Source organism: Ochlerotatus camptorhynchus, unplaced genomic scaffold (assembly GCF_037179485.1).
Source record: "Ochlerotatus camptorhynchus isolate MF236.1 unplaced genomic scaffold, CSIRO-AGI_Acam_v1.1 ptg000342l, whole genome shotgun sequence".
Taxonomy (NCBI): domain Eukaryota; kingdom Metazoa; phylum Arthropoda; class Insecta; order Diptera; family Culicidae; genus Ochlerotatus; species Ochlerotatus camptorhynchus.
The window spans coordinates 477,621-765,978 of NW_027040830.1; the positions used below are offsets into that span (position 1 = coordinate 477,621).

Sequence of the window (288,358 nt, forward strand, 5' to 3'; positions counted from 1 at the left end):
ATGAATGGAAGACCAAAGGTGGAGGAGACGAATGAACTGTGAATTGCACCAGCTAGTGGGAGAACCACTATTCGTTCATACCGTAAAAATCGGGTAAGGGTTCTCGAGAACGACCCAACTGGAACTAGACGAAAGTACACAGGTGGCCTACGAAACCTCCGCAAAACGCAGCTCGGTCGAGATGGTTTATATATACAATATAGGACAACCAGCGTATTTGCTCGTTTTGCTTTGCGGTCGTTCGACAGACTTTTTATTTTCAATTAATTTATTTATTAAGGCTCAAATATCCACGAAGCCGAGAACCAGTAAATAATTGTATAGTAATCAAAAAAATATTCATAAGAAACATTGTTTATGAGTTCTTCTTACTTTTCTGGGAGGCGACTTGAGCTTTGCTTCCACTTTATGCCGTGCCCGCAACTCCCTTTCATCTTTTAATCGTTTTTCCATCAACAGGGCCAGCCGCTTGACCTCCTCTTTGTCCTTTATCCACTTTTTCTCGGTATAGTACACAATTCCGAATCTGTCGAAATAATATGCCTTATTTTAATCCTTGAATACAGGCGGCTGGTGTTTCTGGAAATCAAATCCATCTCCACCACCTCTTCTTTAAGCATTACAACAGCTTCCTCTGTGTCTTTATTGCTGTTGTCTATTGACGATGCACCTCCAGTCACTACACCAGCGATTGTACTGTTACTGCTTTGTTCTTCATTCCGTAGTTCGTTGGTTGGTTGGAGCAGAAATTCATACGATGCCCCTCTATTTTACGCAATAAAAGCAAGTTTGTCGACAGCTAAGAGCACACTGTACTGACAGAGTTTCCAGACTACTTAATATGTTGTCTGAACCAACTCTAAAATGATTCTGGGGCATACCGTTTGGCAGAGAACTAGACAACGATGCCAGACACTAAGTAAACATTGCCAGTGGTGAAGCTTTATGTTGTGTTCGGGTGTGAAACAAAAATCTCGGAAGTCAAACACTCCTGCATGCTATCACGAATGACTGTAGCAGTTTTCATGGTGTTTGTTAAGCATTGTTTATTGCAGAAAAATGCAGATGAGATTCATTGCAACGCGATCACAGCTTGCGATATTATCCGCTGCTGTTTGTTCGCTGATTTTTTTTTTCGGGAGGATCATAGTGTGATCATTATTAATAGTAAGCTTCAACCATCGAGGAAAGGTTAACCGAAAAAGAAAAACAAAACCTACCAAACATAACCGCAAACAGGTAAAATAGTGAGAAATCAATAGGATCCTATTGAAACTGAAACATTTGGACAGCAAGGATTTGCCTGAAAAATAATGCAAAGAAAAAGGTACAGTGATAATTTCATCAAGCAACATCCAACTTAGCAAGCAAAAAAACATTACTCTCCAACAAACCAATTGTAAATTCTTCTTCTCTCAACCCGCAAAATAAAACCGTGGCCAACTGTCGTTTTCCTTTTATCCAATCGTTACTCCACGTTGACTTCCCATAGAAGATGTCATTCTATGTTTCTCAAGCTGCGACTCTGGGCATTAACATCGATCCCGCATATATTTTGGTAGGAGTCTAAGGCAAAACTTATGTTGATTTTATTTCTTTATTTTATACATCGTTTCAACTCCTCGTCCAAGTCAGGAAAGTTCCATGAGTGCGGTGCACCGCTCTCATTGCTCTCATTTTATCCGGCATAGCGATAGGTTCTATTTACAAGTTTTTTTCCTCCTTGCTCTTCCTCTTGCTGTTAAGTTTTTAATAGATTTACAAATTTGCTTTGTTCAATGAGTTATTTAACTTTTCTTCGAAGAAAAAAGTTTGTTTTCCTGTTCCATACCAGCTGTACACTAAGTGGCGGTCGCTTTTTGTTTGTTTCTGTTTCTCTATAGTCTTATGAGATATATGAGAAATAGGAAAGAGAAAATTACATGAAAATGCGTGTCAATTTGGCGAAAATTATCTGAGAGGGAACGAATCTGTTTCACGATACGTTACTTTTGGTTGGAACTTCAATTAAAAATGAATAGGAATGATGTAGTTCGTAGGATCGTATGCTTTGGATTTTTCAATGTCAAGATTCTTTGTTTTGTTAAATTGATTAATAATAATTAAATGTTCCTTGTTTCATAAATATAATGGAAGGCTTGATTATTTGTTTCATCTTTATACAAAGTAGTTATCAACTTGCTTTGTTATGAATCGTCTGATGCTGCATTTTTATGACTTGTATCGTTACTGTTTTTTTTCACTTTGTTTTTAATATTAATTTTAATAAATTCACAGATTTGAGTTTCATTTTTTCCTTAGATGTACTTTTGCTTTTAATAAATACGCGAAAAATCTGAAAATTGCTCTCGCTCTCCGTGCTCGTATGTGAGTGTGGTTTACTTTTTTTTTTGGTTTTGTTTGGTTGCTTATCGCTTCGTCTCACGGGCTCAATTTGTTAATTTGTTTTTAGTCTAGTCTCCTATACTGGAACTTGTTGCCGTTACGATCGGTATTTGGCTTCCTAGTACTAACTGACGTGGCTTGGATTGTACGAAAAATAAGGATGTGGATTTTGTAAACCAGATAGTAGGTACGCCGATGAAACTTATGCTGAGGTTTGTCAAGGTTATTTTTACTGCAATGGAATGGTAAGAAGGTTATAAGTATCTGTTAGATTGACGTACATATGGTTAAATGGTGCGGAAACAGGAAGCTAGCGAAACATGGCAATTCACTGAGGTATAACTCAGCATGGCTGACATCGGTACCTGTTCTGGAGTGCGGTCCAGTTGTTTCCAATGTCATGCTTAGTTGCTACCAACAAATTATCCAAGACGAATATGGGGTTTCATATTATAAGAAGTATATGTACAATGTGCGCAAAATCCATTTTACTATCCTACTCATATGCTGCGTCCTCGAAAAGCATTCTGTTGAAAAAATATGTGCTATTTACGTACGCAGACAAAGATACAAAACAAGCATGAACGTAACGTGATGATTGAAGGGAGGGGTGAATGTCGGCTTTCTAGTGACAAGGCTAAATGTTTAGAATTTTGACAATTTTGGTACGCTCAAGGATACCAGTCCCCCAGCTTTTAAATTATCTATTAGATTATTAAGTCCAATATATTGAAAGTTTTACAAAATTGCAAAATTAAAAAAAAATTAGTTGAAGAATTATGAATTTATTTCTTAAAACTAAGCCCAACTCTAAGCCAAACTAAGCCAAATTTCAAACAGAGATAAATTTAACTTTAAACTATGTTTTAGCGTGCCGTGTTCGTTCACCATTCCCTTTAGAGCAAAACTATGTTTACAACGTCAGTAGAATTATTTTATATTAATAAATAACCATGTCGCATAAAAATAAAACATTAAGAAAATTTAAAAAAAAACTATTCTCGATACATACTAGAACGTGTAAACAAGGGTTTCATTAACCGCCCATGTCAAAGTGTAAATATTGACCATTTGAAATTGCTGCCTTTCCTGGCCATTAAACACGCTAAATGGTTTGTAAGTTCCCTGATAATCCGGTACCATACACAAACGATATTATAGATTGTGTGAACATACCGCATAGAATTGGGATGATATCCCGAATTGGTGCTTCTTATGGTTAATGTTTATGTAAATAGGTTCTGGTTGTTTGATAACTGTAAGTTTGTATTAGATTTTGATTTCCAATTCACCTTCCTTATACAATATTGGTTGTAACGTCTACGATTTGACATCTAATTAACTGGTTTAAGTTGACAGTTCGACTAGATAGAAGGTTGCTTTTTTTAATTTATTCAGATCTGTAAGACCTATTGGATGGTGCACAGTTAAGTTGAGAATTTTCTTACCAGGCATCACTAATGTACCATATGACTTGCTAGTGACAATCTACAAACAATCCAGAACAAGATCTTTAAAATGATCCTGAACAATCCTCAAAAGGTTAAAAATTATGAGGTTCATCGCTGTTCATCCTGCCTCGGACCGTCGGGGCAGCAACAGCTCGTCGTTTAAGGTGATTCGATACGTCAGCTTTTTCTCTCCTTTGTATATGTCAGTGAATTGATTATCATTGATGCTTAAGGTTGAGTGCACATCATGAACCGTAAACATAGCTTCTAGAGTTCGTTATTATTAGGCCAAATGTGTAACAGTTAAAAAAACAGTAAGTTAAAAATAGTGATATCTATCTTCCTAATTTTTTAAACATTATCTGTTTACCATCCAATATTGAAACCTTCACTAAATTTCTATTTCTATTTACATACAATTTGTAAAATTTCTATAAAGTTCATATTTTGCGTAAAGAGAAATGAGTAATTCTCGTTGAAACTAAGCTGCCATTGGCATATGGTCTTTAAATATTTAAATATATCCGCTAGATTGGTCGAAGCTGATGAAAAAAATGAGATTGACACTTTCCTTAGTTAAAATTAATGGACCTTTTGCTCACCAAGATGCCTTATGGTTTTCAAAAAGCTGAATTTCTAGCAATTCTTAACATATTTATCATGTTAATTCTTTAAAATTTCATATGAAGCCCTCCTGCAAACAACACGTAATATGAAGAGGAAGGATACTCGTGACTGGATCGAGGTTCGGTTAATCAGATGGTTGACAGGTGAGCGCTGAACTTTCCGATAACCGGTCTAAATTTCTCCTCCTGGCCAACCTGAGCGTTTAGATCTCTGATAACGATTTTGACGTCATAGTTTGGGCATCTATCGTATACTCGTTCCAGGGGCGCGTAAAAAGCGTCTTTATCATCATCGTCACTTCCTAGGTGAGGGCTATGCACTTTTATTACGCTAACATTGAAGAAACGGCCATTGATCCTCAACTTGCACATTCTGTTGTCGATTGGCCACCACTCAATCACGCGCTTTTGCATTTTATCCATCACGATAAAAGCTGTACCCAGCTTCATGTATGTTTCCACAGCTCTGGTAGCTGGTATAACCATCCATATACGTATGTACCGACGATCCCTTCCAGCTTATCGGCCTGGCTTACACAGAAACAAATTCTGAATTTTAGTTATCGCGTAAAATCTCCCTTCGTTTAATTTTGAGCTACTCTTGGCATAAATAGTGAAATCGTTTACAAGCTTGCATACAATATTGCTAATTTATGCGATATTGCGCTTAAATTTACACGAAATATCGCGTACATTTATGCCAAATCTAGCGTTAATTTTATGTGCGCTACATCTCGCAGAAATTTACATGAATTTTTCGAACGGTGTATCTGATGAGGCCCGTATATAGTCAAAAAGGCGAAACAACATGCCTATGGTTACTTGGGTTACACGAAGTTCCCTGAATTTGTTTGAAGTACACTAGTCTTCTTTTAAGCTGAGGTTCCCTGAATTCCTTTGAAGTTCTTGCCAATATTCGTATCTGCCAAGTTCCCTGTACTTCTACAGAATTCCCTTAAATATTCCATATCCATGAAACTTTAACTAAGTGCCCTGTTAATAAAAGAAGATGCCGGAAGAATTATGAACTTTCTAGAAATTAAACAAGATTCCCTCTAAAACTTCAATAAAGTTCCCAAAACTTGGACAAACTTCCTACTTCTACAAAGTTTTCCCGATTTTTTACAAAGCTCCCTGAATTTCTACGCAGTTCTCTGAAGCTCCCCGGATTTCAATTAATTTTTCGGAATTCCTACGATTTCTACGAGTTTCTGAAAAATTCACGAAATTTCTCTAAACTTCTACAAAGTTTGATGAAGTTCTGCCAAATTAGCTAAAGTATCTTAAAAATTATCTGCACTTCTACGAGATTTATTGCTGAACTCCTATGTCGCATTAATCGCCATTGTCGTGACTGGACCGAGGTTTCCTGCCTCGGTCATGGTTCCACGAATCTACCGCTCAGCTTGTGTTCCGATGTAGTAACCGGACCGAGGTTTCCAGCCTCAGTCACGGTTCCACAAATCTGCTGCTACCTCTGTTGCTATCCCTTCTGCTGGTGGTCCTTTGCTGGTCGTCCGCTCTCTCCATAGTCCGTCATAAGAATGTGGAACGCTTCACGAATTTCTTATGACGGACTGTGAAGAGAGCGGACGACCAGCAAAGGACCACCAGCAAAAAGGATAGCGGCACCAGCGGCAGATTCGTGAAACCGTGACCGAGGGTGGAAACCTCGGTCCAGTCACGACAGGTGCGTTCATCACAATGATTTTGACATTTGGTTTTTCTCGACGGAAGTTTGTTCTGTGTTCCAGATTCACTAAGGATGTTGAAGAATCGTGCAATTCAGCAGAGTTGCGACCTATCACTATCACGATCGTCAAAAAGCTGATGATAGTAACGCTTGGTACATTCCTATCAATGTGCTTGTCGAAGCACTCCCCGTGGCCATCCATCAAGTTGACGAAAGAAGTAAAAATCAACTGATGAATTTCGTCTTCGATGGTGATCCATCGCCGATCTGGTCATTCCCGACATCACGAACTCATCTGTGCTCGTTTTGAAGCAGATGCTGCTTTGCTTGATTATGTGAATGTGTTGGTGAGTGAGCCCAATAGCTTCGTTTAACTTTGGCAGCTTTATTTGTAACTTACACAATCGTGCGTGCCGAGACGAACTTGGAATGCGTACACACTAAGATTTTTTTACAGGAGTCAGTATTTTTTTACTGGGTTTTCGAATTACTGAAAAAGTCGGTAAAAATTCAAATGACCGTTATCCGTAAGGAATCAATGAAATCGACCAATTTTATTTTCTATCATTAAATGGGGTTAACAGAACTAAGTATGTACAAGTTCAGAACAAATTTTCTCATTAATAAATTTTCCACAGATTTTTAAACTTTTACCGAACAGTTCCGCAATTCAAAAACTCGGTAAAACCGTACTGACTCGATTAGTGTGTAGGCATTGTATTCATTTTCTTCAGTCGTTTCGCTTTTTATCATCATCGTACTGCAGAAGTCTTCACTGTTTTCGTTGTGCTTTACATCATCAGCAGCGAGTGTGACGTTTTGCCTGTGAGAAGTGACCATTACTGGTTTTGAAATCTAAGATGGCCGCAAAAAACATTCATTCCGAATTAAAGCCCTATCTTTCCCCTTCACAATAACGTATTGTTTGCAGAACGGTTCCATATGAAATTTCAAAGATGTAACATGATAAAAATGTTAATAATTGCTAGAAATTCAACTATTTTGAAAACGTTAAGGCCCCTTGGTGAGCGAGGGGTCCTTTAATTTGAGTTAAGGAATGTGACCAATCTCATTTTTTCAATAGTTCAACCAATCAAGCGGATATATTTAAATATTTCAAGACAATGTATAAATGGCGGCCTGGTTTCAACGAGAATTACAAGTTTACACGCATGTAGAATATAATTTTGAATATTACTGGTGATGTAATCTGTGTATATAAGAAGACAGCCCCGGTATAGTTTACATTGATAAGACATTAAATGGTGTACACTGCAGTTCACAATTTACTCACCAGGCAGCACTAGTGTGTCATTTGGTTTCAAGTTGGTTGTTGTAACATGACAGCTCGACTAGGTAGAAGGTTCCTATGTTTGGTAAAGTTGTTCTGGTTGGCAAGACCAAGGATGATGGACATCTTAGTTAATGCCTTATATTGCAACAATGACAATTAACGGGCTTGTTGGTTACTTGGATCATCCGCTGCTCAAATATTTGGCTCCAAAGGTCAGTTTATTCAGTTAATTCCAGCATCTGGCCGTGTAAACAGTGAGCCGCGTCACCTTACCGGTCCTGCTGAGTTTCCGATTGACAATTACCTAATACTATTCGATCGGGTGGAATTCGGAATAATTAGGAAGATTCACAAAGGTATCTCCTGGCAGTCCCAGCTTTAGTGACAGCTTGCCAAATCTAGCCAAGACGTCATATGTCCACTTTATTGGTGGAATGCATTTTTCCGGACACTCTTGTTGGTATAGCTGCGAGTCCATCGTATTGTTTGTCACAAAACCAGGAGTTTTGGCCACAGCTGTAGATCCCCAGCCAGTTAATCAGCTTTTGGGAGAGTTTGTCGGCGGAAACGAACCTTAACTTGCCAGAGATATCTCCTGGCGCAGTGGCCATTTTGTTATTATTTTATTTTGGGCAATTTCAATGTTTTCGTGATTTTCGGATCGACTAAACACCGTATGAAAAATTAAATTCAATTCCTGCGATGTATAGCTCACAAGTTACTAACGCAATTTCGTATTTTATGCCAACTAAAGCTCAAATTAAACAAAAGGAGCTTTTAAGTGACAGTTAAAAATTTTAATTGTTTTATCTGTCTTCCAATGAACAACTTTTTAAAAACTGCACGAATCAAAACGAAGCGCTGAAAGAGGAGAACATTCAAAACAAACTGCTGTTAATATATTCCAGAAATGACCACTAGAAGCGGTGCGTTACTATACCAGAATCTAATTGATGCACACTTCATAAGATTTTTTTTTTGAAGAGTGGGACAAATGCAGGTCCTAAATCAACTAGTTGGCCCAACCCAGACAACCAGAAGTCGTATAACAATGTACAGGCAGTATTGTAAATTGTTACAGTTTAAGTCAAAATCGCATATAAGAATGGCATACCTCACATTATGTTTAATTTAAGTCGTATAGAATGCAAATTTCCGACTTATATACGATGACTCATTTTTCCGTCGTACTGTATCACAAATTATATCGGATTACATCGTAAGACATTTCAAAATGAATTTGTTATTACAGATTAAATCGTATATGATGTTAAATCAACTCGTTTCAAATTAAATTAATATATGCACGTATATGGCCTCCACTTTTGTACGTATAAGCCATTTATTTGCATTATATACGAATTGTTTGTTTGTATATATGTTTGTATATCACGAAAACAACTTTGAATATACGTGCATTCTGGTTGTCTGGGAAAGTTTATGTCGAGTACTATTAATTAATGAAGGTTAAGTTTGTCTCCTTCTACAATTTCGTAACACTGTGCGATTGAACAACAACTGTAAAATTGAACGGTGGTTAGATGATATGATCGGTTAGAGCAATTGAAGCAGTTTTAGGTTATTTTCATGATATTTTTACTATTAAGCAGATAAACTGTAAAATTATGCTTTTCGCAACACCGATACCAATTAGGATGTGTGAAGTAATGTTCAATAAGAGATTAACATCGTCTATTTAAACAAATCACATTTTCTTCAGATTTTAAAGAAAATATAGCCAAGAGGTAAAACAAATTTTAGATGGATGGAGCAACATTATATTCCAGACTTCTTGGCAATGTGTGCCTTTGTATTTTATAACTCAGCAAATGAAAGAATTATTCCTTCCTTTCTCGAGACTGATTAAATTTTAACGATTCGTCAGTTGTTTAAATTATTTAATATGGAAACATTCTCGTAATTTGCCACGCCGGATAGTAACCGATCCAGTTGGTTTACTGAAAATAAAAATCCTCAGAGGGAGAGATGGACGGAGAAATAAAAATGCAATTCAGCAGCAGGGTTTTGTATGTCAAATATGCTGCAACCATTGCCATTTCAAATGACTTATCAATTTGATTTGATGTACGTGCAAAATAATAATTGAGTGCATCGCAATAAGCAAGCAAAGATCAATTGAACAATAGAGTTAGGAAATTTGGATCTCAAAATGTTACCTGGTCATCTCTCCCTCTGAGTATTTCTTGATGAAACCATGCTAAAGGATCAGGAATTGCCATTTTTTGCTCAAATACTACGTTTAAATCTAAAAATCTACAGCTAAACTCATCTAAACCTATCGTAAGCAATTATGATATGTATGGATAAATGTGATTTAAAAAAACAAAAAACGGAAGACAAATCACTAGAAGTACAAATCATTACTTTGTAAAGCACCTGTCTTCTAGATAATAAAAAAAACAACAAACAAGAGTTACATGATAGTTCATGCAAACGAAAGAGAATGCACCTAACCACTAATAGTCCTAAGCTTCTTTGCCTGGAATGGTACTGAAAATCCTAACTACGCATTGATAATACAGAGGTTAATACAGAGTCATGCATAAAGTTAAAACGTACCTATGATCAACTAAAACATTTTTAGTTCTTTTTTCATAATCTCAATGCATACGCTCTAGCGCTTAGTTCAGCGATCGGATTCAAGTGTGACTAATTTTAGGTATTTGATGCATTGTGACAAAACACACTATTTTAAAAGTGCTTTCGACATTGCCTCTATTAAATAATATAACTAATGACAGGATTCGAAATGAACGAAACTTTAACAAACTCAAAAGAAGCGACAATTGTAGGGTTGAAATCGAAGGAGGGATCTAAACCAAGATCCAGTGTGGTAGGTTAACTAAATAAGACTATAAATCCAATAGCACTGTTAGAGTATGGGTAAAGCGAACGGGATGTCGTACTTTGAGCATATTTAGATGCCGCGTTTACGGATTGCACCTGGAAAAGTAAGTAAGCTACCAGATGCAAAGTTAGGAATGCGAGCGCCGTGGTTCTCTGATATGGAATCAACATTAACAGGATTTAAAACTTGTGGTATCTGATGGCAAGTGAAATGATGATTCCATGTTATGACTTGATTCTTGATATTTAAGTACTGCGAGAATTCTGGCAAAATGACATACCGAAACATACTAAAACGTTTGAAATTAAGAAAAGTGGTATGTAAATACGAATCACACAAACCTAGATAGTTTCACAATACGAAGTGCAATCTTTGCTGATCCCGCTCGCAATCCGTTGAAAATCAGCAAAAGTGTGTAGCATCCTGGTAGGGGAGTTGAGGGTGTTTCAAGCTTCAACTCGAGAAGATCGTGCTCGAAAAGATACTATTAGCTAGAGTGTCAACTATCATAGAGCTATATTAAACAAACTTGACGAGAAAGAAGGTATTCACAACTTGTAGAGAACGCTATGCCAAAACTGATGCTCCAGCTGACGAGTTATAGTATCTAATGCGGATTCTTTTCACTATACAGAGAAAACGATGACTGCTGCTAGACAAAATTCCAGTTCGTATCAAAAAACAACAACACCAAACCATCTCATAGTACGAACCGAAAACAGAAGAGATACAGATCTGAACTAAAAAAGTCGAAAACCAAAACAATACCGAAGGAGAAAATTAAACATAGTGATGTCAATGAGTTTTACAGCTTAAGTGAATCGAGTGATGCAATTGAGGATCGCCTAGATAGACCCAAACTAGGTGGTCCACTGACCAGTGATGTGGTTCCGAATAGTTTGTACCATCCGATGACTAAATGTGATAGGTTTAGGTTGTCCAGCATTATTTGAGCTACACCCATGAACACTTTTTTTCCTTCCATTCGTCCGTAATCACCCCATACCGTCACCTAAAAAAGAAAGAAAAATTTCAAACGTATCAAGTCACGCTCCGGGGCCCCACCCAACGAGGCTCCTCTTACTTGTAGTATGCAGCCAGCAAATGGTTCTCTAAACAGTAATTGTTGTTGATATAATGGATCTAACGTTTTCCTAGCAGTCGTTGTTTTAGCTTTTTCTATACACTTTTTACCGGAAACTAAATACACTTTAACATAAGGCGCTGGAAGTACTTTTGAGCCAGGACGTGCCTAGAAGAAATAAAAAAATAAATTATAATCCTTTCTGAATTGACTCTGCCGATCAGCTGCGATGAACTCACCTGCAAATCTCTCGCTCTTATCACTTCAACTTCTAAGGAACCCTTCTGATAGTACATAGACAGTTGAATATCACCTAAGGCAGGAGCACCCAGTACTTGGCGTCCGACAAGCTGTCCTGGTCCCAAACCCTCGATGAAGTCCGACAAAGGTCCGGTATCGCCGGCCATCCGCAGCGATGGTGACCACCTTCGTCGGAGGTGATTTATTTGTGAGATAGATAGAAAATCACAGTTAGAAGGATGCATTTTCTTCGCTACTCAAAAAATCCAAAACGAAATGATTATACTTATAGTGAACGGAACTCGTTCCTGCATGCAGGAATCAACTACAGGAAATGATTTACTAAAAGAAGTGAGATAGTGAACTACGGCAAGTGTGATAGGCAGATCTTGACGAATGGATATAGCTTAACTCTCAAACCTCCAACGTCTGATACTAAAACATGTTAAAACTATTATAACTCCGTCATTTCTGAACAAATTGTTATCTATCCATCGAAAAAAAAAACTGCAAAATCCTCAAGTTTTGATAACTTATAAATGATTTGTGGATATTTTGAATTGAAATGGGGTAGTTTTTTGACGTTGGGGGTTTGAGGGTTAATTAAAATATAAATTGAATTTCAGCAGCATGCATTAGTGATATTGAGGGCAACTGCATCTGTTTTGAACATTGCAGACGTTGTTATAAATTGCAATTGATTTTTCATATATTGTCAAAACTGGTGCAGCTATTATTATGTGAAAAGCAAGGATCAGCGATGAAAGTAAATTGTATATGTTGTTTTAATGTAAGAATTCGAAACACGTTATATTTGTATCTGAACCAAGGTACGGTTTGACTTAAATCCAAAAGTTCCTATATAATATGTAATTGTGCCATTATTAGGGTTTACTTCAGTTATCGTACATGTTATAACTTGTCAATGTTAGAAAGAAGGAGCCAACACATTTTTTACGCATTGCTTCAATCTTCTCAAAAAAATTTGTTTTTTTTTTGTATTTTACCCATTCCAGATTCTTCCAGAGCACCCAAAAGTTCAACTTTGCAAAAACCGTTTCAACTTTCCCCGATGTACCTTATTTAAATTTCCTTAAAACGTTTTGTCCACTCGACCTTTTGTCCATTTCAGCCTTTTTAACATTTCAACAATTTGTCCATTCGTCGTTTAATCCATTCGACCTTTTGTTCATTGTGAACTTTTTTCTTGTTAATTTCATTTGACGTTTGGTTCATTTTAATCATTTGTCCATTTAACCCTTTGACCCCGTAACTTTCATTAAACCTTTTATCCGTTCGACCTTTTGTCCAGTGACGAAATAGGGAAGCTCATTCAACATTTTGACCCTTCGATAATTTAACCATTCGACCTTTTCTCCATTCGACATTATGAACCGTCGACTATTTGTCCACTCGACCTTTTTTCCTTTGTCTAATTGTCCTTAAACCAGTGTAACCATCTAGCTCACTAGCATCTAGCAGCAACTGGTGTACTGTATTACCACTACTTAGAACGTTCTTTCGACAATACACTGTGGTCCTAAACGGCAATTTATAAAATATTTAATCAGTTGCTATTGATTTTAGAGAGTTGATGTCCTGATAAAAGTTGTTTGTATTTATATGGGCCACCTCTTCGTAAAAATATGGTTAGGGTGGTCCTCATTTTTACTTACCAACCTAACTTTTTTGTTGAAGTTATAGCTGATTCGATTCTTGAGCAAAGTTGTAGCATAAAATATTTCAATTTACTTTGCTGCAGATACAATTTTTCTAGCTCTTCATCTGACCATACTAGAGTTATTTGTGTTCTTTAAGCAAACATGTGTTTTTAAATGTTACGAAAAAGTGATGTTGAGAAGAGTTGTAGGGAAAATTATGATGCACATTTTTGCTGAACAAATTGGGTATACACGAAAAGCATACAATATTGAGTTGTTAGTTACCCATGTAGTTGAAAAGATTTTTCTTTTTCTTTATACGGCATCTGAAAAGCTATGAAAAACGCGGTGAAAACTGCAAGAACAACATTTTAAATTGCAGTAAATTGCCTTTAAAAATTCCTCAATACTTCAGAAAAGCTCTAGTATGTAATTGTAATTGTTCTTCAGTAAATATACTTAAAATATTTTTTTCTATAACTTTGCTCTAGAGTGAAACCATTTAAATCATCAAACACAAATTTTAGGTTTCTGGTTTAAGTAAACATGATGACCACCCTAATCATCACTTTCGTAAAAAGGAGGCCCATTTCAACGCAAACAACTTTTCCCGAGAGCCTAATGCCTCGGATACACTTGCATGACAATCTATGAAAATTAGTATTAGGGGAAATGTCTCTAATGTTGGCCTATGGATCTAAGATTGGGCCCATCGCTAAAAATCTGCTATTTATCTATTTTATCTAGATGAACGCGTCATTTCGTCGATACTAATGGATATTTTTGGTTGCTATTGAAAATTTAGTCGATTGCTGATATGTATGGGCCCAAATTAGGGACACTTAGGCCGACATTACCTACATTTCCCCTATTTGTATAATAAATTATGAGCAAATCCAAAAACTATACAAGTTTGACCATAGATGTGCTCATAATTTATCATACATCATGCTCATGCTCATAGTTGATCATACAAGTGTATCCGCGGCATAACCCTCTTAAATGAATAGCAACAGAGTAAATAATATTGTTCATGCTAAATTGCCGTTGCGAACCACAGTTATCCATGTCGTCAGCAAAGTAAACGAATTGGCTGGATTTATTGAAAATCGTGCAAGTTCCACAACATCTTCAGCGCAATGTTGAAAAGTGGACATGAAAAACGTCGCCTTGTCGAAGACCTTTGCGTATTTTAAACGAGTTTAATAACCCGACAAATTATTTTAGCTGCAGCAAAGTTTATACAGAAAAAAAATCAACTGCTTGAGCCAACCTGTAAATACTGTTATGCAGGTAAAATTGAAACTTGCGAACGTACCCTATATGTTTACACTATCTATATACACCCACTATAGTAGCCTTGATCAGTCTAGTCAGTTTCTAGAGAAACCCTGGCTCTTCCATAATTTTCCATTGCTCTTCAAGGTCATTGGTATCGTGAGCGTCCTTGAAATAGATGAATCGATGGTGCGTAGAAACTTGATGATCGTGAGACTCTTGGAGGATTTGCCGTAACGTACGGATTGATCTGGTATCGATCATCGGTCCACAAAACCGGTTGATATCTTCCCACAAATCCGCTCACTAGCGGTGAATGTACTTTGTATGTTTCGTTGAGAATTGTGATGGCTCGATAGTTCTCACATTCTAATTTGTCACCTTTTTTGTACCTATATTCGACATACTCCCTCTTTCCACTCCTCAGGGAGCTGTTCTGATTCCTTCAGTTGGAGCAGACATACATAGATGTTGAGGGAGCATGCATAAGGTGCTACCCATAGGTCCCTGGCAGAGAGAAAGCTGGTGACCGAGTTGACGATTATTAATAAAATCTTTTGCCATCTCGGTCACCAGATTTCAATCTGCTAAAGGCCATAAATTTCAGAGACAGTTTTTGAGCGTAGAGGGATGTTCATTAGAGTGATGCAAAAATGTAATGTATAGAACAAAAGTTATTAATGGTTCAAGACGCTAATCATTAGCAAAACGATATTTTTTCGCTCTCATTCTCTCTCAATATCACGCGTGATATTGCAACAAATATCATGCTTGATTTTAACTATACTAGCTCCTTTGATAAGTAAAATTTTATCTAAGAGTTAATTCAACACAAAAACGATCCAAGCGCACATTTTTTTTTGATTGTGTAGTTCCGGAGAAATGTCCTCATTCCTCCGGCTCTTATGGGTGTGATATATGACAGATAAACCATTCTAAACGATGATCATCTTAACTCTAGTTTATTTAAGTCATATTTTCTATTAATATACATACACAGGTAAATCCCTTGCGGAAGGTCAATATTCCTTAATAATTTACCTCTAGAAATCTACCTATGTTTATCATACAACTGCGCGAGGTAGTTCTTTAGGAGTATTGGTGGTAATTTACCACGCTGGTGAGCTTTGTTAGCTTTATATTCGGAGCTACGATATCGCAGCTTGTAGCTAATATCATCCGTAGTTGTTTGCTTGTTGATGTTTTCTACGGAAATCAAGCGTGATAATGGTCATTGGTTGGATTTAATTTTTTTTTTTTATATTTTCCAAAAACTGCTTATGATATCCTAAATGAAATACTCAGCAGGCAACATTGGTGTATCTGGCACGTGGAATACACGGCGATACAAATTTGAGTTTAGTTTACTTATAATCGGCAAAAGTGCAGGAACGCAGCGATGATTAAATGTGCCTCGTGTTTTTCTGTGGAAAACCTTAAAAATCTGCAGGAAAATGAGGAAATTTGACGAAAATTTTACTCAGTCTAGGAGTAGTACCAATAGACTGAGTGAATTCAATCTTTACTTTTCTCATATTCAAGTTTTTCCAGGAGAAACTTTGAAAATCCTCATCGCTGAGTACCTGCACTTTATGCGATTTATGAGTAAGCTAAACTCAAATTTGGGTCGTTCTCATTCGTCGTGTAGAACACAAAAATCATGGCTGCTATACACTGCACAATACAGTGTTGCCTACAAAGCAGCTGATTGATCATGTCATAAGATTACCAATCTCTTAAATGATTAATAACAATTTAAATTGACGTTTGGCTGGAAATCAAATTATGTAGCTGATAAAATTTCCTTCAAGAATAGGTGATGATTTTTTCTCATAGTAATATGAAAAAAAGACTAGAAGGCAATAAACAAAAAGTTCGATTAGCCCACAGTACTTTACTTCTGTACAAACAGATTTTGAACATTCAGATTATTCAAATTTCCGGAGGATGATCAGACTCCGATATTAAACCGTTTGGGCAGTGTGAAGCAATAATTTCAAATTTTGCATCAGTCTAATGTTCTTACCAATTCTTCATCAATTTCTATGAGGCCGTAGACACTTGCCGACCCCCTTCCATAATCTGTCTAAGTAGTTTATTAACAGTTCTTAAGCTGGATCTGGCGGAAATAGTTGTTGAGTTTTATTTCGTCGATTTCAATTAAAATCAGGGTGCCTTCCATTCATTTTGACTAAAAAAATGTTTTATGAAATTATGGAATAATAGGATATTATGATGATATTTTGTATGTGTAAGTAATAAGAAAAGATTGTAAAGTTTGTGTTTCACACATCAAATCTCCAAATTTAGCTTTGACAGAGTCACAATGAGCGTTTTTCTGATCGCCTCATCGCGAAGAGTGAAGAGCGAAGAGTGGGTGAGATAAATTACAAAATCGCTTATTGCGACTCTCATGTAGCAAAATTAGCAGGTATTATGTGTCAAACACAAACTTAAAAATCTTTTCTTGTTGTTTACATATTAAAAATATTTTCATAACATCCTATTATTCCATAATTTCTTAAAACATTTGTTTAGTCAAAATGAATGGAAGGCACCCTGATTAAAATGTAGAGTTACTAGAAAATGTTGTACATGCACTGTGTGCTCTGGTACAGCAAAACATGATAATGGAAGCTAATTATAAGTAATTTGTAAATAAATTAACGAATGGCTTTTCAACAGCAAAAAAAAATGGTTCGAGTTTAACAGTTCAAATTGGCTCAAAAGTACGTCACGTGAAATTAAGGCAAAATAAACCCTCGCTTCCCCTTTTCGTCACTCATTTCCTTGACCGTTGGTATTGGATGTAACAGAACTCCTCCTGATCCCGCCTGATATGTGAAGTTACAAATCGACCTCACATCTTCACTATTACTATAGTCTGTATTAGAGAGGGTATAGTATAAGAGAGGACTGGCTGGTTTTGAGTCAAACGGACTGTCAAAGCCAGAGCCAATCGAGCAGCGCCTATCTTGCATTGGTATTGTTGCTAGAAACTACCTAGACATAGGTTGCAAAGGAAGTTTGTTCTGGATCCGCTCTTCTCTTATACTAGACCCTCTCTAGTGTAGTGGTTTTCTCATCAGCTGGTACAATTCGCGGATCATTTGCCTGCACCACGTTCCGCTTTCCATCGGCACTTCTAGTGCCAATCACCAACGAACATCGATTGCCATCCATTGATGACAATCAGGCAGCTCAACATCCATCAACACCCATCAACACACATGGGCCGGGACCAATGGCTTTACTTCCCTTCCGAAGGAAGACGTGATAAATTTGTATGCCTTAGAAAAATTGCCCCCGACTCCAGCAGGGATTGAACCCAGGCGCATTAGGGTGAGAAGCAGTCAAGTGTTAATTTGCGAGGACGAGCAAGCATTATCTAACCGGGAAATATAAGATTCTATTACAGGTTTCCATTAAAATAAAGCAGAATTTGTAGACGTTTCATTGCATGAACAGATTCTGCAACGATTATCGGAAGGATTTTTTAATAATTTTGTAATGTTTGCAATGTTCATATGTTGAATGTGCAGTTAAATATGTACGAAAGTATTAGTTCTGGAAAATATTGCTCGTACGCTACAGTCACTTGAGAGAACTGACGTTACATTTGCTGCAAGAAATAATGCAGATAATGTAAGAAATCCACCCTTGCATTTGATGTTCATGCCCTTTGTTTTGCGTGCTGTATCGACAAATCGACTTTGATGCCAATGTTTACAACATCTTGAAAATTCATCAGAGCATTGTATGCGGGCTTTATTTCATACCATCATATCTTGCTATCCAGCTAGACTGCGTGCAAGAACGTTCTTTCTACCACAAGGAGCGCTAGTGTTCGCCAATGCTTCACTATGTGGATTCGACGGATAAATTCTGTTCTGTGGCTGGTGGTTTGCATTCTCACAACTTACTCTTTCAGCTTTACAATACAGGATATGAGCGGTGCGGAAATTGGTCTCTAAAAATTCACATCAATACCCCATACAAAAATACAAATGTTTCGAATTCTTTTTTTATTATAATAATATTTTAATACAGTAGCAGATTGGTTAAACTAATACTTTGATGAATAATAATGAAGCAACTGTAATTCTAGAAATGTATACTATCATTAAATGCAGTGGTCAAGAATGGCAAGAAAAAAAAGATGAAGTAATTAAAGCCAATGGAGAAGATAGAGAAAGCTTACAAGTGCACTTAAATGGAACTACATTCTAAAATGGAACTATAATTCAGTTACGATGCAGCAGTTTCCATCTCAGAGAGAACTAGGTACGAATAGTGCGTGGTTCATTCCAGAAGAAGACAATAAGAAGTCATCCTCAAGAATATACTCGATTATTCTTGTGACGATTGGTGGTGACACAAGACATTGTCTATTGCTATGTAAGGAGGATTTCAAAAAGGCAGATTCTTAGGGCAGTACGGTACAGAGATTTGTTTACAATCGAGACATATGGTTGACATCATTGGATAAGATTTTGAATGTGTGGCTAGACATATGATTTTGGGTTATAGAACAGTACATTCGGCAATTCGGTCTCATCAAACTATTTCAATACAGCTTGAATTACAGGGAGAGATAGATAGTTGAAATTTATTCCGAGAGTTACGGTTTTTATTGGAGGATTTGCTCGACAAAATAGCTTGCAACACATGCAACATGCATAGAAACGAAACAAGAAAGTTTACAAGGTGCAGGAACTAAAAAAAAACGGTGTGTAGTACGTTAAAGGCTCCAAGTGTTATATGGGATGCTTCATTTTTTGTGCTTTGGGAAAGTAATGGCATTGAGAAAACCATCTTTTGTTACTACTTTAACTGCATTAGCGTTTACCTAGACAATGAGTTAATTTCTTCGCCACAGATTTTAAATACATATTGTGTCTTGATAAACTGTGAAAAGCTGATCCCGTAAAAGGTCTTTGTTTTTGATCGGTTTTTATTATATAAAATACTTGGAACATATTTTAGATACTCAAACTACTTCAAAAGTGTTGAAGCAAACCAATGAACAGATGTACTTAATGACACTTAATCGGTAAAATGGTGTACTTTCACGGTACCGATGCTCAAACAAAAAGAAACCTGGAGGATACTAAAACACATTGAGAAAAAGAAGTTAACATAAGTTGATAGCAATTATGATATGCAGTAGATCGGTCCAATATTGTCGTAAGCTCGACCAAACAAACGAAACTCTAAAGAACTCTTCAACAATTGTAACCAAGATTTTTAGCGGCATTCGAGCAGTTGTGCAAGTTTACGACATTATTCTTAGCACTCGTATAGAGAAGCAAGTACACACTGAAAGAATTTCAAAAAAACACTCTTGCAAAACGAACCAATCGGGAAGGCAACAGGAAGATTAGAACACGTAGTAGAGTGAACCACAGAACACGTAGAATCAAGGAAAATAGTTAACCAAATCATTGTTCGCAGACAATAGAGAATAGAGAAAATAACAAAGGCAACACAAAGTTGGCACCCGCAGTGGAAGCGGAAACTTACGAGGAGCCCTCGGAGCTAGAGATTGAATGTAAACTTCCGGCACGATAGGCCGCCGACTGTGGTGGAATCGGTGTCACTTCGACCGATCGTTGGATCGATCCGGCTGAGGATCGCTTGCGTTGCGATGTGGACGATGAAGATGATGGCGATATTCCTTGGTCTGTGAGTGATTTAGGCGTGTATTTACAATGTTTACAAACAGAATAACATTCAAAATAATATGGTATCGGTATTGCATATATCTTCAGGATGCTTTTGCATTTGGGATCCATGGCGAAACGAAACGTTAGCTCGGTGAAAGATTGATTCGGAATAGTTGGTTCGGCATTCTAACTTGTACAGTGTCTATGCATTTCAAGAGTTCTAGAGTTTATTGTGGTAAATCATAACGAGGAGCAGAGAACTCGGAACGGAGGGAAAGAAAATAAATTCAAACTAGCAGTGTCAAAGTATGGAAAAGCAGCATGTTTTTGAAACCCACGGGATCATGCGTACATGTCAGATTTGACATTCATCTTTTTGGTACGTCTTAAACCGTTTTAAGCCAGATTCTCACAGTCAAGTATCCGTAAAAAAAAATCTCTAAGATAAAACATTTGCTGAAACATTTATCTAGCTCAGCACTGTTACTTTTCCTGAGATCTAGAAAAAATTCCATCCCGAAAACTTTCTGGACTGGACCGGAAATCGAATCGCCTCCAGCATGGTCTTACTTTATAACTGCACCTTTACCGGCAGAGGTGCATAATGAATTGATTATAATGCCATTTTTTTTTGTTTAGTGGTATTGAGGTAAATACATATTCGAAGTCTGCATTAAAAATGGAACCATAAATAGCTCTGTGAAACTTTGCATGGGACCCAAGTAACCAATATAAGGCCAATATGTGATTAATATAAAGCTTAGTATGCCCTATATTAGCCGTGTATCAGCCTTATATTGCAATAAGGCGAATAAGCGGGCTTGTTGGTTACTTGCGGAGCGAGCTGTCAACTAATAGATTTTGTGTTAAAAATTAAAATTTAAATCTTGATTTAAAAATCGATATGTGAGATCGATAAAAAATAACGTTGTGATCAGAAAACAAAGCTCTTGCAGATGATGTATTAAAACCGGTATGATTTTTGAAATTCTGAGATTCTGAGGCTTGGTCATTGAAAGTTAACACAATATTCAAGATCCTAGATTAATTATCAAATCTTAAACTTGAACTTATGTTCAAGTATTTGAGCGTAAGAAAAATAATCAATATGACAAATTATTTTGATTTTAAGATTTCCAGATTTGCATAAAAAATAAGATTGTGTGCGTCGGAAAACTTGAAAGGTTTTGGGAATTTGAAGAAATTTCAGAATTTTGTCAATTCAACAAGCTTTCTAAAAAATTCTGATGATAGTTTCTGACAGAGAATTTTATGGAGATTTAGCAGCCACATCCAAATCCAGATTAAACCTAAACAGCCTTCCGAGGGAATTTTGAGCACTATTTCAATGGAATACTGCAAATATTTACATGATAATTCCGAGAAAAAACCAAGTGTTTTGTTGAAGAATTCCAATGTGAATTTTGATTTGAATGAAAAGGTGAATCTGAGATGATAATGCTCCAATAGAATTGTGAGGAGAATTTCACGGAGAATTCCAATGCAGTTCAGAGTAAAATGACAAAGATATCCTAAAGAAAACTCTTTTGAGATTGTTCGGATGATTGCATGCAAATTTTAATAAGAGTTCTAAGGGAATTCTGAAATTAATTATTATTCCAAGGGAATTCAACAAAGAGCTTCAAAAAAATTGCTGAATAAACTCCAAGAGAATCGTATTCTTCTTTTCTGAAATTGAAACAAGCTCTCCTGCAGGAGAGTTTGAAGAAAATTCAGATGATGTCAAGGGCATTCGGTGGAGTTCCAAAAATCATAGGAGAGATCCAAGGTAATTCAAAGGGAGTTCAGTAGTGGTAAGCATCCATGCTAACGGTCACGAGTTCAAAACTCATCCCCAGATAAGTAACGAATGTCCTAAGGTGCAAAAAAAGGGAATTACAAAAAGAATATCAAGGAATTTCAGTAAGTAGGTACTCCAATGAAATGCTGATCAGAATTCCATGTGTATTTCTAAAAGATTGGCTATATAGATTCTTAGCAATATTCCACGGCAATGCAGAAGTTGATGTCCATGAGAATTATCAGAAGAATTGCTAATGAGTATTAGTTTTATAAAGTGAACGCATATTTTCAGCCACAACAACTATTGATGTATTCACCATGTGTAAAATCTGTCCATGACGAATAAAAAAGAAGTCAGGGACGACCCCAGGGTAATGGTTTAGCTCCATACCTCTTACGCCATAGTCACGAGGTCACAAAACATACAACGAAGAAACTGGACCGCAACAGTTGTCCTTGCTCTAGAAAACTTTACTTTGCATCTGTCTTATCAAATTTTAAAACAAGCAATAACTGAGCTCATTCAATGGATTTACATATGACTTCATTGAGCTTTTTCACTGTTCCATCATTCATCTTCACATTTCAGGATTGATGAAGAATTTCTTGGATGCTTTTTCCAAGATCTTAGAATCACCTGAAGTATGAATCTCTTCCCCGGATAAGTCACGAATGACCTAAAACGTGATAAAGTGGTGAGATCTGGCCCTTTTTACCAATAGAAATTCTAACAAAAGTACTCATGTGATGTGAGGTAAATAAAAGATTAATTTTCATGTGATTTGAGGTATCACATGATGCATATTTCTGGAACCGGATGACTGATTCCAAAACATCAGAAAAGTTTTATGAGACTACAATACCTTTTATTTAATGGTTGTTGCGTCCAATTCGGTTCTGTGGTTGCCGAGAGACACGGCTTAGTTCCCAAAATCCGTGTTTCTCGGATTTCGTTCCATCTATATCTCCGGAACCAGATGTCTGATTCCAAAAATATTGCAATATGTTATATGGTACTACAATACCTTTAATTTGGTGGTGGTTGCGTCTAATTCGGGTCTGTGGTCAATCTAAGTCGATTGGTATATGATACTCGGTCCTCCAAACCTCGGATCGAAAGTCAGTTTGTCCAAGCGGCATGTATACCCTTCTTTGGACCTGAACCTGAATTTATCCACCTATGGTGAGATCTAAATGAAATTTTCAGCATCTGGTGGTATCCTGAACATGATCGGATGTGTCCACTGTAGTCCTGAGCACTTGGTATGGCTGTCATTGGTCTTATTTTTTTTTTAATTCTGTTGTTATTCTATGTGTTGCGTGATGTGTTTTGGTCCTAATCAAGAACTGACCTATCCCTCGAGAGTACCCGGAATATGACCGGATGTAGCCAATGTGGTCCAAAGCTCTCGGTTTGGCTGTCATTGATCTTGATGTTGAGTTCTGATGTAATTTGACATGATTGGTTTTGGTAATAACCATAAGCTGGCCACTTTCTCGGGGTAAAAATATTCCAGAATTCAAGCGCTTCCCTTACTCTCGCAGAGATGAAAGATAGAACTAGTCGGTAAATATGAAAACACAGTTAAAAAAAAAGTCATAGAAAAAATTTCATCATCGTAAAAGCAAATTTTTATTTTAAGACCCTTCATCATGCTATGAATATGGAAAATGCATATCGTAGCTTTAAATTTACCCAAAATAACAGAGTGTATTGAATGTGTATACAAAAAAGTGCAAAATAAAAAACGAAATAGACAGCAATAACAAAGAACTGTAGAATTAGATTGAAGTGAAAAAAAAAGAACTTCAGATTGAAAGCTGTTAAATAGTAGTGTTGAATATGTGATATGTGTATATGTGGCTAACCGATTAAATCGAAAACAAGAACAAAATCTACCTCATGACATTCCATTCCAATTACGTAAACCACTCGCATCTATAAAGCACCCTATTTACGAAACGGTACTACACTCCTTGCAATACAATTTTATTTCTTTTTGATTTATTTTCAGCTGAAACTCTATGTCTCCCCGTAAATTGTTTCAATATCCATTGATTTGTACCTGCCACGTATGCTAGTGATCTATCTCTGAGACTGATGGAATTGAATCGTCGTTGTAATGGGAAACCCCACGGGAAATTAGATCGTACAAACTGATGAATGACTACGGAACCAACTACAGCAACAGTTACAGGAAGATGATTTTAACACAAAAAATTAAACTCTATTACTAGTGTACACGGTTGACGTTTGTGATACTAGAAAATGTCAAACAGAGCGAGAACTAAACAATGATGAAACGGAAAATAAGAATGAAAGAGAACGGAAAAACAGAAAACTTGGAGCGAACCTGTCACCGTCTGCGCTTCCTTCACCATCGCTAGACGCTGAAGAACCGCGCGATAGGCCTCCGCGAACTTCCCCTGGTAACACTTCTTCGCTTCGGTGCACGGTAAAGGAGTTCTTGCCGCGCTTACCAAACCCCATTCGACGCTTACGACCTTTTTCATATGTTGAATGAAATTGATTATCAAAATATTATCAGTTCAAGGGGTGTCATGAAGGGATTCTTGTACATCGATGCGACACATGGAGCTAATCTCTTGCCTTACTTTTTTTTTTACTGTTACATTTTTATCGTTTAGGAACCGATTATATTAAATAAACGCCAATTTTTATTTTTTCGATGCCTCTCTCTTTGTGCGCTAGACGCACATAATCTCTCATGATTTCATACTTATCATAAATGAACGTAAAAGTAATCAAAAACCGAAAACAACACTTTTTTGATATACTTTTAAGCAAGTTACCTGTTGCCGACAGTTGCGATGTGGAGCTACTTTTCTTTCCCATACCCGTACCGAAGCGATCTCGGTCCCTCGTTGGGGTCTCACTCTTGGGCGATCGTTGATCTAGCTTGCGCCGCGAGTCCAAGCTTTGTATCACGGCCGTGTCACTTAAGCTACCGTCTGAAAAAAAGTTAAACAAACAATGATTTATAGTTCAGTTCATCGTGGAAATTATGTCTCATTTGCTGGCTAACCCAAATAAAAATCCAATACATTCCAAGCTCCTACTTATCATTATTATATGTTAGGATGAAACGGCAGAACAATGTTTTTTTTTTTTTGGTTCCATTTACGGTCCCAAACAACAGTGCAAAATTTGGGGACGATTGGTTGTAACACGGCTTTCCGCATTGCGTTTGAAATTAGTATGGGGAAAGCTACTTTTTTGCATCTTATCATGCATCTAATCATGTAAAATATAGCCCAGAAAGTGCCTAACAACTTTGCCCAAGGATGTATGGTGCTAGAATGCCTCCAAAAAATGTTATAGCTGTTCAAAGATCAATGTTTCAATTAAATACCAAAAATTACTTTTCTTGCGAACACTGCCGGTTTACCAATGAAAGACAGATTCCCAGCTTAAATAATTTCGAAGCTGATTATCTTATCGATTTGGTATGTTTGGAATATGTCCGGATGTGGCCAAAGCGGTTCTTGGAACTAAACTTGAGTTCCATTGAGCAGGTCATTGAATTTTCATGTAATTTGATGTGTCGCATGATGGGTTTTACCATAATCAGATATTGGCTTCTTCCCCCGAAACACCCGAAATATGTCCGGATATGGTCAAAGCGGTTCTTCGAACTAAATTTGAGTTGATGAATTATTCAAAAACAATAGATCTACCCATATGCGCCACATCGTTGACAACCATCAAGGAAGTAACTTGTTGTATCTGTATCATTACTCCACTCGTTTGCCGGTTTTCGCATGAAGTCGGTCGACATTTCTAAAAGGAATTAGCACTGTCAGAAATGACGTTTGAGTTGGGAGCCCAACTAAAACGTAGCCCACTTAAAGATAGCCCAACGAGCAAAATCCGACTGTGAATTAATGAAAATAAATGATTGGCGTTTTACTTCGTCCTCGTCATTCATTGTAGCATTTAAGAACTTCTCCTAGAATTTTTAAACCAGAATGAATAATGTCAAACTGGGGACTGTTTTAAAGCCACGTAGCCTTTAATGGAGAAGGAGAGTCCAGCCAAAGATACGCCCGGTGAAAATATTTTAAAATTTTAGACAAGTATACGAGGGGAAGGTAGGATCTGCAATGTCTAAAACTTGGTCTACGTGGTTTATAGACAGACTGTGACTCGATTGAGCCGCATTGTGAACTACCTTGCGTCTTCCTCGTTTCCATGCACGTGTGATGAATACATTGCGGAACAATGATTTTTTATTTAAAAAAAAATTGTTTCTCCAAAACAACTTCTCCGACATCGTTAATGTTTATAATGATCTCTCTATTAAAAATACTAAATGAAGAAGTTGTTGAACCCTCGGTTCAATCTCGGCGGAGGTCGGTGGGATTTTTCTGAGGCATAAGCATCTCTGGTCACGTCTTCCTTAGGAAGGGAAGTAAAGCCGTTGGTCCCGGCCCAACCCTCGCCGGCGAAAATCAAGAAAATCATTTATAACGTATTTTTTTCATACAAAATCAAATATCTCTGAATGTTTCATGATTTCCGTTAAAATTAAATTAAAACATCTGCCATTTGAAGGGTCAAAAATCGGTCAAGAGTTTCAGAAGCTATGAATGTTTGAAAAAAGGCTTTTATGTTTGGTTTTTGTTATTAACCTACTAAGGTACTGTTTCTTTAAAGCATTGAATTTGAAAGTGCAAAATTGCTAAAATGTGAAAATGGTGAATTTACGTCACTTTGTCATCACTTTGCAGAGCAGCGATCAGCATTTAGGGCAGCCAAAAAAAACAGTGTCTTCAAAATAGAAAATCCTGGAGTGACTTGTTTCCATACAGCAGACCGACTCCTCATCACTGTTCAGAACGTTTGGAAAGGAGGAGCAGACAACATTATAGGACTTCAAAAGCTCGACAAACATGTCCCCAAAATTACCAGTATTTTTAAAAGAACAATCATTTTACGTAAATTGTTATTCGATGGAAAATAAATCGTTCAATTATTGGAGTTGGCCAGCAAATCGTAGCAAATTAAATCATTAAAATTAAATAAACCACTCACCTATTTTATCCTCAGGCGTTCCCTCGTTATTCGAAAGACTACGGTCCAGTTCAGCACGCTCCCGCGATTCTCGCCGACCGTCACTCAGACGGTCCCGCTCATGGTCACTACTGTTTCGGTCACGATCACGCTGTCGATAGGCATCCCCTCGTCCACCGTTAGGGCCGTACCGACTCCGGTCTCTCATATCGTAATCACTTTTATGGTGATGGGACGAATTTCGTGACGATTTCGGAAGCGTTGATGACGCAGACGGTTTTGAAGCAGGGGAGCCACCCGACGATGGTTTTTTCAACGAGGTTCGTTTTGGTTCGGTTTGTAGAAGGGCGATACCATTGGAGGATTTGGAACGAATGGAAGCATTATTAGCATTTCTAGCACTATACTTGGTGCGGGGTGAAGGAGATTTACTATATTCAAAGTACTCTGGCTTTTCATTAATACTGACTGAACTGTGTCGAGTGGTATCGTTCTTACTACCGCTACTATTACCATCTTTGTGTTGAGAAACGAACTTCTTCAAGTCTTCCAAACTGGAAGTTCGGCGGGTATTAAATCGAGCCTTGCGTCTAGTTGAAGATTTACCATTGAAAGAGGAATTTCTTCCCCTAGAAAAGGGACTTTCAAACACATCATCGTCGGAACAATCCTCTTCACTGTCATCTTGACGATTTTCATCATTGGAAACCACGCTTGAGCTTCGTGTTGGGCATTTTCTGAACAGTTCTTTGGACGGATCGTTCCTATTGCAGCCTGCTACTTTTCTGTTACTACTATGAATACGTTCAGGTTCATACCCTACTGCTCTCTCTTGTTCGTATTTTCCGAAATCCAGTCTACGGTTCAATTTATCCTCCTTTATGATGTAATGTTTACGACCTTCTATGAATTCATATTTATCGTACTGTTCATTCGTTCTTCTAATGTGATTAATTTCTCCATCACTAAATGAGTGGCTTCGGTTTAAAAATGTTGGGCTTTCATCACTCAAGTACTTCATATTTTTCGGTTTCTGCAACAACTCGAGCCGCACCTCTTCGATGATCGATTTGATTGATTCAGAGCTGCTATACAGCACGCCGGTTTCACCTTTGATTTCATCTATTCTAGATTTGCTATCTGTTTTCTCCTTGGATGCTTTCACTTCCTTGGGATCGATTTCTTTGAATTTTGGCTTTGCTGCGGCTTTAGTAGTTTTCGTAGTAGTTGCGTTGGAAGATGAGGCTTTCGACTTGGCAGATCCAGAGCGATTCAATGAAGTTGAACTAGATGACTTTTTTGACACTTTAGAGCTCTTCTTGGCAGGAGAGGCCGAAGATTTGGATTTCACGAGTGATTTTGATATCTTCTCTTCGCTTTTCTTACTCTCGTGAGACTTTTCTTGCTTCTTCTTCTTAACATTTTGAACAGCTTTTTCCGGATTTCGTTCTGACTTCTGACCGCCCGCAACATCAGTGTTTTTAATAATATCAAGCGTCATATTGCTCTTATCTAAACTTGATTTAGATCCAAACGTATCAGAGTGGGTGTCGACATATTTTTCATCTTGTAATCCGTTTTCATCTAGCGATCTGGTTCTTTTTCGATAAATTTTCTCTTCAATACTGCTGGAAAATACATTTTTTCGAACGCTTTTTGTCTTATACCCAGTATCCGAGTCATAATCGATATCAATTATTTTATCTCTAGCAGCTAGTGAATGAGAACGACTTATTTGATCTCTTTGTGTTGACACTGTGTTTCCCAAATAGGTCTCCTTGAATCCTATTTCAGTACGTCCATAGAACGGTGTTTTATTCGGTAATTTCGGTAATACGGCGGGCTTTCCAAGCACAACGCCCATATCGTTCTCTAAATCACTCACATAGTAATCATCCTCCACGCGAGCACTGGCCGTCGGTACAATTCCTTTAGAATTTAAAGACGCAACCATCGCCGGATTGGTGTACGGATGGATAGGATGTAAATCAGCAAGACTTCCGATTGAAGAGCGAAATTGAAGATCTGGAGCTGAAAATTCACACACCCTGCCACCTTGGGTACTGGAATAGCGAATATTACTATCACCCAAATTCTCAGTACTGTTTCGAATGCATGTGATGGTTTGATTCTTAACTCCCGTATTAGGATCGTACACATTTGAGATGCAAATATTTCCCGGCTGATGGTCGTTTTGTTCGTAAACAAAACTATTCGGCATATTCTGATCCGAAAATGAGGATTTCAGTATTATCTGATTAGTTGCTGGAGTGACTTGCTGATTATTTACAGGTCTGTACAGGTTTGAAATGCAAATAGATTCATTTTGCTGATTAGTTGGATCTCTGGACATGCGACGGACAATATTCATAGTGTTTAAACTAGGTTCAGATGTGTTTGAACGAGTAATGTACGAAGGTCGTCGCCTTTGGAGACAATCAGCTGGTACTTGGTTGTTGTAGAAAGAATCGCCTTGTAATGACATAGCCATCGTATTGGCACCGTATTCCAAATAATTACCACACGGAAGCGATCCTGTCTTCAGCTCTACTGAGGATGGTTCTGTCGACGACATGTTTGAAAGATTCAAAGAAGTGGTCATTACATTATCGTTACCAGGATTAACAACAAAGCTCTGAAATGTGCTTTTATCTTGATTAAGCGTAATGCATTGCTTGCTATAATAGCTATTACTTGGAGGCTGAGGGACAGGAAATTGTTCGAAGGTTGAAACAGCAGGACTTGGAACAAGCCTATTATCTTCAGTAGCCGAGGGAACAACAACACTAGTAGTGGGAATTACAGGGAGCCTAGGGGGCATCTCGGTAAGTACTGGGAGGTACTCGCAAGGAGGGGCAAAGCCTTGATCAGGTACACCATCGAGGTTAGGAGGACTTAGACCAGATTGTGTAACATCGGGAAGTGTTGTATTTTGTTCCGCCTCGCTGACTGGCTGCCCAAATGGGTACTTGCTTGGAAGAGCGCACATGGAAGCCGTCGCCCAACCCGATGGGAGACTTCTATGCTGAAGACGCCTGTCATGCGCATTCCTTCCAATTCGAAAATGATTAGTCAGTATCGATGCATTTAATTGTTAATTTTGAATACATAGAAACATTATAAAATTACCTTATCCCTTTTGATGCACGCGGTCGCTCCGACTGAGTTGAAAAAGCACTTGAAGTTACACTAACTACCGACTCCATATCGGAATCGGCAAAATCACCCATAAATTCCTTATCCGGAGATAACGAGTGTCTAGGTCTAATTCTACTGTCTAATGAGTGTGTCGGCAGATCACTGTCGGAAAGTCCGGTATAGCGTTGTTCCCATCCTGAATTAAAATCGACTGACAATCTCAATACGCGCTAGTTAACTTATTAGAATTCAGCAAAGAATTACCTCCCATCCCCGTACTCCGATACGTTGGCAGATGATGACTTTGGCGGTGTCGGTACCGGGAAAAACGTCCTCCACTGCGCTCCTCGAATTCCTGTCCGAACCGCTCTCGCATTGCTGCATTTCGTGACACGTGAGGTACTTGTGGTAATTGTCGTTTCTTCGGTGAACCAGTTGGTGTCGCAGTCGCTGATCGTGATTGAAATCTTGGCGCATACTGGTGTAATGGAAGAACTGGATATTCGGTATATCTATCATCTTGTGGCGATAGGGAATCCCGACGATCATCTCGGTAGCTATCACTCGGTGCCGCAGATTGACTCCGTTGGTTCAGTGCCATCGTGCCGTTCCGACGGTAGGAAGCGGATGCCTGCGCCAAGGAATATAAGTTGTCAAATGAGTGTTACATGAAATTGGTTGCTGCAAATTAAAACACACATATAAAAACAAGGACTAAATATCCTAATTATTTTTTTATTTTAATATTTAAAGTTATATTTTGATCGGAAGTATTTGGATGTCCGTTTCAACCACTCAAGGGAGCCCTGACCAGTTCCGATTTGTATGAAAATTTGCACAATTGTGTGTTATGGGCAATCATTCACATTTTTGCGTAAATCGGTTATTTTGGATCTTGTATTTTTTTTTTCGAAATTGCTTCTTTGATGTTTTTCAATAAAGTGTAGCACTTAAACGTCACTTCTGATCGAAATGACGTCTGAGACAAAGTTGTTGAGAACAGTAAAGTCGTTCTGAAAAAAAATACAATAATTTTGTTTGGCAATTTCGCGTAAAAATTCCAAAAATTGTTAAGAACTAATATATAACGAAAAGTAAATCTTCATTAATTATCATTTATTCACTAAATAAAGCTCATGAAAAATGCAAACTTTTGAATTATTTAAAACTTTTTACACATGAAAATTGTAAAACATCAACTTTTGGACATATTTTTAAACTTTTTACAACAGTTTTTTATGTAATTTTACAACAGACAACGATAGGAAATGTCTCTAATATTTTTTCCTGTTTTAAATTACATTAAAATGTGAACAAGTAAAAAATTCAAAAATGGTTCTAAATGTTTCAAAGGTTGGCATTTTTCATCAACTTTTTTTACAAAAATATTAAAATTGAAGATATAACTTTTGAGATATATGAGTTCTTAACACTTCCCTGGATTTGTTTAGTAAGACTATATTTTTTCTCTACAACTCTATCCCAGACGTCATTTCGATAACAATTGATGTTTTCGTACTATAATTTATTGAACAATGACAGAAACCGTTTTGAAAATATTTCAACTTCCATAACGCCAAAAATTTTTAAAAATGTGAATGATTGCCCATAACACACAATTATGCAAAATTTTATGCAAATCGTAGGAGCTCGAGTTTATCCGATTTGGCATTTGGCGTCGACCTGCTCCCGTGGTTTTTTAACCCTTTATCTTCTTCCTGGATTTTGATGCTTCGTATACGAGCATTTTGTCTGCTTTCAACCTAGTGTTCACTTATGCACATCCACAGTTAAAGGGTGTATTCGATAAAAATTGCACATCGAAAATCTTCTGTGACTTTTAAACCTTGTGAAAATTTCATGGGTGGAATGAAAAGAAAGGATTGGGCATTCGGGATGGGAGATGAAATTGAATAAAACAAATTTTGTTAATCATAACTCCCTATAAATTTCAAGAAAACCCGAAAATCGGTTCATTTTGGTGAGTAAATATGTGTGTGCATTTGCTTATTTGTTTATTTGAATTTTAAACTTCAACTGACAATTATTGTCTAAATAAAGGCCAAGTAACCGATGACGAAACACGTCAGCTGATACATTGAAGTCGAAAATATATAAAAAGTTGTTGATTGCTCGATTGCTGATTGCTCGAATTGGCTCGTGTTGTGTATAATTTCGGCGCCGTGGTTCCAAAAACAGAAAGTCGTGTTGACGAAGAGGCCTCTCAGGGGCATACATATTTAGCTGAGCCAGCAGTGTTGGACAGTCAATGTCACCCGTAAGCAGCTTTCCAGCGAACATAGCTTGAGCGACCGTCCGTCTCACCTCTAATGGTTCGATTCCCAGGAGACGGCAACGCTCCTCGTACGGTGGCAAGTTTATTGGGTCACGCTAGTTGAGGAAACGAAGAGCATATCTCACAAACTTGCGTTGAACGGATTCAATTCTAGTGATCCAGCTAGCATAGAAAGGGCACCAAACAACAAAACTTGACTCCAATAAGGATCGCACAAGCGAGCAGTAGGGTGACCTGAGGCATAGCGGGTCACGGAACTCCTCGGCAATTTTGAAAATAAAGTCCAATTGTCGATTAGCTCTGGACTGGAGATGATGCCATTGTAGTGGATTCTGAAAGTGAGTCTGCAGTCCAAGGTAACGCCGAGATCCTTTATGTGCTCTACACGAGGAAGACAGCGTCCGTAGAGAACATAGTCAAACATGATTGGTTCGATTTTTCGGTGATAGGAAATAATGTTACATTTTTTGATGCTTAGACTCATCAAATTTCTTGAGCACCAATCAGCAAATACACCTAACATATTCTGGAGATCCCAAAAGTCCGATAGACTTTTGATAATTTTGTAGATTTTCGTATCGTCTGCATAGAAAACGCGGGATCCTGATGGTATCAGAAAGGCGACGTTGTTTAGAAAGATCGAAAACAGTAGCGGTCCTATGTTACTGCCTTGTGGAATTCCCGAGTTGTTTGAGAAAACATCCGATTCCAAAGCGCCAATCTTAATCCGTACATAGCGATTCACCAATTAAGATCTGAACCAATCCACAGCCGTTGACTAGACGCCAAGTATCTCCAGCTTGGCAAGCAAGATATTATGGTCCACCGTGTCAAATGCAGTTTTTAGATCCATATACACATCATCATCTTGCCATCGTATAACGGCGCCGGTGGTGTAGTGGTAAGCGTGATTACCTCTCACCCCAGCAGGCCTGGGTTCAATCCCAGTCGGCGCCGCCGGGATGTTCTGAGGCATAACATCTCTGATCACGCCTTCCTTCGGATGGGAAGTAAAGCCGTTGGTCCCCGGTTCATGAGTTGATCGGTCGATAGGTAGGGTCCAGGTGTGGGAGCTGCCTTCCTGGCACGTCGGTAGCATTGGTGCTCAGCACGCAAAACAAGATCGACGGAAAAAACAAACCAAAGGAAAAAAAAAAAATCTTGCCATCGTGAATCCATGCATCGCAAACAGTTAAAAGTAAACTGCACCAGGTTTGTGGACACGGAGCGCTTCGGGTAAAAGCCGTGTTGTTCTGTATCGATATAATTTTTGCAACACGCGAACAGAGCATCATTTATGATAATCTCGAACAATTTCAGCACACACACAGGGAGGTGATCCCACAATAATTTGCGACATTCCGTTTATCTCCTTTTTTGTAGACTAGGAACCAATGTTGGCAAAATCAGAAATCAATTGATATTGTTCCGCTTTCATGCGCTCACAATATCACGCGTGATATTGGAACAAAATATCATGCTTGATATTGATTTTACAAGCTCCTTTGATATTGCGAGACTATTCAGAACGTGCAAAAATCAAGCTAAGAGTTGACTCGACACAAAAATGACTCCATTGCACATCATTTTCTTAGAAAGAGAAAGCATAGTTTGCTATCTCTTTTTAATCAAAGCCGATGGCAGACGCGAAGAGACTGCTGCAAGCCGTTATGGAAGTTTCGGTTGCATTCGGGAGTAAAGCAAAAATCATTAAACTCAATCTCACCACAGTTTGGTGAGATTTGCAGTTGGTGAGTTTTGTTAGCTTGATATTCCGAGCTGCGATATCACAGCTTGCAAAATCAACCGCAGTTTTTTGCTTGTTGATTTTTGTCTACAAAAATCAAGCGTGATCTTGGAAGTTGGTAAGATTTGATTTTTTAATATTTTCCCAACACTGCTAGGAACAGACAAGAAAGTTTGCAGCGGTGTATCAAATTCACCCTGTATTAATTAAGAACTTTATATGCACGAATTTGTATATTGTGAAGCAAACACAATAATACTCAATGCGCTGGGAAGTCGAGAAAATGTCCAACCCTAAAGATGTTGTAACCTGGAACAAGAATCGAACCTTCTGACTTGGTAGTACTATGCCTTAGCTGACTAGGCTACCGATTAACCACACCTATTTTATATTCCTTTCCGAATTGACAACCAATCGACACAGTAAAAACCCTTTTTAAGTTTAACATTTAACTTACGGTAGCAAAAATAAGATAAATTAATAAACATAAAAAGTATCCGTTCGATTTTGGCAACAAGACCTCAATATTTTTAAATTGCTTGTGCTCTGAAAGTGGTGGCACGAGTACTGGATTTTAACATTGTTTCCATAACATTTGATACTTTTCACAATGACCATAGTGAAGACACACAAATACAAACTGGCAAGCGGCATAAGTTTCTTGCAATTTCTGAACTGAACAATTTCGCACAAAGAATGTTGCTGGATTGCATACACGCAGAAAAAACTATCGCCGAAACAAAAATAGTTGAGGTAAATTTAAACGTAAACTCAGTTTGTTCTGGCCACAAACATAAATTAGGTTGATTTCAAACGTATTCCATGTTTGAAGTCATGTGAAATCAATGTTTAAAATAAAAATAATGTTACGTTTATTTCAAAAATATTCGTGTTGAAAATAAACGTATTTATTTTTGTTTGGTTTGACAGCTATGCGAACAATAATAAATATGTTTATTTTAAACATGCTTCTCATGTTTAAAATAAACATACATAATTTTAAATTATTTTAGTAGTTGAGTGCAGGGTAAAGCAAAATAAAACGATTTGCAAAGAAATGAAAAAAAAAGATCTTCGGGTGCGATTCAGGGTGACCTGTGGGTATTGGGGATGCGAGGACCCGTCGGTGTGGGTGTCCGGGGGTTCCAGTTCAGTGGAACCGGGGCAAATTTGTGTTATTAGCGTCGTTTTGCCGTTTCTGCCTCGGTTTCTGCCATTGGTCGTCATACCGGTTCGGTGTCGAAGGAGGATCCGGAATGGATTCGGAATGGACGGCCGTTTTCTGTTAAGGTTGAGCAAAGCTGGGGCAACTTTTTCCGAATGTAACAAGAAGGAAATAAAAAGGCATGACACGCTAAAAACCGTTTACCCAAATCCTATATTGTTGAAATAAACATGCTTTTGGATTTAATTCAAACATATATATTTTCGTTTTAAACATGCTTTCAATTTACTTTGAATAATTCAGATGTTTATGGTATAAACATTTATATTTTTGTTTTAAATGAACAAAATTTGTATCCGTGTACAAACCACTCAGAAGCATAGATGTTAAAATTATGCGTAAATAAGGGAGTTGATGCTAGCTTGCACCTAAAATTTAATCACATTAAACTGTTTGAAAAAGAACGGGCTGCGACATTTTTCCTATTTTCTATCTATATTTTTCTTCTTTCCTTTATTTAACGTCGGTCTCTGTTCCGCAATCTAGTGCCAATCACCGACGGACATCGATTGCCATCCATTGACGGCAACCGAATGTGCAGGAAGGCAGCTTCCAAACCTGCGTAGGATATCACACCCATTCACAAACACACATGGGCCGGGACCAACGGCTTTACTTCCCTTCCGAAGGAAGACGTGACCAGAGATTTTTATGCCTCAGAAAAATCCCACCGACCTCGGCTGGGATTGAACCCAGAACCATTGGGGTGTTAGAAAGCAGTCACGCTTACCACTACACCACCGGCGCCGGCTATCTATATTTTTCTAAAATTGTCAGTTCTCCACCGCAAGTGAGGTTACAGTGGTCGCCTCGTGTGAGGTGACTCTTCATTTGATTTACACGGAGAGTCACCTATCCGGTGGCGGAGAGACGTTCGACTTGCGGAATAGGCCTGCTAATAATAATTTTTGAATTTATTAAAAATTAAGGAAAGCTAAGAAATTAGCATTGTGTTGCCTCAATCAAACGGGTACTGTATTATGGTATTGCCGATCTTAAATGCAAAGGGAAGCGATTTGAATGGGAAGAGTAGTTAACATTTCGTGAATTTACGGCGGGCTCTTCTCCCCACTGATTGGGACGTCCCCTCGATCGCTTTTCATTGGAATGGAAATACTCTTGATCCCTCGGATTGCGCGTAAGTGTCTCTGTGTACGGGTACGCCTATCCGTTTTTGGCCCTTCATACAGTGTTGATTTGAATAGAGGCAGGTGTCAAACTAAATCAAGTCATACTTGTAGAACGATCCACTGTCTGTCTGCAACTTTCTGCTAACCATCTCTCTTTGGTGAGAAGAACAGCACAATTTTCGACCATCAATTGAAAAGAGCCTATCAACTTCTGTAAACAAAACTTGTAATGCCCTTTTCGCGCAAACCGAAGCTCGCATACGCGAAGTAAGTGTTTACAAAAGCTGATAGGCCATTTCCAATTAATGTTAGGGAATTGTGCTTCCATATCATTGCAGGATCTATCCATATCCACCACAGAGCACCGCCATTATCATCTCGATACATTAGGCAAATATTTGTTTGCTTATAAACAAAAAGAAATTAAAACAAACTGCTGCACGATGCGCAGAACAACAGTTATTGAAAACAATGTATTTCTACAGTGAAGCAACATTCGAAATCTTAATCTCGGTGTCTCACCCCAGTGAATCAGTACACTTCTCTGCGGTGATTTTCACTGATAAATCAAGCGCTCCGTCTCTCGAAGCTAGTGTTGATGTGAATGCACGAGAGAGCGGTTGTATCGCACTCGAGTGAGGTGAGTTGTATACGTGAGTGCAGTGCACTGGGGAGAATAGCAATTTGTGGTTCTGAACGCTAGAATAATTATAAATCATTGATATTAATTGACATATTCTACTTAAAATATATAATTTTCAGTCCCCATAATCGATAACCCATTAAATCGAGTCTGATTTGTAATATTTCTTAACTAATATTTCATGAAATTCAGTTATGAAAATAATCATCATCCTAAGCAATTTGTAGTCCTACCCCATCGATCATAACTTTGTTCTAAAGCTGAGCAATGTTATGACATGCCTAGTTCGTCTGTTATTATTGGATTCAAATTCCCGAGGAAACGATAATGTTCATCAATATAGCAGAATAAGCCCGATTCCATTAACTTAAGCTACTGGCAGTGCGTCCATAGATGGAATAAATTATTTCTTCTCAAATTCATCGGCACTAATTAATTAAAATTTGTTCAAATTTTTACTTCTGTGTACGATTATATTTCATAATCATCGATTTGGAATCTAATAATCCTCAAATCTTGCAGTTTGACTTCAATTATAAGATTGACATCTTGAAATTACACACCTTTATTAACTTTGACAAAACTTTTCATTTTCCTGCTAAGAACATTCGCTTCTGGATGGGTTATCAGTGGTTTGTCAGTGTTTTCAACAGTAGCCTTAATTCAAAATTATTTTAATTTTTGACATGCGCAAGAAACGAGCACTATTATGCTATTGTATGTAGATAAAGTTTGATTGATATCGCCCGTAAAAAAAATGAGTATGAGTCGTTTGAGAGAAAATTGGAAGGAATCTGATAAATCGTTTTAAATGAATGGACCTCACTTTGACCAGTCATTTCAATAAACTTTCCTTGAATTACTACGCTTCCCTACGCTTTGAAGTTCTCTTAAAGAGAAAAACTAATTTTTCCATCAAATCTAGAATATCTGATAAATAATTTTTAATCAATGTACATATATCAAAATTAATGTTGAGTTATTTGATACGTCATATAGGATTGACCTCATGGGTCTGCTTCCTGGCTTTTATCATACATTATCTCTATCGTGAGGTGGCCCTAAATAGAATGTCTTATAAACCTACGTTATAGTTAAACTAGCAACTACCGTGAAATAGAGTAAAATTACTTTTAATTATCAATTAAATTGTTGGTATTAAAATAATCAATAATGTAATCATATCCAATTTTTCATCATGAAGCTTTGACACGGCTTTCTACAAGTGGTTCGAACATGAAGTCAAAATATTTAGATTTCGAGGTGGCGCAAACGTCTTGAAGATGGAGTTTTTACTTTTAAGAAATTACTTTTTCTAAAATCATCGTAACTCTTTCATGAACTTTTGAATTGAATGTAGAAAACTATATCTGTCTAATTCTGCACCAAGAATGAGTTTAACGTGGATTTTTTATACCAAAGGTAATTAATTGCATAAAATTCAAGCATTTAGGACATACTGCAGTCTTCAGCGGCAACAAGCCACGCTGAGATCTGTGTAGAGAGAAGCATACGGAGGGTTTTTCTTTTGTGCCACTTCAAAATGACCTTATTGTTTGGAAATTCCACATGTTCTCGCTGATTGTTCAAGATACAAACAACAGGGAGAAAAACTACAACAGTCATTGTATTACGAGATGAACTAGCTAAAAATCTCAAAAATAAAGTTAAAAAAACAGTCTTTGGCATATGTGGCTCGCTTAGCATATATGACCTTCTCCCAGTTGATGATCAGGGCTCTGACCCTAATGTTGGCGATGGCAGTCGTCTTGAAGAAATAAGGAAGAAGCGGTAATGTTCCGAAAGCTCCTCTATCGGGATACAAATAATTTGATTTTGAATAATTTGATTTTGACTGACTCCATGATGGACATCATCGGTTTGATAATTCCAATGCTGAAAACTTTTTTGAAGCAACTATATTCTAAGTGTTTTCCGCTCATCGACGTTTGAGAATGTAGTAGTGTTCGCTGTTCTTTCATCGTTGTTCCATCCCAAGCCCCTTTTGTGTGTTTTGTTGTTTTGCCATCGACCATCAGTCCTCTCAAGAGAAATCCAGAACACTTGCCCGTCACCGCAATGGATCTCTAACGCAATGGATCTCTAACGCAATGGATCTCTAACGCAATGGATCTCTAACGCAATGGATCTCTAACGCAATGGATCAATCGTCGAAAAACAGCAATACAACGGCGATGGAGATAAATCAAGCCGAACAATGGATATCAAGCTGAACATTGCATTAGGTCCTAAGTAACATTGACAGATTCTCTTCGTCGACTTTCTCTTTGCATCCCCGCGGCCATGTGAAGACATTCCCAGGTATTTTTAGCCCACAGATTGATAAAAGAAGCTTTTATCTATCATCTTATACGACAAACACATCAAGAAACGGTTCTTTGCTCAAGTTATTAACGAAAGAGAAAGTCGACGAAGAGAATCTATCAATGTTACTTAGGACCTAATGCAATGTTCAGCTTGATATGGTCTCAAGTAACATTGACCGATTCTCTTCGTCGATTTTCTCTTTTCCCCACGGCCATGTAAAGACATTTCCAGGTATTTTCAACACACAGTTCGTTGATAGGTTCTTCATATAGCATCTAATACGGCTCAATGTTACTTAGGACCTAATGCATTGTTTGGGTTGGAATATATCAATCGCAACCTTGTGTACCTTTTCCTTGATTGACCTGTTAATATAGATTGTAGTCCGTAACCTCGAGTAAGTGTATAAACTACGTAGACAGTTTTTGAGACGTTTGAGACCTCCTCCCCACTTATAGTGTTTACGTAGTTTACGAACAGCCCCTAACACAGCAAATATCACTAAATCCAATTATGTATGAAAAGTACAGGAAACTAAAAACAATGTTTTATACGAATCGTTAGCTAAATCCAAATTATTAATTCAATGTGAATTTGAAAACATAGCTATATCATTGTGCTTTAAATTTGATGCTCGAATTTGCTCGGGTAATATTACAATCTACATAACACAACACCAATATAATAGCACTTAGGCATTCGGTTTTTCGGTAATTACCTCATTCGTCATTTGATTATGAAAGCCCTGCCCTACGCCCGACACCGTTCGAAAATCCTTTGCTACCATGCCAGCCACTCGTTTGCGTCCCTGCGGTGACATATCCCGCCGTGACCTTCGCTCTTGTAGATCAACCTGGAACAAAGCGGGGAAATCATAGACAAACCGTTAATACTGTCTTGTTTCCTATACATCAGGCAGCAACCGTCATTATTCGATGCATGTTTATTAGGTTTTAAATAATTTATACTTGTAAAGCTACAACTACTGGATAACAATAGAACAAAAATGAACTGTTTTGCGTGATTAAAAAGCAAGGCTGTACAGAAGTTTAACCTAAAATAAAAAAGATCTGCGCAGTAATTCTAGTTTGTTAAATAAAAAATGCCAAAACTCAGGTTTTCCCAACAGAATCTAAGGGGAATTAATTTATAAGCTGCAATGTGATTCAAATTTAAATCAAGCGATAATATAGGCTAGACCTTCCATTTTGTTTCATATACAACTTCATACATCTTAATCTGAACCGTTGATTAAGTGGTGTTAAATGTGAACTGTCTAAACCATTGCGTATGAAATGCGAAAAATAAATAAATCATAATACTTTGTAAACTTATTTAATCTGACGTGTGGGTGTATGATATTGGCTAGTATTCGCATCACGAGACCAAAATTGTACCGACGCGAAATGAGATTCTTAGTTTGTTCCTTCAACTAATGGAAAACTGTAATCACAGCGCAAACGTCTGTAGGGGGTCTCGACTCAACTGAAAAATAAAATTGTGTTAATTGAGTTCACCAAAAACTATGCACAAACAGTACATCCATTACCCAAAATTAAACTCATAACCAAAAACATGTGTTAGTGAAAAAGTGCAGGAAGGTGAGAATGCTATTTTACAGTGTACATCTTTTGTTTAGTCGGTTTGTTTAAATATCCGCAATCTGAATCCAATAATTATTGTGATTGTGGAGGTGGTGGTGATGGTGGATGAAAGAAATAAAAATGGTTGACCAATTTTACCTCTGGTGGAGGACTTGATGATCCTACGGATGATACGCTAGCGCCATCACGTGCAGTCATCAGACCATCGATATCGCATTCGGAAGTCGTGTCGGAGTCAGTGTACCTTGAAGTGGTGCTCGGTGGCGATAAATGATCGGTCGGTGATAAAATCATATCCAGTTCGTTGCCAGGATCTCTATCGTCTCTACGTAACTACGGATAAATCGTGAAAAATGCATGATTGATTTTCTTAGAATAAGATGCTATAACTATTCAAAATAGTGGGAAGAAATAGTCAGTTGCAACTGGTACTCGAATAGATACTCGTATGGAACAGTTTTTATGGTACAAAGAATCATGGAGAACGAATAACTTTTAAGTTTCCTTTATTTTTTCTCAAAAGAACAAACTGGTCAAAGGGAGAATAAAATGTACTTCTTATATATTACGTCTGTGCAAAATCTACTAATCGATCTATAACTACCTAGTGGTGCCAGCCAGGCTGACGCTTCGCAATGGTCTAGCATTCATGAAGACACAAAATTCCAATAAACAATTCAGGCTACCATCCATAAAATAACAACAAACAGAAATGTATTTGCATAAATTTGGAAAACCTAAGCAGTTTAACATGTAATATACCCATATGCGGCTTCAGTCAACCAAAAGAGGGGGGGGGGTCATATACTAATGAATCGTCTACATTCAAGATTCGCTGTTTATGAAGTATTCAAGATTTGCTGATTATGGACAATGTTGATGCTGGTAAAATGTAGATTTTCATTCAAAACTACTCCCTAGAATAATTCCTCGTATAATAATCGAAATTTATAAGGCAGCGCCGATGGACAGTTAACAGGTTTCTGAAACACTACTGAAACCATAAATGTGTATGAAGCAGGTCTCGTCTTTATTGCAGCGCGATACAATATCAGTTTCATCGACAAAATCGATGCGATGAAGATACTGCTAATTTTAATTTTTCTGTTCAAGTCGAGAACCTCCGCATCATAGCATCTCAATTAGCACCTGTAATCAAACTTTCAATCGTATGTGCACGGCCGCTGAATCTGACTCGTATTTGAGTTCCATTTACTCAAGCTCACAAGAGCGTAAGTGATTGACTGACTAGATTTAGAAATGTTTTCCTCGATTTTCCAGGATTTTTTTTTAATATGAGGAAAATCGTGAGAGGTTTCCCTAAGTATTTTAGTATACTCCTTGACTGAGTTAAATTTTCCTTGATTATCCTCATATTCGAGCAGATTTAATGAGTGACTTACGTTTTTGCGATTTTGAGTGAAAACCGTTCAATGTTTAGTCGATCTCATCGGCAGTGTGTCTCTTTCTCCCATCGCGAATCTTTCAAGCTTTGGGAAAGCGTGCGAGTGAAAGAGCGCTCGACTTTGATCAATTCGTCTTTCTTGAGGCACATCAACCGACATGACATGCACACTTAGAAAAAATCATATAAATTTAGGTGCCCTCTGACTGACATATACGAGCGTCAAATTTGACATAAAATTGAGTCATAATAGACGCGCAATTCAGCTCAATCAAACGTACTTTCTGTCGAGTACCGAACGTTTCAGTCTCGGAGCACTTAATTTTACATGACATGTTTATTTACGTCTCATCCTTTATGTCAAAGATGGATTCCGTCACGTGTAAGATTAGGTATTCCTAAGTGTGTGTATGATGGAAAAATAAAAATATATATTTAAAGCATTTCGCACATGAACACTTGAAGATTACACGCAACGTTTCATTTATACATATTCACCTTCCATCCACATATCCATACAAAAAGTAACAAACCGGGGTTGCCAATAATTGTTCAAAAATACCTGACAACCTGAAGCACCCAAAAAACTGGAAGAACAATGGACCATCATATAAATTTGATGTTCATGCAAACATGCAAATATCTGAGTTTTTCAAGATTTTTATTAACCTATGTTTTTTAGGTAAAACTCCACCGATCCGATAGTCTTTAAATCGATACTGACATTACAAGTTGTAGCATTACCAATACTAAATTTTACATTAACAATCTATCTGATCAATTAAAATTTACAAATTTTCCAATAAAATCGGCATTGTCAGTTGATAGCTTTGATCAATTACTAATACCCAAAGTAACCAAAGGCAATTTATTCCACGTTTATGAATATACACAGCTGAACAACGGCTATATGTTGAACTAAACGCATTTTTCCAAAACATGCTATAAGACCATAATTTATTTTTACAAGGACCTCCTCTCGTTTGGTGTTCTGTCATGTGTGAGAACTTGATGGATAGTTAGAAATTGTTCACCAACAAGCGGAGTTGGTCTACTAGAGAAGTTTCTTATTTTTCTTAGAATAATTTTTTGCCACGATCATTTTTAAATCGTGTTATATGACAAATAATTTGTTTTTTTTTTTTAAACTTCGAAGCTTGTACTTTTTCAGTTGTATACAAGTATGAAATAAAGTATTTTCAAATCTAATTGAGCACTCATATATGTCATTGAACAGTATCTTTTTAAATTAGTTTTTTTTAGGCTCAAATATCCAAGGACTCAACGGAGCCGAAAACCAGTATTTTTTAAATAATATTACATATTAATGAGGGGAGTTTTTTATAAGTTCCTGTTACTCTTTCTGGAAGGCGACTTGAGCTTAGCTTCCGCTTTCAGCCGTGCTCTCAACTCCCTTGCTTCTTCCAATTGTTTTCCTTCAGCAGGGTCAGCCACTTCGTTCCGATGTTTGAAAACAGGCGGCTGCGGTTCCTCAGCAATGCTTGCTGACTCTCCATTGTTCTTGTCGGCATCCGGGGAAGTACCATCCATCTCCACTATCTCTTCTTCCAGCACTGCAACCCCTTCCTCTGTGTCTTTATCGTTGTCCACTGACGATGTACCTCCATTCACTACCCCAGAGTACGTACTGTCATTGGATCCTTCTTCGTTCCGTTGTTTTCGTCTTCCTGTTGTTGCTGTACTGACTGCTTCCGTTCCTTTCGCATGGGGTAGGAGTTCATCCGATGCCCTTCCATCTTGCAAAGAAAACACAAGTTTTTGTTCCTCGGTTGATATGTTCCCCTTCCGATTGAGAAAATGCAGGAAGTTAGGAATCTCCTTTTTTCCGTCCACGTAAATTCCCCGTACACCTGTTAGCATGTCGAGGCCCTATTTCCCTAGCACCAATGCTAAATCGCTATCCAGGACATCTGGTGGTAGGTCGTAAACTCTCACGTACTGAATGGTGCTCCCCACAGGCAACATGTGTACCTTGACTGATTTTCCATCGACATAATTGAAAATGAGTTGTTCACGGTTGTAAAATAAAGCATGGATTCCACTGATTTGCACTTGATGAACATAGATTTTTCCTCCGCTATACGATAATCAGCGACCATCTGAGTGGAATCCACGTCCAACGCTTTTACAAAGTTTGCAATTCAGTCCACTGACGGTTTTTCACAGCTAGCTGTGAAGCTGCATCCAACAGTCAGTTTCATTTTCACCGACATCTCCAGTTGTTTGCTTCCTACGGAGCAACGACAAAAGAGACCGGACTTCAAACAATGAGCAAGCACCGCAACAATAGTTGCTATCGAATAACAGGCTATCGTGGGACCTGAACCGAAATAACACGCAACTGCCTGTGTCGACAGCAAACAGTGCACTCCATCAGTATTTTAAACACCTTTATGAAAAGTTTTGTTGCTTGGGTATCAACGCAATTATTTGAACATTCTCTTTTAAGACTATTTTCCTCAATTAGGGTAGAGCGCTACTTCGTCGTAATCGCCCATTTCCGTTCTATCGATCAGAAAAGATCAATAATATCAATGATCTCACCGTGCACAAATCAATAATAGGCATGTGCCGATGCGTTAGTTCATTAGCTACAACATAAATCCTATTAGAGCGCATTGTATGAATATTTACGCTCATTGTTTTCAAAACAAAAGAAGCGCTCCTAGCGAATTCCCTTTTTCTACGTTTATCCCTAGAACGAAGAAAATCTAATGGCGTTTCAATGCGTTAGGACGGAATTGAAACTCGTAGAACGGATTTAGAATCAAGAAGCAGTGTTAGATTTTAGACAATATCTCAATAATTTGTGACTCTTTATCAAATCCAATGGTACTTATGGAAAGGTGAATATATTTGCAAGTCATCTTTGACAGAAATATTCCTCTGTTTGTTTAAACTCGTTCAGAAAAGAGAGATAAAGCGTGGGTTGTGCTTAGTACGACGGAAATTAGATCAAAACCCTATTACTAAAAAATCGACAATGATTTATGAGCAAAAATGATTTATCTGACATGTATACATTTGTATTCGAACAAAACAGACCGTCTACAACACGTAAAACTGGGAATCTTCAGGGTATTTACTTTTTCCTGAAAAAAATCTAGACTTCTTAGGAAATTTCATAATTACTCAAAGAATTTTCAAACTCTCTTAGGAAAGATGCATAAATGACGTAGCATTTTAGGGTGACCTCAGCCATGTCATTTATGCTTTTTTTCCTTTTTAAGCCATTATTCAGGAAAAAATATACATTTCATTATGTAAACATTTTTTTCCAAATTTTTTCCTTACATTCATTGAATTTAGACGATGCAGAAAAAAAAATTATTTTAAGTGTCAAATTAATTTTTAATTTCAAATTAACAATGTTGTAAACATTTCACTGTTTTGGTGCTGCATAACCTTAGGAATTGCACATAGAATTTTATATCACATCACATTTAACAGTTCTCGTACCAAATTCAGCTATTATGAATAGGATTCATATGGAGCTTTAATGAAAATTCATAGGAATTAATCTAGGGTAATTCCCAAGCATTTATGAGACAATTTGGAAGAAAATTCTGAGGATTATTTGACAATAATTAAGAGGAAAATTTTGAAACAATTCGAAGGAGAAATCCATGGGAATTCTGAGGATAATTTCAAGAATGTTCTTGGAGACAAATAATCCAGAGCATAATTCCAGGTGAATTTTCAGAGAATACTAAGGGAGTATTCTAAAAGGAAGATTGCAATAAAATCAGAGAATAATTCCAGGAGATCTTCAGAGGAATTCCAACAGAGATCTGACATGAATTTTTAGGAAAAATCTAACAACAATGTGAAGGGAACTCAATGAATTCATAGAATATAATTCAAAGGGAATTCTGAAGGTAACTCATCGAAAATTCTGAATACAGTTCCAATATGTAAGAAAAATGTCATGGCAATTCTGAGGAATATTCCAAATGAATTTAATTTTTAAGTTGGTTGCATCGAAATTTTGGCGAAAATTTCAAATGAATTCAGTTGAGTATTCCAAGGATAAGTTTTATCCTCTGTTCGGGATTGTTGTAGTATATCCCGTGTCCTTAGTTTAGTGCATGTCGTATTACTCTATCACTCTTAAGAAATCATGAAGTATTAGATTTTGATATAGTTGTCATTCTTGCTTTTATCGCAAGGAATCGAATTTAATTGAATGGTCCCGCTATTTATACCCTTCGAAGAGTGAGCGCACCCTCCAAAGGCGCGCCCCTTTGTCAGTCAAAATTGGATTCCTTAGCAACAAAATTAACCAATGACACCGATAATCCCTAGTAGCACGCTTGTCACAAATCACTTGTAGAAACTTATATACGGCTTATTTCAGTCATAAACAAGTTGCTGTAACTAATTGTGATGAAAGTGTGCTACTCGGGATTGACCATGTATCAGAACCTTAGACTTAACCGCTTCAAACAATGGAACAACGAATAGAAGATTAAGAATCACATGGATACTAACTGATTTTTTTTTCCTTGTTCCAAGTTCATCCTCAGTGGACAAAGTCGAGTATTGTCACTATCAAAAAGTAACAAGGACTACGATGCGTTCCTTTGATTACTGCAAAATCCTGTTCCCCTAGTTTGAAGCAGTCATGGCTTGGTTTCGTTGGTAGATCTTTCATCCAGTAACGTACCACGAAAAGGTGATCTACCCACGTTACGGGGCATTCCAAGGATATTCCAGAGATAATTTTTAGAATTCGAAAGAGAGTGCGTAAATTATGAGGAGCATTTCAAAGAATTAATGGAAATTCTAAGCATATCTAATAAAAACTTCCTATGGTAACTACATAGGAAATACAGGAAACAAACAGTTCCTGTCCACACCATGATAATGATTCATTAATCACCAGTTCAAAACAATACATAATTTTGAACATTTTCCAATCTTCATAATCCCGGTGAACTTCAGTGAAAATTCAAGACTCTTTTTTTTTTATTGTATTTTCCTGAAAAGAACGCCTTTTTATTGATTTCCACTGCTTTGATCTGAAGTCGAAAAGAGAAAATAATGAATCAAAACATAACGTAGGGCAGCATCTTGACCGAAAAATCTCTATGTCCCAGATCATAAAATTCTATTAAACTCAGGACATAACATTTGCTCGTTTCTCAATTTAATATTTCAAATCAGGAATCAAAAATCCTCGAGAATGTATGAATTATTCTCAAGTATTAGGTGAACTCACTTGTGGACATCACTGTATTATGCAGTGTGACATAGTAGCCATGACATATGCCCTCTAGTGAAAGCGTCATAGATGCCGCAAAACGGGGTCAAATAGATCAGCGGACTGTGATTGACCATTGAGGTTTCGCATTGTTTCCATTCAGGCATAATATTTTGAGTGATGTTGAAATAGGATGTATTCTTAAACCCTGGACCAACAAAAGTATTGAACTTGATGCAATACACCCCACTGATCAAATCGACTCATTTTTTTTCCTGTAGACCAGTTGATTTGGCATGAACATCAGACCCAAAAGTCTTACACCCTTAATAACGTTTGGTCTTTAAAAAAAATTGTAGCGGAGAAAATTTCCTACCAATCAGTCATCTAGTTTTTGAGAAGAGCAATATGGTGAACTGTTAGACAGATATGATCAAAAAATTTGGATTTCCCATTGTAAAATTTCACTATAAACTTCAAATGGTTTGAGCACATTCAGCTTGTAACCAATTTGGAACCGTTTAAGCACTGGGGAACGAAAATTTTAAATTTTACATCACTCTTAAGGGTACCCGGTTTCATCATGAACTTTCATGATCATTGGAAGCATAACCTACACGCAGATCCTAAGCAATCATAAACCACCTAAGGTTAATTGTGATGCATGTGCAAGGCAAGGAAACCCAGATACATTAGTAAAACATGGTAATATACCACATCCACATATTTATAAAAAAAAATCCGTTTATCAACTGAAACCACGGTCAACTTCAATAGCTCTGTACAAAATGCAATGGAACACCTATCAATTTGTAACACACTAGCAACACAATTCTAGGTTAATGCTACCCAAGCTATATGTCAGATTCAGCTATTGATACGGATGGTACTATCAATTGAAAACTGAATAGGAACGTTCAAACAATATCGAAAGGAAGATAACAGTACATACTCTAGTCACTGAGTCAGCGGAAGGTTGGGGAACCGATTGAATAAATGTTTTAAAATACACTACGAATAATTGAGGGAAACCAAACGAAATAAGTCCGAGCATAGGCAAAGAAGTAAAGTCATCCCGTAGCATCATCTGATAAATACGTACTGCATCTCGCAGGGACTCCTGATGCGGCTGCAGTGTGTACCAATCTGGTTCGTCGTCCAGGGGATGCGTGGCCAGTTCGATAATCGCTTCACCGAGAAAATCGTTGGCACCGAAGCGCACGTAATCCCATAGGGTGATCTGGAAGAAGTTAAGATTGTTTCAAATTAATACGCTTTATTTGCTTATGCATAGACAAGCAGGCATTTACTTCAAACAGACGGTTCTGAAGGTCAGCTCTTCGGAGGCCCTCGTATACAAACGTTTGACCCCAACGAGGATCGTTGGTCAGAGCTAACGTTTTCGTTCGTCTTTTGGATTTTTCACTTCGATCGGGAAGCAAACATATCTGGAAATGGGAAAGGAATTTCCATGAGGTTCATTTCCAACTGGTCAATAAATCAATACTTACTTTGGCGTAAGGATTCCGTGCTGCGCCGTTGTGCCTTGATACCAGCCCGTTTGCGCACACGATCGTCACGATTAGCTGCAGAGAACTTGGTTCAAAGCCTAACTTCAACTGAACCCGTCCTCCGACGCTATTTTCCTGCTGCGAAGCTGTCGCAGCCGGTGTCAGTCTATTTGGGTAGCGGAGGTTGGTGGAATAATTACGTACGCTATGCAAGTCCGGTGAACCTGGGGACGTTACCAGTACACTTGGCTTGTCTCGCCGGTTGTAGCTTTCTGTGGATTTAAGTAAACGTTATCAGTTTGTACGAACTACAAGTGGTTACAGAAGGAAGAGCACAAAGTATTACACAAATATTCAACAAAAAATATAAGATATCAACATTCTTAGATCCCTAATTTGGAGCATTAATTTTTGGTTGGTTTTTGGATAGCACATTAGCTATATGTTGGGGTGCCAAAGGTTCAATTCGATCAATTTTTTCAAGTTGATTTGCTACGGAAAATGTCTTCTACTGACAGGAAAAGCATTTGCTAGTACCTCCTCTGTGTTGAGTTTGAACTCGCGTCGGGGAATGAGATTTTCGCCAAGATGCTTGAGTGTTTTTGCGATTTATCGAAATCGCACGTGTTACGAGTATTTCTACCAATGGTTCCAGCTTACTAGCATCGACTATATCGTATACGTCTAGTGCGGATTTACCGCGCAATGAGTGACCATTCCATTCCACCACTTCATCACCTGAAAACGTGTGGATGGGAATGAAAAACTGGATGCTGACATTGTTAAACTGGTGTGGAAACACAGCTACAGTAAAGGATGGTACGGTAAAACGAAACTAGTGGAACCCTACATCGAACAGGAATGCCTTTTTGTTAGATCCAATTACAATAGTTGGCGATACAATCATCCAAGCTAAGCACTGATTGGTTGGTTCAAAAGTTCTAAACAAGAACGGTTGGTATTTACCTGGCCTAATGTGTCCTTCCTGGTCTGCTATCGAACCTCGTTGTACTTGTTCAATAATTGCTCCCTTTTCTTCGTTTGGTAGAACTTGACCACCGCGTACTTTCAGTCCTAAAACGTCTTCGCTGTCAACATTTCTTAGCAGTACCATATGACCAATCATACGGCTGCCATCTGCTGACACTTGCCAACTAACAGGATTCTGTGTGGAATTTCAAATTCGATGTTTGCTTCATTTGTGTGTTCAATATCGATTCGTTGTTGCAATTTAATTGAACACTCTAGAGCATTTTTAGCATTACTGAAAGAAATCAACTGCTGGAATCGATTTACTAACGAGCAAAAACTCACATACAATTTCTTTCAGTAACACATTTGCCCAAAAATAGTCCTAATTGTGTCGATTGTCTGTTATGATTTAACGGAAAAATTTTAACAACGTAAAACCTAACCAGATAGTCATTTACCATGTATACGACAGAAAATGAAGGAAAGAGAAACTATAAGAACAGACCAAGTATGTCTATATCCAATTTGAATACATAAGAAACGATACGATGGATGGATAGGTGAGGATTATAAGAGTATGTGACTAAAGTGCATCATGGAACACACGGTGACACACAATGTAGAAATGCAATGGGAAAACACTGATCATAGACACACAGACATGACGAAAAATAAATTTTGTTTATTTACAGCAAGATGATTGGAAATCGATTGGTTGAAATCAAACTTGATCATGTAGAGATAAAATTTAATGAGCCTTCTTCCCGCGAGCATATTGTTGGAGAAAACAGCAGCTTATGTGTTCTAGATACCGACATAGGAACAATATAGAGGGAACAAGATGTCGATAGAATAGTTGTATATGACAAATGGAGAGAGTCTAACTAAAGAATAAAAAAACGAATAAAAAGGCAAACATATTATCCCCACATGCAACTAGAGAATCAAACTTTATTAGAACTAGAAGAATGAGCAGAAGTCAGATGCAGATTCAATTTGATATGGAAAATGGGAATACTGTTTCAATACCTCTCCAATTCAACCAATAACATAAGCTAATGCAAATGCCGATTGAAATTACTCTAGATTTAACGGAATCAAATGTTTATTTATGCCACTTAACGGTTTATTTGTTTGGAGAACGCAAAACAAAAACATTACCATCAATTTTAGATCAGCCAATAATTCTTATAATTCTTCTTATAATTACTGATACTTCCTTGCTTACAATAATCTTTTAAGGTGAAATTTGGTAGAATGCACAAATGGCCGCTATTTTATATTTTACCTTTCCGCTTCTAATTTTTGATGGCACGAATCATAGAAACCTTAAAAGATTATGGAATTTTCCACTCGCTTTCTACCGAAAATTATGTTAGTTATACCCAAGAGTAGGTAATCATGATTATACTCAACGTTGCTACCCCCGTTGGGTGATTTTGCTCCTACGATTTTGACAACATTAGAAGGAGAAAGGGAGACAAACTAGTCAAAAGTAAGTAAAAGTGAAGTGACCGCTGGGTACTTTTGTTTTACCATGCATGATGCTGATGGGTGTAACTCAATTTCCGGGTCAAATTAGGTTGATCAATTTTCAAAACCTACCGGTTTTTATACATCATCTGCAAGAGCTAATTTTTCTGAGTACACCCAAACTTTTTTTTGCGCGGTTACATTTTTTCAATTTTCTTTTTCTGTGATGAAGTTAGAGGATTTCTGTAGGTACCAAATTTTTCGTATTTTTTTGATTTCAAAAATCAAAACGAAAAAAAAATTGCGCTAAATTTATTAGTTGACAGCATTAAAACATTGTAACTCAATTTCCGGGTCAAATTAGGTTGATCAATTTTCAAAACCTACCGGTTTTTATACATCATCTGCAAGAGCTAATTTTTCTGAGTACACCCAAACTTTTTTTTGCGCGGTTACATTTCTTCAATTTTCTTTTTCTGTGATGAAGTTAGAGGATTTCTGTAGGTACCAAATTTTTCGTATTTTTTTGATTTCAAAAATCAAAACGAAAAAAAAATTGCGCTAAATTTATTAGTTGACAGCATTAAAACATTTCCAGAGCACTCAAATTTAATGAATTTTGGAGCTCGGTTCCATTTTGAATGCAGATTATACAACTCAATTGAACTCGTAGTTAAAAGTGACAGATTGTTAAAGAATATCCCTGATATCTGAGCGTTGATTCTATTGACAGAAAAGAAGTAAAATTTTGGAAACCGTAACTGAGCTATGCTCGATAATCGGTCCAACGTCTAGACAGGGATTTTCAAACAGGGAAAATAACTTTCAAACTGTTGCACGGTTGGCTGTCCGGCAAATGAAACACAGCCAAAGAAAGTTACGATTATTTCTAGCCTGAAAAAGTTCTCGAGCAAATCGGGAATGCTTAGCAAACGCGTCGTTTGCATTGTACGATGCTAAATATCCACAATGGTAATGTTATCACATTTACCGAATACACAAAATTACATGATAGCAAATGAGCCCCTTCCCGAGCAGGAACGAATATTTCGATACCTTAAATTGGTATGGATAAACCTGACATAAAGAGTTAAAATTCCAAAAAAATAATACCTAAAAAATCCCACAATGCCATTCCAATACCAAATCATGCAAATGCAATACCAAAACAATGAAAAACAGGTATTCTTTTGGAATCAAAATATTTTTTTTTATTTAGAAAGTATTTTGGGTGCAATTTTTTGGTATTATTCTTTGGTATTTACTTCTCCCCGAGCTGGGGAAAATAACTTACGCATAACTGATTCTGACGTGATTCCAAAATTTGGTGTTGATCAGCCTGACATAAGAAGTAAACTACCAAAGAATAATACCAAAAAATTGCATGCAAAATGCTTTATAAATAGCAAAAATTTATATATTGATAGCAAAATAATATCTGTGTGGTATTGTTTTGGTATTGGAATGGTATTGTGGGAACAAGTTTTTTGGTATTAGATTATTTGAAGTTTATCTCATATGTCAGGCTTATCCATAGCAATTTAAGGTATCGAGATATTCGATCCTGATACTCGGGTTATGTCAGGCTGATCAACACCAAATTTTGGTATAAGGTCAGAATTAGGTTTTCATACGTTATTCCTCCTGCTCGGGTTGTACATGTTGCTCAAATGTGAGATTTGGGCATCACTCTGATTCTGAGTTCGAGTTTAATCGAGTAATAATTCTAGTAAAATCGGTCAACAACAACAGAGCAGCCAACTGAGAGGAGCAAAGTGAATGCGGTTTACGAAGTACTGGAAGCCATCAAATTAGACCTCCACCAGTGGCCAAAGTCCATAGGCATGGAGAGAAAAGTTGGCACTCTTCACGAATCCAATTGGACAATCGGATCAAGAACCGCTTCCAAGCAGGGGATGCATCCGTGTTTCTGCACAGATCGGTCGCCGAGTTACTATGCCGATCACGTACACCGGTACACAGACGGAGTAGGTATCGGGATTTTTGGAGACGGTATTGCTGAAAGCAGCAGTCTTCCTCCACAGTGCTCAGTTTTTTCGGCCGAGGCTGCAGAGATCTTCCATGCCACTACGACGCCAGCCAACAAACCGATACTTATCTTAACCGACTCACACAGCGTCGTTCAAGCGATCACCTCGGAGGCACCAAAGCACCCCTTCGGACACTTCGGAGTGCCAAGTAACGAGTCTGTTGATCACCTTTTCGGAGCCGGGACATCAGGTCCCAGACTCACCGACAAGGACGTCAGACGGTGGATTATGCGGACCATTCGAGCGGCATGAGAGGCCGAGTGGTTCCGCAACAAAACTGTCTTCATCCACATAGTCAAAGGGTCAACTGAAGCTTGGAGCGAACTGGACAACCTGAGGGAGCAACGCGTGACTTCGCGGCTTCGGACCGGTCACATTATACTCTACAATAACTATGGTGGTCTGCCGTTCCGCAGAAGCTGCATCATCTGCGGGGTACCCTACACCGTCGAACACATCCTGTGCAACTGCCCAACTACAAAATCTTCGAGAGTCGCTCTCCCTGACTTCCAGCATCAGGGATCTGCTCGGGAATGATACTCCGGTCTCGGCAGCACTAGTAACATTCTTAAAAGAAGCCAAAATCTACCACTTGGTATAGCAGGAATTTTTTTCGGCCGTCGGGATATCTCAGATAAATGGATTTCCCCTATTGGACCCATGCCAGCTTAGCTCTGTTTTGTTTGGATTATTCGTTTGTAGCTTGTTTTAAATCATTTTGTTTTCTGTTGTTCCTCTGTTTCACTATTTTATATATTTTTATTTTTTCCAAATAAGTTGAAGAGCCAGCAACCAAAGTTATTTACAAAATGTTAATTTAACCATGTATTTAGAGGTTACTCACTCTGAGGCCTCTCCTTTCTCCGGAAATGAACTAGCCATAGGCTAAAAATCTCCCTAATGATGAATTAAATAATAAGCCATCAAATTATACGCTTAAAATTGATAGGAGTATACAGCATATTGTCAATGGCAGCCTTACCCAAAAATAACATAGCGAGGATGATCCGAATAGCATCAGTGTCAAACTGGGAGTGCGGAAAACTGCTGACAGGAAACTTCAGAAGCTGTCCGTCAGCTGGAAATCGGCTGTCTTCCGAACCATAGCAACGATTTAAATTCGCCAAACGGGTCAATTGTTCCAAAAATTCCAAGAAAGCGCATATAAACTTCATCGCATCATCCGGAAGAAGGAAAACTTTTCGGAAACGATTGAGCTTCCACTTGTTCATATTTACGTATATACATTTCCTGAGCAACTGCTTCCAATAGATGAATCGCCCTTATCAATAATGTCACGCAACTTGTTGATCCAACGCTGTAGTAGAACATTGTTGCAATGATCGCACAACAAAACTATCGAAAGATAGACAAATTTTGACGTTTAACTTTTTCCAGGCACCTTTGCCATCATTAATGCCGTAATAAAACTAAACGGTATAGGATCAAGCAAAATGGTTTCAGATAAAAACAATTCAGTCTGCAAATTATCTTCATAAAAGCGGCATTGAAATGTTTTGCATTTGTTAGCGATTTCATGAAAGTAAAACAGCTTTTGCACAAATGGCTTATGGAAAATTAATGTTTATGCCATCGCGACTCTATCTGCGATGCAGGAAAGATTTTGTTTTGCATTCGTTAGCTGCGTGCGCTGTGTAGATAGAAAGAAGATTGGTGACGATTCTGAAGATTTCCTCCAGAAAGATGATGCGCGATGCAAGTAGATGCGAAAAATGATAGAAGATTTTTCGAAGATTAATTCGCTAGTGTGAGATTTTTCAAGCATCTGCATTTAGAATTGAGATTTAGATGTGTCACCCCCTCGCCTCTTCGTTTTTCAAGATGTTTTTCCCTTAAAATAAATTTATTCTCATCAATTCATCAATGAGCGGTAATAGAAATTACGAAAATTATCAAATTGTCTCGGCTGGGAGTAATGATTAACTAAACATATATATGTACTTTGTTTTCTAAATTAAAAATAATTAGTAAAATTAATGTTTTCGGACGGTGAACTTATTTTTTCGATCTTCCAAAGCACATTTCACATTAGATTTGACCTGTACCCCAAAAGTAGACCACAGTATGAGTTTCGATAATTGTTTGCAAACTATGCCAAAAAAATATTAGAAACTGGTTTGGAACTGCATCGAAATTAAATAAACTTTTTAAATCTCCAAAATAGAGGAAAGTGATTAGGTGAGACGATAAGATTCGTGAAACACTAATTTAAGTTTGGAAAGGGCATGACTAAAAGCTGCATTTTGCAGATTGCCCAAGCAAACCGATGAGTAACTCTACAGTAAGAACCAAACTTTTTCATCTAATAAATTGAATATTGCTCCCATTTAATCATTTCTTGTCCGATTTTGATGGAACAACTTCCAATCGATCAGATAGTTGTTTTCATATCTGTAATTATATTTCATATGAAATAGATTGTGATTCTATAAAGAAAGTAAACAGGTCAAAAACATTACATTTTTTTCTATGTTAAATAGATTAGAGGAACTAAGAGGAACTTTTTATTTACGAATCATTTAGGGGAAAAAAATCACAATTTATTTGTTCATCGCCGTGAAACTTCAAATACATATGCTCGGTGTGTCATTTCATCCTCACTAACGGAAAACTGAGGTGTCAAGCTAAAAAAGGTATGCTGCTACTTTTATTACGAACTAAATACGATACGGAAAGTGCCTGTTGAAAACTTTGTTTTGAACTATGATTTTTCAGTTTTTGTTAACCTTGATTACTTGTATCTTCTGCTAGTCATCAAATTAGGCAGCAATATCTCGAGGTTATCTTAGCTAGAGTACTGCTATGCTATGGTGTACACATATTTTGAATCGGAGATAGTCATCTTCTTTTTATTGGCCACCTGAATCCCCATAAGGCACCCAAAACAGGAATATGCCAAACGTTCTTATGTGATCTTGTTCGCCGATAATATATAAATCAATAATCTCAAATTCAAACAGCAACAACAAAAAACCGCCTCTCAGCATATTCGCCCTAATTATTTCCGTTTTCATCAATGACACTGATGCATGACTATAAAATGACTAACATGGAGAAATCCCATCGTCTCGAAGGGCAGCACGTGCTCAAGAGCCTCGACAGAGCAGCCAGCACAACGTCGCTGGACGAAGTCTGCGGCGTCATTCTGTAGCAGCATGGTCATCATTTTGATTTATGTTGTTCTAAAGCATCATTCAATCTATATGTATGATTGGAAAAAGCGAAATCATATATTCAGCGTTTTCTACACATTTTCTTTGGGAACAGGTATAGCTTCTATAGTTCAGTGAATGTGTTTCACTTTCCGCAACATTTAGTAACTGCAGTTGTGGCACTCAGCAATTTTGATTCCGTTAACATGAGTAATCTGCATCTGCATTTTAATTTATACCAGGATGGATAGTCAGAAAATAAACTCAAATCACTGAAAAGATATTTTATAGGAAGGTTGGTGCGAGTATGTTACGGAAGCTCATGCAAAAGCTACATCATTCATGCATAACAATCAACGATAAATAGCTATATCCTGTTGAGTAACAGATACACGATGTATATGTAGGTAGGTTAAAAACAATAATATCTTCAAATAAATAGAGTTGTATTGAATGGTGTGTACTCTGCCTGTGAAATAGTGTGACTTCTTCAATGTGTATTGTGTTGGTTATTTTTAAGAAAAGTTTCAGTATCAAAGAAGGTACCTTTGGACCATCGCCTCGATTTGAATCTTCACTACTAGTAAATGTACTACTGGTATCGATGCCTGAATCCTTTGTCGTTGAATCTTGACTTCCCTGACGTTCCGACTCCCAACGTCCCCAGTCGGCATCGGCATCCTGTCCATCGAATCTCACCGTTTTCTTTCTTCGCTCGGTGAACCGTCGACTGTCAGCCGGTTCATCCCAGTACGGGTCCGGCTGTTCATTGCCAGCAGAACTCGAGTTGTAGCGACTGTTCTGCTGAATATACTGATGTTGGCTATTATGAACTTGATGGGCTTGCGGCACTGACTGGTGACTATGCTGATGATGGCTACTACTGTGGTGATGATTATTGTTATCGTACGCCAAAGAAGTAATGGTGCTATCGGCAACCACTACCTGTGGTAGTGGCTGCTGAGCTTGCGAGTGCGACTGCTGACTTTGGTACCGATTGTGATTCGTTCGATTATAGCTATTTCTTTGTTGTACATCCAGCTTACTCGCCCGGTAGTCGGTTAGGCTTGGATTCAGTCGAGAGTGATTATCAAAATACTGTTTTTGGTGCCCGGCTGCAAAAAGGGTCGAAAGCGAACAACGCTCAACATTTGCTAGTAATAAATAGGCAATCTCTACTAAACATCTAAAAAATACGATAACAAATATAAGTACAACAAAAAAGTGGTGTATATAAACTAGAAACTGAAGAAACATATTGTTAAATGATAACGCATATCCCTAATTTTACCTACTGCACGGGATCTGTTTCCTAATCATTTTACAACCATCCTGGTGTCTAAATTGACGGTATGTACACAATTCACTTCAGATGCACTTTACAAACTGAGCACGTATTTACGAATCGGTTACTTATGGAACAAATTTACACTAAATATTCCATTCCACCTATGTTCAAAGTACTTCAATCTAAGTAAAATACTCAAAATGTACCAGCACCTAATATTTCTGTATGATCCATTAAAACAACGTTGAAATAGTCGAAACAAATTGGAAAATCACGTTTTTGATAATACAGTAGTGCCATTCTATTGAATTTAATTGCATTATATTATTAGTTTGCAAAAGGATAGGCCTAAACAAGACCTCAGGTTTGGAAGCACAAAAAATACGTGTACTAATTTCGATCATTTGATTGTTTGATGGTTCACAGTATGCTTTAAATTTAAACGTTACTTATGAGCGGTTGTATATATGGACGTAGGCCAATCGTTCCCGTGAAAAGGAAAATATACCGTTTGGGTAAAGGTACTAATTTTCAACCTAGCAACCAGAAAAAGCTCAAAAATAAACTGTTTCCCATGCAGTTAACACACGATACGCTTATTTTTAATCCATCGGATTTTTAGCCATTGAAAAACTTGCTGTATGTGTTAAACTCAAGGTTTTGATTTTTAAATTTGTATGGACGGGTGGAAAACTATGCTTTAACATCTGAACACTACAGCGTTTTAATCAACTATAAATCATCCAATTATATTACTTTTCCCACATAGCATCCTTTATCAAGAGATCTTTAGTCTTACAGAGGAATTTGCTCTTTTTTTGCATCAGGTAACATTGTACAGCAAGTGAAATCTTGAAGGACGATGGATACGCAAAAATAAAGTAAGTTGCTTCGGGTCTTTGACTGTTCCGAATTTGAGTCAGAACAGTATTTGTTAATAAAGTTTTGTTAATTGCATCAATAGACCTGACCGATCCCGATTTGAGAGTAGAATTACCAGCCTTGAATATAGGTTCCCATTATGGTGTGTTCCGTAACCGTAAGTACGTATAGCCATAACTGGTACACCTACCCTGACTGAATTGTGAATTATTGAATATTACCCCGATCGAACTTTGGTCTCCTGAGACATTTGTCCACATTTCTTAGAAACTATGAACGGGAAACGCATCCTTATTTACAGAGATTTCCAGTTTTTGATAGCACGTGCTTTTTTATCTTCTCTACAAAACAAACAAAATGATTTAATTTGTGATTTTAAGGACCAGGGTGGTAAACTATTTAAAAAATCCCTGAAATCACTGGTTCAAACTGTGGAAACTAGTTGATGGAATAGTTTAATTTGATAATTATAGTTAATATTAGTGACAATCTGATGAGATCTATAAAATTTTCAAATCTCATATGTCTGTGTGATCATCAAATAAAATTTTGAGAAGTATATTGTAATTCGGTCATACATACGGTACTAGTAGAAAGCGTGATTTTGTGAAACAAAGAAATTGAAAGCACAATAAAACCGTACCACCCAACAAGCTTTCAGTGGTCATCCAACAGTTAACTGACACAGCCAATCATATGTGCACACAACTCAGAATGAAATTAAATTCATTACGTTTACAACATTCAATACGACCTGTATATCGAGTACAGTCGGGTTTCTTTCCTTCTCTAATGAAAAATAAACCACATTGTGTATCTGCGAAATATTATGATAAACAAACCTGAAAGTAATAAACCACTACATTGTAGCGTGAGACATGTGTGAATGGGGGAAATATTTACGTACACTGAAAAAGGATAGAGAGTGCGCAATACGAAATACTCAATTGTACTGATAAGAGCAAATAGAGAGTGATGAGAGACAGTCATAGAAAATGAAAGAGAGATAGATAGAGAGAGAGATATAGCGAGAGAGAAAGAGCGCTAAAATAGTGTGAAGGGCAAGGGGAGAGAAACGTCAGTCGAAAAAACGATATCTACAGCGCGCATTATCGGTATCGTGAGTGACAGATACCGTAAAGAACTCATGCCAACGCGAAGGAAGAATCAGGATTTCTCAACTGGCAAGTAAAGAAAGAGCTGTAGGGCCTAGACTAGGAGAACAATCGAATAAATGATTTGATTTCTCTAACAATATGAAAACCAAACCCAAACCAAAGATAGATCAAAACACTAAACCAAATTAAGTCAACCTAGGTTATGGGACGCTGCTGAACTGCGTACTTAAAAAGAGAAACAATGCATAGTAATTATATGTTCTTCACAACAATACATTGCGCTTGGAAAGGTGACAATAGGATTAGAAAAAGTAAAAAAAAATCTTAGAGGACCACGACAGCACACACAGCAATTCTTTTTGAAAGTGACATAACCAATTAAAAATAATTATTTAGATGTGATTGAATCAAGAAACCATAATAGTGAAGGTGCATACAAGGACAAATACAATTACGACAATAAATTGAAACAGAACAGGAAAAAAAACATATGCAATCTCTGATTGTTTGACAAGTGTCAGCTTTTTCCATACAATCGCTTTTATAACTAGCGGCTAATCAGTATTACGATGGATGAGCTTTTCTACATTTTTTTTTTGTAATGCCCTTCGAATTATAAACCCATAATGTATCTATTCTTTGATAGTTGCTTATGTATTTCAATTCCGCAAAAGCATATCACGATGAACGATTGATTGCATTGGCCAAAGCTAGCCCCAGACAGCCAGACTACGTTGTGTACACACCATTCAAATAGACATGGAGTAATTGTTACAGTGTCTCGACCATAATACCATAACACCGGATGCACAGTTCATTTTATGACAGCGCCCCTAATAGTCGGCTCTATTCTATTCATTCAGTATTGAAAGTTTCGACACGGCTCGTGAAGTTTTTAAAATGTTTGCCAGATGAAAGAAGAGAACAGAAAATTAATCTTGCACACGCTCATCGAAAATCCTAAGTGGTCAGAGCGAAAACGTTGAAATTTACCTAAAATTCTATTTGGCCACAGCACGAGGAGATGTCCCCGTCAAGACTAAGATCATTTTCGCCGATAAATTATCATGGTAACATATGATCTGGCAAGGGATTTGCAGCTGAGGTTTTCGTCATAAACAAGATGAGGGACTCGAAAATGTACAAACAAGAGTGCCTGGAAAAAACACTTTCTACCATTCATTAAGGCACACAAAGCACCTATGAAGTTATGGTCAGATTTGACAAGCTACCACTACAGCCAGGACGGAAGGTACTTCAGTGTTTCCGTGATGAGTTCTATTACATCGAAAATTACATTAAACTACCCAATGGCCCCCAATTCCGCTCAATCGAGAAACATTAGACAATTATCAAATGGAAGTTGCAAAATAGGTCAGATGTTGGAAAAAGTTGGCCACTGAGGATTCAATAGATCCTAATTTTATCAGGTCACGATTTTATCAGACAGGGTTTCGAATCAATGCAGTAAATCAAATTTCCTGATTTTACCTGATTTCCCCTGATTCTTCAGTAATTTTCAAAAAAAAAATCCAGATACAGTGCCTACCCATTCATGGCAACACAATCTCATCACTGATGAGTCATCAGCTATTACTTTTCTCAAATTACCAGTGATTTCTGGAAAGTTTTTCATGAAATACCACATGGACAACCCATGAAGAGTGGTCCAGTACAATCTGAAATTAAATAATGCGTTCGATACATTTTAGAGAATGCAAAAAAGACAGAAATCACGTGTCGCCTAAAACAGGAAGGCATCGAATTTTTCTAAAATTACAGATTTTAAACGTGGTAAGTGCCAGAAATTCAGTTCAAGCAATAACCGGGATGTTACTATGATTTATAGCGATGTGTGAAGGAAACTGCAACCATATCGAAATAAATCTACAAAAAAGGCTTGATTAACACTTAGTATTCAGCAAGTTCATGATCCGTTAGATACGAGAAGAGGTCCTTAGCATGGTAATTTTCTCGCCCATAGAAGTTGTTTCTGACTGTTTCCGTACACTATGGGCCACCCCGTTTTCCTACATCTTACATATGAAACACTTATCTTTAATCCTGTTATAATTACTTTAGAGCACATTTTGAGACCCAGCTCGACCAGAGAATTATTCAGGATAGTATGCTTAATATGAACCAGCGTCTGGCTGAAAATCTCCTTAATAAAAACAACCAACCATAATATTCTTAAACAAACGCTAATTCGTGGCCGGATTCCTGCAGTTGGTGATCGTAGAAACAGCGCTTCGGCTCCAAAATTATGTAAGTTAATTTCATCTCAATTGCATTAGCAGCAACAATGCAATACTAAAACTTCTCTAAGAGTTTACAATGAAGACCTAAAATACTCAATAAAGCCAGTCTATGCTGTCAAGGCAATGCTTGTCTACGAATCTTCGAATCATTATTCAATCGTAAAAGTCCTACTCCAAGCGACAAAATTTCATCTTAGCAAGACTATTATCCTAAATTCTCATTTAGTTGATTCCCTGAGCTAATCAGGCTGCACACATTAAGGAAGAAGAACTACAAGTATTTAAAAAAAATCATCCTTTTCCTTTAACTACCATTCTTGTATTGACTCAAAGGCGCTCCAATGGTTTGATTTAACATAGTTGGATCCAGCAGACGCACCAATCTACTTGAAGGTAAAAAATTGTTGGATTAAATATGGTGTACACCTATTAGAAGACGCACATACCCATTAAATGTTGCAACAACTAACAACGTCTAGCGTTTGATTTTTATCAACCTTCAGGATTTTAATTCAACTTTGGAATGTGTCAACACCTAGTGGGAACTGAATTAATATTTGGCCCAAAACCCTTGAAATACCCTTTTACTTGAGAAATTTTGTTTAACTTGCAAAGATGCAACATTCAGCATTGAACATCCACAAGAACTCTATTTAACATTTTAAATGAAGAACCATCCTCAAACCAAAAAAAGTCATAAGATTGTTTGAAACTAATGAAGTCAGTCATACTTATTGACAATTTTATGTGATTAAGAAATATTTCCCTGTAATTGAATAAAACTTCCGGAGATTCCCTGATGTTCCAGGTCCAAAAGTTAATTCCCTGATAGTCTCTGATTTTCCATGTTTTTTTTTCCAGGTAGTCGACACCCTGTCAGAAACCCATCGGAATTTTTTTCTGATAGTTTTTTTGTGAAAGTGCAATAAAAAGCATTATTACCATTACCAATGTAGTTACACTTCTTATCTAAAATCAAGTATTGTCATTTGATAGAAGCGAACCTTGTTCTTCATAATGCTTTATTAATTATAAGCTCAATAGCAGATACCACCAGCACAGTTTTGATGACTCAGCCGTGTTTTCTGCATTCTTGAATTTTTGCATATCGCAAATGGTTTTAAATCGCAGATTTAAAAAAAGAGATCAATGTTCTAAAATTTCAAAAATATGTATGAACCCAAAATTATAAAAAAAAAATGAAGGGTATAGAAAATATTCGAAGTCTTGAAATCTTAACAGGTTTTTCAAATCTGGATCATTTTGTATCTGTGATCTTGAAAGTTTATCTATATCAGAGTTATCTTGAAAATCTGTGTAGGACTTATCTTTTTTTTTCAAGAATTTCCTTAACATCATTTTCGTAATTCCTCAAAGTACTTCATAAAACTCTAGGAATTCCTCACAAATAACTATTGGGTCACTCTGCAATTATCTTCGAATGTCTAATACCGTCCGGGACCGAAATCCGAACAGGATCTAAGCCCCTACACCTCATTCATACGTCAGTGTTTGTTTTTATCATTTACCATCACACGGAATGACTATATGATGCAACCCAGTGTAGCAGAGTTGCGTTTGTTTTGAATATCTTCACTGTAACGTACGAAGAAAATGAACAAATGATTTCATTATATATCGACGAATACGCGTTTGTTGTGTTTCATCAACGCTTGAGTTTCCAACCCAAAATTAGTTAAATTGGAAACGGTCCTCAAAAGCAAAAAAAACATTTCATTTTGACAAAAATTATTAATTTGAATATTATTGATACCAAAGTCTTAAACATCGATATTATCATTAAATTTGCTTGAAGCAATAATTTAACATCGATCTCAGCTTGAAAAGCAACACAACACGTTCTACAATGTTAGATTTGTGTAAAATGATAATATTCTTTTTGCATTTGATACTCAACTGGAGTTAACTCAATGAAAAAAAAATTAAACGACAATGGGGACCTTTTACCTGTTTACCAAAACTGAACACTAAATATTCTTTATTCATTAATCAATGGCATGATTAATTTAACTTCTGTTAAAGAATTCATTTAAATCTTCCTTATAATTCTCAAGATAATATGTAAAGATACTGCCATACCTCGGGTTCATTTAATTAATTGGAAGTAATATTCTTCTCATAATTATCATGGAATTCACTTCAGAACTCGCTTGAAGTTCTCTTCAGAATTCTTAATTCACCTAAAATTATTCCATTAATTTTTTTTTCAGAATTTGTGTTATAATTTAAAAAAAAAATCGTCTGAAGCCATGGTTTTAACTCTTGTGGGATTTCACCTTGAAAAGCTCTTAGAATTCTCTTCAGGATTATTTTGGGGACCTCCTCAATCTTAAAATTCCCTTTAGAGTCAATTTGATGCTCAACATCAGACGAAGACAAAATAAAATGCTTTCGATTCATCAAATATAATGATAATGCTGATGGGTGGGACCATTTCAAAGTTTTGAGTTGGACGATTTATGAATAAGGGAACTAAGTAAAACATCTTCAGATTATCAAACAAAAACGAACTGGTTACGATTACAGTTTACAGTTGCTTCACAACTATATAAATGTGAAAAAAAAACTTAGGCGTACACCTCTTTGTTCACCGTTTAATCACAAGTATTTCCAGCGATCAAAGGTTCGTGAATAATCAACAAAGCATCATTTTACAATAGCAACCCCACAATATGATGCAATAATAGTTTTTAGTAATTCAGGATTTTCAAGGAACCCACGACATTCAGCCTGAAAACTCCAAAACTTCCTCCAAATAAGCTTCAAAGTAAATTTTTTTCATGCAATGTTAAATTCAGTCCTTTATATCCGTAATACAAACTTTTGTACACTACTCAAAATATTTTTTTATCAACTACAACTATTTCATAAAATATCAAAAATCCATCATCCCCGTTGGGGCGAACATAATTATTATGTAGTGTTACAACAATTATTAAACAGCTATTATGCAACAAGTTGCAAAAAGAAGATTTTTTTCAACACGAGTCGGACGAGTGTTGAATAAATCGATTTTTTGCAACGAGTTGCATACAAAATTGTTTGCACTCAAACGAGTGTCTAAAAGTAAAACTTGTCGGCACTAGATGCTGAAAAATAGTTCGTTTTGATACTGTTATTTTAGTAAAGAAAAGTAGGTCATTATGTAATTCAAAACAGTGTCTCAAAGTGATACTTTTCCTTTTGGTTTGTTTTTTCCGTCGATCTTGTTTTCCGTGCTGAGCACCAATGCTACCGACGTGCCAGGAAGGCAGCTCCCACACCTGGACCCTACCTATCGACCCATCAACTCATGAACCGGGGACCAACGGCTTTACTTCCCATCCGAAGGAAGGCGTGATCAGATTTGTTATGCCTCAGAACATCCCGGCGGCGCCGACTGGGATTGAATCCAGGCCTGCTGGGGTGAGAGGTAATCACGCTTACCACTACACCACCGGCGCCGTTAAAGTGACACTTTTCAGTAATGAGTTGTAAAAAAGTCATTATGACAGCTATCCATACAAAATAGTCCGTTAGAGATTACTTCGTCAGGATACATAATTTGTCAATTCATAAAAAAAATAACTAAATAAGTGCTCAAACTGCTTTAACGTGTCACCTAAAATTTGAAAGTGTTGTTGAATGCTTGATCTGTCTAGGCATCAAATCGAAAATATTACCTACATTTGAAAAACAATGAATTTTGAGAAGCACAAAACTAGAAATGTGATGTTGTAATTACATTCTAAACCACTGCAAGCGACCAGCATCAAAGTTGAAGAGGTGCATCTATTACATATTAAAATCAAACAATTTATTTTATTCTGCAAGCGTCCATAAATTGTCGTGTTTAAGGACGTGGACAAATTAAACCTCATTATATTTTTAAGTCTCATAGTCTTTAAAATTGATCTTAGGCCAAAATATCTTTGATTGTTTAGTTAATTTAAGAAACAAAAATCAAAAACTATTCCAAAGTTAAGTTTTCTTTATTATGGAGGCTTTCAGCCTGAGGCTTTTTCGCCTCCGTTAAACTATTCCAAAGTTCAATGTTTCTCTGTTCCATGTTCTGAAAAATTATTTATTCAGGCCTTTTGCTGTGGTCTTAGAATCAACATCCAGATGAAATTTTCCTGTGAATATGTTTTAAGAGTGAATTAGCGGAGGTGATTCGTTTATGGGTGCACACGTAATTGAAAAGTGGTGGTAACGACATGGGACGAAATTTGTTCAATCTTGTTGAAATTTTTTTAAAACCTTCTGGCATGCAGGTCTTTATTAACCGATGGCGGTGGTATATAATTCGTGCTTCGTGGTCTCACAATTTGATCTCGAATGATCCCCAGCCAGGCACTACTGGAACTCAGCAGGACATTGACAGTAGAGGCAGACCCAGACGCTTATGGCGGCGGTGCCTCAATAAAGACATCAATAATGGGCCTAGCTTAAAGCAAAATCTTCTTGACGCATAAATTATCAAAACACAGCTCTGAAAATTAACTTACACCCACCTCTAGCTTCAATAACCCATTCCATTAGCGACGCTATTAAGCAGCACACTTTCCCCGTTCGAGTTTGGTCAAAAATAATCAATATATGTACTCCTATACATTGCATTGTCATGATCGATACTGACAAAAATGCACGTCAACGCTGGGGCTCCTTTGGCATAATAAGACACCCGTGTATTCTCGAAAAGGGCAAAAATTACCAAGCAACTATGTGTACCGAATGTCCGCAGCCAAGTTTGCCAGCTTATGAACACAACTGGCTCATCACGCTCCCGATGTCACGAGTCTTGGACTAACGTACCCACATGTACTATGAACAAGTGCAGAGGGGGTGGACACACAATTGCCGAGGCCAGTAAAACCATACAAGTACTTGTTATTTTTATCAGCATCCTTTGCACATGGGAAAACGTACTTCTTGCTAACAGAAAAGGAAAGTACCATGAAGACAGGGCTATTATCGAATAAAGATCCTCTTCTGAGAATTATTTTTAGCATCACCACTGCAGGGATGAACCATGTGTATACTTACTCATCAGACAAGAATCATATTATCGGAATTACTTTTATATCCAGCAGCAGTAGTAGCAGCATATATGGATACAATTACGAGGCAGCCTCCGTTGGATCGATACACGAAGTTTCATCTTAGCTGGTTGCTGTCGTGTGCGGTACAAATAGATACAAACCGCCCACCCCAGCAATACCCACTGTGACACAATTACGAAGCAGAATAATAGTTATCCCATACAACTGAATCTGTTCTCGAAGTAAGTCGCCTCGGTCGGTGCCTAAGGAAATGCCTGGTGATCTGTGGCAAATTGAGAAAAAATTGGTACTCTTCGGTAAATTTCTTCCAATACGTCAAGATTAAGATACTGTGTTACTTCATTACCCATTTCTTTCCAACTGGAATTGGTTCCCAAAAATACCTTCACCGCACCGGGAATAGAACCGGGTACCTCGGGCATGGCAGGGGTGTCTTTGCAGACTATGCAAATAAAAGTAGTTCCCTTTTTTAGCTTTCTTCTTTGACCTCGATATGCAATCATTGTGCAGAATATGATGCCTGATCGGTGTTGATATCACATGAGAATCACAATCATTTTCGATCTTCAATTTTTTTCATTTGAAACATTAAATTTTACGCATAACGTCATTAAAGCTTGAAATAAGCTGCATCCAAGTTTTAAAACTAATCATTTTCGACGTAGTGAGGGGGTGATGTATACGGCCCCCACCAATGGCGACACCCCTCCTCCGCGTAGGCAGTGGTGCTTACAAATTTTTGAATATTTGAATGGACCGTAGACAATCCCCCCCCCTTCCCCTCCCACCTAAAGTGTCTACGTAGTTTATGAACAGCCCAAAGGGGTGAATTCAAAAGTTTCTACATAGCAACTTTTCCACAACCTAAACTTCATTGATATTTATTCAATGGGCGTAATTCCAAGGGCCTTCTGCAGAGAACTTCTACCGAGTTCTGAAAAGTATTATTAAGTCATAGCATTTTGTTATTGGATCAATGTCACGGAAGTATGAAACTTCAGGCGATTTCTTTGAACTATAAGTATTGTAACTAAAATACATGATTATGAGGGATTTGGAAGAAGGAAATGCTAGTATTCCAAAGGAAATGCTGAGAAGGAAAGGTACTCTGAGGACAATTCAAATTAGTTCCTGACCACAATATCAACAGGAGCTAGAACAAACTTCAGAATGAAAAGTTACGTGGAATTTGGAATTTAGGTGGTTTTAAAATTCACCTGGTTGTTTTTAAACGGTTTTTGAAATTTACGACGGTATTTTTATTCGCTTGGATTTGATCAGAAACGCCGGTTTTGGACTTTATCCGGTTTGTTTACGTGGTTACGTGCACAGCAAAAAATAATTTTAATATCACATCAAAGTGGATGCGTTTCAATTGTGTCGAAAATATGGCGTAATATTACTTGTCAAAAAGGACAAAATTATCATTAATACAGGGCATGAACTGACATAATGCTGCTTTTACTGCATTTATTTATTTTTATGGCCATAAAAATTACATGAGATTTTCGACATAATTGAAGTGCATCCTCTTGGATGTAATATTAAAATTTATTTTTTGCTGCTAAATTTTCATTTTGTATTTCTGTGTTTGTAGTGTTTTCTGTGTATTGTGTCTGTGCGTTCAGTAGGAGAGCATTTTGCGCTCCCACTAGTTGAACAAAATGGATTTTTTGTCAGAAGACGACATGGATGACCATTCATCTAAGAAAAATGATGATGTCATCCATGGTTCGTCGTCTCAGTCTGACAATGGGCAGGCTGAGAAAAGCTCCAGATTGCGGGCCTACCCGAATGACTCGACTGGCCCATGGGTTGTCTATTTTCAGCCCAAAAACAAACCCTTGAATGTTGTTCAGATATCTGATGATCTGACAAAGCGATTCTCTGCCGTGACCGAAATAACGAAGGTTAGGCACAACAAACTTCGTGTGACCGTCGCTAACCTGAAACAGGCCAATGAAATTGCTGTTTCCCAGTTTTTCACACTGGAATATAGGGTGTACATTCCAGCTTCTGATGTGGAGATCGAAGGCGTGGTCACTGAGGCGAGCCTGAACCCCGAGATACTGGAGAAGCAAGCGGTTGGCCGATTCAAGAACCCCTTGCTTCCTCCGGTAAAGATACTGGCCGTTCATAGAATGAAGTCAGTATCGCTCAGCGAGGGTAAAAAGAGTTTTACCCCCACAGACTCGTTTCGGGTGACCTTTTCTGGATCTGCCCTTCCTCAATACATCGAGCTGGGAAAACTTCGTCTTCCTGTGCGGTTGTTTGTACCTCGGGTCATGAACTGCCAGAATTGTAAGCGGTTGGGACATACGGCCTCCCACTGCGGCAACAAGGCACGCTGCTCCACATGCGGGGAGAAGCATGAGGATGGCGCCTGCGCAGCTACTGCACCAAAATGCGTGTACTGCAATGGAACTCCTCCTCATGCTCTCTCGTCGTGCCCGGCGTACAAACAGCTCGGGGACAAAATGAAACGCTCCCTTAAGGAACGTTCCAGGCGGTCTTTTGCAGAAATGCTTAAGACAGCCAAGCCATCGACCAACGAAACAAATCCCTTCGCTCTTTTGTCAGATGACGAGTCTGGCTCTGACTTGGCTGAGGAGGGAGTTTCTTTCAGTTTTCCGGAAGGTTCTGCCCGGAAACGAAAACGCATCCGTTCGCGGAAAGTTGCAGATCAAGAACCCCAAATCAGCTTGCCCAAATCAAGGAGTGGTGGAAAAAAGGAGACTTATACTCCTCCTGGATTCCGCAGAACTGATTATACCCAGGATTTTCCACCTCTTCCGGGGACATCCAAAACCCCTGATGCCCCAATTTTAAGAACAGAAACCCCTTCTTCATCTGGGCTGTTCTCATTTGATGACATTGTGGACGGTATTCTCAAATACCTCAACATTTCTGATCCTCTGAAAAGCATTGTCCTCACATTGCTTCCGACTGTGAAATCCTTCTTGAAGCAATTGACTTCAAAATGGCCCCTTCTTGCAGCTATCATCTCCTTCGATGGATAATTTTCCAAACGAGGTCGGGGATTTGATCACTGTTCTACAGTGGAATTGTCGAAGTCTTATTCCGAAATTAGATTCGTTCAAGTATTTAGTCCATAACAATAATTGCGATGCATTTGCCCTCTGTGAAACATGGCTCTCTTCAGAAATTGATCTCCCTTTTTTTGATTTTAACATTATTCGATTGGATCGTGAGGATTCACGTGGAGGAGGGGTACTTTTGGGGATCAAAAAGTGCCATTCCTTCTATAGAGTGAATCTTCCCGAATTCCCCGGTATTGAAGTTGTCGCATGTCAGGCTACCATTAAAGGTAAGAGCCTTTGTATTGCTTCTGTATATATTGCTCCTAGAGTCTCTGTTAATCGCAAACAACTTTTCGACATATGTGCGGTACTTCCCGCTCCATGGTTGATCATGGGAGATTTTAACTCCCACGGTACAGGCTGGGGGGAGCTGTACGATGATAACCGTTCTACTTTGATTTATGATCTCTGCGACAACTTCAACATGACAATCCTTAACAATGGAGAAGTAACACGTTTGGCTGGTCCATCCTCGAATGGTAGCAGATTAGACCTCACCTTTTGCTCCAATTCACTATCGTTGGATTGCACTTGGCATGTAATCCAGGATCCGCACGGTAGTGATCATCTGCCGATCAAAATTTCGATTGCCAGTGGGTTCAACTCGTCAGAATCCGTTAACGTCGCGTATGATCTAACCCGTAACATCGATTGGACTAAGTTCCAATCCGCGATAGACGATACAGCATCGTCAGTGGAAGAGCTTCCGCCGTTGGAGGAATATAATTTCCTCTCTAATCTCATCGTCGACAGCGCACTTCAAGCTCAAACACGACCGGTGCCGCGATCGCCTATTCGTAAGAAAACACCATCGCTCTGGTGGGATCAACAATGCACGGAGGTTTACCGTAAAAAGTCCGGCGCGTTTAAACTTTTTCGGAAACGCGGAACACGCGAGCATTTCAACGCATACACATCTCTTGAACGCGAACTCAAGAGCCTCATCAAGGCCAAAAAACGGGGTTACTGGCGGCAGTTTGTAGACGGATTGTCGCGCGAAACGTCTATGAATACGCTTTGGAGTACGGCGCGAAGAATGCGTAACCGGTCTACTAACAACGAAAGCGAGGAATGCTCGGATCAATGGATTCTTAAATTCGCGCGAAAAGTGTGTCCGGATTCCGTGCCGTCGCAGTTGATTCCTCGCGAAACCGCGAATTCGGTACACGAAATCAGTCAGCCTTTTTCAATGGTCGAACTTTCACTCGCTCTCCTTTCGTGTGGCAATTCTGCCCCGGGATCTGATAGAATCAAGTTCAACTTGCTGAAAAACCTCCCAGACGTCGCTAAGAGGCGCATGTTGAACTTGTACAATCAGTTCTTGGAGCTCAATATTGTTCCCGACGATTGGAGACGAGTAAGGGTGATAGCCATTAAAAAGCCTGATAAACCCGCGTCGGATCACAATTCGTATCGGCCCATCGCGATGCTGTCGTGTATTCGGAAATTGATGGAGAAAATGATCCTTTTTCGCCTCGACAAATGGGTTGAGACGAACCACCTTCTTTCAGATACTCAATTTGGTTTCCGTAGGGGTAAGGGAACGAACGACTGTCTCGCGTTGCTTTCCTCGGAAATTCAGTTGGCTTTTGCTAAGAAAGAGCAAATGGCTTCTGTGTTCTTGGATATCAAGGGGGCTTTTGATTCAGTATCCGTTGAAGTTCTTTCAGAGAAACTCCACGCTTGTGGATTGTCTCCATTAATGAATAATTTTTTGTACAATTTGCTGTCAGAAAAACATATGAGCTTTTCTCATGGAAACTCTACAGCTTTTCGATTTAGCTACATGGGTCTCCCCCAAGGCTCATGTTTAAGCCCCCTTTTGTACAATTTCTACGTTAGAGAAATTGATGTCTGTCTTAGTGACAATTGCACGTTGAGACAACTTGCAGATGACGGCGTAGTGTCTATCACAGGGCCAAAAGAGGTTGACCTGCAAGGACCCTTACATGATACCTTGGACAATTTGTCTACTTGGGCTATTCAGCTAGGTATCGAATTCTCCACGGAGAAAACTGAGTTGGTCGTTTTTTCTAGGAAGCATAGCCCAGCACAACCGAAGCTTCAACTTTTGGGTAAACCGATCACTCATTCCATGTCTTTTAAATATCTCGGGGTCTGGTTCGATTCCAAATGCACCTGGAGATCCCACATTGAGTATCTGAGACGAAAATGCCAACTAAGGATCAATTTCCTTCGATCAATTACCGGAACGTGGTGGGGAACCCATCCACAAGATCTTCTGACGTTGTACCGGACAACGATTTTATCGGTTTTAGAGTACGGTAGTTTTTGCTTCCAGTCGGCAGCTAAAACGCACATCATCAAGCTGGAACGGATCCAGTATCGTTGTCTTCGTATCGCGTTAGGATGCATGCACTCGACTCATACTATGAGTCTCGAAGTGCTGGCGGGCATGTTGCCACTATCCGTCCGTTTTTCAGAGTTATCTCTTAGGCTCCTCACCCGTTGCGAAGTAATGAACCCACTGGTGATCGAAAATTTTGAGAAGCTTCTGGAGCTAAATCCTCAAACATGTTTTATGACTTTGTACTACCTATATTTAACACAGGATGTCAGCCCTTCAAGAAATATTCCCAATCGTGTAATCTTCTCCGATTTCGGCAATTCAGTGAATTTTGATTTATCTATGACGCAGGAAATCCGCGGAATTCCAGAGCATCATCGTCCTATGATTGCTCCGTCATTATACGCTGCAAAGTTTGGCCATGTTGATTCTGCAAGAACGTTTTTCACAGATGGATCTCTAATAGAGGAGTCCGCTGGTTTTGGTGTATTTAATGAATTTCATAGCGCCTCTCGAAAACTTGAAGCTCCTTGTTCTGTGTATGTGGCTGAACTGGCAGCAATTCACTACACCTTGGAAACTATTGCTTCACTTCTTCCAGACCACTACTTTATTTTTACGGATAGTCTCAGTTCTGTCGAGGCTATCCGTTCCATTAGGCCGGTAAAGCACTTCTCGTATTTTCTCTTGAAAATACGAGAACTGCTTAGTACTTTATCCGTGCGCTCTTTCATCATCACCTTCGCGTGGGTCCCTTCGCATTGCTCAATTTTGGGCAATGAGAAGGCGGATTCACTTGCGAAGGTGGGCGCTATGGAAGGCGACATTTATGATCGACAGATCGCCTATAGTGAATTTTTCTCTATTTATCGTCAGCAGTCGCTCGTTAGCTGGCAACATCAATGGAGTGAAGGGAGCTTGGGACGATGGCTACATTCAATTATCCCTAAGGTGTCGAAGTTTGCATGGTTCAAAGGGTTGGACTTGAGTCGAGACTTCATACGCGTGATGTCTCGTCTCATGTCCAATCACTATTGTCTAAACGCTCACTTGTTCCGTGTGGGGTTGGGAGACAGCAATCTCTGTGAATGTGGACAAGGTTACCAGGACGCTGATCACATCCTTTGGTCTTGTGCGGAGTATCGTGGAGTCAGATCACATTTTTATGATTCCCTTCGGGCTCGAGGTAGACAACCTAATGTTCCAGTTCGGGATATTTTGGCTAGACGCGATCTGGAGTTTATGAAACTCATATATGTTTACTTTAAGGATATTAACCTTAAATTGTAAGTTTGATTAACCTTGTGCTTAGTTTGTATTTTGTACGTGTGGGTTTTTTTTCAATGTTTGTTTTCAAGATGAATAGAAATAATTTCATGCTTTAGGATTAATTAAATAGTTGTATCGTAAACCACATTTCAATCCTCCTTCTTTCCTTTTCCCATCCAAAAAATTGTAAATCTCCACTAACCTCGAGACAACCGCGAGTACTCGGTCCAGTTCCTTTAACTTTAAATTAAGACAGTAATAATGTATAACGCAAAGGATAACTCGGCTCTGTAAAGTTTATTCGATTGAGCCTGTACAAATAAAGTAATTATAAAAAAAAAAAAAAAAAGATCAGTTTCACACAATCATTGAACTGATTTTGTGTTTAGTGCAATTATGTTAAATTAATTATCTTTTAAGCGTTTCGAGCTATTTTAGAGTTTTAAAGGTAATTTTGACCTTATTCAATATCAGTGAGTCGCGAGTTTATGGAATTTCTCAAAGTGGGTCGCAATCGACAAAATGATTGTTGTGAGTGGGCTTCATATTCTGACCTTTATAATGATATAATCATAACAAAACTTTCCTTTGAAAGTATCGAAAGCCAATTTCTTCTTCTTTTCTGAAATGACCCTGGTCAAACGTCAAAACAACGTTACAGTGTGAGCTGCTGTTACCGTTTTTCCCAGTTTTGTTGTTTAGTTCTACGTCATCAGTGGGCCACACAATCACTCCTCGCTAATCATTTTCTTAAATTCTGAATTGACCTTAAATAAATCTGGCTTTGTTCTTGTATTTCAAGCTTATTTCCGCCATGTTAAAAAATGTATCGATGCAAAATGATTGATTAAATCGGTTTGAAAATTGATCGATTCAGTAGACTCGATTTTTTTTAACTTGCCCAATACTACTTTGCACCAGTAAAGGTGCGCAAGATACTTGAGTGAGGGAGAAAATTAAATACACAAAACATGTGTCTGCACCGACGATCAGATCAATGGTGGATTTACTCAAAAATTAGATGAATTTTTCGGGCTTTTCCAGGAAAAACTTTTTGAATAGGAGGAAAATCGAAAGATATTTCACTCAGTCTATTAGTAAACTACAAGAGTGAGTCAGTCGCACATGGTCGCTCAATCTTTCGATTATCAAACAAAAACACAGTTAAAAAAGTTAGCAATCGGCCAAACTGAATGAGCGTTAGGTAGGCTGATTTGAATTTCATGAGATGAAAGATAAACCAGTGATCAGTAAATACGGTTCCGGGTCATTTGGCCGAATGCCGTTTGGCCGAAAACTCCAAAGAACTGCTCATGTTTGAAAGAAGGAAAAATCTCCTATTTTTGTCTGTTGATTTGTCTTAATTTTATGGCTAACTGCGTTTACTGTACAAAACATAACTTGAACAACATAACTCCAAAGCACTGCTCATGTTTGAAAAAAGGAAAAATTTCTTGAGATCGTTAAAACATTTTTTTGTGAAATTTAAGAACAAGCTGCGTTTACTGTGCAAAAAATAATAAGATTATCAAAACTCCAAAGAACTGCTCATGTTAAAAAGGGTGGCTAAAAAATACCAATTACATTGCGAAAAGCTTATCTTTAATAAAATAATGAATCCATCGTCAATATTAAATTTCAATTAAATACAATAAACAATTTAACAAACAATCCCATATTTATAAATATCAAAATTCAGAATTGTGGAAAGTAAAAAAAAAGTCCACAGGGCTGCCACTTCAGAATCTAGTAGTGTTCGAACATTGGAAATATCTTTTCAAATATTCGGCCAAAAGGCATTCGGTCAAACGACCCATACAGCCGAATGGCCGGAAATTGTTAATACAGTGATGAAATTCGTAAATTATAGTCGTCATAATCACGATGGTTCTGCAATTAAATTAATACCTGCGCATTTATCATGATCTGAAAGACATGGAATTTTCTTGAACCTGAGGTTCACTGCTGATGGCTATCACGAGGAAAAAGCTTATTATCAATGAAAACCAAGAATGATAACAACACACGGAAATGAACGTATGAATCACATAACCGGATTAGTGCTCTTCTCTAGAGTTTTCTTTACTTAAAAATAAAAAAGATAATGTCTTAAAATAGTCAGTAACTAACGATGGAAGAAAATGTGAAGGCGGATAAACTAACAGTAAAGCCATTTAATGCTGTTTAAAATTCTGAAGGGAATCTCCATGGTCATTTGGGATTTTTTCATGCGATTTTCGTATTTTAGCGTCATTTTAGTAGCATGTTTATGGTTTTTGGCGTGTATGATCATTATTGTGTTTTTATGGTTTTTGTAGGCAATTTGAGAGATTTTAAAGGAATTTGGCAATTCATAATAGTTGTCTAGTTTTCAAGCCATTTTTTGCGAGTCAGTCCATTCTGGCGTTATCAAAACCGTTTTTCTGTGTTCAAGTGTGATACTTATGATTATTTCTTTTAACGGGAACTTTTAAAAAGTGGGAAAAAAATTGAATTGTTAAATGTAAATTCAGTTGCCACAGGGTAATGTTATTCAAGCAGATGAAGTACCGTAATGCTCCGAACACCATTTGGTTCGTTAATCCAGAAATTCAATTTATTATTGAATATTAAGTCTACTTTAGTACATAATAAATATGTGTGGTAATTCAGAACGATAGTAAAATATCATGATAATATTTGCGATCAATTTTGAGCACTGATAATCATTTTTAAAAAGGGTTCAAATTAGTGGACTAAGTGTCTGGATATCGAGCCTTTACGGTATAACCATTTGCCTCTGCTCTAGATTTTGCCTTCACTATTGAACATTGTAATTTTCCCTAAATTATTTACCCTACATCGCAGAAAGACGAAGATACACTTAAAGGTTTCCTAAAACTATCCTAGCAGTTACATTAACATAATACCGACAAACATTTAGTCTTCGAACCAATTGACTCATATTCCAGCATTAAAACTTATTTTAATATTTGAAACAAGGGGCGAAACATAGTACAGATAAGTTTGTTGTTGTGACTATGAACACATGAGACAGCCTTCACTTTCCCGGGCAAACATATATTAAGAATCTATATTTCACGAACATTATTTGCTTTTATTTTTCACATCAATCAGAGACTACGACTTACAAAAACGAGTTTCTCCAAAACATAAAGCAAAAAGTTAATTCTTTTGATTTGAGTTCCAATCTCATACTACACACTAAGTTATTGCTTTCCGTTATATCAACTTAGTATATTCGATTTGTATCTTATAATCAACCATAAGAAATAGAAGAATGAAAAGGAAACAAACATTTAACTCTACCAAAGAAAGAACAATCTACTACCGAATTAATGAAAAATATTAGCAATAATATTGCCAACGCAATTGGACAACAGAAAAACACATCGGTTTACGTCATCAAACAATGAGAAAGAAAGTTGCAAAACTCACATTAGTGTAAATAGGATCACTACAGATGTCGTTATCCAGAGTTGCAAAAATTAATCACACGGACCGTTCTCCACTGGACGCCAATCACAGGGTGGCAATCTCCTCCACGGGAAACAATGTCGGATAATGAAACCGCATTAATTGCTGTAGATGATTTCTATTGCTCTGAAGAGACACCAACAACCGTTGTTGCTTGAAGATTGTTCACGTTACTGGCATATCAAGATTCTTCTCCAATCCACAGGACACGGTACCCGGTCCGGTACAAACCAATGTAGTAAATCAATAAACAATACTCTTGTAAGTTACGTTTGACTTTTTTTTTTAGTTATATCGGTGCTATTTTTAGCACATTCAGTACACTCACACTGTTTTACGCAAAATTTCCGCAGTTAAATATAGACCGAGAGCGCCATGCGAGAGAAAAAAGAGAGAATTTGGCGGTTCGGGATCACTGAATCAGGAACTACGCACTAATTTACAGCAAAAGCACTAATAAAGACCACCTCCACTACTGCAGCATTGGTTTGTGGTTGATTTGCGCTACATATCCTGTATGGGTGCTCCTTTTTAAAAGCCGTATAATTTCACGATTTTCTATCCGCAAAATCGATACCGAAACATCACCATCGATATTCACTTCTGAATCATAGCGAACCACTTTGTTCCGAACATTCGAAAAACTCACCAACGCCCGGTGTTTACGTGTTCAAAATGGTCGAGAGGAAATTCAGTTCACTGACACTACACCACCATCCTATATTTTCAAACAGCACAAAGATGTGATATAACACTCAGCCAGTCAACCACAAGTTACGGGACCCTGCAAACAAGGTGGAAAATTTGTACACAGACGAATTTCGAAACACTAGATAACACTGCCTCGAAAACTAATGGACCCGAATAGTAACTTCTGCTTGCAAAATTTATATATCGGTGCCTCCCGTAAGCTTTCCGCAATTCGATTACTGCTTCGTTTGACTGGCAAGAGCAAACTAAATATGCAAAGGAAAATTTACATGAGCCTCCCTTTTCTCGGTGCCAACGAATATGGAATCGCTCGTTGCAACCCAAAAAGGCTCCACATTGCTCACGCTCTCTTATTGCATTGGTTGCTCAGACCAGGCGCGCTCTGGCTTCCTTCCGACCGCTCCTGCAAGGACCACACACAATGTTGTTGGAACTCTTGCACGCAATCATACACGTGAAACACTCACGTGCTGCCTGCTTTGCTGGCCCACACAGAAAGCAGCCGTAGGCTTTCCCAACCACAAGGCTTCGGGAAACTCTCCAAGAAATGGATGCACTTCCTCGACCGTGTGCATTGCCCACACGCAGGTAAGCAGTAGGTGCCTGCCTAACAAGTGCATTTTCGTTTCTGACTAATTACTCACCTAGGTATGGAAAAGCAAGTTGCACAAATTGTACCCACCTTTTCACGACAGCAGTGCGAGTATACGAATGTTGAAAAACTTGTACGAGCATGAATAGGCTTGGGAATCTCATGTAAAACTTAAATGCAACCTGTTAGCCACTCGCATCGATTTCACGTGGTCGCATTTTCTTGACTGACTGCACCAAACTCGCTTGCTTACTTTAAATCTCTTGCATACCAATAGGTATGAAACACTAATTGTTTATTAAAGGGTCATAATGTACATTCAAGATGATACTTTGAAGGGCATTCAGATGAAATTTCCAAGGGGATCAAATTCTGAGGACAGTTTCATAGAAGTTTCAAGTAGAATTTCAAAGGAATAATTGAGATGTTGCCGAGGAGATTCCAAGGAGATGTAATTCCTAGTGTTTCTAATTCTCTCTCTTTATAATTGGATTTGACGCTCTTACACAAGCTTAGATGTTCTTTGAAGCAATTCCACAGTTATTAATTGAGAGCTTTCCATACCAACCAATGCATGGCATTGCATTTCAAGCCCTATGATACTCTATGCCCAGGGAAGTCGAGAACATTTCCAACCCGAAAGTTTTTTAAACAGGAACAGGAAACGAACCCGCCGCCTCCGTGCCTCTACTGTCTACGCTATCTGAGGCCCCCTCTAAGAATATGATGAATTGAAATTCATTAAATTTCTGGAAGTATTACAATGAAATACTCACATGTCAAAAGGCGAATCGATTTAACTCGGCCTTCTCCGATTTTCATGAAACTTTGCATAATTGTTTGTTATGGGTAATCAATCATATTTGTACTAAAATTGGTTCATTTTGGATCATGTAAGTTTTGTTATTTGGCGTTTTTGACATTTTTCAATAAATTGTAGCACAAAAACGTCACTTCCGATCGAAATGACGGCTGCGACAAAGCTGTAGGGAAAAGTAAAGTCAAAGCAAAAAATATACTCGGTAGTTTCACATTTGAATTTTTAAAAACTGTTTAAAACCTTAACAGCGCAAAAACTCCATGTTTATTTTCTTTTATTTCTATTCTAAAGTAAAGATCATTAAAAATAAAAAAAATAAATTGAAATAGCGAAAATCTTGGACACTCTAAAATTGACAAAAAATGTAGAACAACTTTAAGTGCAAAAATTACACAAAACAATGTACTTACAAAAAGGGTACCAAAATTTTACCAAAAGTTGTTATTCTACGATTGTTGTCAATTTTCAAGTATCTAAGGTTTTCAACATTTCAAAAGTTTGCATTTTCCATGAACAATTAAAAAAACATAAATTGAAATTTGTTTTTCCTTGATTTGTTTTCCGTCGATCTTGTTTTCCATCCTGAGTTCCAATGCTACCGACACCAGGAAGGCAACTCCCACACCTGGATCCTATATACCGACCCATCAGCTCATGGACCGGGGACCAACGTTTTTACTTCCCTTTACTCCCGATTCCCCGTGATCAGAGATTGTATGCCTTAGAAAATCCCAGTGGTGCCAACTGGGATTGAAACCAGGCCTCGGGGTGAGAGACAATCACACTACCACTACACCGCTAGCAAGGACGTTTTGAGATATTTATATATTTGACACATTCCACAAATATCATATTTGAAAAAATATACGATTTTCTGAATGATTTTTCTCAAATATGCGCAAGTGTAAGCCAAAAGTCACCAAGGTATTGAATTAATGAAGTAATGAAATTGGGTTGTTAGCGAAATGCTTAAATAAAACAGCAAAAAATGTTATCTTGCATTTAATTCCACTTAATTAATTTTGTATCCATGACAGATACGTATTTTGACTACAATGTGCAGTCTTCATCAGTGTCATTCCCACTAAAAACTTATCAAAAACCTAACCCACCCCTAACAAAATGTATATCAAATAGACCACAAACAAACAGACACAACACAAAACGATTTTTCACTGTAACACATCGTCACTCAAACATTACCGCGATCTGTTGCGCACACTGTAATGGGCTGAACACTCAACAGATGGCAGTAGTGTAATTTACTATGCGCGCCACAGGTGGCGGTACTACCAACCAATAAAAAATTAAATTTACCGTTAAATGCGTGCCCGATGAAAAACATGCAAGAATTATGTTTGTTTGCCTGTGAATAGACTATAATTCCTCAAAATACCTCAGAGGTTTATTGAGGTATATTTGTTATATTTGGATTTCAATCAAACAATATTTTTTTAATAACGTTACGTTCTACAACTTTGCCGCAAACCTCTAGTATGTGAAATAAAAAAAATGTATCGCTGTGCCATCTTTATAGCCCAAACTTGAACTATTTTTATCCGCCAAATTATAGTCATAACTAAGTCAAGAATGATACCAAGGGACACGAGTGAAACGAAAATACACCAGATTTATTTATTTGTCGTCAATCAGTGTGTCAATCCATGGTAATCACTCAGGAGATTTTCCTGCACGTTTCGCAGCACAGATCTTCATGTTTTACGTATGTAAATAAAATATGTACACATTAAAATGACTTGTTTGGCACGTATATACAATTGTATTTCTGAACCTATAGGAACCACAACCACTTAAAAATATATACCGTAAGTGGGGGTGACATTGGGACAAAAAATCTAAATTGATCGTCATGAAAAAGGTTGATTAAAATTTATTTCTCATTTTATTAAAATTGAGTAAGAAATATACCAATGTTAAATTTGGTTTAAATATTTTAAAATGTGTAAACGTAACGTAGTTATTGGGAGCACACTTGGTTATGATTACAATGTACTTCGTATGTATGGCTATATATTCTCGTCTATCCACATACAAGCGTGTTCAAACTTTTGTTTGTCGGTGGACATTTTTATAAACGTGTTTTTGCTACTATTTATGACACTTAACTTTACAGCACTATTTAAATAAAACAACTGGTTAATGTTATCTACACTTCACTCTAGGGGTTCAAGATACATATTGTAGTCATCATGTTCTGTATATTCAAGATATTTGCAACAGTAATTTTTTTTAGCGGCTCCGGTGGTGTAGTGGTAAGCGTGATTGCCTCTCACTCCAAAGGACCTGGGTGCAATCCCAGTCAGCGCCGTCGGGATTTTCTGAGGCATAAAAGCATAAAGGGAAGTAATGCCGTTGGTCCCGGTCCATGGGTTGATGGATCGATACGTAGGATCCAGGTTTGAGAGATGCCTTCATGGCGTCGGTAGCAGTGTTACTCAGTACGGAAAACAAGATCGACGGAAAACAAATCAAAGGAAAAATAAATTACATTTTTAAATGTTGGCCCAATGTTTCCCCCTAGGCTCAATGTTACCCCCTAGGCCCAATGTCACCCCGTCTCACGGTATAAACATATTATAGATCAAACACATATGTAGAATTACTTTCAAACTATGCAGTAGGGTTTTTAACCTAATTTCCGTCCTACTGTGTCTAAACTAAATGTGTCGAAGTATCCACAAAAACAGCCAAATCATGCAAGGAAAAATGACTATACAATTGCCAAATTGCCCAAAAACGCCAAAGTAGCCTTGTAATTTAATGATAAAACAGACGGAAACGCCACAAATAAACGATAAAACCTCAAAATAGCCCAGTATAAGACAAAATTTAAATTCATAAACGGGATTTTTTACGTCAAAGTATTAAGGAATACTTAAGTGAACAAGGATTCCGTTGAGAGATTAAATTAAATATTTTAAAAATATTAAATTATATCTATATATTTGATTAAAAATTTCAGTAATGGTCAAATAATTTGAAAATCATGGCTAGTTTTGATCAGTCCGCATCGTGCTCTCTTGCCGTGCGGATCTATTTGCTTTTTGCTGAAGGAAGTGTTACTACTACCTAAAGCTACAACAAATTTAAACAGCACTTTTCAGTGCTCAACCTGTAAAAATTTTCTACCTTGTTCAACTCTTATTCCTCTTCGATCCTTGTTTGGACCCTACCCGAGGTAATCCTTCTTGGATATCGATTTGGAAAATTCCTCTTCGATCCTTCAGATTCTTATAGTAATCTGCTTGGAAATCGATTTGGATAAAAATTTACTGCCGCCATGGCGCCTAAACGCAAAAGAAAGGGGCAAACTCTTGACCCCCCTTCTGATGAAATTAATTTGAGTAATCAATTTGATTTGCTCACGGATGATGAGAATGATCCATCATCCAAGAAAAATTCTAGTAAACTTTCCCGGCTTAATGCCAAGAAGGAAAAGATTCCCCCTATTGTGATAACCACTACCGATTTCCACGCTCTTCGCATGGAACTTTTGAATTTCGTGAAAGTTAAGTTTTCACTACAAATTGGACGTCGGGGTGAATGCCGTGTATTGGCTGAAACCTTGGACGGATTTAAATGTCTTCTCAAGTATCTTACTGAGAAGAAGCACAATTTTTTTACTTACGACACCAAAACTGAACGTGTGTTCAAGGTTGTCATGAAAGGACTGCCCAGTGGTGAATCCCTGGATCAGATCAAAGATGAACTGGCAAAATTACTTGGAGTTGTGCCACTCCAAGTAATCAAAATGAAAATGAAATCCCGTCCTGGCGATTCGCGCAACGGGATTTCTAATGATTTTTATTTAGTTCACTTCAAGTCTAGTGAACTAAACAACCTTAAGGCCTTAGAAAAAGCTAGCCTTATGCTCCATGTCCGAGTGAAGTGGGAACACTTCAGGAAGACTGGAGGAAATTTCCAAAACCTCACCCAGTGCCGTAAGTGCCAGGGATGGGGTCACGGAACTAAAAATTGCTACATGCCAGCTAAATGCATGAATTGTGGTGATTCCTCTCACGCAAAGGACGACTGTCCTGTGAAGGAAGATCCTAAGAAATTTAAATGTTCAAATTGTGGTGAAAACCACAAATCCAATTTTTGGGAATGTAAGACTCGCAAAGCGATCCTACAATCTCGTTCTAACCGTCAGGTAGGAAACGCTCCACGTTTCCGACCAGGTACAAATTCCTCTGCTGTTAACAACGGTCAGCGAGGAACAAATTCTACATTCGTACCCGTAGGTACAAATATCTCCCCTGCTTCAAATGTTTCATCTGTACCTACTCCCCTCGCTGCTAACAATGTTCAGCGAGTTAATGGAGCTACCTATGCTGCTATTGCAGCGGGTAGAAATCAAAATACTAACCAACGTTCTAACGGAAATTTTGACAATTTTGACTTAGGAAGCATTACTGCCCCCAAAATGGAATTTTTACAGAATTCATTAATTGACATGATTTCTGATATGCTTAAATCTAACTCCATGTTTGATGCTATTCAAACTGGAGTAAAATTTGCAAATAATATTGTCATGACTTTAAAATTCAGTAATGGATTTTAAAGCATTAAATATTGTAAATTGGAATGCTCGATCTCTTAAAGATAATGAAGACGAGCTATTTAACTTTTTACGAGTTCATAACGTGCATATTGCCGTTATAACTGAAACGTTCCTTAAACCTGCCCATAAGGTTAAGAAGGACGCAAATTACTTGATTTATAGAAATGATCGTCTTGATGGACCCTGTGGTGGCGTTGCCATCATTATTCATAGACAAATCAAACATAAAATTCTTTCTTCTTTTGAAACCAAAGTTTTTGAAACTTTGGGAGTTTCTGTTGAAACAAAATTTGGACAACTTACGTTTATAGCTGCCTATTTGCCATTCCAATGCGTAGGCCAGCAAAAGAATTTTCTCAAGGGTGACCTCCAGAAACTTACCCGTCATAGGTCTAAATTCTTCATTATTGGTGATTTTAATGCAAAACACCGCTCATGGAATAATGCTCAAAGCAATTCCAATGGTAATATTCTGTTTGATGATTGTTCTGCAGGTTATTACACTATTCAATATCCAAACAGCCCAACATGCTTTTCTTCTGCAAGAAATCCCTCCACTATTGATTTGGTCTTAACTGATTCATGTCAACTTTGTAGCCAATTGGTTACCCATGCTGACTTCGGTTCTGATCACCTTCCAGTAACTTTTGAAATATCCCAAGAAATAATTTGTAATCCCAACAGCTCTACTTTCAATTACCATAGAGCTGATTGGGAGCAGTATCGAACATTTATGGAATATAACTTCGATCCAAACATTCATTTGCAAACCAAAGATGAAATTAATTACGCTCTTGAATCTCTGACTACTTCTATAGTTGAAGCAAGAGCTGCCTCAGTACCAAAATGCGAGGTTAAATTCGATTCAATTATAATAGACGATGATCTTCAGCTCTTGATCCGTCTTAAAAATGTCCGTAGGAGACAATATCAAAGAACACGCGATCCTGCCATGAAAGTTATCTGGCGGGATTTGCAAAAACAAATTAAAAAGCGATTCTCTGCCCTGAGGAACAAAACTTTTGAAAATAATATTTCTAAATTAGACCCGAGTTCCAAACCCTTTTGGAAACTCACAAAAATTTTGAAAAAACCTCAAAAGCCTATTCCAGCGCTTAAAGAAGGTGGTAAAATTTTGATCACAAATTTGGAAAAAGCTCAGAAACTTGCTAAGCAATTCGAGAGTTCCCATAATTTCAGTTTGGGTCTTACTAGTCCTATTGAGAATCAGGTTGCTCGGGATTTTCTGAATATTTTCTCTCGGGAAAATATTTTTGATGATTCCTGGGGGACTGATTTGGACGAAGTAAGGTCCATAACTAAAAATTTTCAAAATATGAAAGCTCCAGGTGATGATGGAATTTTCTATATCCTCATCAAAAAACTCCCAGAGAGTACCTTGTCTTTCTTGGTAAAATTATTTAACAGATGTTTCCATTTGGCATACTTTCCTGATAAATGGAAAAATGCAAAAGTTGTTCCAATTTTGAAGCCGGATAAAAATCCAGCTGAAGCTTCTAGCTACCGCCCAATAAGTTTGCTTTCTTCAATAAGTAAACTTTTTGAAAAGATAATTTTGAATAGAATGATGCTTCACATCAATACGAACTCAATTTTTGCAGATGAGCAGTTTGGATTTCGCCATGGGCATTCAACTACTCATCAACTCTTAAGAGTTAACAATTTAATTCGTTCAAACAAATCTGAAGGCCACTCGACTGGAGTTGCTCTTCTAGACATAGAAAAAGCATTCGACAGTGTTTGGCATGAAGGTTTGATTGCTAAATTGAAAAAGTTTAATTTTCCACTTTATATTATTAAATTAGTTCAAAATTATTTAACTGACAGAACTCTGCAGGTAAATTATCAAAATTCCAAATCTAATCGACTACCTGTTAGAGCAGGAGTTCCTCAGGGTAGCATTCTTGGGCCTATATTGTATAACATTTTCACTTCGGACCTCCCTGATTTGCCTCAGGGTTGCCACAAATCTTTGTTCGCTGATGACACAGGCATTTCCGCTAAAGGAAGAAGTCTTCGTGTTATTTGCAGCAGACTGCAGAAAAGTTTAGATATTTTCTCTTCTTATTTACAAAAATGGAAGATTTCTCCCAACGCTTCCAAAACTCAACTTATAATATTTCCACATAAGCCTAGAGCTTCGTTTTTGAAACCTAGTAGTAGTCACATAGTCACTATGAACGGAGTTCCAATTTCCTGGTCAAACCAAGTGAAATATCTTGGATTAATACTTGACCAAAAATTAACTTTTAAAGATCACATTGAGGGCATTCAAGCTAAATGTAACAAATATATTAAATGTTTGTATCCTCTTATAAACAGGAAATCCAAACTTTGCCTGACGAATAAACTTCTAATATTTAAACAAGTTTTTAGACCGGCCATGCTTTACGCTGTGCCAATATGGTCTTGTTGTTGCACTACCAGGAAAAAAGCACTTCAAAGGATTCAGAACAAAATTCTGAAAATGATTTTGAAGTTGCCTCCCTGGTACAGTACAACCGAAGTACATAGAATTTCGAATGTTGAGACTTTAGCACAAATGTCCAACAAAATAATTAATAATTTCAGGCAAAAATCGTTGCAATCCTCAATTGCAACGATTAATTCCCTTTATACTTAGATAAGATTTAGTTTTAGTTTTTAGTTTTAAGATATCAATTGTTATACTGACATGCAGGTTAAAAAACCTGTTTAAAATACTGAATTGCCAAGACATGAACAATGTAAAAACACTTAGATATATATCATAACAATTAAGGCTGGTACGTTACTGCAGTAACTGGAGCACCTAGGTTAAAATGAAATGTAATTTATTTTGAATTTGGAACAAATAAAGAGTTAAAAAAAAAAAAAAAAAAAAATGGCTAGTTTTGATTATCCGATCAATATTTTAGAGTGTTATTAATTTTATGTGTACTTTTGAAATTATGTGACAAAGTTGTATGAATTCATGCAACCCACAGCATATGACTCATAGATTGTAAATCACTGGTCTAACGGATGAAAAATCTAGCAAACCTGCAACTTAAATTCTTGAAACTAAAAATTGTACCCCTTAAAATGCTTAAGTCCTTTCGGAATGCTTTTGAGCCAACGTTACAGGAACATATTTGTCTCATGTGCGAGATATAGTGTTTCACAGATTTTTTAAATTCTTTATTACAGAGAATTATACAGAAATGAAGGACTAAAGAATATTGCTCAAAATCAACGCTGATTTGAACAAAAAGCTATTTCAACTTGTGTCCAATGGATGTAATTCATCATCACTACACTAGGAAGACCCCCCTTAGCTCAGTCGGTTAATGCGCAGCTATAAAGCAAGACCATGCTAAAGGCGGCTAGGCACAATTCCCAATCTGATCGAGGAAGTTTTCGGGATGAAAAATTTCCCGACTTCTCTGCCCAGGTATGATTGAACTTTCTGCATAATAATACTAACGCAAAAATAGTACAGCTCTCATTTACCAATTTTGAAAGTGCTCAAAAAACACTAAGTTGAGAGCCAGCTAAAAGTTCAAGTGCAACGTAATACAATCAAAGAAGAAGACTGAATGTCCCAAAAAGCACATCGCTAATTATTTTTAAATCTAAAATTTGTCGAAATCCGTCCACGTGTTTAATAAACAGCTTCCAAATTCTAAACTGCTAAGTCATGGCCAATTGAAGAAACACTTACACTATTATTATCCCTCTGTTCTTTCTCATTGCGATTTGACCATGAAAAAGAGTAGCGGGACCGTGAGTGCTGAATTGGCACACCCGTCGCTGTGGAGTATTTGCCAGATTATCGATGGTAGATATAACTATCAAGAAAAATGTAGGTCGAAATCAGACAGAACCAAATCATTTCAGCTATCGGATTAATGTCTAGAAAGGTTCAACAAAAATGGTTAGCTGTACCTTTGTCATGCTTATAAGTTTGACAAGTTATGGAGTAATAATAATCACTCATTAGTGTTTTTTCACACCAGTGATATGTATTTGATAAAAATATTTTTCTTAAGTTTGTTTTTAACAGAAATTGTCGTTCATTTTTATAAACCGTTGCATCCAAAGATTGGCAAGTTGGCAAGAGTTGCATTGATGGAAAAATGGTATTTGATTCACACGAGTAGGATCTCCCGAGGCCCTCCGCCAGCCCCATCAACTGAGTGCACCATCTCTCATTCTCTCATGCTCATTGATTTCAGCAGCATCCCTTATCCAAGGTCATTGTTAAACATTCATTAGCCGAGTGGAGTACGGTTCTGTGTGTTGAAGAGCATCGCACCACACCAATACCGCCCCACTGCTGCTGCTGCTGCTGCTGTAGGAAATTATTTGTCAATGAGTGTGCTTTTTAACATTCATGCCCATCTCTTCCACAGCAGCAAGGCGGCAGCGTTGTGTCAGTGTGCTGGGCACCGAATTAAAGCACCACTGAGTTGTAGTGTGTAATCTGATGGAGAAAGCCGAGCACCGATGACCATGCGTCTACTTTAAACGCGAACCTCGATTAAGCCACGCTGTAAAGTTCCACATCCACATAGGGTAAATTTGCCACATCCACATAGGGTAAATAGCCCCTTCCTTTACTTACGGATTAATGTAGTTTTATGGAAAAATTGGAGCGATTTATAAGTAAACTCCGGGAAATACATTTTGCAACTCATCTGCATCGGATGCATGGAAAATATTGGTCAAATACTATTTACACAGCCAATGAGAGTAACTCAAAATTGAGTGGAATTTAACTAAAAATTGCAAAAAGTAGAGTTACTTAGCGAATGAGAAAAATTGTCCTCACTTTTCCGGGAAAACTACCTCAATATGAGGATAATCGACCAAAATTTTACTCAGTGTAGCTTTTCTCAATCTATTGGTTGCGACCCATCTGGTGGGTCGTGACCCACCGTTGGAATTTTATCTTTTTCAAGCCGATTCAATGCCAATCTGTATTTTTAAGTTTCAGGTAATCATATGTATACACATACAGCATCATATTATATATAAGGGAAACGGCTCTCATGTTTGCCTATGGATCTAAGATTGGGCTCATCGCTAAAAATCTGCTATTTCCGGAGTGATTTGAGATTTGGGCGCAATTGCTTTTGTAATCAATCACTTCAATCAGCGATAAAATCTCAGGCTACAAAACTAACAACACAATAAGATATAAGAATGATTCCTCTATCATTTGGTATAGTTTGTTCGCAAAATTGAGCTTTTATTCGCAAAAAATCGTTGGTTGACGTGTTTGCTTACAAAAAAAAGTTATGCCATAACCTGAAGTTCTCCGGATTTATCAATTTTATCTAAATGAACGCGTCATTGGGACGTTACTTTTTGGATATTTTTGGTCGCTATTGAAAATTTAGTCGATTGCTGAATTTATGTATGGGCCCAAATTAGGGGCATTTAGGCCAACATTACATCCATTTCCCCTATATACAACATCTGCATTCAATTTTGACAAGTTGGGAGCTTATTAAATTTCAAAATAAGAAAAAGGAGAAAGGGAATTGAGAAACGCTGGTCTAGAGTGTACTAATAGACTGAGTGAAATATCTCGAAATTTCTCATATTCAAAAACTGAGTAGCTCCACTTTTTGCAATTTTAAGTCGTATTCGACTCAATTTTGACTAACTCTCTTTGGCCGTGTAAAGCAATTTTATTTTAATGTGAAGCACGCCAGAAGCTATCAAGTTTAACCAACGGGTCCAAATTAGGACACGAAATTGAAATGCATCCTTTAGTGGAATATTTGTTGAAGATGACAATATGAGACATTATTACATGTTTTGGGTTGAATTGAATGTAATTCAACCCCATCTATTGTGGCTACCTTTTATATGAGCTGAAATATTATGTTTAAGATGAATTTCTCTTAGGTGGTCCATCATAGGATGTAAACAATCCTATAATGGACCCCGGGTGGTTTATAAAAGGTTAACTTCAACTTATAATGCAGATTTCCCTGGGTAAAATTAAGTAATTTACTAATTTTACGTACACCAGTCATATGCAACAAAGGATAATCGTGAAAGATAGCTGAAACATAAAATTAAAAAAAAAAAGCTGCTAGGGGGCCACAATATGCCAATTTACCCTACATACGTGTCAATTACAACGTTTTAGCACAACAGTTTGAATGGAAACAAAGTGTTTTTGTGTTTCCGTCGCATTGGCCTTTGTTGTGCATGCGAAACCAGGGGGTAAAACGAGGATGCGATAACAGTAAACTGATCGGGATGACGATAAAAATGTTCCCAGCAGCAAAGTATGTAGTACCTATAGTACGGTAGGTACCACCAACAACAGAAGCCAAAACATCAGTAGACCAGAAGGAGATGGTAAAAATAATAACGTCAATGATGAAATTTATAACAGCACATAATTTATGAACGATTTCCACAAAAGATACTGCAGTCGCAGTGTGGTATCGGCTATTTCATGCATACACGCTCTGCTGGCCTGGGCATTAGTTTCAAAAAGGCAAACCCAAAAGCAAGAAAAATACTGCCCAAGGAATGCTGTGGCAATGGACTTTGTTGTTTGATGCTGAATTTAGCGTGCTCTAATCAATCTGCAGCAAAAGTTCAAAGTTTCCCTCGGTTACGAAGTGGATGCATCACATTTAGTCATATTAGCAAGATAATTTTGTGATGCACAGATTGAAGACTTGATTTACAATATTCCTATTCCTATTTACAGTATATCCCATTGCACAAATCAGCAAGCTGAGAAAAATGCGTTTTAAGTTTGCTTCGAACCATTGCTTCTTATGTAATGAGACAACCCATTTGGCTATTTTTCCAAATTACCAAACTAAGCATCCTCCACCAGAACGGGAACCGCTTCCAGTGGTTTCATTGCTTTCTAGAAGTTTTATGGAATAAGTATTCATCTTTTTCATTATTTCATTAATTGAATTAAAATTAAATTTGTTGCTGAAAATTTAAGTTTTTTGTTTCAACCATAAAAGCAATTCTTAAAAAAAGTCAATTAATTACAGTGAAGTGAAGATTAACGATGGTGGCCCTTACTTCACTTTGTCATCACATGGCAATGGAGTTCCAAAATTATGCAGTATATTGCAATTTATCTAAATTTATATATTTCCCATACACAATTGGTTAATACATGAGTGGAGCGATGTCGCTAGAAATGATTGTCAAAAAAATCCAATCATCAAGCCCAACACCAAGGCTTACGTCCTTTAAATAGATCTTTCATGAAGTATCAGGATCAACACTCAAAATTGTATCCTTAAATAAAATTGTAAAGTAATAAAACAAGTGCATCTTAAAGGCTGGCCAAATTTATTCATTCAAAAGAAAAAGTACAATTAATTTATTGCAATAAGCACTACTGATTGTAAATATTCTCAACAAAGAAAACTTAAAAATCAAAATAAACGGGTCTGAGGGAAAGCAGCCAAAGCATCTTCAACCGTGTGGGTTGATATTGATCAGTTTCTTACTTGATATCCATTTTGAAGCTCATCAATCAAGTAATTTTAAATAAATGATGAGAAAACCACGAACGAGGTTTCATTTTTGGTCTGGAAAAAAGGCTCCAATTTGTGAGCGGTGTTGAGAGGATCTAAACAAAGACAAGAAAATTCATACTTTTCAAGCAGACTAACTTGAAAAATTTGAAGTGATCGACTCCGCACCACTCAGTTTAATACCTACCATGTTGAATTCAATTCAATTTATATACAATTCAAAATATTTTATTATTCTTATCTTTTTTTTATTATTCATCTTGAGTTCCACAGGGCCAATATTGTATTTTATTATCATTGAGACATCCCTGATTTAACTCAGGGTTATACAATTCTTTGTTTGCCGATGACTCAGGCATTTCCGAATTCTTTGTGTTATTTGTAGCAGATTGCAGCAAAGATTGGATATTTTCTGTACTTATTTACTAAAATGGAAGAACCAACGCTTCCAAAACTCAACTTTTAATATTCCCACATAAACTCAAGGTTTTTTTTAAACGTAGTGGTAGTAACATCGTCACTAACCAGTAACGCTGGTAGATCACCTTTTCGTGGTGCGTTGCTGGTATAAGATCTTCCTCTGAATCCTAGTCCTGACAACTTCAAACTAGGGGAACAAGATTTTTTGTAATCAAAAGAACACATTTTAGTTTTGTTACTTTTTATGCCTTGTTAATAAAAGTGACCAGACTATGCCTGTTGAATTGTAAAGTTAATTTAAAACATTTATATTTAAAACTAAAATTTCTTGAAAAAAACTGATACTTTTGGATAAACTTCACTAGGTAAATTGATCAGCGGTTATCTACAATATTGCAAGGTAAAAGTGGCTGTTGCTGATATATCTTAATCAACGCGGCGGCCACTTGCGTATCAAATTGACTTGTGCCTAAACGTATTTTATAAAATGATATGTACGCGTCCGGGAATAAAAAGAAAAGGGGTTTCATAAATGTAATGCTTGCAGATAATTTCATTGTGTATGATGCTATAATGATGGAGGTTTTATGGTGGAAGGGTTTGCAGTGGCATGTTCCCTGTTTATGTGTTTTTATGTGGTTGTGCATATGTTTTTTTTTTTTCTTTTCGAAATTTTCCAAAAAAAATAATGACGCTAATAAAGTTTAAAAAATGCTTATTGAGCAGAAAACCCCGGTCGCAGGTCTTAACATTAAGAGATTTTTGGTCAAATCCTGGGGGTGCGACACATCTAAATCTCAATTTTTGATTGTTGAAAAATCTCACAAAAGCGAATCAATACACGAAAAATCTTTTTTCATCTCTTGCATCTAAATCCATCTCTCACATCGCTTTCCACCTTTTTGCAGGATATCTGTAAAATCTTCATCAATCTTTTTTCTATCTACTTAGCGTGCGCGTATATCACAACAGCAAACAAATCTTTTCCAGCATTTTAGATAGAGTCGCCCCCCTCGGTCAAATCGCTTGTTTATCGTGTATGTTTCGAAACTTGTCGTCGTCGGTGCCGGGTTTGAATGGTTACAACAAACTCGAGATGGTAAGATGTGATATGAGGGGCTAGGTGGCCTTAGAGCGACCATTTTTGCTTACTGAGCAGAACATCATGAATTTAATCTCAGGCGCATCCACATTCAAGATTCGTCAATCGATTAGTTGTTAATATGACTACATGTTAATACAGCAACTCGCTGAATAAAAAAGAGCAGAAGACCGTTGGGTTCCATTCCAAGCTCCTTCGCGTTATATAATCGTTAGGACATCCATTCAGCTTATCGTTACCAAAAATGACCCCTACTGCAAACCTCGTGATTCCACGTGAAAGTGCAGAGTATTTCTCGGCTTTCATCAAAGCGAGTATCACGTCAACACATTCCTACCCATTCCTTTGTTGACCTGGGTTTGGGCGCGGCTGTCGCTGGTATTGCCTAGTTTTAAATCACCGGTTTTCATTTGGTTTGGATTGGCTTTTCAGACAAAAAAATACATATATAATTCTAGTCCCGAGCATCGTCTATTGGTTTTCTGTGTAATAACAGCTGATCTGGCAATAACAGAGTAGCAACCATGGGCGGTTAATCATGCTCATGCTTATGCGGTAGTCATATAGTCACTATGATCGGAGGTCCAATTACTTGGTCAAGTCAAGTGAAAGATCTTGGACTAGTACATGATCAAAAATTAGCTTTTAAAGTTCACATTGAGGGCATCAAATCCAAATGTAAAAAAAAAATATATAAAATATTTGCATCCTCTTATAAACAGGAAATCCAAATTTTGCCTCAAAAACCAACTTCTAAAAATTTTAACAAATGTTTAGACCGGTCATGCTTTACGCTGTTCCAATATGGTCTAGATCTACGTTACCCAAGCAACCAGTGATGGCAAATCATTGATATTTTTTCGCTCTTACACCCTCTCAATATCACGTGTGATCAGCAAATCCAAACACATAATGCATACAACGATACAGAAAAACGGTTGCTACGACTACCATGACAAATTCGCCCTGTAACATAGCTCGATTTGAGTGGTAGAAGGATAGTGATATACTGCTTGCCTGCTTTGTTACAATATACACTGATGAGGACATAGCTTGATCTGAATAGAGAAAAGACATACCCAAAAAAAATCCCATTAACACACGTCCCAAGTAACAATTCAGCAACGATTTAGCATCCACTCTGATTTATGATGGTTTTATAACGGCAATAAACAATCCATTTAGTTTAAATATAGCATTTCAAAGTGTAAAACATTCCTGCTTAGTAATTCGGCTTTTTGCTGTTTTAAAAACCTTTTATAGTCTGGCAAGGAAGTTAAAAACTGTCTTGTTTTAAAATATAAATTTAAAATAGTTATCAATCCCTCCTTAAAACTGTTCTGTTATTCAAGCATAAACGTCATTTCCAATTGTTAATTAATGTCTTGATGAAATACTTTATAAACGTGTCCTACCATTATAAAAGCAACCATAAAACCATTAGGTTTTGCATTAGAGCAAAAAGCATTTATTGTTGCTTTTTAGGCTTTTTAAAGTGCATCATTAACTCCCCAATTACTCTGTTTACAAATTGAGCTTAAAAGGTGGTTCCTCATAGTTAATAAATCTCAAATATAGGGTTTTCGATCTAATTTCCGTCCTACTAAGCACAACCCGCGCTTTACCTCTCTTTTCTGAACGAGTTTAAACAATAAATGGAATATTTCTGTCAAAGATGACTTCTAAATTTATTCACCTGTCCATACGTACAGTTGGATTTGATAAAAAGCCACACATTGTTGAGATATTGTTTAAAATCTAATACTGCTTCTTGATTCTAAATTCGTTCTACGAGTTACAATTCCGTCCTAACGCATTGAAACGCCATTAGATTTTCTTCGTCCTACGGATAAACGCAGAAAAAGGGGATTCGTCAGGAGCGCTTCTTTTGTTTTGAGAACAATGGGCGTAAACATTAATACAATGCGCTCTAACAGGATTTATGTTGTAGCTAATGAACTAACGCATCGGAACACACCTATTTATTGATTTGTACACGGCGAAATCATTGATATTATTGATCTTTTCTGATCGATAGGACGGAAATGGGCGATTACGACGAAGTAGCGCTCTACCCTATGACAAGGAAATCTCGAAGGATAGACGAAGTAGGATGAAAAATTCAAGTCGGTTTCAGTAAAATTTACTTCTTTAGAAGAACCAGCACCCCATCAACGACTGACCATCTGGCGGAGAAGAGCAAACTGAGCGGGGCCCTCGAATTCATAAAACATTGTCGAAAGTTTAAAAAACATTCCAGCCTTCTCCAGATCTTGCGAAAAGATGACAACCGACAGCAAACCACTGAAACTGATAGTTAACGGAGATTAGCTGGTTTCCGATCCATAGCAGCGATTTTATTCGGCGAAAGAATCAACTCTTCAAAAATTTCATTCAAACGTACATCCCTGCATCGTTGGATGGTGCACTTCTGTAACCATCCGGAAGAAGGGGATCTTTTTCGGGAACGATTGCGCTTCTGCTGTTCGAAATGCGAAATGTTGTTAAACAGTATCGCAAACTGTCTGAGTAACCAATCTCCCAATCTATCGGGAAAAAACCACCTGGAAGAATCCTGGATCCCACAGCGCAACTATCGAAAAACAAACAAACTTTGACGTTTAACTTTTTGCAGGAAACTTTGCCTCCATAAATGCTGCCATAAATCTGAACGGGTTAAGATCATGCAAAATGGCTTTAGATAAATACAATTCAGCCTGCAAGTTTTCTTCATAAAAGCCATTTTAAAACCTTAATAATTTGTTAAGGAATTCTTGAAAGCAAAACAACTTTTTCACAAATGACCCATGAAAATCAACTTTTATGCCACCGCCATGTTACAATTAGTATAATATATTTCCTTAGGTATAACTATATTTTGGTAAATTTAGCAATGAGTAAACATTTAAATGCGAAAATAATAAAAAAAAATCTCGGCCAAGCTCGATCTGAAGAATTTTTTTTTATGTTAAATAATTAGTCAAATCGACGTTTTTTACGAGGGTCGACTTAATTTTTTCGATGTTTTCACATTAATTTCACATAAAATGTAAACAAGGCCACTTAATGAGAACTATTGTAATAAATTAGGATATTCAACATGATTGTTATACCATCAGTTTCTATTTTAATTATTTTGATAAGATCGGATTCATAAATCCTTTTCTATCTTGATTGATGCTTTCCTAGTGGATTCAGCATGTGGCTAGGGGAAATGGCTCGGAAAGGGTTTTTATTGTTGCTAAATAGCTTTTTTTTTTGGGCTACAAAATGGTGAGTGACGATCTGGAAGGAGCGATATACCTAGCTCCGGTCCTCACAAGTTCCTACCTCACGCCTCCACGAGTCATATGATCACAAAAGACTGTCAGCTGAAACATGGACACAGCTGGTTGGCGTAGCCTGGGCAATGTTGTCAATCCGACAATAGCAGAGTGAGGAGGTGCGACGCGAACACTGGTGCAGTAACCATAGCACGGTGATAGAGGAAATGCTTCGCCAACCCGAGTGTCTGTTCACCATGGAGGTGCGGCTCAAACAGCGTCTGACTGGCATCCAGCGGCTGAATAAGAAATGCTCTTCCCCGGAAGCTACACCTAAGATGGCAGCCCCATCACTGCGGATAGGAGACCTTAGGCCACCCACCTACTGTCTCTGAAACCTTTACAATTGTTACAGAAACCAACAGAGAAAGACATCGAACTGATTTAACGGCAACGACTTTTAGCGCAAAACAATGGACACGAATTGGATCATGAAATGTATTGACGTTAGCCCAGCAAGGTAAACTGACACAACTCGCCAACGAGGCGCGACGCATGTAGCTAGAAATCCTGGGACTGAGTGAAGTTCGTTGGCCAATCTTTGGAGAACACAAACTGCCGTCGGGACAGGTACAACTATACTCTGGTATTCGAGGTGACAGCGCTCCCCGCCATCGTGGAGTTGGTCTCCTACTTAGCGTCCAGGCAAGTGCTGCGCTCATCAAGTGGGAGCCTGTTAATGAGAGGATAATCGTTGCCAGATTTAGAACACGGGTTCGTAACCTTACCATCATCCAATGTTATGCGCCAACCGATGCTGCCGAGCTACAGGACAAGGAGAATTTTTACAGTCAACTGAATGCCGTCGTGGATAAGGTTCCAAAGATTCTAGATCTACACTGGCGACTTCAATACGAAGATCGGCTCCGACAACACGGACTATGAGCGTGTCGTGGGACACCATGGTCTCGGCGAAATGAGCGAGAACGATGAGCTGTTTGCAGAATTTTGTGGCAATAACGACATGGTGATCGGGGGCTCGCTCTTTCCCCATCGGCCAGTGCACAAAGTCACGTGGGTTTCCCGTGATGGACATACCGAAAATCAGATCGACCACATCTGCATCAGCCGAAAATGGAGACGGAGCCTTCTTGAAGTCCGGAATAAACGCAGCGCCAACATCGCGTCTGACCATCACCTTCTAATCGGTGTAATCCGCCTACGCATGGCGCGGAACCAGCGATGGGAGGAGAGACTCGGGCGGTGGTTCAACACACGCCGACTCGAAAATCCAGCGGTAAAAAGGTCTTTTGTTGAAGAACTTGAGACTCGAGCTGCGGACGTTCCAGAAGGTGGCAGCGTAGAAGAACAATGGACGGCCATCAAGAATGCCTTTATAGAAACAAGCGAGAACTTCTTGGGTGAGCTGCGCACCCAGAGGAAAGAGTTGATCATAGATGAAACCTGGCGGAAGATTTAGAAGCGTAGAGAAGTAAAAGCCGCGATAGAGCGGGTGAGAACCAGAGGAGCCAAGAACGAAGCCCGTCAACGGTACTCGGCTCTGGACAAGGAAGTCAAGTGCTCTTGCAGACGGGACAAGCGAGCGTGGGTGAACTCCCTGGCCGACGAAGGAGAGAAAGCCGCAACCACTGGCGATATACGCCTCCTCTACGAGATCTCACGACGCCTGAGTGGAGCAAGGATGAACCCGAGGATGCCAGTGAAGGACACGACTGGACAATTGCTTACCGACCCCACTGACCATCTGAAACGCTGGTTTGAGCACTTCGAACAACTACTTCAAGTTTCGACGGCCAACCAGCCATCAACATCTAGGCATGATCCGCCTAGGGTGCGGTGCATTACTCGCGTCAATTCAGAGGCCCCATCAAAGCAGGAGATTGAAGCAGCTATCCGAAGCATGAAATCCAACAAGGCTCCAGGGGTCGATCGCATATCAGCAGAGATGCTCAAAGCTGACCCCATGCTATCCGCACAAATGTTGCATCAACTATTCTGTAATATCTGGGACTCCGCGACTTTTCCGGCCGACTGGATGCAGGGCATCTTAGTGAAGGTCCCAAAGAAGGTGATGATGATGATGATGATGGTCCCACCTCTTACCCCTACAAAGGTTTGAGCTGGACGATTTATCTTTAAGATAATTAAATATGACATTTTAACCAGGTTGGCAAACAAAATCGAACTGGTTTCAGTTACAGATATAAATTCCCTCTAGAGTTTACAGTTGCTTCACAGCGATATAAATGTTGAAAAGCTCAGGCGTCCACCTCTTAGTTCGCCTTTTTGTCCACCTAAAATATTCATAAGTATTACAAGCAATCAAGAGTTAATGAACAATCAACAAAGCATCCTATTACACTAGTAACCCCGCAATCTGATGCTATCATAATTTTCAGCAATGTCAGGAATGCTCACGAACCCCCAACATTTGCCAGAAAACTTACTACTAACTCAAGGTATCTTCCAAATAAGCTTCAAAATTGCATTTTTTTTTTTATCGAATGTTAAATTCAGTCCTCTATATCCGTAAAACGCGCGCGAGGCTCAAACCTTTGTAGACTACTATTTTTTTTTACTACTACTATTAAATCAAATATCAAAAATCCATCATCACCATCGTGGCGAACAAAATAGTTTTTGCAGTGCTACAATAATTATTAAAAAGTCGTTATAACAGCTATCCATACAAAATAATCCGTTAAAAATAACTTCGTCAAGATACATAATTTGTCAATTCATAAAAAAAATCACTGGATAAAGAGACAGAGACAGTTTTAACGTGTGAAATGCAATGTCTCTTAAATTCTGCTAATGTTGTTGAACGTTTAATGTGTCTAGGCATCGAATTGAAAACATTTATTCCTTTAAAAAATAATGAATTCTGTGAAGCACAAGTCAAGAAATGTGGTGTTCTTATTTCATCCGCGTTTCTAATATTATATCTATGATAGTCACTTCCTCTTTCAATTCGATCACACAAATATCGAGGCAGCAAACCGTTAACTACTTTAAAAATGAACACCATAGTCAAATATACAATTCTTTGCTTCACCGACAACCATTGTAAGGCGTCTAGCATCAAAGTTGAGGAAGTGAATCTATTACATCTCAAAATCAAACGCATTATTTTATTCTGCAAGCGCTGTAATCTCGATATTTGTGTTGCATTGGACAGAAATAAAATGGATGAGCAAAAGTCTAGATGAGGAGAGATGATTGATTTGTATAGCTGTATTTTACTGGCAATAGTTAAATCGTTTTTCAGTCGACATAGAATTCCATACTTCTTGGCAATTTTCTTGATGACATTGTCAATGTGAGAGTTGAACTTAAGTTTGTCATCAATAATCACGCCAAGATATTTAATCTCCTGAACGCGATCAATAGTCTCATCATCAATTACAACAGAGACGTTCTCATTTAATCGATTCCGCGAAATTACCATAAATTTAGTTTTACTTGTATTCAATTTTAACTGCTTACACTTCAACCATCTACTTAGATACTGCAAATCTTCATTCAAGTGTGAGACGGCAACTTCTAAATCCTTAGCTGCAATGAATAACACAGTATCATCTGCAAAAAGGTTAATGTCGCAAAACCGTAAAACACGTCGCAAGTCATTAATATACATAATAAATAAAAGGGGCCCTAATACACTTCCCTGGGGCACTCCAAGGTTGTTCCCCACGGGACTGGAAACAGAATCATTAAAAACAGTCCGTTGAGTTCTGTCAGACAAATAGCTTTCAAACCATTTATATGCAGTACTCGTAATTCCAAAGCGCTTGATTGTACTTAACAGTAAGGGCCTAGAAATTGTTTCAAAAGCGCGTTTCAGATCCAAAAAAACAGCAACAATCGTATCTTTACGCTCCAAGTTGTCTTTCCACTTTGCTAACACCAAATTCAATGCAGTTTCACAAGAATGACCTTCCCGATATCCCGATTGTTCTGGTATCAACAAAGAGTTGCTATTCAAATACTCCAACAGCTGGCCTTTAACAACAAGTTCTAAGATTTTCTCAAATGTGTGCAACATGTTGATGGGACGAAACTCTTCGGCTTTAATCGTTCCAGCAACTTTTTGAATAGGAATCACTAAGGATTCCTTCCAAATTTGTGGCACATGTCCATTCTGCAATGATTCATTAATAAGGTCCAGAAAGATGTGGCCAATGACATGAAAGCAATCTTGAATAACTCTAGCATTAACATTATCTACTCCAGCCGATTTTCCTAATGAAAAACAAATAACTCTAAGTTCATCTAATGTGATAAAGAAGGGGGATCTGACTGTGTGCGACAATTGGCGAGGCATCATGTTACTGTGTATTGTTCTCAAACTTCTGTGCAAAGTTATTCTGGATCGGATTCAGGAGAAGATCGACGCGACTCTTCGACGGCAGCAGGTAGGATTCCGTGCCGGAAGATCTTGTGTGGACCATATTGTCACGCTCCGCATCATCCTGGAGCAGGTCAATGAATTCCAAGAGTCCCTTTATTTGGTATCCATTGACTACGAAAAAGCTTTCGACCGTCTCAATCACGAGAATCTGTGGGGCGCCCTGAGACGCAAGGGAGTCCCGGATAAAATCGTCAACCTCATCGAAGCGCAGTATGAGGCTTTAACGTGCAGAGTTTTGCATAACGGAGCCTTGTCCGACCCTATCCGGGTAGTCGCTGGTGTGAGACAAGGATGTATACTATCACCGCCAGGGCGTCACAATATCAGCTTCAATCGACCAACTCGATGCGACGAAAAGACTGCTGGCCTTCTTTTTTCTGTTAAAGTCGAATATCTTCGCAGCATTCTAGAACCGCAGTCGGCGTGCACAAACAAATGTTCCATCGCTTGTCTTTCTTTCTCCCGTCGCTCCATTGGTCTTCCTTTCAAGCTTCGGTGAAACGGATGAGCGAAAGAGCGCTCGACTTTGATAGTTTTCTCTTTCATGAAACACATCAACAGAGGTTTCATGACGTACAGTATGCAAAAAAAGTTTATCCACCCCCCTACCAATTTACATTTTTTTTTTTTTTTGTTTTTCTGGTGAAAATCAGTTTAATTTTATGAGTGATCTTCCATGATTTATCAATTTATGTTTATTTATCACATTGCCATTGAAAATACGGCGTTTATATCATTTCTTGAGATTTCATGTGATAAATTATGTAAAATTGTAAAAAAATACGCAAAAAAAGTTTATCCACCCCCAAACGGATACTATGATTTAAGTGTGTTTTACAGAGTTTTAGTGTGTATTCTGCAACTTTATCGAATGTAAACATTGTGTCTATTTGTCATTTAGTGCTCTTGAAGTTTTCGTGCTCAAAATTTCAGTTTTGTGTTCAAAATTGGAAGTTATTTGTTTCAAAATGCCCAAAAAAGACCAAATTTCGATCAGTATCCGAAATTTGACTATTGAACATCACAAAACTGGCAAAAGCTACCGTGATATTGCCGAAATTGTCCAGCTTCACAAAGATACGGTCGCTAGAATTGTGCAGAAGTACAAAAAGCGTGGTTCTATCTCACCAGCTAAGCGATCGGGGTGTCCTTCAAAGACAACTGACCGAATTGACAGAGCTATCGTGAAGAAGGCGGAGCTGAACCGGGGACTATCAGCTCCGAAAATTGCGAAACAGATTGAAAGCGAGTTTTCCATTCAACTGACATCACAATCCGTACGAAATCGTCTTCATAAGAAAAGTTTTAAGGGCAGAGTAGCTCTTAAGAAGCCATTGTTGTCCGCAATATATTTCAAAAAAAGATTGAAGTGGGCCGATGCCTGCGGTATATAATTCGTGCCTAGTGGCCTCACAACTGGATCTCTAATGCTAAGTTCCATCGTCGATGGCATCAGAAGCCGATAGCAACAAAAATTCGAGAGCGAATGTAGCTTTCAAATGGTTCTCAATGCGTTCGTCATACAACCTTTTGTAGTAAATCAATCTTGAAGAGTTTCGATAATACACCCTTCAGAACGTTCTCCAGGGTGGGCCAACTAGACATATTCTAGTCTTAATGAGGTTTTGGTGGATACATTAATGACAAAATAGCCTTGACCAGGGTTTTATGAATTTTGTTTTATAGTTGCTTTGTAGTATTTCATAAAACTTAAAATGTTACTTGGGGTGTATCATCTTCGGCTTTACTTCGTGAAGCAGCTTGCCAACAATTTGCTCGTTTGCTTCTACCACCCCGAATGAGCTGTGTCGCACGGGCTGCTTGTCATGAAAGAAAAGGAAGAAGATTATATCATTATTGCTTTCCACTTCTGACATAGCGTAATCATTCGGTTCGTTGATCGCTTTTCATTTGGAGATATTTTTGATTCCTTGCGTGTGATATTGGACAAAAATGTCATGCTTGATATTGCGGGACTATTAACAACGTGTAAAGGTGTATTCAAATCTGAGCGTGTATTAGCGGAGTGGAGCAAATTTTGCATTGGAATAAGAGAGACAACAATTACTTCTCTCCCTCTCGTAGCTTCGCAAAATCTTGCCCCGCGCGTGAAATATCGCTCAGGCCGGAATTCACCTTAAAGTTGAATCAGCGCAAAAATGATTCCGTTGCACCTTGTTTTCGTCGAAAGAGGAGGTATAAAAATGTTTTCTCTTTTTTCACTTCATCCACACGGTAAGAAAAAATTACCCAAAAGTAAGAACTTTAATGCAGGAACCCAAAAGTAGGTAAAGCGGGTCTAAGTAGTTTTCATTTACTTGTGTGCAATTCGTATGGAATTTTCCACTAGCTTTCTACCCAAAAGTAAGTTAGTTGTACCCAAAAGTAGGTAAATATGATCATACTCAACGTTGGGTTCCCACACTTTACTACCCCTATTGTATGGTTTTGCTATTCCATTTTTGACAACATTAGAAGGAGAAAAGGAGACAAACTAGTCAAAAGTAGATAAACGTGAACTGGCCGTTGGGTATTTTTTTCTTACCGTGCATGGCAGACGCGAGGCGTTATGGAAGTTTCGGTTGCGTTCGGGTGTAAAGTGAAAATCAGAAACTCAATTTCACCACAGTGGGATTTGCAGCTGATGAGTTTTGTTAAGTGAACCCTACACGATTGCTTTTATTGACAATAATGGTATTGTCAAAACATTCTATATTGATGTCAATACATAGATATTGACAATATTTCTGTGTTCACATCATCAATATTACTGTCAATAATTAACGTTCGCGTCAATATATTGACACGTGTGGGCTTCGCTTTAGCTTGATATTCCGAGTTACATATCAAAACTTGCATATCAACCGCAGCTGTTTGCTTTTTAATTTTTGTCGACGAAAATCAAGCGTGATCTTGTTCTACAATGAGATTTGATTTTTTTTTATAAATATTTTTCCAACGCTGCAAGAAACACTACAAGCTTTATCGAGGCCCAGCATGGTCTACAGAATCCTCATAAAACCTAAATTGTTACTTGAATATTTTACCCTTTTTCAAGTTTTTTAACATTTTCAGGGCTGTTCTACCTGGAATATTAATGCGTTTACAGGTCATTTTGACATATATAAGCCACTTTGGAAAATCTAAGTCATTTTAACATTTTTGGCGTTTTTAGGACCATTTAGGATGACGTATCAATTCGAGTTGTCGTTTTCAAAATTATTATAAGAGAAGTGATTGAAAGACTAATCGTGGTGTTTTGACGTTTAGTTCAGTGGTCTGAGATTATTTTGGATATTTTCAGGGTTTTTTAATGCCATCTTAGCGTTTTGAGGTAAGAAATTTGCTATTTAAGACCATTTTTTTTTGCATTTATGAGGTCATTTTGGCGTTGAAAGTAGCACCAGAGTCGATAATTCTACTTTGTCGTTTTGATACCTTATGCGTTTCGATGACTATTTTAATGTTTTCAAATAATTTTCACACATTTAAAACTGTCTTTGAACTGGCTTGGTAGTTAAGTGCTATTTTGTCATTTTTGTAGTGTTTGTTTTTGCCTTTTTTTTTAATGAATTTCGCGGATGTTTTCTAGTGTTTCAAAAAGTATATTATTCGCAAATATGCTACTGTAGCTGCGTAAAACGATGAAGGAATCCTTGTTTTTTTATATCTTTATTAAGGAGACTTTTAGCCCTGGGTTGGTTCGTCTCCCTGCCATCCTTGAATTTGCTGTCTGTTGACTTTTCAGTGAAAAAAAAAATCTATCAAGAGGGTGAATGGTACCGCGACTACAATTTTAAAAACGAAGGGTAAGCATCAAGATAGCATTTTCACATGTTCTTGTAGTAATTTCTTACTATAATTCCCACCAAGACAACAATAACACATGCATCGGCATAACAATAAACGAATGGGATCGTGTAAAGATAAATAAAATAAAATATAGGTATGCGGTGCTTAAAAATGTGACGCGCTAGGGCATTACTATATTCCTGTTCTAGAAACTCGAGTAAACCATATATAGAAACACATTTTTCGTCACGCAATTTTGGTGATCGAAACTGTATGGCATAGAGGCATTCTACTATCGAGAGCAAACTACTGTTGGCTGTTCGCTTTCACTTCTAGACGATAGATAGCAAAGGCTGCATAAATGATATTGGAATTAGTCAACTATCGTTACTCTCGGGTTACGCTGATTTGTTAACAAGAGTGCCGATACTAAGTAGTGACTTAACGTCAATAAATTTATGATCTCCTGTGGTCTGCTTTTTCTTAACTGCAAGCCAACAGAAAATCTATGCGGAATGCTCGTGCGTAGAATTTTTGGATCTGGAAATACATAATACAAGAATTTTGACGACATCAAAAGGCCATTTCAACAGCCTTCGATTTCATTGTTATAATATTCATCAAAATCCAGATCAGCAGTATACCATACAGGGCTAGAATAGGAGTCCAATCAAGTACTTGAAAGCTCATAGCATAGCTTCTGAATGATAAGAAGAGGAAGCTCGAAGAACTCAGAGGAACTTTTTAGAGGACTTTATAGATGATCAATCGCTTTGAATGGGAATCTTTAGAAAATATCCCAGAGAGCCAGATTTTTAGAAGTGAGAAGTTTCTTCTAACCACCCAAAACCTTTCTGGATTACGCTGGAAGATTCTTCTGAATTTCTATAGAACTATCTCACACGGGAAAAAAATCGATCTCCGAAATGAGAAAAATGACTCATGAATTCATGAACACAGCGTATTTTCATGTTATGAAAATACACCATGAATAATATTCATGATATCATGAGCAACTTTTGCGTAACGCAGCAAACATTCCCAAAATCATGAATCATCCGAGATGAAATCATGAGCTAAATTCATGAGTTTAAATTTTAACCAAAAAATGTAAAATAAAACATCAGACTGGATTCGAACCAAGAACCTTGAGATCATTGAACCCATCAGTACTTGTATAAGATGGGAGACAAAAGGCGTATAAGATATACCTATGTAGTGCGGTTTATGAACACGGTTTGCTAAGTACGTGTAACGCTTGTAGCGGGCTTGATTCCACTGCATTATGAAATCATGAATTTCCACGACGAAATCATGAATCATTGTTACGATTTCATTGGATGGCAAGTTTTTTCATTTCATGATTTTTTATTCATGAAAATGGAATCTGATTTGTTTCCGTGCAGGAGGTATCTTCCAGCTTCCGTCTTCTTAATCAAAACTTGTTCAGCTTCCACTGGAATTGTCTTATGAGTTTCCCAGAAGTCATTTTCAGCTTCCTCTGAAAGCTTCTCCAGACATGCCCGGAAATGTATCCCAACTTACACTGGAATTTTTTTTTTCGAGGTTCTTCCCCTTTAAATATGTTTCTTCTTCTTCTTCTTATTCGCATTTCAAGCTTATTGCTTATCGCATATAAGCTTATTGCGTGCTCTCAACTTCGTGTTCTAGATGCACTTCCACAGTTATTAATTGAGAGCTTTCGGTGCTTGCATTATTTTTGCATTAGTATAATTGTGTGGAAAGTACAATCATACTCTATGCCCAGGGAAGTTGAGAAATTTTACAACCCGAAAATGTTTTAGAACGGACCGGGAATCGAACCCTGTCACCTCCAGCATGGTCTTGCTTTGTAGCTGCACCTTTACCAAATGAGCTAAGAGAGACCCCTAGTAATTGTCTTCCGATTTCCCGGGAAATTATAGCCAACTTTTCTCGAGAGGCTCTCGAGTTTGGCAGGCACCCGAGGGTGCACCCTAGTGGATCTTCAGTTAAAACACGGAGTGTGGCTCAACGATGCGATTTTTTAAAGTTTGATCGGGAGAAAGCTAGCATTAATAGAACCGATTCTAAATCGAATGGATACTGTATCTTGTTAAGTGCATGTCGTTCATTTTGCATATATATTCATCTTACCAACACACCGATATATTAAATTTTGTCCTTGCTTTAAAATCTTAGTCCTGACACTTTTAAATAATTTTACTTATCTCAATGAAAACAGAGAAAACCGAGACATTAAATACCAATACGTGTAGAATCAGAGTTTTGTATATTACACCGTATCGCACTTTTGAGAGATGATTTATCTATATTGCGAAATAATAAAAAGGACAATTACAAAAGAGGGAATATTGTAGAACTAACAAAAAAAAGAACAGTCTATGGAGAGACTTTCAGAAAAAAAAAAACAATCAGAGATAGTACTCATCAACAATTTTACGAAGATTTTAAAAGTTCAGAATAATTAAAGGTACATGACAAGAACAACAACAATGGAGATCTACAATGAACCAATCACAGGCAATTGACTGGCGTCAAAGTGAGAAATTCCGAAAAATGGACTTGCAGCCCATTATAAATCTGAGGTTGAGTAAACAAAAATCAGTCTAATGAACGATCAAATATCTATAGCAATTTATGGAAACAATGAAGAATGTATTTCTGCTCATCGATGTCTCATTTGAATTTTTATCAAAAGTTCAAGTTTTTCAATAGAAATAGCTAATAACCCATCAACCTTCATAACTGTATGAACTCTGAGTTCAACATTTTTTTACTGTTACGCCTTTTATGCACTGTCCCTAATGCAAACATAATACTAGAAACACGCTAAGATTTAATCAAAGGAATACAGACTAAAAGTTGATTAAATTGCTTTCAGGACACTAAAATAATGAAAATAAATGATAAAAGTGATTGGTGCAAAAATGCAATCAATAAAACATAGTTATTTTTATCCCAGACATTTCTGTCTCTTCATTATTCCATTCCGTCAATATAATATCTTTTAAACTACTCCCATCCAAAATCGAAGACTCGTTTCTATGTGCATTATCCCTTTCGACTCTTAGCAAATTTAGTACAATGCTTAACCACGTTTCAGTTCCTCACACTTTGCATGTTTTATGCATCCTAAGTCATTAACAACACTCTGCCGCTTGACACATTTCGTTTCAGTAAAATTAGGGATTAAGAATTCAAATGATCAAATCAGAGATTAGGAAAGATAATCAAACAGAAAAGAAACAAATCAGTAGTACAGAAGGATCAAACAACGACAAACAAACACACTGACCTTCGTATTCCGGCGTAGATCGAATATCTTCGTCGGAACTGCTGTAAGATCGTTGCTGTGGAAGATAAGGACCACCCGTTGGGCGTTTGTGTTTTTTGATTGGTTCTGGTGGCAACACTATCCCACTGCTGCTTCCGCTGCCATAACTGGGTGCCGCGGATTGCATTGACTCCGCGTAGTGTTGCTGCTGCCGAGGATGAACCAAATGCGGATGAGCACGCATTAGATCTTCAATCTCATCCTGATTATGAATGATAGATGATGACGATGATTTTAGTTAAATGAATGACACACATTGCAAAAGCATAGCTTCGTTACCTGATAGAAAGAAGGATCTTCCTGTGGATAGCCACTCATCCCCACGTTACCACTGGGTCGTGTGATCTGCACCTGAGGATTCATATGAGACGGGTGATACGATGTCTGTTGCAACGGGGGCTGAGGAAGACCGGGCATATACTGGCTATAGGGACCTTGCTGTTGGCCATCCTGGGGATTCATCCGAGGCATTGGCAATCGTGTTTGGGGTGGCCCAGTCGATACGTCTACCCCGCTGTCTGATTGTGACAACCGCCGCGGTGGAGCATCTTGCTGAGAATACTGTCGCCTAAGTTGACTACCGGAACGCTGCATAGGGTTATTTTCCTTTTCAGCAGCACTTTTTGCTCGTTCCAGTTTTGGTCGTTTGTCGGAGGGATCGTGCGGGTCAAGTGTTTGAAAGGCCTGCAAGAAAGCAACATTTAGTTTACCGTGAAAAATGACATGCATTGAACTTATTTACTCTTGGATCTCCCTCGTACCGGCGGCCTGTCCCGTCCGGGCTGGTGCTTTTGTTGATCCATTGTCCAGTTTTAGAAAGCAATTCCTGCTTCTTCCGGCAGACAATGCATACCCATATCACCTGTGGATTAAGTAAAAGTAATGTTTATTAAATTGGTTATTACCAACAGTATCATGATTACAGTAGTATGTACATTAAGGTAACAGATTAAAATGATTTGTGCTTGCAGTTTCAATAATAGTTGAGGGGGTTAGAAGTAAAGGGGTGTAAGTGACTTTGATCGATTCTCTTCATCGATTTTCTCTTTCATTAATAATTTAGCTGCAAACACATTCCTTGATCCGTGTGCCATTCTGGATGTTAGATGAGAACCTCCTTTATCAAACTATGTGACATAAATAGCGCAAAATCTGTTTATAAAGCTGTGGCTATCAAAAGAGAATCGATCAAGGTCACTTACATATTTGATACAATTATTGCAGAGCACCGAAATTGACTTGTTTTTGTAGTACATGAAAATGTTCACAAGAGTTTATTAATAAAAAAAACAAGCTGTAAGATAATCTCGGTTGGGTGCAGTACCTAAGTGAGCTGTTGGCAGAATGATACTCCTACTGTTTTAATTTAATTTGTACTGTTTTATTTGTACATAGAGGATAGCAAAACGAGTTGCATACATTTTTTTTGCAATCAAAAGAGTTTCGAAAAGTAAAACTGAACTGAAAATTCGGTTTGGCTGTCATTGAACTTGTTTGTTCTAAATCTGTTGTAATTTGATGTGTCGCAAGATGGGTTTTGAGCCAAGCCATGAAGAGAGCACTTCTGTAGGGGCCGGATGTGACAAATATTGTCCTGGGCTTCTGGTTTGGCATGCTTGATATTTTTTTAATCCGATATGATTAGATGAGTTTGGTACAATTCAGATCCCTTCTAGTCTCAAGACTACACGCAAACCAAAAATTGATTACAATGAATGTTGGTTCCATTTCCTATCATCCTCTGTTCATGAATATCGCAGCGAATGTTAAAAGTTGACCTTGCAGGCAATGTAATAGTTTTTTGTCTTTTTATCTCGTGTTCTATCAACGCCATCTACTATACCAGTAAACTTTTTATTTATAATATTGTAGAACAACGCACACACATGCCTTGAATCTCTCCAGCAAAGAAAAACATACGAAGTCGAGTATGAGAGGAAATGGGCGTTTCCTGTTTGCTTTTAGGCAAAGAGAAAGCACAGGTCTGACAATCGCAACATTCGTGGTTCGAGTCCAGTCGGCAATTTTTTTTTATATTTTTTTTTTTTGGCATAATTAATTTCACTCACTAATACACCTAAACCCCATATACCTTTTTTCTATTTATTTTTTCGACATAATTAATTTCATTCACTAATACACACCACATTTTTCGGTGATGTATCCCACATAATTGTAAGCGAATCTTACATCCCCCGGTTGGGTGTAGTGTTTACAATTTCCGGCCATTTTTGGCTTCTTGGAAATCAGGGAGAGATGATAGATTTTCCCGCTCACAGTTTGAAAAAGTAGTGTAAATTTCTATTCAATATGATGCACATGAATGGAGCGTCACATATCATTTCCGTTTACATTATATATCATGTAAAGTTCTGGCACATTTCATGCAATGTAGCATGTAGTAGTAGTAGTGCGCGTCATGCAGCGACCCTTCCGTTGCACCGTTGCACTATCAGATATCAGGCGGTCAAAAATCAAAAAATCGACTTTCACTAATCCTTATTTCGTTATTTTTGGTCGATAGTAAACATTTCAACTAAGAGCATCTGAAAGTTTCAAGCTTCTAGCAGTTTTAGTTTCTGAGATATCGGATGTCGAAGTCAAAAAAGAGTAAGAAAAGTACAAATTTTACCGCAAAAATACACTACCATTCAAATAAAATTTCATCCACTATTTATCATATAACTACCACATCATTATACATCGTTGGAAAGGTAATTTAATAAGCTTTCTGAAAATAAAATCCATTTGGAAATTTGGTGGAGACAAAAAAAATTAAAAATAAAAATAGTTGAAAATTAATGAAACACAGCAAAAAAATAATTTTGATATCACGTCAAAGTGGATGCACTACAATCATGTCGAAAATATGGTGTAATATTACTTGCTAAAAAGTTCAAAATTATCATTAATACAATGCATGAACTGACATTACGCTGCTTTTACTGCATTTGTTTATTTATGTGGTCATAAAAATTACATGAAATTTTCGACATGATTGTAGTGCATCCACTTTGATGTGATATCAAAATTATTTTTTTGCTGTGAAATTTAACTTTATTGATCACAAACTTTCGAGTCTCGCACATTCCCAGGCTAATTCTCAGCTCTGGATGAAGTTTTGAGTGTACTCTAACAAGTACTGAAGAGTTTGCCTGCCCCATTGGAAATATAAGCGATTTGTAAATTTTCGGTTATTATGGGAGATTTCAAATTGTACAAGAGCCGGCTTGGAAACAAACTTTTTCAACAATTATTTTGCAACTTTTGGAGTTATATTCGGTTGGTATAGTCGAAATATATTGTTGAAGAACATTTTCTAATACTTCATGACCAACTTTTAAAAAGGGCTTAAGCTTTTGTACAAAAAGAAGTCATCATTATCATAAAGTTCACTGTTGGATGAACGTAAAACTACATTCGTTTATGCTTTATTCTAAAGTAAGTACCTGGGCTATGACGATTATAGAAGCATATGCGTAAGAATGTACCTACGCATATGCGCGGATGAGTTTAATTCATACCTAAGTCTGTACTTAACCTACTGTAGTGTCAATTTGAAACCATAGTGTATTTTGTGTAGCTTTTATTTAAACTACTACAGTGTAATTCAAATTTACGGTTGAGACCAAGTGTGAGCATGGATAATAGAACCATTATTAATCTATTAGACGCAAAATTAAGCCATAGTGACAATGTTCACAGAGCCATTGAATTCATTTGTGAAAATTATAACATCTCGGTGGAAAAACGTAAACGTCTCGATGAAAAGATCCATAAAATCGTTACTAAAAACATCAACAAATGGCATGAAGCTAATCGCACGAAAGAGCGATTTGAGTCGTATTTTCGGAATTGCCTTGATGGAGAATTTGGCATCGAGGAATTCATCGAACAGGAGCAATGTGTTGCCTCAACCTCGGCCTCGGGAACAAAACGTGGCCGACCTTCAAAACCTTCCTTGGATTTGAGTGAAAGAGGAAAACGTCGCGTCATTGATAAAGAAGCAGTTGATCCAAAATTCGATACCATCGAGAAAGCTTTGTTATTTGCAAGACGGACCGCTTATAATCGAAAGGATTTTAGTTTAGTTAAAGTTATTGGGCATATTTTAAAAAACCAAAAAAGCTCTAAAACCATGCTGGCTCAACTAACTGATCAACGAGGAATGATGTCACCAGAAGAGGCTTTTAGTGTACTTATCGAGGCTGGATTGAGTAGATTTTAATACGAAGTAATACATAGTGAATCACCTTCAAGATTTCCACCTTACTATGTGATCGGAGCAGTGAAAAAAATATGCGCCCCTCCTAGTGAATTCATCGAAGAAAGTGCATTGAAAATAAGAGTGAAACTCCAGGCGCTGATGGAAATACAGTGAAACGAATCGTCCAAATAATTGATGCAGAGCTCAACGAGTATATGGATAGCAACGATCTAGTTTCTACGGAACTGGTTCTTCTATGTAGCGTCTATTTGTATGGACGATCCGTCCATACTGGATATTCGCAATATCATCAAGTGCTACCAGAAGGATGTCAGGACGATTCAGATGTATTTTCGTCCACTTTAACACCAATTCAGTTGTTCATGTACAATGATCGAAAGGAAATTATGTGGTTTAATCCCATGCCTCAAAGTATTCGATTTTGTAGGCCATTCATCCTTGAATTCATTAAAGAGAGTAAAGAAGTTATTCTGGCTACAAAACAGGATGTAGAAAAAGAAATGAGTGAACTAACGCCAGTGAAAATTGAACTCTCAAACGACAAGTTTATACTTGTTGATTTTCATTTTGTCCTCAGTATGATAGACGGAAAAGTCTTAACTTATATCACTGGAAATTCGTCGATGCAGAATTGTCCAATATGTGGGGCAACACCAAATGTAATGAATGATGCAGAGAAATTCGAGGAAGGATTTATATCAAACGAAGAAGCCTTGCATTACGGCATATCTCCACTTCATGCTTGGATAAGATTTTTCGAATGCCTTTTGCATATTGCATAAAGAATGGATATCAAAAAATGGAAGATAACGAAACCGTTCAAAGAACTATAACAAAGAAAAAAACATGTGACGACACAGCTTTACGAAAAATTTGGAGTAAGAGTAGATCAACCACGATCGGGTGGAGCAGGTACCAGTACTACAGGAAACGTTTGTCGAAGAGCATTTGGAAATCCCAAGCTTTTAAGCTCCGTCCTGAACATTGATGAAGAATTAATTTTCAGATTCCGGAATATATTAATTGCTTTTAACTGCCAAGAGCCAATAAACCCGGAAAAATTTGATGCATATTGCAAGGAAAAATAAAGGCTCTATCTTAAATTGTATGATTGGTACAAAATTCCTGCAACCGTGCTTAAAGTTCTCGCTCATGCCGGAGAAATAATCATACATTCACCAGCACCACTTGGTTCATTAGCGGAAGAGGCAGCAGAAAGTCAACATAAACAATTGAAAAAATATCGAACCCATCATGCAAGAAAACGATCAAGAGTAGAAAATTTACATGATGTCTTTATTCGTGCCATTAATGAATCGGACCCACTGATCAGTTCCATTTGGATGGCAAAAAGACGACCGAAAAAAGTATCCCTGGATTATCCCGACATCGTGAAAAGATTCATGATACTTGAAAATTCTGTAAGTGATTCAGTAGTCGATACTAATAACTTCAATGCCTTGGAGGAACTTATGAAAGCAGTCGATGAAATTGAAGAAGAATTTGTTCATGATGATATTGTAACAGAGGAATAAAAAGAAATTCGTTGAAACATATTTGATTTTGATTATTGTATCATGGCTTTTTGTGTTTTTTTTTTACAGAAGATTTGTTGAAAAAAATAAACATATTTCCAAAAAAAAAGGTTTTTTTTTAATTTTTTAAGGTGTTCCCCCCAATAAAACCATGGTAGGTTGTCTTTGTTCAATAGATTTTATTCTCTGAAAACAAGCTTGAAACTGTAACCGTTATAAAATCGTAAAAATTAAATTTTAATTAATCAAAAGTTAGGCCCTTTTCAAAAGTTGGTCGTGAAAATGTTGAAAAGTGATAACGCACACCTTATATTGATGAAACAAAGCAAGAAATAGCAGAAATTGTGAAAAAATTATAGAAATATTTTTGACCGCCTGGTTGTATGAAAATGCCCCATAGTGCGTTGTAGCCCGTCGCACTGTCTTATGGCTACTGCCGCGTCGTCTACACAGATCCTGCACTTGCACTGCACGTTGCACCGCTGCACTAGGCAGCCTGGAAGAGAAAATACCGACAGAAGATTGGCCCACTCCAGGCCACGGTCCGGGATGCGCGGATCTTGGAGTTTCGCGACTAGTCGTCCGAGTGGCACGGTCGCTGCCGTACTGGACTGCCAAGGAATTAGATCTGGAAATAAAGGCCCTCTGTCGAGGTGACACAACGTTGACCTATCGTTCCATATATGTAGTGGCCTGATCTTTCGAAGGCCTTTGTACCTCCACGTTGTGAACTGGAAGATCGTGACTCGTCGTTCTGTCGATGGCTGCGGTAGACGATCAGCACTGTAAGGTTAGAGTCTACAATCAACCCAGGTCTCAATGAGCAGTTCAGGTTACCTTTTGGCTGGTTTATGTCGGTTTGTCGTCTATCTGTAGTACCCCGACGGAGTCCAGTTGTATGTTTCGTGGTGCGGCTCTGTATCTGCGACAAACTGTTTGGGTCAATTGTACAGATACCTCCTTATGCTTTAGGCACGTGATACTCAAGGCCAATGGCACATCCCTTTTGGGGAAAGTAAAGGGTGATACGGTCAAAATTTGGTCAATATCAACTTGACGTATTTCTTTCAATTTTGCATTTAAAAAACCTGAACACCCCTCATTTTGAAGGTGTGTGTGTGTGTAGAATGTTGCTCCTATTTTGATTTTTGAATTCACTCTTCAGTTGTCAAAATGCCGTCCAAGCAAGAAGAGCAGCGTATCAAAATTTTGCTCGCGCATCGCGAAAATCCGAGCTACTCGCACGCAAAGTTGGCAAAATCGCTAAAAGTTGCCAAATCAACCGTTACAAATGTAATTAAAGTGTTTGGGGAACGTTTGTCGACAGCCAGGAAGTCTGGATCGGGGGGAAATCGAAAACCGGAAGCCGCTGAGACGACAAAGAGAGTTGCCGGTAGTTTCAAGCGAAACCCTAACCTCTCTCTCCGAGATGCCGCAAATAAGCTGGGTGTATCGTCTACAACCGTGCATCGAGCCAAAAAACGAGCCGGACTATCGACTTACAAGAAGGTAGTGACTCCAAATCGCGATGATAAACAAAATACGACGGCCAAAGCGCGATCCCGGAGGCTGTACACGACGATGCTGACGAAGTTTGACTGCGTGGTAATGGACGACGAAACCTACGTCAAAGCCGACTACAAGCAGCTTCCGGGACAGGAGTTTTATACGGCAAAAGGAAGGGGAAAGGTAGCAGATGTTTTCAAGCACATGAAACTGTCAAAGTTCGCAAAGAAATATCTGGTTTGGCAAGCCATCTGTACCTGTGGCTTGAAAAGCAGCATTTTCATAGCTTTCGGGACTGTCAACCAAGAAATTTACGTGAAAGAGTGTTCGAATAAACGTCTGCTGCCTTTCCTGAAGAAACACGGTTGTTCCGTACTGTTTTGGCCGGATTTGGCATCTTGCCATTACGGTAAAAAGGCCATGGAGTGGTACGCCGCCAACAACGTGCAGGTGGTTCCCAAGGACAAGAACCCTCCCAACACGCCAGAGCTCCGCCCAATTGAGAAATACTGGGCTATTGTCAAGCGGAACCTAAAGAAGACCAAAAAAACTGCTAAGGGCGAGCAGCAGTTCAAGGCAAACTGGCTTTCTGCGGCGAAGAAGGTGGACAAGGTGGCTGTACAAAATCTGATGGCAGGGGTCAAGCGTAAGGCCCGGCAATTCGGATTTGAAAAAGCGGAAGCCTAAGTGAATATTTTTCCTGAATTTTATACTAATTGAACTTGAAAAAGAAATTTAATTTAATTTTTTAAATAAACGATTTCACCGATTTACACGCGTTTTCCCTTGACCAAATTTTGACCGTATCACCCTTTAATGGATTAATACTCAGTATGTAGCGCCAATCACAGCTTTTTACCTCCAATTAACTATATGTCATGCGAGTGTTGATCACCGGGTAAAATGTTTGTGCAGCTGCCTCACTGTTAGCAATATTGTGGGTACTTTTTGCTAATTTATCCACTTCAAGGCACTGAACACATGCGGATGCTAGCTACCGTCGAACACAATTGCCGTCCCATTGTTCACTTTCTGTGGTTGTTTAGTTTGTGAGACTATGCGAGAGTGAATTCAATGCATGCTTAGAGACATCGTGCGAGAGGAACGATTATAGATGTTGCATTTTTGATGTGGTTTTATTTTATAGCTGATTCATAAGGTAACATGGATAATTGTTGGCGAATTTTTTGTCGGCAGAATCTCGAAAAGTGTAACAACATTTCAATTCAAGATCAGAAAACATTAAGTTACATCGATCGGGAAAAAATACAAGCTACCTCTGAATTTTCTTCCAACTTCTTCGGGATTTTTCTTTACGACTAGTCTTCAGTTTATTTTGACCCAGAAGATATTTCTAAATTCTGCCAAAAGAATCTTCTGATTTTTCTGATTCATCTGATTTTATCGGAAGCCTCTCTATAAATTCCTTCTGGCTTCCACGATAACTTCTTTTGACTTCCGCTGGAAGGTTCATCCAACTTCTTCAGCAAGTTTTTTTTTTAAACTTTTATTGGAAGTTTCTATTCAATAGTTTTTAACTATTCCAGAAGTTTTATCGACTTTCCTGGAAGCTTTATCCGGAAGTTGGGAGCCTCATAAAGCCTACTCAGTGAAGGCACGTTATTACAAAGTCGGTAGTGGCGAGTTCGATTCCCGGTTTTGTCCACGAAATCTTCCCGATTAGAAATATTCTCGACTTCCCTAAGTATTATTGTGCTTGCCATTGGATGGCATAGAAATCTCTTAATAAATAACTGTGGAAGTGCTTCAAGCACACTAAGTTGAGTGCAGGCGATATTCGTTTAAGAGCGCCAAAATCGGGTAGGAAAAGAAGGAAATTCCGGCCGAATTCCTTGATAGCATGTAAATGTATTCTGATTATTTGAGAATTTTATCCTGGCCTCCCCGTAAATTTTATCTGACTTCCCGCGGGACAACATTGTCTGACTTCTTCTGGGAAATTCTTCCGATTTCTCTTAGAAGTTCATCAGATTCCTCCGGAAGTTTCTTCAAACTTTAGCATTAGAAATTTCTTTTGGCTTCACTGGTAAATTTCTTGTAACTTTCACCAAATAATCCTTTTAAAATTTTAAGGTGTGGAAATGCTATCAAATATCAACATGAAGCTTTAGTGTGATAATTTATAAGCTGGAGAAAGTTCTGAAGAGGGTAGGTTGATAGTTACGCTAGAGTACGGCAGTGCGAAAATTGCTTAGAAGTTGAAAATGAGCGAAGGGCCATTAATACAACACATTGTAGTTTCATTTTTATACCTGTGATCTTGACTTTTTACCTATGGGGTTAGATTTCGATAGGTTCTTTAGTGGGAATGACACTGATGAAGACTGCACATTGTAGTCGAAATACGTATCTGTCATGGATACCAAAATTATTTAAGTGGAGTTAAATTGAAGATAACCTTTTTTACTGTTTTATGAAAAGGCAATGAATGACGCAGAAAATCTACTTATATTCATCTAGAATTCTTTGACGTAATTGTCCTAACACAAGCAATGATTTTTTACAGTGTCTCGAATGCATTTTTCTCGTTTCTACTTTTCAAGATATTCTCAAAACATTCTTGTTGACATTTCAATGGAAATTTTACATGGCCCATTTCCTCATTACATCCTTCAAAATGTCCCACAGCTCATCGAAGAATGCATTTAAGGGTCAATTGACTTTGGTGAGATGTCGAAAAATTCAAACCCAGTATTTCAGATTGCAAAAAGCTCTACTGTCATTTAATTCCTTTAGCTATTTTTACATAAAATGATACGAAATTTTTGCAATCTGAAATAATGCGTCGAAAAAAAAACTACTTTTGACATTGGACCAAAATAAATTGAACCTTAAGATCTATTCATAATACCCAACATTTGAATACACTTTTCTCCGGAATCCATTGATGAATATGTACTTGTTCAACATTGAGAAATGGCTACCCCCGTTTTATTGAAATCACCCAGTATTGGTGGTGTAATATTTCATAGAATTTAATATCAAGCATTATTGTGCAGCATAATCATGAATCAATACAAAACACAGCCAAAGGAAAAGATGTTTTCCATCCTCCCAAATTGAGCCATTCAAGTCTATTGTCTATCGTGTGTTTTCATTTTAGACGCTTAATGGTGCTTTAATCTCACCGGCATAGGCGCCTGGCATTCTGGTGCCTGCTATTTAGAATGTACGTCTGCCTCTCAACAATAGTGAGGCAATCCGGTTGGTATTGTCTGTCTTTTATTTTTAATATTCATGCCGAAACAAAAAGAAATGCCATGATAAACGAAAACTAAGGAGCACTACGAGAGCCCTCTGCTATGCATAACTTCTTTCATCCCACCCATATTTAACCACAACTACCACCACAGGACTCACCTTATTGTTACGCAGTGTAACTTTGCCTCCGCATTTGGCACAACAACGGATGTTGCAATAATTGCAGATGTGTCCGATGCCATCCGCAAATTTGGTTTTGAGACAAATGTGACAAGTAGCGTCAAGCTCGACGCCGGCCTTTTTCTGCTGCTCCGATTTTTGTCTGATCGAATCGACGAGCGTCGCCACCTCGTCCTGCTTCCTCCTGAAAATATGAAAATACAATGGCAGAGAAAGGTTACTACTACTGTAAAACGTTAAAACTAAGTTATAACAAGTAGACAGGGCTAAGTTGGATCAATATAAGGCAGGGGAAATGTCTAAGTGCCGTAATGGCTTAAAATCTAAACACTTATGGCAGTAGGCTCCAACTCGGATTAACTTTTAATACCGACCTTGTTTGGTGGATCTGCAAAATGATTGCTTAGAGTCGTGTTAATTAACTCTGATGTCGACAATAAAGCAGCCGGACATCCTTGATCGGGATTTAATCCGAGGATAATACCGGTTGGAGCTTACCACCATTAGTTCACAAATCTTCAAACTTTGAAATGTTTATTATTGCTGCCAGGAATGTGAAGACTGTATCGAAAATAAGTTGTAAACAAAAATTTCCTTCCAATTCCGTACAAAATATTTTTCAATAAAAAAAAATCTTTGATTAGGTATGTGTGTGATAGCCTTCTTTGAAACTTAACAAAGAAAAGCAAAACAAAAATTATTCTTTAAGTGACTGGTATCATGTTAGATTTTATTCCTCTTATAATGTTTTAGATACTGCATTTTCATGTTTTTTGAACGCATCGTTACAGTATATTTTTGACTATTTTAAGGTTTTAGAATTCTTAATATCCTTTTGAAGATGCTCTTTAAAATTTCCATTCAATAGGTTGTAGTTGCGAACAAGTTGAATTGGGTTACTCTCGACGAAAATCTGAATTTCTCATTTTTTTCACCAAGAATAACGTTAAGAATTGATGCCAAATTAGGCTAAAACTATTTTAAATTGTTGTTTTTTCTTCACACCTTTTCCATGGATTTTAATTAAAGCCATTTAAATTTAATAATTCCAAAACGAAGCATTTCCGAGACTGTGTGTGTTCATCCAAGTTTCATATTACAATGAGGACCATCTATTGACCGAATCAGATATAGGATGGTTTTTTACCCGTATTCTTTTATTCGGATTCCAAGATCCTTGAGATTCAGTTGATAGAATGATGACCAAATATGTTATACTTTTCAGCAAACAAACGGCGTACAAGTATCCAGAAAAAACATCCATGAATAAGGATTCCTCACTGTAGTTCGAAAATCATGCGCATAGAAGTCGTTCTGCATAGCTTTTCAAATCCAAGTTCCAGGTTTAGTCCAAATTGTGCAATTTTAGAATTTTTGACAACCAAATGAATAGTTTTGTTCCGTTTCCTATACATTTTCCCTCGTGGTGTGCATCAGCAGAGAACACTTAAAAGTATCAGGTCTTTACCAATCGTTGCCAGCGGTATATAATTCGTGCCTGGCGGCCTTCCAACTGGATCTGGAATGCTGAGCTCCATCGTCGATGTCATCAGAAGCCGATATCGACAGAAATTCGAGAACGTAAGTGGATGTGGACCGACCTCATACTACAAAGGGGAGGAAATGAAACATGCATGCAAGCGCTTGATTGGAACCCGACAGGACATCGCAGCTGAGGCAGACCCTGGGACTCATGGCTCAAGCCTCAACATGGATATAATAGAAATCGTCAGAAATCTGAACTGGGCCCAGGTCAGGACAAAAGCGACCAGCCGCCCAGGATGAAAATCTTTCAGGAAACATGAGTGAGTGATGCATTTTCCCATCCAAAATTTAAAGTTAATTTAGCAAATCCAGACCTTAACCAAATTCAATCAAATTTCGCACAGTCGTTGGGGACCTCAATACAGATCGAATAAAAACAGTGAGGAACAGGGTATTTAACTCCGCCATATAAACTTGTCCCATCCTAATGTTAACCTTAACAAAATTAAACAACTCTTTCGAAGGCGTCAAAGTTCTAATGTTTTCGAGTTATTGTAATATAATGTATAATTAATGTAATATAATTTTCTTATGTAAATTCACATAGAACACAGCAATGAAGAGCTTTTGCCAAGGAATGAACTTTCACAGTAGGTCAGGAATGCAATCTAGCGGGACATAATTAATAACTCCGAAAGGAAGCATTTCCGTGGTTTGATACTTTTTTCATTAAAATAATGACCATCTATTGACATAAACAGCTAGTTCCAAAGATTAAACAAAGTTAACAAAGGCAGCAAAAAATAAATAATATAATCTGTCAGGAAACACAGTTTTAAAATTGTGATTGTGGCTTGATTGCCTTTTTAAGATATAGATGCTGTTTACACACATCTCGGGATCGAATATGTCAACATTCTGGGAGATTAGAGCTCTCCAAATAGATAATTATGTTTTCATACTCCCATCTCTGAATTAAGTTCGTCTAATCTTCGTAGGACCAAGTCTCCCCTCACTGAGTTTTCAATTTCAATTCAAACTGAACAAAAGATTAAAAGAAACAGCACCAATTCAATGATTATAACTGATTTACCTTATTCAAAGCTTATTTATTTATTTATTTATTTATTTGTCGTCAATCAGTGTAGACCGTTTTACAATAGTGCTGTTGCCTTACATGCTATTTTAAAACATACGTTTTATTTGAAATTGTCAGCAAATGTAGACTGCATATACAAATATCTAAAAAATAAAAATTGTTTTAAACTTAACGAGATGAAATCATAGCAGTTAGTGTTCTCCTTACTGTATCTTTAGACATCGTTAGATCTATATGCTCACAATAATTATTATACACTCTCATCATTCTATTAATTGGTCCATTTTTACCATAATTCGTTCTGTGAGGTGACAGTTGAAATACATTTCGAGTTCTTAACATGCGTGATGGTACGTAAAAATTTAATCTTGCTAATATTTTTTCTGAATTTACGCGTTGTGAGATAATATCATTGACAAAGAAAATCATGGAAATTTCTCTTCGTTTCTTAAGTGTTTCAATGTTTATCAACATGCAACGGGACTCATAAGAAGGAAGGGGAAAAGAGGTCCAGCCTAGTTTCCTAAGAGCAAATAACAAAAACTGTTTTTGAACTGATTCCATACGATTTATATAAGTTTCATGGTATGGAGCCCAAACCACACTGCAGTATTCGAGAATTGGTCTCACGTAAGCTATATAAAGTGTATATGGGTCTTTAAAATGATAACTAAATCTTTTTATGAATCCCAACATATTATTTGCTTTGTGAATTGTGGTATTCACATGATCTACAAATGTCAACTTCGAGTCAAGAATTACTCCTAAGTCCCTAATTTTATCGCACCTTACAACCAGCTGGTTTCCTAGAGTACATGTAAAATCTAGAGTAGTGTTTTTTCTGGAATATCCCAAGCAACACGGCTTGTCATAAAGAAGTTGAAAATACTTTGTAATGACTAACGCAAAGAATCACTAATACTTTAATATACATCATTTAATACATTTATACAACCTAAAAAGCGCAAGACGCGGAGCTTATACAACTAAAAACTGGTCTTATAACATGTTTTGGAAACATCATAAAAACCAGCGACAAAAAAAAAACAATAAAAAAAAACTTGAGCATGGGATTCGATCACTGGTACTTGGCGTGGCATACTTGTTACTACCTAACTAGACCAACACCGCTTGTTGAAAGGTTTGTTATAAGTATCTATCATGTTCTTGCCAATGGCATGAAAATTATTTTCTCGTTCATCACGCCTTCGATCCGTCATGAAGACTTTTTGTTAGTAGCGAAGCGTACATCTAATTGCCAGAATGTTATTTAAACGTATTTTCAACTCCTTATAAGACAACCTGCACATTTTCAGTTGTATTAATTTATGAGATGTCATAAAAAAGTATTTTCAACTTTCTTTATAACAAACCTCCGAATACCTCATAAGAAACTGTCAATCACTGCATGAAGAGACAGTCCGGCTCAAAGGCACCGTCAATGTTTACGTCAATCTGGATTGATTTTGTATACGACAAGTTTTATAGTGGTATTCAAACAGTAAGATGCACGTTCAAATAACATTTTAAGATAAAAGCAAAAGAAAACTATTTTGGAAAATGTTGAATCAAAGAAGTATGAAGAAAACATCTTTAAACCTCATATATAACGTGGGATGTTTTCTGCATCTCTTATAATACATTTATACAACAAGCCGTTCTAATTCTTTTTCAAAAAGATGTTTTATGTGTTACTTGGGATGATATAATATTGCATTTTTTAACATTAATATCCAGCAGACTTTTAACGCACCAGTTGTAGAAAACATCAATTTCATTTTTAAAATGTAGCAAATCAGAATTGTCAAAGATTTCCATGTACAGTTTCATATCGTCAGCATAGGGTATACGTCCCTAACCTCGGTCTAATATGCAGCCATCGATTACGTTTTTAATCATAACTCATCAATGAATTTACCTGCAAACGATATTCTACTGCTAAATGGTATGCTTAGATATGCTTATCATGTCGTTTGCTATCAGAAACCACGAAAAGTTGAAAAACTTACTTTTTTTAAGACAATAACTCACGAGGGAAATGTATGTAATATGGGTCTATTGTCCCCAAATTGGGTCTATTTATGGATGCAACTTCGTCCTATCTTGTTTGATCCTCAAAAAAACGCTCTTGGTAACGTTTTCTGATGTATTTTTTTTTATCACTATCACTGTTAACTTAATGCTCTTCATTCCTCAAAACATTTCTTAGAGAAAATTTTACGAAAACTACATTAAATCACTCAATTTAAAAATTAAAAATTAAAAATTTCGCTTATCGTCTTTTGACCGCAGAATATCTAAATCAGAACATTGTGATGTTCATTATACAGGTTTGGCAGAAAAAATCTCCCTTCCTGTTCGTTCCTTATCATCCAAATGCAAAACAACATTGTTGACGTTACTCTTATTGCTATATGCTGTCAAATGAATTTCATGGGCCATAGTTAGGAACATAGAAAAGAAATGTGTCCCTAAAGTTGGGTCCATGTTTTACTTGTGAAAACGTTGTTAAACAATTAAAATAAACATAAAATATTCAAACAGCAACTGTAAGTTTTACGTCTAGTGTGTATTATCAGGTAATTCCAATCAATAAATGCCATAATCAGGCCATTTGATGATCGTCAGTCAACCTTCCCATCTTAACCTTATAAGTCATGGCGGCTAAAAACTCCGAACATTGTGATATTCTCAACCAGTTTTATTACTTACGAGAGCTGAAAATGTATTGAAATGTTGTGATATAAATTGATTTGTGTGTGGTACACATTTATCAACCATCAGTGATCAATATTTTCCTTATTTTTTGTGTAATATTCCTTAATTAATTATTTATTTGCGTGATAGGCCGAATGAAAGGACTAGACCCACATTACATACCGTAACCCTATATGAGCACATTTAAACGATTTAACACAAACTTCACGTCATCCACAAATAAAATAAATAATAAAGGACCTAAATGAGATCCCTGTGGAACTCCCGAGGTAACATTAACTGGCGAAGATATTTTTCCTTTAAAGCGGACCATCTGTGTTCTTTCTGTCAAGTATGATCCAATCCATTTTAAAAGTGTACTTGTCATACCTAAACGTTTTAATTTAAAAAGAAGTAAGGGAATGTCTACTCTGTCAAAGGCCTTACTAAAGTCAGTGTATAAGGTTTCAACGGTATTACCTCTATCCATTGCTTCAATAGAAAAGTTTACAAATTCCAACAGATTAGTAGACGTTGACCGACCTTTAAAAAAACCATGTTGATTATTTGAAATGCGATGCTTAACCTGGTTAAATATTTTCTGGTTAACAATTGCTTCAAACATTTTAGGAATGCATGACATAATTGCAATACCTCTATAGTTTTTAATATCTGACCGTTTGCCAGATTTAAATATTGGAACTAAAAATGATTTCTTCCAAATTTTTGGAAAATCACCTGTTTTGAGAGATAAATTGTAAAGCCAAAACAATGGTTTAACAAAACTTGTTGCTATTTTTTTCAATAAAAATGGAGGTATTTCATCAGGACCAGGTCCTTTGCCAGCATCGAGACTTTCAAAAGTCATAAAAATTTCTTTAACAGTGATATTTTTAACTCATACGTCATTTTCCCCTTCATGTAGGTAAGAAAAATAGTTCAAATCGAGAGCATTACTGGATTTCTTATATGTGTTTTGGAAAAAACGAGCAAATAGGTTACAAATATCCAAAACACTCTTCAAACTGCATGCGTGATGGGAATGTACATGACTTCATTTTTTCGTTCGCGAAGTTAAAGAACGTTTTGGGATCTGATTTTATATTGTTCTCTACTCTTGAATTGTAATTCTCATATGCTGACAATATTTCTGCCTCAAGTGCTCCGCAAATTTCAACGTATTTTTCTAAATTTTGTGACGTTTTAAACTTTTTATACGCCTTGTGTGCTTTTTGCTTCCTGTTTTTAATATTTCTGATTTCTTGTGTATACCACACAGGATATTTGGTGCTGTTCACTATTCTCTTTTGTCTTTTAGGAACGAATTCTTCAATAATATTGTATAAGTTAGTATAAAATATGTCAACAGCCTTGTCCATGTTGTTTTCATCTTTTAAAAGGTTTTGCCAACTTATGTTATTCAGTCTGTTGTTAAATTCAGGAACATTTGCATTTTTAAAATCATAAACTAATTCAAAATCAACAACGCTTGGGCGTGACCGATGCGAGTCTGTGAACACTGAGTATTCAATAGCCGTATGAAATTTTTCATTCTTCCATAATGGAACTGCTGCTTCTACAATACAAAAATCTTCTGTACAATTAGTAAACATAAGATCCAAATAGGAATTGAGCTGGTTACGAACATGGTTAATTTGATGAAGTCCCAAGTGGCTGCTTTTATCAAAGATGAATTGCAAAGTATCGTTTTCTCCTACAATTGGTAACAACAGAGAATCATTATCACTATCCTGTATAAAATTAACAGTATTCTGGTTAAAATCTCCATAAATATGAATTTTGGTTCTTGGATCTTCTCTTTGAATTTTCAGTTCTGCAGCAGTGAAAAACTTTTCGTAAGCTGGTTTTTTGGAAAAGTGTGGAGGAAAGTAGACAGAAGCGAAAAGATGTTCTTCGCCGTTTATTAAAATTTTAACCCACACATCTTCAAATTCTTTTTGGCTTTCACTAACAATTTGTTCAGCTTGAAATGTAGCATTCACAGCAATAAGTACACCACCACCTGATTTTTTACCTGATAATGATAAATCGCGGTCACATCGAAAAACACAATATTTACTACCAAAGACCTCTTCGCTATTAATGCTATCAGACCAACTAGTTTCTGTTCCAATTATTATATCATATGTGCATCCGCTTATTTTATTTTGAATTTCATTTATTTTATACGCACTACGCATACGGTTAAAATTTTGGCAATAGACTGTAGTTTCACTTAAAAAAGAGCAACTTGATAAACTAGCGACATGGTCACTTACGTCGTGCTGGTCAGGGGGTGAAGTGGCTGCATCCTGTCCGAAATCCCTCAAGTTATGTGAGATGCCATGATCCTCGGGCTCAGCTATGTTGTCATATTCTACCTCAGGTGAGTGCGTCAGTGGTGCCGAAAACACGCATGTCTACATGTGCACGGCTGACACGATGTAGAGGAAGAATTCCCCGGAGCCATACCATGTGAATTCTGAAGACCGCTTACTGGGTACGGGTTTATAGTTTCCCTTTTTTCAAACTGCATCGTAGGTTGATAATTAACCGGTGGTTTGTTGAAGACATTTTTTGCTGCTGAAAGCAGCTCTCGATCAGGTGGAAGAAAACGGGGGTTGCCATGATTTCTGATGTGGGACTGGTAGGAACTGTTGTTTTTGTTATTGCTATTAATGTTATCCTGTTCGTTATGTCGAATGATGCTCCGGTGACCGAAAATATTGCTGTGATTGGTACTGTAACCGTTGTCGGAATTCATGTTTCGATGATTACGATGCTTTAAACTGTTGCTGTGTATGTTGTTCCTTACGTTAGAATAATTTCGTGCTGTATTTTGTTTCCTTTTCCTTCTAGCTTTTTCAGCATGTTTTTGTTGATTTAGCCGTCGTGATTTTCGCGCGTCGTAATCTGACCAGTCTGCCTTCCAGACCCTCCTCATGCCCAAAAGACGCCACCCTGAGTCATCAACGTTTTGCTCATTGTTTAACTCTTCCAGCAAACTGGGGAGAGGGTCAGGTGATGGTGATATCACTTCGTATGGGGAGTCTGGCATATTAAGTGTGACACAGTTAATTTGGGTTTCGATGTTGCCAATACCAGCCGATAACGATTTCAGCTCATCTAATACAATACCTAACCCTAGTATAGGGTTTTGTTGCATTGCAACAGTAGAGCACAGGTCAGAAGTTATATTGCTGATATTTTTCAGCTCGTCCTTGAGAAAGTTAAGGTCTTCGGAAATTCCTGCTGTCATTGTTGGCATTGAATTTGCAAAATTTTCTTGTGAAGCTTTCATCGCTATGTCAAAAAGCGAGGTAATGTGGTTTTTAATAGCACTAACGTTGTCAGTAGAACCACTGCTTCCAGTTGCCGTCAGCTGTTTTTTTTATATCGACGAGTAAAGCATCGAGTCGGTCGATCGCTTCATGGACAATGTCAGCATTATTTGGGTGAACCGTGGAGCGATGAGTCACCTCCGTGTTTTTGTTGACTTGGTCGACCAGCCGCGCTTGTTGCTCCACAAGCGCGTTGAACTCAAAACTAGCCGTTATCATAGTTTGGCATGAGCTACAGCATGGTAATACATAAGACAAAATGTTGATTGTCTTGTCTCTCTCGCGAATTGAGCTCCTCTGAACAGGCACAGGTACAGATAATCCTAGGCAGGCTGCGTGGAATTGACGCGGGCATCCAGCACATTTCCACATGCCGGAGTCAGTGGAAGAATCCACAGCACAAATTTCACAGCTCATTTTAACGGCGTACAACAACAAAAGTTAAAAAAAAAACACACACACACGCAAAACGGCACCCGCACGCAAAAAAAATAAAATAAAATGAAAACGAAATTAAAGCGCACGCGGCTAGGAGCGACTGAAAAACGCGTCCACACTGATTGACGATTGACGAATCATATCATATTCAATGATTATAATTGATTTTACTTATATGAGCTGTAGAAAATACATACGCTTGGGTTTAAAATCAGATTTTTTTTTTAGAGTTTTCATGTTGGCTAAAAAAAAAGTCTTGAGAAGTGAAAAGATGAGAACTTCTCTCAAAAATATATACGTCAGACGCAAAGGTCACCATAACATTACGTTCCATCTAGACGAAACTTTGTGAGAGGTAGCAAGATTAGTCAAATGGTATTTTGACCTGTAGAAAATACATGATCCCTCATACCAAAGACATGTTAAAGTTTTCATCCAAATTGGAAAGGAATTAGCCGCGTTTTTCATAAAACTGCTCAAATTTCCTGAAAAAAAATTAAATTTTCGTGAAATCAAATCACTAAAATGTCTATATCTCGGTCCTGTAACCAGATGGCCTAATTCTTATTTCGGCAAAAAATATCTGCATAAAGTTTTCTACTAAAAATTAGAAGTCCTCTTTTATTGAGAATTCATAAATTTTGCTTTTGATTTTGTTTTATTTTTTCGGACATGAAAGTACTATTAAACAAATGAAATCCATTTTATCGACACATATCAATACCAAACATTTTCGGTGCGATCTCTAACGTTACTCTTATGGTATTTAATTTATTTCGATTTACATAGTTGAAGATGCTAATTTCAAATAAGAGACTGTTGTGGTAATTTTTATACGATAGATGGAGTAGATGAAAGTATAGAGTTGATAGTTCCGTTAGAGTTCGGCAGTGTGAAAATTGCATATAGATAGTAGAATAGCGAGCTACACACTAAGATTTTGTATCCATGTTCGGTAAATTTTACCGAAATCAGAACAGCTGAACGTTCGGTAAAACTTTGACCTTCATTTTAAAGGCTATTGAATTTGAAAATAATATCAAAACATGTTCAACCTTGTCTAAATGATCAAATCTTGTCATTTTAGTGGAGATTTAGTTTCAAAGTAGCTGAAAAGCAATTGAATTGAATTGCATGAATTTTAAAAAATGTTTGGGACACGCTACTGCACACTAATTTAAAGGGTGAACACGAAATTATTGCAACACATTTAATATGCTCTCAAATTTCACGTATTTATTTGATAAAAACCAAATTTGTAGGGTGGTTCTATACATGTATTTAGCTCAGTATACATATTTTAGATCAATTTATGGGGTTGTTTGGTAAAATACCTGACAATTTTGCTTTACGCCATCCATAAGAGCTCGTGCAGTCATATCCGGTACCGTTTTCTCATTTTTAATCCATTTCCTCCGCATGTCATTTACATCCTTTACGTTCTCCTTGGTCTTTCTGAACTTTCGCTTCATCATGGCCCAATGGTTTCGATTGGGCGTAGTTCTGGACAGTTCGGTGGATGCATGTCCTTGGGGACAAAATGAAACGAATTAGCCTCATACCATTCCAGCACGCTTTTAGAATACTGACATGAAGCTAAGTCCGGCCAAATGGTTTTTCACTGTGCTGCCTCAAAAATGGCAACAGATGTTTTTGGAGGCATATTTTTGTCAATTTCACCATTTATGGTGCCCTTTGTGACGAATATTTTACATATTTTCCACAGGTGCAGATAGCCTGCCAAATAAGGTATTTTGATGCAAATTTCGACATTTTCTTTTTCTTAAAACGATCATCCACTTGGAACTTATCTTTTCTGGTGTTAAATTCCTGTCCTTGTATTTGTTGGAAGTCAGATTTGACGTATGTTTCATCATCCATCACACAGCAACTGTATCTAGTCAACATATATGTGTAGAGCTTCTTTGCACGGGTTTTGGCAACACTTACCCAAAATTTTAATTTTTGGCATTTTAGCTTTGCGAAACACCAACCACAAGCAAACAGACGTAACTCTTTGAATATGTTTTTCTTGAAAACATAGTACCTCAAAACATAGGACCTCAGTAACGACATCTCTTGGGCTTCTCGCGAAAAACAAGCTTGCTCATAAAGTCACAAACAATATTGCATGCAAGGTAAACAGAATATATAGAAACATCAAAATGATCCGATGGCAGCGCTGCGGTGAGTAGTTCGCGGAAATGATAATTTTCAAATCAATCGTTAAATACATGAACGATGATCCAGATTAAAGCGTTACGTCTGTTTGTCTGTGCACCAACCTTTTTGACAACATCACTTGTTGAAATGTTGGGATTTCGGGTAAAATTTGCCTTCACTTTTCCCTGCTGCTCCCAGTTTCCTTCCTGCTCCGTGCTTGTGATCCAATGTCAACCGGTCTTTGAACCTGTTTATAACTCTTGATACGGTTGAATTATTGATATTCAGTATTTTTCCAAAAGCACGATGGGACAGCTCCAGATTTTCCATATGAGCGTACAATATTTTTTCACACATCTTTACTTGACTCACTTCTATCTTAGCCGCATCGCAACAGGTAATAACCCAATTTACAAGATGCAAACAATACACTTCCAATAAAAACTATGCAAAGTTTGGGTTATTTCCGACAGGTAGGAATAAAGATACACCCAGTTATAAGTGTTGCAATAATTTCGTGTTCGCCCTTTAGTCTCATTCTCTCGCATTTGCTCTACCATTCTATTATCAGTCGAAAGATAAAGAAGAAGATTAGCGTTACAGGTAGACTTTTGCGATTATATATAAGAAGAAGAAGATGTTCAGCAAATTTTTGAGCTTGGATATTTGATTTCAGAAAAAAAACATTGAAATTAATTTAATGCTGGTAATTTACAAAAGAAACTAAAACTTGACATTAAATTGCTCTAAAAGGTTTGACGTCTGCAGCAATTATATTTAACGTAATCACAAAATGCCTACTTTGCTCAAAATAACACATATATTTTAACATGGTATTTTACTCAGACACATATTTATTTTATTGCACCATAGACATAATATTGTTTTAAATGAAATACCCGGATAAACGAACTGCCCGGTATTCGGCGCATAATTGTAATCTGTTATTTTCCCCTTTGATTCATAATAGGTCACTGAACCAAAAACTCAAATCATACAGCACCAGAGCGTCAACAGCGTAGACCCCTATAAACTAAATTCTATTTTTACGCGATTTTAATCAATATGATTTTGCCCTCATGCAGCATGGGCAAAGCCTTTTGAATACCATCATAATTCTTGTTGATTTTTTTTTTGTGATTTTTTGAAACATTTTTTTTTTTTTTTCAATTGGAGATAACACGATCAAAAATAGAGGGGGGAAATAGTGTAAAAATATGATTGAGTGTATTCGACCTGCAAATAGATTAGTCCCACCTTAATCAACCTACTAAGTGCTTGGTGTTATGACATGCTGATAAAGCAATATTAAAACGGGGAGTATATCGCAATAGATCTAAGTACTTGTCGCAGTGATCAAAATACCCAACAGCGTTTTTTTTTTTTTATAATTCTTTATTAAAGAGATTTTTAGCCTTAGGCTAGTTCATCTCTAAAATACCCAACAGCGGATTTAGAGAATGAAAGTTTAGAAGTCCCATCAGAACCGCTTGAACCATTCATGGAGTCCCTGGATTTTATTGACTGTGGGACCCCGAAGGTTTAGTAGCAAATTTTCGAAATTTCACATCCATAAGGTATACCAGATAAGACCTAGGAATGCATGACATAATTGCAATACCTCTATACTTTTTAATATCTGACCGTTTGCCAGATTTGAATAGTGGGACTAAAAATGATTTCTTTAAATTTTTTGGAAAATCACCTGTTTTGAGAGATAAATTGTAAATCCAAAACAATGGTTTAACAAAACTGGTTGCTGATTCTTTCAATAAAAATGGAGGTATTTCATCAGGACCAGCTCCCTTGCCGGCATCGATACCTTCAAGAGTCATAAAAACTTCTTGAACAATGATATTATTAACTGATACGTCATTTTCCCCTTTTATTTTTTTTTCCTTTGATTTGTTTTCCGTTGATCTTGTTTTCCGTGCTGAGCACCAATTCCACCGACGCCAGGGAGGCAGCTCCCACACCTGGACCCTACCTATCGACCCATCAACTCATGAACCGGGGACCAACGGCTTTACTTCCCTTCCGAAGGAAGGCGTGATCAGAGATGTTATGCCTCAGAATATCCCGGCGGCGCCGACTGGGATTGAACCCAGGCCAGGTGAGAGGTAATCATGCTTACCACCGGCGCCGCTGTTTTTCCCCTTTAGGTAGATAAGAAAAATAGTTCAAATAGAGAACATTACTGGATTTCTTATATATGTTTTGGAAAAAGCGAGCAAATTGGCTCCAAATATCCTCACTATCAGTGCTATCAAACTCTTCAAACTGCATGCGCGATGGGAATGTACATGACTTCATTTTTTCGTTCGCGTAGTTAAAGAACGTTTTGGGATCAGGTTTTATATTGTTCTATACTCTTGAATTGTAATTCTCATATGCTGACGATATTTCTGCATGATCTGCGTGCTCTGCAAATATCAACGTATTTTTCTAAATTTTGTGAAGTTTTAAACTTTTCATACGACTTGTGTGCTTTTTGCTTCCTGCTTTTAATATTTCTGATTTCTTGTGTATACCAGAAAGGTATAGTGGTGCTGTTCTCTATTCTCTTTAGTCTTTTAGGAACGAATGCTTCAATGATATTGTACAAGTTAGTTGTAAATATGTCAACAGCCTTGTCCATGTCGTTTTCATCTTTTAATTTTTTTTTGACAATTTATGTTATTCAGTCTGCTGTGAAATTCAGGAAGAATTGCATTTTTAAAATCATAAACTAATTCAAAATCAACAACGCTTGGGCGTGACCTATGTGAGTCTGTGAACACTGAGTATGCAATAGCCGTATGAAATTTTTCATTCTTCCATAATGGACCTGCTGCTTCTACAATACAAAAATCTTATGTACAATTAGTAAACATAAAATCTAAATAGGAATTGAACTGGTTATGGACATGGTTAATTTGATGAAGTCCTAAGTGGCTGCTTTTATCAAAGATGAATTGCAAAGTATCGTTTTCACCTCTAATTGGTAACTGCAGAGAATCATTATCACTATCCTGTATACAATTAGCAGTATTCTCGCTTAACATTTGAAAAGGGCCTATCTTCGTTGATCAATTCTCTTTATCGACTTTCTCTTTGGTTTACCACGGCAAAATAAACGAATTTCTCGCTAAGCTCACAGCACAGTTCATCAGAAGATGATGTTTGCTTGCGCCTGAAACAACATACTGAATGGGAAATTCATTTGCAGTCGGATTATTTGCGAAAGAGAAAATCGATGAAGAGAATCGATCAACAATGATTGGCCCTTTTCTCTTGTCGCTCGAATATTCTGGTAAAAATCTTCATAAATATGAATTTTGGTTCTTGGATCTTCTCTTTGAATTTTCAGTTCTGCAGTAGTGAAATTTTTTTCGTTAGCAGGTTTTCTGGAAAAGGAGACAGAAGCGAAAAGATGTTCTTCACCGTTTATTAAAATGTTAACCCACACATCTTCAAATTCTTTTTGTCTTTCACTAGCAATTTGTTCAGCTTGAAATGTACATTCACAGCAATAAGCACACCACCACCTGATGTTTTACCTGATAATGATAAATTGCGGTCTCATCGAAACACACTGGATTTACTACCAAAGACCTCTTCGCTATTAATACTTTCAGGCCAACTAGTTTCTGTTCCAATTATTATATCATCATATGTGCAGCCGCTTATTTTATTTTGAATTCCGTTTATTCTATACCCACAACGCATATTGTAAAAATTTTGGCAATAGACTGTAGTTTCACATAAAAAAAGAGTTGCTTGATGAACTAGCGACATGGTCACTTACAGCACGACGTAAAGTCAGGGGGTGAAGTTGCTGCATACTGTCCGAAATCCCTCAAGTTATGTCCTTGATCCTCGGGCTCAGGTGTATTGTCATATTCTACCTCAGGTGAGTGCGTCAGTTGGTGCCGAAAACACGCATGTCTACATGTGCACGGCTGACACGATGTATAGGAAGAATTCCCCTGCATCGTAGGTTGATAATTAACTGGCGCACGGTGGGGCAGCGAAGCCATTCGTGTGGCCAAAACCTCTAGCGCCGTTGATTTGCTTTCTACAGCAATACAATGTTGTACAAAGTTGCTCAATACTAAAAGCGCCATCTTGTGAAAGTTTCATATTAGTTCATTTTTACGCCACATAGGTGGCACTAGAGTCTATCTTTTGAACGGAATATCCTAGCCGAATGGTTTTCACTGCAAAGTTATGTAATTTGAAGTGTTGAGAAATGTGGTCGAAGCTATTGAAACTCTATGACTCATATTAAGCAAGATATCGGGCAATTAGGAAAACTAACCCCTAAAATTGCGTTTTTTCCTTTTTTTCATCTATATATGTCAAATGTAGAAGTTTTATACTCTGATAATTATCAAAATGGTTTGACTCTTGCAATAAATACCCATTACTTTATATATCATGCTTTATTATAAAGTTATTAACATAAATGTCTCAAAAAAGTGATGCATAAAAATGTCAATTACTCAAAATATAGCAAAAAGTAGCAGCTAATTTTTTTACAGTGATTAGTGTAGACCTGGGTATAATAACGACCACAGTTCAACAGGCTATAGCTTCGGTCTGTTGAAGACATTTTTTGCTGCTGAAAGAAGCTAGCTTTTGGTTTCTGAATCATACAATTCCATTTGTGTACATAGGTGCCAAGTTAGGGTGGACGGCACTTATGCACCCCTCCCTCCATAATTCTCAGTAGGGGCAAAGTATAATTAGGCAATGGGGGGGGGGGCATATAATTAGTATATATTTTACAAATATGAAGTAAAAAAACGTATTCACAAAAAGAAACAGTCTGTAGAACCTGCTATTCCAATGTAAAATATCAATCCATCCATCAATTCAAATTCAATTTTGGAACATTTTGTCTAACCCCAATCAAGTAACCATTTTGAGTACTAATTTTAGTCATAATTTATTATGAAAAATTTTCCAAGGTCTAGAATTTTCGATTTCTTGTCATAAAAAAAAAATTAAAGGGTTGTGTCCTAGACACGATCGCAATATGACGTAGAACCACGAAAAATTGATGTTTGTCATGCATTTATGACTATTATACTTATTATTATGAATGGGGCGGGGCAGAACGTATCTTTTGTGCAGAATATGAAAAAAAAGGATAGACTTTGGATGTTAATCTAATTGCATATATAGAGGTACCAGATATGTTTTACAGTCAGTTGTGTGTAATTCACCAACATAAATCATCAAACATGCCTTTCAAGCAATTTTTTTTCTCAAATTTGAAATTTTGGTGCGGGAAAAAATTAGCGGAAAAACTTTGGTTTTACTAATAATTGTGGAGTTGCTTAAAATTTATTTCCCGGAAAAAAGTGATCATGTCTTTTTCAGGTTGTTCTTAGGGGGAGAGGTTGTTGTTAAGTGGGGAGAGGGGGTTTAACATGCATAATTTAGAATGAGAGACAGAAGAATTAGTAATTTCCATTTAATTCCACTACCTTATTTGCTTATCCTTGACAGATACGCGTATTTCGTCTACAATGTGCAGACTTCTTCAGTGTCTTGTACTAATACTCCGAGCCTTGTAGAATGCTTTAAATCCTCGATAAACTTAGCAAAAATACTAGCCCATCTGGTGGCTGATCGCACAGCTTTTAAGAAAATTTTATTACAGCGAACCACATTTTTTGATAATTTCGCCAGTTAGTCATCTGTCACTTCGCTTGTGGTAAAACTGACTCTTAGTAGGCTGTAAATTAACAGCTCCCAAGTAACCAACAAGCCCCGCTTATTGCCCTTTCAGCAATATAAGGCTGATACACGGTTAATTTGAAGTTTGAAAGCCCTACATTAATCGTGTATCAAATATGACCATAGGTGGTTTAATACCAATTATTTTTTAATTATACTTTTTACCAAAACGGGCAACTTACCGCATGATCTCATTCTCCCGCTCTTCCTCCTGTCGTTGACGTAGCATAACATTTTCAATGATTGCACGTTCCTCCTGTGTCAGATGGGATAAATCAGGCATATCGGCCATTTTGGTAATATCCTAGTGTTGTAAGGAAATACGATGTTCTACGTATTTCGAAGCTTGGTTATCTTATCAGTAAATATAGTTAAGCTATTTATATCTGCAGAATCTGCGGTAGCGTTCAAGTTGTTGTCGTTAGTTGTTACTTAATGCGCCGTTTTCACTGCACTATCTTGCAAAACCAAAAACGAAGCACTATTAGTAAGTATGACTTAAATGCTATTTCGTTATTCTTTCGCAGATGTTTGCGGTTTCCTACACAAATCAGATTTTTCCCTTCTTCACACTATATACAACTCACTAAAACACGACTACGCCTATGCTTTCTTAAAATAGCAATCGTTATAGAAAGTATCCGTGACTATGTGCACTATTGTTGCTATTGTTCACTAGATTACTCTCGTCATTAATCACACATTCGCCCGATGGATATGCATCGGAATTTGTCACTTTGTATTTTTTCAGTTTAGTTTCACATTTTGAGAACTGATACTCGCTGCAGTTGTTGTCATTGTCTTCACCATTGGCTACACTTGAGAAACGAATGTCGCGGTTGCTTTTGGTAAACATTTTCACTTTTTCCGCTAGTGGACACATTCAGGGTGAATTAGTTCTTCGTTACGAATGAACAGGCTTACAAATTTCGCTGGTACAACTCGACGGTGCAGCTCCTCGGTCGTACAAATGGCATGGTGGCCTGAAATGGACGGAAAGCAAGAATATTAAACCACTGAACTAAGCTGCTGTTTAACGATTTAAATGGAAATTTTGTTAAATATTGTGAATAATAATGTATTAAATCTAGTCGGTAACGTAACAAATGAAATATCGTAGAAGATACATTAAAAAGTTTAATAACTAGCACGCATCCAATGTAAGGTTGGATTTATTACATCCTCTTCATATGTTTCATTCAACAAATCGTTTTTTTTTTTTTTTTTCCTTTGGTTTGTTTTTTCCGTCGATCTTGTTTTCCGTGCTGAGCACCAATGCTACCGACGTGCCAGGAAGGCAGCTCCCACACCTGGACCCTACCTATCGACCCATCAACTCATGAACCGGGGACCAACGGCTTTACTTCCCATCCGAAGGAAGGCGTGATCAGAGATGTTATGCCTCAGAACATCCCGGCGGCGCCGACTGGGATTGAACCCAGGCCTGCTGGGGTGAGAGGTAAACACGCTTACCACTACACCACCGGCTCCGTTTCAACAAATCGTTATGTGAAATGATTTCGCGTTAGCAGCTGTAGTTTACTCTCTAATTTGCATGAATTTGAAAAAAAAAGTTGGAGTAGTCTATCCATCAAATGAGAACGTGTTGATCGCATTTAAACATGCAATTAAAATCCCATTTATAAAAATATGTCATTCATTACGGAAATGAGTAAAGACAGCCCATGTCTCCTAATATAGGTATGTACATACATAGCCGCCATTGAATGCACATTATGTAGTTGTCCGCTACATGCATCGCACAACAATGAACGCAACGATCGTCTTCTATGGTTTGAAACGACAAAGGAAGTTTCGACACTGAACACGTTATGTGATGGACGGGATGGAAAGGAGAAAAATCACCGCTTTCATGCGCTCTTTCAATCTGGTAGCAGTAGAATGAACTTCAAGACGGCAGCGGCAGCCAGTGCAGAAGATCTTATCATTTTGCCTCGTTGTTCTCCACTTGCAAGCTGTTGGCAGAGATGCCAGGCTTATTTTGAAAAAATCTGGCAAAACCCGAAAAAAATGTCTGGCAAAAATCTGGCACAGCAAATTAACATAGGAAGCTGCCAGATTTCTCAAAAAATCTGTCTGGCAGAGCTTAAATTTCTCTGGCTATGCCAGATAAATCTGGCAACCTGGCAACGCTGGCTGTTGGCTTTCACTCCACTATGTCAGAAAGAAGAAATCACTTTTGACAATGTGCTCATTTTTCATTTTTCTCTCATGCTGTGTGTCTCCTACGATATGAGCACACAGCACAGTTTTGTGCAAGGATCTCTCTCGGGAACTCAATTTTTCTTTGCTCCTCACTTCAGATAGCCTGTTATTGTCAACACTGCTGGATGGGAGATGCACGATTGGGATGAAGAGTAGGAACGGTTTGCCAGCCAGCGCATGCGCCAAATGTGCCAGTTCCTAGAGAAAGACAGACAGGAGACGAGATCGGTCTATTGGCATGATGTGCCTGATATGTGTAATTGAAACACTGTAAATAACCGGAGGATTTGTATGTTTTTTCCTATTCATAAGAAGCCACAAAAAATTAATATTTCAAGATGTGTGACAAATTCAAATTTGTAATCTTGCAGCAATATACTGAAAACGATTATAGGCCAATCCTTCTTAGTCGTAAATGTTGAATATGAATTATGGAGTTGTAAAATTATCCGGGCAACACGCAATTATGATTTTGGCACGTTATCAATTTTCAACAAACAAATTACAAGATTAAGATAATTTAAAGCAAACTTTAGTAAATCAAAAACAAATATAACGATCAAAATTCTAAGGACATAACTGCGATGATCGATTCTGTTCATCGATTTTCTCTTTTGTTAATAACTCGGTTAGATTAACATTTTTTGGTGTGTTTGATGTTATTTTTACACATTTGTCGCTGAATAATTGTGGTTACTTGTGTGCAACTTATTCCAGTCACAATCAAGTTAGAGCAACTTATTGTGATGGAAGTGTTGCTGCTTGGGTTATATACCTCTTGAGTACACTGTACAGGAACAATTTTGGAAAATTGGTTCACTGCGAATAATAAATCTATAAAAAGAATCGGTCGTCGTAGGCCGTAGACCCTTATGATTCTGAACGCTAGAAGTGCAATATAAACGTTAGCTTTAAGTAGCCGATAATTCATTGTTCATTGTTAGTAACAAAGTTCACATAATTCTATACCTAGTAGGAGTTGGGCCGAATACTCGCGGCTTACTCGAGGTTAGAGGAGAACATTGTCAAGGGAGGAGCTTGGAGATGGGGTTTCGTTGTCTCATCAGAGTGTTGTCACCAGTTTGTACGGTAATGCGGTTTTAGATTCGTCTGGAGTTCAACCGGCTATAACTGAAAACTATTTCATTTGCATAGGCACGCAGCCTTTTGGCTAACTTTCCCGTCTTATTCTGCATGGTAGCCCCTAAAGAGCGTAAATTTATAAAGAGGCGACATCTTATCCATTTGACAGGTCTTCTGCTCGATTGGAATGTCTTTTCTTATGACTTTGACAGATAATCGGTTGTTCCAATTTTTACATGTCGTCTCTTTATAAATTCAGGCTCTTTAGTAACCCAATAATGACTACAAAGAAAGCATTTTCGAGGGAAACTGGGCCTACCCTTTAAATGAGTAAAATTTTAACCATTTATGAGTAACTACAGCTACAAAAATGAGTAGTAAGTATTGATTTATGAGTAACAAATTCTTATGAATGGTAAACTTTTTACTCGTTTATTGGATAGTCCCAGTTTCCCTCGAAAACGCTTATATTGAGTCTTGTATAGCCATTATTGGGTATTTTGCGGTTACCGTGAATGACAAAACAAAATCCAGATCTATAATTTTTTTGTTTGTTCAAGAATCTTGATGCATGTTTAATTTTCTAGTCCAAATTTCCCAAGTCCTTCAAAATTTGTTTTAGGTGCAAAATCATTAAATTTTTGCGAAAGCCGCAAGATCGATCGTTATTCCCAAGTAAAATTTCTGGTTTTATGAGGGTTCTGTAGACCATGATGTAAACTAGTAAAATGCTATAAAGCTTTAATAAAACTTGCAATGTTGCTTTGGTTCGGCTTCATTGTTTATTAGACCGAATATTGGAGAGTAAAGATTAAAACATTTCAGAACCGTGAAATTTTTTTGAAGATCACAGGCTTCGAAAAATGTGTAGGGAACCTGGAACCTATTAAAACGATAAGAATTCTATTTTTTTTTTGGTTTAGTTCAGAATTTAAGACTTGAAAAGATTTTAGAGTTAAAAATTCAAAACTTGTAACTTGGAGAAATTTCAACTTGGAGAAATTTCAACTTGCAGAAATTTCAACTTGGAGAAATTTCAACTTGGAGAATTTTCAACTTGGAGAAATAGGTTCAACAAAAATATTTCCGGATGTTGAATAAAATCGAAGACATCATATCAAGAAGACTGGCAACTTTGCCAGAATCCAAGCGACAGATACAGTAGCGCTGCACTTGAACGAACGTAGAAGCAAGAGGCTGTTCATAAACTACGTAGACCGATTAGGGGGGAGGGGGAGTTGACAATTATCCACGGCCCATACAAATTTTAAAAAAATATGTATAGACGATTGTCTACGCATGGGGAGGGGGGTCCAAAAACTGTCTACGTAGTTATTGAACAGCCCCCAACGCATAGAAAAATTAGCAAATACACAAATCTTTTTTTTTCTGAGGATGTAATATTTGCTATCAAATGATGATGATGATGGTGATGATGATGATAGTCGCACCTCTTACCCCTACAAAGGTTTGAGCTGGACGATTAATCTTTAAGATAATTAAATATGACATTTTAACCAGGTTAGCAAACAAAATCAAACTGGTTACAGTTACAGATGTAAATTCCCTCTAGAGTTTACAGTTGCTTCACAGTGATATAAATGTGAAAAAACTTAGGCGTCCCTCCTTTTAGTTCGCCTTTTTGTCCACCTAAAATATTTATGAGTATTACAAGCGATCAAGATTTAATGAACAATCATCAAATGCTATCATATTTCAGCAATTTCAGGAATGCTCACGAACTCCCGACATTTGCCAGAAAACTACTAACTCAAGGTATCTTCCAAACAAGCTTCACAATTGCATTTTTTTTTATCAAATTTAAATATTCGTTCGAAGTATTTACCTTTTAGCGGCAGATGACGTGCTTGTACCTGTATCATAGCGGTCGTACGAGAAAATGGTAGAGTTGTCAGTCTTCTTGATATGTTGTCTTCGATAAAATCCTTATTAAGAAAACGCTCAAAGGAAATTCTTAACTGAGTTTTAAACGAATCGCTAGAACATTTCCAAGGAAACCGAATTCTGATGATATGTCCAAAATAATTCGGATTATGATTCCAAAATAATCGAATAAAATGGATGTTCTTAAAGAAGTTTTGTATTATGAATGTTCACACCAAAAGTTGGTCGTGAAAAAAAATCGTTTCAAAAAAATAATAAAGTAAGTCCATTTAAAGTCTTGCATATCTCGTGGGATATCAATATATATCCAGCATTAAGCCGGCGTATCTAGGTGTTACATTCAACTGAGAAAACTTTTTCTAGGAAATTTGACTTTTATAGGAAATTTGGCTTTTTTTTAACTATACTTTATTTTGTTCGATTTTTTTTAATCTGCTTTTCAAGTTTAAATCATTGTTCAAATATTTGTTTTAACCGATATTAAAACGGTTGAGCAATAAGAAAGATACCTTTGTCCAATATAATAAATGAATTTTATTGACAATTATTTGTTCCACCTTCATCGACCATTTTCGCCTGGTTAAAAAAAAAACTTAAACTGACCAAAAACTGCTTAATTGAAGTCTAGTGGCTTTGTACTATTCGATGAAAACAAAAAAATATCTTGGAGCACTATTCATCACTAATTGCAGGGCCCGGCCCCGAAGATACCTTCATGCCAAAGGTCAAGAGTTCAATTCTCAATCCCGGATAAGATACGAATGGGCCAAGAGTCTATAGTAAAAAAAATAAAATAATCACTCATTCCTATAGTCCTTCTGATGGTTGGCATATTAAGGACCATCCATAAATTAAATAGGGGAAGGAGTTAGAAGAAACGTAAAAATTTGTGACATACGGAGGAGGGGGACTAAGCTCAAACGTGACATCATTTTTGCATAATTTATATCAATTTATGTATAACGAAAATTTGTAATTCTTTAACAAAGTCGGAAAAAACAAAAAAAAAATCATTCTAGAACACAATTTTTTTCCATTGTACTTAAAATATTTAAGTTACAACTTGAAATTGTACTATTATATTTTTCTTTTTTCTTTTGTAAGTAATTGATAAAAGTATGTTAATTTGATCTATTAGTATTTCGTAAAACAAAATTCTAGTGATTTAGGACATGCATTTAAAATCTAAGAAAATTTGTTGATTTTAGTAAACCTGTTTATGAAATATCAACTTCAGACAGGGTTGACATCAAAGCAATAATTGCATCAAAGACATCTAACAAGACTTTCAGGGTTTGAATTTTTGAATTTTTCCCGGTGGTAAGATGTAAATTTAAATTATGTATAAAACTGAATTCGATATATTCGAAGAGATCAACGAGTTAAATGAGGCATTGCAAAGTTAGCTATATTTGTCCTAGATATTAAATTTGTTCCTGCGATTGGTCTTTAAAATTTATCGCTGGAAATTCGTTAAGAACTCTTTATAAAATATTCTTGGAATGTTCTTAAGAATTTCCATTCGAATCATTCCATTTAACAGCGTTCATTTCAGAATTCTCCTAAAATAAATTTAAGATTCTCTTTGGGTGACCCCTAATTTCTAAATATCAGTCAATAAATTATCTGCAGAACACACCTAAAAATTAGTGGATTTCGTCATAAGATTCTCTTTGATTTTTTTTTATTATTATTCTAGGAGTTCATTCAATAATTCACATTCAAATTTGCTTATTTTTCCTTGTAGGGTGTTATAGGGTGAGCGAGCCAGTAGTGAAGGTACTAAGACAATTTATCATAAAATCAACAGCTTTAAACCTCTATTTTCATAGAAAATATTACGTTATAATAAAATTACATACAATTTTAGAAAACTCGTCCTCCATTAATAGGAACACTGTTCCAGTAGTTGTGGCAGTTGCTAACTTTCGTTCCAATAATACCCAAGCAACACGGCTTGTCATAAAGAAGTTGAAAATACATTTTAATGACTTACGTAAAGAATTAATAATACTGTAATATACGTCATTAAATACATTTATATAACCTAAAAAGCGCAAGTCGCGGAGCTTATACAACTAAATACTGGTCTTATAACATGTTTTGGAAACATCATAAAAACCGGCGGCAAAAAAAAACATCAAAAAAGAACTTAAGCATGGGATTCGATCACTGGTCCTTGGGGTGGTAGACTTACTACTTCCTAACTAGACCAACTCCGCTTGATGAGAGGTTTGTTATAAGTATCTATCATGTTCTTGCCAATGGCATGAAAATTATATTCTCGTTCAACACGCTTTCAATCCGTAATAAAGATGTTTTGTTAGCAGCAAAGCGTACATCTAATTGCCAGAGTGTTATTTTAAAGTATTTTCAACTCCTTATAAGACAACCTGCACATTTTCAGTTATATTAATTTATGAGATGTAATAAACAAGTGTTTTCAACTTTCTTTATAACAAACCTTCGAATACCTCATAAGAAACTGTCAATCACTGCGTGAAGAGACAGTCCGGCTCAATGGCGCCGTCAATGTTTACGTCAATCTGGAAAGTTCAGAATCTCTTCAAGAACTTTATAAATTCAACTAAGATTGATTTTGTATACGACAAGTTTTATAGTGGTATTAAAACAGTAAGATGCACGTTTAAATAACATTTAAAGATAAAAGCAAAAGAAAACTATTTTGGAAAATGTTGAATCTAGGAAGTATGAAAAAAAACATCTATAAACCTCATATATAACGTGGGATGTTTTCTGCATCACTTATAATACATTTATATAACAAGCCGTTCTAAATATTTTTCAAAAAGATGTTTTATGTGTTACTTGGGTAGTGGAATGCGTTAGTTTCTTCTGGGTTCCACTATTATAGGAACACCACCGCAACTATAGGTGCAAGGGAGTGAAAATCTTAAGGAAAATTAATTATTTTCCGTCACTTTTTGGAATATTTTAAGTTTGAAATATGCAAATATGCTTTATTTTAGGAGAGCTGCCGATGAACAATAATAATATCCGGGTCCTCCTAATTATTCCGGCACAACCTTTATACTGCAACTATAGGTACACCACTATTACTGGAACACCTACCCTAATTCTCATGCAGTTAACCACCGAATTCTAGAGATTTTTTTACAAAATTAACTTGAGGCTCTACTCTACATTCGTCAGAAAGTTCACACGGAATTCTCCATATAAAAGTCTACAAATTATTCTCGAGATGCCCTTGGAATAGATCACATCATTCAAGCAGTTTAAAATTACGTATCGTAATGCACCGAATGCCGGACAGTCCGTTAATCCGGAAATTTTATTTTTAATTTATTAGCACGTCTAATTTGCAAAATAATGAACATATCTGATGATTCTGATTTTACGCACTGTTTTGAACATGGTAGGCTTTGATAATTAACTTTTAAAAGTGTTTGAATTTATGGACTAAGTGTCCGGATTTCGGTGCATTACGGTCTTACCCAGTGCTGCAAAATTACGACATCGAGCTAAAGATCATCTCAAAGGCAAATCATGAAAGAGCGAAAATTAGGTCAAAATGGACAAAAGGTCGAACGGTCAAAAAGTCGAATAGGTAAATGATCGAATAGGACCAAAGGCCGAAATGGACACAATTGAGAAAGACAAAAGGTGGAAATGGACAAAAACTCCATCGACGAAAGGTCAAAATTTCAAAAAAGTTTAAGGGGCTAAATGTTGAATCACTTTTTAGGGAATGACAACTAGCTACTGAGACTGCGGTATACTCGATCATATAAAATTGTCAGCAAATATCACTAAGCGTATCTCAGAATTATGCTTATGCGGAAAACTTTATCAACGAATTTTATAAAAAGTGTACCTTCTCAAAAATGTGACACAAAATCGTTGTTGAAACTTTAGAAAACATTCAGCAGCCCTCTAGGAAGTCGATGAACATTCGTAATACCGGATATTGTAGGATATTCCATGCGAATTTTTATGGCCATGTAAAGAAAACAGAGTTGATGTTTCTCCTTATTGAATCTCCACTGTACCAAAAATTCATGATTTTCCAGTAGTGTTACTATGGGTTTTGAACTGGTTGTATGGTTTTGGATGGAGCTTATGGTGTCGATTGAATTTGTTCATTTAATAGGCTAAACATATGAAAATTTATCACGAGTCCATAGTAGCCCTTCTGTTTACATTTCTCACTGCGGTTTGATGGCTATGTGGCAAACATTTATTACAATCATTCTTAGCCATTCATATGCTTTTTATTACACACCATAAAGGTATCCCTATTGGATGTATACCACATCCTATTGTTATCTACTTCATTTATTTTATAGGGACATGTTAAAGTTCGCTTACACCAAACAAGTTTCAAATGAAGCCTCGTCTGACAGTATTTCAAAATTATAAAACAATTGAAAATACTTAGTAAAAAATCAAAAAAGAAACATCTCTAGTAATTTTTTTTAAATGCTCTAAAATTAGGACGTTGAGAGATAGAAAAATGATACTTAGAAGAACTTCATTCTTCTTCTTCCTCGCATTTCAAGCTTATTGCGTATGGCATAATAGCTTATTGCGTGCTCTCAACTTAGTGTTCTAGATGCACTTCCACAGTTATTAATTGAGAGCTTTCGATGCCTATACCATTTTTGCATTAGTATAATTGTGTGGCAAGTACAATCATATTCTATGCCCAGAGAGGTCGAGAAATGTTCCAACCCAAAAAATTCCTAGACCGGACCGGAAATCGAACCCAGCCACCTCCAGCATGGTCTTGCTTTGTAGCTGTGCCTTTACCGACTGAGCTAAGGGAGGTCCCAAACTTCAAGAAGAACTTCAACGTAGCTTTATATCATGTGTCTTTTTTTTTCTTTAAATATGAATGTAAGTTTTTGAATATCAATTGATCAATTGATTTAAAAAACCTCTTAAAAAATGGCCAAAGAAGGGACATATAATATGCAAACATAAATTTCTCCGAAGAAACGAAACGTCTTAAACATAACGCAAGAGCTCTCTCTTGCTCAATTTTTATACTTGATCATAGTAAAGTGGTGGTACGTGCTCGTAATTGCTAATAGATATAAATTAACTTCATACGACAAAAATGTGCACCTCTAAAAATCATATGAAGGCTACATTCAAAAGGAAGTTTTAAATAGTTAGATTTGAAGTATGTTAAAGTTAATAAATACAATTTTTCAGAAACAGCCATTCAGAAAAATGATCTAAAATGAGAACTCCAAGGAATATAAAAATGGTTCATGTACAAAGCAGCTTGAAATCATCTCAGCTATAACTTCTCTAATCATGTGTCTCTTTTATAAAAAAAAGAAAGTAAGTTTTGAATATAAATAGAAGAAAACAATGATTTTTTTTTTGCCAAGACACCAAGTTGTATAAAACTTTAGACAAAAACACTAGTACTATTGTGTTGCTAATTTCCAATCCTGGACCAATGTGCATTCATCTAATGAAAATTAAATTTTTCGGGCTAAACGTCAACGTGTGCAGCATAGATTCTTCTCGCTTGAACTTTATAAGAAGTACTTTCTGATTTACAGTCCTGTAAATTGCTACCATCTGAACCGGATCCAAATCCAGTGCTTTAACGAAATTGGCAAATTCACCCATGGTGGGTTTCACACTTCCATTTGGGAAGCTGATTTTGATCGTATTCTTTATTTCACTGCAGGCATGAACATAGCGCACCGAAACAATAACTTGTAGCAAGTACACTAGACGGCCGCTAAATGGAATATGTTTACTTTTCATTATCAAACGGCACTCGCAAACTGAAATGCAAAAGATGTGTCAAATCAGCAAATGTATCAAATGCATTTAAAATGATTTATTCCCGTGTTCATTTGGTTCATCTTGACATTTTTAAAATGTCAAATTTTACAGATAAATGTCCTTTAAAGAAAACTTTTATCAGTTAGTGGACTTTTAGTGAAAAGTCTGTCAGTTAACGAACGTCTAATCTATATAAATTGTGGAAAGCGTAATAGACTGCTGGCAGCTGAGAGCGAACTGAGTGCTAAATGTTTGCCAACAGATGCACTGAAACACCGCAAACGATAATAGGTAAAGGCATTGTAAGAAAATTTATTCAGAGCAGACTTAGCTCTGTTAACCCCATTTAATGATAGAAAATAAAATGTGTCGATTTCATTAATTCGTTACGGATAACAGTCATTTGAATGTTTACCGACTTGTTTGGCAACTAAAAAACCAAGTAAAAATACTGACTTCTGTAAAATAATCTTAGTGTGTGTATTGTTAATGTTTTAGGATCCCATCACGATATAAAATTCATGTCTGCGACAAAATAGGTGAATGTCTTGGCTATGAATGATATTTTACTTTGGAATTGAAACACTGAGTAGCGGTAGTACATACCGAAAATATCTATTATTATTTTTTCCCTGAGGGGTTTCTACCAACATTTATTACCAGTCAATGTCTATGAAATTTCCACGAATTACAGCGACTATTATACAATTGGGCTCATTAATTTTGAAAAATCTGAGCATCTGAAAGAGCTTTGTTTTCTAAGCACAACGATATTTGTTTCAATCCCATTTACTTCCATCTCGATTTTTAAATTAAGATTTAAAGCAAAATGATAATTATTGTTAAGGCAATCACACATATTTAAAATAGTTCCTATGGTTACTCGTCTTGTAAGCAAAACCGGCACAGCGAGGAGGTAAGGATAGGAGTTACTGGACAAGAGGTTAAGGTCCACTAAATGGGCTCTATTGTATACCTGCAGGTACGCAAAGTACCAATGGTACGCAATGTCCAATCATTTACCAACAAACTTTTGTATTGTACATTTAGATAAAAATTATCAATATGTCAACGTTGAAGGAAGTGCTTTAATAATGTCAACATGGGACTTAATAAGGCTACAGAAAGTTATGAAGAGGACAGAGTCAGTATGCATATTTGAAGTTTAAATTGAGCGAAGGCCATTTGAAATCAAGCGAGTACTTTTGTGCCATGCTAATTTTTTGGGTAGGGAAGAAGGGAAGCTAGTAAACTTATGAATTTGTTCAAAAATTAATATTTTCCTTTGAGAAACAGGTGTCTTCTTTCATTAATGAACAGTCCTTTCCAAAACAATACCACCCAGCTGTTCTCTTGGTATCAAAAATTTATATTTTTTTTATTTACAAAGTATTTTGCATGCAATTTAGGTATCAGGCACAAAAATCAGGTACATATTCATAAAGTATTTTCTCCTGTACAGGTAACTCTCACACCAGTGTTCCCCGGACAAGTCACGAATGAACCAAAACTGTTGATGGGATTATAATGATAACAAAAAGCTGAATTAATCGAGAGAGCTGACCCTTCTTTCATATCATATCTGCCCTGCGCCGGCACCGGTGGTGTATTGGTAAGCGTGACTGCTTTCTCACCCCAATGGGTCTGGCTTCAATCCCAGCCGAGGTCGGTGGGATTTTTCTGAAGCATAAAAATCTCTGGTCACGTCTTCCTTCGGAAGGGAAGTAAAGCCGTTGGTCCCGGCCCATGTGTGTTTGAATGGGTGCAATGTCCTACGCAGGTGTGGAAGCTCTGCCTTCCTGCACATTCGTCTGCTGTCAATCGATGGCAATCGATGTCCGTCGGTGATTGGCACTAGATTGCGGAACAGAGACCGACGTTAAACGAAGGAATGAATATATTCCCTGGGGAAACCGGAACATGTCCAGATGCGTCCAGTGTGATGCTGAACACTTGGTATAACTCATGACCAGCGTTGCCAGTATTCCAGATTTTTCTGGATTTTCCAGATTTTCAGTCGTCTTGACAGATACACAGACAGACCACGTATATTTCCAGATTTTTAAAATATGTTCCAGATTTTCCCAGATTTTTTTTAAGAAATTGTTTTACCCTCTAGTAAAAAAGTTAAACTTACTACTTTAATTATTAAAGGTCATCAACGTTGACAATTATTGCAACATCGCACATGGAATTGTTACAACATGTTTGCATGTTAATGGGTTGCAGAATCATGAAAATTGAGATATTTCCTAAAGATTATTGGCTGAAAAAACCCTTCATATTTTTTAAAATATGGGGTCTGGATTTTTTTTGGTTTGATTTTGGCTATAATTTATTTTTTTGGAATCCTGGATTAGAAAATCAAAAGTTCAATAAGCGGAAATTTTCATAATTTTGCAATTTAGAGAAATCGAAAACTGTTCGGGATTGAAAACAATACATTGAGCTTTAGAAAATTAGCAAGGCTTTTGAATCTAGACAACTACCAGGATTTTGAAGTATGTTCTTGAGATTTTTTAGGATTTAATTTAAGAATTTAAAAGGCATTTTTTTAAGTACCTGTTAATATTGAGTTAGCAGTCTGAATTACTTTAGAATTCTGAATTGCCCTAGAATTTCATAATTTTAAGTATAGCGTGAAGTGAAATCCTTCTGAAATCATAAGAGGATTACAAGTTTATTCTGAGTAGAGTTCCATAGCTCTGATGACAATTGTTTGGCAATTTTGCGAAGAAATTAAATATAATTCGGAAGAGAAGTCATAGAAAATTCTTATGATGATACTTAAGGAACGTTGATGGCAAATTCAAGGAATTGCTTGGAGAATTTGTAAGGAAATCTGGGAGGAATGCAATGAGTACATATGCTGATGCGAATCGAGAAAATAATTTCAATGGAATTCTGTCCAAGGTTTCTAGGGAGATTCATTTTAACTAAATTTTAAGTAAGAGTGTGACGGTCATTCTGAAGAGTGAAATTTTTATCAATATTCTAAGCGAATTTCATCGAGAAAATTGAGACAAAATAATGCGAATTGTTGGGAATTATTACCAGTTTGAGGGAATTGTGGAATTGTAGAATGATATCTAAGAAATTACATGAGATAATGCGTACCAAGAGAGTTTTCCTGAGAACCCCTAGAATGCTGCTGAAAAAGTTTGGAGATTATCAAGATTATTTTAGGAGAATCCAGAAAAGAAGTATGATGGAATTCTAGGATGATTCAAAGGGAACTCTGAAAAAAATGACGAAGATATCCTGTAAAAAGTTAAATTGTAAGTCTGATCAACCTCAGAATAGTTCAGAACTAATAAAATCTTTCAAACATATTCTGGTACTGCATCAAATAGACTATTATTTAAAAAAAAAATCATCTCATAAAAGTTGCTTGATTCTTTGCTTCTCATACTTTTTAAAAAAGTTACAGTCCAAACATATTTTCTGCAGCATTTAACCCAAAATTTAACTCATTTTTTGAAATTCTGTGTAATGGATATGTAAACTTTTTGGGCACATTGTGCCAATACTTTTCCTAAATTTTTGATGCTAACAAGTTATTTGCTTGATATAATTTATTTAAACATGTAATTGATAAACATTCTGGTACTTTCAATAAATTCCAGATGATTATACTGACCGATTTTTACGGAAGATTGGTACATCAATTTGATTTTAATAGCATTATGTTAAAAACAGGTCTTTTAAGAGCATTCCAGATTTTTCCAGATTTTATATTTTACTTGGTCCTGATTTTTCTGAAAATGACCTGGCAACGCTGCTCATGACCTATATTCACCGGAGCATATCTCCTGAACCAGAGTTGAACGATTCCATAAATAATCAATAAATATCTATGGGACCCTAATATCTTTCATTTGGTGGTTGTAGCGTCCAATTCGGTCCAACGTAGAAAACCGTCGCCTAAAATTGTGTAACACACACATACAGAAATTTTCTGATCTCGTCGAGCAGAGTCACTTAGCCCTCCGGGCCTCGGATCAAAAGGCGGTTTTCCAACTGACATGTATAGGGGTCAGTGCTGCAAAATCTCGACAGTACACGGTGATATTGACAATTCTGCTTTGGTCACTCATTTTAGCTAACAGTCATAGTCAAGGCAAACCATGTCAATTGTCAATGACAATGGTGTCAGTGATGAACATGTGCAGATTTGTTTATTAGCTAAATTTGTAACAAAATTAAATGACTTGAGCAAAACAATTCGATGGATCCATTTTAGTGAACAAGTATCTACGTCCTGAGCTACTTGGATAACAATAATGTGATACAGAATGTACTAAATTACACTTTTTGTTACCAGGTGAATCTTTGTCATTGACGAAAAAATGAATGAGATTTTGACGAAGGTTTTTTTGAGGATCAAGTCTGTCAGTGACTATGTGACGAACAATTTTGTCAATATCGCGCGAAAGTCTGTCAATGACAATGACAAATCTCACCACTGATAGGGGTACCTGGGGTAACATGCACCTTTGGGGCAAGATGCACTGCCTTCGTTTAAAGCCTATAATACATCTTTACAACTAAGTAGCTACCCTACAAGCTAAATCTATGTTTGTTTTGGATACCGTATCAGGTCTATGTCATCAGATAATGTAAATCAAAACAAAAACCAGTTTGCATTGGATATAGTGTAATTTTGCCATCCAAATTGTTAAGATTTTTTAGCGATTCAAACATTATTAAGCGTCGGAGAAAGACATTAAGAAATTGATTGAGATTAGAGCTAAATTTTTCTGATAAAATACCGGTATATATAAGAAAAAAAATTTATGATCAAAAACATTTTCTTTATGCATTCAAGACAAGAAGTACTCCTCGGGGCAAAATGATCATTTAGTAAACAAGCTTTATATACGTGCTATTCCTGTCCGCAACATTATGAAGTCTATTTAGCGGTCATGGACCTTTGAACAACTACGATCGGAACTGGAGGCAGCCAAAAACGAAGACGTTCTCCTGCCACAATTGGTGATGATAATTTCTAAGACTGCAAGGAGAGTCATATTTCCCCATTCTTGTAGTGCATTTGCCCAATTGTTTAGGTGCATTTTGCCTCATAGTTATGGTGCGTCATGGGGGTTATTGTAGTGCATTTTACCCCAGCATGGATGCATTTTGCCCGGATTAGTGACATCTCTAGATTATTTTATCAATTTCTAAAATCAATTTTTAATGTAATTTTTCATAGTTTTCATGTATTCTGCGAATAAAAACAACTAAATAATGCTTAAGAGAATTTAGGCAAAATGTTATCAAATTTAAATGAATTGTCGCTTAAGTTCATTTCGAATCTAGCGCTAACAATGTGTTTATTTTTTTGCAATAAACTTGGTTGCAAATCTTTGTCAAAAAATTACCATATATTCAATGAAATATCGTTAGCGTTAAAACAATAAATAACATGAGCGTCGGGTTTGAACAAATGATATCCCCTATACTATCTCCAGTTTAACCTACATAGCAGCGGGAGGAGCAGAGTTGTTATACAGACAATAAAAGAGGTCACAGCTGTTACTGGTAGAATCAGCATCAGCAACGCTGGTTATTGCGTGTTCTTTGCGATTCTGCAACTGAATATTTCTTGAAATGCCTTTCGATCGCAAACGGAAAAAAAAAATCCCAGCATCAGTTTCCAGGTCAAAGATAACGATAGAAGTAATAATTATCTTTCATTTTCAACATATTGATTTTTCACTTGAGTTTCCCACCATTTCTCTTGCTTCCCCTCCTTACTTCAAGCAGTTGTATAGTCACTTTCTTCCAAAGTTTCTCTCTCTCCGAGGCGAAGTAGCAGCCTTCACTTGTGATATTGAATTTTCCTTCTATTCCTCTGGACCCAATCAAACGAAAAAATACAATCCAATTCGGAACTAAATGTCCCAATGACATCTTTGTATCATTTAAAATCATTTACCATTGTGCCCTACGGTGGATACAGCTTCGATATCAGTTCCATTGCACAGCTGGATTTTCGCTCATAACGTCACTCCAAAGCGATTGCACTGGCTAGTTTCCATTGTCGAAAAACAATTTTTCCAGACGGTATCCACTCAAATTACATATGAATCTCTCGATTTTTGGTAACTGTTTGGTTTGAATCGTCATGATTTTAATCACTTTTTGTAATAAAATGCTTTTGCATATACACTCCTTGTTTCACTCTCCATCTTTTAATGCTACAATGAGTAAAGATAGGCCCTCGATTTTTCATGCCAACTTCTTGCATTTTCCTGTAGCCGAATGCTGTATTTTCCACCGATATTCCAAGCCTTGCGTGGAGAAATTTCACATTTTCGCAAATCCTGCACACATTTCAGAAAATTTCCACTGCAAAAGACACTTATCTAGAGACACTTTTCAACTTCGCGTCAAGTATGTTGGTGAAAAACCGAGAAAATTTTCACGGGTTGCACACAAAAGCTTTTCTCTTCTCCACCGACCAACTGACACTCACACACAGCCCACCACGCAACACTACCACACGTCTCCATTCCGAGACGATTCCATCATCAGCGCGCATCCAAGTGCGAGTTCACCAAACTTCTCCACATTGTCCTATGATCAGCCGCCCAAGAAACTGAGGAAAATTTCATTATTTCATCCTAAACTGCAGCTACATTTGCAATGCAACTCAGTCATCCACGAATGCTATTCTGGGTGTCTTCCATATTGACGGAAAATATCCTTGTGCTAGGTATATTTTCACTCTGTTTCACTTTTTACGAGCACGATTACTCTTTGGCAGTCCGTAGATGTATGATCCTTTTTGTGATTTTCGCCCTCCCTCATCGGAAGAATGCTACATAATCTGAGCGAAAATCATGCTGAAAAGAGATAGAAGTAGTGAAAAGTATATTAGATGAGTCCCTAGTAAGCTGCTGTTGCTGGATATGCTTCTGCTGTTGGGTATCTATGCCACAGCCACCCATTTAGGGAGAGGACACACACTCATGCATAGGCTTTCCATAGCTACGTGGGTTCGTGCGAGTTTTTGAGCGAAACGAGTCCCCCAGCAGAAGAGCGGGAGCATATTATGGCTCAACAGACGACAGGCGACCGAAGAGGAGCAATCATTAATGTCAAATAATTAACTATCGTTATCACACGCCGATATTAATGAAACACTCCGGCCAGGCTAACCTCGGGTAACCAACACCAGCAAAGGTCTCCGGCACTTCGTCAACGTAGGACTAACGGTGCTGGCCAGGTGAGAACAGTGGGCAAATGATTTGCGAGAATGATGGGGACACTTTATTGAATGTGCAACGTTCAATTTGTTGATGCCGTCACTTATTGGGGTGATTGGAATAATAAAAAAAACAAAAACAAGAAAATTTAAAATCTTCGATAAAAATTAAGCATACAATTCGATTATTTCTATTACCAACCATAGTTACTGTAATAATTAATAATTTTGTTGTTGTGAAAACTAAATGGTTAATGACACTTTGTTTCGGGTTCATTGATTGTCTAGAATATGCAAATGCTTAAACCTGAGAGAAAATTTATAGAGTAACGCAAATGAAATTTATACAATAATATTGCACATTGTACAACAAAGTAGCGCTTCAGCGCTAAAAAATAATCCCTCAGATTGTTTATTCGCTCCGGCTAAACAAATTTCTAAAGCTCTATTTTTTAGTCACTTTAACGCTCTTGGGTCATTCGTGACTTGTCAGGGGGTGAGATTTGAACTCTTGACTTTGGCGTGAGAGGTATGGATGCTAACCACTACGCCGGGGTTGCTTCCACGCTAAAGCTCTAGCACCGCTAGTAGGGTTAACTACCCCATTTACGGCCTATTAAGCATAACCAGCACTTAGTCTTTCTTAATATAGTTCAGTTTAGCACCAAACGAAATGTTATTATTACTGATGGCTTCCAAATTTATTTACCTTTACGTACAAACCGTAAGATTTGAAAACGAGAAACCAATCGTTGATATACTGTCATAAGTCCAACACTGCTTCTTGACGCCAAACTCGGCCTACAGATTTTAAACTCGGCTTAACGCATTGAAACGCAATTGAAACGCCGTTGAATTTACTTCGGCCTATCGGATGAAGATAAAAATTGATTCGTTTGGAGCGTTTCTTTTGTTTTTGGGAATAATGGGTGCAAACCTTCATACCACACGTTCGCATTGACTTCGTTCGGTAGCTTATTAACTAAAGTATCGTACCAAACGCATAATTGACTTGTTAACTCTGAAATCATGGATTTATTTGAAGTTTTCTGCTCGATAGGCCCAAAATGGGCGATTAGGCCGAAGTAGTTCTCTACCCTACGTCGATAGATTATTTTATTGTGAAAGTAAACAGAATATTACAAATGGTAAACTTTTGTCTTTGGTGGGCGAAGCGAAAAAAATCCGAGGAATTATTTTTAGCGCAGCAATCTACTTTGGTAATATTTTTGTATATTTGTTAGAGATACTTTCAGCCATTTCACAATGCGGTGGCTCCTAACACAACCTGAACAAAATTCTGAAAAGTATTGAAACGGGCCACATAAGGTTTCCTTCAATTTGTTTCTAGACTAAGAACCATTTTAACCAAATTTATCAAATTTGGAAATGGTACCGGAACAGGTACTGCCCAGGAAGTGACAAAAAAAATTTTATTTGAACTCAAATTCTGCATGTGACATTTTAATTGTAATAAGTTGAAATGGTTTGATAAGGAAAATTTATCAACTTCCCTGGGCATAGAATATGATTGAACTTGCCACACAATTATACTAAAAATGGTACAGGCATCTAAAGCTCTCAATTAATAACTGTGAAAATGCATCTATAGCACTAAGTTGAGAGCACGCAATAAGCAAATATTCGATAATTAATAAGCTTGAAATTCAAAGAAGAAGAAGAAGAAGAAGAAGAAGAAGAAGAAGAAGAAGAAGAAGAAGAAGAAGATCAAATTTCCGTCATGCTAGGCACAACTTGAACTATACTTCTCTTTTTCGAACGTGTTTGTACCAAAAATTGAATGTTCCTGATTGAAAAATGACTTCTATTTAACTTTTCATATCATTTGTTGAATAGTCACAGATCGTAGAGATATTGTAAAAAATCTGCCACTGTTTCTTGCTTCCAATTCTGTCAGACGCTCACGGAGCTACGCAGTGAGTAGTTAAATTTTTTTTTTTCACTTTTCAGTTTAGGAGTGTACTAAATATGTTTCTCTTACATGATATGTTTCTTGGCTTTCCTCATATTCAAGATTTTTTTCTTGGACGACCGAGGAAATTTTACTCACTCACTGTGTAGCCCTACTTTTTGCACTTTTGAGTCGAATCAGACCCAATTTTTGGTTACTCTACTCTTACTTGGATGTAAATATTCATATTAGGCGTTCTTATAGACTTTGTTTTGCAGCTTTTGAACTAAACTATCGTGTTACTAATCAGATTTCAGGGTGCCTTCCATACATTTTGACTTAAACAATGTTGTATGGAATTATAGGATCATAAGATATTATGATGATATTTGTATACGTATGTATAAGTAACAAGAAAAGATTGTAAAGTTTGTGTTTGACGCATAAAACCTGCAAATTTAGCTTTGACAGAGTCACAATGAGCGATTTTCTGATCGCCTCTTCGCGAAGAGTGAAGAGCGAAGAATGGGTAAGATAACTGACAAAATTGCGACTCTCATGTTCCAAAATTGGGTAGCAAACGCGACGTAGACAGTAGACGTGTTTTTTTATCAAAGGCAAGTGTCACTCGAACCATAACAGCAATTTATAAAATAACGAACATTTTGAATGGCTCGAGTGACACTTGCCTTTGATAAAAAAAACACGTCTACTGAGGATTCATATTTATGAAAAAATCATATATCAATGAAACAGTCATCGGTCGTCATTGAAAAGCAATGCAACTATGTTCTGTCAATCTAATTGACTTTTATTGGTTCTGTTGTCTTGTGAATTTTAGCTAAACGGCCTCTTTTCTGATTTTTATCTCTCAATCTATGAAATATACACGAAAACTATGTTGGAACGAAACTTCTAGAACAATATGAGGAACATTATGCCGTACACTACACATTTTTATATCATATGGGTGGAAAATTCGTAGAACAAATACTTTAAAATTCTTCACATTTTAAGATATCTTCGAGCATGATAAGTCAAACTTCAATAAAATCACTTCGAATAGTCAACCTTTGACCACAAAGTTGGTAGATAACACATTAAGCTTTGCTATGAAAGTTGTTACAGCAGCTTTCGTTGTTTCAGTCTCGAGATACAAATATTATAAGCCGTAAATTACCTTGAAAACATAAAATTAACTAGAAGCACCTCTAAATCAACACCGATTTTGCTGAAAATTTGCACAAAAGTTCAAATTAACATGACGAACAGTAATCACGGTTGACTCGTTACATTCCGAACATTTCGTTTAAAATGAACAGGTCTAATGGTCATTATCGGTGTCATACCTTAATTTTGTTGCTAAGGAATCCAATTTTGACTGACAAAGGGGTGCGCTTTTGGAGGGTGTTTCAACATTCCGAAGGGTATAAATAGCGGGACCTTTCAATTAGAGTCGGATCCTTGCGATAAATGCAAGAGTGGCAACTGTAAAAAAATCGAATACTTCATAATTTCTCAATAGTGATGGAGTAATACGACATGCACTAAACTAAGGACACGGGATATACTACAATAGATCAATTTACTGGTCGCAGTAGTGCTTGGTCCCGAACAGAGGACTACCGTACTCTAACGGAACTATGAATTCTATACTTTCATGACCTTATCTATCTGTCATCACCTTAAGGTGAATCACTGTGAAATCCTTATTCTCAGAACCACTTCGAAACTTCAAGTGCACAAATTTCAGCTTTTACGACACGTGCAACATTCAAATTGTTACGTCACGTTTGCTGCACTGCAGCATACATGAAGTAGCAGTTTCAGGTGAAATGGGGCACCGATTGCCGAGATTTGTGTATTTGAAAATTCGAAGTGGACGTGCATATATAGCCTACGTGGAAGTCATTTGTGAACTCTAAATCCATGGATCTCATTGTACACTTTCAGTAATTGACCATTTTTTCGGTCATTCCAGATATCCAGAGTGATAATTTTACTGGCAATTCCGGATACCCAGAGGGCCGTTTTTTTGACCACCTGGCAACGGAATCGATATGATGGCATATTTTCTATACACTCATGATTGTATGCAGTTTTGACCATTTTCCCGGTAATTCCGGATATCCAATGGACCGTTTCCTAGCCACCCGGTAACAGAATCAATATGGTGATGGAATATTTACTCCATGCTTATGATTGTATGCAATTTATAAAAAAAAATCGAAGATCTCTAGTTCTACTTTCAGCCTGGAAACCCCTATGAGAGGGGGCTGTACGGAAATTCACATTCACCACAAAAAATGTCAATTCCTGAAAGTTTCAGGAATTGACCATTTTTGTGGTGAATGTGAATTTCCGCACAGCCACCTCTCATGGGTTTTCCTGTCTCGACTGGCCAACCACAAGTCCAATCGGTTCCTTGTCTGTTCCGTTAGAAAGTAGATAGTCATACCTTCCAAATAGTGGCTCAATCTTAAAATGTTGTATCCAAATTGCAGAGAACCAGTCATGTCAACATGAATTGACACACATTTTCTGGGGACTTTTCTCGGTTTTTATTCCGGATGGCCAAGCACAGGTCCAATCAGATTTTTTTTTTCTTATTCCAAATGAAAATAGATACCCGAGCAAAGCCAAATATCAAAATACTATCAAAATTGTATCAAATAATGTTTATGAAAGCGTGTTGAAAACATATTTTTATATGCTATTTTTTAATCTCGGTTGAATTCATATTTTTATATTTTTTTGATGTTTTTAAAAAATATAATTAAACACAAAATTTGATATTTCATAAAAATAGCATCCACATTCATCACTGAAATATATTAATCTACCTTCAAATTGAATTTACAAACCGACATAACTGATAGATATCGATAGAACTGATTGAAATATAGGTTTGATTTTATTTTGAATAGATGAAAGCTTATTGATAACATTTTTTTGATTTTATATGTTGATATCATCCAATAGATTTCAAAACATTCAGAATACTGGATTTGATATAATTTAATTTTTTTGTTTTCCTACCATAGTTATAATAACATATTGATTACTTATTTTGTTTATTATTAACGAAATTACTGATATCAAAACGCATACATGGATTTGTTATCAAGACAACATGATTTGTTATCTTTTTAAAATCCTTCATACACCATTTAGATCTCATTGTTGTTATGATTACTGTTAACCCACCATATGGTAGGCAAAATATGTTATATAAAAATATCAAATTTAGTTCTCATTCTCTGCTCGGGCATACCTTTCAAATGGTGGTTGAATCATAATGATTGATCATCGCATTGTCGATAACCAGCCATGAATCGACACGCATTTGCAGCCTTGGTATTTTGAGGGAATTTTGATGGTTTGAGGCAGCTAATTAACAATTTGACTGAAATCACCTAAATTTAAGAAAATAAAATATTTCGAAAAACGTCATGCTTAATACCAGATATAACCAAAAAGGTTCCAAACCCATCATGCAATACATCAAATCACATAAGAATACTATACTGTGCAAACCTCTAAGATGATAAATACTGATTCTAAAACCACAATTGTGAAAGACCGGACCATACTAAGTACATGCTTATTTGTAGTGGTTCTGACAACATAATTGAGCATCGATTAATGATAAATAGGATTCCCATTTCATCAAATTTTCTGTATCAAATTAATGCAATTTGAATTCATATTGAATAATAGCTCACCATTGCACAGCGATCTTTTTTATTTTTTTATGGTGCAGGGAAAAGCCCACTGGAGTAGAGCATTACAATGTAGCCCATCCTCCAGCAGGCATAAAACCTCCTCATCTTTTCTTAAATTACAAAAATAAGTTCAATGATATTTTCACATGACACGAGACATTTCCAGTGAGTTTGCACTCTATTCATGAGATGAGGCTATGATTGGTTTTATATAAGCAGTTAGGTAGTATCTAAGGACGATTGCCGGTGCACAGTTCAACAGATGAAGGTGGACAGTTGATAGTGCACGGAACGTGGACTGCGATGAATCGGCCAGACGTCGAAGGTATATGATGCCAAGCTAAAGTTGTCGTAGTGAAGCAGGGCCGGTGGGAGCGTCGACTCAGCTAGACATTGGAAGCTTAGGATACCATGCTGACAGAGAGATGGTGATCAATCAGACCAAAGGGCAGAGGATGACAGCTGGGAGCGTTGAAACAGCTAAACGTCGAGAACGAAGGATTCCAAGCTAACATTGCGGATCTGGAACCATTTGTTGTACGAACCATTAGGGGCGTAGTATCACTGGTGGCTTCGGCCAGACATATACCAGTCTAAGTTACCTGACAGAGACCTGGTGATTAACCAGACCGAAGATGATGGCCGCTTGGAGCGTCGACTCAGTTACATGTCGGGGCGATATTCAAACCGATCGAAGGACGTCGACTCAGTTACATGTCGGGGCGTAGGATGCCATGTTATCAATGTTGCTGACAAAGAGCTGATATTCAAACCGATCGAAGGACAGATGAGGGCCGGTGGGAGCGTTGACTCCACTAGACGTCGAAATCGTAGGATGCCATGGATGCCAAGTTATCGATGTCACCGAGAAGCAGATATTGAGGATCTGGAACCATTTGTTGTACAAACTATTAGGGGCGTAGTATCACTGGCGGCTTCAGCGTAGATTCAGTTACATGTCGGGGCGTAGGATGCCATGCTATGAATGTTGCTGATATTCAAACCGACCGAAGGACAGATGAGGGCCAGTAGGAGCGTCGACTCCACTAGACGTCGGAAACGTAGGATGCCATCTTGTATTGAATTGTTGAGTTCCTTCAAGTTGAAAATCATTCTTATATTTTTTTTATAATTGTTCATGATTACATTTTGCTGTAGGAAGAGTTGAGATAATTTGTACACACCCAAAAAAATAAATTTATTAACATTATTGATTTCCACATCTTATCTAGCGGGATGTCCTCAATCACGCGTGATTTATTGTTCGGTTGATGTGGTTGGATATAAAAAAAATCCAACATGCAGGCTTGGAATTTAGCTAATTTCGATGCGTTAGGGAAAATTGCACATGATGTCTGTGGTCGCATATGCTATTCAGAGCATTCCAATGTAATTTTGTGAAGAATCTATTAAGATTTTTGGTATGTTTTGTGAAACTCGTCGTTGGTGCCGGGTTACAACAACAACTCGATCATAAGTGGTATGAAGTGATATGAAGGGCTCGGTGGCCTAAGAGCGATCGTTTTTGGTTACTGAGCAGAACAGCATGGGTTTAATCTCAAATTCAATTTTCGTTAGAGGCTTTTTTTCATAATTCGAACACATCACTTTAATTCAGCGTACTGGTTGCCATAACCCACCGTTTTATCCAACATCCCAGTGATTTCTCGTGGAAGTGCAGAGGATTTATCGGCTTCCAACAATGCGAGTATCCCGTCAACACATTCCTACCCATTCTTTTCTTTTCCTGTATTCCCGATTATAAAGATTAAGATCACCAATGTTTACACATTGAGGATGATAGCTAGTCTGAAGCATAAACTGTTGGTAGTGGCTCCGGTGGTGTAGTGGTAAGCATGATTGCCTCTCACCCCAAAGGGCCTGGGTTTAATCTCAGTAAGCACCGCCGGGGTTTTCTGAGTCATAAAATCTCTGATCATACCTTCTACGGAAGGAAAGTAAAGCCGTTGGTCCTCGCTCCATCAGTTGATGGGTCGATAGATATGGTGCAGGTGTGGGAGCTGCCTCCCTGGCGTCTGTAGCATTGGTACTCAGTACGGAAAACAAGATCGACGAAAGACAAATCATGGAAAAAAATCATCTGTTGGCTCTCTGTGTAATTACTGGAGATCTGGCAATAACGGAGTAGCAACCGCGTACGATCAATCATGCTCATGCTCAACTCTGAGACACCTATGGGATCATTCAATGGGAATTCTTGAGAAAATTTCAAAGAAAGCTTGGGAAGAGATACTACGAAAATACATCCTTGAATTAAGGCTTGTGCGATCTCACACTTGGGAAACATTCAATAAGTAACACTGACAAGGAGAAAATTTAAAAATGTCAAGTAAAACGTTCAAACAATCTACAACATTTTTTGAAGACCGGCATCCGGCATTGTGATTTAAAAAGAAAAAATCAAGTGTTTAAGACATTGAAATATTAATGGTTCTAATAACTACTTTAAAAAATATCATTCGTATCAGAATTCTTAAGACTAAGAATTCGCATTTTAAAATGTGAATATTTTTTCAAGAATTCTTAGTTAAAATTATATTTTTTTTTTTACAAATCATATTACGTATATGTATCATATTTATTGCAAGTTTTCGAATCCTGAACTATTATAGGTTTTTTCACATTCTGAAGCATGGATGGGTTAAAAATTTGATGTAATATGTTCCCTATCCATCAGAAAATCTAAAATCATTAAATTTTATTAGTAAATAAATTCGGAAATTTTTCAGATTAAATAACTCAATACTTTTTTTAATGCGTTTATTTTTCCAGGCTCATTTGCCGTAGCTTTGCGGAGCCGATATTCATCGTTTGGCTTACAAAATTACTTAAAACTAACGTTAGTAAACCGGGGGCCCATTACTCGCGGCTATCTCGAGTTTAGGGGTAACAAATAGTAACAAACGGATGGCAGGGTAGGGATTCAGAACACAAGGTTTTTTCGAGCAATGTGCTCTTGATCTTGAACTAAGCGACATACTAGAGAAAAAGACAAACATGGGGGTACACCGATGGGGACCTAACAACTTGAGAGAACACAAGATGACACCAACTACTAAATCCTCAGATCGACCCGTTTTCAAAACACATAAATTAAATTAAAATAATCGAGATCTCGGCTCGCCAAGATGTCTCTAGGATGTTTTCCTCGGACCCTGAGGGAAGCGGATAACTCGGATCTAGCAACACAATGTAGGGTGGATGACCAAAGTACGTGGTCGATCTCGTGATAACCATTGCCACAAGCGCACAAATTGCTGCCTGTGAGCCCGATTCGAAAGAAATGCGAGCAGTGATTGGACATGAGCCTCGACATGACACGTATAAAGTCACGGCTCATGTCCAATCCTTTGAACCACGGCTTTTTCGACACCTGTGGGAGAATAGAATGCAACCATCTTCCCATTCCATTTTTGTTGCCAGTTGGTGAGGACTTGCTGACGGGTAATTGAGAAAAAATCCGCAAAGGCGATTTGTTGATCAAAAAAAATTACTTAATACTTATTATAACTACTTTGGCATAAGTGCTCATTTCCACCATAACGAGCAGAAACATCAAATATATCGATGATTTCGGCGTGAACGATTCAATCATACGTTTGGAAGGATAATATAGCGAATTCATTTTTCCTGCCATCATAAATATGCCGAAGTGAATGCAATAATGTTTCAATGTGTTTGGACGGAATTTACAGAATTGGTATCAAGAAGCAGTGTTAGATTTTTACCAATATATCAACAAATTGTGTCTTTTTATCTAATCTAACGGTACGTATATAAGATAAATAAACTTAGAAGTCATCTTTGATAGAAACATTCAATTTTTTGTTCAAATCCGAAAAAGAGAGGTAAAGTGCGGGTTGTTCTAAGTATGACGGAAATAAGATCTCAACCCTATTGGACGAAACCGGTGTAGAGGGTGTACCGTTTTTAAATCCGCACACACTAAATTCATTCTCAAAATTCGAGTTTTTATCCGATTATCCCCAAATTTTTAAGGAGTAAAAAAACAATAAAAGTTAATTTTGGAATCATTCATTTAATTTATTTCGTCATTATATCAGAATGCGCGAACCTTGGCCTTAACCCCAGCCATAAGGTTCTGCACGACCTCAGAATCGACAGTTTTATGCATATTAACACATGCTTTCTTCATTTCTTCTACATACTTCACCATTTTAGCTCGTTTTAGAAGGTGCTCCCTCATAATGGCCCAGTATTTTTCTATTAGGCGCAGTTCAGATCTTTCGGCACGAAATCGACATCATTCGCTTTATACCACTCTAGCACGTCCTTCGTGTAGTGGCATGATGGATACCAAATCCGGCCAGAAGATCGTTGGACCGTCGTGAGCCTTCAGGACAGGGAGAAGCCGCATTTGGAGACACTCTTCAAAATACACCTGTCCATTCATGTTGCTTGCGGTAACGAAATGTGTACTCCACTTTCCGCAAGTACAAATCGCTTGCCAAATTAAGAACTTCGACATCTTTTGTATCTGGAGGGTCTCGGGAACATCACACTTATCCTTGGCAGTCACATACAGGTTTCCTCGAATCTGGAAGAAGTCTTGTCATCCATTACGCAGCAGTGTGGTTTCGTTAACTTCTGGTCGTACAACTTCCGGGAACGGCTTTTTGCGACCGTATTCTGTTTATCGTCACGGTTTGGGGACTTAAACGTACGTAGTCCAGCTCAAGTTTTCGTATTCTGCACGAAAGTCTTGCTCACATGCAACTTTTTAGCCACATCTCGAACTGAGGTGTTCGGTTTCCGTTTATAGGCCCCAACCACGCGTTTGTGATCGTTCTCGTTGACCTGACGGCTTTGCTTTCGATCAACAGTCAGACGTTCTTCGAACCGTTTTAGGATACCAGACACCATGGAATTCGCGATTCCAAACTTTTTTCCGATAGCACGATGTGACAGATCCTTATTCTCAAAGTACTCGTGCAAAACTTTTTCACGCACGCACTGTTCTTTTGTCGCCATTTTGAAAACTTTTGCCCACCTGATGAAATCAACTCACAGAGTGTAAGCAATACACACTATGTCCACGCAAAATTTAAATTAATTTTACCCAACGAATCAAAAGTTAGAGCAGTTTGAGTGTGTGTGGACTTTAAGCGGTAAACCCTTTACATTAAAAGGGTTTACCATATATTGAAAGTAGACATTTTTTTTTTGTTTTTCATGTATTTAACACTTTTTGAATAAAACAAATACCCTGTACATTTTTCCTGAAATACACTCAAACCTCTGTTTAGTCTTTTTAACGCAGTATTAAGCTTACATTCTTGTTTTTACGGAATAAAAGAAATAACGATTTCTTTTCGAAGCAAATTCCAAATTGCAAGTTTTTTTTTTGTGATACTGGGAAACTGGGAAATACTGTGAGATTCCCCACAATATGGGTATTTTTGGAATCGAGGTGAGGTGTAAGAACTGGAATTGGATATCTAACGCCATTTTGAAATCAAAGATGACAGCTTCCGATTACAGAAAAACTTAGAAATACTGTCTTATACCCCACAATATGGGTATCTTTGGAATTAGGGACCGGACCGAAAATCCCTGTCTGACGCCATCTTGGATCTCAAAATAACGTCAGACATGGATTTCCGATCTTATATTATTGTCGAACCTCTCAACGGAATAATTTTATGAAGAGCTTTGATCCTTTTAATTCCGTTATAATTGCTTATCTTTTGACAGATACGTGTATTTCGTCTACTACTTGCAGACTTCATCAGTGCCAGGTGTTATTGAGTACTTGACACTGATGAAGTCTGCAAGTAGTATACAAAATACGCGTATCTGTCAATAGGTAAGCAATTAGAACGGAATTAAAAGGAAATAAATCAACACAGTCAAAGCTCTTCATATATGGATTTCCGATTCTTTCATGTCACCATGATTTCAAAAATACCCATATTGTGGATGTTTTTGATAATATTTTCAAAAAACTGTTTTACGAAGTAAATCCCAAATAACGAGTTTTTTAGGCACTGATTTGATTTACGAACTCCCAGTTTGGTTCGTAAATGGAGATTCCAGTATACATAGTTTCCTACAACTGTGTCCCAGACGTCTTTTCGGTTAAAAGCGATATTTTTGTGCTATGATGTGATATTTTCGTGCTATAATATCAGATACGCCATTCTGGAACATTTTGCAAAATTCAAAATGACCCAATTTTATTAGCTCAAATGGGGATGATTGCCCATAACAAATAGTTATGCAAAGTTTCATGAAAACTGTAGAAAGTCACGTCTGACTGGTTCGTCATTTGTCATGAAAATGGTTTATTGTTATCTGCATTTTATTTTGCACTCAATTTTCAAATTCAGGCTTAGCAAACTTTCCACTCCGATTGCTTTTTTTATAGTCACTTTAACATGAGATTTGAATGATATTTGAACTCGCGACCTTTGACGTGAGAGGCATGGATGCTAACCACTACGTCGGGTCCGGGCCCGTGCACTCTAGTTTTTCCGTAGTTTATCCTACACACTAAGATTATTTTACATGAGTCAGTAATGTTTTACTGGGTTTTCGAATTGCTGAAAAAGTCGAAAAAAAAATTAAATGACCGTCATCCGTAAAGAATCAATGAAATTGGCAAATTCTATTTTTATAAGTAAATAGGGTTATCAGAACAAAGTCTGAGTAAATTCGGCATACATTTTCAAATTTTTGAATTTTCCGTAGATTTTTTACCGAACAGTTCCACAATTCAACCATAACTGGGCAGCTAAAAGCTGGATTAGTGTGCATACACCATTTCCATTTTTTCTTTAAGATTCGTTAATTTTTTTTTATTAACATTGCTTTACCTCCTTAAATTTGATACGTTTAATTAAAATCCAAATTACACATAGCATAAATTGAAGAAAAATAAATAAACATGATATAAATTCGTCACAAATTGTTCAATTCTGCTCTTTTAAGCGACACTATTCCATTGTGATTAATAAAATGACCAGGTTGTAGCTGAGCGTAATTCAATGAGTAAAGTCAAGTTCATATAAATGGATCACAAAAATCTACGATTAACTGATGTTTTTTTCGGAACAAAATAAAATGCATGATAGCGGAAAAAACGAAAAAACCGTAGCGAGCAAAAATCTCGCTCGACTCAATCAACACAACCACCTCCGCCCATTCGCCCACCTAACGCTGCTATCACAACGGCAGCCACACGAGATATACGAGAAGTGTCAAAAGGGAAAAATGATTTCCTTCCATTATGTACGATTCAATTTATTCATTATCGCTACTCTACAGAGCTATGTCGATATAGGTACTTCTTGAGGTGAAATATACCATTGTTTCTGTTCACACACAATCCGGATCTAAAACAATTTGGTATGTCCAAACACTTTGCATGACAGCTCTCTGCTATTGTACGTTTGTTTCGATTTTTCACTGAGCACAACCAGCACCAGCACCAATGGGGAATGCATTCCATATTTTATTACCTTGAGAATCCTCAGGTTGCACTCGAGCTATAAGCTGTCGATTTCTATTAATCGAGGCTGACGAAAGGAGCCATTCCAGTTCCGTTAGACACTATGGACCACAGCAGAATCTAGCTTTCTGGTACAGAGACCGAACTATCATCTGGGCTGCTCGAGAGCTATACATTTGACTTTGTATCGATTTTCGTTTAATTTTTCTGGCCCCACATTTCGTGGCTCCGCTGTCTATCTCTTCTCTGTATTATATAGAGCAGAGGAGACAAGTTCAATCACTGAATCTGCCAAACCCAGAAAATGACGTTGGCGCTAGCTGTGGCGAAAAGGTGAATCTGTTTGGATTAATAATATTCCTAGATGAAATAATTTCATCTTCTGAAAATCTTGTGGATTCAATGGAAGTTGTGAAAAATGTCTGTTGAAAAATGATGAACATATAAAGAGCCGTGTAACGTATGCAATGTTGACAATACGATGTGATTTAAAAATTAAACTGCCCAATTAAGGTGATACTCTAAGGAAGCCTTAGCGGGAAACTTCAAAGGCACAAATGTCAGCTTCCGCAAAACATACAAATTTTAAATTACTACTCTCTGTTTGTAGTAGCACAGCAAACAAGGAGTAGCAATTTCAAATTTGTATGTTTTGTGGAAGCTGACATTTGTGCCTTTAAAGTTTCACGCTAAGGCTTCCTTAGAGTGTCACCTTAAACGAGTTTAGGTGAGATTAATTAGAAGCAGATTTGAATAGGTTTGAAATAAATCTTCATAGCGATCTGTTTTGTGTCAGCTAACAAATTATAGTTAGTGAGTACTAGATATTAATGGATAAAATAAGTTTTGGATACTCATAAATTAACAAACACGTTGCCTACACGGCCGTTAATTCTGACTCATATTTGAGTTCCGTTCACTCAAATTTGTAAAAACTTAGACTGAGTAAATGTTTACTCAAATAAGAGTTGATGTCAATGTGAGGGACATTGACTCATTTATGAGAAAATTTCTATGAGTGACGTACACGTTAAGAACACATAACCCAAATATAAGTTTAGTTTACCCATATTGGGCATAAACCGGACAAACTCTGAATATAGGTAAATTTTTAACCCAAATATGGGTGTATGTTTAAGTCAAATTTGCATAAAAATAACTCATATATGGATAATATTTACCCATGTTTGGGTTAACAATTTTTTTCCTCGATTTGTATTCCGTGCTGAGCACCAATGCTACCGACGCCAGGGAGGCAGCTCCCACACCTGGGCCCTACCTATCGACCCATCAACTCATGAACCGGGAACAAACGGGTTTACTTCCCTTCCGAAGGAAGGCGTGATCAGAGATGTTATGCCTCAGAACATCCCGACGGCGCCGACTGGGATTGAACACAGGTCTGCTAGGGTGATAAGTAATCACGCTTACCACTACACCACCGGCGCAGCTAGGGTTAACAATTTTACCCATATTATGAAGTTGTCCGGTGCAATTTGGGTGATCTCTTTGAGCAATCTAAGTAAACTGATCGTACACGCTAACGTTTTTGCGAATTTGAGTAAAAGGAACTCAAATATGAGTTAGATTCAACGGCCATGTAGTTTTAATATCCATAACAAAATTTAGCGCATTACTGTCCATAAAAGTATATTAGTCCCATCTGAAAGAACAGCAAGCCGAGAAAAACGCATTTGAAACTGTATTCCTCCGTAGGCTCATATATACAGGACAACGTAGTTTTGAAATTTTTTACGATATTTTATGAACATGTAACTTTTAGAGCGCAATGTAAAATTTCGCTAGTTCACAATCTATTATTATGGATAACTCATTTCTGACAAAAATCCATATGGGACTGCTATGCTAGTAGGTCATGACAATATCTACCTTAGACTAGTTTTAAAATATGACCGAAAAAATAATCTTCATGTTGAAAATAGCCAATTTTAACACAGAAGCACAAACTTGACCAAAATGTGGTCCAGATATTTAGAAAGGCTTTAAAAAAAACCCCTTCAAGACAGTACTAATCCTAAGTTACCAGAATAAGACGCATTTTAAATATACATGCCTAAACATTAATTTCAATATCTAAAGGTATTTAGTAGGGCAACGTGGCCCCTAAGGAAATGATCGATTTAACTATATGTTAATCAAAAATAAACATTCTATATCAGCGAATTCATTATTCTTGATGTTTCCGAAAACATCACGTTAAAATATACATTCATCGCCGAAAAAATTTCCAAAAATCTTCTCAAAATAGCGTATATTCATTTTTCGTTGGGTAATATGCGGTACTGGTAGGGGTAATATACGCCGCCTCGTAAGTGTTAAACGCTGTCCAGACTGGAGATTTATAACATGTTATAACGGTTGTCAAATAATTGCAACACAGAAACCACCATCAAGATAGCGCTATAACATGTTATAACTCTGTAGTCTGAACGTACTATTATGCTTGTTGCTACCCTAATAAACAAATACTATAAACGAACTGTATTCTGGATGGGTAAACTATCCCACAATTAGTTCGGATGATACCCCAAACACGTCGTTAAGCTCTCTTTTATGGTTATTTTTATTAGGGTAGATGCTATGATATATTTATGCGCTATCTTATGTTATTATTGTTCGAGGTATAAATTTAGGTTGCATTTAGAACACCCCAACAAATAGTTTTAGCTGCAGGTCAGCTAATACATACATACAGGTAAAATTTAGCTCACAAGCAAAGACATCATATCAAGAAGACTGGCAACTTTGCCAGAATCCAAACGACATATACAGTAGCGCTGCGCTTGAGCGAAGGTGGAAGTACTGCATAGAGAAATGAGCAAATACACAAACCTTTCTTCTGAGGATGTAATCTTTGCTATCAAATTCGTTCGAAGCATTTACCTTTGAGCGGCAGATGACGTGATTGTACCTGTCTCATAGCGGTGTACGATAAAATAAAAGAGTTGCCAGTCTTCTTGATATGTTGTCCTTGTCATAAGGTAAATTTTGCCTGTATAAGCTGGTCTGCAGCTACAATTGTTAGTTGGGACTTTTATAAGGTTTCCACTATCTGTAGCTCCTGTTTTACGTAACTCAATTTAAATGTCCACGACTATTTAGGGGTATTACAAAACCACTCGGTTCATATCACCTCTTCCCTCAACTCAGAACTTTGTACACAACGCTAATTTGTGATCGAAAAACAGTCTGTTTTCACACAGACCACTAACGTTCTCAAAAAAATTGGAAATTGACGAATTTCCATGATTCCACATGATTTTTATGTGACCACTCATAAACATAATCCACTCTGAAGTACACATGACATTTATGTTGCAAATGAATAGTATGTGTGGATACACATGGTTTTTATGTGTACATATATTAAGTATGTGTCTGACACATAAGTATCATTTGTTGGTCATATTGCAAAAAATCATATAAAAACAATCCTTGAAATTTTCTTAGTGTAGTAGTGCTCTTATTTTTGCCTATGAAAACTCTTACAAATCGTTGAACAAATTTTACATCGGAAAACACTCAAATAAACTTAAATTTTTATTATTTTTTAAGCAGATATACTAAAAATTTTTCAAATATAATACCGTGGACCCCCGCTCTGAACGACATTTCATGCATATTAACGGGGCTCATGTTTAATGTGCACTTCTAGTAACCCTATAAGCATTAGAAAAGCATGTTTCTGGTAGCCACACGGCGAATGAGAACAACCCAAATTTGAGTTTAGTTCACTCAAATCGCCAAAAGTGCAGGAACTCAGCGATGAGTAAAACTTGTTTCTCATGGTTTCCTGTGGAAAACCTAAAAAATCTGCCGGAAAATGAGGAAATTGACAAAAAATTTAATCAGTCTCGGAGTAGTACCAATAGACTAAGTGAATTCAATCTTTACTTTTCTCAAATTCGGGAATTTTTCCCAGGAAAATCCTGGAAAACATGAGGCAAATTTACTCATCGCTCAGTTCCTGCACTTTTGGCGATTATGAGTGAACTAAACTCAAATTTGGGTTGTTCTCATTCACCGTGCATATTCGCTGTTTTGTTTTTATTTTGCGTTCCATTCCGCAATGTTCCATTTTGCTTTCCTCGATTCCATATGCTGAAAGACGTTTGAGCAATTTTTAGTTTGCATTAGTTTGCATTAGGTTCAAATTAAAAAGTGTCCAGATTAAAAACGGTCACATTACCGGGGGTCCACGGTAGTATAAACCCCCTAAATACTACCTGTTGATGCAATAAAAAGTTGATCAAAGTGTCTATTAAGCTAAATATCATGGTGGCAAGTATTATCTCGCCGGCGCGTTTTTCACCATTTCCTCCTAATCAAATAACTTTAGGCAACAATTTTATAGCATAATGTGTAAGTTTTCATCGTTAACTCGTAAAGTAGCAAGAAGGATTTTTTTTAAATGCTCGTTCTTAGCAATGTTTCAACCGATTTTCATAAAACATGAACTTTATTTGAAGGGGAATAGGGATCTAACTTTTGACGTATGTAACGGCCCGCTAGACCCCTCCCGCATTTGAGGGATGCAAATATGTCTGTGTTATTTCGATTTTTTCCACAAGTATGATGAAATGCTATTTGTTGTCTGACGAATTGATTATCTGTGGCATTAAATAGTACCAAATAGATCACATATGGGAAGTAGGGATGAATTTAGATGTTTCTACGATGTCTGGTTTATTATCGATTCCGGGAGTTATGGAACCCGGATCTATAAAACATGTAAAATCATGCCCGAATAGGTAGAATCATACCGATGAAGACCATTTAAGAGGAATCAGGTGACGTTTGGACAGTTTAACATCGGTTCTGGTGCAGGGTTGAAAATTCTCTGGGGAGAATCACCCGGGTGCGAGAGATATCATTATCTTGGGTGAATCTCTGCTTGTCTCCTCGGAAATTTATCCTGGCACCACTGGAGAGATTGTTAGACACAGCACGAGAGAGTGAGAGAGTTGACTGTTTTCTGTTTGTCTGTTTATACACTCACTTCCGTGAGAAAGATGGCTGCGCAAAGGCGTTACTGTTTCTCCAAAGATTCCGGCAGAGCTTACGTGAGTGAGTTAAAACATCAATAAAAAAACTGAAAAACGTATACAAGGGGACAAAGTGCGAAGTTTTTCACGAAGAAAAAAGTTCGGTTTGATGACGGTACCGGAAAGGTGGTTGTGAATTTTGTGCTTTGCAAGGCAAATGGAAAAACATTCAAAGTGGACACGGTATTGAACTTGAAGCGATATTCATCGGGTGTTCTGGTGTTGCTAGATCACTGCTCCTCTCTCCATTTTCGCTGCAGCTGCTGACGGCATTCAAAGTGCCTTCCATCGATGACATTCTCCACGTTAAAGACGGGCATCTCCCTTCGCACTGTCTAGCCCCTTTGACAGTTTTCTATTCACCCAGGTCGAAAAAATCTGTATTAGTCTACGTGTCCATCTACCGTTCTCCGCCGTGTTCCACTTCTGTTGCCACTTAGCCAACGATTCCGCTCTCACAACTTTTCTAACTCTTCCGGCATCTCTCCGCCTGTAGTGTAGCACTCGCTCTCCTCCGCCAGGGCGATGCCGACAGGGATCATTCCGGCGAAAACGCATACTGCTTCCGACGAGATGGTTCTGTACGCACTCCCGACTCGCATGGCCATGAACCGGAACGTACTGCTCAGTTTCCTTTGGTTCTGCTTCGTTTCCAGCGCTGGAACCCAGGTTGGACCTTCATACCTCAGTATCGACGACAACATACTGGACAGAAAATGCTTCTTGCTACTGATGGGACCAGCGTTTCTCGGCATGATTATAGCTATCGCGTTGATGGCCTTCGAAGCCTTCATACAGGCATATTCGACGTGGCTGTTGAAGTTTAGCTGGTCATCGATCATCACTCCCAGGTATTTCAACACATGCTTTGAGGTTATGGCGTGCCCCCCACGGTGATATCTGCCCGCTGTACCGTTTTACAGTTACTGGCCAATAGCACTTCCGTTTTGTTGGTGGGCTATCTGCAGCTTCGCTCTTTGCATCCAGTTACCAATCATGTCGATCGCCTCGGTCGCCAACACTTCCACCTCTTCCAGCGTCTCGCCTGTTACCGTGAAGACGACGTAGTCCGCAAATCCAACGATCTCAACTCCTATGGGCAGCTTCAGCTTTAGCACGTAAAATCTCCAAAATAAAGATTAAAAAAAAAGCTTTAGCACGCCATTGTCCATCCCGTTCCAGAGCGTTGGACCAAGGATGGAGCCTTGTGGAACTCCCGCTGTGATCCTAATCGATATTTGTCTCATGTCTGTCTGTCGACTAACAGAAGCAAATTTCAATAACGATGCGCTGATGCACTTCCCGTATTCGCATTTCCAAAATGTGTACATTATGATTTTACAAAAAAAAATGACTACCTACTGTACGTTAATAGAAAAAGTAACCTTCAAAAAATCTTGTATGCAACAAACTAACAACCAAAGTCTTCACCGAGGTGATTCTCCCCGGTGAAGCAAACGAACTCTCTACGGTGCTCCCTAGTGATCACTCATATTCTCCGGTGTGTTAGACTGGTCGAGGTGCGAACGTCAGAAACTGTGTTTGTTTGCGAAGTGGGAGAAGTGGTATACAGTGAAAACAAAATAAGATCTCTGGGGTGAGTTTGCTTTTGTCGTAGTGCGAGGTGTCTTTTCAACTCTTCACCCTGCTTACACTGGGGAGAATGGCATTCCTGTTCTGGTGTACTGGAATTCAGTTCAGTGAATTCCAAGATAGGGTTTGTTATAACATTATTACTTTAAAAGTAGCCATATCATGGGACATGTCAAATCATGTTAAACTGACAATGGGGTCTCTGCAATCAGTTTATGGTATATCCGATGCAGTTTCGGAAAATCATTCTCAAATCTCATTTATTGAGCCCCCTTGCGAGAATAAACTCGCGTGCGAATGCGGCAAACAAAATTCACGCTTGATATTCTCATGCATATTCACGCACTCACACTCACAACGCCGAAAAATTATTCCAGCTTTAAACTTATGCATGTGATGCACCTGATGCACAAACAATAGTAATAACAAGTCATAGCGCCTACATATAAAGAAATTAATTTTTGAACCTAAAAACTCATCGGTGATTTTTGCGACGTTGAATTTTTGAAGGCAAAACTCATAGGCGCATAAACTCAAGATTTATGCTAAGAGATTTGAGTGTTTGAGTTTTTCTGAACACTGTTCCGATGACATCTGGCCACATTTACATCGATTCTGGGATTCCGGAGTCCGGTTCTATAGATCATCGTAATATTCAAGGCAAATGAATCATGCTGCATGTCAAATCATATCAGTATAATAAGTGAGGTAAATGAAGACTATTTGAGGTGATTCAATTAATATTAAATAGTCCACATTGGCATCGGTTTCGGGGCTCCGGAATCCGATTTCGTGAATCCCGGAATACGGTATGGTGCCTTTGACATCGCCTTTGAGTTACAGAATCGAAATAACACTTCAAAAACCATCGACCATAGGAGGCATCGAATAATGGAAATATCAAGCTATGGAAAATATCGATATAGGGGAAATGGATGTAATGTTGGCATAAATGCCCCTAATTTAGGCCCATACATAAATTCAGCAATCGACTAAATTTTCAATAGCGACCAAAAATATCCATTAGTACCGTCCCAATGACGCGTTCATCTAGATAAAATTGATAAATAGCAGATTTTAAGCGATGGGCCCAATCTTAGATCCATAGGCCAACATTAGAGCCATTTCCCCTATTTATTTTATTGAAGTAATGACTGACTACTTCGAAGCAGTAGAAGTTCAAAGAATATTTCTAGACTATTATTTGAAAAGGGCGTAACTCCAAAATGACCTTATCGAGAAAATCGCTTCCGAATTTTGATGACTTTACATTTTCTGGATGATTTTATAAGCTTTACATATAGTTAATAGTGTAATCTATCATCATGCATCACTAAAAACTAAAAATAAAAGTTTTCTTTGTCGTGAAATTGAGAATAAAACATCATACGCCCTGATAATTTCTTACATGTTGTTACCCCCCGGATCTTCCATCCTTTGAACTGCCAACACTGGTGATACGCCGTGGAAATACACCCTCGGGATTTTTTGTTTGTTGTTCCGCCTGCAGAGTTGCGACCTATCACAATCACGATCGCCAAACAGCTGATGGTAGTAACGCTTTGTACATTCCTATCAATGTGCTCGTCGAAGCTCTCTCCATGACATTCCATCATGTTGACGAAAGAAGTAAAAAGCAACTGGTGAATTGTCGCCTTCTGTTGTGATCCATCACCGATCTGGTCATTCCCGACAATCACGACACTCATCTGTGCTCGTTTTGAAGCAGTTACTGCTTTGCTTGATTATGTGAGTGTGTTGGTGAGTGAGCCCAACAGCTTCCGTTTCATGTTGCCTGCTGTGTTTGTAACTTACACAGTCGCGCCTGCCAAAACGCGTTGGCATTGTTTTCATTTTCTTCTGTCGTTTCGCTTTTTCTCATGATCGTACTGCAGATGTCTTCACTGTTTTCGTTCTGCTTTTTATCATCAGCAGCAAGTGTAACGTTTTGCTTGTGAGCAGCGACCATTACTGGTGATTGTTGTTTGCCATGGCTCTAACTCTCACTGCGTGACCAAACGATCTGTCAGCGATAGTCGGTTGATGCGAAGACGAGTGTCACGTGAGTGTCATGATATTTTGCATCACTGCGCCTTTTCATCGTTCGCAAATTTTGTGAGAGTGGAATTATGCCCGGAGATTTTTTTTTTTTTGGTCTTCTTTTCGTTTGTTGTTTACACGTGAAATATCAATCAGATGCATTTCAAATTACTCGGACGTGACTAGATACTACAGAATCAGTACGTTTGGCATATTAAAACAATATAATTCGTAGTTCTGGTGCAAGGCGTAACAACCAGATGCATCAGAGAGTTGAAAGTTGGAAATACGCCATGTAAGAAGAAACATTTTTGATGATTCGAAGCGATATTTTCTTCTACTTTTTCGTGTTTATCGAGTAGTTTGTGAACTGTTCTCTCTATATGTGGCAAAATATGGTTTGTTTACATTTTGGAGTTACGCCCCTTTCAAATTTTAGTCTAGATTTAATGTAGGAAAAAAATCACTTATAAAAGGGTTGTCCATAAAAAACATCCCACACTCTAAAAAATCTTCACGTCCAATATACGTGAAACACCACGTAACTGATCTGTATTTAGAAAATCTCAAATGTTACGTGACGTTGGTAACATTTACCTGCATTACACGTCATGTCCACTAAAAACGTTGGCTAGTGTGTTTCAGTATTTACGCGAAACGAGATTTACGTGGTTTTCAGATATGCAAAAAAAATGAACATGGCGTCACCGATTGTGGTGGAAGAACTCCTCAATTGGTTATTTTACATTAATTTTAATTTGTGATAGCTAACTGCGCCTTTTCCTATTAAATTTCAGAAATTGGCATCGGCATTTTGAGTCTGCTAACAGTTGTTAATATATTTTTTCAGAAATAAAAGACATTTCTACGCTCACAATAATTAAGCAGCCAATAATTTGAAATTTTATGAGCAGATATAAGTATTAATTAGGGCACGTGGAATTTATATCTGTCCGATACAATTGCATAATATTGACTGCTTCTATATATACGTTCCACTATGCTCATTCAAAATTTACGGACAAATTATTTTAAAAGCATATTAAACAAAACGGAATATCACGTAAAAATTACCAGTTTCCAGTAGTTTACACCCCAATTTTACGTAAGAAGTACGTGGAAATCAGGTCTTAAATACTTGAAAAATCACGTAGATAATCGATGCTGAATTTTGCTCGGCTACGTGCAATTCCGGTAAAAGTTACGTGAAAAAATATGTTTTCACGTAAATCGGACGTGAAGATTTTTCAGAATGCATATCATGCAGTATTTCACATCTACTTCATGTTTCTGCAAGAAATGTTGTATTTTTTGAGGAAAACACACCCACACAGTTCTATTCATATTTCTTTTGTCGTGGGATGTGGTGGGAAATGGTAATAAATAGAAATTAAGTGTTAAAAACATACATTTACGATTTAGTGTGTCAAATTTATGTGTATTGATATTTTGAACAACTTTGTAGAAGATTTCAAACCAGCCGAAGTTGATAAAAAATAATTATAAAGTAAAATAAAAATTCAAGAGGTTTTCCACGAAAAACGTTTCATATTTTAATGAGATGAAGGAATAGACACCTAATGTCTTCAGAAAAGTTTCTTGTATTCTTGTATTCTTTTCACAGTTCTGGACCACTGTGAGGCGACTGGGTTCGATTCCCGGTGGCATCCCTGCAGCTGAATTTCTTCGAAGAGAAAAAAATTCTCTATATGAGCTATATGTAGAAATTTCTTTCTCTACGATGAAATAGGCATTTTTCTTGTTGAAAAATGCCTCCATTTCCCTAAGCATAGAGTATATGATTGTTCTTATCACACAACTAAAGGCTGACTAAAAGAAAATTGGTACGCACAAAAAGGCCTGTAATTCGTGATTCAATAAGTTTAAAAAGTGCATTAATGGTTGCTTTACAGTACTTTTATTAAAACTTCAAAGTTACAACATCCGAAATCTCGAACCTTCCTCGCCCGCACAGTGGAAACGGACACGGAATCAGCGCATTTCTTCCATTTTGCACGCATTTACTGGATGTCTTTGACTGCCCCGCCGCTTCGTCGAAGTCGCTTCTTTGAAATTGCCCAGTATTTGTCGATTGGTCGAAATTCTGGGCAATTTGGAGGATTCATTAGCTTTGGGACAAAATCGATCTTGTTGGCAGCATACCACTCCAGAACCACCTTGGAGTAGTGGCAGGTGGTCAAATCGGGCTAGCAGATGACTTTGCCCCTATGCTTGCGGATGTACGGCAATACACGCTTTTTCATGCATCAACTTGGGATGTCATCGTCGAGGATGTGACGATTGGTTCCGTTTACAGGCCACAACTGCAAATCGCTTGCTAAATCATGGTCTTCTTCGCGAATTTGTCGGCAAACACGAACTTGAATCTTCCCGGCACATCCCTACGTCCAGTCGGGATGTAGAACTTTTGACCGGGAAGCTGCTTAAAATCGAGTTTGTGCCCTTGTGTTTCGTCAAAACACGGTCGTACAAGAGCCTTGCACGCTTTTTGGTCACGGAATTCTGCTTCATGTGCCGGTTCGGATGTTTACTGGCTTTGTACGACTTTTATCCTTCCCTGGCAGGGATGTTCTGCACCGTTCGAAAGTTGGCGTTGTACCTTCTGGCCATATCTCGGATCAAAAGACCGGGGTTGGCTTTAACGCACCTCAACAACTTGCTGCGCAGCTGACGATCCTTGGTTCCAGTTTTTTCGTAGGTCCGCTGATTCCGTTCCACACTCAGGGTTTCCTTGTAGGTTATGAGCACTCGACAAACTATTGTTTTCGGCATCTTCAGCACTTTAGCCAGCTTGGAACCGGACCACTCTGGATTTTCCAGGTATTTGCGCACAAAATGTTTCTTCTTTCGAGCTCCATTTGACGTTATTTCTCAACTTGATCGACTACTTTGATCAAACTAGCACCAGTTGTTCTCTATCCAGCTTTCCATGCTCGGTAATGGCGGCCTGTTTGTATGAATAAATGTATCCTTCACTGTGGTATCTGGAGGTTTGGATTTTGACCCCTCCCTTTCCCTCTCCCAGGAACAGAAGAAAATGAAACAACGTACGCCCTCCAGTTAGTGTCAACAGGCCGGATATAAGTGTAAACATACCACTGTTAAAGATTTTCGAGTCCCAACACTAAAGGCGTGCTAGCGGTGTGCGAAGGGTGTACCAATTTACTTTTAGGCAATTAATACAAAAATGGTACAGAAAGCCCTCAATTAACAACTGTTGAAGTTCGCAAAGAGCACTATGTTGAGGACCGGTGTAACATCATTAGGGACGTAATAAAGCCAAAGAAGGTGTCTATATGGTCCATACAGTTTTCCAAACACTTGTATGGATGATTGTCTACACGGTGGGGGGGGGGGAGTAAAAAACCTCTCAAAACGGTGTACGTAGTGAATATGTGAATAGACTCTAGTGAAAACATAAAAAGGGTGTATTCGCGAACAATAAAAAAAACACAGACTTGAATCAATTACACGGATCAAATGACATTTGATTTATTACATCGTTTTTCATAAACGGCTAGTACAAAGCGTTGTCTTCGAATAATACAGGCGATAATTATTATGACTACATTTTTTAAAACAACCTAACACATTATTCTGATTAGAACAAGAACCTAGGCTTGAAGTTAACCTAATGTGGCACTGGACGTAGTAGAGAAGAGCTAAAATGAGAATATTGAAATGTATTTTACGGTTGTACAATTTTATTAAACTATATTTTTAATTAAAAGTCTTGTAAAATGTCACAAGCTGCCTTTAAGCGGAACTTAATTAATACAACACAGAGTATACGAGTACAAGCGTCTACTTATAATTTTTCGATTAAAAACTGCCATTTAAAAACTTTCTATTTCCTGCGATTTGGTTTAAGTGGAGTTCTGTCCGTGCATAGCTCTAAGATTTGTTTTTGGTATGATGTAAACGCGTGCATGTTATTAAGGAGATAGTGTATCTCCACCCTCCGAATGGCCGCTTGGTTTGTGATGGTGTATTTAAAAGAGCGGGATAATAGTTTGTCCTTATCTTAGATAAATTTAAAACATTTCTGCTTGTCGTGGGGTATTCGCGTCTTAAACAGGATGGAGTCGGCTCTGTACTGGGTGTTGAGTAGCGGCGTGTAGCCAAATACCTGTCGGAAGAGATTAATGTGATTAAAATTGGAACGTGTAAGCTAAATTTAAACCATTAGAAAAAATTTAGAAACTGATAAATTATTATTATTATTATTATTTAACTTTATTAAGGAGGCTTTCAGGAAAACTGATAAATGTCTCTAATTAGGATATACATGCATGCAAAGGCTCCTACGGTTGAGTGCACTATTTACCGTTTTAAATACATTAACAACCTTGCCATTCAAAACGGCAAAGGTTCCAAAAAGCAAACGTCTTCTTCTTCGCATTTTTAGCTTATTGCGTGCTCTCAAGATGCACTTCCACAGTTATTATTTAAATGCTTTCGTTGCTTGTACAATTTTTTTATGGCAAGCAAGTACAATCATACTTTATGTCCAGGTGATTTTTAAGAATAATTCCAACAGAATATGGACGAGAATTCCAAGATATTTATAAAAAGACTCAGGAAAATTTCTGAGGAAAGTTTTCAATTCTGGTCTTCAGATACCACGATTCCTGAGGAGAAATTTCATTAAAATTTTGAGAATATTTTCAAGGAATTGCATTTTCAGGATAGTATTAAAGAATTTCTATGGGGGCTTCCAAGTGAAATTAAAAGGGAATTACGAAGATAAGTTCGGTACGAGAAGATTGCCAAGGGTATTTTCTAGTGAGATTAAGGAAAATCCCATGATTATACCAACAAAAATTCCATGGTATTTATGGACAAACAAAAAGGGCTTTTAATTTTTGAATAGATTAATATTAAACCATTTCTAAAAGTGGACACATAAGTGGAAATCTTCATGCCTCAGAGATATAAGTTGGTGCCAAACAATAGGTACATCATCAGTTTTTTTTACACCCTAATTGATTCTTCCCAGATTTACCGTCGGATTCCCGGGTTTTTGCCGGTGAGTTTTCAAATTTCCGGTTATTTTCCGGTTTTCCCGGTTCGCTGGCCACCCTATAGGCATAAATAAGTTTTAATGAGAAAAATGAGGTAAGCACTAACATTGTAAATAACCAAGCGTCTCCACAATATGTAACACAAACAAGGAGGCACAAGACTAAAAGCTTCCATCCAGTCACCAGCAAGCAGCTACAACTTACCTTCGTAAAGAAGTTGATACATTTGTGCCGCTCCTGGAAGTGAGTATCGTCCTCACTGAGTGAAACCGGACATCCAGGGCAGCGGAATGTCCATCGCGATGTCACCTTTACTGGTGGTTTCCGCGTCACATGCGATACCAGGAAGTTCATCGCGATATCTTCGCAGTTCATGTACTCGTCAACTTTGTCCCGTATTGCTTGCGGCAGTGTGTACGTATACAGATATGTGTAGTATTTGTGAATGAACGCTGCTCCAGTTAGCACCATGCTTAGCTCGCAACTGTAGTTGGAATTATAGTTCCACGCATTTGGCGTGTTGGTATCCCACGCGTGGAAACGCCCAGGAAATCCTACGACACGATCTCTGTGCTCACGCCAAACGCGAAAACCGAACAATATCTCATCGTGCCTCAAATGGGCGTCATCATCAACTGAAAGAACCGCTTCCGTTTCAATTGCATCGTAAGGAAGGAACCGGTTATTCAATGAGTTACGTGGTGCCCGCACTACGTGAACCGGTACGCCGATATCCGGCCACCGAAGGTCTTCCAAGGGTGGTTTTGGGGAGTTCCATACGACGATGACTTTGTGTAAGTAGGGTAAACCGTATAGCCGGCTGAGAGAATCCATCAACACTTGTTCACGCTCGTATGTGAGTATTACAATGGTAAACTGTTCCCGAGGATGATTTCCGCCAAGTGCTTCACCGAATTCCTTTCCAGCGCCTCCTGCTCCTTTTCCAATTGGACGGAAACCCATATGAGATCCGATAAATTTCGCATCGGATGGTAGTACAGGATCGAATGGAAGCTGCGGATACAACGCGAACGGATCTGCCCAATCATTCCAGGCTTCACGAGATTGTATCAGAAGAGCGGTGTAATTTCGTCGGAAAGCAGGACTTGGATAAGGTGGTTCAATCGGTCCAAGAGATTCTTCCGCTTCCGTGTCCAGCACTGGGTCGGATTTGAGAGGAATGAAAGTTGAATTGAACACACTGTGAGCAACCACCGGCGGAACTGACTTTGGTGGAATACCAAGACGGTCCCTCAAGCTAGCTATGATGGTATCGACTGTAGCCTGTACTGAACTCAAATATCTTTCCCAAATTAGTCGCCCTTGTCGACGCATGCTGAGCAGGTCTGCATCAGAAATAGCTCGAAGCAAAAAGTGTAGTTCAGTTATTCTAGCCTTCGGGAGCGATACTGTTGCCCTTCGCCATTCAATAGTTTCAGCATAAGGCAGTTCCATTTGATCCCCACCAAGAATTACTGGGATCGCTCCGGCCCGTAGAGCTTCATACAACCGTGCCAGGAATAGCGTTGAACTAATACTGTTTCCTCCGGGAGCCAATAGCAGAGTGAATGTCGCATCTTTCAATACGGACTTTCGTGAATTGTCTGTTCCACAAAGAGACCAATCCCTAACACTAGAAGGATTACGTTGTTCCGTTGCAGGAATACATTCAAATTGCAATAAAAACCTATCTTGGGTATGCCCGGAGGACATCTCTTTCAAATGTTCTAAAATAAAATCATCAACAGTTTCGGCTTCGTCATCCACATGATTCAAGTTCGATTGATTTTGTACGTTCATTTCTCCTTGGAAGCTCAACAGATATTTTCTCCTGGCAGGTAACATGGCGCTACATTCTTGCCACACATCTCCACCCGGTGGACCTAGAATAGGTGGCACTATCAGGTCAAAACCTTTCCGGAACTGCCCTTCTTCGAAACTGGACTGTACCAACATCGCTCGTCCCGTATCAGAATTCCGGAAGACATTTCCGGTCCCGATACTCAAATCACGACGAGCAAAGTTCAGCAACACATGATTCCGACCATCTCCTCCCCAATAAGCTAATTGTTTCAATTTCGTCGCGTTCAAGCTAGACTCTGCAACATGCTTTCCATTTTCCAGATTAGTTACTCCGTAACGATTATTACGGATCATTTCCTGCTCTGGAAGAGCCTCACCTACTAGTACAAGGAAAACACACGCTTTCTTTGGATCATCCGTCAGATGTGCATTGTACCCCAGCGTCTGTTTAATAGTCGTTCTCAAAAACCCATCAATATCAAACCCTGGACTAACGACAGTATTCACGTCCGGGTCGTATAAATAGACAGGAAACCCGGAGGTCAGACTGCACCGTGAATGGTCAAAGCACGTACTCATCTTGCATTCTCGCACCAGCACTTGCGGAATGGGTCGATTAAGTTCTGGCACAGAAAGTGAGAACAAGGCCTTCGGCAAGGCTAACTCAGGCGTGTTGCGAAGTACTGCTTCACGCTGTGCGACTTGAGCCTGTTCTACCGAGATCTTTAACCTTTCGAGCTCGGTTTGCTGCCGGGCTAGCTCTTGCTTCAATTCATCGATTTTCTGATTATAGAGTCCAATATCGGACTGAAGTTTTTGTCGTCGAGCTTCTAGATCCCGTAGCTCCAAAGATACTGTTCCTTTTATCCGCAGCATCTCGTCTATTCTTAGCTTCAGATCAGCAGCCTTGAGCGGACTAACCTCTTCGAATGCCTCCAGTTGCGATCGTGATCGATGAATGTCATTACTCGGAACGTTAGATTCATCCTGGAAGAGATCAACACCCTATACTTTTAACGAACACTACAGTCTATCAAAATGACTTACATTCAACAACAGATAGTAGAACACAAACGTCGCCGATAGGAGAAACGCTGCAATGATGATTCCAATACGATAAAGCTTCATGTGTTTCAACCAATGGCATGGGCCACCGGAAGTGGTGCTAGTTCCAACCAGCGATTCGTAACTCGTCATAACTGAGATCCTTCACAGATTCATATTACCTATTAGGTATATAGCTTGTTTGAAGCACACGCAAAAAATCAATTATTCTTACACGACGAAGCCCCGTGGGGTACACCGATTCAAGTGGGTAAAATACACTATCAGATGGTCTTATTCCCATCAAAAACTTTCCACAAACAATATTATAACCCACATTTACACATTTGTGACAATTTCGGCGGAAAATCACACTCAATTTTGTAAAAACATTAAAAATTAATATGAATATTATACAAATAATCAGTGCTGCGTATTGTTTACATTACATTTGACAATAAACATCGATCATTTTTTTCATTTCGATTTTTTGACGTTCAACCAGTGCTACAGATTTATTTTCGATTCTATGATAATTCTAGCGTTATTTTTCAAAAGGACCAATGTATTGCTGATTGCATCTGAAACTGGACTGCCCCATAAATGCAAAAAAGTGTGATAAAAGTGTACCTTTGCGTCAAATCGTTTTGGTGTCTTCGGAACACGTATTGCTTGCATCATAAGAAATAAGTGCACCGAAGACACCAAGACGATTAGACGGAAGCTCGCACTTTAATCACACTTTTTAATAAGTGGAAACGCGCTTATTAGTCCAGTATGGTGTGAAATGCGCAATAACATGTCAACCATTTTGAGGAAATCGAAGTTAAAGTTCGACAGATTATCATTTTAACTGTTTGAAACAATACAATTTACAATACTATTTTTACCGTAGTCAAGGTAGTCAGTGAATAATAACCAGGCCAGTGACAAGGCCTATACCAACAGCAGCTTTTGACAGTATCACGGTGTTTCGCGAAAACCCATTAATGGGTTAAAAATACCCATTTCCGCTAAAAGTGCCCCTCCTCATTTAATGGGTAAACTATGGTTTACTCATAAATGGGTAAATGGGTGGTCTGTCAATAAATGGGTGTTTTTTCACCCATTTTCTTATATTGTGTTTACCTTAAAATGGGTGAAAAATACCCATTTTTACAAATGGAGGATGCAAGCACTCGTTGATGTAAAAATGTTTTTAAAACATTGAAAATAAATGCAGGTGTTCCGCTCAAATTTTTCACAAAACATTATAATACAAATTATCCATTGTATTGACTTATCCGTAAGCCTCTCCAACGTTTTGGATTCTAAAATTTTCCGGAGATCGTTGCTGCGGACAGTAACTGTTTGCATCGAGGTTTGCATTCCCAATGAGCCGGTGACGGAAATGAGACGATAAAATTTCGAAGTAGAAAATATACCCATTATTCAACCGTGAACTGATTCTTTAAATGGGTATTTTTTCACCCATTTTATGATTTCAAAATTCCCCCATTTTTTGACAGCTGCATACATGGTTTGAAAATGGGTATTTTTTACCCATTAATGGGTTTTCACGAAACACCGTGTAGGCAGCATGTCCCGGGCTCAAATAATTTATTTTGCTGTGCTGGGCCCGCTGTCACGGTATAACACGTTGCCTACACGCTAACTTCTGCTTACTCACCAGATGAGTCGATCGTACTCACTTTCATCCGATGTATCGAGTTGTCAAAAATTGAGTAAACGAGATATGTCAAACTGAGTAAAAGCCACTCGAGTCAGCAAAATCCTGGACTTGGAAAAAATGCCAGTCATATCGGAGGAAACCTCATAGAAAATGTTACTCAAAACCGGCTGAAATGCCTTCAGGTAAGTACGAATTGCTTAGGGAAACGGTGTTGAACCGTTTTTTGCTCCGGTAGAATGAATTCGGAGCAAGTAATTTCCATTTCCTTGAATAAAAATCAAAACAAAAACCCTCCCCGCAACTGAAAATACCGGCGAGTGGATTTGACTCAGTCTACGTGAGAACGTAGTTTACTCAAAAGTGAGTCAACATAAGGCTACTCAATTTTGAGTAGCCATGCTTGCCGCTGAGAGGAGTAAATTCGACTCAATTTTGAGTTGACCAGAATAAGCGTGTACGCGCCTGCCACTGGGCTGATAATACACGGAAAGAAATAATACAGTAGAAACTACTATATTGGGGGCTCGATTGGGGGTATAAAATAAATGCAACGCACGTACGTTTTTTGCGGACTACATTGTGTTTTGACAAAAAGCACAAATGTAGTCAAAGGTACTATGCAGTCGCATTTCACATTGCATGGTATTTTTAACTAAACATGCTTTCAATTTTACTAGGGGTTTGTGAATTTGAATTTGTAAATTTTTACTATGGAAGAGTCGTTTATACTATGCTGTTTTACCAGCTCTGATTATCAGCAAAAAACTGTCGGTGCGGTGCATTCGATTTAACTACAAGTTTGGTTTTATGCAATCGAACGAAATGGTTTGTGTCATCAGTTGCATTCCGCAACCATTATAACAGTTACTATCAGCCGATAATATCAACTACAGTTAATGGTCAAAAATACTATTTAATTTCTGGCTAGTCAATTAGAATACAATAGAATGAAGATTTATGAAGATTCTGAAGAATTACAGCAAAAATATTAAGCGCGATGCAAGTAGATATGAGAAATGAAAGAAGATTTATCGAAGATGTATTCGCTAGTGTGAGATTTTTTGAGCATCTAGAATTGAGATTTAGATTTGTCACTGCCTCCGGTAGCCCGACTGTGCAGCTCCCTACACTGAAACAAAGACCATAGTTAGGAGTACTATTTTGCAGAAAACACTTATTTTCAGTATAACTACACTCATAAAATTCGACACATTTTTATTGGCCAATTTCCATGTTAAATTCTACATGATTATCATGTGTCCACACATAAACAGAATCCACTCAGAAGTACACATGAAATTTATGAGTCAAATGAATAGTATGTGTGGTTACACATGAATTTTATGTCTACGCATAAGAACTATGTGTCCGACACATATATATCATTTGTTTATCACACTGCAAAAATTCATGTGAGGGACACATAAAAATAATCAATGAATTTTTATTAGTGTACGCTTAATACCGTTCAAAATACCGTGATTGCAGTAAATTTGACTATAAATATAAACAAATTTACTACCATTCTGTCAAAACTACTATGCTTACTCAAACGGCATAGTAGTATTGATAGAAAAAATAGTAAAATGTAATGAACTTCATTTCTGCAAAGGGCCTGTTTAATTTAAACAATCAATATAGTTTTTTTGTAAATGGATTTTGTTTCTGTGTATATTATACAAAAAATTTTTACTGTGCGTAGTTATACCCTTCACGGAACCGTAAAACTACCAAAAATTAAGTTCTTTTCACTCATCTCCCATGTTACGTTCAATAAGCTAATTTTCAGTAAACCGCTTATAGTAGTTTACATATGACTACGGCAAAAATAATTACTTACTCGTGAGTATTTTCTAACCAAAATTAAGTTCAATTGACTCAAATTTGAGAATATCTCATATACTCACTAGTAGCTTTTTGAACGATAGTCATGAGAAAGTCGAATCTCTCTTTCCGTTTTTGACAACAACAAAAAGTGAGAGTAGGATGCAAAACTCTACCCAAAATTAAGTAAAAAGTTAAATTTAGGGTATTTTTTTTCTCTGTGTTGAAAGTTTTCTATTTTTCGGTGGGTGTGAAAAAACCTTTTCGGTTTGAAATTGACATTTTGAAGTGCCAAAAATGTTGTCGAAGTTTTTGTTTTCTCCGGGTGCATTGTGTGAACTGTAAATAAATAATATTCAACGAACATATTTTTTAGTTAACAGCGTAATGGAAAATCCTCTGTTTGGAACTGCACATCTCCTAGATGAAGTAGACAGTGAGTACCGTTGTTGTTCTTCTTTTATAATATTTAGTTGAATTACCCCGCATACTTTCCGTCAGAGAAATTGATGGTCCTGCTTCGTGATGGTCGCACCTTGATCGGGTACCTAAGAAGCGTTGACCAGTTTGCCAATCTCGTACTGCACCGTACCATAGAGCGGATACATGTTGGCAATGAGTATGGAGACATTCAGCGAGGCGTATTTATCATCCGAGGGGAGAACGTCGTCCTTTTGGGAGAAATTGTATGTCGATTTAAAACTTAGCTCCGAAATGGTTTCAATCGTTGCTAATTTGGATCTTTTTTTTCAGGATCGGGAGAAGGAAAACAACCTTCCGCTGAAGGAGATATCGGTTGATGATATTTTGGATGCCCAACGACGGGAGCAGGAAGCCAAACAGGAGAAACATCGATTGATATCGAAAGCCCTGAAAGAACGAGGTTTGAATATGAACTCGGAGCTGACACAAGATGAGTTTTAGAATAAGCGAAATGTTGGGATCCGTTTTATTGCATACCATATAACGTAAGCTGAATTGCAAAAGCTTTACAAGTTTATGGCTTTTCGTATCTTTTTTTTTTAATTTTGAATATAATCTAAACAATTTGAATAACAATCGAGTCAGCTTTATGCAATCGAAAGAACACTACACCAACTCAGTCAAATTCAAACTTTATGCTGTTGACAATAATCAGAAATTTTAACTGGCATATTCCGGAATTGCTTTCTATTAAAAGAAAACTCAGCAGCTGATCGATATAATAAAACGATATTATATTTATAAATTTGATTAACTGCTAAAAAATAAGCAAAAATAGTGTTAAGCATTCTCCATCAAGCAACCGACGGCTCATCAGAGGGAAGTTTCGTCAAGTTGTTCCCGTTCTTCTGGTAAAGTGCTGCCTTCTTTACCAATGCTCTCGTTACCACCAGTTTGTGCATTGGCGAGCGTCTCCTCGAAATCGTCATCCGTAGGTCTATTTCCATTCATACAAAATAAAAGCGAATCGCTCATTTTTGATTCACTCAATTCCTCCAGATCGGCGTTGGAATCAAAATCGTCTGGTTGACTGAAAAACGATAAATCAGCTGGACTATCCGTCATCACACTACGGCTCAACAGGTAGTTTCTAAAATAAGATAAAGAAACACTTTAACTGTGATGCAAACCTACTTTAAAAATGACCCGTACCTGAATGTACTAGTCAGAGAACTTCCTTCTTCATTCGTACCTACTGGTCCAGTCACACAGCCAGCAATCGAAGATTCACCAATACCAGAATTTTGATCCAAACCGCTATCCGTGCCGATTGGAATATCGGTCAACTGAGGTATGATTTTAAGATTATCTTCGACTTTAAAATATGAATCCAATTGTGCTTCTGCAGTATCCTCTTCATCTTCCTCTCGTAAACTAGAGAAACTCGTTTGGCTGATGAAGGTTGCATGTTGGTGATCTGTGGCATTCATTCCGGCCATTAGCATTACCGGCTTGCGAGAGCGTGGTGTCATGATCGATTCCTATGGATGGGCATAAATGGTTGTTGTAAGCGATATAATTAAGGATTCGGAAGCAACATCAGTAGTTTGATTTAGTTTGAAGAAGAAGCCATGCGATGTTGAGCAGTCATGATAAATATTTGATGAGGAATATTTACAATATCTTAGTGTAATATTGCGGTAAATCTATCTACTTAAAATTTTGGAATTGTAGCCCTTATTGAAAATATGGGCAAAATTTATCACTTCACCACCTGTTGGAAAATGTGATCTTATAAAATCTACAATTTGTTCAAAAATTCTGCACCTCCCGAAATGCATTCTTACCTTACATGACCTTAAACACAACACTTTAGTACATAATACGAACCTGCATCGATTTCGGCATCCGTTGGGTCGACTTTGTGATCGGTGACATGGAGTTCCTGCCGCTAAGCGCTGGTACGCTCGTCAGATATCCCACATTCCAAGCGTTGGCCTCCAAATTCGCATTGTTCTCGTTCATCATATTCGTCTGCTCGTATCCTTCGTTGATGAACGTCTTGGCTTTGCAAAGAAGCGGCGATATACCCATGAGTCGATAGTCGGGAGATGCCATCGACCCTGTCGAACAGCCATCTAACGATTTCTTCGCACTCCTCAGATTGTCTTCAAAACAACACTTTAACAGGGAAGTCGAAGACGACTTTTTACCAGATCGATAATCCTGCCCGAACGGTAATCTTAGGCTACCCATTGAGACGCCCTTGATCAGCTTACTTTTCAGAAAAGACAGTTTCTTCTCCTTGTTCGTTTGATGATCGCGGTGATGTTCTTCGTGCACAATTGTACTCAAATTTGGCTCCGATTTAAATTTTGATCGGCTATCACTCAGGCCTCCAGCTGCTCTAGGCGAACAGTATCGATCTTCATCATTATCGCTAAACGTTCTTCCTTCATCTCGTAACTCGTGACTGTCTTCTTCTTCTTCACCTATGTCATCGTCTTCCTGTTCCACAAAATCCTCATCGTCTTCCGGTGGTGGAGGTTCGTCGTCTGAATTCAATCGAAATCTTTTAACCCCTGAATCGTCATAATCTTCACTTTCGGCTATCGCAACAAATTCTACCGTTCGTTTGGTTTCGCTCCGATAAGATTCGGTGGAAGTGCTAGAACTGTTGCTCCTTTTGAGCATAGACGATAATGCAGGTGACAGTGAACATGAGCTTGACGCTGCACCTTCCGAAGACGACGAAGATGAAGTTGATGTGGTGGAGGAACGTTTTCCTAACAAGCCGGGAGAATCAGTTGCCGTCGACAATGGACTCTGAAACAACACTCGTTGCTTGGGAATGTGAGGAATTGTTCCATTTGGAGTCTGAATGTTTATCATGTTCAATCGAGACATATGAAAGCATGATTTTCAGATGGCGATGCGTTAGTGATAATGATTATGGATGCCATGCATGCAAATAAAAGAATAATGTTAATGGGTATGCACGTCAAAAATGAAATGAACCAACCTGTAAACTCACTGGAGTGTGACTATTTCGTTTCGGTGTTTTGGATATCAGATTTTTGTGGAAAATGTGTCGTTTGATTGAATCGCCAATCGACTTGGCTACCTTTGCGCTTGAACCAACAGAATTTTTCTCTCTTAGCATTAGCACTTGCAGCGGAGTTCCGTGACCGTTTTCCCGGTTAAACTGTTTGATAAGTTTCTTCTTTTTAGAAGATTCCGGAAGACTTTGGATGTGCGCATACAGCTGAGCCAATGCTGTGTCGGTTGAATTCATTACGTGAGCTTCTGCCGTTTTCTCACGGTCAACAAAAGTGTAAACTGTGTTAGCTACTGAGTCCGATGTTACCGATTCGTTAAGTATGTGTTCCGGCGACATGGTCTTTCGTCGTTTTCGCTCGACAAAATACGCTCGAATGTCGGTTGCTAGTTTTGGCGGAATATGAAACAATCGGGGTCCAGTCTTGATCATGAAACTGATAATACTACACATTTGCTGCGCGGTGACATGTAAAGCCTCCGGAGACAGTTTCCGCGGGCAGATCAAGTGAGGCGTGAATAAAGTAGCTAGGTTATCCGCAGACATCTTATTCGTCGGTTCGTGTTGAACGGTTCTATACAACATGTCTATTATAGATTCCAATAGCCGATTATTCTCCCTCGGGAGTAGGAGTACTAGCATTTGAATGGTATGCAGTAAACGTTCCTCACGGAAGACTGCTGAATCCTTGGAATGACAAAAATCTGCCACTTGGCAGTAAGCTGGATAGTAGTGCTCTGTAAGAAGAGGTTCCGAGAGATCTGCCAAAAAACTTTTTAGAAGGCTAGCGCAGTCATGTGCCGTATAGTCGCCTTTCTCTAGATTTATTGGAATTCCATGGATAAGAGCATTTTTCAATTCATTCTGCCGCTGCAAAGAACCTGTTTTCCGAAAAATGCCTTCCTGCGATATATCTGCAATGAAACAAACCTTATCATCAATATGTTAACATTTAACAAATCAATCCTTTACTTTTCTCCTGTACAAGAAAATCAATCAGCTGCATAACATCCCGTATATTTTGTTTAGTGAGAACGGTCTTGGCTGTATCCGGCGAGTTCGATTTCGTTGACGTGCATCCCCTGGCCTTTTTATGAAAACCTTTCCATTTCTTTACCTTCACCTTTTCGACACTAGTGGGGTCATTCCTTGAAAACAAGTATCACAATCAATCTATATTATATAAAAAAAAAACAAATTCAATTTACTACTTACTCTGTATCCGTGTTCAAATCCAGCTCGAACGATAAGTGCATCCTGACTAGCGTAATAAACTGCTCTGGGTGTTCATTTTGCAATCGATTAGATATCTCCTGATCCAATCGGATTGACTCCGTTGAGTCACACATCTCAATTGCAGATGGCTTTCTTTTGCACAATATGAGAGAACCGTATTATTCACTATAACTAGGATGGATTATCATGAAAGCCAAACCCTCATTCTGGGAAAAATTCTAAACATCATCAAAATTCACCGATAGCAATGTTTTGTGATGGGCGTACAATGTTTAAATAAATAACTTTATACTTATAACACTCTGAATCAATTTAAATCTTTACAATTTCGCTTCAACATTTTTTAAACGGTTTAACGACAAAACGGAAGACCTGTATTGTTTATAATCACTGAATCAGGGATACATTTTTCAAGCATCGGTAATTAACAATAGCTTATGCTTCAATTCTATATTAGAACAACATTAGAAATGTTAATATTATCAAAATAAAAGCAGTTTAGAAAATTAGTAACGAACGAAACGAATCCGAAAAGTGCGGTTTATTTGTACCTGCCACAAACCTAAACCGACATTTTTTGTGCAGCGCTGCACTTGAACTGTCACTTGAATAGGCCTTTTAGGTTTTGAAAACAAAACTGCTTTAGCATCACTTTTATTTTTGCGGGGATTCCGATTATAGATACTATCACGGAGAAAACATACTAACCAAAATTTGAGTTCTTTTTACTTAATTTTGAGTTGAGCCTCTCACTTGCACTCATTATTGTTGTCAAAAGAGGAATAAGAGATTCGACCCAACGATATAGTTCAGCCCAAAAAGTTACTTTTGAGTAAATTGCATATTCTAAAATTTACGTGAATTAAACTTAATTTTGGGTGAATATACTAAGAGTAAGTATTTTTTGCTGGTGTAGAATGAAACCTACGATATGCGATTTATTCAAATTTGGGTTATTGGGCTGAACCCGGGAATTCATGGAAAAGTATCTAATTTTGGGTAGTTTTTCATCTCCGTGTAGATTTCATAGATAAGCGGTGGCACAAAAAGTTGTTTTGGCAACCATGAAAAATAAAGGATCTAACTGCCCGAAAAAAAAATAACAACAAAAATACATTAAAAAACAATGTAACAATAAGACGAAAATTATTGTCTAAACAATTATTTATATTGTTACGTCTACAATAAATTTACCTTGATTTATGTTGTACAAAACAGTAAATTTCATGGTAAATGGAAAATTTACAATAAAAAAGGGGGGTTGTTAAGTATCTTAACAATGAAATTTTCGTGATTTCCCCATATAATTTTTTTTCAATAACATTATATATTATTGTTATTTTAATGTTGGTTGGTGAATTTATTGATTAAAAAAAATAACAAATAACAGTGTACTTTAGAGTGTATGTGTTAGCTTGACAGATCTACTTTATCGACTTTAAAAATAAATCGAAAAAATAAAACATCACCCCGGGAAGGGAAGGGGGTGGTATGTCTGTTACGGGTGAGTCCTTTTTTTACTGGTTATGGATTGAGATTCGATCCGGAACTTGTGAGAAATGGAGGCCAACTCCCCTGCACTCGATCACTCTAGGTCACGTCTCCTTGGTGGTTGAGCGTCGTTGATAAGTTAATGCATGCATTCTACTGGAGAGAATAGCCCATGAAATATGCTTCCACCTGAGAGTTCCTTCCTGACATCTTCAAGTGGTGGAATTTTTTATTATTATATTGTATGATTATTGACTGCACGGAAAAGGTCTGCATTAAGCGGGATTTAGATGAGGCAGGTGAGTTGAATTCAACTCAAACCGATCTGGTCGCAGGCGTTCAATTGACTTGGCAACGAATAGAGCAAGTCCGATATCGGTCAGATTTCTGGACGTTCATTTCGCAGTTCAATTGAGTTGAACGCTGAATTCCCAACAAACATTGGAAGCAGCATAAGAGCTTATTCAACCAAAAATATGCGTCTTCAGCTAAAAAATGGCTTATTCAGCCTTTAATCAGTACAAATTGTTTGTTGGGTTGAACCATCTTAACCCAGCTTTAAAGAGGGTCTAGGATAAGAGATGAGCGGACGCGGACTGGCTGGTTTTGAGCCAAACGAACTCTCAAAGCCAGAGCCATACGAGCAGCGCCCATCTTGATTATATTGGCAGTGTTGCTGACCCTCTCATAGTCTGCATGCTTCAATTAGATTTATTTTTATTGTTCATGAAGTAACCCACAACAATATTTAATGTAACAACAATTTTTTTGACGTAGAACTACGCCTTTGTCGACTATACTGGGGTGCAATTCAAAAAATATGTGTGGTGAAGGCAAGGGGTAAGTCACTCAGCACATTGTGCCGGAATTATATTCTACACAGCTTGGGCACATCCATCGGCACATTTTCGGCATACATCCGGCACAATCTCGTAGGCATTAGATTGTTGTAAATAAAATGGGAGCACTTCTGGACAACTGTCATTGAAGTTGTTCAGAACATGTTGTGCTGTTTGACAGTATGTTCAGTAGAGTGATGCAAAATTTGAAATTTTCGCTCCACAATACTTAAACGATTCCAAACCGGATCCTGACTAACTTCTCAAAATTTGAACCCATTTGGTGAGAAACTGAGATGGCACAAACCATTTGAAGTTTGTATGGGAATTACTATGGTAAAATCAAGATTTTTGTTCATGTCTATCTAACAATTCACCATATCGGTCTGCTTCAAAAACTTTCAACTGTACTTGTAGGAAATTTTCCCAGCTACAAGACTATTTTTTGATTAAATGCAAGGATAGAAAGTTATCAATGGTTCAATGCGCTGATGTCTTATGATCATGCTCAATCAACTGCTCAGCAGGCAACATTGGTGTTTCTGGGGCGTTGAATAGGACACAAAAATCAAGGCTACTATGTCACACTGCAAAATACAGTGTTACCTACAGAGCAGCTGCTTGATCATGTCATAAGTTTACCAATCTCTTAAATAATTAATAACTTTTTCCTGTCTCGTTTTACATAGAAATAATCTTGAGCAAAGTTGTAGCTGAGACAATTTTCTATAAGAATGACTATCGAACTGGTTCGCAGGTCAATATGGAAAAAGACTAGAAGGAAATGAACAAAAAGTTGAGATTTCCCATAGTAATTTACATGAAAACTTCAAATTGCTTGTGCGAAGTCTGTTTCTAACCAAATGAGTTGTAACTTTGGGAGGCTAATCAGGATCCGATTTGAAACCATTTAAGCACTGTGGAGCAAAAAAGTCAAATTTTGCATCAGTCTAATGTTCAGGAACATCTTCTAATTGAATATACCAGAGGAACTCAGACCAGCAGTTCACTTATAAATCTAAATACGAAATGTAAGTTCTAGAGTGGACTCAAGAGGAAGAGGCAGTTAATCAGACCTCATTAGTACTCTTAATTCAAATAATGCTGCAAATCACACAAAACAAACTAAAGAAGTCTATTCATCACCCTCTATTGTCTGTCTCTAACAATGCTCCCCACCGGTTCCAACTCCTTCCGGCCGAAAGGCTACATTTCTGGTCTGCCTTTGAGGGCATTATAAAACACTAAAATACAGGACTTTTATTTCCCTATGGATCACAAAACACCGAAAGTTCATACACCCGCCACTTCCCGCGTCATCCTCAATCCGATGTATCCTTACGATTTCAAACCAAAACATTCAAGGTGTCAGAAATACCGGGTTGCCGGGATGGGTATTTTACAAACAATCGCAGCTTGCTCTATGACCGGCACAATCGACATACTTGCGGCACACTGACAAGAAAGATGACCCAAATTTGGTGTGCGGAGTGACCTACCCCTTGGGTGAAGGAGTGTTAGGTTTTGAACGCTTGTTACTTTGTCATTTATAGATGAAATTAAAATCCAAATACGCCAATCGATAGGATATTACATTACAAATCTGTTAAAATGTAATTTTCCAATTTTTTTGTAATTAAACTTTTGAAACTGTACAAATGATAATTTTATCACTGATTTCATGAAATAAGCCTTTTTCCCAAACCCAGTCATCATAAACGAATACCACTTGGTTGCACATCATTCTGCTTGAACCTGAAAAGATATAAATCAGCGCTGCTCTCATGCCTCTGCTCATTACCGCTTCGGACGGCGTGGCACTAGGTCCTGCATCAAGCAGGACTAGGTCAGGGGCTAAAGGTGGATCATGGCGTGTCCACCACAATGAGGAATGAGACTTGAAAAAACGTGCATGTAAAACCCCCTCCCGCTTAACAACCCCTCCCCCTCCCCCTTAACAATAACCCGAAAAAGACATGGACTTTGACGATCATTTTTTTTTTCGGGAAATAAATTTTAAGCAAACCCTAATGATGTATGAACAATTAATTTTTTACATGCAGAGCCAACATTTTCACAAAAAAAAAATTGCTTAATAGGAGACATACACTGGATGAATTACCAACATCCAAAGTCCATCCTTTTTTACATATTCTGCGCAAAAGAAACTTTTTGCTCCGCCCCATTCATAAAAAACGGCGGGAAATCCTGAACCTGAAAAAATATAAAACAGCGCTGCTGTCATGCGTTTGCTCATTGTCGCTTCGGACGGCGTGGCACTTGGTCCTGCAGTAAGCAGGACCACATCAGCGGCTAAAGGTGGATCACGGCGAGACCACAATGAGGAAAAGTAATGATGTAAACCCCCTCCCCCTTTCACAACAACCTCTCCCCCTCCCCCCTTCACATCAATCTCTCCCCCCTCCTCAACAACCTCTCCTAAACCTTCCCCCACTCATCAACAACCTTTCCTAACCCCCCCCCCCCCCCTCCCACTCATCAACAACCTCTCCTAACCATCCACCGTATTTTTTTTTTTTCGGGTGGTATTCATGAAAAAAGTTCATGCGATCATAGAGCTCTTCGTTGTGCAGTTTTGTTTTGTTTTGCGCAAAAGTTCAAAATGAAGTGCAAAGCAAATCTTTGCAACAATAAATCGAGAAATGGTTTGCTTTATATTGTCGCGCTTATGTTATAGTCTCATTTGGTGACGGTCGAAGCGCACCGCTCATAAGCGCGATGCAACCCCGCCCATAAGGATTATACACAGGTGTGTAACTTTGATAGTATTTTATGGCAGCGGCTTGAGGAGTGAATCCTGGATAAAGAGCCGCCGTGTGTTAAATCAATGGGCGCAGTCGTACGGCCATAAACAGAAAACAGGTGGTATAATTCCTTTTTGAGAAATTATCCTGCCACACACAATATTTCCTTCTTCGGTTGTCCGCGAAATAAATCGGAACGAGCATGACACCATGATGTTGTCATGCTCATTTGGCTACACTAACTGACAGTTCGTTTGGCTACATTATTGATGAATCTACGTTACGGTCGACCAGCAGATGGAAATAATGTGAAAATGATAATGACGTTTTGCTACCTGTCAAATCGTATGGAATGTTTTTAGTACATCATCAGTTTTGTAATTGCAAATCTGAAAACTAGGTGTCGCATGGCCAGTTTTACTTTTGCGTAAATTCATCAATTGATGAATCTACGCAAAACTGCACCAGTGCATGCGACACCTAGGTTTGAAATCTAAAACCCCAAAAGTGATTTTTTTTTTTTTTCCTTTGGTTTGTTTTTTCCGTCGATCTTGTTTTCCGTGCTGAGCACCAATGCTACCGACGTGCCAGGAAGGCAGCTCCCACACCTGGACCCTACCTATCGACCCATCAACTCATGAACCGGGGACCAACGGCTTTACTTCCCATCCGAAGGAAGGCGTGATCAGAGATGTTGTGCCTCAGAACATCCCGGCGGCGCCGACTGGGATTGAACCCAGGCCTGCTGGGGTGAGAGGTAATCACGCTTACCACTACACCACCGGCGCCGTTAACCCCCCCAAAAGTGATGATGTACTAAAAATATTCCATACGATTTGACAGCTAGCCAAACGTCATTATCATTTTCACATCATTTCCATCTGCTGGCCGACCGTAACGTAGATTCATCAATAGTATCTCTAATTCCGTTTAGCTTGAATCGCAATCACCATTTCAAAAGCACGAAACGAAATAAAGCACGAAAAGAAAAAGCGAGTTTTGATGATATTTTCAAGAATATCTCGCACAACACGAGAAAAGGGCCTATCATTGTTGATCAATTCTCTTCATCAATTTTATCTTTCGTGAATAACTCGACTGCAAATGAGTTTCCCATTGAGCGTGTTGTTTCAGGCGCAAGCTAACATCATCTTCTGTCGAACTGTGCTGCGAACTTAGCGAGATATTCGTTTATGTTCCCGTGGTAAACCAAAGAGAAAGTCGATGAAGAGAATCGATCAACGAGGATAGGCCCTTTTCAAATGTTTTGCGAGATTTCATGTTTAAGCTCCTTCTTTATAATGTTGAATACGAATAATTTAACCAAAATCAGTTAATTTTCAGAATAATTGTGTTCTTTATGGGTATTGATGTAAATGCATATTCGTAATCTGCATCAAAAATGCAATCGAAATCCAAAATTTTATCAATTTTGGAACTATTTTAAATAAGTCCAATTACATTCGTAAAAATTAACATATTAGCATCCCTCATGTTATGGTAACCAGTAAGGTCCATGAATGGTTTTGTAACATCGATCAACTTTATGTGGAATATATCGCGAATTGGTTGCCTGTAAATTACTGATTACCAATTCACGATATATTTCACGTAAAGTTGAGTGATAATACAAAACCATTAATGGACCTTACTGACTACCATAACCATAACCATTAATGTTCTCAAACCATAAATAAAAACGTTCTAATATAGTTCTCTTTCCGAAAATGTATGGAGAAAACAAGAATTTGGAATGGTAATGGTTCTTAACAACCCATTATTTGTAAGGTCCGCTTCAAAAAAACCATAACACATAAGGTTAAAACTTTATCACACAAACGTTCATGTAAGGTTCCAAAACCATTTCAGTTAAAGTTAAGGAGGGATTATAAACAATTTATAACCATTATCGGTAAGGTCATGTGATGGTTCGCGTTTATGCGGGCATTTATTCATACAAACAGGCCACCATTACAGGCCATTCGCCTTGACACCAGTCCTCAAGTGACGTTTCTTTACACACATTTTGACAGTTCCTTATGGGGTTTTGCGTTGGAGTGAGAGAATAAGAAAAAGTCTGCCATGTTTCACACATAGACTGACAGTTACATATCAGTGCCAACATTTCAAAGGGGCGTAATTGCTTTTGTAAACAATGGCTTTAGACGTCGATTTCTCGCAAACGAAAACCCACCCCTCTAAATTACAAATGCTAGCTGATACAGTAAACATTCCTCTGCGTTCTGGTGTCATTTATGTTCATAAGTGAGCTTTCATTCGCGAGAAATCGACGACTAAAGCCATTGTTTACAAATGCAATTACGCCCCTTTGAAATGTTGGCACTGATATGAGATTTCTCCATATGAGTAAAGAGTTACAGAGCTCTCGTCAACGCCAATTACCAAGCATGATGGAAAGCTGGATAGATCTAACGCATTTTTGTCAGTGCGTTGCTGGCCGCATTATTTTTTCTACGGGCCTGTTGTCATCTGTCATCGCCTTGTCTGTGTCTCTTTTGGATTCCGTTTCGCATCGAATGATTTTTCTCGAGTCGCAGTCAAAAATACATCAAACAGTGTAGCGCATAATAATTTACTTCTTTCGGCAATCGTGGTGCGTATCGGTTAACTCGAAGAGTTTATGGAAATGTAATATTTTCCTTGTATTTGAAAAAATCATACCGTAAAACAGATAGTCGAAAATAACGAAAACTAAGCGCTAACTAATTGTACAAAGAAAAAACCAAAGCAAATCGTCGGTTTCGTAGTGGCATTTATCTCTGAGCGCTGAAAGTCCTCTAATATATTTACCGTGAAGTCGGAGTGCGGTGCGGACGTGGAGCTAGCCAAGTGCAAGTGCCAGGAAAAAGTATTCGATTTTCATCAACATCCACAGCCCAGAGCACAAAGGTCACCGTAGTGCTGTGATTGAATGAAAATAGGGCGGTGGGAAATCCCGAAACTGCTGCAGATCCGAGATGAGTGCATTTCTTCGAGTTCCGAAGGTGGTGCTTGGTTTGGGCCAGCACTATCGATGTGTTGATTGTAAGTGTTAGTTTGAATATTGTTTTATTTAGATAGTGTTTAAGAGTTAAACAGATCATTAGAAAAGGGTGCCTTCCTATAATATCAGTCTCATTTACGTAATATTAACTACATAGGAAGGATTTAAATTAGTATATGATATCACCAGAAGACAGTTTCTTTTGGCCGTCTGGTTAAACTCTGTTAGTGTAAAGCTGCACCGGGGTTAGATTTTTGCAATGCTGATGTAATTTAGCGTGTGTATTGAAATTGAAAGCCAAGGTTTGCATGTATATTGGTTCGTGGTTCGCGTTGTTTGTTGCTGTATTTGCTGTAGGTTTTTTCCTTCTTTTCTTCGTTATACATACGCTCCTACCTAGAAAGACGATAAATAATGAGCGAAAGATGAGTAAGAGCAAAAGGTAGAAGCCAGTTTTTTAAAACGAAATACGCGTGACTTTGGAAATCATACGATTGGTGGGTGTTTATCTTTTTTGCCAGACAGAATAATGTACAGTGTTCAATTTCTCAAATTTTAACCAAGATAAATAGTTTTAATATATCGCGGAACTCATGATTATTAAGTTACGATATAGTAACCATTTTTCAGAGATCCTAATGCGTTTTAAGTTTGATTTTTTATGTCACTCTTATCTCCGGCTACTGATAGTATAAGATCAATTCGTTCAAGGTCATGAAAAACTGATTTTGTTTATGGTTTTTAGCGGACACGCGACACTCACGTGTAGCAACAATAAACCAGTTGGCTGCTATTGATGACCCTTTGAACATTGTATGTGGATTCATCAAATTGGTACTAAATTGGGATTTGGATTTTGGGATTTTCCTCTCTCCCAGTTCTCATTGGCCGATATTCCTTTCGGTAGTGAAGAAAATCGAGAGGACAAGTTGTGACACAGTTGTTGTGTGAATGGTCGTTAGCGGAAAAGCGCTAAATTTAAAACGTGATCCGCGTCAGCAGCCTCGGCATATGGTTGGCCTGAAACTAGGTCTTAACTGTTAGTGGTGGTATTTGTGATGCCGCGCTGATCTTGCAGTATGGTGATGACGATGAGTGATCTTCTTGGTTGTTTCCTTTCCTCGAAAGTGAAACAGCTGATTGTTGTGTTGCGCTATACGTTGTGATGGTAGTGGCGGCTGGTGGATGAAATGATCACCTATGCATTTTATTATGAAAAAATGTCTTTCAATAAATAATAAAATAAAATAAATTAACAATTTTAGTGTTGGAAATAATAAGTAGCTTTGAATGTGCAATAAAGATAAATAGCATGTAGGTGCATATCATATTTCAGAGCACCGTATTAAGAAAAAAAAATTAACACTGCACATTTACCCATTGCCGAAGCCGTCATTTCCCCTATTTTAAAGATTCCCAAGATTTAAAATTGAGCTGAAAGCCTGAAATTTATTGCTATATCCACACAATTACTAGACTGGTAACTTTTTTCAAGTCAGTCACTAAAAGCCTCCTTTTTTAAGGCCAAGTGACTAAAGTCACGTTTTCTTGTTATCAGTCCCTATGTTCTTGAATTTAGTTACTATGCTTGAATTTATCTCAGTGAAGTTTCATGAACTAACTGCGGGAACATAAGGTATGTTAACATATTAAAAATATGAGAAACTTACGACACGTTGACGTAAATTTCCCAAGTAACCATAAGCACGTTATTTCGCCTTTTTGACCTTTTGGAAAAACTAGATATATTTATTTATTTATTTATTCGTCAATATCAACTGATTCCATGTAGCCCCAATGATGGATTATTTTAAAATTAAAAGTGAGAGTCACAAGAGATACAGATATTTGTGTAATTTCAGAGATTAAGGGCAGTTCCCGTACATTTATTTCAAACTATTGGAGCAGTTTAAAGATCTATAAGCGTGAGTTTAGAAAAATATAGTTCCATGATGTGCTGAAAAAAATAATCCAGAACCCTTAAGATGTTTGGAGAATTTCAGGAAGGTACAGATAACTTGAGAGAATTTATTAACACTTCACAAATATGTTAGGAAATTCCAGAGCATTTCAGAGAAGTTTACATGTGTTTATGAGAAGTCCATTTATTTTAGAGCAGAACAGAGATACTCAATATAATTGAGGGCTTCAGAGTTAGGTCTGGCGAAGACACATTGTATTCATCCCTCGATGTCAAGTTGGTAAACACAGCAAATCAGCGCATGACACCTTGTAACGACAGTACCTAGTTGTTCGGTTTTTCGGTTTTTTGTAAACAGTTGAAATGCAATGCTACGCGAAGTTTTGAAGCTACACTGCAAGCGCACCGGTAAAAGGAAGCTTATTCAAAGACTGGTTTCGCCTCGGGTTTCGCTAAGTTCGCATTACTCAGCATTTCAAGGCAACAGGAAAGTGCTTTTATAAGCCTCCAACTGTATCAATATATCCTTGCGCTGAACAAAAATTGCTCAGCTTATATCTAACTTGTGAAAGATGATAATGTTAATGTCCAGGATACTTTTCAAATTCGATTTGCGATGATATTCAATTTAAGCTGATCAATTAATTCATTTCATATCGTTTGAAAAATATGCAGAAGAAGAAAATAAAAAAAAATACTGTTCAATAGCAAATCTATGATGATTTAAGATTTTTCCAGTTGATAATTTAGTTTCTTTTGATTAGATAATTGATATGAACTAAATAATAGCAAAAAACTCTGAAAATGCGTATTTGTCGTATCATCATAAAGTTATTTCAGGAAAAAAAACATAACAATGTTCTTTTCACTCAGATTTAAATACCTCCTATCTGTTTCCTTCTTAAAATAACAGTAAAAACTGGTTCGATTTTGACAGATCAAATTGGTTCGAAAATCATTACGTCTTCGCCAGACCTAGCTTCAGAGAAGCTCAGAGCCGGCGCCGGTGATGTAGTGGTAACCGTGACTGGGTTAAATCCGAGGTCGGTGGGATGATTTTTCTGAGGCATAAAAATCTCTGGTCACGTCTTCCTTCGGAAAGCGATGTAAATTCGTTGGTACCGGCCCAGTGTGTTGAATGAGTGCGATATCCTACGCAGGTGTGGAAGCTGCCTTCCTTGCACATTCGATTGCCGTCAATGGATGGCAATCGATGTCCGTCGGTGATTGGCTTTAGATTGCGGAACAGAGACCAACGTTAAATAAAGGAAAGAAGAAGTAGAGAAGCTCAGAGAATATCAAGACAGATCAGTGAATCAAAGGGCAGTTCAAATATAATTTCAATTATTTATTTCAAGGAAATTGCAGAAGCCTGAAGAAGTTTTGAGAAACTCAGGAAACAAATTCTGGAACAGAATAAAAATTATATGAACATCCGGAAAATGTGAGAGTATTTTAAGGATATTCCTATATCATGGAAATTCCATGAACTTAAACGATATCTCCAAGAAGTCTCAGAAAACTTAAGAAATTTAGATATTTTTAGATAGTTTCATGATATTTCAGCGATTTTACGAGTACTCCGAAGACATTCGGATAACTCCAGAACAATTCCACTAACTTAAGGAAATTTGCAGCGACTTACAAGGAGTTCCATGGAATTATGAGATATTCCGAGAATTCCATGATTGATCCGAAAACTTCAGAAGCGTTAGGGAATTATTATATATTTTTTGCAGATCACAGGTTGCAGCCGTTTAGGGGCTCAGTTGTCTGCACCTGCTCTGTCCAATAGATCCGCTACTCGAACGCCAGAAGAGGCAACCAATGGTTTTGATTTGAATAGGTTAAATGAGGTAGCATGTTAGTATAATGATTATGTGAACTTACTTATTAAATTCTAAGGTTACTTGTGTTGCTAAATCATCGGTTAACTTGATTGTGGGTTGTTATTGTCGTTGCTCGAACCGACTTATTCTCCAGAATCGGTTCCTCTCATGATGGGGTCCTCATCACTGAATCCGGAGAAGCCTGAAGGAACTAGTTCTTCTGTTTCACTATCCCAGTCAGAGTCGCTGCTATTCTCAAATTCCGACTCCACCATGCTACTATATAGGTTTTTAGTGGTTTGTTTGCACTTGCTCCTTTCTCGTGCTATATCCTGCCATACTTCAATGGGAATTTTGTTCCTCTCCGCGTTCTGTCGAATACAGGTTTTCCAGGTATATGCCGGTCTTCCAATTTTCTTGGGTTCTGGTATTCTGTACTGGTATACCGTTTTCAAAATTTCGCCTGGATCGCTCCTAAGGATGTGCCCGTAGTAGTTGAGCCTTGATATTCTTATCTTGTTTTCTTATCGTATATCCACCCAGCCATTCGGGGGCAATGTGGCCACATACTACTCTCTTGTGGACGCTCTTCGTGATGATTGTCCCAGAACGTGAGTGGATCATGGTCTTCCAATTTTCTTCTTCTCCGAGTTCCCATATCCCAAAGGGCTTTGCTGATAATCTGGTTCTGTTTTTATGAAAATAAAATGATGTTCTATCCCTCTAGCATGACTATAGGTTGATCCAGCGTTAATGGTTTACATCGTTGTCTTCTTCAAAACTTCATCGTTTTGATCTAAAGAAAAGAAAATCGCCACTCGATCAAGTCAAATTCAAAGGTAATACCCGTGTGATATCGCATTCCAAAAGTTTTGAACCAAATATTTTTTTTTTTTAATATTGGCACCCATTATACTTAATTATTTAGAAAAACAATTCATAGTTAAAATCATAACTCTAAAGTACATAATTATTTATTTTTGGCTATTAGTTAAATTCCAACAAGCTTTTGGTCCGCTACATCATAACTGGCATCACTAGTGTGCAACTTTCAAAATTTAAAGATATAGACAAGCCCTGGGACCTGGTTGCAGTTTAGCAATCCTCAAGGTAGGCTTCAGAAGCGTCAGGGAATTATGAACATAAATATATTTCAGAAAATTTGCCGGATCATTACAAAAATTTAGAGAACTACATGTAAGTATTTTTTTTTGGGATGTCCAGATAAGTTCAAGGAAAATGGGTAATTTAAGGCAAAGTTTCGTGAGCGTTTATAAAGTTTATAAAACTTAAGGAAAAGTGCGAAAAATTCACGACAATTCAATAAGTTTCAGTAAAAGTGCGGGTTCTTATAAAAATACTGAGAAATTCAAAAATATTTTGGGTTGCTTTAATAATATCAGGATTCGGTTAATACAAAGTAACATATTTTCGAATCAACAAACCGGTTGTAGAGTCAATAATCTGTTTGTTGATTCTAAAAACCATTTTGTTGATTTAAAAATATGTTTTGTTGAAATAGTGATACAATATACTTAAATCAATAACAAAATACATTAGGCCCTGAAACAAAAATCCATTTTCTGCGTGTATACTATTGAAGAAGTTATGGTGGTTGATAATTTAAGGGCAGTTCTATTAACTTCAGAAAAATCTTGGGAACTTCAGTGAAAATCATAGAATTATATTAATTTTTTCGTTTCGATTCCAAGTAAATTGCGGGAGCTTCGAAAATTTCACAGAACTGCAGAAACATTTCGAAAACTTCATAGTAGTCTATGGAACTTAAGGGAAGATCCGATAACTTCAGTAGCTTTCATGAACATTAGCAAAATGCGGGAGCATTTCAAAGAAGTTTAGTAAGCTGCAAAAAAAAGGGGGAATTTCAGTAGAAGTTCATTTTTATTATTCGGGAAATTTTACGAAGTTTCCAGATTTTCAGTAAAATTCTAAGATGGTAAGAAACTTATAGAGACCTTCACATAAAGTCAGAATTTCACGGAAGCTTGAACATTTTTAGGACAGTTTAATTAAATTCAGGACAGTACAAGCTTCATGAGAACTGCAAAAACATTAGAGAAGTTTCGAGAACTTCAAGAAAGAACAGAGAACCTCAGAGCAGTTTCGTTAATATTAGATAAATTATATAAATTTTAAAGAAGTTTCGAGAACTTCAGCGAATTGTTAAAATTTAGAGAAGACCCATGATCGTTAGGAAAATTAAGGAAACTTTAGGAAGTACAAAAAAGTTCAAGGAATTTTAAACATTTGACGAGAGGTATTGTTAGCATCAAGTTAATTTCTCAATCTACAAAAGAACTTCAAGGCAGTTCTGAAGACCTCAGAATAGTCCATTCCATATTCAACGGAGATATCTCATGAAAATTCACTTGGAGTTCTCCTCAGCATTCGCTTTGTATTCTCCCGAAACTCTCATGAAATTATTCTAGAAATTCACTATGCATACGCTTCTATGAATTCTTTAAAAAATATTCGCAGAATACACTTAGAATACTTCTCGCAATTCTATTGAAATATTCCACAACATTTCGTTGGAACTATCCTTCGAATTAAATTTTCTTTGAATTTTCCTGGGAATTACCTTGAAATTATCCTCAGTAAGGAAGGAAAAATTCTCAGAATTTTAATTGAATTTAATTCAGATTCGCTTTTGAATCTCACTTCTTCCTTTGGAATTCTACTGACTTTGAAAGTCTTCTAAGAATTCATTTGCATTTATCCTCACAAATTTCTCATAATTTGCTTGGCAAACTTTCGTGGAATTCTTTTTTCGAATTCCTTTGACGATCTCCTGGAGTTATTCTCAGATTTAATTGTAATCCTTATTTTAGAATCTCTCTTACCCCCCAAAGTATTCGCAAAAAAAATATTCAAGGACTGAAATGAAATTATCCTCAGAATACCCTTGAAATTTTCCTGTGAAATTCACAGGAGTTCTGCTCCTCAGAAATTCCTATGAGTTTTCATTAAAATTTACTTTGAATGCAATTCAAAGTTTTCTTAAAATTTTACTCAAAACTATGTCAGACTTTACATGAAATCTAAACTTCCTCAGAACTATTTTGCAAGCAGATTGCACTTGAGATTTGTTTCCCAGATTGAATCGACAAATATAATATATGGATATTTGAACATTTTTCCAAACCTTGGAAGCGCAAACAGAAACATAGGGGAATTAACGTATTCTCGGCAACCTAAGCAGCGACCTTCTTTCTATAGCCTTTTTCTCTATGGAACGCACACATATGCAGTATTGGTTTGTTTACAATCTTTTGCTGCCAGCTGCTCTAACAATTTCAGTCGAAAGAATTGTCAAAAACTGTTTTGAAACGCTTTTACAAAGCTCCAATCTTCTTTAGTGAGAGCGAGTATTGTCGGCAACCAGTTTTTCTTCGGCAACCGTTCCATTTGAACTGCATGTAAATCTGCTGTTCTATTATCGGCAACTCGAAATCAGCTACAATTTGTAGTGCGTGTGTTTCATTTCAAGAAAACCCTGCTAGATTGCTTTTTCTCAGTGGTAAAAATATAGTCAAATTGAAGCTGAAAGCATAAAGAATCGTTTGCATGCATTCAGCGAAGTGTTTTCGTAAGCAAATCCAGTGAAAATAGTGTTTCAATTTGGGTTGCCGAAAATAGTCTGTCATGCCGAAGCCGTCATTTCCCCTATTTATTACCCTCGGCACCAATTATTTTTTTTTTCAAATTTCCAATGGTTTGATGTTCTATAACTAGATGCTCTTCTTTCCAATATCGATCTGTGCAGAGTTACCTGTAGTTTTTGTATACTCTAACCGAAAGAGGTATATTTATCTGACTATACATAATATGACAATCAATCAAATTATTTTTTTTTTAAATAGATTGAACCATGTACAGAAATGGCTTAAAAAACGTACTACGCAAATGATTATGGAAAGCAGATATTTTTTCTTGCAAAAACAACTTCTATGATTGTATTACTGCTACATGTAGGAACACAACCAGCTGACAGTTCTCATAGTATTGCTGATTTCCTTTAGCGTCGCTGTGTGTGTCCTATCATCACTTTAACCATCAGTGTTGTTATTGATGATTATTTTTTTCTTTCCCTTTTCCCACTGGGAGAATCTTTCGCGAGTCTTTGTTCAGTATCGTCGGGAAATCTCACCTGTATGGTTAGCTCTTTATCATTTCGAAGCAGGAACTCTCACTGCACAACTTTTAATCATCTACTGGATAACCAATGTGCAAAGCAAAAATTCCGGTTTGATTTTGGTTTCGACTTTGCCAGCACTGAGGTGAAGCTTTTGGCGCCGGAGAGTCTGGTCCCGTTGCAGCTTACCTTACGTAAAGCAATTTTGAGCTCGCACACATGCTCTTGTTGTTCGCCTTCTAGACCAACGAACTGATTCGAACTCTCGGGGGTGGCACGTTGCGAGCTGTGAATCCGAAGATGAAGGTTTTGATTGTTTTGGGTCACTTTGCAGCCCCGGGAAGTCTTGGTAAAATTTGAAAATAATTTCTCAGTTACATGCACTGAGGAGAAAAGCCAAATGACGCATCTCAATAATAAATCTATTTTTTATTTTCAGCGAATGTGCGACATCGTTTCGTGAGCTACCGTACAAATCGAACAGGATTGTATCAGCAATGCTATGGTACGATTCCAACGAGCAGTAGTAGGAGTGTTGCTGTGTTAGCGGTTTCGCCGACAAACACCACCTTACTGGATGCACTAGGCTATAGTTTTAGTAATAATGGTGCTATTAGATGTATATCGACGAGTGTGGTGTACTATGACCAGCCGTCGTCCAAAGTTGAAGTCACAGTACAAAAAATCAAGCAGAATCAAAAGGAACAAGAACAGCTAAGCGAAACCGTCGCAGCTAGTTCTTCACAAACAGCAGCAGCAGCTAGTGCTACTCCTGCGACGCCATCTGCACAAAACCAAGTTGTATCCACTGCACCCATCAAAAAGACTCTCAAACAGCGGATATGGGCAGAAGTTTTACACTACTACCATGGTTTTCGGTTATTATTCATCGATATAAACGTGTGTCGTAGGCTCTTATGGCGTGTACTTAACGGAACTACACTGACCCGACGAGAACATCGGCTGTTAGTGCGGACAACTTCGGATTTGTTCCGGTTATTGCCATTTTCCGTATTTATTATCGTGCCCTTTATGGAGCTGTTACTCCCAGTGGCTATTAAGCTTTTCCCAGGAATGCTTCCATCAACGTTTCAGACGGCCACCGAACGGGAAGATAAAATCAAACAAAACCTTAAGGTCAAACTGGAAATGGCAAAATTCTTGCAAAAGACTTTGGACGACATGGCTGTGCAGAGCACTGAGCATCGGTCACAAGCGGCAAAAGATTTTAGCGAGTTTTTCGGCAAGGTTCGGGATTCCGCTGACTTTACGGTAACCAACGAGGACATCATCAAATATTCCAAACTGTTTGAGGATGAAATCACGCTTGACTCTTTGTCGAGACCGCAACTGCAGGCACTCTGTCGGGTGCTGGAAATGTCTCCAATTGGTACCTCGAATTTGCTTCGCTTCCAGTTACGAATGAAATTGCGTAGTTTAGCTGCCGATGATCGAACCATTCAAAAAGAAGGCATAGAAACATTGAACCTGTCGGAGCTGCAAGCAGCTTGTCGTGCTCGTGGTATGCGAGCCTACGGTACAACAGAAGAACGACTTCAAACACAGCTTCGCGAGTGGATCAATCTTAGTTTGAACGAAAAAGTTCCACCCTCCCTGTTACTACTGTCGCGTGCGCTGATGTTGCCGGAAAATGTCACCACCAGCGACAAACTGAAAGCAACCATTTCAGTTCTTCCCCATTCCGTTGCTACCGTAACGAAAGCTGCCATTGGCGAACGGGAAGGCAAGATTGACAATAAGACTAAAATCGAAGTCATCAAAGAAGAGCAACGGAAGATCAAAGAAGAACGTGAAGAAGAGAAAGAAAAGCAGAAGGAAATTGCTGAAACATTGGTTGACAAGGCACCGACTGTTACTGATGAAGATGTTATTCATCTCGCGGAGCCTGCAGTACGAGCCAAACCTGTCGTGGATACTCCAGTGATTCTGGCTTCGGAAGAGATCTCCAGCAAAGATCTAGAGGCACTGGGTGATGCACTGGGTACGCTCAGTAAGGACAAGAAGACGCTACTGGTTGAGAAGGAAGAAATCAAGGATTTGAAGGAAGAAATTGCCGATTACCAAGAGGATGTCCAGGAACTTCGGGAGGTAAGTACATAGGGTAAGGTGGGGCAAGATGGGTCATCTATTTGATTTATTTTTTATTGTTCTTAGTCAACATCAACACATTTCGGGTTCGGGTCGGGTACGGGTTCTTGAAAATTTTAATAATCGGATACAGGTGTCGGATTCGGGTATTTACAATTACATACCCAACCATCTCTACAAAATCAAACCATCATTGGGGTTGCATTGAACCTGTTGATATTGACAAACACATAATTTTATAAATGTAGGCCAGCTGATCTATCTTGTCCCGTGACCCGTCTTGTCCCACATTTACCCTATTATTATTTTTCATTGGCTATTAAATCTCAACTGGAGCCGTGGATTTGTTAGCAGTTCACTAGTTAGTCATTTAAAGATCTCTAAGTTGTCATCATTTACATAGACATATGGTGACAATACCTAGACTGGGCCGGGAATAGAATCAGGCGTCTGATTAGAGTATGGGGAGGTGCACATTTACCTACATGCTAAAATTAGCAATGTTTCTATTGCTACCAGAAAATGACATTGCAACAAAGTTGAACACTTTAGGACAGGGGTTTTCAATTTCGCGTTTAGTGTTCCGTCAAGCCTCTAAAGCGTGAGACCAATTTTCGCTCATTGATCATCATTCGTTAGGATAACCTATACGCTATGCGACAAAAATAGAAAAGAAATGTGGATGGCAAATAAACATAAAAAATTTAATTCAGTCACATGTACCCAATTACCGCTCACGTTTTGATGAGGTGTTGCTCATTTTTGATCCAATTTTCCGCTAATTTTTATTTGATTCTAATTGTATTTACTGCCATTTATTGCTAAGTCATTTATGCATCTTCCCTTAGTTAAGCTTTGTTTCACCAAATGCACTGCGGCTGTTATATTGTATTTTTATATACGCAAATATTAATTCTGGAAAAACTTGCTTGTACGATACTGTACATTAAATTATAAAATAGTAACTGTTATTACATTTGTTGTATGAAACGTATACAGAGGATGTAGGAAATCCGCTCTTACATTTGATGTTCATGCCATTTGATTTGCGTGTAGAGATTAAACAAAAATATGATAGGGGAAATGGCTCTAATGTTGGCCTATGGATCTAAGATTTGGCTCATCGCTAAAAATCTGCTATTTCCGGAGAGCTTCGAGATTTGGGCGTAAATGCTTTTGTAAACAAACACGTCGGTGTATCATAAACAAGGAATTAATCTTTATTACATACAGTGATTCCACACAATCGAATATAACCAAAACATTACTACATGATACTGGATGATTTTCCAAGTAGGGAATGGAAGAAGTTATGGCCAGCCCCTCATCATATTTTAAAACCCTTAGATTTAGAAAACTTATAGTTTACCTTGAAGTTCTTCAAGTTTACCAAATTTTCGAATTTTTAACATTTCTCAGTAGGATGTATCAACCTTGAACATTACCATCCTTCTCTTTAACATAGTTATTCACATGGTTATGGACAGTTCCAAAGTTACAGAATAAAAATTTCCCGTATATCACCTACCAAAACAATCGAACTGAATGGTTCATAAGATTAACATGTGGAAAGTGAGAGATTGAATATTGTAATTGAAATACGGAATATTTAAGTTTAAAAGATTAGAAGATATTAGAAAATTTTCAAGATACTGAGGATTGGAAAGACCTACTGAATATTGGCAATATTCTGAAGAAAATTTTGATTGTGACTAGAATTGCAAGCAAATCCTAAGGAGAATATATATCCAATTCTGAGAATACAGGAATTTGTTTAAGAGGGTTTCAAGGAGTTTCAGGAGACAATTCTGAGAAGCATTCTAAGAAATAATTCTAAGGATAAGTCAAAAGAAATTCTTTAGCAATTCTTAGAAGAGTTTCAAGGGGAAATCCGAGAAGATTTCCAAAAGAAATTGGAAGAGAATTCCGATAAAATCCTAAAGATAATTTCATGGATTTTTTCCCATATTTTCAGAAATTATGTTGGGCGGAACTTCTGGAAGACCTGTCTAACTCTGAGTATGGTTTCAGGGCCATTCTGACTCATGTCAATCCAGGACCATTCTAACCCATGTCAACTCAACTCAACAACTTGTAGATTTCAATCGAATATATTTAAGCGGCTTCTTGTCAGAATGATGGACAGTTTAAAGATAATTGATACGAAGAATTGGAAGAGAATCCTTACGGTCCAACAATTTACTCTCCTCTGTGTAGAAAGCTGAGCTGGAAACTGTCCTAATTTAATTTAATTTTCCGAAACTTGGTTTATAAATCGAGCTATCAATATATTGGAGATATGTGCTTCACGAAGGACTTCAAGAATGTTCTTTATAGGAACTTACGTGAAATCAGGCATAACATTTGATAACGGCACAAAAGCATTTGTAAACAAACTTTCTAAGGCCCTTTACACGTGAACCAAAGTACGCCCACGCGAACCAATAACACTTTCGGAAAGGTGATAGTTGCCCCTATCTGATGATGTTGTTTGATTCGCGTGTAAAGGACCTTACAAAGTTTATCTATAAATGCTTTTGAGTTCGCATCCAAATGAGCTCAAATTTTGGGATAATTATCTGATCTGATTTGAAATCGATTGAGCTTGGTAGAGCAAAAACGATATTTTGAACCACCCTAGCCAGTATTCTTTCAGTAGTGCTATTTAAAATTCGACTAACTGTATTCCACTAGATATTTTTATTAGCTTTCAGGGAAAAATATGCTAGGAGAAATGATCGAGCTCCAGCCGCAAAAAAATATTAGGGAAAGGAGCTGGTGATATTGAACCTACTACCAATTATTTTATTTTTTTCGAACAATTAGAGGTTTGGGACTAGAGAGCATCCCGCTCATTATGACCCACCTGTTCACTATGCCCCTGTTACCCCTACCAGTAGCGAAAAGTAATGCAAAGTTTCATGGAAATAGTAAAAGATCGCATCTGATTGATTCGTCAGTTGCCGTGGACATGCTCCAAGCTAATATACTGCTAATCAATATTTTTTTTTCTTTCTCCAATAGGTAGTCACGACGGCGCCTGAAGAAAGCAAAGTAAAAGAGTCGCGAGCGGCCAAATTACTATTCAAGAAGGTCAACTCTATGATCAACAAGATGGATACAGTTCTAACGGATTTGGAACAGAAAGAAAAACAGTTGAAGGAACAAGTCAATGCCGTTGAGAAAAGTATACCTGATGTCGAAATTCCAGTGTGTGTTGCTACTGAGGAACTGGTTCGAATCGATGAGCTGATGTCGGCCATCAAAAAGGCAAGATTACCGTCGATGAATTTTCTGATCCATTTCACAACACTAACAAAACATGTCCCTCTTTTAGATCCAACAAGTTCCCGATGATTCTAGGCTGGATCAAATAGCGAAGATTCTCGGCAAAATCGATGATGATCATGATGGTCAGATCAAGGTGGAAGACGTTCTAAAGGTAATCATTATACATTTAATTAATTTCGTCGATCATCCTGTGCTAACTGCATGATTCTTCTTCATACATAGGTGATCGAAACAATTGGCCAAGAGAATGTTCAATTAAATTCGAAGCAACTGGATGAGCTGATTGATCTTCTAGACAAAGAAGAAATTCTGGAAGCCGAAGACAAAATCGAAAAAGCGCTCAGTAAGAGCTTGGAAGCGAAGGAGAAACAGAAGGAACAGGAAAGCAAGGAAAAGGAAAAGCTGTTAGAAATTCAGGACAAAGCCACTGATTTGTCCTTGGCAGATAGCCAGTTGAAAACAGAAAGCGAAAAGAAGGTTGGTTCATAAGCAAAGCAAATTGTTAGTTTGAAGATCTAAAATTGTTAAAATACAACATTCCATCAATTGCACTGTAACAACCTGTTCGAGTATATTTGTTTCGATTGTTTCAATATCTAGAACGACACTTACAATCAAACCAATTAAAATCAACAATAAAATTTCTTTTGCTAGCTGGACGAATCAGTTCTCGATGCTTATATTCTTCAAAAGGCGGCTGAAAGGAAAAATGATCAAATGGTCTCTGGTATTACCACACCAAGTGATGCAGACTCAAAGTCGCACATTTCGGGTACTCCCAATATTCCAACCAGCATTGTTCCACCACCTGCATCGTCGGATCTACCGAAGCCTACACAGGATAAGAGAATATGATATTCTCAGGATAATAATAACGGCGTTGATTCTATACCCCCGTCGATACGAAAGTAAAATTCAAAATTTGCCTAAAACGAACGATTTTAGATTAAGGCACCAATTTTGGCACATCATTGGTTGCAGATGTACAGCAGTCAATGCATATTGGCAAACATTATAAGAATCCAAAGTACAGTAACTGAGTAGTATGTGTTCTACTGTGTTACCAGCAATCAAGTGATTGTACAGATAATTTATAAAAATCTAAATAATAATAATAATAATTGCATACAGATGTCGTTTCTATTACACAGTTGAATTGTCCCTTCGGATATAGGGTAAGGTGGGGTAAGATGGGTCACGGGGTAAGATGCGTCATCTAATTTTCTTTTATATACATCAATGTAGTCCTAATGCTAGTTTAAAAAGCAAACCATCATTATGATAGCATTGAACCGGATAATTTTGACGAACTAATAAAGTAATAAATGTACTTGCTGACGCATCTTGTCTCGTGATCCATCTTGTCCCATTTTACATCAAACTCGTTTTCAAAACATTGAGAAACAATAAACAGTCACTGTGAAAAAGCGAAAACACAATTGAATGTTCTATAGAATCCGAATAATCCCAGGTGAATAAAATTAAATAATTATTACAACATAGATATTTGACATCCCATATCGAACATTTTTTTTTATCTCCTCTCTCTCAATCCGTTAGTCTGAGATTACATCGAAAACGCGATGCATTTATGCACTTGGGCAAAGGAGCGCGATTTCAACCTGTGTAAGAGTCAGAGGTGGTCGTACTTCTACAACGTGGTCGCGGCTAAAATAATGGTGTTTCATATCCATATGCTTTCATAGCAATTTTAGTCCGTGGCTGTTTGTTTGTATTTTAACGACGTACTGCATCTACTTGGAGATGGCTGTAGGCTTGCGTATACCGATAATCTAAAGCAGCTGTATTTCGTGGTGCGGATTGCTGAGGATTGCATTCGTCTTCAATCGCTATTGAATTTCATTTTCATTTTCATTTTATGATGTACAAGGGGGTCAGGGGCCATGTCACCGATGTGAATATTCACACCATCCATAATACACCAGGGAAGGGGAGAGGAGTGAGCAACACAGCATCTTTACCCATGGGGGTTAAAAAAGTTCTGCGAGGTACACTTGTGGTGAACCAGCGGCTCAGGGATTGTAGAAAGGAAAAGGGTTGGGTAGGTTTAAAATGCAGAAATAGATGCCGTCACGATTGAATGCGCATGTTTAAACAACGTTGATCCAGGTACCTATCATATAAATTTGCATATAATCTAGCTAATAAAGTTAAATAATAATAATATAATCTAGTTATGATTATTGTCAATAATACTTACATTTCGATAAAGATGGTGCTGCCTACTTTACCTGTTATGTGATACTTATCATCACAGAGTCCAACCTTGAATCGCAGACCAGGTCCACTAACAAAACACTCGTTCCGAGAAGGGTTTATGGTCTTCTTCTTCTTCTTCAGGTTCGCTCACCACCCGGAATGAAGGCTCGGTGCGGTTAGTAATATCAAACAGTGTTACATGCAAACGAAAAAACGAAAAAGAGATACAACCAGGATTAGTTTTTTAAAGTAATAGTTTCATCTGAATACCCAACTAACCATATCTCAGTGACATTGTACCACTCTGAACCCACACCTAAAGCTATTTTGTGATTATATGGTTACTTTGGTATTCACATGAAATGTTGTGCAAGTACCAGAAGTTCAACAACGCCCAACTATGGACAGCTCAATGTTAACCCAACAAACAATCGTCTATTGAAGAAACGACTTCTTGGCCATTTTATTCAATTGCATGCTTAATAGTACTTGTACTATTTTTAATAATAACTTCTGTTCAGGCTTTGTTCACACAAATCTGGAGAATTTATTCAACCAAAACATTGCACTACTGGTGTTGTATAAGGTATGTCGAGAAGCTTTTATTCGACTTATATGAGTTGTAACAGAGTTTATACGATAAAATTTTTGATTATTCAGCGTTTATTAGACATCACTGCTTCCTTAAAACAGTGATGCTCTGTATACGCTTGATTCTCATGTGAAGTAACGTTTAATTAGACATTATTATACATTTATTAAACGATTATTCAACTGTGGGAAAATTAACCCGAAAATAAGAGGACAGGGGACAGGGACAAGGGAAGGGTGTGTGTATGTTTCTTAAGTGTATTGTATTTCAATATTGCTGACCTGGCTCGCACCACACAGATATTAGAAAATTTATTAAATACTTATACATGCCGTTGTATGGGAATCGAACCATGTACCTTCCGATCACCAGCCGCTTGCCTTGTCATCTGAGCTATCCTAGAATTCATCATATGGGCAACTCAATAATGTATAAAAGCTTGCATGAAAGTAAATACCTATCAGCACTCCTGATCGCAACTCTAGCTCCTTCAAGGCCCTGTGGGAATGATTAATTCATTCATCGTTGTTTTAAATGAGACCAATGTTGACTCTTCACATCTCCAAGTCGAAAGAAAGGATGCTCGGTTATATTTTAAACTAGATCAATGCATTCATTATCGTGAGTCATGTGATCGATGATTACTATTTAAATAAATTATGTTCTACACAAATAAAAAAAGGGTTGAGCCTGGGATTGAACTCACGACCTTCTAATTGGAAAGCGGAAACGGTAACCACTACTCTACTGATTTCGCCTTGTTGTAAGACTGAATCAGTATTGTCGAATAATGAATCTAATACGTCGTTTATAAAGCATTTACAAATAATGTGATTACAACATGGAAGCATAGTGGTATAAGAGCTATTATGCTGACTGTATTCACCTTTATTCAGCAATATTGTAAAGTAATGCAATGAAATCTAATAAAGGAGCTGGAGAACATTTATTAGACGTCTAATAAAGCATGTTATTAAATCAATTGAAAATAGTCGAATTAAAGTGTCAATGTATGTACAAATTACACTTATTCAGTTTGTTATTAGATCGAACTTCTGGCGTTGAATTGGGAAGACATTTAACACTTTTACAGCTTTTAATAAGTAAATTAATCGGATCAGAACAAACAGAGGAATAAATGTGTATCTATCGATCTCAATGTGCTTTTTCAGCACATAATTCGACAACTCTTTTTATTTAGCATTGTACACTGTTATACAACATTTATTCAATATATATGCTTATTTGTGACTTTGAATTGTTTGTTGGGTGGTATAAGAGCTATTTTGCTGAGTGTATTCACCTTTATACAGCAATATTGTAAAGCAATGCAATGAAATCTAATAATGGAGCTAGAAAACATTTATAAGACGTTTAATAAAGCATTTTATTCAATCAATTGAAAACAATCGAATAAAAGCGACAATGTATGTGCAAATTACACTTATTCAGTTTGTTATTAGATCAAACTTCTGGTTCTGAATAAGGAAAACAGTCAACGTTTATAAAGCTTTTAATAAGGAAATTAATCATATCAGAGCAAACGGCGGAATAAAGACGCATCTATCGATCTCAATGACCTTTTTTTCAGCACATAATTCGACATCCTGTTTTATTCAGCATTGTACACTGTTATACAGCATTTATTCAATGTGTATGCTTATTTGTGACTTTGAATTGTTTGTTGGGAATACCATTTACTCTTTGAATCAGCTTACACAAACATGATAATGTACTAAGAAACATCTAAGAATGTATAGAGATAAAGTTCAAAAATACAGTTTTAACTGATGGTACTTTATAAACTTCAAACTGTCCAATATTGGACCCTACCAACACACGGCGCCTGCACGGCAATGTGGGCCGTCAGAATGGTTCATCGGTTGCGAAGTGAAGTGCTTCTTAAACTGAAGCGATACATTTCTCAATGTTTCAACGTTATCCTAACGTAAACTTAATATTATCACCCATATGCCCGTCCAAGCCCGAAACCCATCCACCACACAAAATCAAATAAAAATGTTTCTGTATGGCAAACACGTCCAGACATAGACGAGAATATGGGTGTATATCTTCACTGTAACAACTACGGGTAATCATCGAAAATACTTGCATTTTACTCAGGCACTTTTGAGCAAACTGCAATCACTCTCTCATACTCGAAATGTGCCATGACCAAATTGGCACAACGACGCCCTATACGCTCTCTGACCAAAGCGCAGGGGTCTTCAATCGCTATTGAATTTGTTCGTTTATTGGTGTCGTCGGAATAAGCTTACCGTCAGTATTCCTAAATGTATGATAATGTCGTATTACCGTATCAAGGAGCCAATCGTTTTCGAATACACCATCAAAGGTACTGTTCTTCAAAGAACAGACCAGTTCAGCGATCTAGGTGTTCTACTAGACCATAAATTAACGTTTAACCTCCACCGATCTGCCCCGATAACAAAGACTAGTCGTCGGTAAGGTTTTGTGTCAAAAATATCGAGGGCCCACACTGCCTGAAAGCTCTCTATTGCTTACTTGTACGACCAATCCTGGAAAATGCCTCCTTGGTTCTCATCAGTTGACTTGGAACTCGAGGATCGAAAGTGTTCAGTGCAAGTTTATCAGGATGGCATTACGTAATCTGCAAAATTTCTCACCGTATTTTGATCGCTGCAATCTACTGAGTTTGGACACTCTGGAACGCCGACGAAAAAATCAACATGCAGTTTTTGTTGCCAAGCTAGAGGTCGACTGCTCGAAGCTTCTCTCACTGTTGAATATCTGAGTGCCACCGAGAACATTACGAAGTGGTACCCTTCTCCAACCACGATATCATGGGACGGCATTCGGTTACAACGAACCACTTACTTCAATGATGCGTACGTTTACGGCTGTCGATGAATTATTCCAATTTGGGGAATCATCTTCACACTTTTTGGCACGGATTAGAAACGCTTGAATTTTTTAGTTTTAAGCATGTTTTCATGTAGACAATAGTCAGATAAATAAAATTGAATAATAATAATAATAATAATGTTCAAATTAATCGAAACACTAATTTGACCATGGTTATCCTCGTAGATTACAACGTGTTTCCTGAATTTTTTCACTAAAAATACATTGCAGCCAATTCGACCGCCTTTGCTACAGCTGCGCTCATGGCTACGCATTCAGTCTGTAACATAGTACAGCAAAGTGCCATAATTCTGCGCAGCGCGTAATTTTGCCAAAATTTTGCAGTATATTACAATTTAATCTAAATTTATATTTTTCCAATGCACAAGTGTTTAACACCTACCTTCATGTACAATTCAATTAAAATTATATACAATTTATAAATATTTAAGAAATTTACAAAACTGGTACTTATAATCATTCAGAAATCGCAATTAAAATTAACTTTCTTCTACTTGCTAACTTGTTATTTATTCAGACCTATCCGCAGCATTCGACAAGTTGAACCATTCTATTGCGATTGCTAAACTCGGCAGGCTCGGTGTATGCGGTATAATCTTCTGAGTTGGATCGTATCTTACCGGTCGCCAACTAAAGGTTGCCATAGGAGTTAGCAGATTAGCTAGCTTCTTCGTCACATCAGGTATACCTCAGGGAAGTCATCTGGGACCGTTGATTTTTATACTGTACTTCAACGACGTGCATCTGGTCATCGAAGCTCCTCGGTTATCATATGCAGATGACCTCAAAATCTTCCTACGAATCCGCTCCTTTCTGCAACGTCAGCTGAATGTATTCGCTACTTGGTGCAGTTTAAACAGAATGGTAGTGAACCCAGCCAAATGCTCCGCTATTACGTTCTCACGAAAACAACAACCGATAATATTTATCTATGACCTGCTTGGCTCGACAATCGAATGCGTGAATCAGGTGAAAGACTTAGGTGTGATCTTGGATTCTCAGCTATCATTCAAGCAACACATTGCATATGTCGTCGATAAGGCGTCAAGAACTTAAGGATTCATTGTTAGGATAGCTAAAAACTTCACCGATATCTACTATCTAAAACCTCTCTATTGTTCACTTGTTCGATCGACGCTTGAGTATTGTTCAGCGGTTTGGAACCCAACCAAAACAACGAGGCCGAGATAATGAAATCTGTTCAACGGCGCTTTCTTCGTTTTTCGTTACGTAGATTGCCTTGGAATGATCCGTTTCGATTACCCTGTTATGAATGCCGTTGTTAACTTATGGACCTAGAACCAGTGCTGTTGATTTTCATGAACTAATACAACCATTCAATCAATTCTGTGAAAACGAATTCTCACATGACCGTAATTTGAAGGGCCCCTTTCTCATTCAAAGCTCATCGTCACTGTCAATTGAGTCACTCACTATCATTTGATATACGACAGTGGAGTATGGAAGAAACCCAGCAAAATGGTCCCGAACAGACAAGTCGACCCGATGTCGGATCAATGTAAGGCAAATTTAAGGTAGATATCGACCCAAAGTCGTGTTGTTGTCGGGTCAATTGTGGGTTTATGTCGGGTCAACATCGGGTTGGGGTTTGGTAGAAGTCAGGTTGGTGTCGGGTTGGATTAGCTTTTTCGCTGGAATGTCGACCAGAGCTCCGTTTATGTGTAGGTTACACTCAATTGAATGATATCAAGCGTTTCCCAAATGAGAATGATCCATGCCTTCGTCAAATGACTAAGCAACTGATATCACCTATTCGAAGGAGGTCCCCTTTGATAGCGGATAGCTGATTTTCTCATTTTCATCAAAAATGTACAATTGATTTCGAGAATTTACACAAACTTTTTTAGTTTTTTAGTTAGGTAGGTTCCGATTCTACACATCGTAGTTTAATTTTTATACCTGTGATCTTGACCTAGGGGATGAGTACTTAAGGGGGTTAGGTTTTGATAAGTTCTTTAGTGGGAATGACACTGATGAAGACTGCACATTGTAGTATCTGTGTAGTGGAATTAAATGGAAGATAACCTTTACCTTTTATTTAAAGCATTCCGCTAGCAACCCAATTTCATTACTTCATCCACAGAGATGCTGAAGATGTTTTTTTAAAAAAAAATGTAAACAATTCTAAGAGACTTAACTACCAGCGGGTGCATCTAGGTAGTCCTTTGCTGCTGTTTGCATGCGGCTATTGATGACGATGATGATTGTGAGATTGAATGATTTGATAATGACCGATCACCGGGGTAGAGATGTACACTCGAAATAGTGGACTTGGCCAACGAGCTTCTACTATCGAGAGCGATTCACCTCACTTAATACCGGAGTGAAATGTGGGCATCGACAAACTAAAAGCACAATTGCGTATTATCATGAAACTCGGGGTCATGACCGAGTCACTGGTCCACTCGATACGGAATGACATGTGCCATTATCGTCGAAATTCAGAAATTATTGACGATATTTTTTATGGTGGAATTTTAGAATTTCCGTCATTCTCCCGGTTTTCTCTGGTTAAAATAAGATCCCAACGTTTGCCCTGTAATTAGCTGTTTGCAGAACTGTGCCCATATATAAGCATGGTGTGTTATCCATGACATTGAGTGTGAACAAGGCGTTTTCGTGGAAACAACCTGTTGAACATTCAACTATATGCTACATCAAAACAACCCGTGCTGCATTCCTCTTGCATCGTAGTAGCACGTTATCTCCAAGGGTGACTGACGTTGTTACGGGGGTTTGTTACTTTTACAAACGGATTTGCTTTTTCAAGACCGGCATAATGGATAACTGGTCAGATAAAAAAGTTAAATCAAATTTTACAAAACCAAAGGCTACCTTCAAGTCAGTTAAACTTAACGAGTTAGTGAATTACATATTTCAAGTATACTTTGGAGATTTCTATAAGATTTACTTAATTTTAGTGATCGTAAGAAGCGGATAGCCGCTCGAACTCAGAACCTTCCTCGACCGTCACCGATCAATATTGAAGAGCTTATTGAAAAGCGAATTAAAAAGTTTAGGGATAACAGTTTCGTATTCTTAACGTATGCATTTTCGAGAAGTAGTGAACGTTTTGGACCTTATTTATTTCTGTAAGAGAAATACTTAAATGTTTTTGGAATCGTGATTCTTAAGTGACTTTTACTTGCAGTGAAGTTCCGTTCAGCAAAGTTGACAAGCATGAGTACTACACAGTTAGCCGGCATGGAATCACCTATTGGAGCGACACGGAAAACCAATTTAGCCAGTTGAGCGAGTGGTTGGCTGACTACGAAAAATATAAGAAGATCACGAAACTGAATTTCTTTGGAAACTACCGCTGCATAAAGGTTTTTCGTCAATGGCGCCAGAACGTCAAATGGGCTAAATACGAAACTGCTCGACAGACGTTGTCCGGTAGTTTGTTTCTTGTAATGCCGCGATTGGCAAAGGCGCTATTGTACATGAGAGAGCAGTATGAGCAGTTGATACATTTTCGATTTTTCGATGTTTCTGTGTGTGAAAATTGGCACTTGCCGTATTTCGTGGAAACTCAAATGACGACCTTCGAGCAGGTTCGCGATTTGCTGTTCAATTTGAACCAGAAGATGCGTGAGGTGCTGTGTAAGTAATGAACTTTGTACTTTGTGTCGTTTTGTGGTTCATGAGTTATCAGTAGTTAATTAACCCATCGTATTATTAAAAAAGGAACAGGGTACCACATCACACATAGTACGTGATTCATGTTTCTTTTATTCTGCGTATGGTTTTCCTTTTTTAGTAGTGTATAATTTGCCAAAGTTTAAATAGCGTTGAACTCGCTCGCAAAGAGTTTTTAGAACTAGTACAACGTCGAAAGTTAGAACATTTATCCTAGCACTAATTTTAATTTCTGTCACAACAACACGAAGATGGAATAGGACTTATAACTTGAAATAATTGTAGGAACCAATTCTTATACACTGGCCAGACTTATGAGTTATAATATGTAACAAGAAATCTAGTCTGAACTAAACATTAGAAATTTTTTTTAAACTTGTATAATATGCACGTTATGAACTCTAAAAAAGTTAAATAGCTCGTCCTCATTATCTTTAAGAGCTTGAGCATTCCAATTCAAAATATTCAATGATTTAAAATCCATTACTGGATTTCAAAGTCATTACGATATTGTTCGCAAATTTTACTCCAGTTTCAATAGCATCAAACATGGAGTTAGTTTTTAGCTTATCAGTAATCATGTCAATTAATGATTTCTGTAAAAAAAAAAATCATTTTAGAAGCAATAATGCTTTCCAAGTCAAAATTATCAAAATTTCCGTTAGAACTATATTGGCTTGTATTATGATTTCTACCATCTGCAATAGCAGCATAGGTAGTTCCCTTTACTCGCTGAACATTGTTAATCGCGAGGGGAGCAGGTATAGATGAAAAATTTGAAGCAGGGGTGATATCCTATGGGTACGAATGTAGAATTTGTTCCTAGCTGACCGTTGTTAACAGCAGAGGAATTTTTACCTGGTCGGGGACGTGGAGCGTTTCCTACCTGTTGCTTAGAACGAGATTGTAGAATCGCTTTGCAAGTCTTACATTCCCAAAAATTGGATTTGTAGTTTTCACCACAAATTGAACATTTGAATTTCTTAGGATCTTCCTTAACAGGACAGTCGTCTTTTGCGTGAGAAGAATCACCACAATTCATGCATTTAGCTGGCATGTAGCAATTTTTTGTTCCGTGACCCCATTCCTGGCACTTACAGCACTGGGTGAAGTTTTGGAAATTTCTTCCAGTCTTCCTGAAGTGTTCCCACTACACTCGGACATGAAGCATAGGGCTAGCTTTTTAAGGCCTTAAGGTTGTTTAGTTTACTAGACTTGAAGTGAACGAAATAAAATCATTAGAAATCCCGTTACGCGAATCGCCAGGACGGGGTTGATTACTTGGACTGGCACAACTCCAAGTAATTTTGCCAGTTCAGCTTTGATCTGATCCAGGGATTCACCACTGGTCAGACCTTTCAAGACAACTTTGAACACACGTTCAGTTTTTGTGTCGTAAGTAAAATATTGGTGCTGCTTCTCAGTAAGATACTTGAGAAGATGTTTGACTCCGTCCAAGGTTTCAGCCAATACACGGCATTCACCCCGACGGCAAATTTGCAGTGAAAACTTGGATTTAACGAAGTTCAAAAGTTCCGTGCAAAGAGCATGGAAATCGGAAGGTGTTATCATGATAGAGGGAATCTTTTCCTTCTTGGCATTAAGCCGGGAAAGTTTACAAGATTTTTTCCTGGATGATGGATCATTCTCATCATCCGTGAGCAAATCAAATGGATTGCTCAAATTAATTTCATCAGAAGGGGAATCAAGATTTTGCCCTTTTTGCGTTTAGGCGCCATGGCGTCAGTAAAACGTTTTTCCAAATCGACTTCCATGCAGATAAATAAGAATCTGAAGGATCTAAGAGGAATTTTCCAAATCAATATCCAAGCAGGATTACCTCGGCGTCGGGTAGGGTCCAAACATGGATCGAAGAATAAGAGTCGACAAAGGTAGAAAATTTACAGGTATAATGAGCACTGAAAAGTGCTGTTTAAATTTGTTTTTGCTTTAGGTAACAGTAACACGTCCTTCAACAAAAAGCAAAGAGATCAGCACGCGGACTGATTACAAAAACAATCATTCTGGCATTAAATGTTGATGTCAGGAAAACGCCATATTGTTAAATGTCCAGAATTTACAAATTTCTGGCAAATAGAATAATTCTTAAGCTTCAAAGAGTAGATTGACCTTTTTGCAATGTTTTCCTAAATGTTTCCAAACACGTAACAAGACTACCTAGAGAATCATAAGTCATATAAAAATGTGTGTGTGAATTACTAAACACTAGTTTTGGCATTAGTGTTACAGCTTTTGTTCTAGAATTGAACGAAATAAATTTGGAAAGGAATGAAAAATGTGAAATTTGATATAAGTCGTATATCCACTAGGGCAATACACTGGCACACTTACCCTATTAAGTTTAAAACGCCATCATCATCGCGAAGGATATTTCATTATCTTAGTTACAGATCAAATCTGACCTGCAAATAGTTGGAGTTCAGATCAGCTGGCTTCTCCCTGTCTGTCTCAAGGATCCAGTATTGTTTGGACCCATTCGATAAAAAGTTCCGGATCCTAAGAATATGTCTCGACAGGTGGTCCATATATGTACATCGATGACTTCAGAGAGATAAAAGAGGAATAATGTAGGACGCATCACAATCCACCCAGCATACTCTACAAAAGGAACCTCAACAGTAACCAGGTGACCCAACTACAAGTAGCCAAAGCGATAATGAGTAGCAAGATTTACTAAGAAGCAGAATTCTTCTGCGTAGGAGACATCCTTTCTACAAGGCTGGCCTCCATGCACAACCAGGCTATAAGGACTGTAGCAGGACTTTTCTCATGCACACCAACGGCATCCGCATGCTAGGATGCTACTTTTCAAGTATCTGGTAGCGAAAATTGTTTGTAAAAGGGCTATCTGCCTTCTAGAAAAAAAAAACGACCAAGAACGACGAAGTCTTCCTCCTCGAGTAGTGGAATAGTTTTTAAGATACCTCACCAACATGGATCACACTCTGAGACCGCAGTTCACTAAAACAAACCCAAGAGCAGAGTTGGTAACTAGATTAAAAAAAAAATAAGCTCGATTGCGTGCAAAATTTTGGGCTCCACGTACACAACGCCAAATTACTTAAAGGTGGTTTTCAGCACCGCTTCGAAGATGGGTGTTCCGAGGACCAGGTTTAGTGATGTTAGACTCATACGAAAGCTTGATATTCTTGACTACCCAACCCATGCTAAGTGTTCTCAACAGCTGCCATATTCCTGACGGCCACCACCCCGGTGCTTAAAGTCATATGTGTACTGACCGACTCCGCTGACGCCCTTGTCAATCTTATGATATCAGATCAAATTGTTCTTAGAATACGACATACTCCTTAGTGACTTTGTATCAGTGGTAGTGAAAACGAAACGTCTGTCCAAATATAGCATTCTGGCCAGATATTTATAAATAGATATTGATATTTCCTTCCCCTACACACTCCCTGCTCATTACTTTTTGGAAAACATTGATTTATCAACAACAAAACAACACATTTCCATACATTTCCTTTGATTTTTACTACCATTCTTCCGTGAGCTCGTGTTTTAAGAAAGTAACCATGAGTGATGTGCATGATTGAGATGAATACAATCAAATGTGTTGCCGTATAGTGATGAATAGTACAAACTCGGTGTTTTGCCACATGGGCAATACTGTGAGCTACTAGCACCTTCTGCACTGTGGATATTCGCTTAACAGTACCATGCAGATAGGAATTTCATATGATATAGGACTGTTATGCTAATAGCGATAGTTCAGAATAATAACATCAGTGAGTAAAGGCGACGTCCTGTATCCGCACATTCTAAGCAACTCGTTTGTCGCATATCACAGAAACAGGCTTGATTACATGCATTTTAGCTGTCTGTGTTGCAAAAGACGTTTCAATTTTCAGCCTGAATACCATTTCAGTCTAACGGCCAACTCGGCTTAATAACCCAGCACCTTGGAATAGCTAACTTTACCCAGAATTACCTTTTAATCCTAACAAAATCTCTATCATTCAATTTTTTTCAAAGATGATGCTTGTACCAACACCCTAACCGACCGAGGTTACTCGCCACACGATGAAGCATTGAATTGTGCAAATAAGAAAAAGCTCAAGGATATTATGAGTTTTACAGAGCGAGCCAACAAACGCAAATTATGTGCACTGTTGGCAAGATTTCTAGAATACGCCGACCACATGATGATCAATTTGCTACACCAAATTCTGAGCGAGTCATTCCGAAACCTTTCGAACGTTTTCCATGGATACGATTCGACGCAGTCTTCGGAAAGAACTCCATTTATGTCAGTTGAGTTGTTACTGAAACCGACAACCATCGCTGTTGATCCTTCGCGGGAAGTTGCTGCCTCTTTTATGGAACAGATTTGTGTCATGGTCAGTCTTGTAAGTGGTCACCGTAGTGGACATATTTTCTGTGATAATCGACTGCCTTTGCTTCCGACACTTGCAAAACAAACTATCAAATTACAGTACCAAACTAAAATGTCATATGACAGGCTCTGTCATACGACACTTTTGCCGAAGACCGTCACGAATGTATGTATTTTAGTTTTTCTCATAATAAGAGCTGCTGATGTTGTGCTTGTGTGAATTCTTAAAATAGCAAACAACGATGTCCTAGTAATAACATTTCTGATCAGAAGTGGTTTAATTTACACCAAATCGAGGAATTAGAACGAAATCACACATGTCATATGATAGTTATTTGAAAATTTTCTTTTTGCCCGAATGTTGTTCTACCGTTTGTGTTGTATAAGAGAGCCGACGGTAGAGCATGAGAGTACGAATAAAAACAGACTGTCGCGCATGACAACGAAGCGAGTGTCGTAAAAAACGTCAACAGTTTCAACCCCTGGTCATGGTGGTGGAGTCGACGCGACGTATTGTGCGCTTTCAAAGTGATGCTTACTTCAATATTTTTACGGAGTATGTTTTGGAAGTTAACTGTAGCGTGGTTATTAAATTTTCTTTTTCTTTACAACAGACCAACGATTATGGGCCGACAGGAAGATCGTCTGTGTGGAAACCCACCAAGCTTCAATTTCATTATTGATAATGATTTCGAGCTTCTTGACAATATGTGAGTTGAAATTATTTGAAAACATGCTTGTAGTAAAGTACAACCCTTTATTTCTAGAAAATCCATTCACACGAATCTCAATGAAGCCTACGACATGGTTGATAAATATATCTTTAGATTCGATAAGATCCGCGATAATTACCAGCAAGCGCTGGCAATGGATAGAGACCTGATTAGAAATGAGACTGAGTTGGAAAAGTTGAGGTTGTTCTGCCAACGGTACAATTCGGAAATGGCAGAACTTGAAAACATTCAAGAAACCCAACGACTCGGTCTGGTGCAGGTTAAGCAGGTTACGTTTCGTGAAGAAATCATTCCCGTTTGCCAAGATCTTTTATCTGTCCTAGATGAGACTTTACCGAGGTAACTGGGTTCAAACTTGTTGTCTACATACAATTATTATCTAATTTGATTTTATTATAGGCTTGCCCTGGAGAAAATCAACTATGTCAATCAGAAGGGCGAAGAAATTTCAACTAAGCTAATGATCGTCCCGGAGGAAACCAGTCAGTACATATATTATTTCAACTTCCTCGAAGTATGCCATGAACAAGTGGAGAACTTAGAGAAAGAGCTGAGCTACGCCTATGAAGCGTTGAAGATAATGAAAACTTTCAGAATACCCTTTAGAGATGAAGACAAGGATAAGTACCTTGGTTAGTGATGATTTTCGTCGAACGTTACGATATTCTTGTTAATGATGTGCGTTTTTTTTTTCTACTAGATATGGAAGAACTAATGGTGCATATTAAGGATATCATGGGTACCAAACGCATCCAGAAACGGGACATGATTAACAAGTTCGATTTGTGCTTACATACAGACATAGCAAAGATCTTCTCCGAAGTGGAAGAGATAAACGAACAGGTACTTCAAGAGTGGCTTTTGGATAATAGCTCCGATCCAGCACAGATTCGTGACTGTCTTATAGACCTTTCGGAACGGCTCAGTTCGTGCCAACGCAAGGCACAAGAATACAGAAAATATCAGAAAGAGTTCCGATTGGACGTTACTCGGTTCGATAAGCTGGACATCGTGATAAACGAAGTGAAGCTTCGACAGACCCTGTGGGACGGCGTTCAGCAGTGGAAGGATAGCTTAGAGCTATGGAGTGAGATCAAATTCTTCGAGCTGAACGTAGAAGAGGTGGAAGCCTTAAACAACAAGATTTTGAAGAATTGCGCCATGCTCGATAAGAATCTACCGAAAAATGACATTATTCCTAAACTAAGACTAGAAGCAGAGGTGTTCAAGGAGAAAATACCTGTGCTATCATATCTTCGCAATCCAGCACTGAAAAATCGCCATTGGATTAAAATAGAGCAAATCCTAAATAGGCATTTGGCTGGCGAAGAGGAAGTTTACTTACATACCTTCGAAGATGCTAATGCTTTCGAGGAAGAGATTGCAAACGAGCTAATGGAGGTAGCTAATATGGCTAGTGCCGAGTCAGGACTTGAAACATTGTTGAATAAAGTGGAGAATGCTTGGAAGGAACTGGAGTTGACTGTAGTCAGCCATAGGGAGGCTAGAGACGTGTTTATTCTAGCTGGAACTGATGAAATTCAGACCGTTTTGGACGAATCTAGTATCAACATCAGTACGATAGCTGCATCGAGGCATGTCGGACCAATCAAACCGAAGGTTGATGATTGGTCCAAACAGTTAGATCTTTTTTCACGGACCTTGGATGAGTGGACGTTCTGTCAGCAATCATGGATTTACTTGGAGGCCATATTTTCTGCACCAGACATTCAAAGACAACTTCCGCACGAAACGCAGATGTTTCTGCAAGTTGACAAAAGCTGGAAAGATCTTATGCGGCGTACACAGAAGTCACCGATGGCTTTGAGTGCCATGACAGCCGAGGGGGTTTTGCAGCAGTTGCAGATTAACAATGCTCTTTTGGAAAAGGTTACCCGTTGTTTGGAAGCCTATCTCGAAGTGAAACGCATGGCATTTCCAAGGTTCTACTTTTTATCTAACGATGAACTGTTGGAAATTTTGGCCCAAACAAAAAATCCACATGCAGTACAACCCCACTTGAGAAAGTGCTTCGATGCTATAGCTAGAATTGAATTTGGCAAAAAAAAGACCGACAGTGGAGAATCAGTAATGACTAATGATATTATTTCTATGGTATCTCCGGAAGGTGAGCGCCTCACCTTTGGAGTTGGATTGAAGGCCCGTGGAGCCGTCGAAGACTGGCTGTCCAAAGTAGAGGAAGCAATGTTTTTGGCAGTTAAAAGGTACATGCGACTAGGATACCGCTGTTATCCAACGAAAGACCGCTCGTTTTGGATGCAGGAACATCCTAATCAAATCGTTTTAACAGTATCGCAACAACAGTGGTGTGCTGATGTTCACGAAATCCTTGACGGAAAGGGAAAAGTCATCAAGAAAATGCTAACGTTCAAAGATAAGTTGGTGAAGAATCTGTCAATTTTAGCATCCATCGCGAGAACGAACATATCGAAGCTGGTGCGCAAGGTACTTTGTGCGCTTATCACTATCGATGTTCATGCTATGGATACGGTTTGTCATATGATGGAGAAGAAGGTTAACAAATCGTAAGAACTGTGACATTAATTTTAAAATAATTAAATTACAAAGGGTTATGTTTTAGGTCCGACTTTGAATGGTTGAAAATGTTACGATACTACTGGAATTCTGAGACAGAGACGGTCGAAACAAAAATGGCATCATCTAACCAACCATATTTCTATGAATATCTTGGAGCGGGCGGAGTTTTGGTTATTACGCCCTTGACGGATAGATGTTACCTTTGTTTGATGGGCGCATTGCAGATGGATTTGGGCGGGGCTCCAGCTGGTCCCGCAGGAACGGGAAAAACCGAAACAACCAAAGATCTTGCCAAAGCTTTAGCAATACAGTGCGTTGTGTTCAACTGTTCGGACGGCCTGGACTACAAAATGATGGGAAGGTTCTTCACCGGTTTGGCCCAATCGGGAGCGTGGTGCTGTTTTGATGAATTCAATCGAATCGATATCGAAGTACTTTCGGTGATTGCACAGCAGCTGATTACAATTAGAAACGCCAAGGCGATGCAAATAAAGCGTTTCATGTTCGAGGGCCGAGAGATCAAGTTGAAACCGTCATGTGCTGCGTTCATTACTATGAACCCCGGTTACGCTGGCCGAACAGAGCTTCCTGACAATCTTAAAGCATTATTTAGACCAATTTCCATGATGGTACCGGACTATGCCTTGATTGCCGAAGTTGTTTTGTATTCCGAGGGATTTGAAGCATCCAAGGTTTTGGCGAAGAAAATGGTTCAGATGTATAAGCTCTGTAGTGAACAGTTAAGCCAGCAGGATCACTATGATTTCGGAATGCGAGCCGTGAAAAGTGTCCTTGTAATGGCAGGGGCACTAAAGCGAGCTTCACCCGATCAACCAGAGGAGATTACATTGATTTGTGCGCTCAGGGATTCAAATCTTCCAAAATTCCTGGCAAATGATGCAGTTTTATTCAATGGAATATTGGGAGATTTATTCCCAGGCATCGAACTACCCGAACCGGAGAGAGGTAGTTTGCAAGGAGCCATAGAGGCCTGCATGGAGCAGAACAATTTACAGACTGTCCCGGAATTGATTCTCAAAACACTTCAGCTGTATGAAACCATGGTTGTTCGTTGGGGCGTTATGCTGGTCGGTCCAACGGGAAGTGGAAAGACAACCGTGTTGCATACGTTGGCATGTGCACTGGAAAAACTGTACAATGATATCGTCGACGGGCATTACTACAGGCCGGTGAACATACAAACACTTAATCCAAAGGCCATCAGCATGGATGAGCTGTATGGTTTTGTGAATTTGGCAACCATGGAATGGAAAGACGGTTTGCTAGGTTTGGCTATTCGAGCTGCAGTTAATGTTCCTGGTAGGTATATACACCCATATTCTTGTTTTCGTTCGAACCGTATTTTCCATACAAAAAAAAATTTTTTGTATGGAAAATACGGTTTGAACGAAAACAAGAATATAGGTGATAGTTTAGAATTTCGGGGTTCTGTGCCGCAGCTATTGAAATCAAGTTTCACTTTTTTTTTGTATAGGAATCGTTTTCGATATGCACTTGATTTAGTAGCCTGATTTTTACAGAAAATAATCCGCTGATGATACTATTCTATCTGATTGTGAAACATTCGATTGTCATTTTGTTTACCAAGTTGAATCCTATATTACCTACTAATTGATTTTACAATACGGTAGACTGTTTAGTTAAATTACATCTACTGAGCTCACATGCTGCACCTAGAGCATGTTTGTTTTTCCTATCCTATTGGGGACTTTTCCATTTTTAGTTACTTTTGGGCGAGAATTTTCTAATACGGAATAGCTATAAAAATCTAGAATTAAAGGTTGTAGGTATTCCCAGAGGAACTCATGTTCGATGTTTTTTTATATTTTTTCTGCAGACGAAGAGCATCAATGGGTTGTCTGTGATGGACCGGTGGATGCAGTTTGGATAGAAAACCTGAACACCGTGCTAGACGACAATAAGATGCTGTGTTTGGCCAACTCCGAACGTATTAAGCTTACAAGTTGGGTACATATGATATTTGAAGTACAGGATCTGTCCCAGGCTTCACCTGCTACGGTTTCGCGCTGTGGCATGGTATATCTGGATCCGTTACATTTAGGATGGACCCCGTTAATAACATCATGGTTGAATACGGTTGAGGAATATCACCTGGATCCGGATTTGAAGGAGCACATCCACTTGCTATTCAATCGTTACTATGACGAAATGGTCAAGTATATCAATAGGAAATGTCGATGGAGCATCCATCAAGTGAACGTTAGCAAGCTATCGATGATGACAACATTGCTGCTCATACTTTTGAAGCAGACTCAAGGAATCAATCTAATGGAGCGAGGAGATGCGAAAAATTATGTATGTAAATTGTTTACATGGTGCGCTCTCTGGTCGTTTGCTGGGAACTTATTGGACGAATCGAAAATAGGATTCGAAAAATTACTTAGATCATTGTTCCAGGAAAGTGATGCAGCACTGTAAGCTACTCGGAAGGTATTAACGACATGTTTTTACATTGCTGTAATTTAATTTTTCAGGTTACCCGAAGGATCATTGTGGGACTATAGGATAAATCCGGTCATAAAGACTTGGGAAAACTGGACGGCTGTTCATCCGCAGTTCGAATATAATCCTAATGTTGCTTATTTTGATCTGCTTGTCCCGACTCTGGATACTACCACATATGGATACGTAGCCGAAATGTTGTTCCGAGAGCAGTATCCAGTCCTGTTTACCGGTGACACTGGCGTTGGCAAATCTGTACTAGCTCGGGACATTTTAAACAAACTGATGAAGGAAAATGTGATTCCCATTTTCGTTAATTTTTCTGCACAGTCAGAAAGCGCGCGAACCCAGGAAATAATTGAATCGAGATTGGAGCGCCGCAAAAAGACTTTGTTGGGAGCACCCATTAACAGAAAGATTATAATATTCATCGATGACGTCAACATGCCAAAATTGGATGTCTATGGTAGTCAACCGCCGATTGAACTACTTCGTCAATTTCTTGATTTCCATGGAGTTTACGATCGAGATAAGATGTACTGGAAGGATATCGTTGATGTTACTTTAGGAGCTGCATGTGCACCTCCCGGAGGTGGCCGTAACATGCTGACACCTCGATTCATCCGACACTTTGCATTGCTGTCCTTACCGACACCTAACAGCGACACCCTGAAAACTATCTTCAAAGCAATTCTTATTGGATTTTTGAGTGATTTTAGCATGGCTATACGACCACTCGCGGAGCCAATAATAGAAGCAGCCGTTGCCGTATACGAAAGAATTTCAGAAGAACTTCTACCAACACCGAAAAAGTCACATTATGTGTTCAACCTACGCGATCTATCCAAGTGCGTTCAGGGCATCCTACAGGCTGACACCTCGGCGTACGTTAATCCGATCCAAATGCTTCGACTGTTTTACCACGAATCAATGAGAATATTCTACGACCGATTAATATGCGAAGAGGATAAATCGTATTTCAAACAATTGCTACAGGATTGTTGTGAAAAATATTTCGAAACGACCGTAGTTCATCAAGAGGAAGCCGTTCTCTTCGGAGATTTTATGGTTTTTGGTCAAGCACCGGAAGACCGCATATACGAGGAAATCAAAGATTCGAAAAAACTTAAGGGTATTTTGTTCGACTATTTAGAGGATTACAATTCAACTGGAGGCAAGGAAATGAATCTTGTATTCTTCGGAGATGCAATCGAACATATTGTCCGGTTGGCTCGATTACTCCGATCAGAGCGCGGAAATGGACTACTAGTTGGTGTATCCGGAATGGGCAAACAAAGCCTCTCGCGATTGGCTGCTCATATCAATGGTTACCAGTGCAATCAAATCGCTCTGCGGCGAGGGTACGATCATGCGTGTTTTCATGAAGACTTGAGAAAGATCTACTGGATCGCCGGCGTTTTGAATAAACCAACCGTATTCCTGATAACAGACACTCAAATTGTGAAGGAGGAGTTCATGGAGGACATCAACAATATACTTAATTCTGGAGAGGTCCCTAGTCTGTTCGAAGGAGATGAATATGAAAAAATAATACTAAACGCCCGACAACCCTGCATTGAAAGTGGGCATTCCAACACGACAAGGGACGGAATTTTCGAATTCTTCATAAAACGTGTTCGTGCAAATTTACACGTGATATTGTGCATGAGTCCCGTTGGTGACACGTTTAGGCGACGGTGCAGAATGTTCCCTTCCTTGGTTAATTGCTGTACGATTGATTGGTTTGTAAAGTGGCCGGCAGAAGCGCTGCTGTCTGTGGCAGTTGGGTCACTGAAAGAAGTTGCTGAGAATGAGGTGCAATGCAAGCATCTATCCCAAATCTGCGTAATGATGCACGAAAGTGTGGAAACCATTTCGGAAAGGTACTACCGCGAAATGCGTCGCCATTACTATACCACTCCTAGCAATTACCTGCAATTGCTAAATCAATACCGCGTGTTAGTGCATAAACGTGTAGATATAATCCTGCAGAAGAAGGACCGGATTGCAAATGGGTTGAGTAAAATTCTGGAAACGAATCTTGTAGTGGCAGAGATGGGAGAAGAATTGAAGCAATTTGTTCCTATCTTGGACGAAAAGTCGAGAAATATGAAGGAACTGTTGGCGAAACTAGACAAGGATAATACAATAGCCGAAGGCGTGAAGAGAAGCGTAGCCAAAGATGAAGCAGAAGCCAAAATCAAAGCAGCTGAAACACAGGAAATAGCTGACGAAGCAGCCAAAGACCTTGAAACTGTCATGCCAACACTGCAAGCTGCACAGGATGCACTCAAAGCGCTGAATAAAAATGACATAAATGAATTGAGGGTATTTCAAAAACCTCCAAAAGTAGTACAATTTGTAATGGAAGCGGTGCTTATTCTACTAGGATCAAAGTAAGTACTTTATGTTAAGCAAGAAGCGAGGATGTTAAATGATAATTTTTCAACAGAACCGATTGGAATTCTGCCAAAGTTGTGATGGCTGACGTTAACTTTCTAAAGAAGCTTGAGGATTACGACAAAGAGCATATATCCGATTCTATACTCAAAAAGCTTAAGACATATATTGAGCATAAAGATTTCCAACCTCCTGTAAGATATTTTATGGCAAGACGAAGTCGAACTATTGTTGAGTAACATTTGTATACTTTTAGATTGTCGAAAAGGTGTCCAAAGTAGCGAAATCAATGTGCCTGTGGGTAATAGCCGTAGAACGTTACGCCAAGGTGTACAGATTGGTTGAGCCCAAAATCAAACGTCAGAAGGATGCAGAGGAAGAGTTGAATCAAGTGATGCAGCTTTTAAAATGCAAGCAGAACGAATTGGCCGAAATCGAAGCTAAAATATTGATGCTAATGTCCAATCTTGATGAGAAGAAACGTGAGATGAAAGTATTGCAGGATCATAATGATCTGACAACTGCACGGTTGAACCGCGCTGGTCGTCTAACATCGGCCTTGGCTGATGAGGAGATTCGTTGGCGAGAGACCGTACAGGAGTTGACTGCGGAACAGTTTGCGGTTCCTGGTGACGTCCTGGTAGCATCGGCGTACGTAGCATACTTGGGAGCATTTCCGATGGATTATCGACGGGAACTCTCGAGAGCATGGGTTGAAGAGTGCCGAAGTTTGAATATTCCAAGCAGTGACAGCTTTAATTTGGTAAAAATTTTGGGTGACTCATTCCAAATAAGACAGTGGAACATGTTTGGATTGCCGAGAGATGAGATTTCCATCGAGAATGCAATTATTTCCACCCAAGGTGGTCGATGGCCTCTGATGATTGACCCGCAAGAGCAAGCCAATCGCTGGGTACGCAATATGGAAGCAGAGAACGAACTCAGGATCATAAAACTAACAGATGCGAATATGATGCGAATTCTGGAGATTTGGTATGTGGCTAGAGGGGTACTCAATTTGGCATAACGCCGTTGGACATCGATCATTTGGCATAATGGTCATTTTGGCATAAATGCGAAAAAACGCGACTTATACCGATAAATACTTCTTTTTTCATGAACTCTTGTACTTCAACGGAATATGCAAAAAACAGCTCATGATTATCATGTAACGGATGTTTTCCCTTCCTTTGAATATGACATGTTCTTTCATATTTCTAGATGGAGCTGGAATTAGGGCGTAACAGCTTTTGTAAACAATGACTTCTCTCGATGATTTCTAGGAATTCAAGGCACTCCCACGCAAACCAACATAAACATCAGATAGGGGAAGGTGATGTTGATTTGCCTGGGCGAGCTTTGACTTTCTAGAAATCATCGAGAGAAGTCATTGTTTACCAAAGCTGTTACGCCCTAATTCCAGCTCTATCTAGATTTGTTGAAGAACCGATCATGATTAAAAAAGCAGTTAAGATCGATATACATTTTTTTTTCTCGTATTTATGCTAAATGGCAATTATGCCAAGCGGCAGTATGCTAAATGGAGTACTCCCGTGCCTAGAAGTTTTGATATTGGGATTCCAAAAAAAAAATACTATTATACCCCTTTATTCCAGTATCAGACAGGGAACGCCCATGTTAATTGAAGATGTGCAGGAAACACTTGATCCCGTTTTAGAATCTGTACTACTGAAACGAGTCTTTGTCCAGAACGGAAGGCCGATGATCAAACTGGGGGATGTCGATGTCGATTATGACCATAATTTTAGACTGTACATAACAACAAAATTGGCGAATCCCCACTTTTTGCCTGAAATTTGCATTCAAGTTAGCCTAGTCACCTTTTTGGTGTCCAGGGGTGGATTAGAGGACCAACTGCTTGCGTGAGTATAATAGCTTAGCTACGTATATAGGGGGCTGTTCATTAACTACGTTGACAGTTGTTTGGGATTCTTGCCCCCCCTCCTCCTCCTGCGTAGACAATTGCCCATACACAATTTTTAAAATTTGTATTAGCCGTTGATTATTTCCCCTCCTCCCTTGTCTTCTAGATGCTTGTTTCAAATCAACTTTACCTTTTCAGTGATATCATCAAGATCGAACTACCGGAGATGGAAAAACAGCGCAGTGATCTTATTGTTAGGATAAATGCCGACAAGCAGCAGCTGTTGATGTTGGAAGACAAAGTCTTGAAGCTTTTGTACAGTTCCCAAGGTAACATATTGGACGATGAAGAACTTATGGATGCATTGAACGAATCGAAGGAAACATCAATTGTCATTGCCGATCGGCTGGTCGAAACGGAGAAAACGGAAATGACTATTGCCGCCACTAGGGAAAAGTATCGGATTCTTGCGTCACGTGGTGCAGTTCTGTACTTTGTCATATCGTCTTTGGCCGAAATCGATCCCATGTACCAATTCAGCCTACGTTACTTCTCGCATGTATACTGTTCGGTGATTGCCAAACCCCATGCAAAAATGAACCTTCCTGAACGGTTGAGCACACTGCTGGATGACATTACTTTCACAGTATTTTCAAACATTTCACGAGGATTACTTGAAAAGCACAAATTGATCTACGGATTTCTTCTGGCTGTGGGAATATGTAAGGAATCCGACGAAATTACAGATGACCAACTACATTTCATTTTAAGAGGTCCCAGTAGCAGAAACTTTTCCGTCGAACAAAAGCCTGGCTATGTTACGGATAATCAATGGTTTAGTTGCAAATACTTGGACGAAGCTTTTACGGCCTTCTCCGGATTGTCGAAGTGCTTGCATGAATCAATAGTGGTGGAAATTGAAGATTACAAGGAGAACCTAACACCTGCGCCGAAGCCAAATGAATCTTCCAAGGAGTGGAACGCTCTATTGACTCCAGCCGAAAAACTCATGGTTGTTGCTGCATTGAAAGATGAGAGTTTGGTCATTGCCATCACCGAATTTATTCGATTCAAATTGGGTAAACAGTACACGGAACCTCCAAATAATACAACCTTACCATCGCTGTACGAAGACATATCGCCGCTAACTCCACTTGTGTTTGTCCTATCGCCTGGTTCTGATCCAATGACGGCACTCATCAAATTTGCCCAGGACAAGGAGTACGCGGAGAAACTATTCTCCATCTCCTTAGGTCAAGGCCAAGGCCCAGCAGCGGAAGCGCTGATTGTAAATGGAACCAAACTGGGTCACTGGGTGTTTTTGCAAAACTGTCATTTGGCCACATCGTGGATGGAATCAATGGAACGAATTATCAATAACATTGCAATGGGTTTGCAACCGGCTCATGATGGTTTTCGACTTTTCTTGTCATCAATGCCCGTTAAAACGTTCCCTATAAGCGTGTTACAGAATTCGGTGAAAGTTACGAATGAACCGCCAAAAGGTTTGCGTGCCAATTTGATTCGATCGCTGAATGATCTTGATATGGGAAGCTTTGAAATGCATGTACTCGGTCAACGTTGGAGAAGCATGGTGTTCGGTCTTTGCATGTTCCACGGCATCATATTGGAGCGACGTAAATTTGGCCCTCTTGGCTGGAACATAACATACGAATTCAATGAAAGCGATAGGGAATGCGCATTAAGAACGCTGGACATATACTGCGAGAGAGAATTAAAAGCGCCCATTCCCTGGGATGCATTGGAGTACATCAACGGAGAGATAACCTACGGAGGCAGGGTAACAGATAATTGGGACCAACGTTGCCTGCGTTCTATTTTGAAAATATTTTCGTCAGATAGAGTGCTTTCGACTGAGTATCGATACAGTGAAAGCGGCCTGTACTATTGTCCCGAAGCACGAAATTTGGACGAATACAAAGCCTTCGCCAATAGTTTGCCCATACACGATCCTCCGGAAGTTTTTGGAATGCATGAGAATGCCAACATTATTTTCAACCGAAATGAAACCAGATTCTTTGTAAATACACTTCTGAATAGTGTAACTGGAGGAGATTCTTTGACCGAAGCCGCTTTAGCAGCAATGGACAAGATATGCTTGGATAAGACTCACACTATCCGTGCAGCAATTGCGAAAAGTATCAACAGCGATAACCCGTATCCGGATTTAATGAAAAGGGATAGTAAAAATCGTATTCCATCACTGACGACAGTCCTGTTGCAGGAGATTGAAAGGTTCGACAGACTGCTGAGTGTGATTCACAGCAACTTAAATGACCTGGAGAAAGCCATACAAGGGTTCGTCGTTATGTCGGAAAGTTTAGAAGCAATATATCGTGCATTCACGAACAACCAAGTTCCACAACTATGGCACAGTAAGGGGTTCCTATCGACAAAATCACTAGGCAGCTGGATATTCGATCTGCAGCAACGCATAGAATACGTACAATCGTGGATCGATGATGGCTTGCCGATATCGTCATGGATTTGTGGATTGTTCTTCCCTCAGTCTTTCCTGACTGGCACTCTGCAGACCTATGCGAGAAAAAACGACATCCCAATAGATACATTGCGTTTCGATTTCGATGTCATGACGTGCACGTTAAATCAGCAGGCAATTTATGAGCGTCGGGCTCGTGGACAGAAGGTAGGTTGTATACCTAGGATAAGTGTGCCAGTTATGGCACTATTGCTTCAGTTTTTTGTCCAAGGGCCAACATCAAATTTGAAACATTATATACCATAGCTACCAAAAAAAATCCATTAGTACCGTACCAATGACGCGTTCATCTAGATAAAATTGATAAATAGTTGATTTTTAGCGATATGCCCAGTCTTAGGTCCATATAGCCATTTTCCCTATTTGTTAAAATTCGGTAAAAAATAAATAAAATAGGGGAAATGGCTCTAATGTTGGCCTATGGATCTAAGATTGGGCCCATCGCTAAAAATCTGCTATTTATCAATTTTATCTAGAAGATGAACGCGTCATTGGGACGGTACTAATTGATATTTTTGGCCGCTATTGAAAATTTAGTCGATTGCTGAATTTATGTATGGGCTCAGATTAGGGGCATTCAGGCCGACATTACATCCATTTCCCCTATGTTAAAAAAGGAAATTTCGTAAAAATCAACATGTTTTTGGTTTTCCGCATGCAAAATAAAATCTCGATCTTTTTTTACTAGCAACATCTGTTGCGAAAATCAACCATGCTATTAACACAGACAAACATACATAACACATTGAATATTTTTCAATATAAAATATCGTCGCTAAAACACTATCGCCATCTATTGAGTATACTGTGATGTGTAGTACGTTGAACAGATGGCAGTATTGTGTAGACGTCAAACGCAAGGGTTAATGACTATGCGCTCCACAGGTAGCGGTACTACCAACTAAAACATTTAAATTGACCGTTAAATTCGTGTTCGATGAACAAAGCGGCCAAAAGGGCCGCCGCAGTAAAACCACCGACAAACCGACATGAGTGATCATACAAAGTATCATCAAATTTCTGATCAAAGCACAAAACTGACATCTGCCACCGTGTTCGCGAAAAATTTGTATCCTAGCCACGAACACACATACATTTAGTATGTGTGTTCGTGGCTAGGATACAAATTTTTCGCGAACACGGCGGCATGAGTTGGTTCGTGTCTAATCTATTCCGGGCAAAATATTTTTATCAAGATAACAAATTTCTATGGTTTTTCCCTCCCCTTGGCTAGTTTTTGCACCTTGATGCTGGTGGGCGGGCTTCATTTCATGCTTTTTAGTGGAGTGTTGGAGACGGTAGGTTTATGGCCGGCGTTGCTGGCTCATGCCGCGATAGAATGGCGCCATGGGCAAGCAATGGGGATTACTAAGCTTCCCCCACAGAACAGAAGGAGAAGTGCAAACAAATCGGTGAATCAAAAAGTGTTCGTTTTTCTGCCCAACAAGCGATGTGTTGTGGTAGCGTTCCACACGGGCTTTCTATGTGCACTCACACTATCATAGCATGCTGCCTATCTTAACTGCAGGCAGAAGATGCCTTCAACCGCTAGGTGCGCTAGTGTTCGCAAATGACAAGTGGAGCCACTTTCTGATCCAAAGTTCCACTCCTGTGCTTCCCCTCTCTGATAAACCACTGCATGAGAGAACCAAAGATCTAGTCTAGCAGTGATAGTATCACACTTGTTACTCCTTCGATTGAGAGCCGCGTCGTAGTACGCTTACGTATAGGCACTGACGTTGGGTGTGATACTGGCGGGTTTTACCGCAAATCACTCTTAATTTATTTAGTTTTACGCAGATAGATTTATTTGGGTTTGCAAGGGAATTATACTATTGAAATATTTCAGAAAGTGCCGAACGGTGCTCCTTCTATTTGCGTGACAAGCTTTCATTGTTGTTTTCATTGAAGTATTACTCAGGAAACAATGTTAAACACCATTTTTGTACATGGTATTGTAACTAATCTTATATGTGCTTCATTTTGATTTGGGATAAGTGTTTGAACTATGACTCGGGATTTCCACTGTGGTGTGCTTCTATTGTGACATACCCATATGTATTTTTGTGGTGCGACATAGTGGAAACGTGAGAGCGTAATTGGAACATTTACACTATACAATATACAATTTAAAATTAGCTTGGAAAGTTACTTCAAAGTGAAGCATTTTAGTCACTTGAAGGTGTCACCTGGGACGAACAAAGGTATAATTAATATATGTCAAAGCCAGAAGTACTTGAAACACGTTAAATTTAAGTTTAAAAGCATGGGTTATGATTGTGTAGGTAGATTAGAGATTTCAGTTGTTTATTAAATAAATTTCAATTAGAGAATTCAGAAAGTTAATTAACATAAGAGATAGGACGCGGGGGGTCCGCTTAGGGAGGCGACTAACCTTTGAAGTTGTATAATAAAATCTTCCTATTTAGTGTATTTGTTAATTACAGGCAATGCTAATAGCGAAAGTCATATCTTCAACCAGACGCTTACGGACTAGTCAAGTTTTAGGAAAGATGTGTTAAATATGTTGATAGGTTTGAAATAAGAATTAGGATTGTTGTGCTTTAGGTAAGGTATGATGTGTCAACAAAACCCTTTTGAGCAAATTTTCAGACATCAAAGCTATTGAGTGATTTATTGAAAGACATTGCGTTGCGAAAATTGACAAGTCATACATCTAACATAGTAGTAGTAGCAGTGCCGCATAATCTTATCATAATTGCTGCAAATAGTGCTGGAGGGGCCGGCAGGGCTGAATACGGATCAAAACTAACATAACTACTAACACTAAAATGATCCCGGAACTAACACTTATCCATTGCACTTTTAGTTATATATTAGTTTTATTTTTCTACTAAGTCCTCTATGCTTCTTTCTATTGTTTGGATCAAGTACAACTAAAATACTAATCTACCTTTATGTATGTATTACTCCCTTTTAACCCATAATGGCTTTATGAATGGCGAATCATATGACGTGAGACACGGGGATTTCAATTGACTAAGGAGAAGGAAAAGAATAACTTCGAACAGGATATCAAACAAATTCAGGACCAATCCAAATGAGACCAGAAATCAACAAGGCATCGGGGCGTTATATACTCGGAGAGGTATTTGATAAATAATCTAAAAGTGGTAAGTTAAAATCATAGTGGAGCCAAGGATCATGAGAGGTAATTGTCTATAATTCATTAATTAGTAGAAATCTCGATAACTTTTTCAAGGGAGCGTATCGGCTTTTGTAGGCGGTGCGTTTGGTCGTCGATTTGGCGTAACTGATGGTTCGCCCACGCATGCTAGCACTATCATCAGATAGGGAGATTTTCCTCTACCTGGTAGTGGTGTTGGTAGGCGTGTGCGAGCTGCCGGTTGCGCCGGATCGACGATCGGATACATTGTTTGCAGGAGCTGGTGCTTCCCTTTGAAGAAGTAATCGAGAAACAACCATATTATCCTGTAATTGATATTACAAGACTGGGACAAAAATCAACCTTTAAAAAAAAAAGAATGCGCAATTATACTATCAAAACTATTTGGATCAGCACAAAAACAACAGTGACCAAACGGGCACCATAGCCTAGGAACGTCTGTGTGTTGATTTAAAATAGAGGCAAAATTTATCAATAAAAGGGGTCCAGTGTAGAGTTTAAGCAAGTGCTGCCACTGGATCACTACAAAAAAAAATAACAAATTTCTATGGTTTTGACAGATGGGATCGCTGCACATTTGAATCCGCCGTTATGGATTCTCGATCAAGAGTTAAGTTTTAGTTTCATGTCGGTTTGTCGGTGGTAAAACTAACGTTAAATTTGATGAATTGAAGTGTATGTTTCAAAAACTTCTAATAAACAAAACATGAATTTGTTTAATATATGTAACGGCCTAACTTTAAGATGTTGCACTAAGTTTGGCAGCAATTTTAGATTAAATGATCAAAAATGCGGACAAAAAATGTATAAACAGAATTGAATGTATTTGGTCAACAAGAGCAACAGCTAACCTACTCCGAACAATGTAAGTTGCTAACAAAAGATTAATCGATAATTGTTGGTAGGCTTTTATGATTCTGCACGCTTGATTTAGTCCATATTTATAATTTGTAGGAGGTCTAAAAGTTTGCTAGCATTAAGGATTTAGATCTCCTTTATAGTTACGCCAATGAATACCCTCCAGATTCTATGCATTCTGATAGTTAGAGATTATTTTATGGCAGTCATCGAATTCGTATCATATTTCAACACGACCATTATTAAACATCTAAATTTATTGATATATTTACAGAGCAATTCATTGTTTGAAGACCTGAAAGTTCCTGATACCGGTATTCTGATTCACGGACTTTTTATTGAGGCGGGCAGGTGGGACGTACGAGAGGGCGGACTGTGTGATGCAAAAGTTGGAGAGCTAATAGCTAGACTGCCAGTGGTTTGGCTGAAACCCTGTGTGGAACTGGAGATAGGCCGTCGCTATGAAGCGCCACTTTACAAGACCAGCATCCGGGCAGGGGTGCTCTCTACCACGGGTCATTCGACGAACTTTGTTGTATCTATTCTACTGGACACGAAAAAATCGTCAGAATATTGGATACTACGAGGCACCGCCCTCGTTACTTTAATAACCGATTAAGGCAAGTGGGTGCTTTTGCTTTACACTAACGACGTAAATGACTTACCTTATTTCAGACTGAGCAGAGTATCGATGTTCGCTTCAACTTCTTTGACAGCTTTCACTGCGTGTGCCGTGCTAGTTATCACTTCGTGAATCATCACTTTTTGTATTGTCCTGAAAATAAAATACTTTTTTATTCCTAAAGTTGTAGTTTATCACAAAAATATCCTTACTCTGCTTTTATGTGCAGTGCCCTACATTCGGCATTCTTGGTTTCAATGTTATTTTTTTGATACGGACCCGTTCTCATTTCAGCGCATAGATTCATGAAGTGCACTTTGCGGTTTTTCAGTTTAATTAAATCTTCTGTCAATTTCCGTTTTTCAGCTTCCAATTCAAGCATTTGCGAGTACTCCTTAAATGGCGGATTAGCTAGATTGTTCAAATTATTATTTGTTAACTTTAACACCTTGTCAATCACCGGTTTGGTCAGTGCCGTTATTCTAGCTTCGAGATGTTCGTTTAATATCATCCGATCGTTATAGTTCAACTCCACATTTCGAATACGGTCCAATCCTGTGAAAAAGTTGTTACTCGATTAAATAATTTACTGTCGAATTGTTCTATTTTTTTTTTTCAAAAAAATTATTCCAACCTAGAGGCAATGGATTGTCGTATTTGTACATGCTCAGTAGCGCTCTATCATCAACGGAAATCGGCGACTGTTGTTGCTTCAGTATTTTGATTATCAACTCGGTTTTGTGCCATTTCTGTAATTCATTACGAAGCTCTTCCGTAAAGGACGAATTTAAATCACTTTGATTGAGCCGTACTTTAGTTTCGTTCATATTTTTACAATATTTTTTTATTAAACTAATTTTGTTTAAACGGTCCGAATCAAAGCTTGACTGAAATAAGTAATCCCCCTCCCCCACCGTGACGTGAAGGGGTGAAAGCGGTTTAAGGATTGGGCGATGTTGTTTCTAAATTCGAATATCATCGACACGGTTCGTCGATATTGGCGTTGACGGCGACTCTGATGCAATGACGTTTATATAAGGTCTGGGCCAAAGGGGTTATTGGTGTTAGTGAAATGTGCAATTCGACAGTGAGCATGCATAAGGGCGAATACGCAATGATCGATTCTCTTCACCGATTTTCTCTTTGCATTACTACAGCTAAGCGAAACAATTTTCTAGAATTTGTTCAATGCAGAGTAGTAACAGGTTGTATTGGCTATCAAAATCAACAGCAAACGCACCGAGAAACGTTAAATCTAGCGAGTTATTAACAAAAGAGAAAATCGACGAAGAGAATCGATCATCGCGTATAGGCCCTTATGCATGCTCACTGTCAAATTGTTTAGTGGTGTTCGTATGTTATTGCAATGTTTATCTTTTTACACGAAACAGCTGTTGGCAGTGACGGCAGATCTTACTTGGTGAATCGCTACGTACATGTCAAGATTGGCGCGTCGGAATCGGATGTTTTCTCAAACAACTCGGGAGTCCCGCAAGGCAGTAACCTAGGACCGCTACTATTTTCGATCTTTTTAAACGATGTCGCCTTGCTGATACCATTTGGATGCCGCGTTTTCTATGCAGACGATACGAAAATCTACAAAATTATTACAAGCCTCTCGGACTGCTGGGATCTCCAGAATATGTTAGGTATTTTTGCTGACTGGTGCTCAAGAAATTTGATGAGTCTAAGCATAGAAAAATGTAACATTATTTCATATCACCGAAAAATTGAACCAATCATGTTTGACTATGTTCTCTACGGACGCTGTCTTGCTCGTGTAGAGCACATAAAGGATCTCGGCGTTACCTTGGACTGCAGACTCACTTTCAGAATCCACTACAATGACATCATCTCCAGAGCTAATCGACAATTGGGCTTTATTTTCAAAATTGCCGACGAGTTTCGTGACCCGCTATGTCTCAGGTCACTTTACTGCTCGCTTGTGCGATCCTTATTGGAGTCAAGTTCAGTTGTTTGGTGCCCTTTCCATGCTAGCTGGATCACTAGAATTGAATCCGTTCAACGCAAGTTTGTGAGATATGCTCTTCGTTTCCTCAACTGGCGTGACCCAACGAACTTGCCACTGTACGAGGAGCGTTGCCGTCTCCTGGGAATCGAGCCATTAGAGGTGAGACGGACGGTCGCTCAAGCTATGTTCGCCGGAAAGCTGCTTACAGGTGACATTGACTGCCCAACACTGCTGTCACAACTAAATATGTATGCCCCTGAGAGGTCTCTTCGTCAACGCGACTTTCTGTTTTTTGAACCACGGAGCCGGAATTATACACAACACGAGCCAATTCGAGCAATCAGCCGGCAATTCAATAACTTTTTTTATATGTTCGACTTCAATGTATCAGCTGACGTGTTTCGTCATCGGCTACTTGGCCTTTTCCGTACCGTTGACCGTAACTATTTAGTTTAAGTTTTATTCATTTAGACAGTATTTGTCAGTTGAATTTTTCAATAAACAATAAACAATAAACAATTTCTATCTGTTCGCAGATGTTCAGCAATGTTTACAACATTTTTGCTCCTACACACAAAGAAAAACCGTTGCTAAAATTAAAAATACCATTGGTAGAATTGAAAGTTTGCATTGGTTCTTTTTGGTAGAAAGCGGTTAGCTTTCAAAACAAAAATCAGTTAACTGTCAATTCAAAAGTTCCTCGCATGCTACTTTTAAAAGTTGAAACTTTCAAAACGAATTGTAGAACTGTCAAATGAAAAACAGGATAGTATTATATAATTAAAAGTGGATTATTTTTGTATCAAATCAAACCTTTGTCATGAAAGTTTGGTAAAGTTGTAATAACATGTGCCGTTTTGGATCTATAATAAAAATATTTTCAATTAAAATACCAGCATTTTCAACATTACAATATTAATTTTCATTTTAAATTATAACAAATATTTATTCAATCGATAGTAACAAATGTTTCATAAATTAAAAAAAGGACTACAACTATATTTATTACTACTATCCACATGAATACAAATATATTAATTATGCTGGGTTTCTGAAGACATCATCCGCAGGTTTTCAGTGAGTAGAAAATCGTTGTCATCGTATTGCGATATCACAAAGTTGTAGGTGGATTTTTTCGGCTGACTGTTGATTCTAGGGTTGATTCGGATCTATTCATTGGTAGATTTCATCGTCTGAAAAAAAATCTAAATAACTTCACACAATAACATTGATAATTAAATACTACAATTTTAAATAATGATGTCACAATGGATTCCGTAACCGACAATCTCGCCGACAATATTGCCTGAAATATCCAGCGGATTTAATGTTGATTTTCAGTTTCATTCCACACAAGGAACATGATTTGCGACTTTTGACGTTAAGGTTAAATTTAGCGGCAAATGTATGTCCAGTGCTGCCAAAAACGTTGCTATGACAAGGTTTTTTTTGACAGTTAAACAATATTCATTTTAAAAATATGCGCTTTTAAAAATACAAGTCAAAAGTGAAAAATACACTTTCAAACCAAACCAAATACTTTTGTTTTAAAAACTTTCATGGTTAAAACTATCAAAGCTGGGAAACTTTTATTTTGAAAACGCATGATTTTTATTGATACAATTTTTGTTTTTTGTGTGTAGGTCCTATAAGAATACATAAAAAGTATGTGTGACCGCTTATAAATTTCATTTGACGCATGATCTTCATTAACTTTTTTGCAAGGCGTCTGCTTCACTCAAAAAATTTATCACATATCTAATGGATGAAAACCATGTGAATTTCACATAGCTTTCATGTGATCACATAGCTAAAAATCCCACTACAAAATCACATGAATATTATGAGGCCGATGAAATTCATATGAAAAATCATATAAAATTAACGTGATCGCATAAATGTTATGTGAAATTCAGATGAATTCCATTAATTTTGTTTATGGATGAAAATCATTTGTGTTTCCAATGGAAGCTACATGAAAACTATTTTCGGTGTTATTATGCATTGACTTATACATTTTATGAATAATCAGTAATAGAAATTTGCAGAACGGTTTAAGGAGATCTCTACATACAAAAAAACAAAAATTGTATCAATAAAAATCATTCGTTTTCAATATAAAAGTTTCCCAGCTTTGATAGTTTTAACCATGAAAGTTTTTAAAACAGAAGTATTTGGTTTGGTTTGAAAGTGTATTTTTCACTTTTGACTTGTATTTTTAAAAGCGCATATTTTTAAAATGAATATTGTTTAACTGTCAAAAAAAAACCTTGTCATAGCAACGTTTTTGGCAGCACTGCCCTAATAAAAAATAACCATAAACGAACGATAACACAAATCATTGAACTATTCCACAAATGGTTTGGATGATACCCAGAACACGTCGTTAAGCAAATTAACCATACAATTTTTATTAGGGTGGACATACATTTGCCGCTAAATTTAACCTTAACGTCAAAAGTCGTTATCAATATCATGTTCCTTGTGTGGAATGAAACTGACAATTAACATTAAATCCGCTGGATATTTCAGGCAATATTTTCACTATTGTCAGTTACGGAATCCACTGTGACATCAACAGTTAAAATTGTAAGAATTTAATTATCAATGTTATTGTGTGAAGTTATTTAGATTTTTTTTTCAGACGATGAAATCTACCAATGAATAGATCCGAATCAACCCTGGAATCAACAGTCAGCCGAAAAAATCCACCTGCAACTTTGTGATATCGCAATACGATTTGACAACGATTTTCTACTCACTGAAATCCTGCGGATGATGTCTTCCTAAACCCAGCATAATTAATATATTTATATTCATGTGGATAGCAGTAATAAATATAGTTTTAGCACAGACAAACAGACATAACACATTAAATATTTCTCACTGTAAAACATCGTCGCTAAAACATTACCGCCATCTGTTGAGTTCACTGTAGTGGGCACTACACTGAATAGATGGCGGTAGTGCACGCAGAAAAAATTACCGTCGAAACAAAAATATTTGAGGTAAATTTAAACGTAAATTCAGTTTTTTCTGGCCACAAACATAAACTAGGTTGATTTCAAACGTATTCTACGTTTGAATCCATTGATAATAATGTTTAAAACAAAAATAATGTTACGTTTATTTTAAAAATATTCGTGTTGAAAATAAACGTGAATATTTTTGATTTATTTGAAAACTATATGCAATCAAAAATTAATATGTTTATTTTAAACATGCTTTTCATGTTTAAAATAAACAAACATATTTTGAAATTATTTTAGCATTTGAATGCTGAATAAATCAAAATAAAATGGATAGCAAATTAATGGAAATTCCTGCGATTATGGAAAGTCTGTGGATGTTTGGATCCGGGGGGCCGTCGGGGTGGGTGTCCGATCCGATCCAGTTCAGTAAAACTGGTGAAACTTTGTGATATTAGCGTCATTTTGTCGTTTATGACGCTGGTCCTCATACCGGCCTCTTTCTACGTTTAGTGTTCGGGGATGATCTGTTTTTCTTTCGACGTCGGGTGGGGGGTGAGGATGATATGGGGATCGGTATCAGAAACGACGGATTGCCGTTAATATTGTGATGTTCCACCGGTTTTGTCGAGCTTGGAACATTGCGTGGGTTTCCGGACCCTCTACTTCGGTTTCGCCGCTTGCAGGCCGTTTTCGGTTAAGTTTGCCGAATGTAAACAAGAAGGAAAAAAGGACACGCTAAAAATTGATTACCCAGGTTATGTATTGTTGAAATAAACATGCTTTTGAATTTATTCTAAACATACATATTTTTGTTGAGAACATGTTTGTAATTTACTTTGAACTATTCATATTTTTATTTAATAAACATATATATTTTTAACTTAAATGAACAAAATTTGGTTCCGTGTGTGTAAACGTCAAACGCAAGGGAATTGACTATGCGCGCCACAGGTAGCGGTACTACCAACTACGATTCTTTTAAATTGTCCGTTAAATGCTTGTTCGATGAACAAGTTGCGAGTGTTATGTCTGTTTGTCTGTGGTTTTAGTTCTAAAAGTCGGGTTCTAAAATCATAAAGTACATGTGTTAATTTGTTGTATTATTGCTGATTGCATCTGAAACTGGACTGTCCCAAAAATGCAAAAAGTGTGATAAAAGTACACGTTACGGTCAATGTCGTTTTGATGTCTTCGGAGCACTTATTGCATGCATCATAAGGAATAAGTGCACCGAAAACACCAAGACGATCAGACGTAAACTTGCAGTTTTATCACACTTTAATAAGTGAAAACGCGCTTATTAGTCCAATTTGGTGTGAAACGCACAATATTATTGTGTGAATGTATGTGTGTACAAATGATAGTTGTTAGTGAGAATTTTCGGTTTCGGATGCAGCCGAAGGAACTCGATCTTCAGAGCGTGTCCAGTTTGTGAACAGCTTAAAGCTGGAAATATATTTGCATTAGCTTTAAGGTTATAAAAGTAAAGAAACAAGCTTACAATTCGTGTTTCCTTTTTTTTCCTGCACCTCTGATTCCCTAACCTCAATTTCACTAGAGTTACAAACTCACTGCTAGAAATTTAGGTATAATTAGTTTGTTTGTTTGTAATTCAATTCTGTCCTGTACATTACCGTTTAGTTATCAAAGTTTGAAGTTTTAGAGCAATAGAAACTGAAATAATAATGATAATGCTGTAAATTAAGCTTTTGTCTTCCTAGCGTGTTTACACTGTGTCAAATTACGATCTTTTTTATTTTTTCTTGTTTTATTAATACTCTAGTCCGTCCGTTTTCTTGTACCGCTAACTGCCAAGGTTAATTTAAATAACGAGGTGCGTTCGAGGTACCCAGTGGGCTTAACAATAGTGATTGAAGAATATTTCAAAAATAATAAGAATGCAAATTTAAATGTTGAACCTTAACAAGCTCCGCGAAGCTGGCAAGAGCTGACTTAATCTGGCCTAGAATCAGCAGCTACATAATATACCACAATCAGCAGTCAAGGACCAATTATATTGACCACGAAGCAAGTTTAATGCTCAGGTTGTACCTCAGGTAACCGAAAAGGAGCATTCCCCTTTTGGAACGGGTCACTCCCGTCACTCCTGTATCGTCCTAGGCCGTGTCAATCCTCACCAACGAGGGAAAGTGCCTGAAAGGCATCCAAGCCACACACGAACGACAAGCCCCGTAAAACCGTCGCGCAGTCAAACCCTCGGTCAAACCATCACAGGCGCATTTCGTTTGTCCACAATTCGATTTGTTAAACGAGCGATTCGATCTGTCAAATAAGCGAACAGATGCTTCAAACGAAATATGCTGTCAGACGACATTTTCTTTTATAAGAAAATCGAGACTACATACTTTGATCATTTTTGAGTAAACATGAGTAACTCAAATTTACTCGCTGCAAATATATTTACTCTTAGTACGGTACAGCTGTCTTGCCCCCAGCTCATACAGCATTATTACAACCGAACGAGAAAATCTCTATAGGCAAATCAAAGTTGGCACTCGTGGAGAATAGAAAAACTATGAGAGTGATGATGGTTTCAAAATTTTCCACGGTGCGGTAGAAAAGCTGAAATCTATGTATATATGCGCCACAAAATCTGAAAAGGAATTATTTTATATGCTGGATAGGCGTATACGCTTTTCGATAAAAATGGTTTTCAAAGTTCTGTTTACGACGTGATCGACAACCTATAGGTATAGTACACAGAAATTCAAAACAACCCAAAATTAAGTTCTTTTCACTCATCTCCCATGTTCCGTACAATAAGCCAAATTTGGGTAAACCGGCTCAAAGTAGTTTGCATTTAAGCACGGCAAAAAAAATTACCCATCGCTAAGTAATTTTCAATTTTTTCTACCCAAAATTAAGTTCAATTAACTCAAATTTGGGTATATCGCATATTACTCAATTTTGGCTTCTTGTACGGAACTAGACGGTTGAGTCGAATCTTTCGTTCTATTTTTGACAACAATAGCGAGAGGAAATGAAACGGACAGAGGTCAAATAACTCAAATTTGAGTTTAAAAAACCCAAGCGGTGGGTAGTTTTGTTTTTCTGTGTATACTCAAAAAGGTCTCCAGATTTGTTTAATGGTATATTCAAAATTACGATCGAGATTACGATCTACGTCATTGGAATCGCCCAATTCAACGCAATTGGTTGTCAAATGTAATCGTTTGACATTTCATATTTTTTCCAGTATAGTCAGATTTTTGTGATGCAGCGTTTATTTTTCTCATTTTCACTGCAAAACTACAATAAAAATCATTTTTCTTTCATGGGTCTTGTCCTAAAAGGTTGAAAAGAATCATTTTCTACATTATTGGTCAGTGTAATTGTTGGTATATAGTGATTCAAGTGCGGAAAAGCATATTGCAAAATGCCTCGCGTCAATTACACCAGAACGGATCGGATAGCCCAAATGTCGAAACAGGAGCAACTCATTGCTCAGAAACGGCAGCAAATATTGGAAAAACAGCGGACATTGCAGATGGCTAAGCAGATTGCAGCTGAAGCTTCCAAAAATAGCACTGGGTGAGTATATCGTGTAGTTGGCCACTTGGGAGCGGAATCTCTTGCACAAGTGCCATTAGCGACAGCTTCTTACATAATGTTTATTGCTTTTTCAATTACCAGGGTGAATGACGAAGAACCTGACAAGTCGGGTGGACTTAAAATACCGTTTAGCAATGACGGATCGTTTTTAGAAAATTTCAAAAAACTTAGCGAAAAACTAGCCAAAACGACCGAGGAGCAAAATAAACGACCAGCGGAAGACGAAGCGTTTAATAGGTATGTCAAATATTTCTTTGCCTACATCTTTACATGGTTTTATTTTGCAGTGAGAAGAAAGTCAAAACGGAAGAGGCTGTTCTTATTCCGATTCCTCCTCCTCCTCCGCCACCTCCTGCTCCTCCAACTCCTCCGGTTTCTGTTGCCGTCTCGACTGTGCTACCGATGGAGATGTCATATGCCACATACTACAATATGTCTCAGCTACCAACCGTCATGCCTCTTCTGCAAGCGGCTGTTCCGTTGCCCCCGTCAATACCGGATGTCAGCCAAATAGAATCAGTTCAATCGCTACCAGTAGCGAGCACGAGCGTAGAGCCAGTTCACGCGATGCCAGAAACTCCCGAGCAAGTACCGGAAGTTGGAGCCAATTGTAAAGGTTAGTAAATGTTAGAAATTTGTGTGATAGAATCGTGGTGGAATGGACTTCACTTGTAATGGCTGGGAGGGGGCTTTCAAGGGCACAAAATAATCCTGTGTTTGAGAGGCACTGAAAAAACATGTTTTTTGTATTGTACGAGAAACAAAGTCAATATTTTTTAAACAAATTTGCTCAGAATTTTACGCGCATTATAATCTGTGTTGAGTGTGTATCCAAAAGCATGAATATGTAAACTCAGGAACACCTGCATAATCTTGCTTTAACAGCAACAAATGTGAAGACTCAAAATTTTACCAAAACGTTTCTTTTTTGTTTAGGTGGGCGGGTGGATTGTTCGTTTTCGATACACATGATGGAAAAGTCCATTCTACTAGTTCAATTCTATCACAAATTACATGACAGCAGTCTTTGTTCTTTTAGTTATAATTTTTGTATAGTATTTTCAGAGAATGATAAATTACCAACAACAGTTGAAGAGTTAGTTGAATTGGTTGCCGATATCGGTGATGTTTATGAAGAAAAATTAAGTTCACGTAAAAATGAATTACATCCATCGCTTTGGTAAATTTTTTACTTATCTATATCTATTCCCCTGTTCTTTCATAACAAAACCTGTAAAAGCTCGCATGGGAGAAGCCACGAAGAGAATGAGACAACGGTGCACTGGACCGTAGGTTCATCGTGACACACTCTGTGCTGTGAGACGGAAGTTGGTTCGATTGTTTTACGCTTCAACGCTCTTCGATTAATCTTTGTATTGTTTGTTTTTTTGCGAAAGGGATAATTAATAATATGTTCATATTTTGGTATAGGTATATTTTTCGATCGATCGAAGAGCTGTTAGAATTTACCAAAACAAACGAATCATTGAACCAGAGGATTGGTGCAAAATGCTTTGTGAACAACTTCAGCTTATCATCTTTATTGTGATCTATATATAGTGTTCAATAACATTTTTTCTGCTTTCATGATGTATCCTGCCTTCTTTTCATTGTGAATAGGTTCTTATTTGACAAACAATCAGAGGCTTACAGGAACTATCGACACATGATTGTAGCTAGGCTATTTAAAACGGCTGGTATTGAGCATGCCTTACCAACGGCGCAGTCTTTTGAAGCAAGTAATGCTCCAGCCACAGACGATTCCAAGTATGATCCGGCTGACGTTCTCGATGACACGAATATCGATGAAGATTTCCATCCATTCGCGCAACAGCAAAAGCGGGATCAACTGGACGGAAACGACATACCAATTCAAATGCAGCCAAATTATTACGGTGATGAGCGACATTTCTATGACGACAAATCCACGACGGAAACCGATTCCGATACGGAATATGTTCGTGAAGCTCGCAAAAGAAATTTGAAAAACCTTAAGCACAAGACAATGACTGCTGGAAATATGCGCGAAGAAAGCTCCTCGGATTCGGACGATCAATTCAACGAATCTTCAGACGGAAAGATGGAAGCGTTAAGTGATAAGTCATCTGGAAATAGTGGTGGTAGAACAGCTCGTCAAAAGCACAAGAAAAAAACCAGATGGGGTGACCAAACGGATGGTGCTGAAATGCCCAGTGCAGCAAGCGAATGCAAGGATAGTAGCGCAATCACCATTTCTGAACTATCCTCTAATGCATATGGCGGGCAAATGCAGCAGCAAAATTCCAGATCGAATCCGGGGTTTTTGCAGTTTGTTTTCCAGAGCTTCGATACGGTGGAAGTTAGCCCAGAAAGCTGGAAAAAGGCGGAAGAACATTTTAGAATCCGTCTACTGTATGAAGACATGTCAAATAAAATACAGAAACATGAGAGGTCTACTAGTAATCGACTAATGAGTGGAAATAATCGAATGCAGAATGATGCTGAGGAAGATTTACGATTAAATTCTGAAAAGATGAAAGCTGTACTGCTATGGATTAACGAAATCACCAGCTTTTATGAGCGATCTGGTTCCCCAAGACTGGAAGATTTTCTGTTACGTGATGAGTTTGAAAATTTAATGAATAAATTTCAGAGGACAAATGATTGCATGCCAAATTTTGATGATTATAAAAAGTTCAAACTCGAGCAAGCAAAAATTGTTTCCACCAATTCGAGAGGAGAGTACACTTCATCGGATTCGGATTTTAAGAACAAGAGCACAGTACTGAATGAAGTCAATCGCCACAGCACTATTCAGGACGACACCGATAAGAACATCAAGCGTCGAAAAAGTCGCTGGGGCGATCAGGTTCCTCCTGTTCAAACAACACAACTTCCAGTTGTTGTTGCCAGTACTAGCACTACAGTTGCAGCTGTACCTTCCAATCCATCCCAAATCCCGGGTACATCTAGCACCAACTTCAACACCCCAACGCTGACTGGTGCAAGCCGTACCGATCCGGCTTTATTAGCGTACGTGCGACAAAATTTTGGCAGTACGAACCTGTCAGAAGAAGACTGGAAAAAGGCAGAAGATCATTACAAGATCAATCTGCTTTACCAGGATATGCTCAAAAAGCGACAGGAAATCGATAGGTTAGCTGCTGGTGGAAAGTTTAAGTACGAATATGATTCTGATGAAGATACAACCGGAGGTACGTGGGAACATAAACTTCGCTCACAAGAAATGGAAGCCACTCAACTTTGGGCAAATGAGCTAACAAAGAAATCGGAAGGAAAGCACCACATAGGAGACTTTCTTCCTCCGGAGGAGTTGCGTAAATTTATGGAAAAATACGACGCACAGAAGAACAACCGCCAACCCAATCTTAGTGATTATAAAGAATATAAGTTGAAAGAGGATAACGTTGGTTTTCAGATGTTGCAAAAACTTGGATGGAAAGAGGGACAAGGATTAGGAGCAGATGGCAGCGGAATTGTTGATCCAATTAACAAGTAATTTAAAACAAGGCAACATAGCTGATGGTCCAGTGCAATTGATTTGAGTTTTCGTTTCACATTTACAGAGCATCGCAACGTGATAGCAATCAAGGTTTGGGAACTATTTCAGCGGATAATCCTGAAGTTGACGATAACGAATACGACGCTTATCGTAAACGTATGATGTTGGCATACCGATTTCGACCGAATCCATTGGTAAGTTTAATATAAACAGTTTCCACCGATCAATTCGTAAGTACTGATGATTGCTGATTAAATTTTTCCCTCCTTTGTGCCAGAATAATCCCCGCAGGGCATATTATTAAATTAAATCCTCACATACAGCGGAATTGTGTGCGGGGTACAGCACCGCAAACTGATCACAGAGAAAGGTGCGAAAAATATTAAAAACAATAATCCTTGCTTAATGGCACAGTGGAATGCTCAATTAAATTGCTTTCAATTGATTTCGGGCATCGCGTGATGGCATTTTCACTTTCTCCTCCTGAATTACCGGTGGTGTAACCAACGGGCGTGAATGTTTAAATACCTACCAACTATTTAATGTTGTGAAAATTTGTTCTTTATTCAAGATCAGCAGCGTTGTAGTGTAGAATAATATCCATTTAGAAATTTAGAAAAATGCATAAAATTTAAAAAAATAAATGTTTCAAGTAAAAGGCAATAGTATTTATTCAAGAAAACAATGAGAAAACATATAACTTAATGCAAGCGCAAATTTCAAGTTGAGACAACAACATACACACTTAGATTTTATTTAGAAATTTAGTACCTAATGTTCGGTGTGTAGCAATGGAATCTACCTGTCTTTCTGTAGTTTCGAATGGCTTTACCGAAATCCGTCGAATATTTTACAAATAAATCGTAATTTTGCGAAAATTTATCGGGCTCGTTAAAACAAATATTCGAGCAATCGTTAAGTATTAAAATTACCATAAACTATATTCTTTCGCCTACGAGTTTTGCCAAGCAAAATTCAAATGCGCAATAATATCCGATGAGATTTTGAATTCAAAGATTCATGGCTTTATATTTTGACATTTCCCGAGAAATTTGAGGTTCCCTCCCCATGGACATGGAGGTTGACGGTACTGAAGCAAAGGGTTATGTTTAATTTCTTTATATTTGCAACGATGATGATTTCCCATAGTGACACATATCACCTTCTTAATGCTTCAGTATACCTCAAACGATTAATTCTTGGTTGTTAATAGAACTTCCCTGATGCAATCGGCTGCTTCATGCAGACTGAGCAATTCTGATTATACACTCAAAAAAATCCACACGTTTGATCGAAGTGTTTAAACACTTGATTTTTTAAATGCACAATCACATTTACTTTAAGTGTATTTCACCTTGGTTGAATGTGTTACACACGTTAATTTATAATGTTTCAAATTTTGAAATGTTGAAAATCTTTCACTATCTATTCAAGTGTATTGCACATTGAATCACACTACTGTTCAAAACAGATGGATTTAATGTGTTTTGCATTTCAATGCGATGTGAATTGCTTGCTCAGAAAGGTAAACATCGAAAACAAGAGTTGGGACTTTATCCTATCAACCCGCCTCATATATGAGAACAACCGTGGCACAGTGAGATCGAACGAAGACTCCAGCAGCAGCACACCCCAACAGTCCATGATCGAATCCCAAATCAGACCCATTAAGAAGATATGTGAAAGCTCTGCCCTCTGGCAGTTTTGTTTATATATTTGTCGATTCATTTTTAGAGTCGATAAAGTAGAAGTCGATAAAGCAGAATATTTTAGAATATTGAACTATTATGTGTTAAGCTATTGATATCACCAAATGAGGCACATAGAATCCAAGTGTGTCACAATTCAAATCCATAGTGTTCAGGCATGATTCATAGCATAAGATTCACACATGAAATGGATGTGTTTCACAATAAGCGCAAAATTAAGTGTGAGACACATCCCAACAAACAATTTGAGTTGTTCAACAGCCGAATAAGCTATTTTTTAGCTGAAGAAGCTTGTTTTTGCCTGAATAAGCTCTTATTCAACATTCAATGTTTGTTGGGATGATGATGACGTGTGGAATTTTTTGAGTGTAGTATCAGATTTGTTCTGTACACAGAGGAACTGGGAGGGCTTATTAGAAACTTCTCACCAATAAAGTAATGACCATAGTAGTAAATTTTGCATATCATTTTATTAATATTTTATTTTATTTAAGCATATTATTTTTGTTACAGTCAATTAGCATTAGCATACAATACAAGAGATTTAATATTACTTGCTCGGTTTTGAGTAAAATAATCAATATGTATTTTGCTTGTAATTACCTTTGATTTTTTTTTTTTTTGTGATTTCAACATTTTCCTAGTTTGGTTAGAAGTTTCGAAGCTAACACATGTCCACATGCCTAATAGAAAGATAGACAGACAAAGCGTATCATAAAGAATAGTTGCATGCAGGGTTGCTTCCACTCACTTTCTATAGATGAGTGATTTTCGGAGTTTTGAATTCGTTAGATGTTGTAATGGAGGTTTGTGTTGTTGGATGCGGGAGGAGATTGGAGGGCGGGTGTTTGACGCATAAAGCCTGTCAATTTCGCTTTCAGAGTGTCGCAGTCAGCGGTTTTATGATTCGTGAGCGCTCGCATGTCTAACATGTGCAGAGTATCATTATAGCGTCTGATGGTTTTGAGATTCCTGGTTGCGTGAAATATACTTGTGAGAATATCTTTTTGAGATTTTAGTAGTCACGTTTTGTTTGTAGTTTATATGTTATTTCTTTCATGTAATTATCGTAAATAATAGTTATTCAATAATAGATAATTCATCCATATATTCAATAATAAATTTACGAATGACTATAATTTGGATACCTAACAATTGGACAGAATCACTAGCAAGAATAGGTTGTGTTCGCCTTCGAAAATATCGATTCGTTTTTTCAGGGTTGTAGTTTTGGTTTTCATCAGTGGGCCGGCTCTGATTGTGAACGATTTAGGTAGTATTTTGAGGTAACTATTTAGCTTTTAGCACAACTTTGCTACTACGAATCCACAAAAGACATTAAATTGGAGGCGGATTCTGGTACGGAATTACAGGCTGCTATTCTGAGCAACTTATCTTCATAAAATTAAAAATTACATTTAGGTATTAATTAGCAAATATGAATAGTAGTTAACTTTAACATAATTTTGATAAAACAATCATTTCATCCAGTTCACTTTAAAACAAACAAGTATAAGCGCAAGTAAGCGCAATATTAAACGACATTAAATTTGAATCTGATACGGTAGGCCATATAACAGAGTCGATAGCCATTGCAAATCAACCATCTCTACCTGCTTATTTTCCTAACTTTCACTATTATTGCTGTTACTATGACTATCCCCTATGTTCCACAGCTTTCCTTACTATCCGGTATCGTAAACAGGATTCATTTGACCCCTGTGGTTATTATTCTGTGATGCCAAATCTATACCTCTACCCTGGTGCAGTATGGACAGCGATTTTTCGCTGGTGACTTGGCCCTATGACCCCCTTCTGTGCTTGAAAATGAAAATGAAAATGAAAATGACATTTCCCGAGAAATTTGAGGTTTGTGTGTGTGGTGTGTGTGTGTGTGTGTGTGTGTGTGTGTGTGTGTGTGTGTGTGTGTGTGTGTGTGTGTGTGTGTGTGTGTGTGTGTGTGTGTGTGTGTGTGTGTGTGTGTGTGTGTGTGTGTGTGTGTGTGTGTGTGTGTGTGTGTGTGTGTGTGTGTGTGTTTTTTTTTTTTTTTTTTTTTTTTTTTTTTAGTAAGGTTTAGGAAAGTTTCAAGAAGCCTGGCTTGTAGTGAAGTTGGCACGGTGTGGTATCCACTAGTTGCCTAGTGCAGCTCCACTAAAACCCATTCCTTACTCTCTCCTCTGCCTGGATCCCCCCGGGACCACTGTGAAGCGACTACTTCGGGGGGTGGCTGTGCCCATGCACTTGTCGTACTTTCAGCGCTAGCTGGCGTTGCTAGATCGCTGCTCTTCTCTCCATTTACGCTGCAGCTCCGACATAATCTGCGTGACTGCCCTCTTGACGGCATTCCAAGTGCCCTCCTCTCGACAAATTTCAACGACAACATTCTCCACGTTAAGGACGGGCATGTCCGTTCGCACTGCCTCGAACCTTGGACAGTCGAAGACCACATGCTCCGGCGTTTCATCGACGTTGCCAAACTCCGGACAGAGGGGTGACGCTGCGTGTCCGAACCGATGCAGGTATTTCCTGAAGCAGACGTGACCAAACAGGAACTGCGTTAGGTGGAAATTGACTTCTCCGTGTTTTCTGTTCACCCAGGTCGAAAGAATCGGTATTAGTCTATGTGTCCATCTACCGTTCTCCGTCGTGTTCCACTCCTGTTGCCACTTAGCCAATGACTCCACGCTCACAACTTTCCGTACTCTTCCGGCTTTTCTCCACCTGTAGCACTCGCTGTCCTCCGCCAGGGTGATGCCGATAGGGATCATACCGGCGATAACGCATACTGCTTCCGACGATATGGTTCTGTACGCACTCACGACTCGCATGGCCATGAGCCGGAACGTACTGCTCAGTTTCCTTTGGTTCTGCTTCGTTTCCAGCGCTGGAACCCAGGCTGGACCTCCATATCTCAGTATCGATGATGACACGCTGGCCAGAAGACGTCTCTTGCTACTGCTGGGACCAGCGTTGTTCGGCATGATTCTAGCTATCGCGTTGATGGCCTTCGAAGCCTTCTCACAGGCATATTCGACGTGGCTGTTGAAGTTTAGCCGGTCATCGATCATCACTCCCAGGTATTTTAACACACGTTTCGAGGCTATGGTGTGCTCCCCGACGGTGATTTCTGCCCGCTGTACCGCTTTACAGTTACTGACCAATAACACTTCCGTTTTGTGGTGGGCTACCTGCAGCTTCGCTCCTTGCCTCCAGTTACCAACCATATCGATCGCCTCGGTTGACAACACTACCACCTCTTCCAGCGTCTCGCCTGTTACCGTCAAGACGACGTCGTCCGCAAAGCCAACGATCTCAACTCCTTTGGGCAGTTTCAGCGTTAGCACGCCGTTGTACATCCCGTTCCAGAGCGTTGGACCAAGGATGGAGTCTTGTGGAACTCCCGCTGTGATCCTAATCGATCTCTGCCCCATGTCTGTCTCGTAGACCAGAACCCGGTTCTGGAAATAACTCCTCAGGATCCTGTCAGGGACCCTCATTCTATGCAGTGCTTCGGCGATGGCCTCCCAGCTGGCGCTGTTGAACACATTCTTGACGTCGATCGTTATCACGGCGCAATATCGATCTCCTCTCCGCTTCTGTTTGGACGCCTTCTCAGCTCTCTCGACCACTGTCCGAATTGCATCCACCGTCGATCTCCCTTTCCGGAATCCGAACTGCCTCTCCGACAATCCGTGCTCACTCTCCGTGTATTTCGTCAGCCTGTTTAGGATGATCCTCTCCAACAGTTTTCCAAGTGTATCCAGCAGGCATATAGGCCTGTACGATGCTGGATCCCCCGGCGGTTTTCCTGGTTTCGGCAGCAACACTAGCCTCTGTATCTTCCACCTGTCAGGGAAGTGACCCTCGTTCAGGCATTTCTACAGCACCATCCTGAACATGTCCGGGGATGACTGGATCGCCGCTTTCAACGCTACGTTGGGGATTCCATCAGGACCGTGAGCTTTCTTCACCTTCAATCCTTTCGCCACTGCTACGAGCTCCTCGTTGGTGACTTCGACGTTGTGTGTGTGTGTGTGTGTGTGTGTGTGTGTGTGTGCGTGTGTGTGTGTGTGTGTGTGTGTGTGTGTGTGTGTGTGTGTGTGTGTGTGTGTGTGTGTGTGTGTGTGTGTGTGTGTGTGTGTGTGTGTGTGTGTGTGTGTGTGTGTGTGTGTGTGTGTGTGTGTGTGTGTGTGTGTGTGTGTGTGTGTGTGTGTGTGTGTGTGTGTGTGTGTGTTCCCTGTAACCCCCACTGGCCGGCAGTGTTATTATGGAAGAATTATTATTATTATTATTTAACTTTATTAAAGAGGCTTTCAGCCTTGGGCTGGTTCGCCTCCACGTTATGGAAGAACTCTACAATGTCGCATTTATGGTCATTGTAGACAGCTTTAGTCCGGGAGTTAGAAGGTGACAGCTCTATTTCAGTTTCAGCAATTTTAGAGATGAACTAGCCTAAGGCTAAAAATCTCTTAAATAAAGAATTAAAAAAAAAAAAGTTTCAGCAACCCACTTCAGAATGTCTGGTGAGTCACGCCCATTCCGAGGTTACTTTCACTTACACTAAGCCCCACATATTAGTATTACACACACACTTCCAGTTTCAAAATATTCTTTTGAATCCTGGCACGTATTTAGTTTGTTTTTTTTTTAAATTGTAAAAAGTATTTGGACTGGTCTCACCATATTAATTTGATCCTCCAATCCATGGGTTCCGTAGTTTTGTTTTTTTTTCTACGCTTTGCATCTCATTTCACCTTTGTCGTAATACTTCCTTCAACAAACACCAATTTTCTTGCATTTCCATGGTCATCTGGGAGGAGGTTCGCGTCTAGTGCTTTTCCCATGAACCGTTCGCGGCCACCAGCTACCACCCCAATGACGGTTATATAAGGCCGGGCCAACCGGCAGCTTGCTGGTGTTAGAAGCAAAAATATTGTAAACATTGCTTAACACCTCGCTAAGCACTCATTAGACGACGTTACTCTACCATAACATTCCATACTGCGAACAGTGAGATTTACGTCACTGCCAACAACTGTTTCGTGTAAAAAGATAAACATTGCAATGAAATACGAACACCAATAAGCCTGTTGGCCCGGACCTTATATAAATGGCATTGCTACCACACGTCCAGTCTTGGGCTTATCCATCCAGCGAGGCATCTTTCAGATTACTCGCTATCTCCGACACCGGCAAAATACCAGCAACCGAGCACTTTTGACTTGCTGATTCACGGCAACGTCGGCCACCGAATCACCACCAAAACTCGCGCCGTACACATTATCAGTGACGAATCTCTCAATAGAATTACACGCCGAAAGTGTGGCATCCGAACTCGGAGAACCGGGCTTCCGGGAGGCAATGGAAACCGACATCGAACAATGGAACTGAGGCTCCGTCGTAGATTTCGGAGATTAGATTCAAGGTCAACCGAGTCACTCAAGGCAAACACAGGAAACACACGATATCGAACACGATATATCACTAAATGATAACTTTATCAACACTTGACACTAAATTTCAGCATACAAATTATCAAATTTAAAGCAATTTTTTTTTCTTTATTATCGTGATTTTTAACCGTAGGCTAGTTCATCACGTGAAATATAGAGCATTTTTTTTTTAATTCGCTGACGAAAAATACGCACCAAAAGAAAAACACGTCAGCTTTCAAGCGCGGCCTACTGCGATCCCGGATTTCCGGAAAAAATGTGTTTGGGCCTAAATGCTTTTGTAAGCAAACACGTCAATCGCTGATTTCTTGCGAATAAAAGCTCGATTTCGCAAACAAACTATACCAAATGAAAGAGGAATCATTCATCTACCTGTTTGCGTTGTTAGTTTTTTTTTTAGATTGAGCTTAAATCCGCGATAATTCGGTGTTTTTTTTTACAAAAACAATTACGTCCTAATCTCGAACAGTCAACTACCTAGGTAGGGTGGGATGGTCTAGGACGCGCCCCTGGGGTTAAGATTTCTGGCACGTGGAATCCTAGAACTGTTAGTGGGAGAGCGGCGAGGAGCCACGAGGGGCAGTTTTTGCCCCAGTGATGCATTATGGACTGGTCTCCCCTATATATTTAGAAACATTACTGACATTTGCTTTAAATTGACAAACAATGACCTCTGATGGTGTTCAGAATCGAGATCGTTGGAAACATTTAATGTCTGCAAATTTTCGGGATTTTTAGTTTCGTGTTGCGCGATCGCGAAGCAAAATGGGTACGTCCTGTAAAAGTTTGAATAGTGTTGTAATATCAGTTGTTCGGAATAGCAAAGGGTATTATTTTCTCGCGGTGGTAAAGGCAAAGGTGTTATATCCTAGACAAAAGGTAAGCTTCAAAATCGTTATTGTTTTCATCGCCGTCGTCATCGTGATCGTTTTTGGTTGAAACATTCGTATATTAAAAATTAATAATTAACCGCAGAAACTACATGAATTATCGCGTATCTCTGTCGTTCACTACATACCAAGCCAAAAAAAAAAGGTTCTTATTCGTCGGTCATAGTGGGTCTAAGCTGATGTAATGGGCTTGGTTGTCTAGTCTAACCATTTTTGCTTACTGAGCAGAAAATCATGGGTTCAGTCCTAGGCTTATTTACAATAAAGAGTTGATAGGATCGGTTCGTTTTCCCATAGCTCCGGATTTGTGTGTTTATCAATCTGCCATGATATCAAAACAATGATCATATCACTTATCAAGGTGAATCCTGATCCAACGAACCCCACCCTACTAACAAAACCTCCCTCGTGTGACCTTTGTGGGGACGAAAACACGGTCCCCATAACAACAAAGGTCACTCTAACTTTCCTTCCCATCTCCCACCTCATTGCAAGGACGTTGCCGGTGTCGTTATTGATTTTTAATATAAGGAGTCACTGAAACTTTTACAATGAGAATGTGCGGTCTTTCCCAACCCCATTCAATTAATTTATTGTTTCACTGATTCTGCTACTCCGATTCATTGATTTGTGCAGTCAGTCTAAGCTAATCTAAAAGCAATTATGCGCTAATCTCGAAGTTCTCCGGACTTTTCTGTGCTTTAAGTGTTTATGTTTGCATTATTATTTTGCATCATTATATGAAACATTAAAACAATTGTAAATTTATTCCGAACTTGTACAGAGTATGTTCAGTTAACCCCATTTAAGCATGAGCATGAGCATGATTGACCGCCCACGGTTGCTACTCTGTAGTTGCCAGATCAGCTGTAATTACACAGATAACCAATAGACGATGCTTGGGACTAGCAATCATCCTCAATGTGCAAAAACTGTTGATCTGAAACTAGGCAATACCAGCGCCGGCCGCGCCCGAACACAGGTCAAGAAAGGAATGGGTAGGAATGTGTTGACCGAGAACACCTCTGCACTTTCACGAGGAATCACTGAGATATTGGATAAGAGGGTTGTGATTGCAGCAGGTTACGTTTTGGTAAACGATAAGCTGATTGATGTCACAACGATCATATCACGCGAAGGAGCTTGGGATTGAACCCATGATATTCTGCTCAGTAAGCAAAAACGTTTGCCACTAGGCAAACGAGCTCCTTTTATTACAACACACCATTGATCGGCTTTGATGTAATTCCAATGTATTCACATTAACAAATAAAGCGATTAACGAATCTTAAATGTGGAGGGGCTTGAGATTAAACTCATGATGTTCTTCTCAGTAAGAAAAATTGTCGCTTTAAGGCCACCAAGCCCCTCATATCACACCATACAAGGTATAATCGCGTTGTTATTGTAATCATTCAAAACCGGCTCCTACGGTGACGTTGATAACGATGTTAAGTTTCACAAAACACACGATAATCAAGCAATGTTAGCATAAGCCTCCTTAATATGATAGGACCTGGAATTTATTCAAACTAAAACTCGACGGCGGTACTCTTTACACTTATTAAAATCTAATTTTACTCGACGTTCGTTGTTTAGATTTGGTCCTTACGTAAGACGGGAACAAAATCCATAAAACTTTCACATTTTGTTGTTGGGGCTACCGTGCCCCTTACTTCACAAAGTAAACTACGACTGACGCGATGATTTTACCAGCATACAAATATTGCACATCTTTTAAGCTTCATATTTCACCGAACCGCCCCGATTATGCGTCAAATTACCGCATCAAAACCACCAAACCACATAATCAAACACGACCCGCCGTGACTACCGTCAGTCTTCATCCCACGCCCTAATGATAGTGTTGAGGTTCTACAAAGGGTTATTATTTTGTTTATTTCTTCTTTTTGAAATATTCTTCGATCATCATGTTCTAAATGTATTTGTAAAATTCATTGGAAGTGCATGTCCTCACGCCAAAACTGCCCATGTTTCATAAATATCAACTAGTATGGTGAGGAAAACTTAACCATCTCTTTTCTTTCTTCATTTAAATACAACAGCAAATGTGATGTCACACTATCTAGTGGATAAGAATGTAGCAGACAAAACATTCACACTGCCAGACTGCGCTGTATGCAAGTTTGTTTACACCCCTGAGCGGGGAAGTGAATACCAGGCTATGTGAACTGCTGCCATCAACCCTGTTAGTGTTGAATTCAATCTTCTGTGGCTTTTTAAATTGGACCGGTAAAATGCCTAGAATGGTCGTTTTTGTTTTATTTACTCAGTTTCAGATATTTATTCACCATTAAATACATCCAATCATCTATGTTAATGAGTCAAACTTCGCAATTGCTTGTTTTAATAAACTTAAAATTCATTGTTAGAGGTAATACCAGGCATAACATTTGATAACGGCACAAAAGCATTTGTAAACAAACTTTCTGAGGCCATTTACACACATCATCGGATAGGGGCATTTATCACCTTTCCGAAAGTGGTACATATCAATAAAATTAACAAATCATTTTTTTTTTATCATTAAATGGGGTTAACTTAACCTAGTGACTTTGAGATTTGTTCGAGAACGTGTAAGGAGGATCCTGGTAGGGCCTCCAAATTCCGACTTATGCGCCAGACGACGAGAGTCGTCTGCCAGAACTCAAGGTTGGATTGCCCAGCTAGCTCTTTTTCAACCCCACAACGGAATCCACCTCCTATAATGTCCCAAAACCTTCCAAAGCTTCCTTCCCAATTTCCAATCCCAAGAGTTCCTTAAATTCGAATTATAGTAGGTATTCCGATTCAATAAATTGAAACTAAATTTAAAGTTTTGATTGAAAAATAATAGAAAACGATTTATTTCTCATGCAATAAAATGGTTTAATTGAAACGCTTAAATTTTGATTTCCAAAGTCTATAAAAGTTGGATTTATGTTTGCATGGTGATTTCCTTAAAACCTTCCCTTTTCCTACTTTCTCCTAACGGGTGACGTCATTCAGTAAGTGTGTTCCCTGAACGTGAGTCAACCTACTTGCAATAGATTCCCCCCCCATTTCTTCCCCTACTAATATAATAGTTTGCCCTACTAATGCTGGTGGTGGGGTGTGTTCGGGTGGGTACTAAAAAGCGGTTCAGGTACTTACAGGACTCGTCGTTGATCGGAGGTTACCTGGTCGGCCAACGGCTGGTTGACCGAGAACGACTCATAGGCCCATGCGGTTCGCACGGAGCGGGACTTCGGTGCTCTCTAGCACCAGGAAAGTGATTCGCGGCTTCTTCAGGCTACGTCGGAGATGTGCACTTGATTGCTGGGCTCTGATCGGGACTGGTCAATACCTTCTACCCGGGACGTGAGTCTGGGCGATTCTCTCTGGCGGTGGCAAGCTTTCCCCGTACAGATTACTCGCGGATTGTGGCAACCACGTTGTAGCGGAGTGGTGCTCGCGAGGCCGAACTTCCTTCACCGATGACCACGCTCTCTGCAACTATTCTTAGCGGCACGCAGCCGCGAGGCGAAGAATAGTCCCAGGGGATCGCCCCCAGTCTCACCGATAGCACGCGGATAGCTTTTTGGGATGCTGTTGAAGCCGTAGCTAGGAGAAACTTCCAACCCGCACAATCTCCACGAAACGCACTCGCCAAAACCCCAATGGTGCACGTGTTCACGTGTGGTGACTGTGGATGAATTCACATTAGTACCCCCAAACACGAAATAAACGACTTTCCAGCAATTACCTCACGTTTTTTTTTTTTTTTTTAACTGCAATGTCTGATTTCTTATCAGTTCTTTTATTTGGACTCACGTTTTCTTCCCTATTAAAATTTTATGATTAGTTTTATATACTGCAATCAAATTCACCACGCGCTTACTTTACAGGATTTTCAAGTTATTCACGACTCACGATTTTTTTCTTAATTTATCAATTTACTTTAAATAAACTCTGGAAATACATAAAAACTATAAATTACTATTCAATTCAATTCACTGCACTTCTTGCTTTTAAATTACTTTTCAATTGATTAACTATCACTCCGAATTTAGCTTCGATATTCACTTGTAAAAATGTAGACTTTACTGTTCGGCGGTCTGAACGGGAAAGATCGAGCGGGTGCTCTTTCTTGATCCAGAAGCCTCAATTTTCCTATTTTCCGTTTTTATTCCGGTTCTGATTTCTTGATTCTAAAATTATATATTCTAAATTTTCTTCGCGATTTGATCGGTAAGTTGACCTTTTGATCACTGACGTGTAAACCCCACCCACTTAACACCCATCATTACTGATTCGAGCACATTGGTTGCCTACCACGAAGGCGCAAATTTAAATCACAAATAGGGTTCTTTATGAAACGACGGTGAGCCCGTTTCAAACGGTTGTGTGTTTTTGCTCCACTGCGTGCTTTTATTTAATTTTTTTTATTTTTTGAGCTCGTGCTGGCGAGAAGTTTTTTGGTGCTCGTATTTAAGTAGTTTTGTGTCCCGGGCGCGATAAATCGATTTGGAATGGTTTGTGCTGATGTTTTCTCCTCCTGCTTAGGTGCCTGGTGTGCTCTCGCTTCCCTTTGTTGCCGGTTTGACTCGACAGCGTTCATCTATTGTTAAGTTTTTGCGATGTACATTGCTTTTGTGCACTGAGTGATTCAAAAAAGAAAAGTGATATTTAGTTATTGTATGGTTGGAATCGCTGGAGGAGGAATTGTTTAAAAATGACTAGAGAAAAATATGCGTGGAAGCATCGGGAATGCGCTCCCTGGTGTATTGATTTGATGAGTACGTTCCAGTTGAAGATTTTTTTTTATAATTTTCTTTATACATTATACATATCTTGAACCTAAAATTAAAGGATTTGACCGATTACTCGCGGTCTTCTAGAGGTTAGTGGATGACAATTGTTTGGATCGGGAGAGGGAAAAGGAGATTTGGAATATGATTTATAATTCAAAAATTTAACTATTTCTAAAACATATACTTAGTCCTATCGACGTTATATCAACTCTGTTATTATACAATTATTACAGAAACAAATATACTAAAAAAAAACACACACACACAAAATACAAACTAAACACAAGGTTAATCAAACTTACAATCTATGGTTTATATTCTTAAATAAAACATATATGAGGTGCATAAACTCCAGATCGCGTCTAGCCAAAATATCCCGAACTGGGACATTAGGTTGTCTACCTCGAGCCCGAAGGGAATCGTACAACTCGGATCTGACTCCACGGTGCTCAGCACATGACCAAATAATGTGATCTGTGTCCTGGTAACCTTGTCCTTGTTTGAGGTCGGTTTGGTGTGATTGGTGGCTCGCTTACGTGTGCTGGCGCCCCTATCGGAAAGAGGAAAATTACCCCTATCTGATGGTGGTGTTGGCATGTGTGGGCGGGATGCCGGTTGCGCTGGATTGGGATCAGATGCGTCCCTTCGGGGGAGTAATCGTGATTTATTTTCATCGTTTACCATTTACCAGAGGGATGACCTCGATCGCGTGAGGCATGTTTCTTGGTTTTTACGGTTAGGTACCTACGAATAATTCATTATGATTTTTTCCCATGTTGAAGCATGTTAAGATAATAAAATTTCGCGATCGAACATGCAAGCTTGGCACTTGACCGATTGGTTTTTGATGTGTTGTTAGGTGTATCCTTAAGGTTCTACAAAGGGTAAGTAAATTTGTGTTCGTCTTCTTTTTGAAATATTCCTCAATCATCATCATTGGCTTACACATACATTCACATAGTATTAATACAAAAATTTAACACTTGTATTTCATGATTTTAGAACGAAAACTTCTTAGGTAAAACATATTCACTGTATTTACTTACTTGTGTTCTTCGAAGCACAGCACAATAACACACCATTGAATACACAAAACCTAAAACAACTGCTTCTCAAAACTCTTGGTGAACGAAATTGAACACCAAGAAAACCACTTCAACTTTACTGCCGCTATTCGAATAACAGTCCTATGTCCTATGGATTCCCTATCTACATAGGACTGTTATGCGAACAGCGGCAGTTTACTGCTTTGCCAGCAATCGTAAAACTATCATTGAAAAAGCGTTGCCAGATGTATCAGGCATAACATTTGATAACGGCACAAAAGCATTTGTAAACAAACTTTCTAAGGCCCTTTACACGCGAACCAAAGTACGCCCACGCAAACCAATACATATATCAATTTTATTGAAAATTTAACCAACATGTTCAGTTGTTCAAAAACCCGGTAAAATTCTACCGACTGCTGTGATCTGAGTTCAGTGTGTACGGGTGAATGCTATCAATTAAAATTTGAGCGAGTTTCATGACTTTTAACTTGGAATGAATTGTTGGCGTTGAGAGTTTGAGTGTGTGATGATAGCAAGCGTCAGTTTTGGTACGAAGGTTCGCACACAAGTTTATTCCCTCAGGAGGACTTAAGGTGTTTCCTTGTAGAGTCCATTTTTCCATCACACCTCGCAATTTCAAGAGCACACAGCTCAAGATCTACAAGGTTTATATATCTGCAAATTTCAGACATTGCTTGCTTCTCCGCAGCAAGCAACAAGTAGTAGTTTCAGCTACGTGCATTCACAGAAACCTTATTATTTTTACATGTGAAATTGCGAAGTGTAACACGAAAAAGGACGCTACAGGGAATCACCTTAATTAATAATATTTGAGAATGATTTTCTGCATAAAGCTTGCTTCATTTAGAATTGGAACAAACTTTTGATCATATTGTGGTGCTCCTCGTGGACGGATTTGGAAGTTCTTGGCGCCCACGTGTCGGGAATTTTGTCAGCTTCACGTATGTATTTTTGGCATTCCGCAAATCGACTGTACTTTGTAAACAATCAACATGGAAGCCGAAAGAAGGGAACAATTGTGCACAGTTATTTGGAAAATCCATTGTGGTCTGCATCTAGGCTAGCTAAACAGCTGAAATTGCCCAGAAATACCGTATTGCGCGTTATCAAACGGTATAAGGAAACATTGACGACGATTCGGAAGCCTCAAGCCAATCGTCGGAGTGGAACTGTCGACCGGAAACTGCGTGGTAAGATTTTGAAGACGATTAAGAGGAATCCCAATCTGTCGGACCGTGATTTGGCCAGAAATTTCGGTGCTGCCCATAGTACCGTGAGGAGAACTCGACTCCGGGAAGGAATCAAGTCGTATAGTCGTATGACCAAGTTCGACGGGTGTCTTCTGATGGACGATGAAACCTATGTCAAGGCTGACTTCGGGCAAATCCCAAGTCAAAAATTTTACTTGGCAACGGCTCGGGGGGATGTTCCAGCCAAATTTAAATTTGTTTTTGCCGACAAATTTGCACGAAAATTTATGTAAGTAAGTACTACATCAACATTTCCTTCCCTATCCCTAGTTATGGTAAAGATGGGCGTGGCCGGGAATAGCGACAGTCATGCTTCTGTTACTCTTGTTTAGATTGGAACCAATGTTTACTCCCCAGCATTATTCCTGAAAGTAGTCTAACTGAGGATTTCAGAAAAGACGTGAGTGTCGCTAGTATCCAATCTACGAAGTATATCATAACAACGCTAACGCTAACGCTAACAAATTTGCACGAAAATTTATGATTTGGCAGGGCATTTGCAGCTGTGGCAAAAAAACGAAAGTTTTCGTTACAACTAAGACAATGACGTCGGAACTATACCAAAAAGAGTGTCTCCAAAAACGAATTTTGCCGTTCATTCGATCCCATGACCATCCCGTAATGTTTTGGCCAGATTTGGCAAGCTGTCATTACAGCAAAGTCGTTCAAGAATGGTATGCAGAGAAAGGGGTCCAGTTTGTTCCGAAAAACCTTAACCCACCCAACTGCCCCCAGTTCCGCCCTATTGAGAAATACTGGGCAATCATGAAGAGGAGACTCAAGGCAAAGGGAAAGGTTGTCAAAGACAGCAATCAGATGAAGACCTGGTGGAATAAGATAGCTAAAACGATGGACGAAGAAGGTGTGCGCCGCCTAATGAGCCGTGTTACAGGAAAAATTCGAGAATTCCTCCGAAACCGTGACGAATAATTTTATCCGTATTTTTTCTTAAAAGTATGAAGAAAACGCTACATTTGTATAAAAAAAAATCTTGAATTCAATAATAAATAACTGAAATACAGGCAATTGTTTTTGTTCCAATTCTATCTGAAGCAAGCTTTACTACTCTACCGAAGTTGCCGGTGGTTGGCTCAGTGGGTTTTTAAGCGCCCATATGCGCTGTGGTTTGGTACCGTATGGAATATGGTGGAGCCGTAGCGATTCCGCTGTAGGGTTGCAGTATGCCTTTTACCTTGATTAATTCAACTTCCGATGTCCTGTCATACTATTTAGTACTAACGGCTGATCAGCGCTCGTAGAGAAAAGTGGGCATGTAGGGGAATTTGAAAGAAAACGAGTGAAGGACGCAAGTATCCGGCGGTCACATTGACATATTTCCAATATTCTAACCACAATTTGTATTATTGGGATTCTATTCTTTGTAACAGCTTTGAGGCTGGAGAGATGTAGGACGCGGAGTTACCGCTTAGGGGACGCATAATATGGTCCATTGCTTCCTATTTTAGTATGGTTCAGATGGGCTAGAAGTGATAGGTTAACGCTTTTAAGTTTTTATCATTTTATTATTTTCATGTGTTTCGGCTGATTTTGAAGGGTTTTGTTTTAACTAACTTTCGTAGTCGGTAGCTCGTAGAGTTGACCACATCTAACCCCGAAGCTGTCTGTCAGTTTGCCAGATCCACTTTACCAAGATGTTGTGGAGGTCATAGTGTTGTGGCCGGCGAGGGGGTGTTGTGTTGAAGTCTAATGCTAAGTGTACAGAACCAGGACCCGCATGATTGGCACAACGCATACGGCTTAACACTACAATTGACATATTATCCCGCTCACGGGACAGCCAGAAACGGAATAGGTAGGGAGACAAAAATCGTCAGTGGAGGACCCCATATCAATGGGGGATCGAACCGGTAGAAACCAGCCACGGCGGGAGAGCTCCCGAGGATTCTGAACAGAAGGAGAACCGTAAGTAGGACATTGATCATAATGAGATGCGTGCACGCATATGCAGGCATGGCAAATCATTTACATTCATTTACATTCATTTGCCTCTAACTTTTTCCATCAACAATATTCCGTAAAATGATGTTTGTAGCTTTTGTAGAGTTTGATATTAGCTTTTGTCAATAGCTCAAATCTGTAATTCTTATGCATGACGAGCTAGAGTGGGCAGAACTTGTTATTATTTTTCAGTGAATGTAATTTATATTCACTGAAAAAACAATGGTGGGTTCTGTTCGCTCTGGTACCAAAGTTCGGTTATCTCATGCAAAATTTCTCCGACAGTTTTTTTTCCTACCAGCCACCCATACGTAAAACAGTTCTTAAGGCATTACAACAATTTTCAATGTTACAATTTAAAAAGTGTCGTCACCCTATTTGTATATTAGTGTTACCATCCCGCGATGCGAGTAGGCGTTAGCATCGCTAAGTCAGTTCAGTTATTTCTCCAAATTGATCGTTCTATTCCACGCCGCACCTCAGAAGGCAAGTTCCCAGTAGCCAAACGTTCCGGTAACTACCCGAGCAAAGTCCAGCATCAAAATGACAGCAAATTGAAATCAAGTTTTGATATCAACATTAAACTGAAATCATAATTTGATTTCAGTTAACACATTGACAAATTTGATACCAAATTTTGTTTTCATTTTGCTGTACATTTGCTCTTTAAAAATATGTTGTTACGGGTTTGTTTTCATTGCCTTAGCATAACATCAAATTGAATACTTGTTTTGTTTTTTTTTTTTTTTTTTTTCATTTCGTTTATTTGGAAGGCTCAAATGTTATAAAAATAACTTAGCGGAGCCGAGTACATAAAATACCAATTTTGGTACTCAAAATACAAAAAAAAAAAATATATATATAAAAATGCATTTTATCATAGGATTTTTCTGGGTGGCGATCGAAGCGGCGACAAAGCGATCTTCTCCCGTGCACGCAACTTCTTTCTTTCCCGAATTTGTTCCTCATTTTCATTGAACCCGAATCGTGATCGCTGCTGCTGCTTCTGAACGTCGTTTCCCGTTGCATGCTCTCCGCTACTCTCGTCGGTCGTCGGGGTCGTCACGTCCATTTCGTTATTTTCATTCAGCATCTCCAACCTCGTGTCCGTTTCCTGGTCGCTAATGACTAGCGACGCACCTTCCACCACTACACCAGCATACGTACTGCTGCTGTTTTGTTTTCTTTCACTTGGCTGCTTTCCTTTTTCCTTTGGTTGCTTCTCCGCTTCCTTCCCAGCCTTCCGCATGGGACAGGAAAGCTTCCGGTGTCCGTCCGCCTTGCACAGAAAACATTTATCTTTGTTGCCATCATAAAATATATTTCCTTTGCGATTGAAGAAATGTAATGACGTGGGGATTTCCTTCTTCACATCCATATATATACCGCGTATCCCTGTATATACCTCAAAACACAGATCAGATGGAAATTTCTCCCGGATGATGCGTTTAATTTTTCCATATTTCCCCAGCACTTTATTCAGCTCGTTGTCGGGTACCTCTGGTGGCAAGTCATACACACGCACATATTGAATGTATTCACCAGCATGCGACATGCGTACCTTTGCCGTCGTTCCATTCGCATAATGGAAGATTAAATCCTCCGAATTGAACGTCAGAGCATGGAGCATCGCTTCCTCTGATTTGAACTTGATGAATACTCCCCTTTCCTCACCAATGCGATAAACAGCTTCCAATTCACTTCGATCCGCGTCGAGTGCTTTGGCGAAATTTACAATCTCTCCGATGTTTGGTTTAGCATCATGGTGGCTGAAGCTAAACTTGATGGTGTTTTTTACTTCACACATCTTGCACCGTAGCAACAAAAGGCACCGAACTGCTAGCAACGAACAAAGAGCAACTATATAATAGCGAGTCTCGAAAACAGGCTATCGCGTGGTTCACACCGAAATAAAAAATCGACTGCTGCTGTAGACAGCTGTGGGACAACTGAATACTTGTTTTGTTATCAACAGGAAAAATGGATAGCAAATTTGGTTTTCAGTTTGCTCTCACTGATAGCAGAAATAGTTTTCAATGTGATGTCACAGGAAGATATGTTTGCTCTCAATTTTGATATTTTAACCGTTAAAACGACCAAAACGACAACAACCTGAGTAATCATTATCAGCGAAATCACAACATCAAATTTAGATTTCAATTTGATCTCAGACTTTGCTCGGGTAACCAATGGCAAAACTCTTAGTTTGATCGGAAGCATGGTGTAGTTTCAAGACCTTTCCAAGCAAAGAATAAGGTGTATGCGAAGGTGTATCATAGATTTGATCAATATCCTTTTGCGCTATCTTCTCCAGAGTTTTGATATTGATTCTAACCTCTGAAATCGTAATAAATACCATTATTTGTGTGGCCTAATGATGATATGATGTAAAATAGTATAAAAAATACCTTCTAATTTATGCAGTGTTATCCCCACAAACAATCGCCTATTGAAGAAACGACTTCTTGATCATGTTATTCAACTGCATGCTTAATAATACTTGTACTATTTTAAATAATAACTTCTGTTCAGGCTTTGTTCACACAAATCTGGAGAATTTATTCGACCACAACATTGAACTACTTGGTGTTGTATAAGGTATGTCAAGTAGCTTTTATTCGATATACATATACATGAGTTGAAACAGAGCTTTATACGATCATTTTTTTGATTATCCAGCGTTTATTAGACTTCATTGCTTCCTTAAACAGCGATGCTATAAAGGTGTTAATACGCTTGATTATCATGTGAAGTAACGATTAATTAGACACTATTATACATTTATTAAACGGTTATTCAACTACGGGATAATTAATCCGAAAATAAGAATGGGAGAAGAAGCAGGGTTGTTGTATTTCTTTCTCTCGTTAATGATTGTTGTCATTATTTCTGTACATACATACACATGTCGTTCCATGGGATTCGAACCATGACCTTCGGATCAACAGCCGCTTGCCTTACCATGTGAGCTACTCTATAATACATCATGTGGCAGCTAAATAATCAATAAATGCTTGAATATGAATACCTATCAGCAATCCCGATTGCAACTCTAGCTACTTCAAGGAGTTGTGGGATTGATTAATTCATTCATCTTTGTTTTTCGTGAGACCAATGTTACCTCTTCACCTTTCCAATTTCCGTGGAAAGGATGCTGGGCTATTCTTTTCATTAGATCGATAAATTCGTTGTCATAATGTGATGTGATCGATGATTACGATTTAAATTAATTAGGCATAGCACACAAATAAAAAAAAGGGTTAAGGTTGGGATTGAACTCACGACCTTCTACTTGGAAAGCGAAAACGGTAACCACTATGCTACCAATTTCATATTCTTGTTAGCCTGAAACAGTGTTGTGAAATAATGAATGAATACGTCGTTTATAAAGCATTTACGCATAGTGATATACGAGCTATTATGCTGACTGTATTCACCTTTATTCAGCAATAATGTAATGCAATGAAATCTAATAATGGAGCTGTAAAACAATTATTAGACGTCTAATAAAATATGTTATTAAATCAATTGTAAACAGTTGAATTAAAGCGTCAATGTATGTGCAAATTTGCACTTATTCAGCTTGTTATTAGATAAAACTTGTGGTATTGAATCAGGAAGACAGTCAACGTTTATATAGCTTTTAAATATTAAATTAATCAGATCAGAGCAAACAGCGGAATAAAGGCGCATCTATCGATCTCAATGAGGTTTTTTCAGCACATAATTCGACATCCCGTTTTATTCAGCATTGTACACTGTTATACAGCATGTAATCAATATGTATGCTTATTTGTGACTCTTAATTATTTGTTGGGTAGTGTAAGGAAATCCAAAACTGAGAGCAACTCTTCCTCTAATGAACTTGATGACGCCATATTGAATCACTTTTTCATATATGTAAATCGCGTAAACATATTTCACGTAAGCCCTTTCATCGGCAGCTCTCCAGTAAACATGACATGGCATGTTTGTCAATTTTACTACCATTATGTAAAAATGGAAGTTGAAGTAATCGAAGTAGCTACTTGATTTTTCACGTAGATTTGACGTGTATATTTTGTAGAGTGTACATGCTTATCACTTACTTTTTACGTGAAATTCCCGTAGTATCAACCGACAGGAAAATCACGTAAATTTTATCAAAATTCCATTTGACATTGACCTGCGGCACGTGAAAATGATTGAAATTGAGTGTTTAAGGTGTTTCGTGATTTTTCACGTAGCATCAACGTGAAGGTTTTTTAGAGTGTAGGTAAAGGTTTTTTTGGTATGCTGGATTCGTTTTTGATAATATATTGTTTAAATTGTATATTTTTACTTGTAGGGTGGTTCTAAAAGTATGAAAATCTAATTTTTTATTAATAATAATTTAATAATTTGCTTTAATTTGTTGAAATTGATTGTTTAAGGAGCCGGCGCCGGTGGTGTAGTGGTAAGCGTGACTGCTTTCTCACCCCAATGGGTCTGGGTTCAATCCCAGCCGAGGTCGGTGGGATTTTTCTGAGGCATAAAAATCTCTGGTCACGTCTTCCTTCGGAAGGGAAGTAAAGCCGTTGGTCCCGGCGCATGTGTGTTGAATGGGTTCGATATCCTACGCAGGTGTGGAAGCTGCCTTCCTGTACATTCGATTGCCGTAAATGGATGGCAATCGATGTTCGTCGGTGATTGGCACTAGATTGCGGAACAGAGACCGACGTTAAATAATGAAAATTAGAAGATTGTTTAAGGTTCATTTTATTATTTTGAATTCATTACTGATAATAAAATTTATTAAAATTGTGAATTTTCAATTGTAGGGGTGTTCTATAAGTATAAAGCTCTACTAATTTAAAAAAAATACAATCCCGACGATCAACAATTATGTTTATAAATTCTCTATACATTTTAAGTACGAACATTTTTTCAACGGTTTAAAAAGGCTATTGCCTTAACTTTTCATTTAAATGTTGGTCACGCTATTTGTTTTTTTTCATTGCACCATGAAACCTGGATTATTATGTTTAACAACATATTGAATAGTATTGTTTCAGTAGTACAATTAAAAATTCGACTATGTAGCGTTCAACCAGATTTGTCTATTGGCGTTGACGAGAGCTCTGTAACTCTTTACTCCTATGGAGAAATCTCATATGTAACTGTCAGCAAAACCCCATAATGAACTGTCAAAATGTGTGTGAAGAAACGTCACTTCGGGACTGGTGTCAAGGCGAACAAGCTTTCAGAGAAAAATATTTAAGGAGACATATGAGATGGCAAATTGAACCATGAGAAAGCGAAGCTAACATTATTTCCAACTGGATACAAACATCAGAAGTCCATTTAAAATAACCGTATATATTACAAAAAAGTAAAAAAAAATGATTTTGGTTTGGTGTTCGAAAAGTTAACGTCGGTCTCTGTTGCCCAATCGAGTGCCAATAACCGATGTGCGTCGATTTTTCTGATTAGTGATTAAGCACCGACGGCAATCGATTACTAGAGAGGCCACTTAAGGGGGGAAGTACAATTAGAAGGCCTAAAATGAGGCCTATCTTTGAGAGTGGATTGCGAGTAGGGAAATAAATGAATGTTAGCGATTCTTTATGTATGTTATTAAGGATTTAATGAAGATTAATTATCAGTGACATTTTTTTTAAATTTTGCAATTTAGCCCAATTATTATAAATAATGTGAAGTCAATTTTTTAAAGCAGCACTTCGCGCCGTGCAGTCCCTACGTCCATGATCACGTCTGAAACAAAAAAAAACAGGACATTAAATTTGAAGGTACAGCGCACAACATGAATTAATTCGTATGTAAAAATAATTTTTTTTTTCACAAAAAAATTTGAAGTTGAAAAAAAAAAAAATTAAAAAACCCTATTTTTTTCGACTTTGTTTATAAAAAAACATGTTATAACAAACAAATCTAAAAAATCTTTCTATTCATGTTGTGGAGAATTTAATTATGAACATAAAACAGAAAACCGGAATCGATTTGAATGAAAACTCTGACCTGTACATTGCACGGCGATTTTGAAAACACTACTTTTCAGTAGAAGCATTTAAAGTTCAACTTTGACATGTTCAGCCATTTGACATGCACTCACTGAATTGCGTATAAGTTTTTAAATAAGTTCCGGACGGCTTTATGCTTTTAAAGGCTCATTCCCAGATACATATAGAGTAAATTAAGCCAACAAAATTTTTTTCGAAAAAAAAAATTCTAATTGTACTTCCCCCCTTAACATCTGGAACCTAACGAACCCATCAACACATGGACTGGAATCAACGGCTTTTCTTCCCTTTCGAAGGAATACGTCATCAGAGATTTTTTAGCATCAGAAAAAAACCTAAAGACTTTAACTCTAGACAAACATTTCAAAAGGTCCTATCTGACATTGAAGCTGATTGAAGAAAAATTAATTTGAATTTTTGAAATATATTTTTAAATGCCATTTTCAATTACGACAGACGACAAATGCATAGAAAACACGTAGAATTCGACTGAAGTGTTTGTTTTTTCGTTTTATTCATAATTTTCAGGTTTGATTCGTGGTTTTGTTACATAGGACCTTTGTTTTTTTCAGTATCAGTTAGGACCTGTCAAATTGGTCTGATAGCAAACATTAATGTTAATTACGACCTTGGTAAGAATACGGTTTAGAAGTCAGATATTTACACCTACAACATTATTTGTAATTGTTGATGGGCTTAAAACTACTATTCTGTCAATTTGTTAAGTAAACAACGATTATGTATGCAAAGTGTAAGTGTGTGTTTCATTTTCATTCTGCATGATTTCTTTTACATTTATTAGGGGAATTTACGTATTCTCGTCAATCTAAGCAGCGTCCGCACTTCTATTAGCATTTTCTCAGCGTCACGCACATATATGACGTGTCTGTCTGTTTACATTCATCTGCTGCTTGCTTCTCTATCCATTCAAATCGATAGAATTTTTCAAAACGGTTTGAAAACGTTTTTACAACGCTCCAAACTTCTCAGGTGGGTGTGACTATTGTCGGCAGACTCGTTTTTTTCGGCAACCTTCCCATTAGAACTGCGTGTTAACCAGCTGTTCTATTATCGGCAACTTGAAATCAACCCCATTTTGTAGTGCGTATGCTTCATTTGAAGAAAAATCTGGCATTATAGGATTGTTCGATCATACAAATATAATCAGATTGAAGCTGAAAGACTAAAGAATCGTTTGAATATTCAGGGAAGTGTGATATGATATATTTTGAGTTTTGAATAAGATTTTGCCTTGGTGTACTCCTGGAATTGCAAATTATTCGTCAACTCCATACCGGAACCAGAGCGATTGATCACAGGAATCGTAAATGAAACTTCATCTCCCACTTCCCAGTTAGATGTTTGATCCATAGGAATTTCTATAGACATATATATTGCTAATGAATTATCACACTAAAGCTTCATGTTGATATTAGTAAAGCATTTTCAACTAACTAGTATGAGTTTTAGTTTTTCTATTCCACGTGAAACACGAGATGAAACAAAGGTCCTATTAGCATTTGTCAATTTTTTTTTGGTCAAATGACAGATAGTACTGTAAACATGTTTAAGGTCCAATCAGAGAGCTGTGCGATATTATAATATTGTTTTTAAATTGGACGTTTTTTCACATATTTTTATAATTTTCTAAATATTGATAATTAAAAATAAAATGGTGAGCTCTGCAGTACAGAGAAGCATTAAACTCGAATTGTTTACAAATGTCAGATAGGACCTTTTGAAATGTTTATCTAGATTAACCCTGATACACTGATGTGAGAAAGCAGTCATGCTTACCGCTCAACTACCAGGACTAATATAACAAGATCCCGGGACTTATATAACAGACAGTGTAAGAGCCCCTTAGCTCAGTCGGTAATTACCATGCTGGAGGTGGCTGGGTTCGAATCCCGGTCCGGTCTAGGAATTTTTCAGGTTGTAAAATTTCTCGTCTTCCCTGGGCATAGAGTATGATTGTACTTGGCACACAATTATACTAACTCAAAAATGGTACCTGGATTCGAAAGCTCTCTATTAATAACTGTGAAAGTGCATCTAGAACACTAAGTTGAGAGCACGCAATAAGCTAATATGCGATAGGCAATAAGTTTGAAATGCGAGGAAGAAGACGATCGTAAAAGTCAGCAATGTGGAGCGAAACTTTAATAAAATTGCATTATACATTGTCCACGGGGAAGAGGGTCAAACATTTGTCAAATTCTGGCCACGTGGTTTGAAGACAGGCCCTAGCCAATACATATAATTTTAGTAACTATTTTATAAATCTTTTCATCATGTTTTCATAAAATGGTACACGGCGAATGAGAACGACTCAAATTCGAGTTTAGTTCACTCATAATCGCCAAAAGTGCAGGAACTCAGCAATGAGTAAATTTGCCTCATGTTTTCCCGAATTTGAGAAAAGTAAAGATTGGATTCACTCAGTCTATTGGTACTACTCCGAGACTGAATAAAATTTTCGTCAATTTCCTCATTTTCCGGCAGATTTTTTAGGTTTTCCACAGGAAACCATGAGACAAATTTTACTCATCGCTGAGTTCCTGCACTTTTGGCGATTATGAGTGAACTAAACTCAAATTTGAGTTGTTCTCATTCGCCGTGTATCATTTCTATGAGACGTTTTGAATTAAATGAAATAATTTCCATAAACGTTATGGCTTGAGTTTGATAGGAAGGAAGCAACTAAGGTAAGGATCAAAGGCAAGTTTCAAACCATTTAAGTAATTTTTAACATTTGTATTGGGTGCCAAATAAGAAAGTTGAAACTGTGAATGACATTGACTACACAATTATGCAGGTCCTGCGAAATATGTGCTAGTCCCGAATAACACAGTAAAACAATTTTTCGACATCATGACGCATTGTCACAGCAGAATTTTTAGTCCCACTAGCGGACATAAATTCAGATTAAATTCCACTGAGGATGTGCCATCGAGTTATTTTAGTGGCACAACAACGATTCGACGAATTGCTTGTATCTAGCAGCTGTTGTTGTCTATACAGCTGCGGGTGACATTATGTAGGTGAAATTAAATACATCAACTCCGATGCGGGAACCTTTTATCGCTTGCAATAGTGCCTGCCACTAGTCATAAAATATGACAAGAATTTTCCCATACATTCGCCTACAGCAGATTCGCTATAGTGATAAAATGCACTTCCCGTTAAAGTGCCGCTAAATGGATTGCCAACGGTGATGATTTGCTGAAAGCATTTTACTTTTTACTGGAACCAAGTGTACCTGGCGATGTACTAGGTTTCGTGCACGAACTGCACAGAACATTTTGGGCAAATAGGGTAAGCCGACGACGTCGACGACGGGTCACTGAACTGAAGCTATCCTTACTTGTTAAACTCATACGATTCCGTGGTAAATTTAATTAAGCAGGAAGAGTTGAAAGTTTCTAGCGTATAGCGTTGCAGTAAAATATATTTACATTATCCATTCATATTTTTTGATAATTTTTCGATGTTTGTTTGTAGTCATAAAAGTTTCATCGTTTTAGTATCTGGCTGAGAATATATAGAAAAATTAAAAAAAAAAGTGATGACCATGAGGGCAAACATTTTGCAGAGAGACATAGGAAGCGGAAAACATTCAGCACAATTTGCCTTGCAAGATAATTGCGCGTTACCGCCAGGGGTTGAAACAGTTGACATTTTTCACTACACTCGCTTCGTTGTCGTGCGCGACAGTCTGTTTGTATTCGAACACTCATGCTCTACCGTCGTCTCTCTCACACAACACGAGCGGTAGAATAACATTCGAGCTAAAAGAAAATTATCAAAATAGCTATCATATGACATGTGTGATTTCGTTGTAATTCCTCAATTTGGTGTAAATCAAACCATTTCTGATCAGAAATATTATTACTAGGACATCATTGCTTGCTATTTTCAGAATTCACACAAGCACACCATCAGCAGCTCTTATTATGAGAAAAACTAAAATAAATACATTCGTGACGGTCTTCGGCGACAGTGTCGTATGACAGAGCCTGTCATACGACATTTTAGCTTGGTACTGTACTATGATAGCTTGTTTTGCAAGTGTCGGAGGCAAAGGCAGTCAATTATCACAGAAAATGTGTCGACTACCGTGACCGCTTACAAGACTGGTTACCGCTGCTGCACGATGTAGATCAAATAAGCACGCAGAGCATTTTATTCGGCGGCTTTTAGGCATATGTTAAACTTTTTCTCATCCACAAGGTTTTTCGTTGTTATGAAATGCACGAATGCGTTTTTGAAAAAAAGTGCTAGAAAGTGGGACATTTCGTCGAAGGACGTTTCGCCGAAGGTCATTTCGCCGAAGAGCAAGCCATTTTCTACGGGTTTGAAATTTACTCAGTAAAGTTCAGTAAATTTGAATTCAGTCTCGAAAAAGGATTAAGAAGGTTCGATTTTTAACCTGGTAAGCTATTCAAATGTAATGCTTCTTTCTTTTGAACATAAGCAGTTCTTTCGAGATGTACTGATATCAGAAATTTTTCAATAATCAATATTTTTGATTTATAGGAATGCTTCCTTCTTTTAAACATGACCAGTTATTCTAGAGGCACGCAATAACCTTTAACTTCAACGCAGGCAACGGCTGTAATTAAATTAATTCCTTTAATTACTGCTTTAATTACATTAATTACACAATGTAGAACATTAACTACTTTTTAACTCCATTAATTACATTTTCAGTACTTTTAATTACATTTAATACGGATAGATAATTTTAATTACCGTCAGTACTACTTCAAAACGCATTAATTTCTTTAAGTACTTTTGATTGCATTTTAACTTCAACGCACCGGTTCTTTATATTGCGTGCCCCTTGCAGTTATTTCGAGTTCTAAAATTCGGCGAAATTACCCATTTGGCTAAATAACCCATTCGTCGAAATGTTCTTCGGCGAAACTTCCTTCGTCGAAACGTCCTACGGCGAAATGACACAGCCCCGTTCCATAAAGCCTAAAATATGCGAATTCTTCTAAAAAGATTTATAATAGCATTTTAATTGTATTTGTTCAACTGTTGGAACCTCGGTTGGAACAACAAGAAACTATATGGACGAAAATAGTAAGCACATATATTGTCAGTTAAGTTGAACACACACCGGAATACCCTACACGCGACATTCGATTTTACTCTCGTTCTGTACGTTAAACATAACGTCGGACATAGTGTGCATCAATACAGCGCACTATGTCCGACACTATGTTTAACGTACAGAACAAAAGTAAAATCAATTGTCGCGTGTGGGGTTTTCCAGTTTTCAATTGTAAAAATAATAAAAGCAACACGCAGCATTACGTCAACTTGTTGAGGAAAAATATCCACTTTCTTTTGCAGAAACTCATATTGTAGAGATTTATGCATTTGATCAGTATAGTATTCCAGGATAATATGTTGCTGCATGTTTATCGCATTCTAGGCACACTGGCGGTGTTGCTAATTACGTCAAAGAATCAGTTCAATACAACCTTCGTACCAACGAAGTTATTGATGGCAACTGGTTCTTGAGCATTACAGTTGTGCGTGGTATGAAGATGGTTAACATTTTGTATCATTCTCCCAGTTCTAGTGACCAGCGTTTTGTTTAAGTTGTAGCGAACTGGCTCGAGACATTCCTTGATTCTAGTAAATTAAATATATTGGCTGGTGATTTTAATATTAATTGGCGTGACTGAATGATTTGAAGCTATTTAATTCAAACAGTAATATAACGGAAATAACGGATGATGAGACCTTAGTGAATAATGTATTAGATAATATCAATAATTACGATGACTTAGTAAAATTGAAGTGCTGGAGGAAATATTCGAAACAGGCTGTTGCGAATCTTGTTGAGAGAAGCGTGGATTTTCCATCCGCGGCCGGTAATTTAGATGAATCTACAGCTGTTCTATCTAACGCTTTAAAAACGTGTATCAATCAATTAGTTGAGCAAAAGTTTGTTTCTTTTAACAACTCGAACAGTTGGTACAATTTGGATCTTTTGCGTCTTAAACAGACAATTAACGGCGCCGGTGGTGTAGTGGTAAGCGTGATTAGCTCTCACCCCAGCAGGCCTGGGTTCAATCCCAGTCGGCGCCGCTGGGATGTTCTGAGGCATAACATCTCTGATCACGCCTTCCTTCGGATGGGAAGTAAAGCCGTTGGTCCCCGGTTCATGAGTTGATGGGTCGATAGGTAGGGTCCAGGTGTGGGAGCTGCCTTCCTGGCACGTCGGTAGCATTGGTGCTAAGCACGGAAAACAAGATCGACGGAAAAAACAAACCAAAGGAAAAAAAAAAAAAAAAAAAAAAACAATCACTGGAATAGGTACAAAATCAGTCTTTCTCTCTTCTCATTCGCATTTCAAGCTTATTGCTTAGTGCATATTAGCTTTTTGGGTGCTCTCAACTTAGTGTTCTAAATGCACTTCCACAGTTATTAATTAAGAGCTTTCGATGCCAATACCAATGCATGAATTTGTATATTGTGTGGCAAGCACAATGATACTCTATGCCCAGGGAAGTCGAGAAAATTTCCAACCCGAAAGATTCCCTCGACCGGACCGGGAATCGAACCCGCCGCCTCCGGCTTGGTAATACCGTGCCTTTACTGACTAGGCTATGAGGCCAAAATCAGTACCAGTAATAAATATTCACAATCAATAATAAAAAAAAAAATCTTTTGTGAATATGTCCAGAGGAGGGTTGATCAGCATCAAATCAACAGCAACGAGTAATGCAATTTTTTAAAATCTTTTTTTAAACCTAGTAATTGCAAACCGCGGTCCATAACTGTTAAAAGGCACATTAGAACAGTCAAAACAAGTAATTGCATCTACATTTAATGATCATTTTGTCGACAGTGTTTCATTGATCCATTGAATTGGTTGATGAACTTGACGAAATAAAACAACCATTTAATAGTAGTTGTAGATTTGAAGGTTCTCACCAAATTACATTAGATGAACTTAGAGTGATTTGCTTTTCATTAGACAAAGCGGCTGGAACAGATAATGTTAATGCTAGAGTTATTCAAGATTGTTTTTATGTCATTGGTCACATCTTGTTGGACATTATTAATGAATCATTGCAGTCTACACATGTGCCACACATTTGGAAGGAATCCTTGGTGGTTCCTATTAAATGAAGTGCTGGAACGATTAAAGCCGAAGAGTTTCTTCCCATCAACATGTTGCACATACTAAAGAAAATGTTAGAACTTGTTGTGAATGGCCAGCTGTTGGAGTATTTAAATAGTAATAGTTTGTTTATACCAGTACAATCGGGATATCGGGAAGGTTATTCTTGTGAAACCTCGTTGAATTTGGTGTTTGCAAAGTGGTAAGATAACTACAATTGTTGCTGTTTTTTGGATCTAAAACGTGCTTTTGAAACAGTTTCTATGTCCTTATTGTTAAGTACAATCAAGCGCTTTGGAATTACGAGTACTGCATATAAATGGTTTAAAAGCTATTCGTGTGACAGATCTCAATGGAATGTTTTTTATTATTTTTTGTCCAGTCCCGTGGAGAATAACCTTGGAGGCCACTCCCCATGGAAGTGTATTAAGGTCCTTTTTGTTTATTATATACATTAATGACTTGCGACGTGTTTTACAATTTTGCGACATTAAGCTTTTAGCAGATGATACTGTGTTATTCATTGCAGCTGAGGGTTTAGATGATGCCGTTAACACTTGATTGAAAATTTGCATTCTCTAAGCAGATGGTTGAAGTATAAGCAATTGAGATTGAAGATGAAGATCGTTGTAATTGATCACGAGGCTACTGATCGCGTTCGGGAGATTAAGTATCTTAGCGTGATTATTGATGACAAACTTAAGTTCAACTCTCACATTGACAATTTTGAGTAATCTACAAAGGTTTGAGTTTCGCGCGCGTGCATATTAAGAATATAGAGGACTGAGTTTAACATATGATAAACATAAAAAAAAAAGAATATTGAAGCTTATTTGGAAGATACCCAATGCTTTTTTGATTAATCATGTACTCTTGATCGCTGGGAATGCTTGGAAATATTTGAGGTAGACAAAAAGGTGAACACATTTATATCACTGTGAAGTGTTGAGGGAATTTATGTATATCTGTACCTGTAACCAGTTTGTTTTTGTTTGCTAATTTGGTTAAAAGTTATACTTAATTATCTTAAAGATAAATCGTCCAGCTCAAACCTTTGTAGGGATAAGAGGTGGCACCATAATCATCAATAGCAAATGTAGCACTAAACTGTTAACACTTCACATATAAACTTGAAATCGTTTGTGCCGAGTCAGTTTCTTACTAAATGAGTACACATTTTGGAAGGCTAATCAGGACCCCGTTTGGAACCGTTTGAGCACTGTACAGCGAAAATGTAAAATTTTGCATCAGTCTAATGTAGCACCTTACTTTTCGCAGTTCCTAAATGATTGTGCGCTCATGTTTTTTCGATCATATCTCGATTTTTTGTTCAAAAAAGTTTATTTAAATTCACAACCCTATTATCGCATCTTTGTTTCCTATGTATTGTTAATTAAAATATCTCACTAGCGGTGCCGGTGGTGTAGTGGTAAGCGTGATTACCTCTCACCCCAGCAGGCCTGGGTTCAATCCCAGTCGGCGCCGCCGGGATGTTCTGAGGCATAACATCTCTGATCACACCTTCCTTCGGATGGGAAGTAAAGCCGTTGGTCCCCGGTTCATGAGTTGATGGGTCGATATGTAG

General features: G+C 38.0%; 9 protein-coding genes across 24 annotated transcripts; 4 read left to right on the top strand and 5 right to left on the bottom strand.

Moving 5' to 3' along the window:
• Positions 1-2,527: 2,527 nt before the first annotated feature.
• Rim (Rab3 interacting molecule) lies at positions 2,528-167,436 on the bottom strand. Of its 13 annotated transcripts, none has more exons than XM_065231116.1 (24): positions 167,321-167,436; positions 152,910-153,819; positions 136,147-136,947; positions 118,994-119,198; positions 109,086-109,205; positions 108,623-109,027; positions 108,305-108,545; positions 57,552-58,120; positions 50,303-50,501; positions 49,874-50,074; positions 49,337-49,608; positions 49,136-49,273; positions 48,928-49,065; positions 41,335-41,529; positions 40,311-40,445; positions 30,488-30,854; positions 30,215-30,434; positions 27,107-30,135; positions 24,865-25,023; positions 20,105-20,264; positions 11,642-11,828; positions 11,403-11,570; positions 11,196-11,330; positions 2,528-2,617 (listed from the first exon to the last, which is right to left on the bottom strand). In XM_065231116.1, exons 3-24 carry the CDS (start codon positions 136,254-136,256, stop codon positions 2,615-2,617), a joined length of 7,356 nt encoding a protein of 2,451 aa, XP_065087188.1. In that variant the 5' UTR covers positions 136,257-136,947; positions 152,910-153,819; positions 167,321-167,436; the 3' UTR covers positions 2,528-2,614. The 13 variants fall into 13 exon arrangements, 1 of the variants encoding a protein (XP_065087188.1); XR_010518325.1 differs by having other exon boundaries at positions 2,533-2,617; positions 10,030-11,330; positions 108,305-108,491; XR_010518324.1 differs by having other exon boundaries at positions 2,533-2,617; positions 10,030-11,330; positions 30,215-30,419.
• Positions 167,437-172,831: 5,395 nt separating this feature from the next.
• On the bottom strand, positions 172,832-173,218 carry LOC135708923 (uncharacterized). The gene has a single exon (XM_065231103.1). The coding sequence runs from the start codon at positions 173,216-173,218 to the stop codon at positions 172,832-172,834; it is 387 nt and encodes a 128-aa protein (XP_065087175.1).
• A 6,289-nt stretch (positions 173,219-179,507) lies between these two features.
• botv (exostosin like glycosyltransferase 3) lies at positions 179,508-184,337 on the bottom strand. The gene is made up of 3 exons (XM_065231105.1): positions 183,905-184,337; positions 181,259-183,844; positions 179,508-180,159 (listed from the first exon to the last, which is right to left on the bottom strand). Exons 1-3 carry the CDS (start codon positions 184,052-184,054, stop codon positions 180,055-180,057), a joined length of 2,841 nt encoding a protein of 946 aa, XP_065087177.1. The 5' UTR covers positions 184,055-184,337; the 3' UTR covers positions 179,508-180,054.
• Positions 184,338-187,749: 3,412 nt separating this feature from the next.
• LSm1 (U6 snRNA-associated Sm-like protein LSm1) lies at positions 187,750-188,373 on the top strand. Its single transcript, XM_065231107.1, has 3 exons — positions 187,750-187,833; positions 187,899-188,083; positions 188,151-188,373. The coding sequence occupies exons 1-3, from the start codon at positions 187,785-187,787 to the stop codon at positions 188,319-188,321; spliced, it is 405 nt and encodes a 134-aa protein (XP_065087179.1). The 5' UTR covers positions 187,750-187,784; the 3' UTR covers positions 188,322-188,373.
• Positions 188,374-188,587: 214 nt separating this feature from the next.
• RhoGAP54D (Rho GTPase activating protein at 54D) lies at positions 188,588-192,670 on the bottom strand. The gene is made up of 6 exons (XM_065231106.1): positions 192,094-192,670; positions 191,851-192,026; positions 190,843-191,792; positions 189,711-190,697; positions 189,033-189,361; positions 188,588-188,970 (listed from the first exon to the last, which is right to left on the bottom strand). Exons 1-6 carry the CDS (start codon positions 192,225-192,227, stop codon positions 188,694-188,696), a joined length of 2,853 nt encoding a protein of 950 aa, XP_065087178.1. The 5' UTR covers positions 192,228-192,670; the 3' UTR covers positions 188,588-188,693.
• A 7,112-nt stretch (positions 192,671-199,782) lies between these two features.
• Letm1 (Leucine zipper and EF-hand containing transmembrane protein 1) lies at positions 199,783-214,640 on the top strand. 2 transcript variants are annotated; one of them, XM_065231108.1, is made up of 6 exons: positions 199,783-200,254; positions 208,559-210,228; positions 213,253-213,498; positions 213,566-213,670; positions 213,742-213,996; positions 214,174-214,640. In XM_065231108.1, exons 1-6 carry the CDS (start codon positions 200,188-200,190, stop codon positions 214,372-214,374), a joined length of 2,544 nt encoding a protein of 847 aa, XP_065087180.1. In that variant the 5' UTR covers positions 199,783-200,187; the 3' UTR covers positions 214,375-214,640. The 2 variants fall into 2 exon arrangements, with proteins under 2 accessions (XP_065087180.1, XP_065087181.1); XM_065231109.1 differs by lacking the exon at positions 199,783-200,254 and adding an exon at positions 208,143-208,468.
• Positions 214,641-222,026: 7,386 nt separating this feature from the next.
• Positions 222,027-244,481, top strand: Dhc16F (Dynein heavy chain at 16F). The gene is made up of 17 exons (XM_065231113.1): positions 222,027-222,118; positions 222,181-222,351; positions 222,411-222,862; positions 226,913-227,271; positions 227,747-227,829; positions 227,888-227,983; positions 228,041-228,346; positions 228,407-228,639; positions 228,708-230,553; positions 230,610-231,886; positions 232,425-233,022; positions 233,083-235,446; positions 235,503-235,644; positions 235,707-236,443; positions 237,067-237,333; positions 237,534-240,003; positions 244,137-244,481. The coding sequence occupies exons 1-17, from the start codon at positions 222,039-222,041 to the stop codon at positions 244,479-244,481; spliced, it is 11,826 nt and encodes a 3,941-aa protein (XP_065087185.1). The 5' UTR covers positions 222,027-222,038.
• On the bottom strand, positions 244,319-245,351 carry LOC135708929 (uncharacterized). 3 transcript variants are annotated; one of them, XM_065231110.1, is made up of 4 exons: positions 245,119-245,351; positions 244,697-245,039; positions 244,528-244,637; positions 244,319-244,406 (listed from the first exon to the last, which is right to left on the bottom strand). In XM_065231110.1, the coding sequence occupies exons 1-3, from the start codon at positions 245,309-245,311 to the stop codon at positions 244,529-244,531; spliced, it is 645 nt and encodes a 214-aa protein (XP_065087182.1). In that variant the 5' UTR covers positions 245,312-245,351; the 3' UTR covers positions 244,319-244,406; position 244,528. The 3 variants fall into 3 exon arrangements, with proteins under 3 accessions (XP_065087182.1, XP_065087184.1, XP_065087183.1); XM_065231112.1 differs by having other exon boundaries at positions 244,381-244,464; XM_065231111.1 differs by lacking the exon at positions 244,319-244,406 and having other exon boundaries at positions 244,452-244,637.
• Positions 245,352-252,681: 7,330 nt separating this feature from the next.
• On the top strand, positions 252,682-257,096 carry LOC135708932 (SURP and G-patch domain-containing protein 1). Its single transcript, XM_065231114.1, has 7 exons — positions 252,682-252,980; positions 253,083-253,238; positions 253,289-253,617; positions 254,058-254,181; positions 254,622-256,496; positions 256,568-256,697; positions 256,781-257,096. Exons 1-7 carry the CDS (start codon positions 252,826-252,828, stop codon positions 256,805-256,807), a joined length of 2,796 nt encoding a protein of 931 aa, XP_065087186.1. The 5' UTR covers positions 252,682-252,825; the 3' UTR covers positions 256,808-257,096.
• Positions 257,097-288,358: the final 31,262 nt, after the last annotated feature.

What these genes read in the sequence shown, in the direction of transcription:
- Rim (XM_065231116.1), bottom strand. Translation starts at nt 136,256, where the DNA reads ATGGCCGATATGCCTGATTTATCCCATCTGACACAGGAGGAACGTGCA. An exon ending in TTCAGAACCGTCTGTTTGAA is followed by an intron (nt 49,066 to 49,135) that starts GTAAATGCCTGC and finishes AACTTCTTCCAG; the next exon opens with ATCACCCTATGGGATTACGT. An exon ending in TAAGAGCGAGAGATTTGCAG is followed by an intron (nt 11,571 to 11,641) that starts GTGAGTTCATCG and finishes TATTTCTTCTAG; the next exon opens with GCACGTCCTGGCTCAAAAGT.
- LOC135708923 (XM_065231103.1), bottom strand. Translation starts at nt 173,218, where the DNA reads ATGATCGATGACCAGCTAAACTTCAACAGCCACGTCGAATATGCCTGT.
- botv (XM_065231105.1), bottom strand. Translation starts at nt 184,054, where the DNA reads ATGACGAGTTACGAATCGCTGGTTGGAACTAGCACCACTTCCGGTGGC. An exon ending in TCTACTATCTGTTGTTGAAT is followed by an intron (nt 183,845 to 183,904) that starts GTAAGTCATTTT and finishes GATCTCTTCCAG; the next exon opens with GATGAATCTAACGTTCCGAG. An exon ending in GTATCAACTTCTTTACGAAG is followed by an intron (nt 180,160 to 181,258) that starts GTAAGTTGTAGC and finishes CTCTTCCGACAG; the next exon opens with GTATTTGGCTACACGCCGCT.
- LSm1 (XM_065231107.1), top strand. Translation starts at nt 187,785, where the DNA reads ATGGAAAATCCTCTGTTTGGAACTGCACATCTCCTAGATGAAGTAGAC. An exon ending in TCTCCTAGATGAAGTAGACA is followed by an intron (nt 187,834 to 187,898) that starts GTGAGTACCGTT and finishes ACTTTCCGTCAG; the next exon opens with AGAAATTGATGGTCCTGCTT. An exon ending in TCGTCCTTTTGGGAGAAATT is followed by an intron (nt 188,084 to 188,150) that starts GTATGTCGATTT and finishes CTTTTTTTTCAG; the next exon opens with GATCGGGAGAAGGAAAACAA.
- RhoGAP54D (XM_065231106.1), bottom strand. Translation starts at nt 192,227, where the DNA reads ATGTGTGACTCAACGGAGTCAATCCGATTGGATCAGGAGATATCTAAT. An exon ending in GATTTGAACACGGATACAGA is followed by an intron (nt 192,027 to 192,093) that starts GTAAGTAGTAAA and finishes CTTGTTTTCAAG; the next exon opens with GAATGACCCCACTAGTGTCG. An exon ending in TCTCTGACTAGTACATTCAG is followed by an intron (nt 188,971 to 189,032) that starts GTACGGGTCATT and finishes ATCTTATTTTAG; the next exon opens with AAACTACCTGTTGAGCCGTA.
- Letm1 (XM_065231108.1), top strand. Translation starts at nt 200,188, where the DNA reads ATGAGTGCATTTCTTCGAGTTCCGAAGGTGGTGCTTGGTTTGGGCCAG. An exon ending in ATGTCCAGGAACTTCGGGAG is followed by an intron (nt 210,229 to 213,252) that starts GTAAGTACATAG and finishes TTTCTCCAATAG; the next exon opens with GTAGTCACGACGGCGCCTGA. An exon ending in AAACAGAAAGCGAAAAGAAG is followed by an intron (nt 213,997 to 214,173) that starts GTTGGTTCATAA and finishes TTCTTTTGCTAG; the next exon opens with CTGGACGAATCAGTTCTCGA.
- Dhc16F (XM_065231113.1), top strand. Translation starts at nt 222,039, where the DNA reads ATGGATAACTGGTCAGATAAAAAAGTTAAATCAAATTTTACAAAACCA. An exon ending in GAAGATGCGTGAGGTGCTGT is followed by an intron (nt 222,863 to 226,912) that starts GTAAGTAATGAA and finishes TTTTTTTCAAAG; the next exon opens with ATGATGCTTGTACCAACACC. An exon ending in AGACAAGGATAAGTACCTTG is followed by an intron (nt 228,640 to 228,707) that starts GTTAGTGATGAT and finishes TTTTTCTACTAG; the next exon opens with ATATGGAAGAACTAATGGTG.
- LOC135708929 (XM_065231110.1), bottom strand. Translation starts at nt 245,311, where the DNA reads ATGAACGAAACTAAAGTACGGCTCAATCAAAGTGATTTAAATTCGTCC. An exon ending in CGACAATCCATTGCCTCTAG is followed by an intron (nt 245,040 to 245,118) that starts GTTGGAATAATT and finishes ACTTTTTCACAG; the next exon opens with GATTGGACCGTATTCGAAAT. An exon ending in GCACTGCACATAAAAGCAGA is followed by an intron (nt 244,638 to 244,696) that starts GTAAGGATATTT and finishes TTTTATTTTCAG; the next exon opens with GACAATACAAAAAGTGATGA.
- LOC135708932 (XM_065231114.1), top strand. Translation starts at nt 252,826, where the DNA reads ATGCCTCGCGTCAATTACACCAGAACGGATCGGATAGCCCAAATGTCG. An exon ending in ATTGTTGATCCAATTAACAA is followed by an intron (nt 256,497 to 256,567) that starts GTAATTTAAAAC and finishes TCACATTTACAG; the next exon opens with AGCATCGCAACGTGATAGCA. An exon ending in GATTTCGACCGAATCCATTG is followed by an intron (nt 256,698 to 256,780) that starts GTAAGTTTAATA and finishes CCTTTGTGCCAG; the next exon opens with AATAATCCCCGCAGGGCATA.